Source organism: Bemisia tabaci, chromosome 1, assembly GCF_918797505.1.
Source record: "Bemisia tabaci chromosome 1, PGI_BMITA_v3".
In the NCBI taxonomy this organism is placed as follows: domain Eukaryota; kingdom Metazoa; phylum Arthropoda; class Insecta; order Hemiptera; family Aleyrodidae; genus Bemisia; species Bemisia tabaci.
The window spans coordinates 44,217,026-44,505,383 of NC_092793.1; the positions used below are offsets into that span (position 1 = coordinate 44,217,026).

Sequence of the window (288,358 nt, forward strand, 5' to 3'; positions counted from 1 at the left end):
TTACTGAAAATTCAAAATCTGCCGAGATTTTTGACCTAAAAGATGCGATATATCGCATGCCAGTTCAACCACTTCTTTTGAGCTTGACGAATCACCTTAAGAGAGATACATTTATTAGATTATAGCTGAAGCTTTTCGATCCTTGCGATCTTTATCAAGGCTAAAGGTGCATTAAGGAAAATATGACTTTGGAGTAGTTTGGCATTAAACAAGAGCCTTAAATTTTTCTCTGTCAAAATATTTTGAACGTTGCAAAAAATCCTCAAACTTGGTCCTCTTTATTATGGAGGAATAAGACTTTGAATCTCTTTCCTATGGTTCAAGTTTGGTGCATCTACGTTACCTAAATACTTCGTCCATGTGCACTTGTGTCCGGCAGAAAAGGACCTAAACTTTTAATTGTACCTATATTCATGGTCATTCCATCAAATACCTGTGGGTCATTTTTATTTGAAGAAAAAGCTTCTGGCCTTGGCCATTTGATGACTTGATTTGGTCAAGAATGCCTAGACGTCTTTCAAAGGGAGACTGTCGATCATATTCAAGAAAAGCAGAGATGCCCTGCTTTTATTTTTTTCTGAGAGTAAGTCAAATCTCATTTGATTTGTAATTTTTCCCCAATTGCAGAAACAGTTGGAAACTGATCAGCAGCATCATAAAAAAATTTAAAGCCTTATGTGTCACTTTTCTTACGGGAGGTCGAAGAAATAAAATGATATATTACGTAAGCTTTTTTCAATGATGCCCATACACAGAGGGAAAATGTGTCATTGGTGTTATTCACGAGATTATCCGTTTAGCTCCCAAATTTTTACAATCACTGGGGACGAGTCAGAGTTTACTAATTGGATGAAACTCATTTTCCTCCCGAAGAGAAAATTGCGGTTAGTAAAACAATTTTTGGCTGTAAAGAAATTTCTGGGCGAGATAAAGTTTGGCTTACAGTATCCAAGATTATTTTAACGCAGGGAAGAAAATTCAACATTTTTGTATACAATTATGATGTATTAAAGTCAAAAACTTGTGAACACACTTGCAGCATAGAATAATAAATGCTAGTTATTATTCTATGCTTGCAGCATCAATATGACCTCTCATATTTAATTGAGGGTGGCTGAATCCTGTACTGATGATTACTGAGTGAGTTGTAGGTGAATCAATATCAAGAATTGCTGGTTGAATCTTTGGCTCATAAAAAAATGTCTCTCATCAAAACATATAGATCGTGAATATTACTTAGGGCCCAAGAAGGCGAACCTCCAGTGACAAACTCCTACCGAGAAACAAGAATGAGCAAAAATTTATTCATTGAGGATTGTTGAGTTGAAGTGACAGGTATTTTGTAAATGCAATTAAAAGATTTAAGTTTCTATCTGAAGAATCCGATGATTCAACTCCTCAATTTTTAACCACTCAGCAAACAGCATGATATAAATTCAAGTACTATGCAGTTTGAGAGTAAAGAACAAAAAATTGATTGATACTGTTCGGCTGTAAAAGAAACACGATGTGATAAATAGGGATACAACTTTTACATAGACTTTCCTCGTTTTAAATTTTAGACGATGGAACTATGAAAGTGACACGAAAATTAGAGAACCTGGATCGACTAAATAGCTTTGGATATGAATTTCTAATACCGAACTGAGCTTGCTTCGAAAAATTAAATTATTTCATGAAATTTTAGGATTCTTACGTCGTCCTAGCAGTTCACTAGTGTTATCAGCATATCAGCCCTTATCCATGGATAAATATATACTACGTATATGCGTAGTATATATTTATCCATGCCTTATCTCTGTTATCAAAACTGTGTTTATAACCTCAAAAGCAGCTTCGCAACGGTTTGTGGTTAGTGCAGAAATTTGAAGGTTTTTCGGTGAAACTCGTTTGCCGCATCTCGGCAGGGAGGGTCGTCTGCCATCTTATTAAGGCCTTGATACACACGGCGATTAATCGCCGCGATTGCAATCGCGGCGTTTAAACGCAGGTGTATTCGGTCAATCGCCGCGACGGGCGAGTGAAATTCTCGGAATTTCTCCAATCGCCGCGATTGAATTCAAAGTAGGATTCAATCCTACTTTTTGGGCGAGTAGATGCATTTGTTGAGTCCTGTTTATTCTTGATGGATGCGAAATCCACCAGTACATGTGGTCTACATGTGTTTTTGTTTACGTTCTTCTGTCTTCGTGGTTCTCGCACAGAGTTAAAATAAATTTCATCGAATGAAATTTCGTGAAATTTCTTTTTTTCCCATGAAATTTCTTTCGACCGACAAAATGTCTAAAATGCTTGTTTTTTCAAACAGAATTTGTTTTTATTTTTAAAGAGCATAGTATTCGTCAATTAGACCAATTGGAGCTACTTATTTATCAAATATTTCCTATTTAAAAAAAGAAATACGTTAGCGAAGGAAACTGTTAGTTTCTGAAAAATCATTTAAATTGTTTCAAGGATAGTTTAATATCCCTCCCTCGCTTTTGTACCAAAAAAGGATAGACTATTAGGGGGAACTAGGATTCTTTATAGTTGAGAAATTTGTTATGTTCCAAATATGAAAGCTAACGTCTTACTTTATCCGTAAAATTTATTTTGGTGTTCAACCGGTACGGCTGTGTGTTTAACCAAGATTTGAGAAAAAAATTCAAAATTATGTTTTTGCTGTTACTCAACTTTCTGGGCATTTCTAAAGTTCCTTTTCACAGTTTACCACGTGTGTTTAAAGGGAATTAAGGAGATTCATAAGTTTTTAGGGTTTAATCCTGCATTCTGAGTGTTATATGAAATTTCTGGAAATTTCTGGAAATTTCTGGAAATTTCCTCATGAAATTTCTTTTTATAATTTTTCATTTTTGTAAAGATGTAGCAATTTCTATTGCTCTTAGGAAGAAAATTAAGAATATCAGAGATACCATATGCTGCAGAAGTAAGGGAAGTCAGGAAAGGTTTTAATAACATAAACAATCAGCGCTGATCGCGGCGATTAATCGCTAGGTGTATACGTAATCGCACTGATGGTGATGGTCTCTGTTGATCGTATTGCGTTGAGCGATGCGACCCGAACCAACCCAATCGCGGCGATTAATCGTCGTGTGTATCTAGGCCTTTAGGCTGAATGGAGCATAGAGTACAATAGAGTCGCAAAGTACTGGATCGCCGTTGAAGTCACTTTTCGAGGCTGTTTTGTCCAGTTCTCCGGAGACTAGTGTGCGGCGACTAGCGACGACGCATACGCAGAGACTCGCGCTCAGCGCTCCCCACCTCCCCACTCACGACTCGGCTCCGTTCGTCGGCTAGGTCCACACACATTGAACCAGCCAAGTAGGCCGGTAATAAGTCTGAAATTGAGTCCATATATGAATATTATCCAGGAGTAACATACATTAATGGATTCATTATGGCTTTGGATATCTATTTAAAGCAAAATTTGTACAAATTAATACCGATGGAATTAAAAAAAGTCGAAAAAATACAAGCAGTCCTTGATTTCTCCATAAGCCACCGTGTTAAAAAATTCCAGTTGGTTCACACTTGGTATAAGTCAGAAATTAAATCCCTGTGTGAATATTATCCAGGAGTAATATACATCAATGGATTCATTATGGCTTTGACTATCTAATTATAGCAAAATTTGCACAAATTAATATCGATGGAATTAAAAAATGTCGAAAAAACACAGGCAGTCGTTGCTTTTCCCGTAAGCCGCCGTGATAAGAAATGCCGGTTGGTTCACACCAAAGACATAAAGACGGAGGGCTAAAAGCAAAAAATGAAGCTTCTTTTCAACCACCTCTACTATTGGCTAGAGGATTGGCGGCGAAATCGGGACAAGTTTGAATTCAAATCTAGGGCGGGAACTGAATAAAATAATTGCGGAAACAAAGTATTTTAGGTTGATTTTTGCCCAAATTCACTTACCCACTCATATTTCTTTAACTTTAGGTTAGCTTTGGTCCGTCGTCGACCGATTGATTTCATTTGGGAGTGACGGTCATCTAGAACTGTAGCGACCTGTTTGAACCTGCAGAACCACCATGAGCAGAAGAAAAACTAACTTTATCTGAGATTACTGCCTATTACCAAGCAAGAGTGGGTGTAATATAATAGGACGCAGTCCCAACTTTCTTAATATATTCGTTTTAGGCATTTAAAATACGTTTCGAAGAAGAAATATGGAAAAATTAAGAGGACAAGTTCAAATCAAATTTCCGTTTGCCGCCATGGATTCCCGCGCTCATTTACACACTCACACAAGCACCCAGCGCCAAACCAGGCTTCACTTTTTCCCCGTGCTTTTAGATACGAGCACTCCGTCTTTATGTCTTTGTTTTAGATACGAGCACTCCGTCTTTATGTCTTTGGTTCACACTTGGTATAAGTTAGAGTCCCTTTATACTGAGAGTCAAGACATTAATTCAGCTCATAGATGTCACAAACGGGAATAAAAATTACAAAAATTGAACGTTTTTCGTAATCTTTGATCGGCCCATTCTCAAATGCCTTTCTCCGTTCCTCCTCTCATTCCGTTTGTTCCTTGCCGAACCCGTAATTCCCTGGTCCATTCCAGATTATAATCTTTGCAATCGGTGAAAATGTAATCTTTATTCCCGTTTGTGACACTGTGGAGGCCTAAAATACGGGAACCAATCAGAAATGGATTCAAATTGTCTTGACTCTCAGTATAAAGGGACTCTAACCGCACTCGCTGCCAACCTTACTACATCCAAGATAATTTTTCTCGAAAATTGCACACGATTAGCCTTAAAAATATGTAACGAGGTCGCAATAGTGCATTTGGGTAAATTTCTCGTTACGATAAGCAAAGAAAACTACATTTTGAGTCATTTTGCATTACATTAAATTATAGCTAGAGTCCCTTTATACTGAGAGTCAAGACAATTCGGCTCATGGATGTCACAAACGGGAATAAAGATTACAGAAATTGAATGTTTTTCGTAATCTTTGATCGGCTCATTCTCAAATGCCTTTCTCCGTTCCTCCTCTCATTCCGTTTGTTCCTTGCCAAACCCGTAATTCCCTGGTCCATTCCAGATTGTAATCTTTGCAATTGGTGAAAATGTAATCTTTATTCCCGTTTGTGACACTGTGGAGGCCTAAAATACGGGAACCAATCAGAAATGGATTCAAATTGTCTTGACTCTCAGTATAAAGGGACTCTAAGTGCGGTTGGTGATATCCGTCAAAAGTTGGCAATGACCCCCCTCCCATCCACAAAAACCAAAACAAAGCACCGCCATTTTTGGGTCCTAAGCCTCTCCATGGGACCCAGTGGCCATACTCTCTTAAGGTTTATCTACAGCTGCGTGAAGTAAGAAATTTCTCCGCGCAGGGGGCGCCACCGCTGTGTTTTGATTTTTTGGTCCACGCTATTAGAGTCCGTACAGCTCCTAGTAAGTTCTTGAGCTTTTATGAAAGTTAGGGGAACTTCTGTTTAAATTAGAGTCCCTTTATACCCAGAGTTAAGACATCTCACTTTTGGTTGGGCTGAAAGTGGCCTAAAAAAAAATCCAATTCTGATTGGTTCTCGCTCATGGAGGCCGAAACGAGTGCACCAAGATGGCGGTACCTCGAATGTGAACAAGAATAATGAAAATATTACCTAATTGTGGTTTATCAAGAGTTAATTGATATTTCCATCGGTCCAAAATGAAAATAGATTAAGAAATTATTCACAAACCAATCTCATTTTCTTTTTAATTGATCAATTTGTTGATGTTGTTGTTTTTGTGTGACAGACATCGCAGGATTCCTGATCCTTATCCCTCAATATCGTTCGTTTGGGTGCACTCGTTTCGGCCTCCATGGCCAGACAAGGCCGGCTGCCAGTCAGCTGATAATCGAGTTGTCTTAACTCTGGGTATAAAGGGACTCTAGTTTAAATCGAAGAGTCATAAGTTCTAGCCATAACATTCTTCTTCCTATTGACACTAAAAACGACGTAAAAAGAAACTTCTGAAGCTCTGAAATTTGATCCCAGAAAAAAGTAGGGTTAAGCATGATGACCTTGATGCAACCAATCGCGATGGATCGCTCTCAGCGGTTGCAGATATCTCTCTCCCATCATGAGCTGTCTCTCTCGCACTTACAGATATCCCGTAAGAGAAACTGGGTAGAGTCCCTTTATACTGAGAGTCAAGACAATTCGGCTCATGGATGTCACAAACGGGAATAAAAATTACAGAAATTGAACGTTTTTCGTAATCTTTGATCGGCCCATTCTCAAATGCCTTTCTCCGTTCCTCCTCTCATTCTGTTTGTTCCTTGCCGAACTCGTAATTCCCTGGTCCATTCCAGACTATAATCTTTGCAATTGATAAAAATGTAATCTTTATTCCCGTTTGTGACACTGTGGAGGCCTAAAATACGGTAACCAATCAGAAATGGATTCAAATTGTCTTGACTCTCAGTATAAAGGGACTCTAAAACTGGGATCAAATTGTGGCTTTTAATATTAAACTTTCAAAAATCGCGTTTGTTTCTAAGGATTCCAGACGTATGCTGCTAGAACTTATGAGTCTTAGAATTTAAGAGATCTATTGTGATATTTAAATATTCACTGATTTCGGAGTCGGATTTTAGCAGCGCGACGTGGTGGATTTTTTCAGAACTACAGCTAAAGATTAACCTTAATATAGGTACTCTACTCTGTCTATAAAGGTACTCTACACTAGAGTACCTGTATAGCGACAGTTGTGAATAGAGTACCTTTATAGACAGAGTAGGGCCATTGCTGTTCCGGTTTTTCATTGGTCGCGAGCGAATAGGCTGACATGATGCTCTTAGGGCCGTAAATTAACAAACAAGATGGCTGTTATCAGGGTTTTTGCGTTTGGCCCAGATATTCCAGACCTAATTTTCATCAAAAACCAAAGTCTGTCATCGGTGTCAAACTCGCTCCTAATGTAAACAAACGAACGGCGACATAGTCCGGACATAAACAAAGCGTACCCAGAGCGGACTTCCTCGAGATGTTCCAGACTCAATTTCTCAGCGTTAGCGTTTCTTCACCTCGACAAAAGAACTTTCGTCCGCGTCTAACATTTATCCCTTTCGTAAAATCAAATATCAGTTACCCCGTTGATCTGTTATTGGCGATTTCAAGTGAAATTGCGGCGAGATACTCCAGACTCCTAATGTAAACAAAGCGGCCTGTACCTGGTCGAGATGTTCCGGACTCATTTCTTCATTTACGTTTCTTCATCTCGACCAAAGAAGTTTCTCGCGCATTCAAAGTAACATTTTCCGGTTCCATTGTTAGAGAAGAAACAAGTCATTTTGTTGTAAGTTAGGATAATATTTGTGTTGATTAAGTGGCTTGAGCATTGGACTACCTGGCTGCGCTTTGCATAGCTGCCTCTATATCAAGATGATTGGGAGAAAAGCTTACTGGTTGATGTGCGAATCTGAATCCTAAATCCCTAGGAACCGTAGTTGTGAAAACCAGACGGATGTACAATGCTAGGTACCTTGCTCCTCACTCACTTTCTCATGGATGTTCACTGGTCTCTCCAAGGTTCTGGTTTTGCGATGCGTTGAAGCCAATGCTTTAAGTTTAGCTATAACAACCAGGCTTCGGAGATACTAATTAACAATCCTAGCAGTCACCAAATTCTCCAGCAAACCCGCATAGTTGTCTATTAACAGCTGAAGAAGCAATGGAACGTATTTACCTATGACAACAAGATTTTTTCCGTTGGAACTCAGATAGTAAGTATGAGGGGGAACTATCACCTTTAAGGCACGTTTCTCCATGAATTTTCTTGTTTTTTGGCATCAAACTAAGTAGAACTCAAGGAAAATGAGGCAAAACTTTACAAGTTACCATGTAAGGTTCATCTGCTGAAAAATAGAATAAAGTCTAAAATTCCTAATGAACATCACCAAGATGGTTCTGCCACCAGCAGTTCATTTTTTAAGGCACGGATCAAATACGGTTATCTATTATTCTCACGGGGGCGCCATCCAATTCCCTCCCGAAACCGATTCCCTCCCCCGATTCCCTCCCAAGACCGATTCCCTCATGCGGCCGGAACCGATTTCCGATTCCCTCCCGGTTTTGAAGTAAATTGAAAATATGTGGCAACGTCGCAACAATTGATCAAGTAGTAAGACGAAATAATCAAGATCCAAAATAAACTCACCATTCCCAGATACACCCGATACAGCGCCATTTCTCGTAAGAGTAGAAGAGTAGGTGGTAGAAGTTGTAGAAGTTTGAAGTACCTTAAACGGGTGTACGGAGTCCGTCGCGTCAAAAAAAAAATAAGACCAAAAAAAAATTATCACAAGAAAACATTTGGCGATTTTCTATGAGACACCGTGCGAATGAAGTGGAACAAGGCTTCATCGTTGTAGTTTTCGAGAAGTTCGGATATATTTTTTCGAGAGCAACAATTTTTTTGGCAGTTTTTGATCTGGGTTTTGCCACTGACTGATTTGCGGAATTTATTAAAATTTTGCTGTCGCGGAAAATTCTCTTCAGCACGGCAACGAAACTCGGAAAATCGGGATGAGCTTTGTAATAAAAGGAGTTGTACCGCGCGTGAAAACTCTCACACGAGTTGGTGGTTCGTGCTGGATCAGCTGATCGTTCAGCCCACATTTTCGGGGGGAACTGGGCTCCTTCACCGATGTACGTTTGAAGTAGGTAATTGACAAATTTGGCCACTTGAGGACATTCAGGATGTGCGAACAATGTTGGATCTTGATTATTTCGTCTTACTACTTGATCAATTGTTGCGACGTTGCCACATATTTTCAATTTACTTCAAAACCGGGAGGGAATCGGAAATCGGTTCCGGCCGCATGAGGGAATCGGTCTTGGGAGGGAATCGGGGGAGGGAATCGGTTTCGGGAGGGAATCGGGGGAGGGAATTGGATGGCGCCCTCTCACGGTGCCCATCAAATTATAGGTAAGAAACCTAGTCCTGTAATAATAATGGCATGGAATGACGGGCTCTAATTGGTGACTTGACCATCCCCAATAAGTTATCGAAAGAATTTACTTCTTAAAAGATCCTTTGCGAATAAAGCCAAGTAAATATGCAGATAAAAGTCCCGTGTGATATGTGAAGTGTACTTATTCAAAGTAATTTCAAAGGGAAGGGATGAAATGTTCAAAAGGTAACGTCCAAATTTGCAAAGTTGTAGAGGCGCTAGGCACAAATTGGACAAGGTGCCGCTAAGTAATGATTAAATGAATTTTTTATTGTTATTAATTACGGAAAAGAGGAAAAGAGAATCAGGCCGAATGCCAAAATTCGAAAAGTGTAGGGTGGTGTTAGGAGCCGAACCATCTTCGAGATTACGGGCGGCGAGCGGCAACCTGATTGGCTACGAAGATTGCCGAGCATGGCCGAAGGCCTACTCGCCGCTTGGTAGGTGTTGACGGCGGTTTGACAAACAGCAGTTTTTGGTGAAATGTGGTCCGGAATATCTGGGCCAATCTAGAGTCCCTTTATACTGAGAGTCAAGACAATTTGAATCCATTTCTGATTGGTTCCCGTATTTTAGGCCTCCCTTAGTGTCACAAACGGGAATAAAGATTACATTTTCACCAATTGCAAAGATTATAATCTGGAATGGACCAGGGAATTACGGGTTCGGCAAGGAACAAACGGAATGAGAGGAGGAACGGAGAAAGGCATTTGAGAATGGGCCGGGATAAGCATGTCAAAATGCCCTTGTGAACGGATTTTTATTTTAACCATTTTAAGTCATCAAGGGTGTCCTAAAACTTAGGTTTTGGGGAATTTTAGCCCCCCAACCCCCTCCGCCCCCCCTCAGACCCCCAAAAACCGCTTTTTGGGGCTATTTTTGACTATGCTAACGTCTTTTCCTCATAACTTTCGTAATTTTCGATAGAATTGAACCAAAATTTGTCAGAATCTACATCAATCAGCTTAGTTTCTGTAGAAAAAAATTCATTATCATCGGATAATATTTTAGCTTCTAAAAAAATTCGTAAAATTTTAAAAAAAAAATCATTTTTTTCCTTTTTTCGCGCTAGGTGACGTATGGAAACGAGGACACAAACAAAAATTGTCTCTCTTCTTCAGTTATACATCCAATAAGACACAGAAAAAATTTCGTGTTGATCGGAGTGGTGCGCCATACTTAAAAACGCAATTTTCTAACCTCAAAACGGCCAAAATTCCACCATAGCCTCCTTTGATGACTGGGCGTGGAGAAATATGTAAAGAGAAACATCCGGTTTTATCGTCTCACCTCTTAAGTGACCCACTTAAGTACCTTGAGCCAAAATTTCGAGTTGATCAGAGTGGTGCGCAACACCCAAGCACGCAATTTTCCAACCTCAAAACGCCGAAATTGCCCATTTCGGCACCTATTATCACTCCGCGTGAAAAAATAATAAGAGGGACATCCGGTTTTATCGTCTCACCTCTTAAGTGATCCATTTAAGTACCTTGAGCCAAAATTTCGAGTTGATCAGAGTGGTGCGCAACACCCAAACACGCAATTTTCTAACCTCAAAACGGCAAAATTGCCCATTTCGGCTGATTTCGGCACCCATTATCATTCCTTGTCAAAAAATAAGAAGAGGGACATCCGATATTATTGTCCTACCTCATAAATTAGACACTTAAGTACATTTAGTCGAAATTTCGTGTCGATCAGAGTGGTGCGCAACACCCGAACACGCCGTTTTCTTGTTAATTTATTTACTAGCATTTGCCAGTACTCAGTGCACTACTACGTATTATTGAAGTTTGGAGGAGGGAACGCTTCTACGTGGGGGATGAGCGAGCCTCCCTACTGTGATATAATTCCTGGGAGTTCAGAGGTTTCGCTGAGTGATCGGGTCTGCTACGCGGTGAGGTGCCAAAATGAACTTTGAAATGTGCATCATGCACTTTTCAAGTGGGCTCGTCGCGTACATAGAATCATAATGAATGCCAAAATGCGGGAATGTTGGGAGGTTTCAGGTTAGAAAACGGCGTGTTCTGGTGTCGCGCACCACTATGATCGACACGAAATTTCGTCTAAATGTACTTAAGTGTCTAATTAATGAGGTAGGACAATAATATCGGATGTCCCTCTTCTTATTTTTTGACACGGAATGATAATGGGTGCCGAAATCAGCCGAAATGGGCAATTTTGCCGTTTTGAGGTTAGAAAATTGCGTGCTTGGGTGTTGCGCACCACTCTGATCGACACGAAATTTCGACTAAATGTACTTAAGTGTCTAATTTATGAGGTAGGACAATAATATCGGATGTCCCTCTTCTTATTTTTTGACACGGAATGATAATGGGTGCCGAAATCAGCCGAAATCAGCCGAAATGGGCAATTTTGCCGTTTTGAGGTTAGAAAATTGCGTGTTTGGGTGTTGCGCACCACTCTGATCAACTCGAAATTTTGGCTCAAGGTACTTAAATGGATCACTTAAGAGGTGAGACGATAAAACCGGATGTCCCTCTTCTTATTTTTTCACGCGGAGTGATAATAGGTGCCGAAATCGGCAATTTCGGCGTTTTGAGGTTGGAAAATTGCGTGCTTGGGTGTTGCGCACCACTCTGATCAACTCGAAATTTTGGCTCAAGGTACTTAAGTGGGTCACTTAAGAGGTGAGACGATAAAACCGGATGTTTCTCTTTACATATTTCTCCACGCCCAGTCATCAAAGGAGGCTATGGTGGAATTTTGGCCGTTTTGAGGTTAGAAAATTGCGTTTTTAAGTATGGCGCACCACTCCGATCAACACGAAATTTTTTCTGTGTCTTATTGGATGTATAACTGAAGAAGAGAGACAATTTTTGTTTGTGTCCTCGTTTCCATACGTCACAGCGCGAAAAAAGGAAAAAAATGATTTTTTTTAAAAATTTTACGAATTTTTTTAGAAGCTAAAATATTATCCGATGATAATGAATTTTTTTCTACAGAAACTAAGCTGATTGATGTAGATTCTGACAAATTTTGGTTCAATTCTATCGAAAATTACGAAAGTTATGAGGAAAAGACGTTAGCATAGTCAAAAATAGCCCCAAAAAGCGGTTTTTGGGGGTCTGAGGGGGGGCGGAGGGGGTTGGGGGGCTAAAATTCCCCAAAACCTAAGTTTTAGGACACCCTTGATGACTTAAAATGGTTAAAATAAAAATCCGTTCACAAGGGCATTTTGACATGCTTATCCCGGGATACCCTTTGCACAAATTAATATCGATGGAATTAAAAAAAGTCGAAAAAACACAAGCAGTCGTTGATTTCTCCATAAGCCACCGTGTTAAAAAACGCCGGTTGGTTCACACTTTGTATAAGTCAGAAATTAAATTCCTATATGAATATTATCCCGGAGTAACATACATCAATGGATTCATTATGGCTTTGACTATCTAATTATGGCAAAATTTGCACAAATTAATATCGATTGAATTAAAAAATGTCGAAAAAACACAAGCAGTCGTTGCTTTTCCCGTAAGCCGCCGTGATAAGAAATGCCGGTTGGTTCACACTTAGTATAAGTCAGAAATTAAATCCCAATATGAATGTTATCTAGGAGTAATATACATCAATAGATTCATTATGGCTTTGACTACCTTTTAATGGCAAAATTTGCAAAAATTAATGCTGATTGAATTATAAAATGTCGAAAAAACACACGCAGTTCTTGATCTCTCCATAAGCCGCCGTGTTACAAAATGCCGTTGGGTTCACACTTGGTTCACACTTTTCGGAGCACACGCGGCTCGGAAACACCTGTTCATGGATTGGCCTCATCGGCGCTCCAGTACTTTGCGACTCTATTGTACTCTATGGTTAAAAATGGCGGTTCTTGCAAAATCTAGGGATTTTTTGGGGATATTTGAGCAAATCTGGGAATTTAGGGATTTTTTTCTTCCTCGCTAGGAATTTAATATCTCGGCCAAAGACATAAAGACGGAGTGCTCGTATCTAAAAGCACGGGGAAAAAGTGAAGCCTGGTTTGGCGCTGGGTGCTTGTGTGAGTGTGTAAATGAGCGCGGGAATCCATGGCGGCAAACGGAAATTTGATTTGAACTTGTCCTCTTGATTTTTCCACATTTCTTCTTCGAAACGTATTTTAAATGCCTAAAACGAATATATTAAGAAAGTTGGGACTGCGTCCTATTATAATACACCTACTTTTGCTCGGTAACAGGCAGTAATCTCAGATAAAGTTAGTTTTTCTTCTGCTCTTGGTGGTTCTGCCGGTTCAAACTAGAGTACCTGTATAGGGAGAGTAGCGACAGATCTGAAACTCCGAAAGTCCATCAGGCCTTCACCGATGCCGAGTCGTTCAAACTGACGGAATAGAGGCCAACGTTTGACCAAAAGAATGACCCGAAAAAGCATCAAATGATGCTCTTCGGGTCGGCACACCGGTGACCCTACAAAGATGGCGGAACCTATTTTGCGCGGCAAATTCAAATTAAGCGCGGTATTTTTAATTATTTTCAAATGCGTGACTCCGGTTTCTCTGACGAGGAAACGCTTTGCGCGGTAGTTTTGTTCCTAATTTCGCCTCAAGTGTAAGATAGCCCTTCAATTTTGGTTCTACGTTCAACCCTCTTGATATTTTTCTCTTTTAAACTGACTTTTCTTTCACTTCTTTTTAAACCAATTACTTGTGTTGCTGATGAATAATCCCTGTTTGCATTAATTATGAAAAGCGGGGCACAGAGCTATGACGCTTCATCCTTTTGCTGGCAATAATTAATTTTTTACCCACGTATTAAAATATCATCAAATTATTATGTCATGCGCGCCCTGTAGCTATAAAAACTTATTTTAGGTAGAATTTGTCAAAATGTTCTTTTGGTCACTAAGAACTCTTAAATTTGCTCCGAATGGAATTATTCATCTTATTAGGTACATTGCTTTCATTGATTATCATGAGCTGTAATTGAAAATGGAGTTAGATAAATGGAATAACTGGTGCCGATAATTTTTTCTCTGTGTACAGGTGAGTATTTTTAATGCAGCAGTGATAGTTAAAATAAGGTTTTTGTGACTGAAAATAGTAAAATAACGATTTAAAATGTGTTACTTACATCTTATCTGTGACAGAAATTACAGCCGATAGGAGGGGGAGGGGGTATCTTGCTCATAGAAAAAGAACAACAAAAAATAAAAATCAACGGTTAACTTGCTCACATGCGGATCTCGTTTGCAGTACCTAAGTCAAAATCTCTGCTCAAATATTATTTTCTTAAAAGGGAGTGGACGAACATTGCTTGAAATTTTCACAGAATATTCTTTACTCTCACAAGAAGAATTAGGGGACTTATCATCGCTTGAGATTGAGAATCCTACCATTTAGGACATACATAATGGCAGGAAGTATGCAGCATCGCAAACCTAGATGCACAATTTTTCATTGGCACTGTCTTCAAGTGGGAACTTGTGAATTGAGCTGCTACTTTGTATTAGCAGCTATCTGTTCATTCAACAAGTTAAGGGCATGAACGCATCGAAATTATCACAAAGTAATTTTTTTTTTTCTTTTTGTATTAAGAAATATTTTTTATTCAAAAATTACAACTTGGAATACTCATGATAGCATGAGGACTTGCAGGCTTAAGTTACAATCTACTGAAGATAGTTTGTTATAAATGAAATATCCAGAAAGAATATGACCTTCTTAATCTACGATCACTATCCAACCTAGGTTGCATGCCGATAGTATTATCTGCAATTATTCCTGTCTGCTAATTGTTTGCATCACATGGTTTTGAGGGCAACACAGTTCTTGCAGCATAAATACGTCAAACTGGAAAATTTCCTTCTAAAAACCTTAGAGGAAAAGTTTATTTTCTATGGTAGATTATTTGTTCCATTTTTTCAAAACAGCAAAATAGTGGTACTCCCTAGGTGGCAGTTGAGGAAAAATTTGCCAAAATGAGTGGTTGTTAACGCTCAGCATAAATCTCATTATTTTTAGCTTGAGCAAATTTTGAATAATATAGCCCGCATCAATGCTCTTTATCTCAAGATGATGAGTGACCTGCCACCGATAATTTGCCTGCCATCTTCAAAAAGAGTTTTAGAGCTGGAGCAAATTTATTAACTCCGATATAAGTTTGGTGGGAAAAGCTTCGTTTCCTATGATTCTATGCATGGTGATCAAATTACCCGCAGAAAGTTCTTCCTATTATGAAATACTGCACTGAATATGTGATTTTAAAAATAATAACAATAATAATGAGAAAAATCAAGGATGGGATGCGTTATGGATTGCGCATAGATCGCATTCGATACATCAAACGGGTGAGATTGTATCGATATCGATTGGTTCAAAACATAAACATAGCCTCAAAAGTAAATTCAGAAATCTGAGAGAACGGATCTTTTGAAACAGATTTTTTATTCTTTTGAGTACCAAATGCCAATGCAAAGTGAAATTGTCAGGAAATTTCTCATTTTCAGCTTTTCCAATTAAAATCCTTACAGTTTGGTTTGAGGTTATGTGCTATTGTTTTGAACCAAACGATACATCGAACCGTTACGAATACGGTCTATTGCTCTTTTTTTCAAAATGGCGGCCGATTTGTTTACGTTGTGCGCACTAGAGTCCCTTTATACTGAGAGTCAAGACAATTCGGCTCATGGATGTCACAAACGGGAATAAAGATTACAGAAATTGAACGTTTTTCGTAATCTTTGATCGGCCCATTCTCAAATGCCTTTCTCCGTTCCTCTAGAGTACCTTAGAGTACCTGTATAGCGAGAGTATGGACAGATGTGAAACTCCGAAAATCCATCAGGCCTTCACCGATGCCTCCGTGAATGAAGTTAGGGCCCAGAAATGCAGCCAACCTATGAATTTCGAATGTCCAGAGCGATTTTTAAATACAATTGTTACGAACCGCCGTTTATAGAGCATGTATTTGGCTTACTTTTGGCATAAATTTACTTATTTTTGCAAAAGAACGCTCATTTATGTACATTCTTGGCCATCTTGGTTAGAATTGAACTCTGTGGGCTGGCAGTGAAATTTTGTGTGTTAGAAGTTGCTCAGAAGGGTGGCTGCACTTTTGGGCCCTAAGCCCTCCATCAAGCGATCTGTCCATACTCTCGCTATAAAGGTACTCTAGAGTACCTATATAAGAGAGTATGGCCACTAGGTCCTATGGAGAGGCTTAGGACCCAAAAATGGCGGTGCTTTGTTTTGGTTTTTGAGGATGGGAGGGGGGTCATTGCCAACTTTTGACGGTTATCACCAACCGCACTTGCTGCCAACCTTACTACATCTAAGATCATTTTTCTCAAAAAGTGCACACGATTAGCCTTAAAAATATGTAAAGAAGTCGCAATAGAGCATTTGGGTAAATTTCTCGTTACGATAAGCAAAGACAACTACATTTTGAATCATTTTGCATTACATTAACTTTATGGCGTCCGCCATTTTTGGGTCCTAAGGGCTCCATTCAGCCTAAGATGGCTAAGCCAATCAGAGGTGGTAACTCCAGTGGCCATACTCTCTCAATATAGGTACTCTACGTTCCTCCTCTCATTCCGTTTGTTCCTTGCCGAACCCGTAATTCCCTGGTCTATTCCAGATTATAATCTTTGTAATTGGTGAAAATGTAATCTTTATTCCCGTTTGTGACACTGTGGAGGCCTAAAATACGGGAACCAATCAGAAATGGATTCGAATTGTCTTGACTCTCAGTATAAAGGGACTCTAGTGCGCACCGGTCAACGTGAATGAGCACCGAATTGGTGCGGTTTCGGGGTCATCCGCCGAATTCCAACGATGGATTCCTCCTTTCCGCCAGTCGGTAAAACCCCACCGGAGTCTCCGCGAATAAAGCAGAGACAAGAGACCCTCCACTAGCCTCCTAGCGACAGGTGGAAGCTTTTACTTTCGGGGTTTCAACAATTCCTTATGGACAATTATTAGGGAGCAACAGTCATCACCCTAGTTTCGGCTGTTGACTTACCTACATGGTCGATGATGAGCTTCGGATGACGTCATGAGCCAAACAACTTTCCCAAACGTCGGCCATTTTCGGCTTGTTTGCAAAACGAAACTGCCAACACGTTGTTGAACATCAACCATGTAGGTAAGTCAACAGTAGAATGCTGAAGTCCCGAAAGTAAAAGCTTCCACGATGGCCAAGATACTAGTGGAGGGTCTCTTGTCTCTGGAATAAAGTTAGGGCCCAAAAGGGCAGCCAACCTATGAATTTCGAATGTCCAGAGCGATTTACAAATACAATTGTTACGAACCGTCGTTTAGAAAGCATGTATTTGGTTTACTTTTTGCATAAATTTACTTATTTTTGCGAAAGAACGCTCATTTATGTTCATTCTTAGCCATCTTGGTTAGAATTGAAAGCTGTAGGCTGGCAGTGAAATTTTGTGTGTTAGAAGTTGCTCAGAAGGGTGGCTGCACTTTTGGGCCCTAAGCCCTCCATGAACCGATCTGTCGCTACTCTCCCTATACAGGTACTCTAGTTCAAACACAAGGCGGATAAAGAATGGTGGTCGCATTTCGATTTTGGCTGCCATCTTGAAGCGATGTGACGTCAGGAGGGTACTGGTTTTGCCGTGCAATCCAAGGTTGAGCCGACCCCCCCGGCCTCGGCCGGCCCATGTACCCGATGTGCCCGATACAGTGTGACGTCCAGAGGGTACGAAATGCGACCACCATTCTTAATCCGCCTTGGTTCAAACAGGCCGTTACCATCGTAGATGACAGTTACTCCCAAATGAAATTAATCGGTCGACGACGGACCAAAACCAAGGTACACTCTACTTCAGGTATGGACAAATGGAATTTTAGGAAGTCGTCAAAACCAGAGATGGAAAGTGAAATTTCACGTTTTGAAATTTCATGAAATTTCACAAGGCCCGAATAAATTTCAAAAAAATTGAAATTTGTTGATTTTTCAAAGAAATATTGTTACTAAGCCTCGGAAACGGTTCAGATGATCCTCCTGCTGATGCAGCAGAATATGGCCCACTAATGAGATGCTACACCCAAAGGAGGGGGCACAAAGGGGGTTTTAGAGAAAGTTAGCCCTAACCTAACCTCCAAACCAAATGTAAACAGACATGTACCCAGCAAATCGCGTGGCCGTGGACAAGATTATAAGAACATCACACCCTTTTAGAAACGTTTTACTTTAGTACTTTTATGTTTTCAGAGATGTGAATAATGGCGAAAAGGCCGAAAAGCCGTGCTCGGCTTCATTTTGGTATAAAAAAGTCCCCCCCCCCCCCTCATAAAAAAACTAGTATTTTCATGCCGATGCGTGGAGGAAATTGTTCTTGTGGTGGAGCGGAGTCACTCAAGTGTCAATGATGCATTACTTACGAAAATTAAGGACCCATGACTTACATAAGTGACATCTGACATGACACCGAAATCTTCGTGATAAAAAACTGAGCTGCTGGAAGAGTGGGTGGTGAGGTTAGGTTAGGTCAGGGGGGGCTGAAAAATCTCAATATCGAGAATCACCGTTTCTAGGCGTTTCTTGGCCTCTTGAATGTATCCTCAAAAGTTTCAATAAATTTCATGAAATTTCATGAAATTTCACGCGTGAAATTTCACTCGAATAAATTTCATGAAATTTTCCATCTCTGGTCAAAACGCGTAGATTTGACAGCATCGAGAGTACGACTGCGAAGACCTGCGCGGCAAATGGACGGTACGACTTCATACGTCACTCGATCGCCGATTTTCTCAGCGCTGCCACTTCGGCACCCCGTTTGTCCATACCTGTAGTAGAGTTTATCTTGGACCAAAACGAACCTAAAGTTATACAAATATGAGTAAATACTTTGTTTCCGCAATTTTATCTAGTTCCCGCCCTACATTTGAATTTCAAACTTGTCCCGATTTCGCCGCCAATCCTATAGCCAATAGTAGAGGTGATTGAAAAGAAGCTTCATTTTCTGCTTTTAGCGCTCCGTCTTTATGTCTTTGATCTCGGCTCACTCCTCACTCTCACTGCTGTAGTCAAAGCAAAGACATAAAGACGGAGTGCTCGTATCTAAAAGCACGGGGAAAAAGTGAAGCTAGTTGGTGGCGTGTGAGTGTGTAAATGAGCGCGAGAATCCATGGCGGCAAACGGAAATTTGATTTGAACTTGTCCTCTTGATTTTTCCTTATTTCTTCTTCGAAACGTGTTTTAAATGCTTTAAAACGATTATATTAAGAAAGTTCGGTCTGCGTCCTAATATATTACACCTACTTTTGCTCGGTAACAGGCAGTAATCTCAGATAAAGTTAGTTTTTCTTCTGCTTATGGTGGTTCTGCAGGTTCAAACAGGCCGTTACAGTTCTAGATCTACGTTACTCCCAAATGAAATCAGTCGGTCGACGACGGACCGAAACTAACCTAAAGTTAATAAAATATGAGTGTGTACCTGAATTTGGGCAAAAATCAACCTAAAATACTTTGTTTCCGCAATTTTATTTATTAGTTCCCGCCCTACATTTGAATTCAAACTTGTCCCGATTTCGCCGCCAATCCTCTAGCCAATAGTAGAGGTGATTGAAAAGAAGCTCTAGAAGCTTCATTTTTTGCTTTTAGTGCTCCGTCTTTATGTCTTTGAGTCAAAGACATAAAGACGGAGGGCTAAAAGCAAAAAATGAAGCTTCTAGAGCTTCTTTTCAATCACCTCTACTATTGGCTAGAGGATTGGCGGCGAAATCGGGACAAGTTTGAATTCAAATGTAGGGCGGGAACTGAATAAAATAATTGCGGAAACAAAGTATTTTAGGTTGATTTTTGCCCAAATCCAGGTACAAACTCATATTTTTTTAACTCTAGGTTAGTTTCCGTCCGTCGTCGACCGATTAATTTCATTTGGGAGTAACGTTGATCTAGAACTGTAACGGCCTGTTTGAACCTGCAGAACCACCATAAGCAGAAGAAAAACTAACTTTATCTGAGATTACTGCCTGTTACCGAGCAAAAGTAGGTGTATTATGTTAGGACGCAGACCGAACTTTCTTAGTATATTCGTTTTAGGAATTTAAAATACGTTTCGAAGAAGAAATATGCAAAAATCAAGAGGACAAGTTCAAATCAAATTTCCGTTTGCCGCCATGGATTCCCGCGCTCATTTACACACTCACACAAGCGCGCAGCGTCGAACCTAGCTTCACTTTTTCCCCGTGCTTTTAGATACGAGCGCTCCGTCTTTATGTCTTTGGCTGTAGTGCTGTGTAGAGTACCTGTATAGGGAGAGTAGCGACAGATCTGAAACTCCGAAAGTCCATCAGGCCTTCACCGATGCCTCCGCGAATAAAGTTAGGGCCCAAAAGGGCAGCCAACCTATGAATTTCGAATGTCCAGAGCGATTTACAAATAAAATTGTTACGAACCGTCGTTTAGAAAGCATGTATTTGGTTTACTTTTTGCATAAATTTACTTATTTTTGCGAAAGAATGCTCATTTATATACATTCTTAGCCATCTTGGTTAGAATTGAAATCTGTAGGCTGGCAGTGAAATTTTGTGTGTTAGAAGTTGCTCAGAAGGGTGGCTGCACTTTTGGGCCCTAAGCCCTCCATGAACCGATCTGTCGCTACCAAAGACATAAAGACGGAGCACTAAAAGCAAAAAATGAAGCTTCTAGAGCTTCTTTTCAATCACCTCTACTATTGGCTAGAGGATTGGCGGCGAAATCGGGACAAGTTTGAATTCAAATGTAGGGCGGGAACTAATAAATAAAATTGCGGAAACAAAGTATTTTAGGTTGATTTTTGCCCAAATTCAGGTACACACTCATATTTTATTAACTTTAGGTTAGTTTCGGTCCGTCGTCGACCGACTGATTTCATTTGGGAGTAACGTAGATCTAGAACTGTAACGGCCTGTTTGAACCTGCAGAACCACCATAAGCAGAAGAAAAACTAACTTTATCTGAGATTACTGCCTGTTACCGAGCAAAAGTAGGTGTAATATATTAGGACGCAGACCGAACTTTCTTAATATAATCGTTTTAAGCATTTAAAACACGTTTCAAAGAAGAAATAAGGAAAAATCAAGAGGACAAGTTCAAATCAAATTTCCGTTTGCCGCCATGGATTCCCGCGCTCATTTACACACTCACACAAGCGCGCAGCGCCGAACCTAGCTTCACTTTTTCCCCGTGCTTTTAGATACGAGCGCTCCGTCTTTATGTCTTTGGTCGCTACTCTCCCTATACAGGTACTCTAGTGCTGTGTGCTGTCCCGGCTGTCCCCAGTCCCCGAGGTTTCTAACCTGTATTCTGTTTCCGCTGTTCTAGGTGGGCACCTTTTATATTATTCAACGTGAATCGTGTTCAGGGTAATTGTTCTTTCTTTTTTACTATCTGATCATTCCAGTTTAACTCTAGTGTTTCTAGCAGTTTACTCCTATCGTATGTAACCGGTGTATCAAGGTTTCAAGTTGACTATCGGACGTCGGTGGTTTGGTGTGAGGATTTTCACCACATCATTCGCATGATTTTTCAGAGTTTTGCGGCAGAATCTTCCTTTCCTTCTATTGCACAATGCATATATTTCTATATATTTCCATCTACTGTATCAGCACTTCCTTATGAATTCTTCTTCAACTCAGTTCAGGTTGGATGCCTGCCTTCCAGGCATGGTGCTAGAGGCCCCTTTGTTAGACCTCAGAACCCATCGCAGATGACCATATGCTGTGGATACTTTGCCTGTTTTCATCCGATTTTCTGTCACATATCTTCTCTTCTTTTCATTCACGTCATACCATTTTTAATGTGGTCCTACTGGAGTTCCTTACAACCTCTGAAGCCAGAATCAGTTGCTGAATGTGGGAGCTGAATATATGAATCAATTTAATACAAATCTGGATGAAAATAACTAAAATTTGCAAAATTACAGCCGTTCAGCGATGACTGTGGACTTCCATATTCAGCGTATGTTCCGGCATTATTGTATTCTCACACTAAGTGTTTAGTAATACCTGGAGGCCATTTCAAACAGTTTCCACTTCGGCCTACGGCAATAGTCTAATCTGCTCTTTACTGACAATTGTTGTGATTTTCAATAATAGACATCTATGTTACGTTTCATTGTTAACATCTTCCCTTCATTGATGATATTATCAGGTCTCTCAGAGTCTGATTAACTTCAGCGAATAACGAATCTCTTTGCAAACCAGTTTACAATTTTTCCGACAATTTTTTCTGTGTTCCTCTGCGCAAGGACGTTGAGTTTAGTTGGACACCAACATTTCATAGAGGTTGTAAAGTTAGTACCAGGTATTCAATTTACTCTCATCGCAAGTCTGTCTAATTTTCTGTACCTACCATTGGTTGCGGTTCTAATTCTGCTGAGTTCATTGCTCTTACTTTTTTTTTTTTTTTGCTTCAAATAGCCATTGGCTAATCCCATTCCGTTCCTATTTTGCTCTGAGGTTACGCACTCGAAGCTCCTGTTCTTTTCCCCATTTCCTTACTTACTACCCTCCCTATCCTCACATCTCAGTAGTCTTCCCTCCCCCCAGCTGTTGTTTTGATATACCCTCAGTTCACAAGAGTCGAGTGTATTGCAGAGACTCTGTCCTGAGCTCCGAAGATAGGGCTGACAAGAAATCCTGCCAAATTCCCATCGATAACTGTCCGGTGCGTAGCCAGGAGTATCCATTTTCCCTTTCTGCAGACTCTCGGCACTCCGCATCTAGAGTCCCTTTATATCCAGAGTAAGGACAACTCCATTATCAGCTGACTGGCAGCCGGCCTTGGCTGCCGATGGAGGCACAAACGAGTGCACCCAAACGAACGATATTGAGGGATAAGGATTAGGAATGCTGCAATGTCTGACATCCAAAAACAACAACATCAACAAAATTTATCAATTAAAAAGAAAATGAGATTGGTTTGTGAAAAATTTCTTAATCTATTTTCATTTTGGACCGATGGAAATAACAATTTACTCTTGATAAACCACAATTAGGTAATATTATCATTATTTTTGTTCACATTCGAGTCACCGCCATCTTGGTGCACTCGTTAGTGACTCCATGAGGGAGAACCAATCAAAATTGGATTTTTTTTGGGCCACTTTCAGCCCAACCAAAAGTGAGTTGTTGTAACTATGGGTATAAAGGGACTCAATCCGCATCCGGAGAAGGATGTTTTATCAGCCCTCCCCTTCCGGCAGAGATTCTGTCCTGTGCTCCGCAGGTAAAGCTAACGAAAAACCCTGCGGACCAAGACGGAATCTTTTAAACTGAAATGCCCTTTTTCTTTGAAAAGAAAGTCCGCACAATGTCTCTTCTTTTATTTATAGGATAAAGAATTCGAAGTAAAACGACCGTAAGGAATACAAAATATATCAATAAGAAATGTCAAAATTACTCTTTGGGGCCGTCCACAAGTAACGTAAGGCACTTTCTCAATTTTTAGAACCCCCTCCCTCCCCCCCATAAGGCACTTGTAAGGCCAGCCTAGACCCCCTGAAATAATTTCGCAAAGCTGGTCAGACCCCCCCCCCCTCTCTATCGTTTTAATGCCTAACTCATGAAATAATGGTGTTGAAACAAATCAGTATTGTTTTAAACATTACCAATCGAGGATAGGAGATCATAAAGAATAACAGTTAAATTTATAAAATAACCAGTTTTTAAATTCAAAAAGTTCAGAAAAAATTACATTTTCACCCTAAAACGTTAAACGTCTATTAAAAATGAAATTTGGACCACTCAGTCTTTAAATTAACGTAATTTGGAAGAAATAAAGTCTTAGCTTTTGGCTTACGTAAGGCAGCGCTTGACCTCCCTCCCCTATGAGGCACCTCTTGACACCCCCCCACCCCCCTACGTGCTTCACGTAATTTGTGGTGGCCCCTCTCTAAAGGTATATACTTACATTTTTACCGCCCACTTATGTTACATTTATTTCTGTCTTTGGATTCTGCTTTTTCCTCGAAGAAAAAAAGAAGTTTATTGGACGGTCCAGGTAAAATTAGGGTCCCTGTATACCCTTAAACACTCATATAGGGGTCCTACACCATAGGTTCAGAAGCTTCTCTGCTAGAGTAGCCCTTTTCAATTACGTGCGTCAAACTTCCTCTTACGCCTCACGCCTCACTCTTACTTTATGGGAAAAAATATTCCTTTATGGCCACTTGCAGCGTTTATAACTGTGTGTAATATGTTGACAGCATAAAATTTTTCATTGAGTTTGGCGTGCGATCTGCGGATCTTTCGCATCACAGGGGAGTACGCTACCTCTAGACCATGCCGTCCTCCGAACCAAGGTACAGAATTTGTCAATTCATAGGGCAATCAAAGCTCTCTCTTTCTCCACCAGAGCTAAGAGTAGATACGCAGCGATGACACACTCCTGCTTACTAATGATCTGCGGCAGGATTTTCTGTCAGCCCTAGCCTTCCGGGCCAAGACAGAATCTTTGCTAAACTCAAATGCCGGGTTTAAATAGTAAGTTCCTTTTGAACCCCCTTAGTCCCAGCTCTTCCAATTTTTAGTACTTGAATCTGTTGTACTCCCTCATTCCTTTGTGGAATAACATTTTATCAACCGTACCCTTCTTATGATGACTGTATGCAGCAGCTTTTTAAAATCAGTTTACTTCATCTCGCAGTTATTGGGAGTCATAAAATACCAATTTCAGAGGCGTTTTAGTGCTATTGTTGATCGATTACCGAATAAATGAATAATCAAAGGCAATCGATCAGTGCTGCACTACATTTTTCTCCTTCTAGAAAAGCCTTTTCATTTATGCAACATTGTATACTTTTCAACGTTTACTGGATGCTCATTAAGTCCTGCACCATCCCTCTATCTCTTAGGGTTCTTATCCCTTTTTCAGAGTGATCTCTTCAAAATTTTGGGGAGGGGGTACCAAAAGTCGTTTCCTTTAATCTATTGGAGCACTCACAAAATTTCAAGCCTCCATCTTAATTTATCCTATAGTCACTAGAGTGAAGCCTAGTGTTGGTGCTGTAGGACTTTTGGATCACTCTTTTTACGAAAAAAATTAATTTTCTCTCGCATTAGTTAATATTTTTAGAGATTTCCAAAAGCTGCCAATCAACTGAGTGTCCTCTTGGCCCTTCATCCAGTATGATGTTGAATGTGATACTTATCGCAAATCCCGTTTTTATTGAATTTTCTCATCACAAGAACTATTCCAGAAAGGACTGATTTTATATTTATATGATTTACAACAGACAGAAGTTTCAGGCAATTGTTGTAGTGTGAAGCAAAAAGGCGTGTTAGTTTCCTGCTTGCTTGAAGGTGGAGACTTTCTTACTTACTACACTTCACCAGTACTTAACTTCTTTTTCACTGAATGCTTTTTTTTTTTTTTTTTTTTTTTTTTTTTTTTTTTTTTTTGTTCATTTTCAGCTGAAGCTTTGCGGATTGAAATATGACGGAAGCTGAGATTCCAACTTTCAAATGCGTCCTTGTGGGTGATGGTGGTACAGGCAAAACCACTTTCGTTAAAAGACATCTTACTGGTGAATTTGAAAAGAAATATGTGGCTACATTAGGTGTTGAAGTCCACCCACTCGTCTTTCATACCAATCGAGGACCAATAAGGTTCAATGTTTGGGACACTGCTGGCCAAGAAAAATTCGGAGGTCTCCGTGACGGTTATTACATCCAGGCAAGTATCATTACTTCTTCTAGAAATTTGTCTACAAACATGACAGGGAAAAATTGGGCTTACGGAAGTGACAAAAAACGATGCATCAAGTATTTAACCTCAGCCGGTTTCTGAGGTGGATTGATAAAATTTTAAAATATCACTCTCATCTCATATCCTATTACAAATCGAAAAATATCATCAAAAGCACACAAAGAAAACTTGAAAGGTAAGAAAATTCCGATTCTATATTTCGGTAACCACCCGGGCTTTGTTTTACTTTTCTCTATAATCCTGAAAGAGTATCAGTCTGACGGATTTATTTGCTTCTGCTGGTGTCTCAGAAATCCAACGAGGAATTGAACTTAGTTATCTACTTTCCTATTTCTAAAATCCGAGCAAATTGTAGAATTCAATTTTTTCTTGGCTCCGAACTAATTTCTACCCATCGTCAAAGATTTGTGCAAACGCTCAGATGCCAGAGTAGGTTTTAGGTTTTTGCCGCCTGGTGCCAAAAAAAATCCCCCTCCCCCATAAATATATGGTGACGGACTGTGATCCAATATCTAGGGATTTTTTTGATGAGATAAAAGTAGGTAAAAATCGACTCTCTTACCCTCAATTTTACCTTCGACTCTATGGAAAGTATTTTACATCTATGTCTTGCAGGCTTTATTGGCAACACTTTTTTTCCCCGATAATAGGCAGGAACATATAACGATTGGGTCACTAGATATACTTGACAGTTCAATGGAATAACAAAAAGAAAAAAACCTCCACTAATATTCTTTTATTTTATTGGTCTGTTCAACGCTTTCATAGAGTGGCAAAATTCAAACAAGCCAATCGGATTTCAATTTTGCAAATTGGCACATCGAATGATGTCATGATTCTACGTTAAAAATAGCGGTTGTTTGCAATATCTATGGATTTTTTGGTGATATTAGAGCAAACCTGGGGATTTAAGGTTTTCTAGCAAAATCTAGGGATTTTTTTTCCCCGGCTGGGAATTTTATATCGGATCAAAAATATAATATCTTAATCTTCGTCAATTTAATATCTTTTATGTTCACACGATGCCGATGTGCATGGAACCTTTGTTTCGGAAATATGGCAAAAGTGCAATCTGATTCTGCAATACCTTGTGAAAAGGATGCTGATCTGAGCAGGAAAGTGTTGCAAACAAATATAGAAGGAGGTGGAAATGATTTTTCAAGGAACGAGGATTTATGACACGTATAAGGCGAATATGAAACACACTCCTTTTTTTCTATTTATGAAAAAAAAAAAAAAAAAAAATCCGAAATTTGCGGCCCGGTGCCATGGTACCATGCCCCCCCCCCCCCCCCCCCATAAATCCGGCGCTGGAAGATGCTCAGTCATGTGTCTGGGCAGGCGCACAAGATGGGAATGCCTTGATTTTCTGGGAAGACCAAAAAAATAAGACAAGAGATAAAATTTCTAAGGGTTAAACATGTTGCACGTTTTCACACAGTCCGCGTAGAGATCCGTATTGCAGCGGACAACCTGAACCAGACTAATCTAGCAAATAATTACTACATCAAACTACTCCTGGAGAGGAGCGTGCTGGTCGGCCAAATCGGATGGATCAAGTCTCGTCTCCTCGTGCTTCCCTTTTCTGATGAATTTATCTTCTAGTCCAGGCGCCTGGTAGATAAAAATGAGGCTACCTGGAATATTGGGTACACAGCGATTTTTTTGGTTTACTTTCTGTTTTTTGGGTCGCTGAATCCGAATCTGAAGTTTCCTACCGCGTATCTGGTGAGCATTTTCCGCCATTTTGAAAAAATGGCCTAAAAAGGCCTTTTTTGCGGTTTTTTTTATATAGCGGCTACGCATGAGATAAAGTCCCGGATTTAGTTAGTGTTTCGAATAGCTGACATAATTCGGAAGAAAATGGTGTATACATATGCTAGGTTTTCTTAAAAAGTGAGGAAGATACAGCATCGTGAACCTCATTCACGTTTTCGCGGCGCACCCGTCAACGCGCGATCCGACTCACCAGGGTCAGCCAAGTTCCGAAGCGTTCCAAAGTTCCGAGATCCGAGGTTCCTCAATTTTCTAGCAAACCTCGCATATTCATATACCATTTTCTTCCACATTATGTCAGCTATTCAAAACATTAACTAAATTCGGGACTTTTTCTCATGCGTAGCCGTTATATCAAAAAAACCGCAAAAAAAGACCTTTTTAGGCCATTATTTCAAAATTGCGGAAAATGCTCACCAGATAAGCGGTAGGGAACTTCAGATTCGGATTCAGTGACCCAAAAAACATAACGTAGGTAAGCCAAAAAAATCGCTGTGTACCCAAAATTCCAGGTAGACTTACCAGGCGCCTGGACTATTTTTCAAGTCCAGAAAAGACTTGAAGATTTCTCTGCTTTCCACGTTTTCAGGACATTTCCACATTTCTTCTAACTGAATGAAAGTCAATGAAAAGTTGTGGAAAGATGATGTAAAATGTGGAAGGGCCCAAAGTAATCATTGATTTACGCATCTTCAGTATCCTGCCACAATTTACGCTTTTTTCACGTTTTTACAAATTTCAGCCTGAAATTGTGGAAACCTTTCCACGTTTTTCTCACAGACCGAAAAACACTGAAAAGTTGAGGGAAGAGGCTGCTTACGTGGAGAGATTGTTGAAAATTATGAAATTATCTATATATCTTCTCAACGTCTGCTTTTCCCAAAGACATTGAATCACATGCGAGATAACTTTTAAAAATTCGCATGCCGATGAGTGGTGGCACCGACCCGCTTTGATGAGGTCGTATGTCCCAATTGCACACATCTGCTCATGCACAGTAGTGGCTCCAGGGTCATTCCACTGTTCTGGGTGTGACAACAATTTAACTTTAAACAAAAATTTTGACACTTTCTTGGGGTTTAACCAAAAAAATAATCAGCACTCGCAGAAAGAACTTTTTTCATAGAGCATTACGGTTTATCAGAAATTGTTTATACTTAGTTCTGTTCCTCGGAAAAAAATTTAAAGGGTGCCAGGGTGTTCCGTTTTCAGACAACCATCTCAAAACCTTGCTCCCCGGGCTTTTTCCATTTCTTTTGGTCCCCAAAAGATAATTCTAAAGTTTCAGCACCATAGCTGAAGTCTACACTTTCCCCCAAAGCGATGCAAATTTTGGAAGCAATTACATTGGTTTAAATGGGGAGAAAATAGGCAAACTCCCGGAACTACGTTTTTCGGTTGTAAAATGCGCCGAAATGATTTCAGACCTGACCGTCTCTTGGGAAGTCATCCAGAGGCCTATTTTGAACGAGAAAATTCCACTTTTGACCCAAAGAGGGGGGGGTCAGGGCGCAGTTAGTTTTGAGGCTCTGCGCGCAGCAAAATGATTGCATTTGACAGTTTTTAATCAACCTCAGAACAGGTCCTCCGAAGCTGAAAAGGCTAATGTATCTCATAAATTGTAATAAAATAATGTACAAGAGTTGTTTTCATCCCTTCAGAACTATTTTCGACCATCTACACTGTTGCCAAAACTCGAACCTGGAAGGGAATTAGTGTATATCATCTTTTGCACTTGAGTGATTTTGGCAACAGTGTAAATGGTCGGAAATAGTTCTGAAGGGATGAAAACAACTCTTGTACATTATTTTATTACAATTTATGAGATACATTAGCCTCCTCAGCTTCGGAGGACCTGTTCTGAGGTTGATCAAAAACTGTCAAATGCGACCATATTGCTGTGCATAGCGCCTCAAAACTAACCGCGCCCTGACCCCACCCCCCCCCCCCTCTTTGGGTCAAAAGTGGAATTTTCTCGTTGAAAATAGGCCTCTGGATGACTGCCCAAGAGATGGTCAGGTCTGAAATCATTTCGGCGCATTTTACAACCGAAAAACGTAGTTCCGGGAATTTGCCTATTTTCTCCCCATTGAAACCAATGTAATTGCTTCCGAAATTTGCATCGCTTTGGGGGAAAGTGTAGACTTCAGCTATGGTGCTGAAACTTCAGAATTATCTTTTGGGGACCAAAAGGAATGGGAAAAAGCCCGGGGAGCAAGGTTTTGAGATGGTTGTCTGAAAACGGAACACTCTAAAAGGGTGCGTTTCGGGTGTGACCAATTTTGGAAGTGAGTTTTGCCGCAATGAATGTAAAGCGGAGCGGAAACTCAGCGAATTTTATGAATGTAAAAATCTGATTACATTATATATTAAAGTGGAGGGTTTTTGCTTCAACTGCAGATGATCTGTTTTCAATTTTCTTCTTTTCTCTCCTTGATAAATGGGAAAGTTTGCGTTACGGGTGTGACAAATTGTCTCTCTGAGGTCCATCAATTCTGAGAGAGTTTAAAAGTTAAAAATTTTACTTTTCTCCTCATAATCTTATTTTAGGCAATCCTAAGCAATAAATCCATCAGCAGTTGGACACTTTTTAATGTAGAACATGCCAAAACTACATTCTCCTACAGGGTGGCCCAGACCGACCATGCCAGGGCTTTCTGCGGTTAATTTAGGTCAGATGAAGTCCAGGACCGCGGGATCGAATAGGGAATCAACCCTAAGGAATCCAAATTTCTGAAAATTTCCAAATTCTATTTCAACCCCCAAACATTGATTGCAATGAGTTAAGCTCATTGATTGCAATGAGTTAAGCTCATTGCTTATTCATGATTTTACTTTATACAAAGGGAACTGTCCTGAGATCAGATGAAATTGTTGTGGCCTAATTTAACCCTCTTTTTTCCTCCTTCTGTTTTGCAGGGTCAGTGTGCGATTATCATGTTTGATGTCACATCAAGAGTCACCTACAAGAATGTTCCAAATTGGCATAGAGATTTAGTCCGGGTTTGCGAAAATATTCCAATTGTTCTTACTGGTAATAAAGTTGATATCAAAGACAGAAAAGTAAAAGCAAAAAGTATAGTTTTCCACAGGAAAAAGAATTTACAGGTAAATCAAGTTTTTTCTTTGCTGTTGACTTGCCCGTACTGCCGGTGTAATTTAAAGTAACCACTAGTGAATGGGCCTGTCGCACCATTTTTTTTTTATTGCTTTAATCGAAAGAACTAAGGCTCCTGATGTCACAGGAGTTTTCCTGGAGTGTTTTGATCACCGAAAACCCCCAAAAAATCAACTTAAAAACTCCTCAAAATTTGGATTTTCAAAACGGTCACTTTTACGCGATAACAGATCCGCCATACTTGTAACGTGAAATGGTTCGACAGGCCTGGTCTTTTCATCACTTACAATGTATTTTCCCATAAGGAATGGAGATGTTGCATGTGTGGCGACCAAAAAAAAAGAAAAAAAAAAAAAAAAAAAAGATAATATTCCCCTCTAGAGGACAGGGGGATCTAGGGGAAAAAGGGGGTAGTGAAGGGAAAGATGATGAACAAACGCTGACTGGCCAGACCAGTCAAGATACGGCCAGACCGTACCTCTTGCGTTTGTTCGGAAAAAAAATGGAAACTACCCTTAGGGCTGACTGGCCAGACCAGTCAAGATACGGCCAGACCGTACCTCTTGCCCTAAGGAAAAGGTGGATAGTCGTGAAGGAGAAACTTTTGAAAGGGGATGATTGGCCAGACCAATCGAGACAACAGCCAGACTGCGCCTCTTTCTCCTTTCAAAGAGAGAAAGAATGGAAAAATCCCTTGGGGCTGACTGGCCAGACCAGTCAAGACACGGCCAGACCGTGCCTCTTGCCCTGAGGAAAGGTGAATAGATAAGAGCAGTAAAGGTAAGGGACTAAAAAGCGGATTGGCCAGACCAATCAAGACAACGGCCAGACCGTGCCTCTTGCTCTTAGTCAAAAGAGAGGGAAAGAGAGAAAAAAAGAACTATGGGAAGAGTCAGAATGAACAAAGTGAAAGAGACTTGATGTGTGTAAACTAAATAAATATTGTATTCAAAAGATACAGGGGGAGCTAGATAAAACTTGACAATGGAGAACAAAAAAAGAAGAGAAGACTAGCAAGTCGAGAATAAAAAAAAGATAGGAAAAATAACGACCAATAAAGGAGGGGTAAAACTAACGGTTGAAGGCGATAGTGAAACCAAGAAAAATCTACTAAGTCTTATGCAGACAAAATCAACCAACGTATCCGACGTAACCGACCAAATCCTACAAAACCAGCTCCGACTCTCACGGACGCTCCTTTCAATCTAACTCGTCAAATCCTACAAAGAAAACCTATCCCGAGGTCGAGCTCCGTGCGCCACGGAAGCTCTCGTCCACCTAGATCTGCAGTCGCGACCGGGGATCCTTGTCGCCTCCGGAGCGCCGCGGGCCAGCAGTGGGAGATGCTGAATCAGCGTACTGTCCCTGCCGCCGGGAAAACAAGTGTGTCTAGCTGTAAAAAAGGACAGATGCGATGTTATCTCTCGCTCTGGCCCGAGACGCTACGGAAACTCCTGAGCTGACTTCCCTGGTCATCACACATGTGTGAGGGATTTGCGATTTGACTGCTGTTTCTTATGTAAAAGTTAGCAAGAAACACTATGGTGCCACTGGTTTTCTCTGAAATCAACTCCCAAGCGCAAAAAAAGCTCTCAAAGTGAGGCCAAAATGGAGGGAATATCCCACCCAACCCTGAGAGTTCACCTCTACATCAAAACAAACTCTCCATGCAAAGATAGGGAGCAAATACATTAGCAGGGTTGCCGTGTTTTCAGTTTTGGAGTCCCCAAATGAAGTGGCAGCCCTGTCAATGTATTTGCTCCCTATCTTTGCATGGAGAGTTTGTTTTGATGTAGAGGTGGACTCTCAGGGTTGGGTGGGATATCCCCTCCATTTTGGCCTCACTTTGAGAGCTTTTTTGCGCTTGGGAGTTGATTTCAGAGAAAACCAGTGGCACCATTGTGTTTCTCGCGAACTTTTACATAAGAAACAACAGTCAAATCGCAAATTCCTCACACATACAACATCTCCATTGGCAGCCACTTTTCAAATGCAAATATCGAGTCAATCTATGATTTTTTGAACAAAATGGAATTCAGAAATGGATTCCTTGTAAGTTTAAATGGTTAAAACCTTCATTAGATAAATAAGAACCGACGGGATAAACCCTATTTTTAGGGAAGATGGTAGTCAATGAGCCATTGTTTACATCTGCTTAGTGATAACAGACATGGACATTAGCTCAATATTTACCCATTTTCATGAGTTTTTACTTTTTTGTCACTATTTGAAGGTAAGTTTCTTTTGTAAATCAATTGTTTAGTGCCTTAGAATCATGTTAAAAGCTGTAACGGTACACATTGTTACTTATTAATTCAGAACACACTCTGGCAGTCCAACGCTCAAACCTGGATGTAACAAGTCAGTTGTTATTTTTTAATATTTCACCCTTCAATGTTTCACTGAAGACACCAATATGATAGTATCAATCATTGATGATAAAAAAAAACTTACCTTTCACAATACTGATGAGATGAGGAGACCAGTATGTTTTAGATGGAGGCAAGGAAAGTAGACGTAGGATCCTTCTTCGGTTACCAGACGTATCGATTAATTTTTCTGTACTATAGTGTTACATTGAAAACACAGGAATTTAAAGTAACATAAGTTTATAAAACGTGGGAACGTTCTGAATGATATTGAGATGTTTGTTGAAGAGTTAAGTATGAATTACACCCATTGAGAGAACATCCATGGTTTGAGAGTTGGACTGCGGGAGTGTGTTCTGAATTAATAAGTAACAACTTGTACCATTACAGCTTTTAACATTATCCTGAGGCACTAAACAATTGATTTACAAAAGAAACTTACCTTCAAATACTTAGTGACAAAAAAGTAAAAACTCATGAAAATGGCTAAATATTGAGCTAATGTCCATGTCTGTTATCACTAAGCAGATGTAAACAATCGCCCATTGACTACAGTCTTCCCTAAAAATAGGGTTTATCCCGTCGGTTCTTATTTATCTTATAAAGGTTTTAACCATTTAAACTTACGAGGAATCCATTTCTGCATTCCATTTTGGTCAAAAAATCATAGGTTGACTGGATATTTGCATTTGAAAAGCGGCAGCCAATTCCTTATGGGATAATACATTGTAAGTGATGAAAAGACCAGGTCTGTCGAACGATTTCACTTCACAAGTATGGCGAATCCGTTACCGCGTAAAAGTGACCGTTTCGAATGGGTTGGTTCCATAAACAGCTTTTTTTGAGTTTGAGAGGTCATTTCAAGTTTTTTTAGTAGCGCCATCATTCTTTTCGTGAAATTTGCCATAGGAAGCAGGCATCAATTTGCAAATCCCTGCACCTTGCAACAGGCCCATTGACCGGTTTTATTTTGTAATCCTTGCTTTCTCCTTTTTCCCTAAATTATACAAAAATAATGTAAATATATGAAAATGTCTTAAGAGATTATAGGCATTGAAAATACAATTTGACGGCGTAAGTCCGCAATCATGTATCTTGTTTGCGGCGTCTGAAAATCTCCGCCTCTATGTTATTTTTTTAAATGAGAACAAATTGACATCATTCCTGAAAGTTTGTGCAGAATTATTTGCTCACAGAGAAGAAACATCACGGCAGTTTTAAAGAATTGCCGTTGAGTAGTTTTCCATCTAAAAAATAGTGTATGACAGGAAGTCTGGGACGTCACAAACCGAGTTATGTGATTGCCGACTCACACTGTCGAATCGTGTACAATATCATGACCAAGCAGTTGATATGATTATGGGCATGTGCAGCAAATGGCTAATGCCAATTTGTTAAAAAAAAGTCTTAAAGTGGGCCCCTTCACAGAAAAATGGCAGCAATTTAAGTAGGTATGTAAAGGAAAATAAAGTTTGAAGTTTTTAAGGAGAAGGGGTTTTTTAAAGAGGGAGGTCGTTTTGAAAAATACGACGGAAAAAAGGGAAAGTATGTACTTGTCACTAACCTTGCCTGATGATCTCTGGGAGGATAGGGGGCAACTAGGGGGCTACGCCCCCTGGCCACTACGCGGCCCAACCCCCTGAAGGCGCTCCGCGCCATCAATGGGCCGCTTCGCGGCCCTATTTTTACCCTCCTATCAGTGTTAGTTTTATTTTTCCCCTATAAATTTACGATATGAGGTATACTTTAATTTTAAACTTTACTTAAAATTACTTTAATATTAAAAGAACGCGTTTTGGAATGACTGCTTGATGAAATATTGCTGTAAATCAATGAACAATGATAGTCAGGCAATAATTAAGATATCATGAGTCGGGGATCGAACCCATACCGAGTTCCAAGTGGACGCATTTGACGTCATAGACGACTTGGCCACCGCTCGATTTGAGATCAGGGGTGCGAATCTTGTGTAGATAAGTGTAGAGCTGATGCGCAGGCTACACAGGTACTGCGCAACCTCCTCGACCACTGCGCATCCTCCCGCCCATAGCGGTAGCAGTACCGGAGCATTCTGTAAACTCACTAACTTTTATAACGTGATTTTAAAAAAACCTGGGTCCTTTTTCCAAAATCTGATTACAGCGGGCTCATCTAGGGCCTATTACCTGTCGATTCACGCAAAAATCATGGAAATCGGCCCGGTAGAACGCTCAAACGAACTATGACAAAGAGTATAAATTTACATTGTTTAAATGGAAGAATTCGCAACTTTACCACGTAATATAAAAAAACCTGGGCCATATTTTGAAAATCTGAGAAGAGTTGGCTTATCTAGAGACAATTGCCCGTCGATGGCCACAAAAATCATGAAAATCGGCCCGGTAGAACGCTGGAACTAAGCGTTACCAGTTTCGCAAAATTAGGAGGTGTGGAGCTTATAGTATAGATGGCGATTGAGCGTCGCAGAGCGCGAGGCTGTGCTTTAAAAGCGGCTTTATGTATGTGCATGTTCTTGTCAGTGTTCAAAATGTGTTTTAGGGAAGGAAAAAGTGAGGCTGAAGCAATGAAAAAGCAAGGATTTCAAAAAACCACTGAAAAGAGATATTTTTTAGGGAGTATGGAAAAAGTAAATGAAAGGCAATGATAAAGCAAGGATTTTAGATTAGACCGTGGGCCAGCAAGGGGTAACCCTCCCATTCATTTGGTCACTGACAGATACTGCTGTGATAAATCTATCAAAGACATATTATGAGGGGCTTATTCAGCGATTAGGAGGGACTAGGGGATACTTTTTCATGAAGGGACCCCCAATCAATGTACCCTGTAGTTTGAAAAGTACTTTAGGCAGGTGTAAGAACAAGAACCAACTTATCGATCTATTCTTAATTGAATGGAGCCGAAAGAAATACGCCCAATATTCTCACAGAAAAGTATATTTAAAGCATGGAGAAGGGTCTACCCAGTTTACTTCCGCTGACGGTGTGAGAGTTGACTTCACCTTGCAAACTCAATAAAAATCAAACCAATATGAAGCAAATACTCAAATAATTTTCTTTTTTCCGAGTCGAGCTATATTGATAAATATCTGTCTGACCAAATGAATGACAAACGATCCAATACACTTTGAGCCTATTCTCCAAACGTTTCAAAAATGTTGACACGAGCTTAAGAATGTACATTTCCGTCAATTATGAATAAGCACCCCTCAGTTTCAGTAATTTCCCAAAAATAAAATAGTATCTCTACGTTCCCTGATTTAATTACGTATCCCTTCCAATCTTAAAATTCTCCCACTGCAGCTAGGTTTCCCCGTCCCTCCTATTATTAAGCAAGTGACGTTTTTAAATTACCCCTCCCCCACACTTTTTCAATGTTGGCTGGGGAGGCTAACATGTCTAACGCCCCCCCCCCCCCCTCCCCTCATTAAATTATATTAGTGTGAGCGTGACAATGACACGCCCTGAAAGTCGCCTCTTAGAGTATGGAATTTTCGCGTTTATTTTAATTTTTTCGTGATTTTTTTTTTGGGGGAGGGGGAGGGGGTGGAAAAGGAGGGGGAGGATAAACCCTTCTCCCCTCCCCCCCCCCCCCTCGTTAAATTATGTTAGTGTAAGCGTGTTAATGACAAGCCCTGAAAGTCGTCTTACAAAGTGGAATTTTCGCGTTTAATTGACGTTTTTCGTGATTTTTTTTTTGGGGGGGGAAGGGGGAGGGAGGAGGATGTACCTCCCTTCCCCCTGCCACCTCCCACAAGAAGTCACACTGATGTTCTCTCAGAACATACGACACTTGTTTTCATTTTGCCGCCCATTTTTGCGCATAACGCTACTTCAAGGAAGCGGCCAATCTTGACGGTTTTTACAGGGTGGGTACTGCTGGGGGCCCCCCTCCCTCCCCCCCACGAGGGGTTAGGCCATCCCTCGTACGAAAAATTAATGCTCTATCATTTTAGGAATAAACAATTTTACGATTTTACCAACCTTCTCCGCGTTATTGGCGAGAAATCACGGCGAAACTGTCATTTTCGCAGAAATTTGAAATATTCTGACATCTTAAGCCCTCCCATTTTGAGGGACCGCGGGTAGTGACGAAAGTCACTTGAAACTTTTCTAGAACAAGATTTCACGATCTTCAGAATGGTTATTTGGAGTTTTGCCCTAAAATCAAGCTTTTTCCAGAAAAATTTGCGGAAAAGTCGGAATTCTGAGCGATTTTGGGGGGTTTAGGGGGGGGGCTTACTCCCCCCTCCCACCACGATAGAATTCGCGTAAACAAGAAAAATCTTATTCTACTAGTTGAGAGCTTCAAGAAAATCACCACCTTCAAAATTCCCACCGGGGGGGGGGGGGGGGAGGGTTACCCCTTGCTGGCCCACGATCTAGATGATCTTGTTCTAGCAGACACCCTGAACAGCGCTATTTCCAGGTGCTTTGTTGATCTACATCCGATTTTTGTGTTTGTTTCAGTACTATGACATAAGTGCCAAAAGTAATTACAATTTTGAAAAACCTTTCCTGTGGTTGGCAAGGAAACTAATTGGAGACCCTAACTTAGAATTCGTAGCCATGCCAGCATTAGTACCACCAGAAGTTATGATGGATCCACAATGGCAATCTCAAATCGAAAAGGACCTCAAAGTAAATTCAGTTTACACTCATTTAAAAAATAGACTCCTCAAAACTATGTTTACCGATAGATTAAACTCCAATATGTTGAAGATTCCAATCTTTCTATTCATCTTCACTAATAAACACTGCGTAATGATCTCTTCTTTCCCCTTTTAAATACATGGCATTACTCGTTACATTCCATGCTAATGTCTAATCTCAGGAAGAACGTATCTCTATTGTGTTGTTTCAAACTCTCACTTAATTTTATTTTTTCTCCCAAAAAGAGTGGGTAACAATTTTATCTGCAGGATGAGGAACTTTAGTTCAAAGGCAGTACTTTTGACTGTTAACTCCTCAATGGAATGTATCTCTTTAAGACTATATGGTTTGGTTCTCAAAGGGTGGCTAGCAACCAGGAAAAGTTAGGGAATACAACTCGACTTAGAAAAATCAGGAAAAAGTCGGGGAATTTTTTGTGGAGCTGGGTTCCACGTACAAATACGGTCTTCGAAAGGCCATCTGATTGCGTTTTGTGCCAACCAGGTGGTGCTCTCAAATGATAGTTCCGATAACTAGGTCAGGGAATTTTATTGGAAATTGAAGGAAAGTCAGGGAATGTTAAAATGGACGTATTTCTATCAAACGGAACTATGAGCATTAAGACATGAGCCCTAAGACCCATAAGAATACATGCATAACAGGGCTCACGTCATAATGCACATAGTTCCGTTTGACAGAAATACGTCCAATGAAACTTTGCTTGCCACCTTGTTAACAGTTTTCTTTTCGAACAGACGCCTTCTAAAATAGAAGAACTAAAGGTTTGTATTAGTTCTGAGCATGCAGTTTCTGTGTTTCTCCTTCCAGCAATCCAACCATAATACAGGGTTATTCAAAAGTTACGCACCACTGGCCATAACTTTAGTTCTAATTATGATATCGATTTGCGGTTTGTGGCGTCCTTCCTCATATCGAGGGGGAAACTTTTTGAGGTACTTTTCAGTTCTTCACCCCCCAGGGGGAGGGGGGGCGGGGGGCAACTCAAAAATTTCAAATGGCAACCCCCATCATGTGATACATCGTTAGAAAGAACATGAAAAAAGAAAATTTTTGGCGCAAACCGGAAGTCGATCTGACCCCCCTGTCAAAAGTTAGGGGGGTCCAAAGGTTATTTAAGGGGTCCGTACCTTCATTTTTTAGAGAAGCTTCGGCGGCTCTTGGACATACCGTTTCTCTTTTCAAAGAGTCCTCGAATACTCCAAGTCTGATACCGAAGTCTTCATATTGCCCCCGGGCCACCACAGCCCCCCCGTAGGGGGGGATGGGCCTGTTACAATGAAACATTGCATTAAAATGCGAAATGTCACAGAAGAGCTTCAAACTTAGCATCAAATCCGAGTGGAACTTCTTGCCAATGTTAACGCAAACGTGCCTGCGACTTTAAAGTGAGTTTTCAAAACTCTTAGCCCCCTGCCCCCCCTCATTTTTGGTTGCAGAGCGGGTAAAAACCGGGAAATTCACTACAAATAATGCCCGAAACTGATGTCCAACTTAAGGAGGACCCTTGAAACGTTGCGATCAGTCGGAGCATTGAAATACAAGGACTGCCACCCCCTTAAAGTACGGAAACATCCAAAACACCCCCGCTGCCCCCCTCATTTTTCGTTGCGGAGCAGGTAAAAACCGGGAAAATCGCCAGAAATGATGCCCCGGTTCTTACCAGCTCTGCAACGAAAAAAGAGGGGGGCAGCGGGGGTTTTATGGGTGTTTCCGTCTTTAAGTGGGCGGCAGTTCCTGTGTTGCAGTTCTCCGACTGAGCGCAACGTTTCAAGGGTTCTCGTCAAGTTCTACAGTGGTTTCGGGCATCATTTCTGGCGATTTTCCCGGTTTTTACCCGCTCCGCAACGAAAAATGAGGGGGGCAGCGGGGAGGTTTTGGATGTTTCCGTACTTTCAGGGGGTGGCAGTCCTTGTATTTCAATGCTCCGACTGATCGCAACGTTTCAAGGGTCCTCCTTAAGTTGGACATCAGTTTCGGGCATTATTTGTAGTGAATTTCCCGGTTTTTACCCGCTCTGCAACCAAAAATGAGGGGGGGCAGGGGGCTAAGAGTTTTGAAAACTCACTTTAAAGTCGCAGGCACGTTTGCGTTAACATTGGCAAGAAGTTCCACTCGGATTTGATGCTAAGTTTGAAGCTCTTCTGTGACATTTCGCATTTTAATGCAATGTTTCATTGTAACAGGCCCATCCCCCCCTACGGGGGGGCTGTGGTGGCCCGGGGGCAATATGAAGACTTCGGTATCAGACTTGGAGTATTCGAGGACTCTTTGAAAAGAGAAACGGTATGTCCAAGAGCCGCCGAAGCTTCTCTAAAAAATGAAGGTACGGACCCCTTAAATAACCTTTGGACCCCCCTAACTTTTGACAGGGGGGTCAGATCGACTTCCGGTTTGCGCCAAAAATTTTCTTTTTTCATGTTCTTTCTAACGATGTATCACATGATGGGGGTTGCCATTTGAAATTTTTGAGTTGCCCCCCGCCCCCCCTCCCCCTGGGGGGTGAAGAACTGAAAAGTACCTCAAAAAGTTTCCCCCTCGATATGAGGAAGAACGCCACAAACCGCAAATCGATATCATAATTAGAACTAAAGTTATGGCCAGTGGTGCGTAACTTTTGAATAACCCTGTAGTTTCAGCAACTATAAGACTTAATTGATCCTCAATTGGCCGAGGAAGCTTTCAACCTCAAGATCCGATTAAGAGTACATGCACGTTGTGGTGAATGATCATTTTATGAAATCATCGTCGGTGGGTAAAATGTTTTCAGGGAATTGTGCATAATGCTTTTTTTTATATTTTTATTTACAGGAAGCCCAGGAAACGGCCCTGCCTGATGATGATGAAGATTTGTAAAAATGTTGCCATCAAGTACATTTCCATGTTCTATGCTTATCGTTGGAACCTGATCAAGCCCTGTCTTTTTAATTTATATTGTTTATTTTTTCATACAATGGCATCTAATTATCATTATTCTGTGAACCTATGTAATTATCTACCTTCATTCCTAAGAGTATGGATTAATTCCACTACTTGTTCAAGATTTGAAGAAGCCTAACTATTTCTGTAATTTTTAAAAGCTCCTTATTGTGTATTTTAACTTTTTAGACGATCACATGTCTCTTACATCTAAATAAATATTGTTTTGCCTGTCTGTAAATTTCCATTTTGAGATTGTTGCTGTCTTCAAGTTGCCTTTTTAATTACCTTTCAAAACCTACCGACTCCATTTGGGGGTTGCAATTTCCCAACATAGATTGATGAAAAAGATACATACCAAGTGCTATACCAACATTTAAACCTTAGGAATCACCTTAAAACTAATCACCACTGAAATTAATGTTAGTGTTGAACGTGTCCTAAACTTGTAAAAACTCAAAATAGCTTCTATGTTCCATTAAAGTTGCTGAAAGTTGAAGTAACACATACAGGGTGTCTCACGAAAAACGAGCCACCTTGAATATCTGCCGAACGCGTCGGAATTTCGAAAAACGGTAAAAGACGTGTTCGTTTATATCGAGGGGGACACCTTTTGGCGTATTCGACATTTTCCCAAACCGCGGGAGGGGCGCGGGGCGGGGGGTGCCCCACCCGTAAGTCGAACTTTTCAAATGGCACCCCTACTTTTTTATTTCAGAAATCAATTCTACGCAAAAAAACAAGCTACCCTGTCCAAACCGAATGTAAATCGGACAATTTTTCAGTGATCGAGAGAGTTTGAAACATTTTTTTCATGCTCTTTTCAAAAATTTCCCACGCCCAATGGAATTGCCGTATCAAACCAAACTCTCCGCCAAAAAAATTCTTAAACATTGCACTTTCGATAAAAAAAAGAAAGAAAATCTGCTGCACCCGAAATCTGGAGCACGCGGAGCCCTTCTTTGCGACATTAAAATTCGTTATACCGAACATTTCCGAGGGGCGCTCATCGGGAGGGAGTAGTAAGTTTTAGACAAGAATTATTAATCTTTTTTCTGAAGCATAAGAAACCGTGTCCATGAAGAAGCAGTTAAGTAGAAAAACAAATGGATTAGCTTTTTTGGGGGGGGGGGGGGGGAGGTCAATGACTTGAGCCGGACCTTGATACTTCTGAGGACGCTATTTTTCCGCGGTGCGTTGTTTTTCTACTTAACCGCTTCTTCATGGACACGGTTTCTTATGCTTCAGAAAAAAGATTAATAATTCTTGTCTAAAACTTACTACTCCCTCCCGATGAGCGCCCCTCGGAAATGTTCGGTATAACGAATTTTAATGTCGCAAAGAAGGGCTCCGCGTGCTCCAGATTTCGGGTGCAGCAGATTTTCTTTATTTTTTTTATCGAAAGTGCAATATTTAAGAATTTTTTTGGCGGAGAGTTTGGTTTGATACGGCAATTCCATTGGGCGTGGGAAATTTTTGAAAAGAGCATGAAAAAAATGTTTCAAACTCTCTCAATCACTGAAAAATTGTCCGATTTACATTCGGTTTGGACAGGGTAGCTTGTTTTTTTGCGTAGAATTGATTTCTGAAATAAAAAAGTAGGGGTGCCATTTGAAAAGTTCGACTTACGGGTGGGGCACCCCCCGCCCCGCGCCCCTCCCGCGGTTTGGGAAAATGTCGAATACGCCAAAAGGTGTCCCCCTCGATATAAACGAACACGTCTTTTACCGTTTTTCGAAATTCCGACGCGTTCGGCAGATATTCAAGGTGGCTCGTTTTTCGTGAGACACCCTGTAGAGCATTTCTCATTGCCCTGAAGCTTATGACTTTATATGAGGCAACGACTCATGGTTTCAACTACTGTGACATCTAACATGGCTGCAGCACAATTCATATCAAAATTTTTCTTATAGGGGGAAAAAAGACACTTCAAGCAGCAATGACATTCCAAGCATGGTCAGAGTACATAATTTCTCATTTTACAGTTGCTACCAATGAATCTATGAACAAACGGGTGAAGGGATTCACGGTGGTCACTTAATGTCATTACGTAATCACTTGGGACAATATTTTTCCCTTTGTGGTGGAGTTGGATTCTTGGCAACTTTGAAAATCGGAAGTAATTTTCTCAGGTATGATTTGATTAAATGAAGAAACGGCGCTCCGCGCTGTCCTACGGGGCGAGCTTCGCCCCGCTGACGCGCGCGTTTTTTATCCCACAATCAGACGCTGAATTTAGCACCTGAATGTGGAAGTCAACAGTCATCGCCCAACGGCTGAAATTTAGCAAATTCGAGTTATTTTCATCCAGATGTGTATCAAATCTACTCGAATAGTTCAGACAAATTCAAAATTGGTCCGATGGTTGCTGAGAATCGTTGCTGAATTTTGCGCGTCACGCGCAAAATTCAGGCATCGGGCCGATGACTTCCACATTCAGCGTGTGATTGCGGCATATGTTTGAGTGTCCGACCGCGTCCGACCGCAGATATTCTGTCCTTTCAAGCGACCTGCGCGTCCGCCGCCGCGGGGAGAGTGTATTCAGGCTGTGTAGCATCAGGATTTTCTCGATTCTATCAGGATTTGAGGAAAAATCGGTCGTAAAATAAGGATTTGAGAAACTTCGGACGTCCGATTGGATTCATTTATTCGAGCTATTTTTGTTAGGTCACATTCGCCTTGCGTGAAGTGACTGCGTCGTTGTTTCGCAGTTTGCCCACCGCGGAATAAGTTATCGTGGCTCAAAACCTTCTCCTATTTTGTTCAAGGTGCGTTGTCAAAACGGATATCACGTGACCGTTGACTTGCCCCTTGGGAAACGCGTTGTCGGTCATCTCTGTAGACTAGCCACACACCCTGACACCGCGTGCACAATTACATCTAGAGGTTCTCTCAACTACCTCCTGAGACCGATGTGAGGACTGATGAACAGTTCAAACGGAGTCGAACAACGCCGAGCGATTAGACCTAAATCCACGATCAGCCTGAGCTTAAGTTTGGCGTCACTCTGATGAGTTTGTTGCTTGGTGAACGTCAGGATTTAGCGGGCTTCCAAATCCTGACCATCAATCAACGATCCGATTTAGCGATGAATTCCACTCGTCTTCTCACCCTTTATCTATTTAAACACTAATGTCAATTGAAAACGATCAAAGGACTACGTGCAAAACGGGCCATTTGGGGCTCGAGGCGGATACCTTTGAGACTTGCCCTATTCATTCACCTAACAATGCCCCATCTTTTCCCAAAGTTTCAAGCCCCCCGAAAATTTTGGGGAGACGCGGCGAGGGGTCAAAGTTAAAAACCGGCAAAATTTTCGCGAATTTATTGCTCAAAAACCAAGAAGTTTTGGAAGACGCGGTTTAAACGAGCGTATTCAGCGTGACGAGAGCTTTCAGAAAATGTATAACATCATAGGGTTTGGTCAACTTCAGCTCGAGTTATCGCCTCCGAAGCGCCGGAACGCTCAGAAAAGACCCCTTATTTTTTCACGTTTGGGCCGATTTAAAAAAAAGCCATTTTTTTATTTTGATGAAAAACTGATATGTTGTTCCTGACTCTCTGTAGCCCCTCTAGCTTTTTACCGCATGCTGGGGAAAAGGTTTGGTCGCAAGTTATAAGTGCGGAAAGGAGCGAATGTGGGGAAAATCGGCTATTTTAAACTGCGCGCGGCGACGGATCAAGAGACATGTGGCAACAATGCGAGGTCGGCAGAGGAGTATGATCCGGCGAACTGAGTGGGAGGGGACGTTTTCCCTCCGATCAACGCCGCGCGGGCAGTTTAAAATAGCCGATTTTCCCCACATTCGCTCCTTTCCGCTCTCATAACTTGCGACCAAACCTTTTCCCCAGCATGCGGTAAAGAGCTAGAGGGGCTACAGAGAGTCAGGAACAACATATCAGTTTTTCATCAAAAAAAAAAAATGGCTTTTTTTTTGAATCGGCCCAAACGTGAAAAAATAAGGGGTCTTTTTTGAGCGTTCCGGCGCGCTTCGGAGGCGATAACTCGAGCTGAAGTTGACCAAACCCTATGATGTTATACATTTTCTGAAAGCTCTCGTCACGCTGAATACGCTCGTTTAAACCGCGTCTTCCCAAACTTCTTGGTTTTTGAGCAATAAATTCGCGAAAATTTTGCCGGTTTTTAACTTTGACCCCTCGCCGCGTCTCCCCAAAATTTTTGGGGGGCTTGAAACTTTGGGAAAAGATGGGGCATTGTTAGGTGAATGAATAGGGCAAGTCTCAAAGGTATCCGCCCCGAGCCCCAAATGGCCCGTTTTGCACGTAGTCCTTTACGAAATTCCACTGTTGAGCAAATGCCAAACTGACGCCAAACGTAAGCTCAGGCTGATCGTGGATTTAGGCCTTTTGGAATCGGGTATAGTCCATGCAAACCTATAGATCGTATTCGATACATCAAACGGCTGAGATTGTATCGATATCGATTGGTTCAAAACATAAACATAGCCTCAAAAGTAAATTCAGAAATGTAAGAGAACGGGTCTTTGGTAACAGATTTTTCATTCTTCTGAGCACCAAATGCCAATTCAAAGTGAAATTGTCAGGAAATTTCTCATTTTCAGCTTTTCCAACTTAAATCCCTACTATTTGGTTTGAGGTTATGTTCTATTGTTTTGAACCAAACGATACACCGAACCGTTATCGAATACGGTCTATTCGACAGAGTAAAAATTCGGGCATTTTCGGGCGAGCCGAGAATTGCAACGTCGGATCCCGGCGAGGAGCCGCTGGGGAATGTGGGAGCTGAATGTGGCTTGAATGTGGAAGTCATCGGCCCGATGCCTGAATTTTGCGCGTGACGCGCAAAATTCAGCAACGATTCTCAGCAACCATCGGACCAATTTTGAATTTGTCTGAGCTATTCGAGTAGATTTAATACACATCTGGATGAAAATAACTCGAATTTGCTAAATTTCAGCCGTTGGGCGATGACTGTTGACTTCCACATTCAGCTGCTAAATTCAGCGTCTGATTGCGGCATCAGCGCTGAGCTCACCGAGCTCCTTGTTTCCATTAGCTACGTTAGCGCTTGTGTTGCAGTGTCGCCGTCAGTGTAAAATCGAAAATCTCAATTTTGTTCGTTTAGTATAATTATGCAGGGTGGGCATGAAGTAACAGAGAAGTGTCAATAACTTTTGAACAAAAAGAGATGGAGGGTTCCGGTTTGGACCATTGTCAGAGTTGCTAAAAGAAATTTCATCGAATGAAATTTCATGAAATTTCACAAGAAATTTCATGAAATTTCTTTTTTCCCAATGAAATTTCTTTCGACCGACAAAATGTCAAAAATGCTTATTTGTTCTAACAGAATTTGTTTTTATTTTCAAAGAGAATAATATTCGTCAATTAGACCAGTTGGAGCGCGGTCTTCTCTCAGCTCTTCACTTCTGGTCTTCTCTTCACTACTCTTTCTCTTCTGGCAGTTCTGGCTCATCATGGGGAGGGGGACCGGGGACCCTAACCTCAAATTTCAAACTGTTAATTTCTGAAAAAATCAGAGACAAATGAAAAAATCATTTAAATTGTTTCAAAGATAGTTCAAGATCCCTCCCTTTTGTACCAAAAAAAAACGATATACTATTAGGGGGTACTAGGATTCTTTATAGTCAAGAAATTTTTTTTGTTCCAAATATGAAAGCTAACGTCTTACTTTAGCCGTAAAATTTATTTTGGTGTTCAACCGGTACGGCTGTGTGTTCATTCAAAATTTAAGATAAAAAATTCAAAATTATGTTTTTGCTGTTTTACTCAACTTTCTGGGCATTTCTAAAGTTCCTTTTCACAGTTTACCACGTGCCTATAAATGAACTTAAGGAGATTCATAAGTTTCAAGGGTTTAATCCTGAATTCTGCGTGTAAAATGAAATTTCACGAAATTTCATGAAATTTCTTTTTATAATCTTTCATGAAATTTCTTAACTCTGACCATTGTTCATTGTGGCAAAGGGGCTGATTTTATCAGGGGGTCATTAATAGGGCCTCCTAAGGGAGCTCCCTAGAGGGGCAGCTCGAGATTTTCAAATGGCAATCCCCCCTTTGTGATACCTCATTCGAAAGATAATAAAAAAATAAAAATTTTGGCGCAAACCGCAGGTCAAAATGTTGATTTTTGACAAAATGGCGGCCGGTCTAAGTTCAAAATGTCGGCCGGTCAAAGTTCAAAATGGCGGAAATTTGGCATCTCCGTTTTATATCGGCGAATTAGTCTGAAACTGAGATTCCTAGGGTTTTTAAAGACGAGAAAAACGACTCTGGCATTTGTTTTCCAGGAAAGTCAGTCCTTTTCAAAATGGCGGCCTAGAGCGGGAAGTGGGTATTTAGGCTGCTTATCGTTGGATTTGTATGAGACTTGGTATCCGGGGGTATTTCAGCACGAGAAAAACGAATCTTTCATTTAAATTTTTGAAATTTCGAAAACATTTAAAATGGCGGCAAAAAAATGTATGGAAATCCATAACACGGCTATTCACCGATGTCCGGGCAATTGGGCATCAAATAGGAGCTCTTGGGGAAAATTTCCCGGAAAACTTTTTGATGAGTGATTCCTATGTACTTTTGGACGCTGAATCCGAATTTCGCATTTGTGTAAAGATCTTTTCGCCGCTGAAGCCGCCATTTTGAAAAATGGCCTAAAAATGGCCTAAAATCTCAGTTTTTGAAAATATCTCGCTTAATTTTGATTTTTTGACCAAAGTAGTTATTTTCAAAAATAAACTACATTCAATTCTAAAGAAAATATGTTCTTATCAATTTTTTGATATGACTGAAATTTAAGCCGCCAGAGCGCGCTGAAAAAACCGCCAAACTTCGAATTTCGCGAAACTTGCGCTTTTCTCGTGAATAACTTTTCTCGGGGCGACTCTACGTGAAAAATCTTAACTAACAAACTTATAGAGCAACAAATGTGATACTAGGAGTTGCTTTTTTTAATTTTTCTTAATCCTGGACGGCACAGACTAGCTTTTGAAGTTGCACTGAAAACCGAGCATGGACAGGGTTCGCCAGTATCTGCGAAATTACTCTTCTGTGGACTATTCTAGGGGACTTATTTACGAGTCAGATTGTAAAATTTCATTGGAAGGTGACCCGCCCCCCCCCCCCCCCGAAGACCCCCTAATATTAAATGTCTCAAAGTACTCCCCCCCTCCCCACTCTGGCAATTACCGCTATTGGCGCAATTCATTTTAGTGAATGAAACGTGAATGATTTCATCGGTGATATTTCGAGTAACATTAATAATTCATCCGGTAATTTCTATAAGTTCTCATGAATAATTGCTTCCTATTGGACGGGAATAGGGGAAATGGACGGAAAAAGCCTACTTTGAAGTAGACGGACTGTATTATTACATTTGCATAGCTTTTTAAAATTTCAAATAAAAACATTTCAGAGTTTTCTTAATTTTCACAAATCAAGCATTTTTTTAAGAAATTGTATTGTGCATACAAAGTTATAAAACACAAATCATACATCTACGTAATTATTTTCTACAGCGTATTGTAGATAGTCCTGAATTTTTCGTGAGATCAGTTTGTGGCACATCTGAATTCTTGCTTTTTTGATTGGATGGTTCCGGATCAACATGTTGCACTGCTTTGCTTGAGCGCAGTAGGTACCCTTGTTACTGGTTCCTCAACTTCCAGGTCACTTTCGTCATATTCACTTTCTTATTCATATTTTTGATCAGGCACTGGCGTTGATGGCGTAGATGAGCCAGGTTCACATTCCTAATTATCATCTAAGAATGTCATAATTTCCGGTTCATCGATGTCTCCTTCCTCTTCCTCTCCTTGTAGGGTATCTTCCATTTGAAAATTATCGCAGGATTGATTGCACATCTGACGGAGAATGGTGCATCGTAAGCCATTTTTAGGGCACCCACAAGTCTTGCTGCAACCTTTCTTGCACTTGCAGGCAATTAGCTTTAAAATATTTTCGGGAGCTGGTGAATCCAAAGTTGTTAAAGGCGTTAGCCCATTTTTGGTGGCTTTCCAGCCCCAATTGCAAGGATCCTTTTTCTCGCCGTGCCACTCCTGGACCTGCAAATAAGTTCGGAATGCATGCTCTGCTGCAGCCTTCTCAGTTGGTGGCAAAGACCCAAGGTTCTGTTTATTTTGAAATGAAGATTTTATAAAGCAGTCGTATCTGTACATATTAAGAGAAACTTCCTCAATGTCTTTCTGGCCGTAAAGTGCAAGAAACAGCTCCTAGCTTGCAGCAGAAATGATTTCACGTGTTGATTTCGAGTCTTTAAATTCCTCTGCATAGGTATTTGATTAATTCGTGATTTTTTTTAAAGAAATATTCAATAATTTGACTTTTCCTTGATTGAAAATTCCCGAGGTAGTATCACACCCAGTAAAAGCGTGAACTAAAAGAATAATATCCGCGATTAGTTCATCGCCAACACTTTCTCGGTTGTACAAGACTTGGGGCTTATAGATTATAGTCATAGCTTGTAAGCTCAAGTTGCAACTCGTCGATGGACATTCATTCGTCTCTGACAGAGGTTGCCATGATGTACTGATGCATGAAAAAGGTCATGCAAATCAGTGTTTCCATCTTTTTTCCATGTGTTGTAAATTAACTTAACATAAACTTTTGCTCGAAGTATCACCGATGAAATCATTGCATTCACGAATTGCGCCAATAGCGGTAATTGCCAGAGTGAGGAGGGGGGGGGGGGGTACTTTGATACTAGGAGTTGCTTTTTTTAATTTTTCTTAATCCTGGACGGCACAGACTAGCTTTTGAAGTTGCACTGAAAACCGAGCATGGACAGGGTTCGCCAGTATCTGCGAAATTACTCTTCTGTGGACTATTCTAGGGGACTTATTTACGAGTCAGATTGTAAAATTTCATTGGAAGGTGACCCCCCCCCCCCCCCCCCGAAGACCCCCTAATATTAAATGTCTCAAAGTACTCCCCCCCTCCCCACTCTGGCAATTACCGCTATTGGCGCAATTCGTGAATGCAATGATTTCATCGGTGATACTTCGAGCAAAAGTTTATGTTAAGTTAATTTACAACACATGGAAAAAAGATGGAAACACTGATTTGCATGACCTTTTTCATGCATCAGTACATCATGGCAACCTCTGTCAGAGACGAATGAATGTCCATCGACGAGTTGCAACTTGAGCTTACAAGCTATGACTATAATCTATAAGCCCCAAGTCTTGTACAACCGAGAAAGTGTTGGCGATGAACTAATCGCGGATATTATTCTTTTAGTTCACGCTTTTACTGGGTGTGATACTACCTCGGGAATTTTCAATCAAGGAAAAGTCAAATTATTGAATATTTCTTTAAAAAAAATCACGAATTAATCAAATACCTATGCAGAGGAATTTAAAGACTCGAAATCAACACGTGAAATCATTTCTGCTGCAAGCTAGGAGCTGTTTCTTGCACTTTACGGCCAGAAAGACATTGAGGAAGTTTCTCTTAATATGTACAGATACGACTGCTTTATAAAATCTTCATTTCAAAATAAACAGAACCTTGGGTCTTTGCCACCAACTGAGAAGGCTGCAGCAGAGCATGCATTCCGAACTTATTTGCAGGTCCAGGAGTGGCACGGCGAGAAAAAGGATCCTTGCAATTGGGGCTGGAAAGCCACCAAAAATGGGCTAACGCCTTTAACAACTTTGGATTCACCAGCTCCCGAAAATATTTTAAAGCTAATTGCCTGCAAGTGCAAGAAAGGTTGCAGCAAGACTTGTGGGTGCCCTAAAAATGGCTTACGATGCACCATTCTCCGTCAGATGTGCAATCAATCCTGCGATAATTTTCAAATGGAAGATACCCTACAAGGAGAGGAAGAGGAAGGAGACATCGATGAACCGGAAATTATGACATTCTTAGATGATAATTAGGAATGTGAACCTGGCTCATCTACGCCATCAACGCCAGTGCCTGATCAAAAATATGAATAAGAAAGTGAATATGACGAAAGTGACCTGGAAGTTGAGGAACCAGTAACAAGGGTACCTACTGCGCTCAAGCAAAGCAGTGCAACATGTTGATCCGGAACCATCCAATCAAAAAAGCAAGAATTCAGATGTGCCACAAACTGATCTCACGAAAAATTCAGGACTATCTACAATACGCTGTAGAAAATAATTACGTAGATGTATGATTTGTGTTTTATAACTTTGTATGCACAATACAATTTCTTAAAAAAATGCTTGATTTGTGAAAATTAAGAAAACTCTGAAATGTTTTTATTTGAAATTTTAAAAAGCTATGCAAATGTAATAATACAGTCCGTCTACTTCAAAGTAGGCTTTTTCCGTCCATTTCCCCTATTCCCGTCCAATAGGAAGCAATTATTCATGAGAACTTATAGAAATTACCGGATGAATTATTAATGTTACTCGAAATATCACCGATGAAATCATTCACGTTTCATTCACTAAAATGAATTGCGCCAATAGCGGTAATTGCCAGAGTGGGGAGGGGGGGAGTACTTTGAGACATTTAATATTAGGGGGTCTTCGGGGGGGGGGGGGGGGCGGGTCACCTTCCAATGAAATTTTACAATCTGACTCGTAAATAAGTCCCCTAGAATAGTCCACAGAAGAGTAATTTCGCAGATACTGGCGAACCCTGTCCATGCTCGGTTTTCAGTGCAACTTCAAAAGCTAGTCTGTGCCGTCCAGGATTAAGAAAAATTAAAAAAAGCAACTCCTAGTATCACATTTGTTGCTCTATAAGTTTGTTAGTTAAGATTTTTCACGTAGAGTCGCCCCGAGAAAAGTTATTCACGAGAAAAGCGCAAGTTTCGCGAAATTCGAAGTTTGGCGGTTTTTTCAGCGCGCTCTGGCGGCTTAAATTTCAGTCATATCAAAAAATTGATAAGAACATATTTTCTTTAGAATTGAATGTAGTTTATTTTTGAAAATAACTACTTTGGTCAAAAAATCAAAATTAAGCGAGATATTTTCAAAAACTGAGATTTTAGGCCATTTTTTCAAAATGGCGGCTTCAGCGGCGAAAAGATCTTTACACAAATGCGAAATTCGGATTCAGCGTCCAAAAATACATAGGAATCACTCATCAAAAAGTTTTCCGGGAAATTTTCCCCAAGAACTTCCCTATTGCCTGGACTTGTGATACTTCGCAAAACAAGAATGTTCACGCAAATCGAAGATCAATCCGACTTTTCGTTCCCGAGTTATAAAGTTCAATTTGGACCAATTTTCAAAAATTGATAAGTCCTGTCAGAAAAGTCGCAGAGCACTTCTATTTCATTCGTAGCTAAGTTATCGGAGTATGTGCTTTTCATCAGTTCACGGAGGGGGGGGGGGGAGGCTCGCCGCCTGAAAATTTTACATTATTACCCGTTTCAAAGTGCGCTCAGAGTCATGACATCGGCTGCCATTGTAGGCATTGAGCGTGCTTTAAAATTCACAAATCCAACGATAAGCAGCCTAAATACCCACTTCCCGTTCTAGGCCGCCATTTTGAAAAGGACTGACTTTTCTGGAAAACAAATGTCAGAGTCGTTTTTTTCGTCCTGAAAAACCCTAGGATTCTCAGTTTCAGACCAATCCGTCATTTAGAACTTTGACCGGCCGCCATTTTGTCAAAAATCAACATTTTGACCTGCGGTTTGCGCCAAAATTTTTCTTTTTTTATTAGGTATCTTTCGAATGAGGTATCACCAAGGGGGGATTGCCATTTGAAAATCTCGAACTGCCCCTCTGGGGAGCTCCCTTAGGAGGCTCTATTAATGACCCCCTGAAAAAATCAGCCCCTTGCCACAATGAACAATGGTCCAAACCGGAACCCTCTATCTCTTTTTGTTCAATAGTTATAGACACTTTTCAGTTACTTTATGCCCACCCTGTACAATTAAAATATGCTATTATTTTTCAATTTAAATCAGCTTTTGTATTTATTTAATTGTCTTTGTGGCAGTCTGGTTTATTCGCGTTTATTTACATGTTCCTTGATTTACACTTATTTTTCATCCTTACAACTTAATTCTAGAATTCTGCTTTTGCATACGCTCATGTAGAAATTTTACTTTTTCTTAGTCAAAAATCAGGATTTGGAAAAATTATAAAATCAGGGTTTAGCAGTGAAAAATCAGGATTTCCCTTGGCATCCCCATGGTGTGGACTCAGTGCCATGGGGATGCCAAGTTGGGTTCACTGACGAATATGATGTACTTATGAGGTCTATAAAGACCCGAAACAATATAGATTTCTCGGCGTGACCTCAACTTAATAACCCGATGCGAACTGCCTGAGCTGAGCACTCGCCCTCCTCAGTTTTGGACCTACATTTTAAAGTCATTGAATCAGTTTCTTTCCAAACCAGCAAATATAGCTAATAAAACATCCCTTATTTGAGACACTAGGTAATCTACTTCAGCTAGATTTCACACTCTCCTATAATGAAAGTCCAATGCATATCTGTAGTGAATATGAAATACCGTGTTGAGGTCAATCTCTTTTGCTTTCTTTCCAGGAAAGGGCATTGATAATTAACCAAAGAGAGTTATAAAAGAGGTAAAAAATAAAAACAAATTTCTATCAAGCAATGTTTTTACACAGTAAATAACAAAAGTATAAAATGACTACTACGACTAGAATAAAAAGAAGTTTTAACAGTACAACAGTAGTTGTGCCTCTGACACTTTTGATAATTTCGTTATTCAATAAAAACACTCTCCTACTTTCCTCTAATAATTTCAATTTAGTTTCATCATCCAAGGTCAAAGCAAGCTCATCTAAAGTTGCCCTTAATTTCTGCTTCAACTGATACAAAGAATGCCTACCAAAATCAGTGACGGAATAACCTTTTATTGGATTGCTCCCGTTAGTTTTGGTGAAAAAATTCAATTTAGAGGCCATAATCCTTTTTTTTCGCAAAATTTGTCCACCAGATAAAAGACCCATGTACAGGTGATATATGTATGCAACTAGGAGAATGGGCTCAGTTTTTTCAAGATGCCGCAAGTGCATAAGATATTTCACAACACTTTCACGGGGCTCATAAGTTTTAGTCCAATCCACCCCTAAATAGTAGGCCAGGTCTAACTCAAAAGCTTCTGTTCTTGCAAGACCCTCAATGTTAAATTGGTGAACTGACGAACCTTTCAAGGTGGTCATGGCATTCTCCAAGAGACGGAAAACTTCATAGAACACCAGCAAACCATCTGCCCAAACAGCGTTGTTGGATAAAGCTGTAAAGAAAGAAGTAAATGATAACTGAAAAATATGCTAGGCAAAGCAAAAATGTATCTGGAAAAATCAGTTTCATGGACTTAATCAGGTAGGTGTGGTATCCGTCAAGTTGGTAGTATGTATTTTTAGGGAGATTTGCCCTAGTAGGTCGTGAAACCTGAGTTAGGCTCTTGTAAGCTTATCAATAAAATGTGATCTTTTCCCAAGGAGATAAAGACGGAGCGCTTAAAAGCAAAAAATGAAGCTTCTTTTCAATCACCTCTACTTTTGGCTAGAGGATTGGCGGCGAAATCGGGACAAGTTTGAAATTCAAATGTAGGGCGGGAACTGAATAAAATAATTGCGGAAACAAAGTATTTTAGATGATTTTGGCCCAAATTCACTTACCCACTCATATTTTTTTAACTTTCGGTTAGTTTTGGTCCGTCGTCGACCGATTGATTTCATTTGGGAGTAACGGCCATCTAGGACTGTAACGGCCTGTTTGAACCGGCAGGAACACCATGAGCAGAAGAAAAACTAACTTTATCTGAGATTACTGCCTGTTACCGAGAAAAAGTAAGTGTATTATAAAAAGTCGCAGTCCCAACTTTCTAAATATATTCGTTTTAGGCATTTAAAATACGTTTAGAAGAAGAAATGTGGAAAAATCAAAAGGACAAGTTCAAATCAAATTTCCGTTTGCCGCCATGGATTCCCGCGCTCATTTACACACTCGCACAAGCACCCAGCGCCAAACCAGGCTTCACTTTTTCCCCGTACTTTTAGATACGAGCACTCCGTCTTTATGTCTTCGTCTTTTCCTTATAGTACGGTGGCTAATTACCAAAAAAGGGCAAATAGTGGCAAATAGTGATACAGTTTAGCGGCTTTCAGAGATCAAACTAGATGACATTTGAAGAGTTTTGAGTCGAAGAGGCATTTTCAAAATGGTGGCAGATCCAAGATGGCGGCCATTCAAAATGGCGGCCGGCGCGTACTTTGAGCCGCTATAGATCGAGATCCATTGAACCGATTTTATTTCTCTTTTTTTTGTTTGATAGATAATTGAAAGGCAAATAGAACAAAATCACAAACTTTTTGATTTTGACAATATACAGGGTGTTTTTTCCACAAAACCCGCTTTTTGTGCATTGATAAAAAAGCCTTTAACCCATATATCTTTTAAAATCGCATTATTAAGGCCCCTTTAAATACTCGCCATGTAAAAGGGCGTCTTTTGAGCTTTCCAACGATATATTACATGATAGGTCTATAATTTAAGGTTTTCACACCACTGCGATCCGCGCGACGGCGGCACAGCGCGGGCCTGCATAAATTAATCCAGGGGCATATGTTGAAAAGAAGCCTCCCGTGGAATAGTGAATGGAGCAAGTGTGAAAAGTGGCCTAATCTCTTCTTTTCGATGTGCAGAAAAATAATTTAGATGTTGTCTAGCTCAATTTTGCGTCCAACCCCTCCAATTCAAGATGGCGGCCAAAATGGGGGCTCGGGGGTTGAAGATGTTGGAATTTGTTTTTGATGCCGTGTAAGGGGTCTTTCACTATGTAACTTTGGTCGTAGAGTCCGAATTTGAGGTCCAAAATTGTCTCCGGCTCAAAGGGATGCCCAAAATCCAATATGGCCGCCAAAATTTCCACGATAGGGTCAAATCTCCGAAAGTTGCGTAAAACTGCCAAGTAGTATATCTTTCATAGGGTTTTCTGGGTCGTAAATTTCACCGATGAGGTCAGAATTTCACTACAGGTTTATTGAAGCCCAGAAATTTCAAAATGGTGGCCAATATGGCTGCCGTATGGCACTCGAGGATACGAGCCTAAACAAAATATTTCACTCCGCAACGGCAGCCATATTGGCCGCCATTTTGAAATTTCTGGGCTTCAATAAACCTGTAGTGAAATTCTGACCTCATCGGTGAAATTTACGACCCAGAAAACCCTATGAAAGATATACTACTTGGCAGTTTTACGCAACTTTCGGAGATTTGACCCTATCGTGGAAATTTTGGCGGCCATATTGGATTTTGGGCATCCCTTTGAGCCGGAGACAATTTTGGACCTCAAATTCGGACTCTACGACCAAAGTTACATAGTGAAAGACCCCTTACACGGCATCAAAAACAAATTCCAACATCTTCAACCCCCGAGCCCCCATTTTGGCCGCCATCTTGAATTGGAGGGGTTGGACGCAAAATTGAGCTAGACAACATCTTAATTATTTTTCTGCACATCGAAAAGAAGAGATTAGGCCACTTTTCACACTTGCTCCATTCACTATTCCACGGGAGGCTTCTTTTCAACATATGCCCCTGGATTAATTTATGCAGGCCCGCGCTGTGCCGCCGTCGCGCGGATCGCAGTGGTGCGAAAACCTTAAATTATAGACCCATCATGTAATATATCGTTGGAAAGCTCAAAAGACGCTCTTTTACATGGCGAGTATTTAAAGGGGCCTTAATAATGCGATTTTAAAAGATATATGGGTTAAAGGCTTTTTTATCAATGCACAAAAAGCGGGTTTTGTGGAAAAAACACCCTGTATATTGTCAAAATCAAAAAGTTTGTGATTTTGTTCTATTTGCCTTTCAATTATCTATCAAACAAAAAAAAGAGAAATAAAATCGGTTCAATGGATCTCGATCTATAGCGGCTCAAAGTACGCGCCGGCCGCCATTTTGAATGGCCGCCATCTTGGATCTGCCACCATTTTGAAAATGCCTCTTCGACTCAAAACTCTTCAAATGTCATCTTGTTTGACCTCCTAAAGTGGTATAACACGATTTGCAGCATTTTGCCCTTTTTTTTGGCACTAAGCCAACGTACTAGAAGGAAAAAACACTGAATAGCACAAAAATAGACATTTTCTATATTGAATAAAAAAGGAGTCGGGGGCTCAGACCCTCCTTAGCTATCTTCAAATTTCTCCGTTGATACTCCTCCCGAACAAAACAAAAAAATCTGAAATCAGTTCAATAGAAGCGGAACTAGAGCGATATGGCGTATGCGCTACACTGCTATTTCGGAGGTCCATCGCGTGCCGCCGCCGCGCGGATTAAGATATTACGCAAACTGTTAATTACAGACCCATAGTGTAATATACCGTTGGAAAGCTAAAAACAAGCACTTTCAGAATAAACACATCTTAAATTGCTGGTACGCCCATCCTGAAAAGTTATTTAAATGTAAACGATTTTTGGGTTTCTGAAAAACCGGTTTTTGTGGAAAAAACACCCTGTATATAGTCAAAATCAAAAATTTTGTGATTTTGTTCTATTTGCCTTTCAATTATCTATCAAACAAAAAAAAGAAAAATTAAATCGGTTCAGTGGATCTCGATCTATAGCGGCTCAAAGTACGCGCCCGGGCGCCATTTTGAATGGCCGCCATCTTGGATCTGCCACTAAATTCGAAATGCCTCTTCGACTCAAAACTCTTAAAATGTCATCTACTTTGACCCCTGAAAACCGCTAAACTGTATCACGATTTGCCACTAAGTTGCAACTAGCCACCGTACTATTAGACTTAGACCAGTGTCTCACTTTTCACCTTCTCCTTCAAAGGCATCTTTTGCGATATTATAATGGCAACGAGTACGGGATCCGAAGCACGAAGAACTTTCACGAAACCATGAAACGCTACGCCACTCGTAACGCGTTGCAGGTATTTTTTAGTGTATTTTCTGAAGGAAATACACTATTGCGTTCTCCCCTGATGTCAGACCTGGACCAAAGACCATGTAATGAGCATCGATCATGGGTCGTAGATCACGAATATGCATGCCGTTTGAATTTATATATATATATATATATATATTATATATATATATATATATATATATATATGTGTGTGTGTGTGTGTGTGTGTGTGTTTCCGACTCATCGTGGTATTTCCGATTTTTGCTTGGTTATATTTCCCTCATTTTTCAAAATTTCCGGGTGAAACTTTTTGCGATGTAAAGGAGAGGAACAGGACTACCATTCTGCGAAAAAAAACCGAGATCGAAGTATTATATTTCGAATGGTGGGGGCGAGAAGTGGGGGGAGGTTCAATTTTGTGGGCGCGATAACTCGCGCAAATTAAAAGCTTTCTCCCCGAAATTTTTACGGAAGGAAGATCTTACTTAGTTCTAGGCCGGTATTGAATTTGAGCGAAATCGGTCGAGCCGTTTAAAAATGGCGAGCTTTGAAAGTTTGAGGCGGGGGGTGTGCGGCAAAAGAGGAGGGAAGCCGCACAGTGGGTCACGACCTGAAAATTGGTGGACAAGACGGCAATGTTGTCGCACAGTGGGTCACGAACTGAAAGTTGGTGGACAAGACGGCAATGTTGTCGCACAGTGGGTCACGAAATGAAAATTGGTGAATAAGACGGCAATGTTGTCGTACAATGGGTCACCAACTGATGAACTGATAATTGGTGGACACGATGGCCATATTGTTGCACAGTGGGTTACAGACTGATAATTGGTGGACAAGAAAGACGGCAATGTTGTCCCACAGTGGGTTATGGAGATTCATCCATCGTCACTCGAGCTTGCGGGCTTGCCACAGCGTTTGTTAACATTTTTTCATATCAGACATTACATGTGGATTGTTTGTTGCAATCTGGCGACATGAAATCCTTATTCGAATAATCAATGCCTCCAACAGTGTAAACGTAAGTCCAACCTCCAAAGATTGATAACTCCCCGCCCCCGCCCCTCCCTTTGGAAAATACACTCTTCCTGTGGTGGACGCGCGGGTCACTTAAAAGACAGAACAACTGAGGCCGGACATTCAAAGTAAAAAACGCGCGCGAAGCGCGCGTCTTGGGGGGGGGCTTGGGGGGCGAGGCCCCCCCAAAAACCGGCGCGGAGCGTAGCGGAGCGCCGGTTTTTTTCAATTGCAATTTTTTTTCACCGCTCCTGTCACTACTGTGTGCTGCTGATTCTAGGTGGCGGTAGCCACCCCGGCCCAATCCAAAAAACTCTCCCTAAAAAATGACGAGACCAAATGAAAAAAAAAAAAAAAACCGACGGGTGGCTGCTGCCTAACTAGTTATACACGAAACAACGCGACCGGGCTATTCTGCACGGTTTGCGGTCCATTTAGCTCTCCTGCTAATTAAGTCGTAGAGTAAACCTCAAAAACCCTATAATATTTGGGTAGAGTATGCTCAGCTCTACTCGTAATGCCCTCCCTTTTTAAGTTTAGTTAAGTATTAAGAAAGTTATTAAGCTTTAACGACAAATTTGGGACCCCAAAACATGACGATTATGGAATTGACCAATCGCTGAGCAGAACAGCAGATTCGGGGCAGATTCGAGGCCCGCGAAACGCCGAGTGCCCGTTGTGACTTCTCAATCGACCTACAGCTATAACCGTAAAAGAAACCCCTATAAAACTGTAGATATTTTGAAACTACTATTAATGATCCCAATACATATCGCTGCAAATTTGAAATAAATGAGACATAAGGGAGAACGATTGATTATAGACCGTATTCGATAACGGTTCGATGTATCGTTTGGTTCAAAACAATAGCACATAACCTCAAACCAAACTGTAAGGATTTAAGTTGGAAAAGCTGAAAATGAGAAAATTCCTAACAATTTCACTTGAAATTGGCATTTGGTACGCAAAAGAATAAAAAATCTGTTACAAAAGACCCGTTCTCTCAGATTTCTGAATTTACTTTTGAGGCTATGTTTATGTTTTGAACCAATCGATATCGATACAATTTCAGCCGTTTGATGTATCGAATACGATCTATTATGTCGGTTTATTGACGTTCGATAGTCAACCTGTAGTCACGGCTGTGGAGGTAATAAAATATCAGTGACTCCTGACCTCTTGATTATCTGAGTCCGCGCCTGACAAATTTACTCACTGTGAGAGTGCGACAGAAAATCAGCTGTTTCCTTTCATCACGGAAAATGGATACAAGAATTAATTCTCTGGCACACCCTGAAAGTGCATTAAAACTCATCAGATAAGGATTTTGGATGACCAGAACTGGCAGAATAATGGAAGCTATCCATTGACACCGAGGCGATAAAAAATTTAGTTGTGATCAATATTTTGGGCTGCAATAGCATCAACATCAAACAGAACATTTTCTATGACGGAGAGTGGGCAGTGAATCCCCGAGTTGAGACAGAAAACAGAAAATATTGATACCTACTTACTTTAGCTGCCACTGTATTGATGTGAGAGTTCCCTTAATCAGATGGTTGCAGGATCTTCCTGGCGATTCCCAGCATAGATATGATGGTGTTCTACATAATTAACTTACCAGCAGAATCATTCGCTCGATAGAATCATATGTCAGGGATCACATAGGATAGAATATAAAATTAAGCCTTGGGGTATAGGTGATGTTTTTACTTTAACCTCTGGTTCTCGGTCTACCATGCGAAAGGAACGGACCAATACAGAGGAATCATACATGCCAAGTGGCTCCTAAGTTGTCCTTCACTTGAGTCCTTAGCTGAAAAGTTCATGCCTGAAGGTGTGACAAAAAATGAACTGTTTTTTTCCATCCTTGAAAGTAAAACTAAGAATCAAAATTGTATTCTCTGTTTTACCCTGATAGCGTGTTGAAACTCAATCGCTGCCGACTCTGCATGACCAGAATTGGCAGATACACGCTCATAAAAATGAAATGTTATTGAAAGTAAAACCAAGAATTAAAATGGTATTCTCCGTCGTACCCTGATAACGCGTTGAAACTCAATCGCTGTCGACTCTGTATGACCAGCATCAGCAGATACAAAAATTATCCCTAAACACAGGCGATATCCCTATTGTAAATCCTGGTTTTGTGCCTAATGTACACAGGCGATGGAACATTACATAAAAGTACTATATTAAAAGCAGCTCCGAAGTTGTTGATTATCAGGGTTCTTGCCTGACACATTCACCCACTTTTAGCATTGAAAGTAAACTCATCATGAGCTAAACTGGCACTCTCCCTTTCACCCTGTTATGCATTTAAAATCAATTAGTGTATGTGGACTCCATTGACCGGAATGGGCAACAGGAGAATCAAAATGATGAAAGTTATCATTAAGTTGCATTGCAGCAGGCCGATTAGTGAAAGTTTAAAGTCTGATAAGACATCGAAATGCGATATATTGCACGGTTAAGATAGGGCTGTCTTGTCTTGTCATACTGACATAGTTTCAATAATCAGCGTGTAGTTGAGAATATTTATGTCATCACAACTAAATTTTATTGTATACCATTTCCTTAAGCACGGGAAGATTTAACGTAAGTACCAAGATGATTTTATCTGTTGTCTGGATAGGGTGCACATAGTGAACAAAGTAAGTAGCATCTTTTCGTTTCAGACACATCGTGCCCTCAGTAGAATCATAAAAGAAAACTCACAACGAAAAAGGTACCTAGAGAGAGAGAGAGGGATTCATGAAAAATTAAGAATAGGTAGTCACATTTGGAAACATTATTCCTCTGGGCAGCATAAAATTGAAAACGTTTCGTGCGTACACTAAGAAAACCATTCAAGAAGTTATATTGTTATTAAATTCAGAAATAATATGACAAAGAAAAAGAGACAGGAGACAGGAGCCAGGAGAAATTGAAATTGCATTATTGCAATGCTACTGCTCAAATCCGATCCTAAATTTCCAAACTAAACAATAACCTAACCTCTATCTATCTTCTTCTGATGGTTTATTGGCTTATATTCCAAGAGAGGAACCTACAGCCATCTATAGACAGAATAACAAATTAGAATTTAATGAACATGAGTGGGAAAGGAGGTTAATAGAAAGGTAAGATATTTAGTTTATTCTAACATCACCATCTTCACGCTTAGAGACCCTTCTAAGCGACTCCTATACCAGGGAAAACTGGGCCCTGGAAAACATACAAAGTGAACATATGGAGGTATGATTGGGACTGTGGATATGGTGGAAAATAGAGATTAACTCCTACAAAATAACTAATATAGTTGATTGTTACTTAAAAACTGGTTATTTATTTTTTTTTTTTTTTTTATTTTTTTTTTTTTTTTTTTAAATAATTTTTATTTTTATTTTTTTGTTATAGATTTATATTATTATCTTTTAAGAAATTAGCGATGATTTTATATATCTTGGGATCCGGAGTGTGGAGAATATATGAGACGTTAAATGGAGGGGAGTAGTTATTTTCGATTAGCTTTTGGATCAGTATATCTCGATTTATTAGATTTTGGCATTCAAATAGTATATGGTTTAAGTCACCATATAGTCCGCAATCGCAAATGTCTGAGTCTTTTAGATTTAGTCTATTTAAATGTGATGGAAAATTTCCATGACCTATTCGAAGTCTAATTAAGTTTTTTATTTCACTACGATTCCATTTTAGTTTATCAAACCAAGGTTTTCGATTAATTTTTGGGCAGATTGATTTTAGCTTCTGTCCCTTCCAGGAACATTCAATCCATTCTTGGTTCCATTCTAGGTATGCTTGTTTTTTAACATGAGGGATTAATTGTTTATAATACAGTTCATCATTGATATTATTGGCCAAGGGGAGCAATTTTGTTAAGCTGTCTGCTCTTTCATTCCCTGGGATTCCTACATGGCTTGGAATCCATAATAGCCATATATTATTAAGCTGGTTGTGATACAGAAGTGACTTTATGTCATTTATTGATGGGTGGAGATCACTGGATTGATTAAGCAGATTTTTCAGAACATTTTGGGAGTCAGAGCAAATTATTATATTTTTATGATTATTAGTTAGGCTATGCATGATAGCTCTTTTTATGGCATAAGCTTCCGCGTCAAAGATCGATGCGAAATTGGATAATTTATATAGTTTAAAGAAATTATTGATGGTGAATACTGCTGTTACATACGATTCTGATTTACCTCCGTCCGTATAGTATTGAATATAGTTGGGAAATTTATCATTGATTATGTTAAGGAATTCTATTAGAATTAAGTGGGGATCTATCCAAATCTTTCTATTAATATTTAAAAAATCTATGTTTGGTTGGAAAAATTGGAATTTTGGGTTATTACTTAGGGATGAGGGGAGGGTAGTTTTTTTTATCAACGGTTCATATTCTTTTAACTTAAGCCATCTAATTAGAATTAACGGATATTGTTTATTAGACCACCATGGGCTTTCCCAGATAGAGGCTTCTAGAGATTTCATATCATTTATAATGGCATTGTTTCTTAGACTCATTGATTTTAAAATTAGTTTATCAGTTAAGAAATTAAACCGGTATTGGATAGGGGGAATTGCTGCTTCAGCATTTAAATTGTTAGTCGGCGTCGACCCTAGGACACTTAATACTTTTCGTAAGCAATTGTTTTGGATTACATTGATTTTATTGCTAATTTTATAGTCATTACAATATATAGGTAGAGCATAGTCCATTATGGGTCTAATCATACTTAGAAAGAGTAAACGAGATACATTTTGGTTAATTCCCCACGCCGAGCCATGGAGGTATTTAAGGATGTTAAGTTTGGTAGCAATTTTGGTTTTTACCCATAGAGCATGGTGGTACCAATTCATTTTTCTGTGGAACAGCAGCCCTAAATATTTTACCGTTTCTTGGACTGTTAATATCGTATTCAAAAGATTTATTGTAAAATTTTGGGGTATCTTTCTATTTGTGAATATTGTGAATTTTGTTTTAGAAAGTGATAAGTCGAGACCTAACAAATTAATTATCGAGTGGATTTCATGGAAGTCAGATGTTAGTTTTGTGACCGCTACATTTAGATCTTCATCTAGGGAATAGATAGCTATGTCGTCTGCGAATTCTGAAATGGATGAATGTTGTAACTTTTTATGTACCTCTGCTGTGTATATTAAATATAGGATAGGACTTAGAATTCCTCCTTAGGTTAACCCCTTTGATTGAACTCGCGGTCCCCAAGTTTTAAAATTATATGCTAAGGTCACTTTATTATTAGTAATAAGATTGAATATGATTTTAGCTAAGTCTATATTAATACCTAGCGCTCGTAATTTGTCTAGCAAAATATGATATTGTACATTATTATAAGCGTTATTTATGTCTAAAAATAAGCATGGCATAAATTTCTTTTCTCCCAATGCCTTATATGCATTTGAGGAAATATTCCATAGATTTTGATAAATGTTTTTTCCTTTCCGGAATCCAGCTTGATAGGGGGAGAGTTTAAATTTTGATTCTAATTCATATTCTAGTCTGTTTAATATCATTTTTTCAAAGAGTTTCCTGACAGCTGAAATAATACCGATGGGTCTATATGAGGTCCTTAATTTAGGATCTTGATCTTTTTTCAATGAAGGATAGATTTTTATCATTTTCCATGCTTCTGGAATTTTTTTTGTCTGAAGAATTTGATTAAAAATGGATAGTAAAATATTTTGACCTTTGGGAGAGAGTTGAATTAAACAGTCTACTTGGATCCTGTCAAGACCCGGGTTCTTCTTTTTTAATTTTTTGAGAGCTATTTTGAGTTCTTCGATACAAAATTTTTCTAGGTTATTGGTAAAGATGGTTTCCTCCGTCCATTGTTTTTCGAACGTAGCATCAGGAGTCAGGTGAGCAAGGAAGTCTTCGACCCAATCCTCATTGGTATTAGCGAAAGGTATCAGTGCCTTGTTGAGAATTTTAATTTTTTCAAATATGATTTTAGTCGGAGTATTATAATTTAAGGAATCCATAAATATTCTCCATTGTTGTCTCTTGTTTTTCCTGATCATAATTTTAAATTCGGCACAGGCTTTTTTATATTCGATGTAAGTGTTTAAATCGTTATTAAGCTTATAGTTCGTTGCTAAGTTGTCTCTCTTATCTTTCAATTTTTGACATTCCTCGTTCCACCAAGGTATTTTTTTAAACCTTTTTTTTCTCTCTTTGATGGGGGTAGTGTTTATTGTTTGGGGAGTTGAGGGATTGTTTTTGTTTTCCTTATTAACTGCTACGTTAAGAGCTTCGTTTATTTTTTCTATGAAAAGATCGTAGGAATAGAAGGGTTGGTCCAGGACTCTATCCAAAGCCTCTCTGAATGTCGTCCAGTTTTTCAAAGATTTCAGAGGTAGTAAATTAGATTGCTCAGATGGATTTGATATTCTCTCGGTGTTCTTCTTATAGGTGTAAAGGCAGGGGAAGTGATCACTACTTCCTGAATTTAGTGACTCCCAATCAAAGTCTAAAGCTAAAGCTACTGAGCAGAAGGCAAGATCTGTGTAACTTTTGTTTTCCCCTGGGGCTGTTCGCCTAGTAGGTTGGGGGAATATAGAATTAATATTGAAGAGGTTCTGTTGTTGCGAGAAATCAAAAATCTCAGTGCCTCTTCTGTCACTAGTAGGATATCCCCAAACAGGATGTTTGGCATTGAAATCGCCCGCCCAGAGCATAAAAGTCTTATTAGATAAATCGTTTAGTTGAAAAAAACTACGTAATTCTTCTATTGATATTTTACTGTTTGGATGGATATAGAAATTTATGAAAAAGAAATCGCTGCCATCAATTATTATTTTAGATAATTGAGCTTCTATTCGCTCATCTGCAAACACATTTAGGTTAAAAGCGATTGGGTATGAGATATATTTAGTTTTAATTAGGGTAATAAGGCCTCCGTAGCCGTCTCCTCTGTCATCCCTGAAACAATTATAACCTTGGAATCTTTTTCGATAGTGGGGTTTCATCCAGGTTTCAGAAAGCATTACTATATCTGGGTCATGATGGTGGATTAGGAAAGACAGGTCTACATCGTTCGGTAGGAGGGAATGTATATTCCAACATAGGATTTTAAAATTGTTTAGTTTAGGTTTTATAAGATTAGAAGATATCATTGGTGTTGGATGATAATTTATATTTAAGAATAATAAAACAAATTGTAATATTTTTGTTTGGAATATATTGTTTTTTTTTTTTTTTTAATTTTTTTTTTTCTTTAGATTATTCAAGGGAGGATTGATATAAGTATTTTTTTTTTTTTTGAAGGTGTTATTTAGGTTTCAGCGTATTGTTTGGGGTTGATACAGAGTTAGTTTTTGGGATTGATATATTAAGATTATTAGGATGGTTAGTTATTTTTGATGATGAGTTTGTTGGGGGGGAATTAGTTACAGAGCATTGTTGGGAGGTTGGTTTATTCGAATTAGAAGGGACTTGAGTTAGATTACTTTGCCTATTCGGATTGTTAATTTTTGTTTGTTGCATGGAAGGGTTTCGGGAATTCGAAATCTCTTTGGGTTTTGCGGTCTTATTAAGGATGGCTTGGGGGGCTTCTTTTAAACTTGCGCGATAGTTATCTAGCCATGCTTTTGATGGGAGTTCATCTTCAAAGGAGTTAGTTTTCGGTTTTTTTCTAGTTGGAGAAGGAGAAGCCACAATTTCTGAGTAAGGTCTAGTTAGATCCTTCATAGAATATTGGTAATTATCTATTTCCATAGCATTAATGTCTATCAGATTTACAAATTTATTTTTAAGTTCTGGGAAATTAGCTAAAGACTGAATATTTTCAATATTGTTTGATTCGACTGTTCTTATATTCTTTTGGATTTCTTCAATCCTACCTGTAAGGTTTACTATCGAGTCTTTTTCGTAAGTATTGAGTAGTTTTTGCGCAGCTTTGAAGTTTAAGTCGTATGTAGCCATACATTTTTTTATCAGCTTTTGTTTATGCATTTCCGGGCATGTTGGAGAAAAGGTTTGGTGATTCCCCTTACAATGAAAACATTTTAAGTTATTAGGACAAATGTCTTGGCCAGCATGAGTTTCGCTACATTTGTTACACCGAGACTGAGATTTGCAGATTAAGGAGTCTTTAAAAAACGCTCGGTGTCCGTAATTTAAACAATTAGTACAGTAAACAGTACTATAGATATATGGGGAGGTAGCGCACCTGGAATAAAAGATGTATAGGTAATCCCGTCTTGTAGTGCCTTCCCATAAGATGTCTAGTTTTTCTGTGGGGATGAGGGCTCCATCATCATTTTTTCTGAAAATCCTTCTAACACTGATTATTCTTTTGTATTTATCTTTCAGGTATTGACCAATACTTTCTATTTCCAAGTCTGAGTGGACGTTGTTTACTATTAGCCTCTTGGTAGTGAACTTTAATGGCAGAAAACATTTAACATTTTCATAGGGGAGAGTGTTGTTATCATCATTAAGAAAATTATTTGCTTGTTCTCTCGTTACTAACTCAATATGGATGAGGTCCTTGTTTATTCTTTGGATCGTTTTCAACCCTGAGATTTTAAATTTATATAGGAACTCTCCAATGAGGGTTGGGTGTTTATTACCGATACCAGGTTTACTAATAGCTACCATAAAGGGTCCTGTTGCATCTTCTTCGTAACGAATGTCATTTAATCTTTTTATAATGAAAGCATTACGATTACCTGTAGATTGAGGGGCCGCAGATTAATTGTTATTATTAGTAGGGCTTTGAGTAGTTTGATCATTATTATTGTTGTTTCTACTAGTTAAATGCTGGGGATCAGGGTTGCCCCCAGGATCTGGGGTTTTTTCTTGATCAGGCATAATGAGGTATAAGAAAAAGGACTTACATAATTGGTAACGGATTAGGTGATTAGGATCATCTTTGAGGTTAAGTACAGCACAAATGTGATGAAGAGAGAAAGAAAAGTTAAGATGAAAACGGAAGGAAACGAACGAAGGAACACTTCTTGGGAAAAGTCCTAGATAGAAGAACAAAACCAACAGAAGCAAAGCTTTTCGAAAAAATAAACTAAATACTGAAATTACGAAAGAGAAAAATCGAAACGATCACAACGAACCTAAAAATACTTCGAATAATGAACCTCTATCTATGCCAATCTCTCTGCGTAGCCAATGAGAATTAGGCATTACGTCAAGTGACCCAACTTTGTCACGATTTTCATATTGACCTGCGGTTTTTTTTCTGTGACATACAGGGTGTGCCAAAAATATGGATCCTTCTTATTGATGTCTCGAAAACGATTACGGATAATTGACTTGCGGGTTGAACGAAACTTCCTTCAAAAAAGGTAGGCCGCTTTCGAGGGGGGGCGGGAGGGGGGGGGGTCGGGGGTGTGACGGTAATTTTTCCCGTCTCTTAAGTTTCGAATAAGTAATCACATAGGTGTTTAATTTTAAACCATGCCCAGATTTAATGATAAGTAAAAATTTCGATGGCTACAGCTGCCGCAAGTGATTACGACAGTAGCGCATTCTGTAGGGACGGTGAAGTAGTCGGGTACAAGAGGTTCCAGAACGCTCCGCGAGAGCGCTCGAGTGGCGCGCGGCGGCCGACCGGTGTACTGCAGTACTCCGCTACTTCACCGTCCCTACAGAATACGCTACTGTCGCAATCACTTGCGGCAGCTGTAGCCATCGAAATTTTTACATATTATCATTAAATCTGGGTACGGTTTAAAATTAAACAAAATTTCCTAGGTAATTACTTATTCGAAACTTAAGTGACGGGAAAAATTACCGTCACAGGGGGGTCGTTACTTCTTTGCCTCGCGCCCGGGAACAACTTTTAAATTTAAAATGGGAACTCTCTTCGCCTGATACTTCGTAGAAGTCATACCAAAAATACGTGATATCCTTCCAAAAAAACAAAAATATGATTTTTGTACAAAATTTCGGCCCAATCCAAAAAATGTCACTAATTACCAAAAAAAAAAAAAAAAAAAAAAAAAAAAAAAAAAAAAAAAAAAACCAGGCACCCAAAAATATGATGGCAATACCGTTTGGATTCATCATTTAAAAGGAAATGATATCAAAACGGCCCAATTTTCTCTTTCATGCCCATGCAATATACCATACACCCCAACGTTTTTCAAAAAACAAAAACATTTAATACCTTTAAGGTATGATGACTTGAACACATTTATTTGATCCATCGCTTTAAAGGGGTATGATATCAAATCGGCCCAACTTCTCTGAAATGTACCCATCTCTGATCAATAACTTTGTCCAGACCTTCCATCCCCGAGGAGACACTGAACATTACTTGACCCTTAGTATATGTCCTTGTTTAGATGCCAAAGAGGTCCTTATGAGAACTGTAATGAATTTTTTTTCTTTAAAGAGATAAAAAACAAAAAACCGTCATATAATTGAAAAAAAATTCGAAGAAAAAAAAAGGAATGGGCCGGCCGGCACGTACAAAAAAAGCGGGGAAAAGTAGATACATTGGTATGCCCCAACACTTTGGCATGGGTGACCGACCCGGTCTTGCCAACATCCATGAACTTGTTAAGAGAGAAGCATTTTAAGTAGGACTTAGGAGGCACATAATATTCGCAATAATACGCCAAGGTTCAGCAGTTTGTAAGGCGTTCTATCAGAAACAAACAAGGAACATGGCATGGCTTGAAAGTTGTTAAGTTGTTCACTCATGTGTGAATATCTTTCAGTCTATCTTTCAATGACGATTTCAAGAAGGATTGATCCTCTTTTTGACGATGATACTTGTTCATGTATATGCAAGAGAGACGATAATCACCCTACTATCTACCACTCGTATGTACGGCCGGCCGGCCCATTCTTTTTTTTTTCTTCGAATTTTTTTTCAATTATATGACGGTTTTTTGTTTTTTATCTCTTTAAAGAAAAAAAATTCATTACAGTTCTCATAAGGACCTCTTTGGCATCTAAACAAGGACATATACTAAGGGTCAAGTAATGTTCAGTGTCTCCTCGGGGATGGAAGGTCTGGACAAAGTTATTGATCAGAGATGGGTACATTTCAGAGAAGTTGGGCCGATTTGATATCATACCCCTTTAAAGCGATGGATCAAATAAATGTGTTCAAGTCATCATACCTTAAAGGTATTAAATTTTTTTTTTTTTTTGAAAAACGTTGGGGTGTATGGTATATTGCATGGGCATGAAAGAGAAAATTGGGCCGTTTTGATATCATTTCCTTTTAAATGATGAATCCAAACGGTATTGCCATCATATTTTTGGGTGCCTGGTTTTTTTTTTTTTTTTTTTTTTTTTTTTTTTTTTTTTTTTGTAATTAGTGACATTTTTTGGATTGGGCCGAAATTTTGTACAAAAATCATATTTTTGTTTTTAAGGTTAGACCATTCACTTGTTGCACGTTGAAGCGAAATTTTTAATTTCGATTGCATCGAATCCACACGTCTCTTGGTAATCTCATTTGTCATTACTATTCTCACTCAAATGCCTGAGGATAGTAATGATTCCGCAGGGTCACAGTCACCCTCGATCCATGATCAAATTTCTCTGTTAACGAAGCTGGTTACACAGCTTACGAAACTCCAGTTTTCTCAACAGGCTGGATTCTTAAATTGGCCTCCCCGATTCAGCTTTGAATCCTATAATCTAAATTCACCTGAATTACTAGATGACTACCTACTTGGATCGGTTTAAGCTTCAGTTAGGTCAGTGTAAAGTACCTTAAAAAGAATTGACAGCAAATCTGCGTATTCAAAAGGGGGCAGAGCTCAACTCCACTCTCGGAGACCTTGCTTACCCCTGTGAGGTTGAATCACTGTCCTTTGAACTGATTTGTACTATGCTTCTTGATCATTTTGTTAAGAAAAAGAATAAATACACAGAAGCTATCAATTTTTGTAAAGTCTTCCAGAGAGATGGAGAAAAAGTTCATGAATTTGCAGCTCGTCTTAAAGCGGCAGCAAGATTTTGTCAATTCGATGATTTTTACTTTCTCGCTCCCCTAGGATAGAGAGGAAGTATTGTCATCCTCCAAGAAAAAAAAAGTTGAAATTTCATCATTTCTAGACGTTTTAAGGTCCCAGGAGTCAAAATAACCATACTTGAAAAAATGTGTGTCCGTCCGTCCGATGCCCCCAAATCTGTGTACAGCGATATCTCAGAATCTATCTGTTCAATTTCATTCAAAATTCTCACAGAACACCATATCTATGGTCTCCTTATGCACGTCAAACGATTTTGGGGTACGCTAAAATTTGGGGGGGGGGGGGCTAGGGTCAAATTGGGTTAAAGGTCCATTTTCAGCAGAATAACACGGAAAGCTCATTTTGAGGGACTGTAAATTTTGAAAAATGCCTTTAATTCTTTAAAAGTGGGCATCAAGCACATCACCTGAGTCATTAATTTAAGTTCCTAAAAGATCTTTGGACTAAACTCAGAATTCAAGGGATTACGAGGCTTAAAAGTAGGGCACTTTGCTCCGCGACATCACACAAACAGCTCATTTTCAAAGACTGTAAATTTGAAAAAAAATGCCTTTAATTCTTCGAAAGTTGGCATAAGAGCACCACCTGGTTCATTAATTTAAGTTCCTATGAGGTCTTTGGACTAACCTAAAAATTCAAGGGTTACGCGTCATATAGCGAGGAGAGCACTTCGGTCACACGGAAGGCTCATGGACTGTAGATTTTGAAATAAATGCCTTTAATTCTTTGAAAGTTGGCTCAAAAGCACCATCTGAGTCATTAATTTAAGTTCCTACAGGATCCTTGGACTAATCTCATAATTGCAGAGGGGCCGATAGGAAACGCTCAATTCTCCGATAAATGAGTCGGAACGCTTCTAGATAATAACAGCAAACACTTTGCGTCAGGTGAAACCTAGGAATTCAAATGCGTTATATAATGCATCATATACTATTTCCAAAATTACTCCACAGGTATACACCAAGCAAAATTAGACAACTAATTAGGTACTTACATTATACAGGGTGTCTCACGAAAAACGAGCCATCTTGAATATCTGCCGAACGCGTCGGAATTTCGAAAAACGGTAAAAGACGTGTTCGCTTATATTGAGGGGGACACCTTTTGGCGTATTTGACATTTTCCCAAATCGCGAGAGGGGCGCGGGGCGGGGGGTGCCCCACCCGTAAGTCAAACTTTTCAAATGGCACCCCTACTTTTTTATTTCAGAAATCAATTCTACGCAAAAAACAAGCCACCCTGTCCAAACCGAATGTAAATCGGACAATTTTTCTGTGATTGACCGAGTTTGAAACATTTTTTTAATGCTCTTTTCAAAAATTTCCCACGCCCAATGGAATTGCTGTATCAAACCAAACTCTCCGCCAAAACAATTCTTAAACATTGCACTTTTGATAAAAAAATAAAAAAAATCTGCTGCACTCGAAATCCGGAGCACGCGGAGCCCTTCTTTGCAACATTAAAATTCGTTATACCGAACATTTCCGAGGGGCGCTCATCGGGAGGGAGTAGTAAGTTTTAGACAAGAATTATTAATCTTTTTTCTGAAGCATAAGAAACCGTGTCCATGAAGAAGCAGATAAGTAGGAAAAAAAATGGATTAGCTTTTTTTTTGGGGGGGGGGGGGGGGGGTCAATGACTTGAGCCGGACCTTGATACTTCTGAGGACGCTATTTTTCCGTGGTGCGTTGTTTTTCTACTTAACTGCTTCTTCATGGACACGGTTTCTTATGCCTCAGAAAAAAGATTAATAATTCTTATCTAATACTTACTACTCCCTCCCGATGAGCGCCCCTTGGAAATGTTCGGTATAACGAATTTTAATGTCGCAAAGAAGGGCTCCGTGTGCTCCAGATTTCGAGTGCAGCAGATTTTTTTTTATTTTTTTATCAAAAGTGCAATGATTAAGGTGATTCGATGGACGCCATATTTTGTGTCAGAACGGCATGCGATATATCGCATCAATCGGTTCCATTTTTTCAGCTACTCGTCATTTTTCTCCAATTTTGAGATCGCAATTCTGTTGTCAGGAGACTAAAGCACTCACTTACCAATTTTAACAAAGAAATTCAACGTAATAAAGGCGTGGTTTTTTTAGAGAGAAAATATCGCATTCCAGTGCAGTTTCGATAACAGTATCGAATGCGATATTTTCTCTCTAAAAAAACCACGCCTTTATTACGTTGAATTTCTTTGTTAAAATTGGTAAGTAAGTGCTTTAGTCTCCTGACAACAGAATTGCGATCTCAAAATTGGAGAAAAATGACGAGTAGCTGAAAAAATGGAACCAATTGATGCGATATATCGCATGCCGTTCTGACACAAAATATGGCGTCCATCGAATCACCTTAAGAATTGTTTTGGCGGAGAGTTTGGTTTGATACAGCAATTCCATTGGGCGTGGGAAATTTTTGAAAAGAGCATGAAAAAAATGTTTCAAACTCTGTCAATCACTGAAAAATTGTCCGATTTACATTCGGTTTGGACAGGGTGGCTTGTTTTTTTGCGTAGAATTGATTTCTGAAATAAAAAAGTAGGGGTGCCATTTGAAAAGTTTGACTTACGGGTGGGGACCCCCCGCCCCTCGCCCCTCCCGCGGTTTGGGAAAATGTCAAATACGCCAAAAGGTGTCCCCCTCAATATAAGCGAACACGTCTTTTACCGTTTTTCGAAATTCCGACGAGTTCGGCAGATATTCAAGGTGGCTCGTTTTTCGTGAGACACCCTGTATACTATGAATCATCGAATCTAACGCAAGAACTGACACTTAGATCTTTATTAGAAACTAATATGTTTGTTGTTAATGAATTTAGAATCCCGGCAGATTCCATCTTTCGCGGTTCCTTTTTACGAGGTACTGAACACAAATATAATATAATAATACTGCACAAACATGATTGATTTTATGGTTGATATTAAAGGGGGTTATAACCCGTCTAGGTTTGTTGACGTTTGTCGACGTTGTTGTTGTTGTTTAAGTACACAGGTATACGAGCAGCAAGGAGATGGCGCTCTCTATTGTTTTCGCTTTGAATAACGGGGATACGCGGTAAGTAGAGTACCTATATTGAGAGAGTATGGCCACTGGTAGAGTACCTATAGAAAGAGAGTATGGCCACTTGAGTTACCACCTCTGATTGGCTCAGCCATCTTAGGCTGAATGGAGCTCTTAGGACCCAAAAATGGCGGACGCCATAAGTTAATGTAATGCAAAATGACTCAAAATGTAGTTGTCTTTGCTTATCGTAACGAGAAATTTACCAAAATGCACTATTGCGACCTCGTTACAAATTTTTAAGGCTAATCGTGTGCAATTTTCGAGAAAAATTATCTTGGATGTAGTAAGGTTGGCAGCGAGTGTGGTTGGTGATATCCGTCAAAAGTTGGCAATAACCCCCCTCCCATCCGCAAAAACCAAAACAAAGCACCGCCATTTTTGGGTCCTAAGCCTCTCCATGGGACCCAGTGGCCATACTCTCTCAATATAGGTACTCTAGCCTAGAGTCCCTTTATACCCAGAGTTACGACAACTCACTTTTGGTTGGGCCAGGATTGGGCTGAAAGTGGCCTAAAAAAAAATCCAATTCTGATTGGTTCTCGCTCATGGAGGCCGAAACTAGTGCACCAAGATGGCGGTACCTCGTATGTGAAAAAGAATAATGAAAATATTACCTAATTGTGGTTTATCAAGAGTAAATTGTTATTGCCATCGGTCCAAAATGAAAATAGATTAAGAAATTATTCACAAACCAATCTCATTTTCTTTTTAATTGATCAATTTGTTGATGTTGTTGTTTCTGTGTGACAGACATCGCAGGATTCCTGATCCTTATCCCCCAATATCGTTCGTTTGAGTGCACTAGTTTCGGCCTCCATGGCCAGCCAAGGTCGGCTGCCAGTCAGCTGATAATCGAGTTGTCGTTACTCTGGGTATAAAGGGACTCTACTCTAGCCACTGGGCCCCATGGAGAGGCTTAGGCATGGACCAAGAGAATAAATAAGGACTCCCAACTCCCTATTGAAACCTGTGTTAAAAACCGTTACCGCGCGCTTGCAGCGAACCTGGCAGAGGGTGCGGTGAACTAACGCCACAATGGTCCACGATCGTACCTCTAGAGTATGTTATTCCATGCAATGTTCTTTGTTTATCTACGATTTATTTATTTGTTTAGATACTTTAATACACTTTACTTTCGCAAACTAATGAAATAGTATAGATACACTAGGGGGCTACGCCCCCTGGCCGCTGCGCGGGCCAACCCCCTGAAGGCGCTCCGCGCCATCAATGGGCCGCGAACCTAATTTTACCCTCCCATCAGTGTTAATTTTATTTTTCCCCTAAACAATTACGATATGAGGTATACTTTAATTTTAAACTTTACTTAAAATTACATTAAAATTAAAAAGACGCGTTTTGGAATGACTGCTTGATGAAATATTGCAGTAAAACAATGAACAATGATAGTCAGGTAATAATTAAGATTTCATGAGTCGGGGATCGAACCTACACCGAGTTCAAAGTGGACGCATTCGACGTCTTAGACGACTCGGTCACCGCATTGCGTGAGGGTTTTGGTGCGAATCTTGTGTGGATAAGTGTAGAGCTGATGCGCAGGCTACACAGCTACTGCGCAACCTCCTCGACCACAGCGCATCCTCCCGCGCATAGCGGTAGCAGTACCGGAGCATTCTATAAACTCACTCACTTTTATAACGTAATTTTAAAAAAACCTGGGTCCTTTTTCCAAAATCTGATTACAGCGGGCTCATCTAGGGCCTATTACCCGTCGATTTACGCAAAAATCATGGAAATTGGCCCGGTTGAACGCTCAAACGAACTATGACAAAAAGTATAAATTTACATTGTTTAAATGGGAGAATTCGCAACTTTACCACGTAATATAAAAAAACCTGGGCCATATTTTGAAAATCTGAAAAGAGTTGGCTTGTCTAGAGACAATTGCCCGTCGATAACCGCAAAAATCATGAAAATCGGCCCGGTAGAACGCTGGAACTAAGCGTCACCAGTTTCGCAAAATTAGGAGGTCTTGGAGCTTATAGTATAGATACCTTCTGCAGAGGTCAATGCGAAAGACTTTGATTTGCAGTATCTTATCAAAACACGAGCAAAGATGATTCAGTCAACTTCTGACGCAGAATCAAAGAGACTTGCTAATAATCAAATTAAAGGTAATGCTTAAAGTCAAGTATCTTTGATTTTGTGACACTCAGTTGATTTTTATCAGTACAACACTGTTTCTCACTAAAAAGATTTCACTTAACAGAGAAGCGCCTTCGGCTAAAAGTACAATCCTGATTCCTGCTGCACACGACATACACACTTTCTTTGGCTTTCTCAACAGCAGTTGCTGCTGAGTAAAACGGTTAGAATAAACACTTCACATTATTACCAGTTTATGTACCCGAAGACTGACGAAGATTGAAATGAAAATGGGAAACTTTTCACACTAAACTCTTCAAAGCTGCAGGGCGACCACGAGGATACGAGGATCTAGAAACTTCTATGAGCACTACTGAGTGATAACTTAAGCCTAAATAGGTGGTGCATGGAAATATAAACAGGAGGACCCAATCATCGGTTTAGTTCACTGCACCCTCTGCCAGGGCCAGGGAGCGCTGATGTCAGCGCTAACCGGAGTTGGGGGTCCTTATTTATTCTCTTGGTCCATGGCTTAGGACCCAAAAATGGCGGTGCTTCGTTTTGGTTTTTGTGGATGGGAGGGAGGTCATTGCCGACTTTTGACGGTTATCACCAACCGCACTTGCTGCCAACCTTACTACATCTAGGATAATTTTTCTCAAAAATTGCACACGATTAGCCTTAAAAATATGTAGGTAAAGAAGTCGCAATAGTGCATTTGGGTAAATTTCTTGTTACTGTAAGCAAAGAAAACTACATTTTGAGTCATTTAACATTACATTAATTTATGGTGTCCGCCATTTTTGGGTCCTAAGGGCTCCATTCAGCCTAAGATGGCTGAGCTAATCAGAGGTAGTAACACAAGTGGCCATACTCTCCCATTCTCTCAATATAGGTACTCTAGCGGTAAGGAGATGGCGCTCTTGGCGGGCGTGTGGTGAACCTTCCAGCAGGTAGATTCGCCCGCCAAATTTAATTTGATATCATGCTCTATGCCAGTTCTGTGGAAGAAATGTTTCACATTTTAGCCAAGGTTCTGGATCGCCTAGAAAATATTGGTATCAAGCTCAACCGACCCAAATGTCAGTTCTTGCTAGACTCTGTTGAATTTCTGGGCCATAGGATCGACCATAGACTCCTCAAACTGGACAAACACATTGATGCTATAGTAAACGCTGAAAAACCTCAAGACGCTGATGAAATCCGAACATTTTTGGGTAAAGTGCCCTACTACCATTCTTTCTTACCAGAACTCTCCACAATCACTCGTCCTTTCAGAGAAATACTGAAACATAAAATTTTCACCTGGACTCAAGAAGGCCTTGCTGCTTTCAACAAACTGAAGGAAATTTTGATCTCTGATCAAGTGTTGACTCCTTAATATGATCCAAAACTACCGATTACATTAGCAGTCAGTGCCAGTCCCTTCCCTTTAGGCGCAGTGTTATCACACTCCCTACTGAATGAAACGGAGAGACCCATTTCATATGCCTTCGCAGAGAGGCTCAACCTTCGCAGAGAGGCTCACCGACCCAGTCAACTTCGGATTCTAGCTCTTCACCCGATGTTTCATCACAACATCTCAAGTCACTGATTAGTCAACATTCAGAATCCTCGAGTCAATCTATTAACGTTACTCCTAAAAATGTACCTATATCGAAACCCAACAAAGATCGAAGTAGAGGGGTTTCTAAAGCCACCAAAAAACAATTTTCAGTTAAACCTGGTGTATCGACTTTTGGTCGCATTGTAAAACCTAAGGAAACATACTACCCAGAGTAATGAATTGAATTATTATTCTTTCACTGTAACACCGTTAAATAATTGTCTTATTATTATTTTTTTTTTTTTTTTTTTTTTTTTCTGTTTTATTAGAAGAAATTTATTCACATAGATTTTTTTCTTCGCAATTCTGCAGAGATTGTGGTATCTGTCAAGTTGGTAGTATGTATTCCTACGGAGATTTGCCCTAATAGGTAGTGAAGCCTGAGTTGGATTCTTGTAAGCTTATCAATAAAATGTGATCTTCTCCTTGGACCAGTGTCTTACTTTTCACCTTTTCCTTCAAAGGCATCTTTTGCGATATTATAGCAGGGAGTGGTGAGCTCAAAATAAACTCTCCAGCTTCCGAGTAATTCTTAAGTAGAGCTCTTGCATTCTTCTAAGATTTGCGATTTTAGTGTTAACCTGCATGTGAAGGATTATGATGATGCTACCTATATCTTTTCTCTGGAACTGATTCCAAGGCTCAAGAAGGTTTTAAGTGGAGGCCATAAAGGAGGGGATCGCTCACGCTACAGTGAGAGTCCACTCCTTAATGCAGTCACACTCACTATGCACAGATATTAAACATGTTTACGGACACGTTTACAAGAGCCTCAAATCACAGAGAGGACTACCCAGCTACGATGGATTTCCAGCGATTCCCAGGGTACGTTTCATGAATCATTCATGTTTTAATTGGTACCTAGATCGTTTCTCTGCACAAGACCGGAAGGTAAGTATCCACTTATATTTTAGGTTAACTTCATACCATCCTTGTAGGAATTTTCTCTCTAAAAACAGAATTGCTTTAGCGTTCCATTCATCCAAAATAAAACTTCAATTCTTAAATCAAATCCACATCTAAAATGGTTCCAGGACTTTATGTCCACTAAATTCATAAGTCCACCGCCTTTATGTCCATTTTGAATGTCCAAAAAATTTATGTCCGCCACATTTATGGCCACAGTATTATATGTCCACAGTATTTTAAATAAAATATTACCTACACAATGAAGAAAATATGATGTAATGGATTAGGTTTGTGGGTCTCAAAAAATTTTCCAACTTACATTGCTAGGTGAAAACCACATGTATGCGGAGACTTCAGATCAGCTAAGATCTCAGATCAGCGGAGATCATCTTCGTCCTCGACAATTTCATGGGGATTTACTTTGATACGGTGGGCTAAACCTCGAAGATATGTGCGAATTTGATTATTTTTGTATGTCTCGTAGGTCCTAACCATCTCTTTTATTCTTCTCAAATTGGTTACGTATTTTCTCTTGATCGGATGTTTAATTCTTGAATGCCCTGCAAGCAGTTGTGTTATGAGGCCAGAATTATTTGACTCGTCCTTCCGCAAGAAGTCCATGAATTTCCAGATGTTTGGGTGATGAGTGGCGACTTTTTTCTGAAAACCAGAATGCCACCCTTCAATAGAATTGGTGGTTCGCATTACTCCGGCTCTAACAGTCTCAAATACATTCCAAAGTTCTGGAGGAAAGCGAGGTGGCACCATCCTTCTCCTCCTTGCAACGTCTCGTAAATAATTTCTATCGAAGTAATCAAGAAAATCATCCAGCTCGTCTCCTTCATTTTTACGCCAATTTTACGCCGGAAATTTAGATACTTCTTGAGCAATACTTTCCCTCCTAGTCCTTCATTTTCTATGGCAACGCATATCAGCTGAATTGACTATTAACATTAACCTTCAAAAGCGTTACCGAGCTTCTGCTATGCAATAGGTCCTTTCGAACACACATTAGCTTATATTGGGCTTACCGCGGTATGTAAATACTGTGGACTTAAAATACTGTGGCCGTAAATGTGGTGGACATTAATTTTTTGGACATTCAAAATGGACATAAAAGTGGTGGACATTAATTTTTTGGACATTCAAAATGGACATAAAAGCGGTGGACATACGAATTAGTGGACATATAGTCCGTGAACCTCTAAAATAGAGAATTCTTTATACCTACAAAACTTTCCATCTAGATGGTTTGCTCATGCTTAGGGCTCCATTAATTAATAAAATCTGTATGAACAAATAAGGTACTTACTACCTACCGAGAAATAATTTTGCATTGACGAGAGCATCACTGACTGCATGAACATCTTTTGTGGCTTTTCTCATTTGCAGAGAGAAAAGAGATCGCTTGCTTGATTGACTCGGAGAAGCCATGAATCTTGACAAAATTTACTGAAAAATATGAAATATATCTTGAAGATATAGTAAAACTGATGTAAAAGAGATCGGTTATCAAGTAAAAAAAAAAAAAAAACTGAAGTCAACTTCGAAGTTGAAAGACTTGGATAATTGTGAGATGCCGAAATATTTGAAAAAATGTTACTTACCTACGAAAGGAAAAAATTATGCAAGTTTCTAGATTCCACTTAAATATTCTAAAAAATTAAAGATAGAAGAGCTCATCTCAACTTTAAAATTTTCAAATGTTACGAGTTTCAAATGAAAGCAACAGGTTTAAAAAATCAGAGGAGCCTTAGGGGAGAGGCGGGCAACGTGGAACGGGCGGGCAAAGTGGAATTTGACCTTTTAAAAAAATCTGTCCGTCCTATGGCGACCCTGGTGGTTGAAGTTAAAACTAGAGAGAGTATCAGTCTATTAGAAACTGTTTCTATATGCAAAAAACAATAACATAACCAATAAAAAATGACGTCAATAGAAAACCGGTCCTTCGCAAATAGTCCAGGTTCTTATGTACTCCCGTGGAACGGTAAGTGAAGCAAGTGTGGAATATATCTTAATCTCTTCATTTCGATGCGTAAAAAAAGAATTTCGATGTTGTCAAGCTCAATTTTGCGTCTAACCCCCCAAAATCAAGATGGCGGCCAAAATGGGGGCTCGGGGGGTGAAAATTATGGAATTTGATTTTGATGTCATGATTGGGGTCAATTCTTATGTAAATTTGGTCGTAGAATCCGAATTTGAGGTCCAAAATACTTTCCGACTCAAAGGGATGCCCCAAATCCAAGATGACCGCCAAAATCTCCAAGATAGGGTCAAAACTGCGATACGTATGTAAAAGTGCCAAGTAGGGTGTCCTTGGTAGGGTTCTTTGGGTCGTAGATTTCACTTATGATGTCAAAAACTTACCACGGATCCATTGAAGCCCAAAAAAATCAAAATGGCGGCCAAAAGGGCTGCCGTTGCGGGGTGAAATATTTTGTTGAGGCAAATATCGTCGAATGAGGTGTCACTGTATAGGTTTTTTGGGTCGTAGATTCCAAAAATGAGGCCCAAATAACAAAGTAAGCTGATAGAAGTTCTCCAAAAGCCAAAATGGCGGCCATAATGGTTGCCGCCCAGGCATTGAACGCGTTTGAACAGTAGCGTGTCCCATTTTGGACGTTACAAAAAAAAAAAATTGCGAGATCCAACAGAGATACCTGCCAAAAAGTTGTCTCATAGTTAGAAAAAAAGCACAAAAAATCTCAGGGTCGTAGCTAAAGTTTGAGTGGTCCCGCAAGGTACTTAAGATGTTTCACCGATTTCTCATCTTGGCAATCTTGGCGATCATGCAGATTTTTTTTTCGGTAAATGCAATCGAGGTAAAAAGTCGCAAATGCGGATAATGAGACTTCTGATACTATATTTTAAGAGAAAAATAACGGTTTGGACCCACGAGGATCAGAATCCCTCGTTCTTAGCTCTCAAAATGCAAAAATCAGCGATTTTAGCATTTTGTAGTCAAACCGCTGCTCGACCGTCGCTCGACTTAAATGTCGCGGCATTTGACGCGCTGTTTCACAATGATCCTATTGTAGGCGAGTAAAAAGTCCTTCAAGTATGTTCATTAGAGGTGTAAGAGGGTCACTTTGGCCATTTTTTGTTGCTTTTAAACATTGAGCTCATTGTTTAAAATGTTTTTTTTTTTTGTTAATATAATTTTCCTGTTTTTCATCATTTTTTAAAATGGTTTAAAAAGGGCGACTCATCTTACACCAAAATTGAACTCCTTTGGCAAACAATGTAAGTAGATGGTCAAATACTTCCTCTAAAAAAGTTTTTGGATTCAAAGCCTCCCAAAAAAGCCGATGTTGCCATATTTTATCCCCGGAAAACACAAAAAACCGAGTACCTATTTCAGTATTTGGAGGCTGTTCCTCACCGAGCTCATTGAGCAAATTTCAGCAAACCTTGAATTTTCATACGCTATGACCACATTACTAGTGATTATGTACATGTGTTTATCTATACAGCCTCCCACCGCGGCGCGACGTTGCCACATACCATCGATAAAATTCGATAGAAATCCGCGTTTCCTTAGATTTGAGCCATTTTTCGGATATTGCACATGGTATACATATGGGTCATTCCACGTCAACGCAACCAAGCTCGGAACCCGACCCCCTCCGATTTGGCTGAAAATTGGTATACGGGATATTAAGAAAGAATTTTGAAGGGTTTTCCCATCTGACGCCCCGTTCGCGAGATATCACCCCCCAAAGATGGGGTGAATTTTAGCGGTATTCACAACAGCCCGTTTTAGCGATTCTCATTTTCTCGACTTCCCTCTCTTTGACTCTCCATAGCGAGACTCTTTATCAATCCATCATGTTTTGAAAGAGTGTTACTAGACCATTTTTTCATGTAGATTCTGAATATGCCATCGAAATTGAGCTGAAAATTATTTAAATGGCCTTAATTTAGGCTTTTTTAAAATTTACTATTTTTTTGCCATTCAATGTTCAAACTGAATTATCCAAAATACAGTCTCTCCGATTTTCGATTTTTTTGTTTTATACTTCAAGCTTAAGATATATACTTTTGGTTGATATACTTTTTTCAATTGCTATCGGACGGTTAAGGGCCTAAAAAAATTCAAATGGGCCAAAAGAATGTCAAAAATTGGTAAAAAAAGACGAAATTATCGGCAATGTGTGAATACTTCATAGAACAGTGCATAGAGCGCGCTAAATATGCTCGTATAAGTAGAGTAACATCCTCGAATTCTTTTTTAGGGGGCCCGGCCCTTCCCGCATTGCAGGGTCCAGCCCTACCTTCTTCAGGACCCAGCCCCACCTTCTCCAGGGCCCAGCCCTATGTGGTTAGTGCTCGGCCTCGCCTCAGGTAGGACTGGGCCCTGAGGCAGGTAGGGCTGAACCTTAACTTCAGCATGGGCCTGCCCCTTCGATGTTTAGGTGAAGCAATTTTACCCACCCCGGGTGTAGGGCCGGCCCTGCCTCGCAGGTCCCAACCCTAAAATCGTTTTTTCTGTGGAGATAGAAGGGCATCATACCTTGTGCCAATATCCATTATTTCAAGACCCTGCGCTTATTGACGACCCATTTCTTACGATTTCTAGTCATGATGTTTGTGCGCGACGATGCGACTTTCAAACATTGACCGTGATCTGAGGACCGAAAATAAACAGTGCCACATTTCAAAATCACGGGTTCTCAATGCTGAATTTTTGCCCACCCTTAAACCTAACGCTCCCCCCAGCCCTGTCCTTTTGGACGGGTACCGATTGCTAAGAATACTGCCTCGTAATTTCCCCATTTTTTTCTCAAACCGCAAAGTGGAAATTCCTCTACCCTCCCAAAGTCCTTCAAGGAGTTTGCACTCCCTAAGATTAGGAGACATCACAAACATCATGCTTCGAATTCGTAAGAAATGGGTCGTCAATAAGCGTAGGATCTTAAAATAATGATTATTGCCACAAGGTATGATCCCCTTCCAGCTCTGAATACTGCATTTTAAGTTTTACATAAGTATTCCATGTGCCATATCCGAAAAAATGGCTCAAATCTAAGGAAACGCGGATTTCTATCGAATTTTATCGATGGTATGTGGCAACGTCGCGCCGCGGTGGGAGGCTGTATAGATAAACACATGTACATAATCACTAGTAATGTGGTCATAGCGTATGAAAATTCAAGGTTTGCTGAAAGAGCCTCGCCAAGTTTCGCCCCTTTTTTTTATACCCGAGTTGGTCAACCGGACACGGCTCAAACGAAAGCTCATGGTAAGGCAAACTTCCACCAAAAGTTTCAACTTGAAGTGAAACCTCGTTTAGGCTGTACAGCGTTGCCAATTTTCCATTTTTATGCGCTAAACTCACGAAATACTGAATCGTCATGGTTCAACAGACTATTATACCCGAGTTGGTCAACGAGACAAGGCTCAAACAAAAGCTTATGGTAAGGCAAACTTCCAGGAAAAGTTTCAACTTGAAGTGAAACCTCGTTTAGGCTGTACAGCGTTGCCAATTTTCCATTTTTATGCGCTAAACTCACGAAATACTGAATCGTCATGGTTCAACAGACTATTATACCCGAGTTGGTCAACGAGTCAAGGCTCAAACGAAAGCTTATGGTAAGGCAAACTTCCGGGAAAAGTTTCAACTTGAAGTGAAACCTCGTTTAGGCTGTACAGCGTCGCCAATTTTTCATTTTTATGCGCTGTACTCACGAAATACTGAATCATGGTTCAACAGACTAGTATACCCGAGTTGGTCAACGAGACAAGGCTCAAACAAAAGCTTATGGTAAGGCAAACTTCCGGGAAAAGTTTCAACTTGAAGTGAAACCTCGTTTAGGCTGTACAGCGTTGCCAATTTTCCATTTTTATGTGCCAAAATGAAGGAATTCGGGACTAATAGTCCAATGCATCATAATTAAACAGACTAGTGCATCGGAAGAGAAAACGAATTTTTAAGTCTATATTACCATTTTAAGGCAATTTAACGATAAAATGATGAGTTTTTCAGCTCCAATTTGAAGATATTTTTGAGAAGCAAAACGTGATTTTAGTGGTTTTCTCTTTTGGGAGGCGTCTCGTCGTAAAATAAATGTACACAATTTGGCAACGTTACTCTGAACTTTCCATTTTTGCCTTGAACAGAAATCATATACTATGCCATGGTGAAATTCAGTCATCAGAATGACATGAATGCCTTGGAAATTACGTTATCGAAGCATTCACGTGAGAAAATCTTTAATTTTTGTAAGAAATTAAAATATACTTGGCAACATTGCGTTCGGAATTCAATTTTCTCCGTCTGTAGCGTTCATTTACTATCGAGGCGTAATGTTTAGCCCATACTCATCAAAGTTATAGCCCATGAAGGTACGTTTTCCGCCAAAAATCTCGGAAAAAACCCTAATTTTATGTTAAACAAATTAATAATAAATGGGCAACACTGCTTCGAAAAGTTCACGATGGCCTTCAGTTGCGCTTCTATTCGATCTCATGTTAGTATTCAGCTCGTAGACCGATGCACTAGTCTGTTTAATTATGATGCATTGGACTATTAGTCCCGAATTCCTTCATTTTGGCACATAAAAATGGAAAATTGGCAACGCTGTACAGCCTAAACGAGGTTTCACTTCAAGTTGAAACTTTTCCCGGAAGTTTGCCTTACCATAAGCTTTTGTTTGAGCCTTGTCTCGTTGACCAACTCGGGTATAATAGTCTGTTGAACCATGACGATTCAGTATTTCGTGAGTACAGCGCATAAAAATGAAAAATTGGCGACGCTGTACAGCCTAAACGAGGTTTCACTTCAAGTTGAAACTTTTCCTGGAAGTTTGCCTTACCATGAGCTTTCGTTTGAGCCTTGTCTCGTTGACCAACTCGGGTATAATAGTCTGTTGAACCATGACGATTCAGTACTTCGTGAGTTTAGCGCATAAAAATGGAAAATTGGCAACGCTGTACAGCCTAAACGAGGTTTCACTTCAAGTTGAAACTTTTCCTGGAAGTTTGCCTTACCATAAGCTTTTGTTTGAGCCTTGTCTCGTTGACCAGCTCGGGTATACTAGTCTGTTGAACCATGATGATTCAGTATTTCGTGAGTACAGCGCATAAAAATGAAAAATTGGCGACGCTGTACAGCCTAAACGAGGTTTCACTTCAAGTTGAAACTTTTCCTGGAAGTTTGCCTTACCATGAGCTTTTGTTTGAGCTTTGTTTCGTTGACCAGCTCGGGTATAATAGTCTGTTGAACCATGACGATTCAGTATTTCGTGAGTACAGCGCATAAAAATGAAAAATTGGCGACGCTGTACAGCCTAAACGAGGTTTCACTTCAAGTTGAAACTTTTCCTGGAAGTTTGCCTTACCATGAGCTTTCGTTTGAGCCTTGTCTCGTTGACCAGCTCGGGTATAATAGTCTGTTGAACCATGACGATTCAGTATTTCGTGAGTTTAGCGCATAAAAATGGAAAATTGGCAACGCTGTACAGCCTAAACGAGGTTTCACTTCAAGTTGAAACTTTTTGTGGAAGTTTGCCTTACCATGAGCTTTCGTTTGAGCCTTGTCTCGTTGACCAACTTGGGTATAATAGTCTGTTGAACCATGATGATTCAGTATTTCGTGAGTTTAGCGCATAAAAATGGAAAATTGGCAACGCTGTACAGCCTAAACGAGGTTTCACTTCAAGTTGAAACTTTTGGTGGAAGTTTGCCTTACCATGAGCTTTCGTTTGAGCCGTGTCCCGTTGACCAACTTTGGTGTACTAGTCTACTTATGCACCGGACTAATAGTCCAATATCCTTGATTTTAGCACATGAAACTGGAAAATTGGCAACGCTGTACAGCCTAAACCAGGGGTCACTTCAAGTTGAAACTTTGCATGGAAGTTTGCCTTACCATAGGCTTTCATTTGAGCACTGTCCGGTTGACCAACTCGGGTATAAAAAAAGGGGCGAAAAAACACCACTTTTTGGCGAGGCTCTTTGCTCAATGAGCTCGGTGAGGAACAGCCTCCAAATACTGAAATAGGTACTCGGTTTTTTGTGTTTTCCGGGGATAAAATATGGCAACATCGGCTTTTTTGGGAGGCTTTGAATCCAAAAACTTTTTTAGAGGAAGTATTTGACCATCTACTTACATTGTTTGCCAAAGGAGTTCAATTTTGGTGTAAGATGAGTCGCCCTTTTTAAACCATTTTAAAAAATGATGAAAAACAGGAAAATTATATTAACAAAAAAAAAAAAACATTTTAAACAATGAGCTCAATGTTTAAAAGCAACAAAAAATGGCCAAAGTGACCCTCTTACACCTCTAATGAACATACTTGAAGGACTTTTTACTCGCCTACAATAGGATCATTGTGAAACAGCGCGTCAAATGCCGCGACATTTAAGTCGAGCGACGGTCGAGCAGCGGTTTGACTACAAAATGCTAAAATCGCTGATTTTTGCATTTTAAGAGCTAAGAACGAGGGATTCTGATCCTCGTGGGTCCAAACCGTTATTTTTCTCTTAAAATATAGTATCAGAAGTCTCATTATCCGCATTTGCGACTTTTTACCTCGATTGCATTTACCGAAAAAAAAATCTGCATGATCGCCAAGATTGCCAAGATGAGAAATCGGTGAAACATCTTAAGTACCTTGCGGGACCACTCAAACTTTAGCTACGACCCTGAGATTTTTTGTGCTTTTTTTCTAACTATGAGACAACTTTTTGGCAGGTATCTCTGTTGGATTTCGCAAATTTTTTTTTTTTGTAACGTCCAAAATGGGACACGCTACTGTTCAAACGCGTTCAATGCCTGGGCGGCAACCATTATGGCCGCCATTTTGGCTTTTGGAGAACTTCTATCAGCTTATTTTGTTATTTGGGCCTCATTTTTGGAATCTACGACCCAAAAAACCTATACAGTGACACCTCATTCGACGATATTTGCCTCAACAAAATATTTCACCCCGCAACGGCAGCCCTTTTGGCCGCCATTTTGATTTTTTTGGGCTTCAATGGATCCGTGGTAAGTTTTTGACATCATAAGTGAAATCTACGACCCAAAGAACCCTACCAAGGACACCCTACTTGGCACTTTTACATACGTATCGCAGTTTTGACCCTATCTTGGAGATTTTGGCGGCCATCTTGGATTTGGGGCATCCCTTTGGGTCGGAAAGTATTTTGGACCTCAAATTCGGATTCTACGACCAAAATTACATAAGAATTGACCCCAATCATGACATCAAAATCAAATTCCATAATTTTCACCCCCCGAGCCCCCATTTTGGCCGCCATCTTGATTTTGGGGGGTTAGACGCAAAATTGAGCTTAACAACATCGAAATTCTTTTTTTACGCATCGAAATGAAGAGATTAAGATATTTTCCACACTTGCTTCACTTACCGTTCCACGGGAAGCTTTTTTTGAACATAAGAACCCGGACTAAAATTTGTTTCGCGCCCGTGAAAACTTATGGGGCCACGAGCAAAGTGGAATGAGCGGGTAAAGTGGAATTTGATCATTTTAAAAATCTTATTCGTCCTTCGGTGCTTGAAATCGAAACTAGAGAGGGTCTTTGTCCCCTAGAAACTGTTTTTATGCAAAAAGAACAACATAAGCAATTATAAATCACGGAAGTAACCAGCCGACCCTCGCCAGATTTGTTGCACACTCGTGAGAGCTTGTTCGTTTTTAGAAGTGTCAAATTAATAAATCCATGAATCCTACTTAATCAGTAATTGCTCTAGTTTCGATTTCAAACACAAAATTTAACTGAATCGGTTTCTCCTTTTAATTATTAATATAATTTCAAGGAGCGGTGTCTCGAATTCCACTTTGCCTCTTTTTTGTATCTAATTTTTTTGGCGCTTTTTGAAAACTTTTTCGGCTTCTTTCACCTTCTTTTGATAAAAAAGCGAAGAAACTTCAATTATAAATAAACATAATGTTTGAGGTAGTTAAAATAAATTTTCTGTATCGCGTTGAAAAAGTGTTCCACTTTGCCCGGCTCTCCCCTATCTGCCACTTGGGGCTAAAAGCATTCAATGAAATTGATAATAATATGGATCTTTCAGAAAAACCATTGCTTGTACTAATTCTCATCAGTCTCAGGGCTCAAAAAACCCCATCGATGTGGAGAATCAATGCTCAAATGTTAAAATCAAAGCTCAGCCCTAAAATCTTGGTCTTCAGTGCTAGAGGCATGCTGCCAGACTCATAGACGGCTTGGGGGATCGCAAGATCTGTCCCATTAGTCAGCCTATGGAGCCAAAATGTGTTTTACCTAGCTAGGCTAGATGGGCACAGTGCTCATCATATTCTTTAAATTTATTTGATAACTGAGGGGTTCTTTGGAACAGGGGCGTACAAGACTTGTAATACTGCTGAAATTGTGCAACTTAGTGCATCGCTTCTAGTTGAACAGTTTGAAAGGCCGCCTGGGTTATTCCACGTCAAGTGTATCAGGCTCCCCAGATAACATCGAACGTTTCAGCAACGTAGAAATCAACGTAGACCTTGAAACATTCCGGGAACGTTTACAATTTCTACGTAGTAATCAACATGGAAGAACAGGGGTGCTCCGAAAACGTCTCACTGGCGACGTAACAGGAACGTGGAAAGGAACGTTGCTCTGTAAACCTAACCTAAAAAGTTAAAATCGCTCTTTCGCCGTTTCGCTGTCTACGCTTCCGGGACGTATAATTCAACGTATAGTCCAAAACACGTTGTACTAGAAAAGGCAGCACAGGCAGGACACAGGCCAGGAGCGCCCACTAGGTGACGCTGCATTTCGCGGCGCAGATTACTCAAAAAGTCTACAGCGCATGCGCAGCCCATGTCGGCACCAACCAAGTTCCTGGAATCAGTCTGATCAGCAAAGGTTGCAACTGCTCGAGAGAGTCCGCCATTTGTTATCTTGATATTGCAGTGATTTTCGCAGTTTAATGTTGTGCTTGAAGTGATGCTTACCTATACCTCCGTGTTTTACATACATAAAAGTTCGTTAATTATCTGGTTTGCACTTACTTGTCTATTTCTAATTCTGTATCTCAAGTCAATGTCCACAATTTTAACCCATAGACCTCATGTTCTACTCTAAAACTGAAAGTGCTTATTCCTCCTCTAGTACGTACACCTAAATGAAAGTCGTGCCTATGAAGTGAATGATAGTATTTTAATTAATCGTCATTTATCGCAAATAAGTAGATAATTAACGAAATTTTCTAATCGTAAACACGTTAGGAGGGAAAGAGACGCACAAACTGTGAAAAGCCCAAAAATGAATGCCACACTATGTTTTGCGAATAAAATGGATTCTAATGTTACTGCACGTCCCTGCAATGTAGGCACTGCAACGTTCCTGCGACGTGGACACTGAAACGTTCCTGTAAACGTTGTCGCTTACAACGTTTACACGGGAACGTTCCGGAAACGATACTTAATACATGGACATCCACGTAGAGTTACACGTTGCTTTCCACCAGTGTTCCAACCCCACGAGCGCCATGTCGCCAAATGCTCCTAAAAAATCGGCCACGGCCCCTAAAAAATGAAGACCCTGCGCCAAACGTGGCTCCTAAAAAATTGTCGCAATCCTAAATTACGGTTTGATGATTTCAAGATTTTTGTCAGTCAGCCTGGACTGAACGCGCATAGCAAGCAGTTGCGCGCGGAACTTCGTCGCGGCAGCGGCTCAGCAGATCGAGAATCGTACTACTTATCGTACATACTATAGAATCGTTCTACTACTTTTCATAATAGGAAGTCAGAAAAAGTATTATTTAATTGAACAAACTTGAAGTAAACTAAAAGCTCCTTGTTTTAAATCGGAATATCATGCCTTTGGCCTTTCCCTTTCCCAAGTAATGGCTGCGAGCTGCAACTTGCAAGTCCTGTAACTGTGTATCTTGCGTATAACTTTTCACTAAATGCGTCGTGATATATTGGCAAAAATTCAATTTGGCCCCTAAAAAATCTTCAATGGCCCCTAAAAATAGAACTTGATGGGCCGAACGGCTCCTAAAACTTGGAGGTGAAGTTGGAACACTGCTTTCCACGTGGAAGGTTTCACGAGAAACGTGGAATTCTACGTTGTTGTCAACGTTGAAATTATTATCTGGGTCGGAACCCGACCCCCTCCGATCTGGCTGAAAATTGGTATACGGGGTCTTTACATCATTCTAAGAGACTGATTTTAAGGATTTTTCCATTCGACGCTCCGTTCGCGAGATATCGACCCCCAAAGATGGGGTGAATTTTAGCGATATTCAAAAAAGCCCGTTTTAGCGATTCTCATTTTCTCGACTTCCCTCTCTTTGACTTTCCATAGCGAGACTCTGTATCAATCCATCATACTTTGAAAGAATGTTTCATGAGCCCTTTCCACACGTTGCAAGTTTTGCTGCAAGTGAGCCGAAAGTGGGAGTCATCACTCATCGATGATCGTGAAATTTGCGGGCGGGACGCAAATTTCACGATCATCGATGAGTGATGACTCCCACTTTCGGCTCACTTGCAGCAAAACTTGCAACGTGTGGAAAGGGCTTAGACTAATTTTTCATGTAGATTCTGAATATGCCATCGAAATTGAGCTAAAAATTATTTAAATGGCCGTAATTTAGGGTTTTTTAAAATTTACTATATTTTCGCCATTCAATGTTCAAACTAAATTATCCAAAATACAGTCTTTCCGATTTTCGAATTTTTTTTTTTATACTTCAAGCTTAAGATAAATACTTTTGGTTAGTATATTTTTTTCAATTGCTATCGGACGGTTAAGGGCGTTATTGATAGGATTATTATTTTTAATGATAGGAGATTCCGGGGGCCTATGTTTGTTGTAATGAGGCAATAAAGCTTCCGCTGCCACCTAGCTGCTGTAACCTCTCTTACTCTTGTCATTGTCATGTTCAGACCGGAATAAAAAGGCTCCCTTTTCATACTCCGTATTTTATCACTTTACTTATTTATTAAATAGCTCAACAATGTTAAGTTGAGGTTTTTGTGGTGGGTTTTTTACATTTTTGTTTATCAGCATTTGGGTTTCAGTTTTAGTACCTATTTTGTCTAGTTAGCGGGTTGATAGAAGGTGTTGGAATTGACAGTCTATTTTGGGAGTTTTTGTTAGTTAGTTGATGAGGAATTGGGCTTTTGAGATATTGGACTAAAGGGGTTTTATGTTTACGGGTAGGTGATATGGATTCTTTAGTTAGATTTTTATCTGTTTGATTAGAACTATTTTTATGTTGTCTCGAATCCATTAGTCGGAGGGAAGAGTTAGAACTTTAATGGATATATCTTTTTTAATTAAAGAATTTCCATTGTTGGGTTGACTATTCATTATTGTTCTGGCGTATGGTTGGTTTAATTTGCTATTTTTATATTCTGGATTAGTATTGGGTTTATTGTTATTTTGGGTAGAATTACTTTTATTTGATTTTATCAGAGGAAAATATTTTGATGTAGGGGGTTGGGTGGTGCTATAATGGGTTACAGATGTGCCCGTGATTGCGATCCAGTGAAAAATTCCTGCGATTACTTGGTCGTGTTTGGTTCGAGACAACAAAATATTTCTGTTTTTTCTTGTTTTTATTTACGCGATTCTGTACAACCAATGAAAAGCAACTTCCAATTTTAGGTTAGAAAACAGAGTCGTATTTTGTTTGGAGGCAACACTCACAACATGTTGTAAAAACGAGCAACAATCGCATTTTGTTCAAAGTTGTTTTGTGTTGTGGGAGGCGGGGCTTAATTTCGTGCGCAAAATTTGGGAACCCCTACAGCAACATTGTTGCACAACAACTGCAACGTGCTCAAACATGCTCAGAGCAGGTCGCTTTTAGTCGTATTTTGTTCGGAGGCAACACTCGCAACATGTTGGGAAAACAAGCAACAATCGCATTTTGTTCGAATTTGTTTTGTGTTGTGGGGGCGGGGCTTATTTTCGCGCACAAAATTTGGGAACCCCTGCAGCAACATTGTTGTACAACAACTGCAACGTGCTCAGAGGCAAGTCGTTTTTATGTTGTTGCTCAAGACAACGATGTTTTCTAACCTAAAATTGGAATTCGCTTTCTCATTGGTTGTTCAGAATCACGCAAAAGAAACAAGAAAAAAAAAACAGAAACAATTTGTTGTTTCGAACAAAACACGACTCAGCATTGCTTTGTTTTTTTGAACAACATAAAAACGACTTGCTTTGAGCACGTTGCAGTTGTGGTACAACGATGCTGCTGTAGGGGCTCCCAAATTTTGCGCGCGAAAATAAGCCCCGCCCCCACAACACAGAACAACTTCGAACAAATTACGATTGTTGCTTGTTTTTACATGTTGCGAGTGTTACCTCCGAATAAAATAAGACTATTTTTAAATAGCATCATGGGTGGCGGTAGCCACCTCCGGACAAAGTCTAAACTCGACAACACTGGAATTTAACTAACACTGTGAGTTTTAAATAGCACCCACTTTTTTGCAATTTTTTCATCTTTTTAATGAGAAAATTACCAGTAGCTCTAAAATAATTCAAAAACGGATAGAAGATAAATCTTGTATGTTTTTTCTAAATGTTAATTATATGGATGAGGAATTTACTTGGTTCTTAAAGCAGATCTTGCGTGATCCTGTCAGATCACCAATCACAATTTGGCTGCTCATTTTGCTGTTCGCTCCATCCACCCGATGATCACAGGTGATTCCTCGCAGCAACAAAGATTGCGTTAAAATGCGATTTTTCACTCTTTCAAGATTAATGAATAATTGATGATTCAGTTCCTTTAATTCAAATGTACACTGAAAATAGACCCTCCCAATTTCTCTCGTGATTCATACTCACAAATATGAGTAATTTTTAATTGAAGCAGCTGCAGCATATCAATCGTGATTGCAACATCACCTAGATATTGATGAAACCCTGGAAATCACAGTAAAAAAACACAGTAAAAGTCGCCCTTCTAAAGGGAGGGGGAGAGAAATAACTTACGAAAGAACTGAAAAAGAACTGTAAAGAACCTTACGCTATAGACAGTTCTTGACACAGGATGTAAACTTACACAAGGCAGACCCTCCCTCTCCCTCCCTTTCATAACATTGATTTTCACTGTGATTTTTCAATGCGTGTCAGGTGCCAGTAACACTGCATCAACAGATTCTCTTTGCGAACAGAAATTTTCACTGTGATTTTTGCATACAAGTTAGTTGCCATTAACACTGCATTAACAGAATAACCCCCCCCCCCCCCCCCCCCCCGGTAAACAGGAATTTTAAACTATGATTTTCAAATAGCAGTGCATGCTATCACCAGAGCCGGATTTATGGGGGGGGCCATGGTGCCATAGCACCGGGCAGCAGATTTTAGGAGGCGGCAAATTTCGGAATTTTTTTTTTTAAATAGAAAAAATGGAGTTTATGTTTCATGTTCGCCTTTTACGTGTCACAAATCCTCGTACCTTCAAGAATTATTTCACCCTCCTTAAATATTTGTTTGCAACACTTTCCTGCACAGATGCGCATCCTTCTCACTAGGTATCGCAGAATCGGATTGCGCTTTTACCGTGTTTCTGGAACATGAGTTTCGATGCGTATCGGCATTGCGTGATGGTCCTTCCATGTCAACTCAACGAGGTTTTGAACCTTGACCTCTCGGATCATGTTCAAACTTGGTGTGCTGCAAGTTCCTATTGAAAAAGAAATATTCCCCAAATCTTCGGTCATTTGGTCGCTCCGTTAATTTTATGCGGAATTTCGAAGTTTGGAAAAAATTGAGTTTTTCTATGACCAATAAAACTTTGAACGGCTGTTACTTTTCAACGGTTCATCGGAAAAACTTGAACTAGGTCTTGTTTTGAAGCCTAGAGGTTCTTCTTTTTAAAAGAAAAAAAAATTGAAAAAAAAAAATTTTTGGAAAATTTTGAATTTTCAAATTTGGATTTTTCAAAAAGGGCATTTTTTAAAATTTTGATTTTCTTTGTAGGTGATCCTTACATAATCTTAAAGCATCTCCCAAAGTTTCATTGTGGGACGCCAAGTGGCTCCTGAGTTATAGCAATAAACGTACCGTAATCCTACTTAAAATCCATCATATGTACCTACTATAGGTATACATATACATAAGTAATGCATAAGCCATGCGTAGTAGGGACAGTTTCCCTTGACATGGCTGTTAATAGTTAATAGGCTCTAAATAGTGGGAATAGGATGTTTTCATGGATGCTCATTGTTTAGTATCACCTTTTGTAAAATAGATATTTAAAACATCCGAAGGGGGGGGGGGGAGGGGAGAGGAGAGCGGGATGCCTGCTCACTCTCCACATGCAACATTTTTGCCCTGCCTCAACAGCAAATTTTTGCAAGGTTTTTTTTTGTTTCCTCTTCTTCTCTTTTTTCCCCCAGTGAAATTTAGAAAAATGAAGGAAAAATAAGAATTAAGCAGTTAAATCAACTAAGATTAAAAGAAGTATGTATAATAAAGACAAAATTATCATTAGTGGTAACCTTAATATTACTTCTGCTGATCTTCTAAGTAGTACTCATAGCTAGATATAATTTCTTATTTTTCCTTCATTTTTCTGAATTTCACTGGGGGAAAAGAGAGAAGAAGAGGAAACAAAAAAAACCTTGCAAAAATTTGCTGTTGAGGCAGGGCAAAAATGTTCCATGTGGAGAGTGAGCAGGCATCCTGCTCTCCTCCCCCCCCCCCCCCCCTTCGGATGTTTCAAATACCTCATTTACAAAAGGTGATACTAAACAATGAGCATCCATGAAAACATCATATTCCCACTATTTAGAGCCTATTAACTATTAACAGCCATGTCAAGGGAATCTGTCCCTACTATGCATGGCTTATGCATTACTTATATATGTATAGTAGGCACATCTGATGCATTTTAAGTAGGATTACGGTACGTTTATTGCTATAACTCAGGAACCACTTGGCGGCCCACGATGAAACTTTGGGAGATGCTTTAAAATTATGTAAGGATCACCTACAAAGAAAATCAAAATTTTAAAAAATGCCCTTTTTGAAAAATCCAAATTTGAAAATTCAAAATTTTCCAAAAATTTTCAAAAAATTTTTTTTCAATTTTTTTTTCCTTATAAAAAGAACCTCTAGGCTTCAAAACAAGACCTAGTTCAAGTTTTCCGATGAACCGTTGAAAAGTAACAGCCGTTCAAAGTTTTATTGGTCATAGAAAAACTCAATTTTTTCCAAACTTTGAAATTCCGTATAAAATTAACGGAGGGACCAAATGACCGAAGATTTGGGGAATATTTCTTTTTCAATAGGAACTTGCAGCACACCAAGTTTGAACATGATCCGAGAGGTCAAGGTTCAAAACCTTGTTGAGTTGACATGGAATGACCCAAGAATCTATAAGATATTAAATTGATCAAAATTAAGATATTATATTATTGATCTGTTATAAAATCCCCAGCCGGACAGAAAGAATCCCTAGATTACGCTAAAAATCCCTAGATTTGCTCGGATGTCCCCAAAAAATCCCTAGATATTGCAAAAAAACCACCATTTTCAATATAGAATTATGACATCATTTGACGTGCCGATTTGCAATCATAAAATGTGATTGGCTTGTTGGAATTTTGCCGCCCTATGAAAGCGTTGAACAGACCAATGAAATGAAAGAATATTAGTTGAGGTTTTTTTTCTTATTCTTATTCCATGGAAGTGTGAGGTATATCGAGTGAAGCAATAGTTATATGTTTATGTTCCTGCCTGTTATCGGGAAAAAATAGTGTTGCCAATACGGAAGGCCTACAAAATATACTTAGATGAAAATACTTTCTTCTGAGTCGAACATAAAATTGAGGGTAACAGTCCATTTTTACTTACTTTTATCTTATCAAAAAAATCCCTAGATATTGGATCACAGTCAGTCACCATATATCTGCGGCGGGGGGCCAAAACCTAAATCCGGCTCTGGCTATCACTGTGACTTGAAAACCGCGAGAAGTACCATCTCTAAAATGGGTATCTTTGTCAGGATTGGTGGGGTTTGTTACTGTAAGGAGGCTTGGGTCAATTTGCGTTAAGGATTCTTTAGCTGTTGCGTAGGAGTAGTTCTTCTCTGCCAAAAATTCCTTAAAACGGTATTCAATTTGCCTACCGAGGCAGCTTGAATCAAGACTGGAATGTGAGCCTTTACAGTTCATGCACATGGGTTTGCTGGGGCAGGATCACAGATTAGGCAGGAATTGGGGTTGTAGGTACTTTCAGGTTTACCACAGTTACTACAACTGCGGCTGTTCAGACAAATAAGTTTATCTTTAATGTAAGCTTTATGTCCATAGATAAGGCACCTTTCGCATGGATACTTGTACAGGATGTATATATAAGGAGTAACTTCACATTTATGATGTATGTATTTAGGATGTATAAGCTCTCCGGGATGGTTTAGATTCAATTGTTCGATCTACATTAAAGGTGGGGGGGACTAACCATAGGAAAGGAATATAAAAAGTATAGCCTCTTCTAAGTTGATTTAGTTGAGTGCAGTCGACTAGATGGTTGACTTGTAAGGGGGTTGAGAGTTCGATGTTTATTAATATTGTTAACCTTACTTGCTGAGCGTACTCCTTCTGGTTTGACCGCGCTGAATCTATCAGACCTCTATTAGAGTCCCTTTATACTGGAATCAAGACAATTTGAATCCATTTCTGATTGGTTCCCGTATTCTAGACTTAACTGAAGTGAGCTACTTACCTACAAGATCCGTTACCTACAAAGTTGGTGTCCGATGTTTTCGGAACAGGTAGTATTCTAAAAGATCCGGAAAAGATCCGGAACCATCTTAAAACAGCGGAAATCGTTCCGGGATCGATTTTCACGGTTTATTAAATCCTTTTGGAGTCTTCCGTATTAATGAATCGCAGATATTATCTTTTTAGAGCCGATTGGCAGAAAGGATAGCCCGAGGAGAGGCCCGTCGCGATCAGATGATGGCCAGGGAGAGGTGCATAATGCATTAGGGATGCGGGAAAAGCGGGGGAGTGTTAGGGAGGGAGAGGGAAAGGAAGGAGGGAGGGGAGGGGGGAGGTAGGCTAAAGGGGCGGTTGGAGGAGAGAGGGGGAGGGGGAGAAGGTAGGCTAAAGGGGCGGTTGGTTGAAGGAAGGGGGAGGGGGTGAGGAGGGGGGAGGGGAGGGGGAAGATAGGCTAAAGGGGCGGTTGGAGGAGTGAGGGGGAGGGGTGGAGAGGGGTGGGGAGGGGAGGGGGAAGGTAGGCTGAAGAGGCGGATGGAGGAGGGAGGGGGAGGAGAGGGGAGGGGAAAGGAAGGGGAGTGGCAGGGGAGAGGGGAGTGGCAGGGGGAGGGAGGGGAGTGGCAGGGGGAGGGGATAGAGTGGCAGGGGGAGGGGATAGAGTGGCAGGGGGAGGGGGAGGGAGAGAGCTATAGCTATAGAAAATGATGGATGCTCAGCCCCGACACATCGATGATCGCGAAATTTGCGCGGCCCGCGCAATTTTCACGTTCAACACTCACCGATGCACTGATGACTTCCATTTTCGCCTCCCATTTGCTACGTGGGCAGACGGCATAAGTCAAATCGCGGAAGAAGATCCATGGATTGTCTTTTTCCGCCACCCGATGGGACGACGTCCCCGGCAAATGCGTTTTTGAAGAAATGATCGATCCCCATCATCGCTTCATCTCCACAGATCTGTTCATATGCAAATGATGGCACGCTCCGGCAACAAGGTTCTATGACGAAATCAATTTTGCCTCCTGAGTCTCCAAAATGTATACATCTTATAGTGATCAGATGCATACAGAAAAAAAGGAGGTGTTTGCATTTCGGGCATCTTGGAATTTTTTTGAAGACATAGGTCGATACAGCGACGTTTATTTATCGATTTTCTTGGAAATGGTGTAATTTATGGAAAAAAGTCATTCTATAAAAAGTGTTTGAAATTATATCATGAGTTAATTTGAGCAAAAAAATGGGACATTGTGGTCCGTTTTTCATACTTCGGATTTCGCTGGCCAGGTTGAACCGACCTACGTCATAGGGGAAACAAACCTCAAGATGCAAACACCTCCTTTTTTTTCTCTATGGATCAAATGTCCAATCACTGAGAAAAATGGCTCGCGGAGCGAGCCGAATGTCAGTCGCGTAGCGAGTGATCGGGGGTCCAGGGGGCGGAGCCCCTTGGCTGGCCAAGACGGACGCGCAAAGCTCGTCCAGAACGGCTAGTATTGCTCTATTTTTTGAAATAAGCATATTTGTTGAATATCTGAAAGAGTGGGGAGTTCATGAGAATGAAAACGTCTATTCGCTGGCTGGAGGAAAAAAGGGGAAAAAAGTACATTGTCGGAATGTTCCGTAAGTATCAGTATCTATGCCATTGCAAGAAACCAATTACCTAACATGAACGAAAAATGATATTAGAGGAAAATGAAGGGAATCTGGTAACCTTTGTGGCGAAACCGAACCCTTTGTGAACGTTTGTGAAGCCCCCTTCCCTTCCCCTTCTCCTCACACTTCAAATAATGTCTTTACGTCAAGTTTTGTAAAATTCTTGCTCACGTAAGCAGCTCATGGTCCCATTCGCCGAAAGTAACATAAAAAATAAGCTAAAGATAAGTTATCAAGGATCCCATTTCCTATAGTCATGAAAAAGTTGGTCAAAATCGTATTAGAACTTGTTAGGTATTTCGCTCTGATATCTTAAAAAATGTAATCCCCTACAAAAATTACGTGAGGAACGGGTAATTTACTCTGTACTGAGGTCGGAAAAGCTTTGTATTCAGAGAAAACAAGACGAGTGATGTGCGATGACCGACCCCTCCTATGGACTCGGCACTCTCACATCGGAGCTATTCCGCCTTTTGCTTGTTTTTATGTATTACTGATAAAAAGGAGGGCTTTTATTTCTATGGAAAAGTATTTCGGCAGTACAGTAAATTCATAATTATTTTTAAAACTGCGCATCGTTGAGAATAAACAAAGACAAGCGGTTGTTTCGTCGGTAACACCGTACTGCGCCTCCGCGCGCGTCCCAGGCAGGCAGCGTAGCGCGCGGATCTGCCTCAGAACGGCCGGCTCCCCATCCCCCGATGGTTTTTCCCGTTTCACACCTTAAATATCGATCCCACAGAAAAAGTAATACAAACCATTTTTGTTCCTAATAAAATTTCCCATCGTCCTGCTGTAAAAAAAATTACGCTAACATTAGCCGTTCAGTAGTTATTCAAAATTCAAAATTTGCCCCCCCCCCCCCCCCCCCAGGGGACTCATATTTTCGGGGTCTGTGTCTAAATCGAATGTCTATAGGGTAGAAACGAATCCCTAAAATTTTAATGATTTCTTCCAGAAGTGCACGATTCTTACGATATTGTCCACTTATCGGTCCCACTAATTACTATACGGAGAAACAACTATTCGCTCTAGCGGGCGTCCTGGGCAACATATTAGGATCGGAATAATTTTGATCAATTTCTCACGAGTATTACTGAGCGTGTATCAAGTTTAAAGGAAATTGCTTCGGCCGATTTTTCTCTGGGGGGGGGGGGGGAGGGGGCAGAGTGAGCTGATACAGCAGCTTTATATAGAGTAATAATAATAATATGTACAATAAGGTAAGATAATTATCACATTTCCCAGATATAATTAAAAACGTGACGTATATTTTTAAATTTCCGTATATATTTTGTAATTCTGGGTATCTGAAGAAACGACGAAATATTTTTACAAAAGCCGTGTCATAACTTTAACCGCGGATTGTGTGAAAACGGTGCCTCGTAGAAAGATGGCACAATAATGACTTTTGATCAGCATTCATAGACGAGTTTTTTAATGCAATAAGAAAAGAGTAAATCGATTGTGGTTCACCTCCCCAAAAGGAGTACGCAGGATTCTTTCAGCGATTCAAGGTCTACATCAACAATTTTTGAGAGCCCATCAATAGGTACCTAGTTTAGTAACCAATATCCTTAACAGCTACTATGCCGGAATCTATACTTAACGTTCATCACGTCTTCCAGCTTCCAGCCCTGGAAATAGTAAATGCTGGTCCAACCAATCCTCAAGTATCTAGGCTTCAGTATTATCAAGCTTTGTCTGATGGCAAATAAACTAGGCCCAGTCAATAAAGACGTCTATGAGGTAAGAAAAAGGGCCATGAGCAGAAGGTACCTACGACCCCGAACCATGCTTTTTGTCACTCGGATGAGAAGGGGAGTGATGCGGTTGCGTGAAATGCAGCGTCCCAGAAAATGCCTTTTGAGACCGTGACTTTGGCAACGCAGCGCTGCACTGCAGTCCAGAATTTAAAAATGGGAAGAGGTAAGTCGGTTAGTGGCTGGAAGATCACGAAAATTGGGTTACTTGTGTTTTTTGAGTCTCTGATTTCGAATTCGGTGTCAAATCATCAGCATTGTATCACCCTGACCGATTAAAAGTGGTTTTTCTCAAATCATTGAGGAAATCAATAAATCAGGCAAGTTTATAGGAGGAGGAGAAGTGTTCAAAAAACATCAGTACTCAAATTTCGTAGTTGTATTATGCACTCACATCTGTCGAACAATGTATTAGTGAAAACAATGCTTTCCCTGGAACAGGGGGGGGGGGGTGTTCGCAGAAAATTGTATGGGATTATGGCAAGCTGCATTTCCCACACATATTTTTGGCAAGAGCCTAAATTATATCCGCCTAATCTAACCTAACATGCATGATAATTCCACCTAAACAATTTTCATACTTGGTATTCAATTTATTTTGGAATCAATTCTAACTTCTGTAAATGTTGTAATCTCTTGTTCATTGTTTAAAATCTTCGTGAGGAGTTTTGTCAATTTATTGATCTATTTTTTCAAACATCCTTGGACGGGCAAGTACAGTTATACACGTACCAAATAATGCGCCCGGGACTCCGGGACAGAACATCACAATATGATTCACACAGCCGAACTTCTTTTCTCTGTGTAAATTACTCAGTACAAGGATATTCAGGGCTAACTTATGGCCACTGAGGTTTGGCAACGCTGGGAGAATTCCATCAAATGAATGTTTGTCAACGTAGCAACATATCTTGTTCTTTTCTGCTCAAGGTATAGGTACCAATGAACTGAACCTATCCTATATTCAAGTCTGTGCCCAAACTTGCACTGCTAGACTGTCCGGTTAAGTTTGGCCATACTGGAAAATTGCACATTTTACAATGAAATGCACAAAGGTCGTAAATAATTAGGCTCTTATCAACTTTCAGAAGAGTCGAAAGAAATGGAGCTTCATGTCACTTGGCGTTAGAGTTTTCACAAACAAGCAGTCTATTCGATTAAGTTTGGTAACACTGGAAAATTTCACATATTAAGTGCAATTATGGCAACACTGTAATTCATTTGGTGTTTGAAATTTCTCTACTGCATCAGATAAGAGTTAGATTGTAACAACGACAAAAACAATGACTATTATACGACAAGGAGACTCTGAACAGCTCTCCTAACGCACCTTTCCCTACAGCCAAAAATACACTTGCTCCTCGAAAATAAATCATTTCGGCTATTTGTCATAATTTGTTGCAGTTGAATTCTAGCTTAAGTTGAAGCTGTATGTACAGCAAAACTTTTAATGTTAGAGTCATTAAGACGCAACACAACGCAAAAACTTGGCTTTCTCATGAACATGCGTTATCTTCTGAATGCTCAACCGTTGAGAGCTTGTTTGTATCCTGATTAGAGTAGTGAAATGTCGGATTTATAAATCAATCAACACAAAACTTATCATTAAGATGCTCCATGGTTGAACTTTCATCACAATGTTAAGGTACTGGCTCAGAACCACACCTAGTTTGCGATATGCTGTTGGCAGCTCCAAAATGTTATCACCAATTAGTAAACGAAGAACCACAATGCGCTCTACTTAGCGTTGCTGTCCTAATCTGATCAATCATCATTAAGTGCTGAAAATTCATATCAAGCATCCTAGGACCATATACTTTAAGCCTGCAGTGAGAAATTTCCGTTTCGACACTTTCCAAAATGGACTTTTTACCGCCTATTCTTGATTTCTGGACTACGGTGCGCCGTTTCGTTACGCCCTAGGGGAAAGTTTGATACACGAAACTGTATCATTTTGAATCTACTTTCATGTGTGAGGAAATTGTTACCATGAGAAATGGCTGAAAAAAAGTTACAAGCAACAAACCATTGAAAAACGAAATTGTGAAACTGTTGGGGGTTTTCAAAAACCCTGAGATGGGCGCATTTTTCATCGGTAAGATTTCGGACAGAGCAGAAAGTGAACGCAATTGTACCTATTTTCATGTGGGTCTGACTTTTTATGTCAATAAATCAACAGTTTCTGCGAAATTAGCCGAAAAACGAGAGCGAATAGCCGTTTTCGCCCTTCTTTTCGATTTAGGGGGTTGGATGGGGGGGGGGGGGGGAGATTTGGATTCTCGTAAAGGACCATCTACAGTTGAGAAATCAAGTGAGAAAAAAGTATCACTCTCAAAACTGCAATTATAACACCAAATGACTAGACTAAAATCCAATCATAGAGGGACACTTACTGTTAGTGAATTCCCGTTGTTTAACACAGACTTTTCTTCTCTTTCTCTACTTTTCTTCCTAAGTAATATCTGATGGCTCCCTAGGGACATTGATTTTATGGAATCCCTCTCACTGCTACGGACGAGTTAACTCGCGGCGAGAAAACATGTTCCCAGCGCTGTAGACGAGTTGACTCGCATTCTGTTTCTGTTTGAATTAACCGCCCTAACTTCATCGCGCTGACACCAAACATATGACTATAGGTACTGTATCTGTAGGTAATGATATGAACTACAAGTTACAAGTGGTTTCGATAGAGTGCGCTAGGATAGTCTCAAAGTATTCATTCCTCTGTGTATGTTTTTCTCATCCCATTCCTGATTCAGCTATGAGAATGCCGCACCTGCATTCCTAACCTAGCAAGGAGAGGGTTAAGACTTTTGGAATTGGTTAGTATATAGCAAGATTTTATCAAACTTTCAAGACAGTTTGTAAAATTACAATTTCTCAAAAGGTCTCTATTATTAAACCAAACAATTAGAGAGAAAACAAGAAAATCTATTTGCAAACTTTAACTGTCATCTTTATTTAGAGGGAGGGAAAGATTCACAACTAACCTAACCTTTAAAGGCAACATGCTTCATTTGACGTTTAATTCTTGGATAAATTTCAATTTCTGTGTCAGAAGATTAGAAGATTCTGTGATTGAACTTCCATAGCTACTTTTTAAACTGATAAGAAATGAACTAATTGCTTCTTGAAAATCTTCTTCATGTGAAGTATTGTCAACGGGTGAGATGAGAAACATGGAGAAATCAATATTTGGACTTTGGACCCAAGATTCTGCTGCTGTTGATAGAGTTGCTTCTAACTCTTTCCCGGCTTTTAGAACATTGGTTATGTATATGGTATCACAGCTTACTTTTCGATTGCTCGGATTATTCTGGAAAAAAAATTAGAATTAAAATAATTGATTTTATTAAATATTTATAAAAATTACAAAATTAACATTATAGAGATCAATTAATCAATGCAAAATTTAACATTGAATCAGTGTCGCTTCTTATTGACCTGTACTGTAATATTAATTGAAAATTCCGAGATTAAAAATTTGCTGCTCAGGATGTAATTCAGACTGATTTCATAGCCCAGGCAAAACATCATTTGTCAGAGCAGCTCCAAAAAATCAAAAATGAAATATGATTAGGAACTTGTCCTGGTATATGTGTTGGAGACTAACTGGACGAATAGCAATTTATTTGACAACGCTAGGCACAGATCCTGAAATATTTCAACATTTGCATTAAAGTTAGGTCCCAAATTCTAAATTTTCTTTTGAAATTTCATTCATCTCATGAGAATTTTCATACTACTATGGTATCAATCACTAGATCATTTATGCCTCAAAATCTGATAATTGTATCAGAAACTCCCCTTCAAAACAATTTGGACCAAAATTTTCACTTAAATGAGAGAATTTTATTCATGTTGTCATCACTAGGGTCAAGTGAGGTACGTCAAGAAGGGTGTGTACTACTTTGTTTTTTCTATTATTGAATTTAAATACTGTCCTTGCATCCTTCAACTTGGAAACATTATTTTCGGTTTGCGGGCATCGCTGATAGTGACAACCTGACTTGCTGCTGAAGCCAAACCAACTTTACTTTTTCCTTCCACCTAAAAATTTTTTGAAAAATGGCGTTTTCCATGTTACGCTTTTATACAGCATTGGCATCATTATGTTGAGTCAGCTTTGATATTATTTTATTTAGAGTTAAGCTTGCATGATTACAATAATGGTTACTTTGTATTTCAACAAAAATTGTTTGGTGCAATGAGGACTTATAAATCGACATTTTTAAGAGAACGAATTTTAGTGAAAACCGAAAATGTCTCGCAATATTAACCTGGTATCCTCCAAAAGGAAAGAAAGGTCACTTAAAAACACAAAGACAGGTCTGCAGAAAATGTAGATAGCACAGTTGGCATGGTGCATCATATACAAAACTTTAAATGCGTTGTTCTCCCAACAGTCTCCAGTTATAGGACATTATTCGTGCTGTGTCCTCATTTGCACCTTTCTCCTGATATTATGATTGATATTTGTTGAAAAAAATATACAGGGTGATCAAAAAGTCCCTTCCACCTCCTCCAACTTTTTACCTAACTGAGGCAAAGATTTGCAACTTCGGGGATGTTTTGAGGTCAAAGGAAGCTACTTTTTAGCCCCCTAAAATCTTCAGGGTGCCCCCTTGAGGGGGCAATGGACCCCAAATTTTTTTTTCAAAAAGGAACACCCCTTTGTGATACCTCGTTCGAAAAAACATAAAAAAAAGTAAACTTCTCGCGCAAACCCGAAGTCAATATCTCTAACCGTCTCAAAATGGCGGACGGTTAAAGTTCAAAATAGCCAAAAATTGCCAACTCGGTTTTTTGCAGATGGATTTGCTGAGACTTGGGACTTTGGGGTATTTTGGCATGAGATTGACACATCTAAAAGTACTTTCAAAAAAAAAAAACCAATTTTTGGCCAATTTGAAATTTAACCGGCGGCCATCTTGGAAATTTTGATTTTCTTAAAAATTTAACTTAAAATTCGTTTTTCTCTTGTCAAAATACCCCAGATTCTTTTGCATGTTTTTTCGAAAGAGGTACCACAAAGGAGTTCTTCCCATTTGAAAAAAATAGTTGGGATCCGTTGCCCCCTCAAGGGGGCCCCCTGAACATTTTAGGGGGGGCTGAAAAGCAGCCTCTTTAGACCTAGGAACACCCCCAAGTTGCAAATCTTCACCTCAATTAGGTAAAAAGTTAGAGGGGGTGGAAGGGACTTTTGGATCACCCTGTACAGTAATTACACTAGCTGATATGAATGCACTGGGGAAAATTTTAGTGGAAAATTCGCAATTTGGAGTACACATGTTCTAAATTTTAGATTTGAGGCTTCATAAATAAGAACAAGATTAATTTTTGCTTACGAAAATACAATGCTTTGAATGCTTGTATAGTCATACAAAATCGGGGGAAAAGCATCAACTTACCCGTTGTTCAATACTTGTAGCAGTCTCTTTTTTAGCTTTCTTTTTAGACTGTTTCAGCCCAAATATTTTGTCTGTTTTTGCTAGAGAGCTAAAAATTCCACAGAATACAGCTGATAAACAAAACATCTGGAAAATTTTAAGGAAAATCTTTTATGAAAGTTTGATTCACAGCACAACAAAGAGCGACGCCAAAAACGACCGTTTTTTGGCACAATTTGGGCCAGAAGGGATTTTTCTGAAACCGGGCCCAAACGATACCTTATGATACCCTAAAACTCTGGTAAAAATTTTAGCTTGAGTATACGCACCTTTTTGAGAAATGGGGGGGCAAAGTTGCCAAATCGCCATCATTCTGGACAGCATTTTTACAGCAAAAAGACGGGAAAAATGGACGAAAAAGTTACACTATTGATGGGTTTGGGCTGTAAATGTTCTTATTGAGCCCCCGTGCATGTAACTGTGTTCAGTTTCAAAAATTTTGGACGTACAGTGGTCCGAAATGGGGAGAAATCGTGGACAGATATGGATTCTTTGTCAAACTTTTTAAAAATGGAAGTAAAATTGTTGGTCTATTGCACAGATCATGTGAAACAATGTTCTTTCGGTCTTCAATGCATTCAATTGAGTTCAGTTTATCAAATTTTCATCGCACAATGGTCCAAAATGGGAAATCAGTGGACAAATTAAGATCTTCTGCCTAACTTTTTAAAAATGATATACGACTATTGGTCCCCTGCAGAGATCATGGCGAACAATGTTCTTTTCAATGCATTCAATTGGGTTCAGTTTATCAAATTTTCATCGCACAATGGTCCAAAATGGGAAATCAGTGGAAAAATTAAGATCTTCTGTTGAAATCTAACCTAACCTAACCTAACCTAACCTAACCTAACCTTTCCTAAATCCTTAGAAAGGATTTATTGTAAAGTATTATTCTAACTACAATTATTCTCTGACAACTAACTAGGACAAAAACCACCCAGTTTGCCGGATTTTAAGGATCCAAAAGCTAAGTTCCTCCTGAATTACCGTTTCCAGACCTCATTTGTTCAGTTCAAAACAGTGAACATGGATAGCTTTTATTGGCTACTAACTTATTTTGAATTTCCACCTTTCGAATCTAGTGAAAAACCTCATAGTTTCATGTTATTTTTCAAAAATTTCAACAGAAGATCTTAATTTGTCCACTGATTTCCCATTTTGGACCATTGTGCGATGAAAATTTGATAAACTGAACCCAATTGAATGCATTGAAAAGAACATTGTTCGCCATGATCTCTGCAGGGGACCAATAGTCGTATATCATTTTTAAAAAGTTAGGCAGAAGATCTTAATTTGTCCACTGATTTCCCATTTTGGACCATTGTGCGATGAAAATTTGATAAACTGAACTCAATTGAATGCATTGAAGACCGATAAGAACATTGTTTCACATGATCTCTGCAATAGACCAACAATTTTACTTCCATTTTTAAAAAGTTTGACAAAGAATCCTTATCTGTCCACGATTTCTCCCCATTTCGGACCACTGTACGTCCAAAATTTTTGAAACTGAAAACAGTTACATGAACGGGGGCTCAATAAGAACATTTACAGCCCAAACCCATCAATAGTGTAACTTTTTCGTCCATTTTTCCCGTCTTTTTGCTGTAAAAATGCTGTCCAGAATGATGGCGATTTGGCAACTTTGCCCCCCATTTCTCAAAAAGGTGCGTATACTCAAGCTAAAATTTTTACCAGAGTTTTAGGGTATCATAAGCTATCGTTTGGGCCCGGTTTCAGAAAAATCCCTTCTGGCCCAAATTGTGCCATTCTTGGCGTCGCTCTTTCGGGTTTTGGTTTGTCCTTCGAACCAAACCAATTTCTTTCGATTCCAAGGTACTAAAGAAGCCCGAAAATGACCATATTAACTTCAGGGAAATTAGCTGGTCCTCAGGCCACCATTTTGAAGTTTTTAAAATTGAGAAAACCCACCATTAGATTTTTGCAAATATCTCCTCAACGGTTCATCTCACGAAAAAAACAAAAAAAAAAAGAAAAAACCAGCAGAAAGAGCATAAAATTTCCTACCGAGATCATCCTCCTTTGTTTTTCCTATCTTAATTTTTTGGTTGTGAAATTAACGTTTTCTTCAGAAATTAGCTCAAAAAAGGCGCATTTTTGCTGATTTTAGGAGAAACTTTGCTTCATACCACCAGCCACGATCATCTGAGAAAAAAACTGTTATGCTCATTGAAAAGAGCGTTAAATTTACTTGTATAAAACTTATGTTAATAGTTCCTAAACTTGATTTAATCCTGTGAAACAGCAGTTTATTAGCTCCGCCCTTAAAATGTGATTTTTTTCGACCATTTTCCTTGAAATCACGAAAAAAAGAAAAAAAACTCTAAAAACGTGACCCGAACTGTATAAAAAGGTGGCAAAATAGTGCTGGGTCCACACTATTTGGGGGGGGGGGGGGCTGGAACAAAGCCAAAAAGTTCAAAAATTTACAATCAGAGTCAAAAATTATGAGCTCCAATGAGTATCAGTGCAAAACTGAGGGGGGAGAGTGTTCAGCTCAGGCAGTTTGCATTGGAATATTAAGGTGAGGTAACGTCGAGAGATCTTTAATTTTGGGTCTTTTTATACCTCATCAGTAGATCACACTCGTCATGTGAACCCATCTGAAAATCTCGCAAAATCCAAGACGGCATCACAGCTCAAGTTCGAAGTACAAGTTTTGTATTGCAAGACGGCAAGTTTCGTACTGGTACTGACTCATTGGACCTCAAAATTTTTGACTCTGATTGAAAATTTTTGAACTTTTTGGCTTTTGATCTCACTGACAAGTGTGATCTACTGACGAGGGTGATCTACTGACGGGGTGTATAACAAGACTCAAAATTATAGATCTCTCGCCGTGACTTCTACTTAATATTATAAAGCTAATTGCCTGAGCTGAACGCTCTTCACCTTCAGTTTTGTACTGCTGTACTGGTTATCCATTAAAACTTAAAATTTTTGAATCCAATTGAAAATTTTGGAACTTTTTGGTTTTGTTTTCAAAGTAGTGTGGACCCAGCACTATTTTGCCACCTTCATATACAGTTCTGGTCACGTTTTTAGAGTTTTTTTTTCTTTTTTTCGTGATTCTAGGGAAAATGGTCGAAAAAATCACATTTTAAGGGCGGAGCTAATAAAGTCCTGTTTCACAGGAATAAGTCAAGTTTAGGAACTATTGACGTATGTTTTCTTGAAGTAAATTTTACGCTCTTTTCAATGAGCATAATAGTTTTTTTCTCAGATAATCGTGGCTAGAGGTATGAAGCAAAGTTTCTCCTAAAATCAGCAGAAATGCGCTTTTTTGAGCTAATTTTTGAAGAACACGTTAGTGTCACGACCAAAAAATTAAGTTGGGAAAAACAAAAGAGGATAATTTCGGTAGGAAATTTTATGCTCTTTCCGCTGGTTTTTTTGTTTTTATCGTGAGATGAACCGTTTAGGAGATATTTTAAAAAATCTAAATGTGGGTTTTCTCAATTTTAAAAAATTCAAAATGGCAGCGGCCTGAGGACCAGCTAATTTCCCTGAAGTTAATATGGTCATTTTCGGGCTTCTTTAGCACCTTGGAATCGAAAGAAATTGGTTTGGTTCGAAGGACAGAACCCATGTTGATCGGTGTTATTGTATTGTTTGAGAATGTATCAAAACCATCTTAATATTACACTAAGCCAAATGCAAGAAATTCCTTATTACCTCAATGACTAAGATTCCTCTAAGTTGACTCTCATAGCAAATACATTATAATTGTCAAACAAACCAAACAATGGTAGTGAGAAACAAGGCTAGAACATGTAAAAAATCCTCAGACCGACTGAATAAAAATCTCGACCGATCAGAGAGAGATTTTTCTTGAACAGCATGAAATTTTAAAATTGCTAGCAATGATGTGAAATGCTAGAACTGACTTAATTGTTTTGATGTGAAATGACCCATCACTCAACTGTTTTCTCTACCCATCCTGGTGCATGTAGATGCAGACTGGCTGTCAAAACCCTGGTTCTATAGCAAGTCTTTTTAATTACCACTTAATTCATCTTAAATGTCTTTCAAGGTTCATAATGTAGTTTCCTCTCGAAAATTTCGGAGTTCAAATTTTAGAAATATCATTCCTATCCTAAACTTCAATTCGGTAGATGTATGCCAGGCTACTGTATGATTGTTATTTGATCTATTACCATGAACTTTTAAGATAAAAGTTCCTTGTCTGATGAGAGGAAACATTTTTGGTCCCAAGCGTGAGGGGAATAATTCAATATCAAAATTGTAAAGGGGGGAAAAGTTGCGTCTCGGTATCAAACTAAAGTGTGCCAAAGCATTCTTGAAGATAAAATTTCTTGGGGTGCCGCTTTTGCAATTACAAAGGAAATCGGATACAAGGACCCTCTAGGGACCGGCCTGATTTGGTCGTTAAATCGGATTGTCATTATGACCGATGCACAAATACACTGAGTCTAAGGGAAGTTAATCACGAGTATGACCAAATCCCGCGTCGTTATGACCGATATGTCGTTATAAGCGATGTCGTAATATCCGATATCCACTGCAGAGTTAAAAAAACACATATTTCATGCGGTTTTTTGCAATTTCATCGTTCACTGTTTAAGCATGATAGAAATTGGCTAGGGCCCTCATTTTTAGAGTAACAACTCACTTGTGGTAGTTCTTTAAGGTATGCTAATTATTTTTTGGATCAAAATATTTTTTGGATCAAAATATTTTTTGAGCCCCCCATATGCCCTTAAAAATGCAAAAAACACTATTGCGGCCAGTTACAAATCAGACATGTCAACGATTTTATTGATTTTTTTAAGTGACTTGGCAACCCTGCAGAAAGTCAATTTTCGGTTTTTAGGAACCATTTATACAGTTGATTAGAGAAAAATTTTAGTTTTATGAATGCGGGCGGTTTTCCCCTATTTTCAAGATCACGGTTAGGCCAAATCATTCGATTTGGTCGAAATCACAGCAATTTTTGCCATTTTTTTGTCCGAATTGGCAAGCATGTAAAAAATCGGGCCTTTAATTTTCGGGGACTCTTTATGTAGTAGAATACTGCGATTCAATAATTATTTGGCCAGTGAATGTTTTTATGCCTCTGTGGAGCCCTTACCAAGGTAGAAAAATACGATTTATATTGATTTTTCAGCGATTTGATACAAAAATCCACAAACATATTTAGTTATTAAATTTAAATGATTACATTAATTAATTATTAAATATTATTAATTATAATTATCTGTTTTATTTAATTTTATTACTTATATATGTAATTCATTGAAGGTTTAACTTGTTATTTTACGTGATATAAATTAAATTGAACAATGATAAAGTAAGAAGTCTTTGAATAAATAAACGTTTAATTATCAATAAAAGATCAAATATGTATGAAAAATAATTAAAACATTTACGGTTTTTAAAGTGATGAATGATAGTCAAGTTAGTGTTATCTCTTTCTTGCCTCTGAGGAGGTACAAAAAAAGACCAAAACAAAATACGTTTTGCAGGATCCTATTCCGCCATGAAAAGAGTCTCTGAAAATTGAAGGTCAAAATTTTGCAAGGTTGGCAAGTCACTCAAAAATATTGGCAAAAATCGCTGAAGGGTCGATATGAACCATGTTTTCCTGCCTTGCTTCGGGCTCCAGGGAGGCATAAAAACATTCACTGGCCAAGGTCGATTTCTCCAGACCCCCCACTAGGGTGTCCCAAAAAAAGTTCGACCCTCAAAAAGTTACGTTTTATGGTTATAAAAGTGTTCCATTTGGTTAGAAAACACTTTCGACCAAGTTTCAGATTTTTAGGTAAAGTTCAAGTTCTGCTGCATCGCACATTTGAGAAATTCGCGATCTCGATAATTGAGGTTTTTGGCGATTTGATGATTTTTTTTATTGACAAAGCAGTCACGCTAGAGCTCCAAAAATTTGAGGTAGTAGCCTCCTAACACACTAATTTTGATATAAATTAAACATTTGGGCGTGCGAGACAGGGAAATATGTTTTAGAATTCGGAAACTTGGCTGAAAACGCTTCTCAGGCGCAGTATGGGATACAGATCAGCGAGTTGACTAATTTATTAAAGTTATAAGGAATATAGCTATCGTCGTAAAAATTTAAGGTAGTTGACTTTTAATAGACTACTTTTGATATAAATTACACATTTAAGCGTGGAGACCGCGAAACTTGACCAAAAACGCTGTTTTGGCGCAAACATGCGGTGACGGTGCGATTCCTCCTTGGTGCATGGACTTCACACACTCAGCCCCTTCCAAAACTGATGCATCGGATCCACAGGACGTGGAGCCCCTGCACCAAATTAGAGGGAGGCAGAAAAAAAGTGGTGCGTGGAGCCCACACCCCGTGGATTGGTTGGACGTGTGAATCGGATCCACAGTGCATTCCCTCCACAGGCCCGTTCCCCAAAAAGACCTCATTGCACTTCCGAAGAAAGGTTTTTATCTGCTTCCTCACCTCATGGCAGTTGAAAAGTTTTGAACAAATTTTCTTCCTTAGTTGTGCAGTTTCTTTTGTATTTGGGGCGTCCCATTACGCATGAATGTTCACCTCCAAAACTGCAACATATTTGATCTTAGACGCAACTTCTTGCGCGCTTTAACGTGATATACACACCCGAATCCTTGATTTTACAAGTATTCCATTACGCTAATCAAATTTTGTAGATTCAAGGAAGAAACCTCGCAAGTTTCGCCTATTCGTCCAAAGCTTCCTCGTTAATTTTGAAATTTGTCAACAAGAGGTTGATCTCGCCAGGTGCATTTCTTGGCAGACCGTCGAGTTATGAATAAAATGCTTCACTTATTGAAAATGGAGCTGGTGGTAAAAGGGGTCAAGGTTGACAACATGCCTCTCAAAGTCTTATATTATGATACACATGCAATGCGCGAGGTAAGTAGGCATTTCTGGTTCATGTGTGCAAATGTGAAGCATTATGTAATTATGAGGTGAAATCCGGGGAAGAAAATCAAATTAAGGCGTGCCTAGAACTCAAATCTTCCGGAGTCACAGGTAGCCGGAACCCTCTCATCCTCAGCAGCGTGGCCACACTTTTTCCTGTTTGGATTACTGCCCATTGAGAACCGGCGGAAGGTTGAGGGCGTTGCGGCAACATGGTCACTAGAGATCCGGAATGTTTGCGCGGGATCTTGAAAAATCATCTCTGCCGTTGACGAACCTTTCTGAAGAATATCATTGCTATACTGCTTTTGTTTTGCGAACTACCGTATGCCTAGCTCATTAAAGAGGCATGGTGGTATCTCAATTCCAGTTTACAATTAATGTATCTTAAGAGGAAACGTAGAGAGCTCATAGATTCCGGGCGTGAATTATATAACATAAGTTTTTCGTCCCTTAGGTAGCTCATTTCTCAAATGAGCTTTCCTACTTTTAATTTGGGTGGAAAAATTAGAAACGTAATTAGTAGGTCCGCCCCCTGGCCACTCGGCAGTCAAACCCCCTAAGATTTGTGCCATTGCTATCCTCATAAGAATTTTCGAGGAATTTTGAAGGAATGCAGTCCAGCAAAAATATTGAAAGCACAATCTCAAGGTTATGATAGGGGGATTGAACAGATCAACTTTATTTTCCGACGAGGAACCATTATGGGCTCTCGTCATATCAAAGAGAAGCGGAACAACTAACTCCGCAGTGGTCAGGGTTGCAAACGCTCGAGGACTGATCGCACCTGTACTTACTTACCCTATCGCGATTCGCGAGCGCGCGTAGGCTGTAAGCAGATCACATTTCGCCCAAAAAAATCCAGAGTATGTATCCCGGCCCACCGCGGAGTTAAAATAGTTGCATGTTGGGTTCGAACCCAACTTCGTGTAGTCTCTCAACGTTCTTCGCGTTTTTTGAATTGAAAGAGTGTTCCATTATCTTTGATGTCAAAAAATAAGGCTTCAATTTCATCAAAAGGCTAACCGAAACATTATTACATCATTCACGTGAACCGCACACTGATAGAGGTGTACATGACATAGAGCAAATGCAAATCCCGAATTGCTTTTATTTACCGCCTAGTACAAGGAAACAAGGTAATCAGTTTTATAGCGCAAGGTGACTAAAAAATGATTGGATTCCGTTTGTTTTTTCCGTACAAATGGACGCCATTATCGAAACAGTAAATAAATATTTACCAAACAGCACAATTTATTGGGTCGTAAATTGAGAAATTGGCGTGTTCTTTCATGTATTAGGTTGGGATCAGCATTGCTGCCCTGGACAGCAGAAAAAAAATTGGTTTTGTTTTGGTCTGAATGGCGATGGTCCAATGTAATATTAAGTATTTGTCGAGCGACACAATTTTTCAACAGCATCTTTTTCTTTAAACAAAAGTTTAGCTCCGTAGCTTGAAATTATCTCGTCCCTATAATTTTATAGTGCTGGGCGGCTGAAAAGTGAGCGAACCTAAGTTTTTTTTACATGATGGGACAACAAAATTGAAGGACTAAATATATTGCCACGCGACCCAATTATTTCAAGGGCATCGTCTTGCTTAAACGAAGCAAATAGCTCAGTAGCGTGAAATTATCTCACCTCTCGGTTTTTTTGCGATATTTTGACAATGATTCGGCCCTTTGTTTTAATTTCAGTGGAACAAATTAGCACCAATGAACCACTGCATAGGTACTTGACATAATATTAAAATTTGTTCTGAATGTTGATCAACTTCACGGATTTTTTGCTAATCCTTTCTGCTACACATTTGGGCTCGGCATCGTCAGGAAAAAATTGACACTTTCAAATCCTGAAAATTACTTATTTTTCCCTTAAAAATCGAAATTATCTCAAAGAATGAAAATAATATGTAATGCAACATCTTCCGTGTACGCAAAAGAAAATAGTGTTTTTCGTAAATAGACTAAGTTTATAAAATCTGCTACCATGTGCAAATAACTCTTTTCGGATTTAATTTGACATGGATTTTCTGCAAATTTTACAGAGAGTTCAAAAATGCTTACTTAAATTTAAAATTCTAGACCGGAAAAAAATTCATAGCGCACTAGCGAAACGGTTGCCTGAGAGTTGAAAGGATTCTGGGGTTGTAAATTGCTGACAATAGCCAGCGAGAAACAATGAGCTGCTGGAGCTCTTTCCAGGACTTGTCTATTCACTGGCCGTCAGTGTTGCCGTGTTTCACTTTTACCCTTGAATATACATTGCTTTCCCAAAGATACAAATCAATCATAAACCGTTGCATGAATGGACGAGAGGCGACTAACATGGGCAAAATGGAGTAGGGGGTGATGTGCTGGAAATTCTTTACTTTGAGAAATAGGTACAGACGAAGAAACTATTTGATGAAGAAAGTCCCTCAAAAGGGAGAAAATAGCCAAGTAACATTGAAATACGTTGGAGAGTCGATGTATCGATTCGTTATATTGATTTTTTCCGATTTCACTCGGATTATTAACTCTTAGGTACATGAATCCATAATAGCGAATTTCAATTATTTTACTTTTATAACCCCCCCCCCCCCCCCCCCCCTGGTAGATCCTCTATCGTGAAGGTACAAAACTTTTTTTGAACGGTACATTTCGGTACTAAACTAGTGATATTAAAAGGAGTAAAGAAGCATTCTTAACTCTAGCTTGAGCATTCAGAGCAAAGAAACGGCATGTTTAATACTGGCAGGCAGGGCAGGGGTACCATGCTCAAGGGGACTCCCGCCGGGAGGGGGGGGCCTTAGGGTAAAAAAAAGTGCGGTTTTTTCGATGGTACTATTTTGGTACAAAACTCTTAGTACACATTCTGAGGGTTTTCCAGTACCTAGGTCCGTTTATTCGAAAATATTTCCCCAGGCTCCCCCCCCCCCCACTTTTGACCCCTCGTAGCCTTCTTATCGTGAGGGTACAAAACTTTTTTTGAACGGTACATTTTGGTACAAAACTTTGTCGATAAAAAACAGTAGAATTTGAGAAGTGGGGGGCTTAATTTCTCCAGCCCCCCTCCTGCGTTTTGAGTATACGTACTTTACACGATGGGTACAAAACTTTTTCTTTGTGGTACTTTGACAATTGACAAAACTTTGACAATCTTGGATTTTAATTTTCAGAAGGTGGGAGGTCTGGAGAAATGGACCCCCCCCCCCCCCCCCCGCGGCCAAATAATTATTAAATCCCCGTATTCTACTATAACAAGAGTCCCTGAAAATTGAAGGCCCGATTTTTACATGCTTGCGAAGTCGGACAAAAAAATGGCAAAAATTGCTGTGATTTCGACCAAATTGAACGATTCGGCCTAACTGTGATCTTAAAAATAGCGGGAAAACCGCCTGCATCCAAAAAACTAATATTTTCCCCTAATCAACTATATAAATGGTTCTTAAAAACTGTGGCGGCCAATCACCGCTCACCTCTGGCGACACAGCCCATGCTCGCTCCTGATTGGCCGACGCAGTCTCAACCACGGTTAAATACGTCGTGACCACACCGACCATGGTCATTCCGCGCCCGTCAGTCACACGGGACTCACATCGCACAGCACCCAGCGGACTTCATGCAGCCGGCCGGCTTGCCCCTTTTCAACGGCCCTGTTCAGGGCCACCACACGATGAGCACCTTTCATGGTTATTGGCCATAAAACCAAAACTTGACTTTCTGCAGGGTTGCCTGGCCACCTAAAGAAAATCAATAAAATCGTTGACATATACGTTTCGTAACTGACTGCAATAGCAGCGTTTTTTGTATTTTTAAAGGCATAAGGGGAGCACAAAAAATATTTTGATCCAAAAAGTAATTAGCATACCTTAAAGGATCACTATACAGGGTGATCCAAAAGTCCCTTCCAACCCCTCCAACTTTTTACCTAATTGAGGTAAAGATTTGAAACTTGGGGGATGTACCAAGGTCAAAGGGAGCTACTTTTTGGCCCCCTAAAATTCTCAGGGGGCCCCCCTTGGGGGGCAACGGACCCCAACTCTTAATTTTCAAATGGGAAGACCCCTTTTGTGATAGCTCGTTTGAAAGAGCATAAAAAAATAAAACTTTTCGCGCAAACCCGAAGTCAATATCTCAAACTGTTTCAAAATGGCGGCCGGTTAAAGTTCAAAACGGCCGAAAATTCACACCGGTTATTTGTCGATGGATTTGCGCGAAAATCGGTATGCAGGGGTATTTTTACCCGAGAAAAACGAATTTGACGTTAGATTTTCAAGAAAACCGAAATTTCCAAAATGGCCGCCGGTTAAAGTTTAAAATGGCCGAAAATTGTCGCCTCGGTTTTTTGCAGATGGATTTGCCTAAAACTTGGAATTTGAGAGTATTTTGGCATAAGATTAACACATTAGAACTCAGATTTCTAAAAAAATCAATTTTTGGTCATTTTGAACTTTAACCGGCGGCCATTTTGGAAATTTCGGTTTTTTTGAAAATCTGACGTCAAATTCGTTTTTCTCGTGTCAAAATACCCCTACATACCGATTTTCGCGCAAATCCATCGACAAATAACCGGTGTGAATTTTCGGCCATTTTGAACTTTAACCGGCCGCCATTTTGAAACAGTTTGAGATATTGACTTCGGGTTTGCGCAAAATGTTTTTTCTTCTATGCTCTTTTGAACGAGCTATCACAAAGGGGGTCTTCCCGTTTGAAAATTAAGAGTTGGGATCCGTTGCTCCTCCAAGGGGGGCCACCCTGAAAATTTTAGGGGGGCCAAAAAGTAGCTACCTTTGACCTAGGTATATCCCCCAAGTTTCAAATATTTACCTCAATTAAGTAAAAAGTTAGAGGGGGTGGAAGGGACTTTTGGATCACCCTGTAAGTGAGTTGTTACTCCAAAAATAAGGGCCCTAGCCAATTTCTATCATGCGTAAACAGTGCGATGAAATTGCAAAAAACCAGATGAGTATGTGATTTTTTTACACAAATTGCAAAAGTGGCACCCAAAGAAATTTTTTTCCAAGAATGCTTTGGCACACTTTAGTTTGATACCTAGGCACAACTTTCCTCCCTATGGGATTTTGAAATTCGAAAGTCGGTGTTTTTTGACCCGCTTTGGTGCGGGGGGAGGGGGGGCTTGCCTATTTTGGAGGGAGCGCCGAGCTCCCTGAAGAGTGTAAAAACAACTTTACCTCTATGAGAACAGTTAAATTTTCTCTTTCCTGTAATCTTGAATCTAGGCTGTCTGACAAAATTCTAGCAAAAGTATCTACACTTTGATTTAGGATTGAATTGGCTTCTTCCGCTTGGTCTGCAGCAGCTTCAAAATCAAACTCCCCCAATTTCTGAGTAATAATGAGGAGTTTGCATATGTATGGAAAATAATATGGTGATTCAACATACAAAAATAACCGAGGTTTGGAGACACCGCTCAGTACATTCTGAAACAATTAAAAAAAAAATAAATGGGAAAAATGGTGAAAAAAGAAAGGCATTCTCTCTAAGGAATAGAGAACCTCTGACTCACAGTAATTATTTTTCAATGAAGCATGTGTATGTGTCAGGGATTTGCAATTTATAAAATTTATCAACATTTTTGCCACAAATCTTCTCTGAAGTGAACTCCCAAGCTTAAAGAAGAGCTCTTAAAGGTTGAGACCGCAATGGCAGGGATCTTCAACGTTATGCTGAGAGTCGACCTCTGACTCTCTTCAACTGTCAGTCTTCAGCAAGTACATTCGCATAGCTGCCACTTTATTGGCGGCTAATGTATTTGCTCCCTACTTGTGCATCAGAGTTGGATTTAGGATTTTACCGCCTAGTGCCAAAAAAATTTCGCCGCTCCCCCCTTCCCCCACCATGTGTTCAGAACAATATCTTAGAAATACACCAAAAAAAATATGAGTTTTGGAAACACGACAAAATCCTAATTCCTTTTAGCTACGATGCAAGAAAGAATCTTGGATTTGTGCAAAAAAGTGTGGCAAACAAATGTTTTAATGAGAAAAAATGATTCCCCATGAAATTAGGATCAACAACATGAAACAATACTTCCTCTCTATCCTAGGGGAGCGAGAAAGTAAAAAGCTAAAATGAAATGTAAAATGATGAACGATGAATGAAACAAGGAGAAGAACAGACTGAAATAAGCTAATTTTTTTTAAAAATTTACAAATCAATTTAGATGAGAAGAGAGAGAAAATTTGATGTGTACTTTGAAAATCAAAGCCTTTTTTTCCTCTACTTTGAGAAAAAAAAGTAGTTGGCTGCATGACCCATAGTTTTGACCTAAATATCGAGTTATGAAACAAAAATATGGCAATTTTACTTGACTATCATGAGAATAATTATGAGACCATAAAGAAAATATGGCAATATGATAAAACTTTATATGATTTTGTGACCTGTAGAAACCCTCAAAAGTGATGAACGAAAACTGTCCTTCAAACTGAGATAAAAGCCATTGATTGCATAGAAAAAATGGTGAGTTACTTTATAAATTCCCTTCATATAATATGGAAAAAAATCATTTAGAGTAGAGTCATAAAAATGCACACACACACCTTAGGTAGCTGTGATGATTTTGTTTCTTTTAGCTCATTGATCAGAGTTTCAAGGGATTTTTTAGCAATATTTAGGGTTTCCATAGCGGTCATACTTCGTTTGCTCACTTCTACAGCAGCTATAATGCTACGCAATGTGAAAATTCTTATTTTTAGAAAAGATACATCGAGCTCAAAACTTTTCCGTAGAAGTTCTGGGGTAGAACGTCTGAAAAACAAGATAAGAAAAGGAGAATTATCAAGTCAACAGATGAAAATTAATCTTTTTCATCTCATTAGGGTTTATTATTATCTGAAGTTTCAACTGGCAGTTCCGTGTTCATTGACCAAAGTGTGAGCATTTACTTCTGTTGTTTTGTCCACACAAGTGCAGTTTGGACAAATTTGTTCCATGAACTGGGGGTTCCAGAGACAAGTTACGGGTAAGTTACAACAACTTCCTATGACAAGTTTGAAAGTTCCTTGAGTCGCGCTTGTGTAGGCAAGGCCTAAACAATTAGTTGATGAGCCTCGTAATTGATTGAATAATCCAGTGGTAGTTGATGGTCAAAGAGGCAAAGAAAATGGTAAATGTAGCCATCATGCGTTACGATTCAGAAAACTAAAAATTTTAATACAGAGGGAAAAAGCTAATTTGAGCACGATTTTCCTTCAAAGAGAAACGCTGTTTGGTGCAACAATAGTTACCATCATCCAGGAAGGCAACCCCAGATTCGTTTTAGGTCTAATTGGACCCATCATCAGTGCAACGCAGCCTCCTGAATTTTCTGCTACCAAGCTCGGAGCGGTTATGAAAATCAGCCGGATGTTTGGTTGTAAAAAATTTAGGAGGCTGCGCTCAACTGATGAAGGATCCAATTGGACCCAAAACTTGTCTCCAGTTGCCTTCCAGAATGGTCTGAACTGGTGTTGCACCAAACAGTGTATCTCTATGGGGGAAAATTGTGCTCAAATGAGCTTTTTTCCTCTGTACTTAGATTTTAAGTTTTCTGAATTGTAATGCTTGTTGGCTAAATTTCTAACTTTTTGTCTAAACGACTCGTGCGTTTACTGTAATCAGTTTGTAAAAGCAAAGGGGTGTACATTTTTCTACTGAATTGCTGAATTAGGATTGCCTTATTATTTGGCTTTTGAAATGCTGTCTTTCACTGATTAAAGTAGTGAGGGAGTTACCATCCTCCATATTTGAATTAATTTTAACCAAGCACTCAAGCCTATGGACTGAAAACCACTTTTCAATTTTTTTTATTACAATACAATTTGTTTTCATCAGTATGATAAGGCATGATTAAAAATTGATGTTCGATGACAGCAGGGCTCTCATATTGTCACTCCTCTGACCTAAGGGCGTGTCTCGATTTTTGGACATTTTGAGTCATGCATGCATCCATATGTATATTGAACTGCTCTATCGATCTATCTCACTCCCAGGTCCGAATTCCCAACAGTTAATGACTTATTCTCATAAAACTGAAGGGTGTATCTCCTCATTGCCGAAAAAGCAATGCGACATAAGGGTGTATCTCTGCCTCCACACCGGAGGATGCACCCCTATGTCGAGCCGGTTCTCAGTGGTGAGTATCCCATACACCCTTCTTGCAGCATGTCCGGTGACGAGTTTTCAATTATATCTTAGAGAAACTTTTTGATATTAATATGGCCTAAATTTTTTATAAAAACTATTAATATGGTCAACATGGTCTACATATAAAAACTATCAAATCATGCGTCTAGAGCATTAGCTTGCAATGCTGATTCTCACTATTCGTTGCTGGAATGTTCAAATTGAATTTGTAGTATGTGCCGTCTACAGACGAACGTTTGTTCCAGTGTGATTCTTGCTCATCAAACATAATAATATTTCCGCAAATTAATGCAAGTGGTGGTCCTGTATACTACTTTTCATCTTTGCCTCAGTGCGGACTGGTTTTCTCAGGCTGCCTTTCGTGTGCTCGCTGCATCCTTACAACAGTCCCATCGGTAAGGCGGGGTCAAGGAAATAACCCTCGGACACCCCAGCCACTGTAGCTTTCAGAAAGTGGTTTTGTACCTAATTACACCCATTCACGCACAAGTGGAGGGAACATGTGGCAAGCAAGCCTACACTGACTTGAAATAAGATTTCCTCGGAACAGCTCAATGCAGGGGAGGAGAGTCGGTAACTAAGTCTTCGACCGCCATGGGGAAAGAGAAAGTAGGGAATATGAGTCCAACACTGTATTTGGGGTTTTGCTTTCAAATTTTTGACACCCTGTTCGTTCAGCTGAAAAATACTAAAAACATTGTGATCTACGAGGACAAACTAGAGGCTGGTCCTTAGTTGGCAAATTCTCATCTCTTGCTGGTCGAGCTCTCACCACCTCTTTTCACTCTTTTATTTCGCCAATTCGTGGTAATTGAGTAACCTTGCAAACTCAAGCAAGTTTCTGAGGGAAGATGAGAGGAGGGATATACACACCCAAAACTCGATCCCTTTGAGTCAGTCTTCAGCCGAGCTAGCTATGGTCACGAGACTCTGAAACGGCACGGCCTCCGGATTACGATTACAGATGAGGAATTTGTGACATATTTAGCGCTTAACATGGATGTATTAGTAGAATGAATAGACGGGACTATAAATATTGTAAGTGCGGCGGATTAGAGGCGGTATTTCTAGCAGAAACAGCTTAAAATCTGGATTCCTCCCTTGTATACACAAAACTTGGGTCCTAAGCGTGTACTTTCTTCATATTTGATTTTATGTTGCATTTTTCATCAGTATTTCCAAGTGCATGTTAGTCAAAACTCTATTAAAAGTTCATTGGCAAAGGGTTTTTCAATGCGGAAACGAGTTGAAACTAATATCAGCTGTAAACTGTGAGCTCTGCGTCATGGAAGGTGGTGTCGTGTGAGTGATGTTTATCGGTTTTGAGTGGAAACAATGGTGTGTATATTATTTGTAGGGGCAAGTAGAGTGGTAGGGAGATTTGGGGGTGGTTGTGGGGGGATTGGATGATGTTGGAATTGATGGGGTTATTTTAAGTGTTTTGTAAGTGATTTGGGTGGGAACAAATTGCGTGATAGACTTTTCCTACAAGAATACCATCATCGGGTTGGCCTGAATAACACAAAACATACAAAATGTTTTCCACGGCTCCACCGCGGATCACCCCTTAAAATTCCTAAAATTCAAAAAGGCGGCCGTGTTTAGATTATCAAGCATCAAGGTAATTTAAAATGTGCATCTCGTGTGGTATGAGGTGTCGTTTCCTATGTCTTTTTAGTCGTAAATTTCAAATATAGTGTTAAAAAAAAGCCCCTGGTCAAACGGGGTGCATCAAATCCAGGACGGCGGCCTACTTTGAACGGCAGGAGAGTATGTTTGTCCCATATGCCCTCACATTCCCCCCTGATAGTTCGTCCTAGTACCACTTCTTCGCGTAATAAGTCAAGTGAGGTATTAGTTCCTTAAAGAATATCGACTGCGAAATTCCCAAACCAGGTATCTCGTTTGCAATATTTGAAAATTCCAAGAATTTTGCAACATCGCAAACCGATACATGCTTTGGTGTATCTGGTTGCCGTGCGCGGAAACGGGTTTGACGTAAGTTCGTATCTGGTTGCCATGCGCGGAAACGGGTTTGATGTGAGTTCGTATGTTGGCATATTTCAATGAACTCATCTTAAAGCTCTTTTAAAGTCAATGACTAGAAGAAAAATTGATATAATATGAGTCCTGACCTTTTTTCCTATAAGCTGATAAGAAAATGAGTTCTGTAGGTTGAATACCTGAGGAATAGGATGCAAAAGAAAGTACCATAAGTCCTATTTTCGCTCTCCTGAAAAGAAACAAAAAACGAGATACGCCCTAACATCAGAGGAGCAATGATATGTTAAAATTGCTCTCTTGGTCCAATTTGAAAAAAAAATAAAGTTTAAATTAAAGCTAAGAGTGTGCTGAATCCAGCGATATATTTAGAATTTATCTGGCATTAAAAGTTTGCAAAAAAAATTGATAGGAAATCTTCCTGTCTGGATACTCCTCGTAATTTCATTTGAGTGAGGATAATGTTTAAGATTCATTGCTACATTTTGTCAATTTTAGGAAACAATATTCTTAAGCAGCTGGCTCATTGCTGAAAAATCCACCAAGTGTTCTATGTTCCACATTCTTGTGCAGGCAGTTAGGCAGTCGTTACCTACTTGGTTCTACATTATGGCACAGAGAGATGGAACGAACAGCGGGAACCACTATGAATACAAGATCTGTCTGGAAAGTATCCAACCTTGTTGATTATCTCGCCATCAACGGTTGTTAAGAGGTTGGGGCTTGGGATTATCTTTACAGGGACTCTCCTGAGTGCAGGTGTAAAGCCCGATTATCACGCGTTGAATCAGTCGTTGGTAATTTGCTGATTAGTGCGTACTATTCTGCTGTGATCGTCGGATTTCCTTTTCCCTAAAAAGGAAGTTAAAGAGAGTGGGGTGGGAAGAGTTAGTGAAGAAGATCATCACAAGGAACGCATCTTGGATCTACGGTTACGACCCTGAGATAAAAAACCGATTGTCAGTTTGGATCGCACCTAGAAGACCTTGCCTGTAGAAAGCTTGAAAGAGTCGCAGCAATGTGAAGACAATGTTGACTGTCTTTTTCGATCATGACGGTGTCGTCCATCATGAATACGCTCCCCAATGCTCTACTATCAATAAAGAGAGCTATTGAGAAACTTTACATAGCTTGAGAGGCCTTGGGGAGCGTATTCATGATGCACGACACCTTTATAATAGAAGAAAAAAGTCAACATTTTCTTCACATTGCTGCGACTCTTCCGAGCTTTCAGCGGGCCAGGTCTTCCAGTTATGATGCAAACTGACGATTGCTTTTTTTTGTCTCAGGGTTGTACCCATAGACCCAAGACGCGTCTCCTGTGATGATCTCCTTCACAAACTTTTCCCACCCCACACTCCTTAACTTCATCTTTTTTAGGAAAAACGAAATCCGACGATCAAAGCAGAATAGCGCGCATTAATCAGCAAATTACCAACGACTGATTCAACGTGTGATAATCGGGCTTTACACCTGCACTTATGAGAGTTCCTGCGAAGATAATTCTAAGCCTTGACCTCTTCTCAACCGTTGACGGCGAGATAATCAACATGGTCCAATACTTTCCGGACAGACCTTGTATGATTCAAAGGGTCTGAGTGAGTAACATAAAACGCAGTTGCAGACATCATTAATTTGATCCCTCAGTCTCTGCTTTTATGATACAGTTCCTTCTATCCCAATCGTAGAAATGAGCTATTGGATGAATAGGTTGTTTCCTAAAAACCGATGATTATAAATGGTTTGGTATACAAGTCATCGACTTCTTTGTGGAAAGAGTCGTAAAACTGCCAGGAAAGGGTACATTTACCTTATTGAACATTATACAAAAACAAAGAAATTGTAGAGAGAGGGATGTACCGATTTGATGGATTACAGATGTTGAATACGTTGTCATTTCTGTTATCTTCCAAATTTTTCAATGTATCACAGTCTAGGATCAGACAGTCAGATGGAGCCTAAGACAAATAAAATTATAAAATGATGTGAGATATACTGAGGTCAATAATTCTTAAGCAGGAAGACAATAACAAATGAATGTAAAATAATTTCTGTTTCTTTTGACTTGTTTTAAATTTTATTGGGTATTTCGTTTGAAGTAAGCACGTTTTAAAACCATAATAACAGTTAAAAAAAGTTTGAGATTAGACGAGGCATTGCACACTCATTTGACACTGGGATAGAAAGCCTGCACTATATTTTTACCAGCTGTACTTGGAGATTCACATGTGTAATTCATGGCCTACTGAATTTTGTATGATTTGGGGTAAAATACTTACAGTGCTGTTCAGTATTGAAAGATTAATTAAATCATTGAATTGGAAAGAAAAAAAGGGGTTCGCATTTTTTCAACAGTGACAGATTCTTGTTATGACCTCTCAAAGTTAAGTGAAATGAATATGGAGGACAAAATGGCAACCCTTAATTGATAACACTGGTCTGACGGCTTCCATGTACGGAGGCTAAAAGTGGGAATTTTCACCCAGTTTCATTTAGCTATACAAAACCAGTAGCCTGTGGCAGAATGAAAAGTTCATGTTTGAGGCGGCGGTGGCAAAAAATAAAAAAAAATAAATTAAAAAAAAATCAATATGTTGGAGTAAAATATTAGTAGGAGGAAAAAAATTAAAAAAAAAAAAATAACGCCAGAAGATACGAAAGAATGATGAACTAAAATGAATTTTATGAATAGAGCTTTAGCACTCACGGAAATGCTCGCAACTAGCATGAATTAATGACCATGATAGGGTACTATTTTTTAAGAATGCAATTCGAAAATCCTGCGACGCGACGTCCGTACCCTACCGGCTCCCGAACCTGGATGAGAGCGAGAGGGGAACAAGCAGAGCGAGCTGCCCGTCTCACGTTACCTGTGATTTGCATTCGGTGAAGAGAGAGAACCTACGTGCAATGATGAAGGGGTAGACGAAAGAGGAGAGACGCCGGCGCGGGGTGCAGAGCGTGGCAGGAGCATTGGGTTCAGAGACGAGGGCGGACCGCGCTCGCGGAGTGAACATAGTGGAGAGAAAATGGAGCTAAGAAAGAACGAAAAAGGAGAGCCGCTCATCAGTCGAGCTTTTTCCTATACCAGTGGTTCGCAGGTGCTAGGGAACCGCCGAATTTCTTCTATGCCAGTTCGTCCTCTGCCTCCCCCTGAGCCTGCGAGCAGCGCACGGGCCGCATCTCCCAGTTTTCCGGTCTCAGTCTCCCTTTTTCCTGCAGGTGCGTGTTGTGCTTTCAATTTTGAGGAAACTAAACTATCACTAAATAAAATAAATTGCGGGAAAACGATCAGTAAAAAAAAAAAGCAACGTCAATTTATTGGCACAATTTTCACAGGAGAGGATTAAAATTGTGTTCTTGCAGCTTCATTTTTTAAAAATTTTGGTGGTAAATCCCCCCTCTTTTGTTGACACTCCTACCAAACACCTATCGCCACACCACTGATCATCAGTGCAGTGCAGTCTCCTGACTTTCTGCTTCCACAGCTCAGAGATGTCATTATAACGGCCTTCGTTAATCTCCCTTAGGCTGGGGGGGGGGGGGGGTTAATGTTCATTCTAGTAACCTAGAATTTAGTATTAATTCAGTTCATACGCTTTACAAAAGCGGCGATTGACAGCAAGTCTCAAGTTCGGCATTTTTTCAAACTGGCTGCTGCTAATCTACTGAATCTTCTTCTTCTTTTTTTTTAATATTGCTGCAGAAAAAAGAGGACTGAGGGGTGGTAACGACTGAATTAACATGACATTCGATCAGCACAAGTGACTTTTGAGAATGGAGTAAAATAAAGATTTGACGATTGTACCTACGAAAAACTCTTAACCCATAAAACCCCGCAAATTTAGAGGTTTATCAGAGAGGGAGATTAAAGGGGGGGGGGTTAAAGCTGAACAAGTTTCATTAAACTAGATGCTATGAAGAATATTTTGGGGAGTCTTCTGTTCCTCTGGCATCAGCAATTTTCTTATGGGAGGAGTCTATCTGAGTAAGAGGCAAAAATGGTTAAAAGAGGAGGTAGCAACCCCTGCAATTTATTCAATTTTAATGAAATTCAAGGTTCAGGGTTTTTTACATGCTAGAATTATGCAACGTAACCAGAATTTAATTCCATTTACTCTGGGTGGTTTGAAAGCCACTTTATGCAAGGGACACCCTCCTGTCCAACCCTCAGTAGAACACGCTTACCTTTTTCAAGGCTGCTTGATGATTCGCAGAAGTCAGAAGTTCTAGAAGAAACAGCTCAACTTTCACAAAATAATGTAGTAAAGAATTGTTCAGCTTATCCCTAAACTCCAGGAATTCTCCAATTTTTAAGAATGAGCCAAATTTATAGGAAATGATCATGAAATCTGAATTCTGAAACAATTGAAAAGCAACAGATTTGTTAACACAGAAAGCAGCCTGACACATTGATTTGGCATTCTTGATGGACCACTTTACATACAATACAGTGAAAGGACCTTATGATCAGACCATCATAGGATCATCAAGTTCTTTGTGGGTTAATTGCAGGTCTTTCTGTGCGGCCAAAAATAATGATAAAGGGTATCCCGGGATAAGGATGTCAAAATGCCCTTGTGAACGGATTTTTATTTTAACCATTTTAAGTCATCAAGGGTGTCCTAAAACTTAGGTTTTGGGGAATTTTAGCCCCCCAACCCCCTCCGCCCCCCCTCAGACCCCCAAAAACCGCTTTTTGGGGCTATTTTTGACTATGCTAACGTCTTTTCCTCATAACTTTCGTAATTTTCGGTAGAATTGAACCAAAATTTGTCAGAATCTACATCAATTAGCTTAGTTTTTGTAGAAAAAAATTCATTATCATTGGATAATATTTTAGCTTCTAAAAGACTTCGTAAAATTTTAAAAAAAATCATTTTTTTCCTTTTTTCGCGCTAGGTGACGTCTGGAAACGAGGACACAAACAAAAATTGCCTCTAGTCTTACGTTATACATCCAATAAGATACAGAAAAAATTTCGTGTTGATCGGAGTGGTGCGCCATACTTAAAAACGCAATTTTCTCACCTCAAAACGGCCAAAATGCCACCATAGCCTCCTTTGATGACTAGGCGTGGAGAAATATGTAGAGAGAAACATCCGGTTTTATCGTCTCACCTCTTAAGTGATCCACTTAAGTACCTTGAGCCAAAATTTCGAGTTGATCAGAGTGGTGCGCAACACCCAAGCACGCAATTTTCTAACCTCAAAACGGTCTAATTGCCCATTTCGGCACCCATTATCACTCAGTGTCAAAAAATGAGAAGAGGGACATCCGGTTTTATCATCTCACCTCTTAAGAGATCCACTTAAGTACGTCGAGCCAAAATTTCGAGTTGATCAGAGTGGTGCGCAACACCCAAGCACGCAATTTTCTGACCTCAAAACGGCCAAATTGCCCATTTCGGCTGATTTCGGCACCCATTATCACTCCGTGTCAAAAAATAAGAAGAGGGACATCCGATATTATTGTCCTACCTTATAAATTAGACACTTAAGTACATTTAGCCGAATTTTCGTGTCGATCAGAGTGGTGCGCAACACCGGAACACGCCGTTTTCTTGTTAATTTAGTTACTAGAATTTGCCAGTACTCAGTGCACTACTACGTAGGTACCTATTATTGAAGTTTGGAGGAGGGAACGCTTCTACGTGTGGGATGAGCGAGCCTCCCTACTGTCATATAATTCCTGGGAGTTTCCCCAAAACCTAAGTTTTAGGACACCCTTGATGACTTAAAATGGTTAAAATAAAAATCCGTTCACAAGGGCATTTTGACATGCTTATCCCGGGATACCCTTTACTGCCAACCCCATTGAGCATGGCAGAGGGTAAAAGGTATAACATTTACTCAAACCGGCATACCTTTTCAACACTTGAACCGATTGAAGTGAAATGTTTACATAATCATGAGGGGTAAAAATACCTTTTATTTCATGCATCACATGTTTATTTTACTCTCATTTTCAACTGAAGTATGAAATTTTTTTTAATTTTTTAGGAAACTCACAATTTTGGTTTTTGGACCCTACTCTTTTGAGATTGCATACAGCTATTTGAATTAAGGTCGCAATGAAAGTAGACTTTCAGATCTTTGAAAGCTAACTCAGGAACATCCTGAGAAAATTATTTGTTCTTGAGTCATAGACATCCAAAGTTAACATACTGAAGGTTGAAGAAATTTTTCGATGGTTTTATTTACTCGGATGCAATATAGTTCTATCACAGACGGAACTCTAAACCAGTGCTTCAACATTTTCTAACAATCACCTTGAGCTTGCTTGGTAGTCCAGTCAATTAGCTCTATTAAAAGGTGATCTGGGAATTTCAATACATAGAGGGTTTCTTTGCAGAATCATTTTGCAATAGGCTACTAGAACAACAAATCAAAAGTTTACCAAAATCAGCTATCCGCTAAGGCTGCCATCATGAAATAGGGGGGGGGGGGGGGGCAATACACGCCTCTCTCTGGCGCTTGCTTCTTTTTTCGAGGGGGTAAGTGCAAGGATCCCATGTACTGTGGAGCGATTGCATCATTACCCTAGAAACACTATTCATTCACTGAATCGTGACTTCCGGTTTATGAGATATTGCAATGATTTCCTGCAGCTAGGAAAGTCTCATTTTGCTTAAAATCGCGCTTTTTTCACAAACTCTGCTATTACCATGAAACGGAGAGTTTGAGGGAAAAAAATTGTTCCAACAGTAATGAATAGCATAAACTTTCCATTAGAATAATACCTATTATTTTATCAAGGGGTCCGCCCCTGGTCACTGCACGCTTCGATCCAATGGCGGCGGCTGCAATGAGTTTCCGCTTGGCCGCGTTATGAATTACTGCGGGTCAAGATGGAACAGCATAATTTTTCCTGACAGATTTACCGGGACAATGAGCTATATGATCTATTTATGCATATACCCATTCCATCTCAACAATGTCACTCCCCCCCCCCCCATATAGCGCGTGTTGTACTTAGTAGGTAATAATGACCGACAGCCACGATTGAAGATAAGGTAATTTTTTTCTTTATCATTCAATTCAATTCTGATACAGAACAAATTTCCTTTTTCCTGAAATATTACAAGGAAAAGAATTAATGAAAAAACAATACAGAGAGGGGAAGACAAGCAATCGATTGTGTATTACCTAAAGTAATAGTACAATTCTACAAGGGGTATTCGTAAGTAAGTTAATATTTGTCATATCTTCTGAACTAATAAAGATAATTTAAATCTGTAAAAATTTTGTGAATTGTCATACTCTCAGCTTTTTGATTTCATCAGCGTAAAACTGGTGATTCTGTTTTTGCAACCACATTTGTACAGCTTCTTTCACCTCATCGTCGTCCACGGAACTTTTTTTCGCCAAAACCCTTCTCTAGCTCAGGTAACAAGTGATTAATTACTTGGGGTGAGATCTTGAGAATAAGGAGGATGTGGAAAAGGTCTCATTTTAAGGAGGTCAACAACTGATTGGTCACATGAGCTGTATGGGGCCTAGCGTTGTCATGAAGCAGCGTCACTTGACGAGACAAAAGGCCAAGGTATTTTCTTTTGAATGCTGATTTGAGCCTTTTCATGACATCACAGTTACTGTTTGCATCAATATTTGAGATTCTTTCAAAGAAATAAATGATAACTCTCATCGAGCACCCCTAAAGATGCGCGTAAATTTTGGACACACGGTGGTGAGAGAGGGGTGTGGGAAAACTGATGTCACTCGGCACTCAGAAGATCAAATTTAAAAAACTGAGGCTTCTTAAAAAGCTGAGAGTATGACAATTCACAAACTTTTTGCAGATTTAAATTATCTTTATTACTTTAGAAGATATGACAAATATTAACTTACTTTACGAATACCCTTCATAAATTGCCCTCAGCTTCCGCCTCAATCAATGTTTTTATTTAATCACTAGTATTACTTGTCGTCTCATAACTCACGATATTAGAGTAAAAGGATCACACAAGCCTAATTTTGAAACACCATTCAAAATTAGTTTCTTTGCGATGTACATATGAAAAGAGACCTAGTTGAACTTGAATATTTTTGTCTGCACTCTGCTTGAACCATTATAGACCGTGGGCCAGCAGGGGGTAAATTCCCCCCCCCCCCCCCCGTGGGAATTTTGAAGATGGTGATTTTCTTGAAGCTCTCAACTAGTAGAATAAGATTTTCCTTGTTTACGCGAATTTTATCGTGGTGGGGGCGAGTAGGCCCCCCCCTAAACCCCCCAAAATTGCTCAGAATTCCGACTTTTCCGCGAATTTTCCCACTTTTACCTGAAAAGGCTTGATTTTAGGGCAAAACTCCACATAACCATTCTTAAAGTTCGTGAAATTCTGGTCTAGAAAAGTCTTAAGTGACTTTGACCAGGACCCGCGGTCCCCTAAAATGGGGGGGGGGGGCTTAAAATGTCAAAATATCTCAATTTTCCGCGAAAATGACCGTTTCGCCGCGATTTCTCGCCAATAACGCGAAGAAGGTTGGTACTATCGTAAAATCGTTTACCCCTATAATAACAGAGCATTAATTTTTCATTCTAAGGGCGGCCTAACCCCTCGTGGGGGGGAGGGGGGCCCCCCAGCAGTACCCACCCTATAAAAACCGTCAAGATTGGCCGCTTCCTTGAAGTAGCGTTATGCGCAAAAATGGGCGGCAAAATGAAAACAAGTAGCGTTTGTTCTGAGAGAACATCAATGTGGATTCTTGTGGGGGGTGACAGGGGGGAGGGAGGTACATCCTCCTCCCTCCCCCTCCCCTCCCCCCAAAAAATAATCACGAAAAACGTTAATTAAACGCGAAAATTCCACTTTATAAGACGACTTCAGGGCTTGTCATTGACACGCTTACACTAACATAATTTAACGAGGGGGGGGGAGGGGAGAGGGGGCCCTCCCCCTCCTCTCCCACCCCCTCCCCCTCCCCCAAATAAATAATCACGAAAAAATTTAATTGAACGCGAAAATTCCATACTCTAAAAGGCGACTTTCAGGGCGTGTCATTGTCACGCTCACACTAATATAATTTAAAGAAGGGAGGGGGGGTGTTAGACATCTTAGCCTCCCCAGCCAACATTAAAAAAGGGTGGGGGAGGGGTAATGTACAAACGTTACTTACTTAATAATAGGAGGGACGGGGAAACTTAGCTGCAGTAGGAGAATTGTAAGATTTGAAGGGATACGGAATTAAATCAGGGAACGTAGAGATACTATTTTATTTTTTGGAAATGACTGAAACTGAGGGGAGTTTATTCATAATTGACGGAAATGTACATACTTAAGCTTATGTCAACATTTTTGAAACGTTTGGAGAATAGGCTTAAAGTGTATTGGATCGTTTGCCAAAGTATTCAATCATTCATTTGGTCATAGACAGAAACTGCAGTGATAAATTCATCAAAAACATTAAGCGATTATGGGGGGGATTAAGGGATACTTTTTTACGAATGGACCCCCAACCAAAATACCCCGTAGTTTGAAAAGTAATTTAGGCAAGTGTAAAAACAAGAGCCAGCTTATCGATCTATTCTTAACTGAATGGAACCGAAAGAAATACACCCAATATACTCACTGGGAAAAGTATATTTAAGGCATGGAGATGGGTCTAGCCAGTTTACCTCCGCTGACGGTGTGAAAGTTGACTTCATCTTGCAAACTCAATAAAAATCAAACCAATAAGAAGCAAACATTCAAATAATTTTGCTTTTTTCCGAGTCGAACTATCTTGATAACTATTCGTCAATCAGAGTTCACTGCAGTATCTGTCTGTGACCAAATGAATGATTGAATACTTTGGCAAACGATCCAATACACTTTAAGCCTATTCTCCAAACGTTTCAAAAATGTTGACATAAGCTTAAGTATGTACATTTCCGTCAATTATGAATAAACTCCCCTCAGTTTCAGTCATTTCCAAAAAATAAAATAGTATCTCTACGTTCCCTGATTTAATTCCGTATCCCTTCAAATCTTACAATTCTCCTACTGCAGCTAAGTTTCCCCGTCCCTCCTATTATTAAGTAAGTAACGTTTGTACATTACCCCTCCCCCACCCTTTTTTAATGTTGGCTGGGGAGGCCAAGATGTCTAACACCCCCCCTCCCTTCTTTAAATTATATTAGTGTGAGCGTGACAATGACACGCCCTGAAAGTCGCCTTTTAGAGTATGGAATTTTCGCGTTTAATTAAATTTTTTCGTGATTATTTATTTGGGGGAGGGAGAGGGGGTGGGAGAGGAGGGGGAGGGCCCCCTCTCCCCTCCCCCCCCCTCGTTAAATTATGTTAGTGTAAGCGTGTCAATGACAAGCCCTGAAGTCGTCTTATAAAGTGGAATTTTCGCGTTTAATTAACGTTTTTCGTGATTATTTTTTGGGGGGAGGGGAGGGGGAGGGAGGAGGATGTACCTCCCTCCCCCCTGTCACCCCCCACAAGAATCCACATTGATGTTCTCTCAGAACAAACGCTACTTGTTTTCATTTTGCCGCCCATTTTTGCGCATAACGCTACTTCAAGGAAGCGGCCAATCTTGACGGTTTTTATAGGGTGGGTACTGCTGGGGGGCCCCCCTCCCCCCCACGAGGGGTTAGGCCGCCCTTAGAATGAAAAATTAATGCTCTGTTATTATAGGGGTAAACGATTTTACGATAGTACCAACCTTCTTCGCGTTATTGGCGAGAAATCGCGGCGAAACGGTCATTTTCGCGAAAAATTGAGATATTTTGACATTTTAAGCCCCCCCCCCCCCCCATTTTGGAGAACCGCGGGTCCTGGTCAAAGTCACTTAAGACTTTTCTAGACCAGAATTTCACAAACTTTAAGAATGGTTATGTGGAGTTTTGCCCTAAAATCAAGCCTTTTCGGGTAAAAGTGGGAAAATTCGCGGAGAAGTCGGAATTCTGAGCAATTTTGGGGGGTTTAGGGGGGGCCTACTCCCCCCCACCACGATAAAATTCGCGTAAACAAGGAAAATCTTATTCTACTAGTTGAGAGCTTCAAGAAAATCACCATCTTCAAAATTCCCACGGGGGGGGGGGGGGGGAGGGTTACCCCCTGCTGGCCCACGGTCTATTACAGCAGTTTTACCTATCTATTCTTCAATGTAAGTACAAAACACCAATTTCAGGGTCAGATATGAAGATGTACCATTTAATTCAATCATTAAGCTCCAACCTCATGATGCCTGTCTGGTAACTCTACAACTCAGCGTTTCCGGTAGATTAATTAATGGAAACCGTATACAAGTGAACCATGCATCAGCATCACTTTCTGGATGAAATATAAATAAGCCTATCACAAAAACATAGGCAAGCCTTGGCTGTAAAATAATTTAGGAACTTTTTGAAAGGGGACATACCGAAAAATCGCGTTGTGAGAAAAACGCATTAGAAGTTTTTATTCTTACTTTCCGGCCGCTGATGGTTACTTACATCGGAACTTCGACACTTCGATAGATTCATACACCTTAAAATGAATAACAACCATTGGTAAAAATTATACTTTTTTAGCGGCTCTGGTGCTAGCACCTAGAGCTGCTATTCCGGTCGGTCGCTGCAGTGGATGTTACCAATGGTACATCTACCATTGGTTAGAGCGCGCGTTGGTAGATGGGAATCGTCGCCATTTTCGGCTGTGGACCTTGCTATGATTTTATTTTAATTTATTGTTGTTTCTTGTGAGCGAATGATATGTTGTGTAGTGTATTTTTGGAATCATGGTGATACTGTCGATAATTCAAAACTGGTCTGAGCTTTAATCTCGTATTGAAAAAAATGTACTTCACGTTTAAAATCTGAATTTTCAAAACGACAAGTTTTCGCGCTTTTTTGGAAGAATGCCGTCGTTCGAGCCTCCTAGTCGTACTACTTCATGGACGGATTCGTCCCTAGCGGCGTTGTTGTGTGTTAATGCCTAAAATGCTAAATCGGGTTCTGTGCACTCGATTTTCGTGAAACTCAGCATCCGGAGGTATGTTTCAACGGAAAATTCGAATTTTCGGTCAGATTTTCAAAATTTCAAAATCCAAGATGGTGGCCGTGGCCTAAAATGCTAAGTCCACTCCTGTTCGCTCGATTTTCGTGAGACTCGCTATCCGGCAATATTTTTCAACGGGAAACTCGAATTTTTGGTCAGATTTTCAAAATTTTAAAATCCAAGATGGCGGCCGTGGCTTAAAATGCTAAGTCTGCTGATTGTGGATGAGGACAAAGATAACATATTTGGTACTATTCACCATACTTCGTTAAACAAAAGTAAATTCGTTCTTTTAAAAGTTAATAGCTATGAGTGGCGGCTCGCGGAACGAGTCGCAAGTTCATCGTGAAGCGAGGAACTTGGGGTCCAGGGGCACTCCCCGGCTAGGTGTGACAGCTCGCACAGCGAGCTGAACACGGCTAGCAGTTTATATATGTCTTGGATATGAGCGGCCCAGAGCCGCTCTCCAGCGGCAGTGCGCTGGAGTTACTGCTTGTTTAGTGTTGTGGGAGGATTTTTTTTTATTACATTTTCCGTTAGGTGTCCTTTATCAGGAAATGAACGGTGGTCATAGGTTTTGGCTTTTAAAGGTGGACTTCCGAGAAAAGAACGAGTTTCTAAAAAAATTAGGTTACCCTATCTCTTCTGTATGATAAAAAATAGTTCGTATTTGGTGTCAAAATACCCCCCCCCTCCCTCGGTTGGGACCATCGCACAACGTCGCAACGGCCGTGCCCAGACCCCAGAGGTAGATAGATGAGACACGTTGTGGAGCAGAGATTTGCGGCCATCTCTGCTACCAATACAGCTGTACTTGCTTGTAACTAGACACAGGAAATTGGCTTAACCGCAGTTTCCTAGAAGAAGGGCACTTAAATTATGTGCCCTTTTTCCAGAAAAAGCGTATGACCCCTGATTTAGCCACACAAAACTTGGTCTCTTAGCTCCAAAAGTAGATCAATTAAGCTGCCAGGCTTTGACAGGGTGTTCCAAAAGAGTTGCTCCCTCCCTCTAACTTTGGAACCCTTGGAGATAGAAAAACGAAACTTTGGGAGTGTTTCTATCTCGAAGGGGACCATCTTCCGGAGAGGTCAAAATTTTGGCCCCTTCCTGGGGGGGAGGGGCAACTTCTTTCTCCAAATGGTAACCCCTACCTTGTGATACCGTTGCCTACGAGAATGAAGAGGCCGTAACTGGTCAGTTCATAGACGTCAAATTGGTAGATATTTATGGAGAAGAACAATAATCTCAGGGCCATTGGAACATCAATGAGTGAGGCTGTCGCCGCGTGGGCCAATGAGAGTGGCCCTCGATCGGCCGAAGTTGCATGAACGGCTCGTTTGAGTCTGAGTGGAGTAAGGATTTTCCGTATTTAGCTTTCATAGCTTTCATTTTCTCAATTATCAGACAGTGTCAATTGTGCACTAGTTAGTTTTCCAAAGTGAAATTTCATCCTTTTTTGGAAAGGTTCTCACTAATTTTTGTAATAGATCAACATTTGAGAAGATATCAGCTTGAAAGGAACTTGCATGATACATTCTCCCACCGGAACACATGTTAAACCGCGGCTGAATTTAATCGACTAGCGTGACATCACAGAAACGTAGTTAAGGTCCCTCCACTCACGCAGGCAACGGTGATGCATCATTGGAGAGAACATTAAAGACAAAGAGTTTTGGCGCAAACCGCATATCAATATCTTAATTCTGACCTAGTCATGATCGGTAAAATTGTTGCCTACAGTCAAGTGTTGAATTCGACCTAACTTCAAGAAATCATAACTCCTGTTCAAATTATCTTAGAAAAAAAGAAAACGGGAAAATGTACCAAATTGTAAGTGGTTTTAGGTAAAAATCACAGGAATTACTTCAAACTAATTTTAAGGAGGGTCTCCGACCCTCAAATACTTCTGTTCAAAAGTCATACGATTTTCCCGTGAAATGGGCCAATTTTCCCTAACTTTGCCTCGACATTATGTTGTTAAGTTCAAAATTAGTTCAACATCACGTTCTCAAGCCCCCAGGGCAAAGTTGAAAAAACAAAATTTAAACGGCCGAATTTGATTTTTTTTTTTTTTTTTTTTTCTTTTTTTTTTTTTCTTAACTTTGCCCGAAGTCTGAAGGCTTGAGAATGAAATATTGAACTAATTTTAAACTTACAGAGATACTGTTAAGGCCGAGTTAGGAAAAATTGGCTCATTTCGCCGGAAAATCATATGACTTTTGAACTTATGTATTTGGGAGTCCGAAAATATCCTTAAAAGTAGTTTGAAGTGATTCCTGTGATTTTTACTTAAAATGCTTACAATTTAGTACATTTTACCGTCTATTTATTCTTCTATAATGATTTGAACCAGAATTCTGATTTCTTGAAATTAGATCAAATTCGACATTTGACTTATCATAACTTGGTCGAAATTAAGATATTGAATTGCAGTTTGCGCCAAAATTCTTAATTTTTAATGTTCTTTCCAATTAGATATCACAAGGTAGGGGTTACCATTTGAGAAAAAAGCGCGAAGTTTGAAAGTAGTACGTTATCAGTATGGCTGGAAGTACCAACCTCCTTTTAATCAACCTTGACCATTATTGTTGTCACTGACATACGCTGACTGTATAATCAATAGTACAAGTTTGCAAAAATTAAGCGGAAGCAAAAGTTTTTGATGGATAATTCAAGGAAAATGTCACTAGAGTACCTATATTGAGAGAGTATGGCCACTGGGCCCCATGGAGAGGCTTAGGACCCAAGAATGGCGGTGCTTTGTTTTGGTTTTTGTGGATGGGAGGGGGGTCATTGCCAACTTTTGACGGTTATCACCAACCGCACTTGCTGCCAACCTTACTACATCTAAGATAATTTTTCTCAAAAATTGCACACGATTAGCCTTAAAAATATGTAAAGATGTCGCAATAGCGTATTTGAGTAAATTTCTCGTTAAGATAAGCAAAGAAAACTGTATTTTGAGTCATTTTGCATTACATTAATTTATTGCGTCCGCCATTTTTGGGTCCTAAGGGCTCAATTCAGCCTAAGATGGCTGAGCCAATCAGAGGTGGTAACTCCAGTGGCCATACTCTCTCAATATAGGTACTCTAAATGTCACCTAGGACTACTAAAAATTTGGCCCAGAGATTGAATTTAGTGATGAAGTTCAAAGAGGGAGCATGATAGCTAGGGGCCTGCGAAGCGGCGTTTTTCGAAGCGAAGCGGACAAAAAAAACCCCTTCAAATATGCTGGATGCAGCCTGCAGAATTTCGCGGCGGTTACTCCAGCAAGTCGTGACTCGACGTACGGCGGTGGTTAATTTCATTGAACACCGGGAAATACGAGAAGAATACATTCATTGAATTTCCCCCCTTTTCCCCTAAATTTTCAGAATAAATTTTTACTCAGATGCCGGCAGGTCTACGATTTTTTTTTAAATTTTTCATCGGTTTTGCTTTGATTATCACGAAATGATAAAAAATAAAAACTGATTTTACTTCTTTTTTTTCCTTCAATTTTTTTTTTCATCTATTTTAATTTAAAACATAGCAATACCTACAAAATTGTGGAAATAATAATTTGAGAACCATCGATTATAACTTTTCAAAAAATTTTATGATTTTTATTCAAGAACACAAAGTAAAAAAGTCTCATAAGAGCAAATAAGATGAACATTTGTTACAAGTGTTCATACAGTTTGAGTTCAGTACAAAATACCTACTTATGAAAATTTATTTCATAAATACCGGGAATGTTGTACATTTTTTAATTTGTTATGACTTTGGTGAACACAAATTGCCCAAATTCGCGGAAATAATGATTGATTAAAAGTAATGAATCCCGAAAACCACTCGCAGCCCGCGATTCTCCCATAAGCCACCGAGTTAAAAAGAGCCATACAGTTCCCAGATGGTTCCCACTTTCCAGCGAACAGGGGGCTCCGAATGGACCGTTCATGGATTGACGTAAATACCGCGGAGCGGCCGCAAGCGCATGCGCAAAGAACCGGTTCAGGCGGACGAATTTATCCATAAATCATCGGCATTCGGCATCGATTTCGAAAGAGCGCAAAAATTTGAATTACCGCGTTCGTTACCGCAATATCTTCGCTTTGCCTCGCTTTTTCCGATTTCGCGCTTCGTTTTGCGCAAAACGCGAAGCAAATGCGAGGCTTCGCGGACCCCTACTGATAGCTGCAATGGATGTCACCGCAACAATAATTATTTCTGAAGACCAATTTTTATTTTGCGCTTTCATTGAAAACTTGTAAATTATTTAATTTGGTTTCCCCTCACGAATTCAGTAATGAGGGTGGTTTTCTGAATGAGTTCTACCTTAAAAATCAACTAAGCACGTGACTTTTATGAGTTTCTTGCAATTTTCTAGAGTTTGATGATTTCCAGAGTTTAGTAAACCTGGTTTTTGATTCACCCTGGGGTAGTCAGCACCTTTTGGGTGACTTGAATAACAAAAAAGTGTGCTATAAAAAATAAGTGGAAACTTACGTCTTTCACATTACTCTGGAAGAATTTTAAAGTTGATTCATAAAAATGAGTGGACATCGAGAAATGACCTGATGCCATAAGCGGGTCTTGAACCAGATACCCCAGAGAGACTAGCTGCACATGCTTAATGTCCAATAGTTGGGCAAATTTGAAGGCAGCTTTGACAGCACCTAGGGATAAAATATGATGGCAAGCTCATAAGAAATGATTGTTACCACTTCAAAAAAACTCCAAGGATGAAAATAGGAATAATGCAGAGGTTGTAAATTACAACTGAGAACCTGAGAGGATGAAAGTGCGTTTTGGAGAGTTAAGTTTTAAAAAATAATCATTTGAGTGTTTGGTATATTTTCAGTTAACTAACTGATCATTTAAAAATTCGGTCATTTTCCCTGATAATCAGACCATTGTTTTTTTAAAAGAAAAATAAAAAATACCACGCCCAATGTGAATATAAATAAAGATAAAAAAAAAGGAAGCCCCATTGATATGAGTATAGCGAATTAACCAGCCATTATTAACATCTCGCATGATATGGATTACTCTATCAAAAGCAACCCTTACATTAGCTGAATAATGAAAAGTTAAGAACAGCCCAGTTATAAACTGAATTAGCATTGAAACGAAAATTGAGCCCTACACTTAAAAATTATTCATGTTCTCCTTGTGCTGGGAGAATAGCGCGGATCGCACGCCGGACAGCGGCTCAGCGAGGAGGAAATATTGTGACGTCATAGGTTAGATTTTGCTCTTGTTTCCCGTGTGAACCGCGGCCAGCCCTAGATTGATCAGCACTTTTCGTGAGATGCTATTGGCGTAAAGGGGCAGGACGCGCGGGACGTAGGAAGCGGCGGTGCACGGTGCGTGCGTTTTCAGGAAAATTTCTAAAGTCAGTCGCTCATGTTCGCCGGGATGGGAAATGTCGCGATTCCGTGTAATGTCCAGGTGCACGTAAAATTCCATCCCTGAGTCCTCAAAGTGTTTTTCGGCGGTGTCGAATCAACCTCCGTAGACCTCTGGAATAGAGGATCAGCACATTAGAGTCGTCCGACCGTTGCCCCCGCCAAGTCACTGAGTGCGGTTCAACCCTTCCGTCAACGTTTTGAGTGAAAATTCGTCAGCAGCCTCCGCGAGACCCCCGGCATAGAGGATCAGCACATTAGAGTCGTCCGACCGTTGCCCCCGCCAAGTCCTGGTGTGCTAGCTGTAGTTTTTGTCTATTTTTGAGTTTCGGTTGTTTTGGAGAGTTCATGGAAATTTGGAAGATTTTGAAGAAGATTTAGTTGTGTTTTTCGGTTTCGTTGTTCTGAAATTTGATTCGTGTATTCTGTCTATGATTATTAAATCAATCAATCATTCATTTAATCAATCAATTGTTGTCTTGTCATCATTCAACCATGTGAGCTATCCGTGGCTCCTAAAATTCGCGGATTGGTGGAGACCTTGCCTTTTAGGCGCCCCCGAAATATTCACGCTCTTTACGCCCCCAGAGCGAGCCCGTGTCAAGTGCGTTGCCGGGCGAGTTTTAGCCCTTTCACGATGAGTTAATAAGAATGATGTCTTAGTTAAAACACAGAGCAAAGTAAAATAATTTTAATTGAGGTAAACTTTTGCAATTATTTGAAAAGAATACAGCAAGATGTGTCCAAAAAAGAACAATTTTATGATAGGAATATTGATTTTTTCCCTATCCTTAGTGTATCGTTGGACAAATACCACAAGATTGCCTGCACTTCCTGCCCAGTGTTTTATCTTGGAACATCATTTCTTGAAATATTAACTGACTTTCCTTCATCCTGATGGGAATATTCTGTAAAAATTGTGTTCAATAACTAACATTACATCCTTTCATTTCTTTAAAAAAAAAACGAAAGAAAAAAGAGCTGAGCAACACAGGAGATTTTGATACACTGCAATCAATGTACAAATTTTGCAACTTTCATCGTCAATATTTAAGTTACATTAGGGTGATTCGATGGACGCCATATTTTGTGTCAGAACGGCATGCGATATATCGCATTAATTGGTTCCATTTTTTCGGCTTCTCATCATTTTTCTCCAATTTTGAGATCGCAATTCTGTTGTCAAGAGACTAAAGCACTCACTTACCAATTTTAACAAAGAAATTCAACGTAATAAAGGCGTGGTTTTTTTAGAGAGAAAACATCGCATTCGAGTGCAGTTTCGATATCAGTATCGAATGCAATGTTCCCTCTCTAAAAAAAACCAAGCCTTTATTACGTTGAATTTCTTCGTTAAAATTGGTAAGTGAGTGCTTCAGTCTCCTGACAACAGATTTGCCATCTCAAAATTGAGGAAAAATGACGAGTAGCCGAAAAAATGGAACCAATTGATGCGATATATCGCATGCCGTTCTGACACAAAATATGGCGTCCATCGAATCACTTTAACTTAAAGGAGTGACATTTTTCATGAAAAGGTGGCACTCTTCATTAGAATAAAAATTATTCTTATGGTCCATCTCACGAAACCTGAATTTTTTTTATTCATTTCGGCATTAAAATCCGTAAATGGCAATGCATCAGTCTCCGCTGCAATGACCGGACCGCTCCCTGGACACCTTCCTGGAATGCAGCAAAGAGAGACCCACAACCTGTTCATTATTAGGGTAGAAACAATGGGCACCCTTCATCCCTCTTCCAGGAGCTCTGGAACCCTGACCTAAATTTTTTGGCCATTGAAAAATTAATCTTTCAACGTAAAAAATTTAGTTCTATCACGAAATTATGATAAAATCTCTCTCCAATTCCATCAAATCAGCTTAATTCTAAGCTTATAAACGGCATTGGTGTATGACCGCCATTCGCCAAGGAATGCCGCATATCGCTCCGAAATTAAGGTAATTTGACTGAATTTTAGTGCATTAAAATCATGATTTCGCGCCAAAACTTAATTTTCACACTAAAGGATTTTCACGGTAAAAAAATTTATCCTAGAGCTCTTCAAGGAGAGATGAAGGGTGTCCATTGTTTCTACCCTTACAATGAATAGGTTGCAAGCCTCTTTCTGCTGCACAATAGAGGATGTCCAGCGAGCAGTCTGGTCATGGAGGCCAAGACTCATGCTTTGGCATTTATGGATTTTAAGTCCGAATAAAAAGTCGGAGGTTTTTTTAAATGGACTAAAGGCATTTTAGTAAAGTCTCAAGGGAACAGATCTTGAATTAGAACCAAAAAAAGAAGAGACAAAACTGAAAAAAAAAAAAAAAAAAAAAAAAAAAAAAAAAAATTACTTACCAAGTAGATTATAGAATTTTAAAAGAAGTAATTTAAAATGATAATTTGATGGACTGATTGATATGGCATACTCTAATATAGTGACTGCATAAATTAGATAGGTACTTGAATTTCTTTGCCACCATAAGTCGTAAAACACATGTGCTGCAAGTAGAACATATGGATCATTATACCTGCAACAAAAAGATCAAAAGACAGGATGGCATTAGTACCAAGAGGGGGACGGGGGAAATTAATTACCAACTTCATAACTGAAAATGTTTTAGTAAGCCTAAAAACAAAAGCGTTTGGTTTTAAAAAACATTTCATGAAGCAAAATCACGTATTTTTTAAAGCCAGGAAAAGTTAAAAAGGCTGGCAGTTATTTGTAATTCAAAGATAAAACTAAAGCCTGGTTAGAAGAAAGTAATACTTTGGGGAACTGTCCAGTTGCAATTAAATCTACAAATATTATTTGCATCAATGAATATTAGAGCGAGGCCAGCGATTGGTAAAAACCTGGAAGGCCAGAATAAGTTCTACTGGCTCCTAGGAGATGAACCCCCAACTCGTCCAAAATACTATCTTTTCTTAAAAAATACACAGGATTGAAAGTAATGAAATCTTGCACTGAAATAACTTAAATCAAACTTCTCAAAACACTAAAAAATGCTGTAAAATAAAATTGAAAAGATTAAATACCCAGGGTTGGAGCTAGCAGTACCAGAGTTGAACTTATTTCCATGCAAGTAATATCTCCAAAAAGATACAGCAAGTTTCATTTTGTCCAAATGAGAAGAGTCTTGGAAACCTAGAAAGCGGCACATCTGCAAATGATTGACATGACGCTGCATTTGAAAGACCTAGAGAAATAAAAAAATTAACGGCATATCTTTTAAAATGAGTCTCCGGCTAAAATTTTTATTTTACAGTAAAAAAAAGTATCGATTTCCCATTGGAAATAGTCGCAAAATTTTTTATCCAAAATGTACAATAGTAAGCAGACACAAGAGAGGCCGAAATTCAGAGGTAGTTTCCATTTAATCTTTCCAGAGACAGAGGGGTCTGAGGTTTACGGTCAAAAATCAGACTGTCATAATTTTCGAGCCTAACAACCTGATTTTGGTCTTAACTGCGAGCCCTCTTCTAACAGTTTTTTTTTCATACGCTGAAACGTTCACATGAGATAATTTTTTACTGCAAACATATCGTCTTTTTATTTTTTAGGAATAAAAAATTAAATTAAATTTTGTTACCCCACTCCTCAGAATGTTGATAGGAAAACAAAAACCTGCCGTGATAGAGGTGTTTTGTTTTATTCCTTAGAATTCACTATTGTTTGACCTGGGTGAATAGTCAGATATAAATATAAGAGTATAAGACAATCTAGGCCGCGCATTAGGCCAGTGAAGTAACACAGCAAGGGGTTGAAAACTGCTCCAACCATGCAGTGCCACATGTTGCCTATTAAATGTGTGCCAACTCGCACCTGTTTTACCAGAGACTACTGTCTATAAATTTTCCAGTGCTACATACTATGAGGGTTGCCTACCTATCTTCTCATCAACAGAATCATATACCCAGTTCAGATTGTGTTGAACATCCATGGTTACCAAGTTATGACCTCTTAAGTGTAAATGGCGCAGTATTAGCCAACTGTAAAATAAAAATTTTTCAGTGTTTGCCTGATTGAAAAGCACGCAGGAAACCGATTCAAATAATGAGGGGAAGTTCTCTTTTAACACTTTAAAATGGGCTGTTGCGAAACCTGAAAAAATTTTCGGCCAGAAGAAATGACAGTTCAAAGTTGCTTTAACGCCATGAAATGTGTGACACTGGGAAATCATGCATTTGTAGGTCTAAACTCGGTATGTACACATTTTCATTTTACCTTTTTCCCAGTGTTCTTAAAAACTATTATTTTACACTTTCACAGGGAGGAGACATTGTAAATTTTTTATATAAGAACGATGACTATGATTGGCTACAAAATATTTTAAGTACGAGGGTCATCCCAAAAGTCTTGCGCATTTTGCTCTCATTTCAAAAGTATGAGAGATATGGAATACTCGATTAAACGTGCATATAAAGCATGCTTTCAGCTCCCATTTAGGCCAAAGTTTTTTAAAATCGGATGAACGAGACGCTCAGGAGGTCATTTCTCCCGCGCCACCTTCGATGCGTTAACCGCTACCTCCAGGCGCACAGTTTCCGTGATAAGTAAGATGTGCAGACAATTTTGGCCAATCTGATCCAATCGCATTGAAATCCTTTTCAATATTTTTTACCGGGTTGTTAACCTGTTCAGCATGCTGTTTTTAAGACCTTCAATGATGAGTACAATCAGTGTTCTTTCGACATTTGTGTAAGCTTATTATATAAAGTGTGTTATAAAGTTATGGCACTTTCTAAGCCAAAGAACTCTGAAGTTCAGTCAGTAGTTCGATTTTTGACTTTGGAAGGTGTTAGGCCATGTGACATTATTCCCAGATTTCAAGCAGTTTACGGGGAAAATGCGATGAGCGATGGAAATGTCCGGCGGTTGATCCAATCGTTTTGAGAAAGAAGAACAGAAGTGCACGATGAAACCCGAGATGGTAGACCAAGTGTGATCGATAGTGACTTAGTGCAATGAGTCGACGCTTTTATCCACAAAGATCGCCAAATTACACTTAACAAAATGCTCGAATATATTCTTGTAATTTCTCAATCTGTCTTGCATCAAATTGTTCATAAATGGTTGAATTAAAAAAAATTCGAGCCAGGTGGCTCCCAAAAATGCTAGCTTATCGCGCGCCTGGAGGTGGCAGGAAACGCATTAAAGGCGGTGCAGGAGAAATGACCTCCTGATCGTCCTGTTCATCCAATTTTTAAAAACTTGATGGGCTTAAATTAGAGCTGAAAGTATGTCTCATGTGCACATACAATAATTGAATCGGTTTCTGTTATACGGGCGTAAGTCCAAAAATTTCAAAATCGTTTTTTTTGCATTTTCAGCCTCCTTTAGGGTACATACACACTTTCTGAAAAGATGGCGGAGGTCCAATGTATAGAAGCCTGTGGACTAGGGGGGCGAGTTCTCAAACTCGCGCATTTCTAAAGTTTCTGTAACTGTTTTCATAATAAATGAAGAACATTTGTATTGAATTTGCATCTTGACCTAGCTGTTAGGTGATATAACTTCTTATTGTGCATTGATCACAAAAATACATGATTGAAATTTGAAAACTTGGTTTCAACACTTTTTTAAATGAAAATATCCCATGTCACCTTCATTAATTTTGGAAAAATAGGAGTAATTTTAGAAAATTTAGGCCTTTAAATAAATTTAAAAACATATAACCCCCTATGCTATATAAAAGAAAAAAACCATGTGCTACATTTTTCAAACTTACTTTAATATTAGTTTTTTGGCTTGAAACTGTCTCAGTCATCCTTCGTTTTCTGGTATAAGGGCGTAAGTCCAAAACTTAAAATTAGCCTAAAAGGGTACTAAAATTTTTCTGAGCCAAAAAAACATTTCAGAACTTTTAAACGGGTGTTTATACAACCTTTGAACCCTTTTTTGAAATTTAGTGGTGTCCTGCATAACGAGAAAATCAGTTTTTTGCCTCTCCTGAAAAATTTGGATTTGCGGACTTACGCCCGTTTAACAGAAACCGATTCAATTTTGAAATGAGAGCAAAACGCACGAGACTTTTGGGACTACCCTCGTAGCTTGGAAATAGTCTAAAAGAGGGGGTAAATGAAGATTCACTTGTTTTATACGTTAAACTGATGAAGGAAACTGACTAAGGGCAATAGGGGAAGGCAATTCAAATTTTAATTTTGTTTCATTTCCTGTTTGAAAAATGAAAGAACAGAGAAAACTAGGCACAATCTGATGTACTTAGGATGATTCCTGTCACAGTCATTCAAATTAAATTATCTTTTCCTCTCCGTAGAGCAAACATGATCTGAGTTTTGAAGTTTTGAAGAACACCAGAAAACTAGATTTAACCAGAGAAAGAAAAATAGGAAAAAGTTCAAACCTCAGAGGGTAGTTCGTTATGCTGAAGCCCAACCAATTCTTGTATCTGTAGCAGTAGATCACTTGTTTGATTTTTGTTCAGGAGAATTATATAATTTTGAATATCACTGAGGCAACATTGCTTACTGCCGAATGTTTTAAAATAAGTCATGAGTAAAGACACTAAATCGCCTGAGGAGAGAAAAATAAACAGTGTTGGATTAAAAAAGACACTGAGAATAATTAAAACCAGTGGAAAGAAATACTCGACGAGAACAAAATGTCAATGGTTTCTGCCAAATTATAAAATTGCTCAGCAAGTAAATTAACCAAACAATATCAATTTATGCCAATACAACTTTCCCTAGGATCCGAAGCCTAAAAATATCCAAAAAGTAAACCCAAGTTCCAACATTTCAAAATAGTACCATGCTCTCTAAGTCCTTCACGAGCCGTCTTGTGAAATTTTAAAAAATGCTCAACTGTTTACTCCATCTCACCACTGAGGCAACTTAAAGCAAAAAGCGCTCTTTTGTAAGGGGAAACAATGGAGCCAAGCTCCAGATAAAAATCGATTTTTTCTGCTCACAATGCTTGGTTCCCTGAGCTTTCAGATAATTGCTATAAATATCAATGTAGGGGGGTTTTTTTTCTCTTTTTTTTTGGCCAAATACAACTTAGGAATGGAAAAAAATTGAGGTCCATTACCGGAAATTCTTGGTTTTCAGGTAAAACATAACAAAGTAACTAGTGCTTACCAACAAGAGGGACTGGATCAATTTTTCTTTCAGTCAATCTGCGGTATAGCTCTAAAGGTGCAAGGAGGGGACCTCTGACGGGATGTTTTAGTCTCTCATTTTCAGCTCTTAATCTTGATAAAAAACTGACACAAGAACCCAAAGTGTCATCAACTGAGACATTTTTACTGTCAGTTTCATGCCTTTGATTAGAAATCTCTTGTTTGTCGTTTTTCTGCCAAGAATCATTCCCAAAATCTCCATTTAAATGGCAGGAATCCTCTCCGCAAGGTTCCTCATTTTTTATACTTTCTTGTGTTATCATCAACTTTTTCACACCATTGATTAAGGTTTGACACTTATTATCAGGGTTTCCATTCAAAGCGTCAAATTTTGAGTCAACTAGCTGACTATTAATTTTCTCATTTGGAAGACACATGCCATTTTCTTTGATTTGTTCCTTATCATTTCCATCTTTGATTTGAGTTTCAAGGATAGGACCGCAGCACAAATGGAAAACTGATGTAAAATAATGACAGTAATTTGACCAAGCATCTATCCTGGAAATAAAAAGTGCAATGTATATGAGTCACATAGGTCTTTTTCACTAATACACAAACATAATTGTTAACTTCACAGCAAAAATTCCAAGATCAGGAATGAACGATTTAGAGCTTACAGAAGCTAGTATGTTTCCTAAAATTGAAATACACACTCAATAAACAAAGATTTTAAAAATAGTAACTATCCAAGACACAGTGTTGTCCCGGGTGGACATCTGTCCAAGGTGGTCAGGAATTCTTCCCCCCTCCCTTAAAAATACGAGTACTCCCGCCAAATGGACATACTTCTGCTAAACGGAGCTAAGCAGCATAGGGAGAAGAGGGGGAATGTGGGTTGAATTGGCGAGTGTTGCAGACTGCGGAGCTCATTCTGTCCTACGCTCACAATGCTTTACCATGGCGCTTAGTTCCGTTAGACAGAACGTGCTATCCGGGATTCTAAAATCCTCGAAAGGAACTAAAATCGGTGCTTAGTTCCGTTTAACAAAAATATAACTTCTCCCCTTATCCAGCGGTGGTTTGAAGGAAATTTTGAAAATTGAAGACCCTCAAAACGCAACTTTAGTGACTACTATCTCCTTTTGAGCTTCTTTTTCCCTCCTTAACTTGCGGGTGAAATTTTTACACAAATATGAAAAACCTTTAATAGTATTACACTGAATATTCAGGAAAAGTAATAATTTTTAGCAATCAAGAAAAAAATGAAATGGTCAAAAAAGTAGAAAATAAGCAACAAAATCTAGCTTCATCTCGATAAAAAAAGGGGGTGTAAAAGACTGTTATTGAGGATTAGCTCCAGCATGGGGGTAGAACCAGATCATGTGGCTCCCTTTGTAAACCAATCAACATGCACAGTGTTGGAGATCAGTTTGATTTACAGTCCATATTATCCTCCGCAGGTATCACCACATACCTTCTTCAAGCCACATCACTGCGAAAAAACTATGACGCTTCCAAACAAGCCAAAGCTCAAACCCAAAAATACTGAGACCTGGGGCCGAACAGGCTAACAAACAGTCATATAAACTCACCCGCGATCAAAGCAAAAACTGACAATTTAGTCAAATATTCTACTTACTCATCAAGTAATTGTTCTTTAAGATAAAGGTTGAGTTCCTGCCACAGTCCTAGTTTCATCAGCAAATCAATTCTTTTAGTCGTGATCACCAGGTGCGGGTCCAGTTTCTTACCTAGAGGACCACTAAGAATTTCTAAAGCTTCTTTATGTTTTCCCTGGAATTAAAGATGAAAAAGAAAAAAAACATTTGTTGAAGTTTTCGGCATCTTTTCAGTGTAGATCGATAAAATATAATTGCAGCTCTTTTGCCGGTCACAGCTCATCTGAACCAACTTTAAATTAAACATTGATGACACCGAAAAGTCTCTTCGGGAGCTTGAAGTAGGATGCAAGTATTGTCATTTAAGCCAAAAACGGAAGAAATCTGTCGGGCTCTTCGAAAATAAAAGCAATATTTATGTTAACATGTGAGGGTTTTTTTAAAAAAATTAAGTTTCCCTAATTTTTGGGGAGGAAAAGAGAGACAAATTAGTTAATATTACATCATCATATTGTTCTACAAGGTTTTAGCTTTCTAAGGAGCTATAGATTTTTATTTTGGGACCACCGGTTTAAAAGATAATCGATTTTTACCGAGACAACTTCATTTTGCTGCGGGTTCACCGACGTCGCACATCAGTGGGACGAACAGGATAAAATCTCGGACATGGGGTGTTCTCTTGTTTTGTATAATACTGGGATAGAATGTGTTCCTATGGATCCATATTATATGAATCTAGTGTTGGTTTAATAGTTTTGCCAAATGCTTTTGCCCCCTAGACTTATGAAGTTGCCATTTTCTGTATCCGCATATTTTGTTCTGTTTTCTAAGGTCAGTTTCCATACCTGCCTCGTCGAGTGGCATTAATGGGCACAAATATGAACGCTTGGACCTTATTCTGGAGTGTATGAAGAACATATTTCACCATTAAAAAGTTAAATTTACTCAATTCTAAACGTTGTAATGTCTGCTCAAAGAAGATCCTTTCGAAAATAAGAAAATAAAAGTTTAAATAGACTTTTAATTTCGCCGCATTTAGCCGTCCAATCGTGCATAAGGCGTGTTCCAGTGATCCCTCAGGATGATGAATCCATCGTATTCAGTTGTCACCAGGTGCCACTTAGAGAGTTACATCAACATTTGTCCGAAAAAGGGAGGACGGAATTTGCTGTTTCTTTACCACTTGCTGGATTATTTGGCGTCTTAATACACTCAGTCGGATTTTCATTTTAAAATTTGATGCACTTACAGTATTTTCATCGTAGAATTCAATTTAGACCTTACTTTTGCCCGTTTTTAGACCAAAATTTATCATTTGAGGAGTTTATGTGTTGTTGGTCGGATTTTGAAAAAAAAGCTATTTACATTCTGGCTTATGTAATATTTGGACATTTCATGGAGAGAACGTAATACTGCATGTTCTATCAATACTTTTGAATAGAGTTTTCGTTATATTTGTCCACCCTTTTGGATTGGTTTAAGGGTTACCTTATCCATGCGTCTCCAAAACACTACTTCCTTGGATTGTTCTCTTCTCAGCCGACTCTCATATTTGATCTAGTAGAAAAGGGCTGAAAAAGAGTTGTCCTTGAATAATAAAAGGCATCTAAGGGTGGAAAAGGGTATGTAGAGATGCTATCAAAATGACTCAAAAGGCGGTGGGAGGGGAAAAAGTGCACTTTCAATGGAATGAGATGGGGCTGAAAAATCGCGTATTCATGTGAATCTATTAGCGTAAGTAAGGTTAAAAATGGGGTTTTCGATGAATATACTATCAAGTATCAACAATTCACCGTACATTTTCAACCAGAACTAATGAAATCTATCTTTGAATAACTTCTTTTCACTCTTATACTAAAAGTTTGAACAAACCCCCATCCCCCTCAAATCATGTGTCATCATCGTTTGTGTAATCATATATATTAACATAAGTTTGGTCATAAATGAATTTTTCGATCAGAATACCAATAGTTTGCGAAGTTTCAACACGCAATGTCTACCAGAACAAGTACAATCTATCTTGCAGTGCCTTTTCTTTTTACCCCCGAAAGCATGTGTTTGTGTCAACAAATCAACAAGAGTAAGGTCAAGAATGATTTCTACGATCATAATTCCCTAAGAATACCGAGTTTCAACACGAAATGCCCACAAGAACGAGTAAAAATCTTTGAGTAACTTATCTTTTCATGTTTCTACGGAAAGTTTTAAAGAACGCGCAGAATTGCTCATTTGCATCATAATATTTAGAAGAGTAAGATAAAAAATAAATTCTACAATCTAAATAACAGAAGAACACCTTGCTTTAACACGAAATTTCCATGGGAAGGAGTGGAATAGCCGAAATAAGTTGGGTAGTAAGGCGATGACTGGGCATTCCTATCCTTCGCTCCACCGTGCGTCAATGGACCCGCAGCAAAATGAAGTTGTCTCGGTAAAAATCGATTATCTTGCAAACCAGTGGTCCAAAAATAAAAATCTATCGCTCCTTAGAGAGCTAAAACCTTGTAGAACAATATGATGTTGTAATATTAACTTATTTGTCACTCTTTTCCTCCCCGAAAATTAGGGAAACTTAATTTCTTTAAAAAACCCATGCATGTTAACATAAATATTGCTTTTATTTTCGAAGAGCCCGACAGATTTTTTCCGTTTTTGGCTTAAATGACAATACTTGCATCCTACTTCAAGCTCCCGAAGAAACTTTTTGGTGTCATTGATGTTTAATTTACAGTTGGTTCAGACGAGCCATGCGGTGTTAATTGCCTTTTAAGATCCACTACCTTGGATTTTACAATTTCGCAACTCCAGATTCTTCTTACATCCATAGATCTTACATCTAGAATCAAAACACCTTGTTCTTGTGCATTTACAAATGTAGCTTAAAAATAAAATCTTGGGACTTTCTCTACAAAACTTTTTTGGAAAGCAATTAAAGACAATCCTTGAAGAAAACTAAATTTTGACATCTTTTTTTATTCGAGAAAGTTTAACATTCTGAGCAATTTTGGACATTTTTGAAGAGAAATTCAAAAGATTTTATTTTCAGACTGTTTTTAAAACATTTTGCACAAGCACATGGTGATACCAATCGGAGCTTCTTGGGGCAGACACCATCTGGTGACTTTTTCCGCAAAATATGACAGTTAATCATTTTGGCTAAAAGAAAGAAAAGCAGATCCCATCAGGTACAAAAAATAAGAGGGAACACTACAAACCTGCATTTCTAGTACCATCAGATACAATTGAACTTCCTGTTCAGTCTCAATTTTGCCTTCTTTGATGAAATTGGAAATCATTCTTTCAGCTACTGATAACACAATGCCTTTTGTTGCTTCAGAATCTGCTGAATGTGCCTTGTGGACAAAAAAAAAAAAAAACAAAAAAACAAAAAAAAAAACTCACAGGTAAAAAAATCAACAATATATTTATTTTCTACATTAAATTAATGAATATTTTAATACTCTATAAATTAGATTTTAAGTATTGATAAAACTTAAAAAATTGATTGTTTTCAACAGGTACGGCACCCTGGTGGAAAAAAGTTACTTTCAGTAAAAGCGATGTCCTCCCTCCCCACAATAGGAGAACAATTCATATACAGTTTACCTGGTGTTCCAGAGCACCCGTCCACAATTGATCCTCGGAAACGGCCGTAAATAGAGCAACGAAAACTTTTAAGCAAATTAACCCCAGATAATTCAATAAAAAAATGTATTACCATTTATTACATACTAGTTATTAAATTCAAAAAGTTCAGAAAAAATTACATTTTAGCAAAAAAACATTAAACGTCTGAAAAAAAGAAATTTGGACTAATGAGTCTTTAAATTAACAAAATTTGTAAGAAATAAAATCTAAAATAATAAAATTTTGAAACAAATATTAAAAGTCTAAAAAAAGAAAATTGGAACTGGTCCGTTTTTAAATTAAAAAAGTCCGGAAAAAATGAAAGAGCTTGATGGAAAAACGGCTTTTATCGCCGCCCCCTGGAATGTTTTCAATTTTGTCTACTGATTAATCATACTTGAGCACTTCTTTTCCCAAATTTTCAGACCCCAAAATAATTTTGGGGGCGCTAGAGAGGGTGGAAGTCAAAACCTTTGAACCTCAATATCTCTTGAACGAAAATAGATATCAAGGTCCGGTTCGGACGAAAAATCGTCTAAAATTGCGTACTATAAGATTCTAAAGATCAAAATCCCGAAATCACATTTTCAAATTAACATATGTGCTTTTTTTAGTTTTTGAGTCGAGAAAGTTTCTTCCAAACAAAGAATTTACAAAGAACTCAATTTTTTATATGGATCAAAACCAGTTTTTAAAATTGTTCGTCTTTTCCCGTATCCAACGAGTGGTCCATTAGACTGGGCAACCGAAGGGTTCGAGAGTTACGGACAATTGAAGTTTAGGCTCAACGCACGCCGACCGTTTTTCGCGCGCCAAAATATGGTTCCAAAGCTGGATATGAGTGTTAATAAATCAGATTAAATGTTCAAACCGTGCAAAATACATTTTAAGGGACTCTTGAGCGTCGCTGAGTTCAAAAATTATAGATATTTCCAAAAATTCACTTTTTTCCGCAGTGCTACTTGAGAAGCCCACCGAGTGCCAAGCTACCGGCTGCTATTGTGAACGGCCTCCAACCGGGATTCGGTCGGTTCGATGTAATAGAGATTTCCCATAAGGAACGGAAAGTTAATTTTCAAACGCTGATTCTGGCTAGTTTCAGACCATTTCTGCAGGATTTTCTTGCGATAATGAGTTTTTTATACCCCCAAATGTACGTTTCTGCCTGGTGAATCCTCAATATAGCATCAGATAATTTAATTACACTCAATGAATTGAAGCAAGTCCCGAAGATTAGGTTATGTTACCCCTTTGTTTACATTCTTATTTTGGACTCTGTTCATCACTAGTTAATGAAAAAAACAATTCTGCGCGTCTCTGACATTAGTTTTTCTCTAAGATTCTATCTATGATGACAAAACCTAGACATCCGCAACTCTTGAATATTGGACACCAGTATTTGTTTTTTCACTCTCCAAAGAGTTGCGCTGCAATCGTTCCAGCCATAAGTCACTCACTTTAGTTTCTTATAATCCATAGTTTTTCCTCCTGAACATTTCAATACATACTTAGGTAGTATTGTTTAAATCAATTTCAGTTGATACCTTCAGAGAAAAGCTGTCATTATGTTCTAGGTATTAACTGTTAGCATATAATAGCGCTGTGGGGAAGTTGCCTCCGTTTGATCCTATCGATTTCGATAAGATTTTGAAGGTACTTCATCAACAACATTAAACTTTTTGAACACTGACGCCACAAGAACTTATTGGCGTATGCTCTGTAAAGGTAAATTAAGGTAATGGGCACTCATTGGAATCTTATAACTTCTAGAGAAAGCCATAGAGGTAAGCGGGTTGTCCAACTACAATTTTACTCATCCCCACATAATGTTTACACATATATGGGTGAATTAAAATAAGGGTCCAATTCCAGGTTGTACTTCCTCCCAAAATTTTTTTGTGAATTTTTGGACGAACCAAACTTTATTTTGACTATCATTAGGTGTAGAATTAGGAAATATAGCTCGTTGAGCTTAATAGTTGGGCTTTAACCCGAATTTCCACCGTCAAGTGTATAACTTCACAAAATTTGCTCTAATTTTGCCTGATTTCCCAAATTTTCATCTCAGGGGTGACATATAATACTTTTAATTGAGGATTGAACACAATTTTCATAAAAGCATCGTCGAGCACTGAATTAAAGCATGATTGAAAACATGTAACCTTTTCATATCTTGCAGAACTATACAAATTGAGAAACATTTCATCCGTCATGAAAGATATCTGAAGCTTATTCTGCTTGTCTTTTAGACAGTTCTGTCTGTTCATCAAAATGCGCACTGTCTTCTTTTAACACATAAAGAAGCTTTTATTTCTCGAAATATTGCAATACAAAATGGATCAATAACACCGAATTTTAAAACTTCGAGTGGGCGTGTACCCTCTGAAGTGGAGATAAAGCCAGGAAAAGTTTGAGGAATTGCATTAACATATCAATTACACCAGTAAACGTTTTTTTTTTTTTTTTTTCTTTTTTTTTTTTTTTTTTTGGATTTTCCGAAGATTTGCCAACTGTTTCGGAGTGGATTTTTGACGCTGATTCTGAAGATCACCTCCATTTACCTGCATCAGTGCGACTTATCCCGGGAAAGTTCGGAATTTTTCCGGAGAAATCGGAATTTTCCATGGAATCTAGCTTTTCCAGCAGAGTCAATTTTCCGGGAGAATCTGTCCACGATGGAAAAAACATGGGAATTTTTCGATTTCGTAGCCTAAGATACATAAGAAACCATGTATTGCACCCCTATTAAAATTTCCTTTCTTCTCCTAATGCCAAGGTTTTCCGGTCCAGTTTCATTAAAATCAATTAATTAGTCACCGAAATAGTGTTTTAAGCCACGGCCGCCATCTTAGATTTCCGAATTTTGGAAATTTGACTAGAATTTTCAGTTTCTCGTCAAAAAATATCCATGAGTACCATGTTTCACTTTAATCGATTGATTAGGTGCTGAGATAGCGTTTTAGGCCACGTCCGCCATCTTGGATTTTCGAATTTTGAAAATTCGACTGAAAATTCGAATTCCCCATGGAAAATACCCCCGGATACCAAGTTTCACGTAAATCGATTGATTAGGCGCTGAGATAGCATTTTAGGCCGTGTCCGCCATCTTGGATTTTCGAATTTTGAAAATTCGACTAAAAATTCGAGTTCCTCATTGAAAGGTACCCCCCCGAACCAAGTTTCACTTAAATCGGCAGAGAAAAGCGCCTATAGGGCTTAAACAAGCAAGTCTCAGTTGTAACAGTTTTCCACTCTGTCCTACTAAACTGGGACACTGGGACAGGATGGGAACATGAATCACTAAATACAAAAAGGGCACATGTCCAGAAAACCAAATTGTTCAGGAGACACAAAAAACTGTTTATTTCGTGGTAGATATTTTTTGGAAAGTCGTTATGTTTGAAAAATATCCCCAAATATGTTTGAAATTTTTCCCCAACGCACACTTCGAAAGTATTTTACGAGCTGATATTTGTGTGTGTGTGTGTGTGTGTATGCTTGACGCCCTGTTAGTTATCGTCTATAGAATTTTGTTTGGCATCATTATTGGCGTTAATCTTGCACAAAAATTTGCGAATTTCAGAATTTTTGCCATCTGCGACGTGTGAACTATTCAATCGAAACAAAAAAAGTCGTTTTTGGAAAAACCTCGACGTTACGGCAATCATTTAGAGCTTGTCACATCGTTGCCATGTCTCTCCTGACTGCTGCTCAGGACAATGATTCTGGCGCGTGAAAAAGTTATTGATGGAACAAAAAAGAAATTGACCTCTTTTTTTTCTCAAATTCAAAAGCATTACCTATCATCTCCGATAAAGTTTTCTCAAGTAATCACTCTAGTAATGCTGCAACATTGATTGAAAATCAAGAACCAGGCACGGGGGGCACGCAAATTTGGGACAAATGTAGGCAATTTGCACATTCAAAGTTCTCCTAAATTTTTGTTTCAGTCCAAATAAAGTGAAAAGTAGCATGTAATAGTTAACAATAGTGTGGAAAATGAGATTGATCTGCCCATGTTTCTCAGATTATGACGATTAAAACAGCTCGGGACACTAGATTAGACGCTTATTTGAATTCACCCATAAAACGTCGCAATAATGCGACCTAGAGAATTAAATAATGATTATAAATTCGGTAATGTATTTGAAATCTACCAATGCTTCGTCCTTCTTTATAAAAACGAAGAAATAATATTCTTCCGAGTTCCAGAAAAGAATGTAAACAAAGGGGTAACATAACCTCACTCTCCAGACTTGCTTCGATTCATTGAGTAAAATTAATTTATCTCATGCAATATTGAGGATTCACCAGGCAGAAACGTACATTTGGGGATATAGAAAATCATAACTGCGAGAACATCCGGCAGAAACAGTCTGAAACTACCCAGGATCAGCGTTTGAAAATTGACTTTCTGTTCCTTGTGGGAAATCCCATGTAAATCGAGCCGACCGAATCCCCGTTAGGGCACCAGGCCTAAAACCGCTATAAATCTCGAAATGTGACTTCACACTAAAACAGTCTAATTGAAATTCTCGACATACGGCTCTCCGAAGCCCCAAAATTTTCAGAGTTGTTGCCTCCATAATTTTGGATCAATAGGGGTCATGTGGCACATCAATAAAAAGGTACCCCCTAAGGTAGGTTGACCTCTTTTCCTACAAGACTTTTAGAGTTGGAGAATCGGATAACTTTAACGTCTATGGTTTCTAATTGAAATTTGCCTAAAAAATGCCCTGAAACTTCAGAAATCGGGGGTATAGGAGGTTCTTAATTTTTGCCATAGAATTAAAGCCCGGAGTCAAAATATACCCCTCCTATTTAAAATATACGAGAAACGGAGAGCATCAGCACCCCCCCTTAAAACCCTCCCAAAATGGGGTTTTGGGGGGCTAAAAATACTTTTATTGAATTCTTTGGGGTTAATATACTTGCAAGTTCTCGTTCCGAAGCGCAATTTACGGCCATTTCCAAGAAAAAGATAGTGGACGGGTACAATGGAACACCTGATATTTATACATAGATTTGTAGACGGCTAGAAAAAACTTCTGTAATTAATCCTGTAGAATATTAGTGAATATATACTCTCTGAATGTTTGTGAATTCCATTGAAATGTATTCGAGGCTTTTGCTTGACAAGTCATTGCATACAGATAGGAAGATTAAACAAAAATGTTGAAAAGTTCATTTTTTCTATCTTTTTCTTATCAGTTTTTCCCCTTATCTTTTCTACGAGGTATTCTTTTAAAAATATATACTAGGCCTATTAAAAGTACTTAAAAAAGTTAAGATTGCAGTTTATTTATTTACTAAAACTAGGTGGATGAGTCACTAATTACTAGCTACTTATTGCTACCCACTCAATCTTAAATTTCCTGTAATTCAAAAGCGCCTTTACTCTAACAGTTTAAACAACGTAAATTAATTATTAACTTGGGAACCATAAAATTTTTTACCTGCATTACAATGCTCATCACAGCCCAAAAGTAGTACGGATTTTTCGGATGCAGCTTATAAAGAGCTAAAGCTGTCTGCTTTTGCTTCTGATAATCACTAATTCTAACATATGCCATAAAAAGATGAGATAGAAGTTCTTCACTGTTAGGATCTATAGAAACGGCTTTGTCATATATCTCACAAATCATTTCCGCTAGAAAACAAAACGAGAAATAAATATTAACAGAGTGATTTTTATTTTAAAACCTTGCACGAAATCCATCCGACACATAACCCAATTAAGTAGAGCCCATCAGTACGGAGACAATATCACATTCCTTGTCACAAACCTTCTTTACAAACCATGATCAGCAACTTTTTCATTTAGGTTGTGACGAAACTTTTTGAGCTTTTGTTGTGGAGGGGAGGACAAGACCTACCTCCGATAGACGAAAGTATAGGAAGCTTTACCTCATGCTGATGAAGATGGTTACTAAATGGCTTCTTTAGAAGCATTTCTGCAGCCTTCACACAACACAGCAATAAATTGAGTTATCCTTACCATGACAGGTTGAAACAGCAGAATTGAGAAAAGTGAGGACAAAAAAATAGATGAGTAAAGTAGAAAAAGTGAGTGGCTGGGGACCCTACAATTCTATGTGTAGTAAAGCCCCCAGCTTGCTGTTGACGTCCACCCGCAAGGGACATCAGCTTTAATACCTTTTAGGTAATTCCCACCTTGATTGTTTGTTTGTTTTTCAAAGGGTAAGATTCATGAAACGCATAGTTATTTGTTAAAATCTAAAAGAAGGCCTTCAAAAATGTCAAATGGTTGAAGAAAAAAAAGATCACTGAAACTCGGCTGCAAGCGGCAGGGTTTTTCCAAGGGGTTGCCAGCAAGTAGGGGACGGTTCTTTTTGTAGTCCGCGCATTTACCGCGGCATGAGTGTATTTTCCAAAGGGTAGTGTCACATTGGGGAATGAAATAATTTACTCTTCCCCTCTTGCCACAGATATGTTTCAAGAAACAGTTCCCCTTGGCTGATTAAACTTGATCCTGGATCCCAATTATGATTTATACTGAATTCAGACCTATCCATTCCCTCATTTTTTAGTGTATTTTCCGAAGGAAAGACACACTATTGCATTCTCCCTCATGGTGGGACCTAGACCTGGGACCATGTAAAGAGCACCGATCTTGAGTCGTAGATCACGAATATATACAGGGTTATTCAAAAGTTACGCACCACTGGCCACAACTTTAGTTCTAATTATGATATCGATTTGCGGTTTGTGGCGTCCTTCCTCATATCGAGGGGGAAACTTTTTGAGGTACTTTTCAGTTCTTCACCCCCCCCAGGGGGAGGGGGGGCGGGGGGCAACTCAAAAATTTCAAATGGCAACCCCCATCATGTGATACATCGTTAGAAAGAGCATGAAAAAAGAAAATTTTTGGCCCAAACCGGAAGTCAATCTGACCCCCCTGTCAAAAGTTAGGGGGTCCGTACCTTAATTTTTTAGAGTAGCTTCGGCGGCTCTTGGACATACCGTTTCTCTTTTCAAAGAGTCCTCGAATACTCCAAGTCTGATACCGAAGTCTTCATATTGCCCCCGGGCCCCCACAGCTCCCCCGTAGGGGGGGATGGGCCTGTTACAATGAAACATTGCATTAAAATGCGAAAAATCACAGGAGAGCTTCTAACTTAGCATCAAATCCGAGTGGAACTTCTTGCCAATGTTAACGCAAACGCAGCCTGCGACTTTAAAGTGCGTTTTCAAAACTCTTAGCCCCCCGCCCCCCCTCATTTTTGGTTGCAGAGCGGGTAAAAACCGGGACATTCACTACAAATAATGCCCGAAACTAATGTCCAACTTGAGGAGGACCCTTGAAACGTTGCGATCAGTCGGAGCATTGAGATACAAGGACTGCCACCCCCTTAAAGTACGGAAACATCCAAAACACCCCCGCTGCCCCCCTCATTTTTCGTTGCGGAGCGGGTAAAAACCGGCAAAATCGCCAGAAATGATGCCCCGGTTCTTACCAGCTCTGCAACGAAAAAAGAGGGGGGCAGCGGGGGTTTTATGGATGTTTCCGTCCTTAAAGTGGGCGGCAGTTCCTGTGTTGCAATTCTCCGACTGATCGCAACGTTTCAAGGGTTCTCGTCAAGTTCTACAGTGGTTTCGGGCATCATTTCTGGCGATTTTGCCGGTTTTTACCCGCTCCGCAACGAAAAATGAGGGGGGCAGCGGGGGTGTTTTGGATGTTTCCGTACTTTAAGGGGGTGGCAGTCCTTGTATTTCAATGCTCTGACTGATCGCAACGTTTCAAGGGTCCTCCTCAAGTTGGACATTAGCTTTGGGCATTATTTGTAGTGAATGTCCCGGTTTTTACCCGCTCTGCAACCAAAAATGAGGGGGGGCAGGGGGCTAAGAGTTTTGAAAACTCACTTTAAAGTCGCAGGCTGCGTTTGCGTTAACATTGGCAAGAAGTTCCACTCGGATTTGATGCTAAGTTTGAAGCTCTCCTGTGACTTTTCGCATTTTAATGCAATGTTTCATTGTAACAGGCCCATCCCCCCCTACGGGGGGGGGGGGGGCTGTGGGCCGGGGGCAATATGAAGACTTCGGTATCAGACTTGGAGTATTCGAGGACTCTTTGAAAAGAGAAACGGTATGTCCAAGAGCCGCCGAAGCTACTCTAAAAAATTAAGGTACGGACCCCCTAAATAACCTTTGGACCCCCCTAACTTTTGACAGGGGGTCAGATTGACTTTCGGTTTGCGCCAAAAATTTTCTTTTTTCATGCTCTTTCTAACGATGTATCACATGATGGGGGTTGCCATTTGAAATTTTTGAGTTGCCCCCCGCCCCCCCTCCCCCTGGGGGGGGGGGGGGTGAAGAACTGAAAAGTACCTCAAAAAGTTTCCCCCTCGATATGAGGAAGGACGCCACAAACCGCAAATCGATATCATAATTAGAACTAAAGCTATGGCCAGTGGTGCGTAACTTTTGAATAACCCTGTATGTCATTCATTTTCTGTCATATATATATATATATATATATGAAATTTACCTTATTAATTCAGCTTGCAGCCATAAAAAATCGAAACATTAGTTCCTACGCATCCGCAACGTTTCGCCCCGCATGGGGGGCATCCTCAGGCAGGCACACATTATAACTTAAAAACTATTCATAAAACTGATCGATTGTCCACGCGAAATGTTAAAATCGTCGAATGTCTACGCGGAAAAATAAAAACTTTTAAAAACACGAGAACTAAAACTACAACGGTGGCCACCGTTATAAAGTTATAATGTGTGCCTGCCTGAGGATGCCCCCCATGCGGGGCGAAACGTTGCGGATGCGTAGGAACTAATGTTTCGATTTTTTATGGCTGCAAGCTGAATAAATAAGGTAAATTTCCTATAAATATTACAGCCATTTTATCATATATATATATATATATATATTTTCATTCCTCAAGTAAGAGTTATTGCAACTTGAGCGCATATGGAGTAAGCGTCGTTGCACCATGACGGAGTCGTTGCACCATGGGGGAATAGTTGCACCATTTAGCTTCCCAGAGTAGGAGAACTTGCACCCAGGGGCCGATTGTACTGCAGTACCCTCTATATTAATTTTAAAGTGTTCCAGAGTTGTCCCAGAATTGCCTGCATACTAAAGTACGATATTTTCTAGTGGTGGGCGATTTTATTTTTTATTTTTTTTTTAATTTTTTCTTTTTTACTTAGGTAGGTATTTATTTTTTTATTTATCTATTTTAATTATTTTTTTTACTTATCTATTTTTTTACTTATCTATTTTTTTACTTATTTATTTTTTTTACTTATTTATTTTTTTTTATTTTTTTTTTTTTTTGTATCTAATTTTACTTATTTATTTTTTTATTTTTTGTAACGTGATTCAATTCCCTCATGTTCTTTCAAATGCTTACATCGGGTCTTTATCAGCCCAAAGTGAACAAAGGGGGGGGGGGGGGGGTCCGTAAGATCTAAAAATTTTGGAAATTGGAAATACAATGAAGTGCTAATGTGAGGTATGTAAACAAAACTCATAGTTCCGAGCGATTTCCAGTGGTTTACGAGGTTACACATAATTTTTGAAATTAATTAACCCCAAGTGGCTTAAAAGCTAAAAATTTTGAAAAGGCATAGCTAAACCTACTATATAAGTGTGACATGTCTAAAAATTCCTCCCAACGACGGCTTTAACGTGGCCAAAGTGCATACTGAAAATTTTGAACTCCAGTGTCCCTAATGGGAGGGGGGGGGGGGCGGGCTAAGGGCTCAATATTTGTGAAAATCGAAAAATTCAAAAACGTGTAAGTGAGGCGTGTCCAAGGACTCAAAGTACCGGACGTAGTTGCACGGGTAAGGTGGTTACAAATGATTTTCAAAATTGACTGCCCCCGAGCGGTTTGATGCCCCAAAATTTTGAGAAATCACAGCTAACCCTACTACATAAGTGTGACATGTCAAAAAATTCAGCCAAACAACGGCTTTAACGTGGCTAAAATGGTTACTGAAAAGTTTGAACTCCAGTATGCCTAATTGGAGGGGGGGGGGGGGGCTAAGAGCTTAACATTTTTGAAAATCGAAAAACTCACAAACATGTAAATGAGGCGCGTCGGAAGACTCCGAGTGCACAGTTTTAGCGTAGGCTTTTTAACATTAAGCTCTTAGTCTCTAAATGTAGCAACACCCCTAAGTTTTTTCAATTTGCGCAACCGACGTTGCAAAATTTACCTCGAATTGGTAACAAAATACTTTCGTCTTTGCCGCCAGACCGTTTATCCTCCTTCAATCTCGGCAACTATTGGACCGATTTACCTCGGATTCTCGCAAATGAAAGCTGTAGGTCTCTATCTAAATGCACCAACACCCCTCGGTTTTTTGATTTGCGAAACCGACGTTGCAAAATTTACCTCGAATTAGTAACAAAATACTCTCGTCTTTGCCGCCAGACCGTTTATCCTGCTTCAATCTCGGCAACTATTGGACCGATTTACCTCGAATTTTTGCAAATGAGAGCAGCAGGTCTCTAAATGTACGAACACCCCTCGGTTTTTCGATTTGCGAATCCTACGTTGCAAAATTTACCTTGAATTGGTAACAAAATACTTTCGTCGTTGCCGCCAGACCGTTTATCCTCCTTCAATCTCGGCAACTATTGGACCGATTTACCTCGGATTTTTGCAAATGAAAGCACTAGGTCTCTATCTAAATGCACCAACACCCCTCGGTTTTTTGATTTACGAAACCGACGTTGCAAAATTTACCTCGAATTGTTAAAGAAATATGCTCGTCTCTCCGACCGCTAAGAGATTGTCCTTCCTCAATTAATTTGACCTTTACTAAGGGTCCAAAGAGCGCTGCGGTCAGAAGCGATTCGATTCTGATCGGCGGATCCCGGTCCACGAGTTAGGGTCTTTCTTCTTTGTGAGATCTTTAAAGTTTTTCATGGGGCACTATCCTTCAATGTGGGTATGAAAATATCCGAAAATATCCCTGCTTGTCCAAATATCCATGCAATATCTAACGCTGCCGCGCCACGGCCTTTGATTTTGCGTCAGGGCTCGCTTTTTTATAGACAACCTTACTTCCTTTTTTTTTGTTAGTAACTACTACACAATTTTCAGATCTATAAAACTATCACTTGACATCCTCCTCTAAAATTATTGGTTTCAAAGAAGAATGATCAGAAAGTTCGTTGATGATAACAATTTTGTCGCGGCTCTTTTTAAGTCCTGCAATTTTGGTTACAAGAATATTTTTAATTAGATTTTTCCATAAGTGGTCACTACCAAATTTTTGCTCTTTAAGGAGATTTACAGACATTTTCCTCTTTAATCAATGGTTTAGACGAAAAAAGATAAGCAAGGTGCTCATCGCAGAAATTTTTTTCGTAGTTTTCTTCATACCACAAATTTTTTTTATAATTTTTCCCTAAAACTCGAAAGCAAATAAGGGTCAAAATCGAAAGTTCGCCAAACGAGCCGCAACCAAGCATGTTCGCTTGAAAATGACCCGCTGAGTGCGATTTTTCGGTCGGAAAAGCTCCTCGAGTCCGCTGCTTGGCTTTATTTGCGAAGAACGCCTGGCAAAAACGGTGAAAAACGGGCCAGAAACACTCGTTTCAGACCAGTTTCTCGCTGTTCCTCGGCTCAGGAAGCCCCGCCCAACCGCGAGATTGTGCTCAATCGATCCAGCGCTTTCATCTACATAGGATCCGACTGAAATCTCGAAATTTTTTCTCTTGACCAGAATCGAGAAAAATCGGCAGGGATTACATGGACAAAATTTTAAGGGTCAAAAATACTCAAAATCGGATGTTCGCCAAGCTGAAACCAAGCATGTTCACTTGCAAATGACCCGCTGAGTGCGATTTTCCGGTCGGAAAAGTACCTCGAGTCTGCTGCTTGGCGCTAACCGCGGAAAACGCCTGGCAGAAACAGTGAAAAAGTTGAAAGCTAAAAAGTTGGAAAAGTTCAATTTTGAAGTTGACGTTGCAAAATTTACCTCGAATTGTTAACGAAATATGCTCGTCTCTCCGACCGCTAAGAGATTGTCCTTCCTCAATTAATTTGACCTTTACTAAGGGTCCAAAGAGCGCTGCGGTCGGAAGCGATTCGATTCTGATCGGCGGATCCCGGTCCACGAGTTAGGGTCTTTCTTCTTTGTGAGATCTTTAAAGTTTTTCATGGAGCTCTATCCTTCGATGTGGGTATGAAAATATCCGAAAATATCACTCCATGTCCAGCAATCCATACATTGCATATCCATGCAATATCTAACGCTGCCGCGCCACGGCCTTTGATTTTGCGTCGGGCCCGCTTTTTTATAGACAACCTTACATACTACCTTTTTTTTGTAAGTAACTACAACAAAATTTCCAGATCAATAAAAAAATCACTTGACATTCTCCCCTAAAATTAACGGTTTCAAAGAAGAATGATCAGAAAGTTCGTTGATGATAACAATTTTGTCGCGGCTCTTTTTAAGTCCTGAAATTTTGGTTACAAGAATATTTTTAATTAGATTTTTCCGTAAGTGGTCACTACCAAATTTTCCGCTCTTTAAGAAGATTTACAGACATTTTCCTCTTTAATCAATTGTTTAGAAGAAAAAGGATAAGCAAGGCGCTCATCGTAGACATTTTTTCCGCAGTTTTCTTCACACCACAAATTTTTTTTATAATTTTTCCCTAAAAATCGAAAGCAAATAAGGGTCAAAATCGAAAGTTCGCCAAACGAGCCGCAACCAAGCATGTTCGCTTGAAAATGACCCGCTGAGTGCGATTTTCCGGTCGGAAAAGCTCCTCGAGTCCGCTGCTTGGCTCTATCTCCGAAAAACGCCTGGCAAAAACGGTGAAAAACGTGCAAGAAACACTCGTTTCAGACCAGTTTTTCGCTGTTTCTCGGCTCAGGAAGCCCCGCAGAGCCGCGGGATTGTGCGCAACCGATCCAGCACTTTCATCTACTTAGGATCCGACTGAAATCTCGGAATTTTTTCTCTGGACGAGGATCAAGAAAAATTGACAGGGGTTACATGGACTAAATTTTAAGGGTCAAAATCGAATGTTCGCCAAACGAGCTGAAACCAAGCATGTTCGCTTGAAAATGACCAACCCGAGTTGGTGCCATGTTTAGGCCCCTGTTTCGCAGCCAAAAAACGTGAGTAGGTATCGGCAAAACTCGATTATTTCTGTCAAATATGCACAGTCAACTGCCGTATATCCAAAAATTTCTCAATTCCGTGGAAAGGCCGATTTCGGCCCAAGTCGCAACCCCTCCTTTGACACTTCTTTAAAGATATTTTAGAATATTTTCTTCTGAAATCAACGGTGTATTAGAAAAATGAGAAAAAAGGGCGCTAATCGCAAAAGTTTTGGCCGCAGCTTTCTTAATACTCCATATATTTGGTCAAAATTATTTTTGCGATTAGACTTTTTTTTTAAGTGGGTGAAAAAAATGCTCCGATTCAATAAACGATCAATATGAAGACATACCTACTCCTCTAAAACAGGTGGTTTGAAGGAAAAATAAGAAAACATGTCGCTGATCGTAAGAGTTTTTGCCACAGTTTGTTTTTAAGACCTATGTCCTCAGTCCCGAGAATTTTTTTTGTAAAAATTTTTGTAATTGACTACTAGAATATATACACTTTTTGAAAAATATCAAAAAGGCGAAAATATGTCGTTTTCGATCCGAGGGAGATTCTGCAACGAAGATCATGAAAATTGAATAACGTAAGAGTTATGGCTCATCCAGATCCCAAGAGCTTTCGTCTAAAGCAAATCCGAGGTAAATCGGTCGAATAGTGGTTGATATCGACGGAGGACAAATTGCCAAGTGGCAAAATCGAAATAAGTGCCCATCAATTCCAGGTAAATTTTGCAACGTCGGTCATGCAGATGGAAAAACCGAGGGTTGTTGGTACATTTAAAGACCTAGAGCTTTCATTTGTAAAAATCCGAGGTAAATTGTAGTCCAAAAATTGCCAAGATTAAAGGAGGAAAAAGTACGGCGGCAAAGACGAAAGTATTTTGTTACCAATTCGAGGTATATTTTGCAACGTCGGTTTCACAAATCGAGAAACCGAGGGGTGTAGGTACCTTTAGAGGCCTAGAGTTTTCATTTGCGAAAATCCGAGGTAAATCGGTCCAACAGTTCCGAGAATGAAGGAGGTTAAACGGTCTGAGGGCAAAGACAAAAGTATTTTGTTCCCAATTCTAGGTAAATTTTGCAACGTCGGTTTCGCAAATCAAAAAACCTAGGGCTTTTGGTAAATTTAGAGACCTAGAGCTTTCATTTGCAAAAATCCGAGGTAAATTAGTCCAAAAATTGCCGAGATTGAAGGAGCATAAACGGTCTGGCTGCATAGACGAAAGTATTTTGTTACTAATTCGTGGTAAATTTTGCAACGTCGGTTTCGCTAATCGAAAAACCGAGGGGTGTCGGTACATTTAGATACACTGAGCTATCATTACCTAGAATATGAGGTAAATCGGTCCGATAGGTGCCGAGATTGAAGGAGGAGAAACGGTCTGGCGGCAAAGACGGAAGTATTTTGTTACCCATTCGAGGTAAATTTTGCAACGTCGGTTGCGTAAATCGAAATAGCGAGGGGTGATCGTACTTTCAGAGACTTAGAGCTTTCATTTGCAAAAATATAGTGTAAATTGTTCCGAAAAATGCAGAGATTGAAGGAGAATAAACGGTCTGGCGGCAAAGACGGAAGTATTTTGTTACCCATTCGAGGTAAATTTTGCAACGTCGGTTGCGTCAATCGAAAAACCGAGGGGTGCTGGTACATTTAAAGACACAGAGCTTTCATTTGGTAGCATATGAGGTAAATCGGTCATATAGTTAACGAGATTGAAGGAGGATACGCGGTCTGGCGGCAACGACGAAAGTATTTTGTTACCAATTCAAGGTAAATTTTGCAACGTAGGATTTGCAAATCGAAAAACCGAGGGGTGTTCGTACATTTAGAGACCTGCAGCTCTCATTTACAAAAATCCGAGGTAAAATCGTCCAAAAATTGCCGAGATTGAAAGGAGTATAAACGGTCTGGCGGCATAGACGAAAGTATTTTGTTACCATTTCGAGGTAAATTTTGCAACGTCCGTTTCGCTAATCGAAAAACCGAGGGGTGTGGGTACATTTAGAGACACTGAGCTTTCATTTGTTAGAATATGGGGTAAATCGGTCCAATTAGTGCCGAGATTGAAGGAGGTGAAACGGTCTGGCGGCAAGGCGGAAGTATTTTGTTATCAATTCGAGGTAAATTTTGCAACGTCGGTTGCGTAAATCGAAATAGCGAGGGGTGTTCGTACTTTCAGAGACTAACAGCTTTCTTTTGCAAAAATTCAGTGTAAATTCGTCCGAAAATTGCCGAGATTGAAGGAGAATAAAAGGTCTGGCGGCATGGACGAACGTATTTTGTTACCAATTCAAGGTAAATTTTGCAACGTCGGTTGCGTAAATCGAAATAGCGAGGGGTGTTCGTACTTTCAGAGACTAACAGCTTTCATCTGCAAAAATTTCGGGTAAATTGATCTGAAAATTGCAGAGATTGAAGGAGAATAAACGGTCTGGCGGCAAACACGAAAGTCTTTTGTCCTCGATTCGAGCGAAATTTTGCAACGTCGGTTGCGTAAATCGAAATAGCGAGGGGTGTTCGTACTTTCAGAGACTAACAGCTTTCATTTGCAAAAATTCAGTGTAAATTGGTCCGAAAATTGCCGAGATTGAAGGAGGAGAAACGGTCCGGCGGCAAAGACGGAAGTATTTTGTTACCCATTCGAGGTAAATTTTGCAACGTCGGTTGCGTAAATCGAAATAGCGAGGGTTGATCGTACTTTCAGAGACTTAGAGCTTTCATTTGCAAAAATTTAGTGTAAATTGTTCCGAAAAATGCAGAGATTGAAGGAGGACAAACTCTTAGTGGCGGGTGGGACGAACATATTTTGTCCTCAATTCGAGGTAAATTTCGCAACGTTGGTTGCGCAAATCGAAAAACCGAGGGTAGTTGGTACATTTAGCGACCTAAAGCTTGCATTTGCAAAAATCCGAGGAAAATTAATTCGAATTTTGCCGAAATTGAAGGAGGATAAGCAGGCTTGCGACAAAGACGAAAGTATTTTGTTACGAATTCGAGGTAAATTTTGCAACGTTGGTTGCGCAAATCGAAAAACCGAGGGGTGGTGGTTCATTTAGAGATTAGGAGTTTTCATTTGCAAAAATACGGTGTAAATTGGTCCGAAAATTGCCGAGATTGAAGGAGGATAAATCGTCTGGCGGCAAAAACAAAACCAAGTCATTATCAGTTTAAGGTAAATTTTGCAACGTCGGGCATGCGATTCGAATAAGTAACGGGTGCTGGCAAATCTGCAAGTTTGTAATTTCCGAGATCGAAGGAGGACAAACAAATCTTAAAGATTTAATTTTACAGATAGAAGATATCGTTATTGAAAACCATATCTTTGTTCCCAAGCATTTTTAATTTTAGATTTTTTTTTTTGTAATTTGCTTAAAAATAAATAACCACCATTCAAAAAATATTATTAAACATTCTTCTTTAAAATGAACGGTCGATATCATCAAAACCTGAAGTATGTTGATTATATAAATCCCGGCAGTGGAGTACTTGCACCTGGTGCAATAACTCCTACTACGTAATGCTTCCACCATGGTGCAATAACTCCTAGTACGTATGCGGATTTTTAAGTTGCAAATGTATAATTTTTAAGGAATATATTGATCAATCATCGAAATTGGGTCTTTATAATAAACGGGCAACAATGTTTTCACTCCCTCCCTCGTTATATATACGGGTTTCGACGATGGTGCAACAACTCCGGAAATCTTGCATGGTGCAACAACTCCTAATCCATAAGTGTATATATATATATATATATATATATATATATATATATATATATATATATATATATGTGTGTGTGTGTGTGTGTGTGTGTGTGTGTGTGTGTGTGTGTGTGTGTGTGTGTGTGTGTGTGTGTATGTATTGCAGCCAGCGTGAGAATTTTTCAGTTTTCAGAGCTTGGAGCGGCAGTTAATGTTTAAGTCTTTTGAAACGAAACTTCTGGGGTTTATAGCCCCCTAAGAGTACTTTTGGACTGTGAAGAAAAAATCGGATTACGTTAATTACTTTTCGCACAGCGAGGGGTCAAAGTGGGGGAGGTTTAATTTTGTCCACGCGATAACTCGAGTAAAAATGAATATTTTGAGCTGAAATTTTGATGGTAGTTAGATATCGACTAAGACTGGTTTCCTATTGAATTTCAGCAAAATCGGCCAACGCGTTCCATAATAGTGGCAATTTACCGTTTTTACGGGTGAGGGGGAGGGGGTAGGAGTTGCGCAGCCAAGGGGAACTGTTTCTTGAAACATATCTGTGGCAAGAGGGGTAGGGTAAATGATTTCACTCCCCAATGTGACACTACTCTTCGGAAAATAAACTCATGCCGCGGTAAATACGCGGACTACAAAAAGAACCGTTCCCAACTTGCCGGCAACCCCACGGAAAAACCTTTTATATTCTCACCTGAGCGGATTTAGTAAGTATTGGGGAAAAATTAATTGAACGTTGAGAAATATTTTTACGCAACCCCCCCCTTCCCGCCTGTAAAACATGTAAATGACCGCTAATACATAACGCATGAGCCGATTTTGCTGAAATTCTATGGAAAACCAAACTTAGTGGGCTTCTAACAACAATTTAAATTTTAGCTCAAAATATCATTTTTACTCGAGATTTACCGCAACTCCTCCTCCCCCCCCCCTCCAGCCGTAAAAACGGTAAATTGCCACTATTATGGAACGCGTTGGCCGATTTTGCTGAAATTCAATAGGAAACCAGTCTTAGTAGATCTCTAACTACATGCCTAAATTTGGCATTTGACTTATGTTGGATTTGGTATCAGTAGAAATCATGGCTTGATGGTTGATGATTTGTTGGCATATAATAAGAAAGAAAAAATAAAAGAACACTAAAATACAAAGTTTTACTGACGTTTTTGGAGATCTCGAAAACAGACGGTCATAGCTTGTAGAATTGTATCGTCTACAGGACTTTCGGCCATGACACTCTCCAAGATCTTTTCGCATTCATGTTCTCGCCCTAGCCGAAGTAATGCAAGAGCTTTTAAAACCTAAAAAAGTTGAAAAAAAAAATGTTAGTAAAAAATCCTCCAGAAAGGAGGTAAGTATTAAAAGTTTGTTGTACAAGAATTTTTTGGCACTAATAGAAATTGCAGACACAAATTTTTAAATGTATTTTTAGTGATGTTATCCTAAAAATAATATCCAATCGAATTAGGATTATTAACATATGATCGGTTTGAACGATTGAACATGTGCCAGCTTCAGTCAGCTTCATTTTGGTGGTATTACTGTATCTTATTGTACTAGAACTTAAAATAAGAAGAAAAATCCAACATGAATATGTTGGAAATGCGTGCCGGGTCATTCCATGTCAACTCAACGAGGTTTTGAACCTTGACCTCTCGAATCATGTTCAAACTTGGTGTGCTGCTAGTTCCTATTGAATAAAAAATATTCCCCAAATTTTAGGTCATTTGGTCGCTCCGTTGATTTTATATGGAATTTCAAAGTTTGGAAAAAATTGAGTTTTTTTATGACCAATAAAACTTTGAATGGCTGTTACTTTTCAATGGTTCATCGCAAAAACTTGAACTAGGTCTTGTTTTGAAGCTTAGAGCTTCTTCTTTAAAAAAAAAATTAAAAAAAATTGAAAAAAAAAATTTGAAAATTTTTGGCAAAATTTTGAATTTTCAAATTTGAATTTTTCAAAAAGGGCATTTTTTAAAATTTTGATTTTCTTTGTAGGTGATCCTTACATAATCTTAAAGCATTTCCCAAAGTTTCATTGTGGGTCGCCAAGCGGTTCCTGAGTTATAGCAATAAACGTACCGTGATCCCACTTAAAATCCATCATATGTACCTACTATATATATATGTATATATAAGTCATGCATAAGCCATGCATAGTAGGAACAGATTCCCTTGACATGGCTGTTAATAGTTAATAGGCTCTAAATAGTGGGAATAGGATGTTTTCATGGATGCTCATTGTTTTTTATCACTTTTTGTGAAATAGATATTTAAAACATTGGAAGGGGGGAGGGGGGGGAGAGGAGAGCGGGATGCCTGCTCGCTCTCTTCATGAAAAATGTTTGCCCTGCTTCAACAGCAAATTTTTGCAATTTTTTTGTTTCCTCTTCTTCTCTCTTTTCCCCCGTGAAATTCAGAAAAATTAAACAATGAGCATCCATAAAAACATCCTATTCCCACTATTTAGAGCCTATTAACTGTTAACAGCCATGTCAAGGGAATCTGTTCCTACTATGCATGGCTTATGCATGACTTATATATACATATATAGTAGGTACATATGATGGATTTTAAGTGGGATTACGGTACGTTTATTGCTGTAACTCAGGAACCGCTTGGCGACCCACAATGAAACTTTGGGAAATGCTTTAAGATTATGTAAGGATCACCTACAAAGAAAATCAAAATTTTAAAAAATGCCCTTTTTGAAAAATTCAAATTTGAAAATTCAAAATTTTGCCAAAAATTTTCAAATTTTTTTTTCCAATTTTTTTTAATTTTTTTTTTTTTTTAAAGAAGAAGCTCTAAGCTTCAAAACAAGACCTAGTTCAAGTTTTTCCGATGAACCATTGAAATGTAACAGCCGTTCAAAGTTTTATCGGTCATAAAAAAACTCAATTTTTTCCAAACTTTGAAATTCCATATAAAATCAACGGAGCGACCAAATTACCTAAAATTTGGGGAATATTTTTTTTTCAATAGGAACTTGCAGCACACCAAGTTTGAACATGATCCGAGAGGTCAAGGTTCAAAACCTCGTTGAGTTGACATGGAATGACCCTGCCAAATAACTGAAATGGTGGACACATACCTACTATTTTCACGTCTTTGCTATTTGTATCAATTGGTACTTTTTGCTAAATTTGGGAGAAAATGTTGATTCATGAACACTGAATGTAAATTAATTTTAAAGACTCCGTCCAATTATCTTCATTTTAAGATGGTAGGCGACATTTACGCACGACCCCGATTTGGGCGAACTGTCGTGCATCGAAAGAGCGTTAAGTTGATTTCTTTGGGTTTCGAACTGTAACTTTTTGTTGGAGTGCGGCGCAGCCGATGTAGGTAATGCTCATTTTCTGCTGACTAAGATTTTTCTCTTCTCTTTATGCACGGACTTCGTCCGTCGCGCCAGTCGCAATGTAGCTCTTGTTTGTAGCGCCCAGTCTTTTAATAAATATTTAGTTTCCTCAACTTTCAATGACCTCCTTTGTCAAAACCCGAACTTATCCACTCAACAGGTTATTGGGCCCAGATTCCAATCAACCATCGCGGCCGTGCGCGTACTGTGCTCTCTAGCTGTGTGTTCATATCACGACCGTTTTTTTTCTCGCCAAAGGAAAAATGAGCTGGTTTAGCAGCGATTCTGTGATCGAAATAACGAACGACTTCGATGCCAACGACGCCATCCTATACGTGCTGTTTCTAGTGCTCGTGTTCTTTCTCATCATGTCTTATGGCATTCGAAAATGTAAACGGCTCGAACGCAGAATTGAAAGTGCAAGGAGTGTCTAACTTTAATTTCGGGCAACCTCAGTGCCAACTTCAACTTTAATTTCGGGCAACCTCAGTGCCAACTTCAACTTTAATTTCGGGCAACCTCAGTGCCAACTTGAACTTTAATTTCGGGCAACCTCAGTGCCAACTTCAACTTTAATTTCGGGCAACCTCAGTGCCAACTTGAACTTTAATTTCGGGCAACCTCAGTGCCAACTTGAACTTTAAACTTCGGGCAACCTCAGTGCCAACCAGATCATCATGTCGGACTCTACTCAGGATACTGTGGCCACGAAAGAAGTGGAAAAACTAAAGGGCAAAGCCAATTTTGAAGTATGGAAATTTCAAGTGACAATTCTGATGGATGAAAAAGGGGTAACCAATGTAGTGAATGGAACAACAGCCAAGCCGACAACTGACGACCGCCAAATTAAACTGTGGGTAAAAAAGGACGCTCTCGGTAAACGAATCATTTTTACAACTCTAGATAAAAACTTAATGTGTAATATAATGTCATGTCAAACTGCCAATCAAATGTTCACCACGCTAAGGACCCTGTATGGGAGAAACCAGCAGGAACAAAAAACTGAGCTGATGAGGGAACTTTTTAGCACAACATACGAAAGAGGTGTCTCTATGACGCAACACATAAGCAAAATTCAAAACATCTACTGTCAATTGAAGGCCATCGATAATACTGTAAGCGACCAGCTCCTTATGTCTAAAATTTTAACGTCCTTACCAGAAAAGATGAGCCATTTTGTAACGTCATGGGACGTCACTCCTACCTCCGAAAAAACTGTTGATAACTTAGTCTCAAAGCTGCTGATGGAGGAGCAGCGGCAGAAGAAAGATGTAGAAAAAGGGGTGGCATTTGAGGCAAATTCAAACAGCAAAAAATGTTTTCGGTGCCACAGGCCTGGGCATGTAAAACGCAATTGTAGAGCAGTTCTCTTTTGTGAAATCTGTAAAAAGACAGGGCACCTTACGCAGTACTGCCGAACAAGAGAAGGGGATGTTAAAACCTGTAATTTCTGTTCTAAAAAAGGTCATACTGAGGACAAATGTTACGCTAAAAACAAAGGTAGTGGCTCAAAAGGCCAAACAAAAGGTAATGACAACAGAGTGGCATTTAGCGTTCACAACGAAAAGGATGATAGCGCTGAGTGGATAGTGGATTCCGGTGCATCGAACCACATAACAAATAATTCGGAACTTCTGAGTTCAATAAGTGATGTGAGTGAAACAATAGGCGTTGCCAAGAAAGGAAACGCAATAGAAATGACAAAAAGAGGTAAATTCCATGCAAAAGAGTGCACATTGTTAGATGTATTCTATTCAAGTGAAGTTCGCAGGAACCTGCTCTCCGTCGGCGCTATCACTGACTTTGGCGGAACTGTGATGTTTACTAAAAATGAAGTCTTAATTAAAAAGGATGAGGTAGTTCTGAAAGGTACAAAAACTGAAAATGGAACCTTTAGTGTAAAACTGCACCCAACTTGGGAAAATGAAGCCCATTTGGCAGACAGCTCAGTTGATGCGTGGACCTGGCATAGAAGACTAGGTCACCTAAGTGCTAGCAATATGTGTAAATTGTTAAATGTAAGCGATGGAATTAAAATCCAATCAAAAGATGTAAACAATGCAATAAAAAACTGTCAAATATACATTCAGGCAAAGCAGGCTAGACTTCCGTTTAACACAGAAAGGCAAAAAGCGACTAGAGTTTTAGAAATTATACACTCGGATGTGTGTTATGTTGATCCCCTCACATGGGACGAAAAACGATACTTTGTTACTTTTATGGACGGCTACTCGGGTTTTGTCTATGTGTACTTGTTGAACTCAAAAAGCGAGGTCAGTGAATGCTTTAAGGAGTATGTAGCCGAGGTCGAGGCAAAATGGGGACTGAAAGTTTCAAAATTGCGCTCAGACAATGGAGGCGAGTACAAGTCAAACAGCTTCAAAAGCTGGTGCAAGGAAAGGGGCATTGTTCCGGACTTTTCAACTCCATATTCTCCTCAACAAAATGGCGCCAACGAGCGCCTGAATCGCACAATTTTGGACAAAGCTCGAGCGCTAGTTTTCGAGTCTACGCTCGGAAAGGAAATGTGGGGCGAAGCTGTACTGACAGCCGTGCATATCATTAATAGGAGTCCAAAATCAGGGAGGGAATTGACACCGTATGAAGTGTGGTTTCAAAAGAAACCAGACTTAACAAGACTTAAAATTTTTGGGTCGCAAGCTTACGCTCAAATATTGCCAAAACCGGGAAAATTTGATGAAAGGTCTCAGAAATTAACTTTTGTGGGATATGGTCCAAACGGCTATAGATTGTGGGACGCAAACAGTAGGGAAATTGTCCTACGACGTTATGTAAAATTCATTGAACGCAAAGTAAAATTTACTGAATGTGATGTAATCGAAAAGGATGTGGCAACATCGGGTAACAGTTCAGTCGATGCTGATATTATACTTAGTGATACTTTGGACGAGTCCACACCGGACGAGTCCACTGGTGAAAGGAATGCGGAGGGAGAGGAACGTGATACGACAACTACGCAGGAAAGCGACAGTGAACTCGTCGACGCAGAAACTGATGACGACAGCGAATGGCTACCTAGTGGAGACGAAAACGGCAACGTAACAGTGGTTCAAGACGGTGAGCGTCGTTATCCAGACAGAGAGAGATTCCCAGTATCGCGCTATACTGACAATGCGTTTTTGGCGGATCGCGTCCTTCCATACCGCTCCGCACCTGATCCTAAAACTTAGCAAGAGGCAGTGACCTCCCCTGAAGGCGATGACTGGAAAATCGCAATAAATGCAGAAGTGAGAGCGCTCGAAAGCAATAAAACCTGGGTTCTCGTGGACAAATCTCAGGCTAGGGGCGCAAAAATCCTAACTAGCAGATGGGTTTTTCGAACGAAAGAAGATGGGGTCAAAAAGGCCAGACTAGTAGTAAGGGGTTTTGAACAGGGTGACGTCGACTACGGGGAATTATTCAGCCCCGTGGCAAACGCCAGTTCTGTAAGAACCCTGTTAGCAATAGCTGTCGAAAAAGACATGCATCTGGCAAAGTTTGATGTAAAGTCAGCCTTTCTCAATGGAAAGCTCGATCAAGATGTTTTCATGCACATCCCCACAGGTTTCAAGAGGGTAGAGGGAAAACTTTGCAAACTAGAAAAGGCACTTTACGGGCTGAAACAGGCACCACAGGCCTGGAACACAACTCTCACTCAGCGTCTGATTAAAAACAACTTAAAGCAACTCAAAACTGACAGTTGTATCTTTAGAAATAAGGAAAAAACAATATACATGTCTGTGCATGTAGATGATGGTCTGACGGTCTGGAAATATAAAGGTGAAGTGGAGCGCTTGTTCGGAAAATTAAGGGAGGAATTCGAAATGAAAATTGAGTTTGAGCCAAAAGAATACATAGGTATTGAAATTGAAACATGCAAAAATGCAATAAAAATATCACAGAAAAGATACATTGAAAGTGTCTTGATGACTTTCAACATGCAAGATGCAAAGGCTGTTGAAACCCCCATGGTCCCTGAAAATTTAAGCAACAACGAACAGGCGGTCAACGGAACCAAACAGTTGGATATAGTTTCTTTCCCGTACAGAAAAGCTGTTGGATCCCTCTTATATTTGTCAAATAAAACCAGACCAGACCTAGCTTTCGCTACTAACGTAGCAAGTCGGTATTTAGACAACCCAGAAAAGAAAGATATTATAAGGGTAAAACGCATTTTGCGCTATCTAAAAGGTACACCTTCTGACGGCATAATTTTCAGCAAGTCTGGCACCTGCAACGTAACAGGATACTCAGACTCGGACTATGCTGGTGATCTTATGACTAGGAGAAGCACCACTGGTCTAATTGTATTTTTAGGAACTTCTCCTGTGTCCTGGACTACTCGCAGGCAAACGACAGTGGCAACTTCCAGCACTGAGGCAGAATTAGTGGCTGCAACGGATTGTGTAAAGGAGCTTGCACACATGAGAAATTTGATTACGGAATTATTCGATTCTAACACTAAAAACGAAATGTTTGTAAAAGAAGGCACACTTTCTTTGCTTCTCGATAACCAAGGTGCCATAAAACTGATTCAAAACGGGGTAAATAGTAAGCGCACCAAGCATTTGGATGTTAAATATCACTACATTAAAGAGAGAGTCGAACGAAACTTGATAAATATTAAATTTATCGGCACAGATGAACAGACAGCCGACATCCTGACCAAACCGCTACAAAGGGTCAAATTTGCGTATCACAAAATCAAGCTCATGGGTGGATGCTCCTCTTAATCCAAGTCTAATTTTTCTACTCTTTATTTAGCGGTATAAGTTTAAGCAATTAAGGGGTATTTAAGGTTTAAGTTTATTTTCATGTACCCATGCTAACCAGAAATTTCGCATTAAGGGAGGGTGTTGGAGTGCGGCGCAGCCGATGTAGGTAATGCTCATTTTCTGCTGACTAAGATTTTTCTCTTCTCTTTATGCACGGACTTCGTCCGTCGCGCCAGTCGCAATGTAGCTCTTGTTTGTAGCGCCCAGTCTTTTAATAAATATTTAGTTTCCTCAACTTTCAATGACCTCCTTTGTCAAAACCCGAACTTATCCACTCAACACTTTTCTCCTATTCGGGCGATTTTTACAAATGAGGTCTCTATTTATTTGTATTTTAACGCAGTGTAAGGAAACACTCGCTGAATGGACGGAAAAAATTTTTGTGAAAATTTGGTAGATCCTGGCGTCACGGAGGATAGTTAATTGAGCAAGAAAAGAAAGATAAGGGTCGACTGGGGCGAGCGGCGGCTTTTGTCCTCGTGCTCGAAACCCGACACCATCTGCAGTGACTGCAGTGACTTAAGTAGATTTCTGTATCATGGTCTAATGAAGCACAAGGCTCATCACAGATTGCACTTGTAGAGCAAGACTCTTATTGGCTAAAAAGTTTTGGCGGGGAAAAAGCTTCTAGAGATGAGTCCTCCGAGCTTAGAAAAGCTTATAAGAGGTTTCTGTTAAATAAGATAATACGACTTTGACAGGAAAATGTTCTCAAGGGTTTCCAATTAGCAGTTCATTCGGTTTTTTGGTAAAAGACTATCAGGGCTTGACAGTATAATGGTTCAAAGACAAAAAAACGGGTCCGAGGAAAAATACATTTGGTCGGCCCATTGAATAACATTGGTCGATCGGTGTGCTGTACTATGGTACATCCGAGTGATTACAAAAAGAGAGCCCTACTAGCACGATTAAAAACCTTTTGTAATGATACTCCTTCATTTTTTCGCAATCCATACATATGAAGTCCATGACAAGAGGGATTTTGGCATTGATTCATGATGACAAGTTGAAAGTGGATTTTCTTGTGTGTTTATAACGAAGTCGCATTTAGGTAACGTATATAACGAAGTCCACAATTTTCAGAAAAACTTCGTTACATCCGAAACTTCGTTAGAAGAGCGCCTAGCAGAAAAATGGGGATAGATTCGGGAAAATTACATACAAAATATATTATAAACAAATTTACGAAAATTAAATACGAATTTTATCAGAAAAACATATTTAAATTAAATCAACCTGGTGCATAATGTCATTACTCAAATTTTCTTGAAGGAAGAGTCAATGGGCTTCTAGACCCGCATGCGGCAGGTATTTTTAATGAAATCATCCTCATCTTTGAGGGGCAAAACCAACAACCCTCCAAAACCGGTCGCAAGCGCACACCAGCTTACTTTTCTCACCTATGCAAACTTTCTCTGTGCACGGCGGGCTGCTCTTTTCGTTAGCGCTCATTCTCTTTTACTTGTATTCATAACTTCGTGAATACCATATGTATTAATGCAAGCGAGCGAAACTCGTCCAGAAAACAGAAAATATGCAGCACAATAGCGGAAATGGCAGCAAATTACTTCGTTATATCCGAGGTGCCACCGCCTAAACTTCGTTAATAATGGGGTGTTTTACAATGGAACATATATGAGGGCAATTGAAAAATAACTTTAAATTTGTTATATCCAGAAATTCCGTAAGAGCGAGTTTGTTATACAACTCTTGAACAGTTAGAGGTAGAAAAAAGAAACTTTGGGAGTGTTTCTATCTCATAGAGGACCATCCTCTAGGAGGGTCAAAACTTTTACCCCTCCCTTAGGGGGGGGGGCGGAGGGGCCCCCAACTATTTTTTTCAAATCGTAACCCCTATCTTGTGGTACATCATTAAAAAGAACATTAAAAACTGAGAATTTTGGCGCAAGCCGCAGATCAATATCTTAATTTTTGACCGAGTTATGATAGGCCAAAGGTCAAATTTGATATATTTTCAAAAAATCGTAACTCCGGTTCAAATTGTCGTGAAGAAAAAATTAAAACGGGTACTTTTACCAAATAGTAATCTCTTCAATGTAAAAATCATAGAAATCACTTCGAACAAATTTTAAGGGGGGTTTCGGAGCTTCGGACCCCCAAACACGTCAGTTCAAAGGTCATTCGATTTTCCCTCGAAATGAGCCAATTTCCCCCAACTTTGCCTCAACATTACTTATCTTAGTAAGTTCAAAATCAGTTCAACATTACGTTTGCAAGTCCCCAAATTTCGGGAAAAGTTAACAAATCAAAGAATTTTAAACAGTCAAATTTAATCGCTGTAAATTTGGTTTTTTTTATTTGATTTGTTAACTTTTCCCGAAATTTGGGGACTTGCAAACGTAATGTTGAACTGATTTTGAACTTACTAAGATAATGTTGAGGCAAAGTTGGAGGAAATTGGCTCATTTTGCGGAAAAATCGAATGACTTTTGAACTGACGTGTTTGGGGGTCCGAAGCTCCGAACCCCCCCTTAAAATTTGTTCAAAGTGATTTCTATGATTTTTACATTGAAGAGATTACTATTTGGTAAAAGTACCCGTTTTAATTTTTTCTTCACGATAATTTGAACCGGAGTTACGATTTTTTGAAAATGTATCAAATTTGACCTTTGGCCTATCATAACTCAGTCAAAAAGTAAGATATTGATCTGCGGCTTGCGCCAAAATTCTCAGTTTTTAATGTTCTTTTCAATGATGTATCACAAGATAGGGGTTACTATTTGAGAAAAATAAGTTGGAGGCCCCTCCGCCCCCCCTCCCAGGGAGGAGTAGAGGTTTTGACCCTCCTAGAGAATAGTCCTCTATGAGATAGAAACATTCCCAAAGTTTCGTTTTTCTATCTCTAACCGTTCAAAAGTTAGAGGGGGGGGGGGAGCGAGACTTTCGGAACACCCTGTATACAGGCTACATTTTAATTCCATTCTATTGCATTGCTGGGCAAAATTGTGGTTGAACATAAAGTTTGTATGTGTATTCCTCCAAAAATATATCTTGCATGGATGCACGAAACATGAGTTTTCAAACGATTTTCCCATGTTTTCCCAATCGTACATCCTCAGTTCTTCCGGCAGTTTACGAACATCATAAGTTGTTGGAGAAGTATCTACATTAGATGGGAGAAGTGCTACTCTAAAATTGTATTAAATATAATGCAGATTGGTTCTTTCTGTTGTTCTTCCTACAATGATCTAAAAAATGAATTACAACTATTAGAAAAACTGCTTCTGGTGGGGCTAATTTCGACTCAAAAGAGCTCTTTCTTCCAACCTCACACAGAATTTTTAAATTGGACCGAGTTAAACAGAAAGGAACCAAGCCACATCAGCCATTGCCAAGTTGAACTGGGCAATTAAATTTTTTACGAGAGAACGTTTGTCCGGATTTCTTTTCAAATTTTAAGGAATTTGCTTTATACCATAGAGAATTTTCACCGAAATTTGCACGAAAATCTGCACAACCGTTTTCATGTAAAAAATTAATTTGCCCATTTAAACTTGGCAATAGCTGATGTGGCTTGGTTCCTTTCTGTTTAACACGGTCTAATTGTACCAACGCCAATGTTATTCCCTATATTGGCTTTATTTGCCTGATGAATCTGACTTATTGCCAGTATTGCATGGTCCTCAGTTGATTTTTTTTGTCTTACTTTCAAGATGACGTTCAAAATAATTGCAATTCTTCATGCAAATCACAAACCATGCAAGCGCAGAATAAACAAGCTGTCACAGACTGGATTTAAATTATCAACGTTGTGCCCCTTCATGATTTCCAACAATGGGGTTGTTGCATGCATTTTTTTTAATTCAGTTTCTAGAAGTTGGTGGTGTGCTGATTGTTAAGGTATTTTTTAAAAAATTTTCTGATGATTGGAACATGGAGAAAAAGCGTCAGAAGTTGAGAAACGATTTGAAATGGGGCTCCTCCCCGAAAATCGGGGCCTCGAAATCGCGTGACTCTGACGTTACAACGCATGGCCACGGGTTTTTGCTATCTAAACTGCGTGCTAATATGAGTTTTTTAAAAAATCAGAAAAAATCGAGTTTTCCGACTAGACTCATTTTTTTTATCTTGATGGATACCTGAAGATAAGATGAATCAATTACAGACTGGGTATTTGGCTCTTCACAACGATTTCTGGGTCGAACAGTGAGTTAAAAATCGTTCCTTTCCCGTTTTCTTCACAGAGCGAAGGAGCCGTTCGGTGGTGAGCGGAGGGCGGTGCGCAGCAATGGGCCCTGCTCGGGTTTTTCTGGCAGCGTCCGCTCATCGTCGTAGCCAAACGGAGCTCGAGATGAACTTAACCTAACGTCCACTAGATAAACCAGAGACAAGAGACCCTCCACTAGTATCTTGGCCATGGTGGAAGCTTTTACTTTCGGGACTTCAGCATTCTACTGTTGACTTACCTACATGGTTGATGTTCAACAACGTGTTGGCAGTTTCGTTTTGCAAACAAGCCGAAGATGGCCGACGTTTGGGAAAGTTGTTTGGCTCATGACATCACCCGAAGCTCATCATCGACCATGTAGGTAGGTCAACAGCCGAAATTAGGGTGATGACTGTTTCTCCCTTATAATTGTCCATAAGGAACTGTTGAATCCCCGAAAGTAAAAGCTTCCACCTGTTGCCAAGAGGCCAGTGGAGGGTCTCTTGTCTCTGAGATAAACATGCGGTCAAGATGTGGGTAATGGCGGCGAGGAGAGACTCCCGCCTAGTTTGACCAACTGTACTGTAGCCAATGAAAATCGTTTATTTTCAACTTGAATTTGATGGAACTTTGACGGGTTTTTTTGGGCTTAAGGACTTGATTTTTGACTCTTTGAACGTTACCATCGTTTTTATCGCGAAAAGTTCTATGAATACATATTTTTTATACTCAAATCCCTCACCCATGCAACGACCCCATTTACAAAAGGGAGTTTTGGAATCAAGAAGAGACGTGCAATGAACTTGCTTCCTTTAAGACCTTCTCTTTATAGAATACTAGCAGGAAATCCGTGCTACGCACAGGAAAACCCCACCATCAGCAATCACTGTGATTAGTGATCAGTTACTAATCGTGTTTCTGAATTATTATCTACTATTTCAAAATTGGCGAGACGCACTGGTTTGATAAAAATGCAGAGATTAGTAGTATGCTGATTAAAGCTGCTATTTTGGTCTGTTCTGCAGTAAGCGCATGTGATAATTATAATAATCAAAAATACCCAATCAAAAGTTGGTTATTTTCATAAGGATTTGTTACTTTTGTCAGTTCAATGTTTAATTGAAGTTAGCATGGTGAGTTTCAGCCGCGAAAATTACGGGATTTAACCAGCGGTTTCGTCTAATTCTCAGAAATGGCGGGTTTGTCATCTACATCGCGGAGAAAAACGTGATTTTTCCAGGGATTTTGTAAAACAAATTAGAAATTACACGATAATCACCACGATATCACTGCAAATACGTCGTGTTCCTAGCGAATTTCTAAGATTATTATAATTGCACGTTATTCACATCAATATCGTGGTATACACGCGAATTTCTGACTCAATTAAGACTACACAATGTGCCCATAAAACTCGTAAACATATGTTACTTGGGATGGGCGAAAACGTATGATTTTCCTTCAATTTTGTATGATACCACATACCCACTCCGGAGTTCCAATAGTTACTCGTCTTATTTCTGCTCGTTTAAAGTGACGAATTGGAAGAATCCAAATTCAATTTCACGAGAACTATGAAATGTAACCATGTGGAATGGTTTCCTTATATAAGATTTAATGTTTTGAAATAAAAAAAGAAAAAAAAAAAAAAAAGGCATGTCGAAGCTATGTTCTAGTTTTGCTCCGCTGTCAGCACCGCGTCTGCAGGCGCAGTGTGACCGAGCCGTCATCACAGTACAAAACGCCTTCAATCTAGCAAGCGGCAATGTGGACATCCCCCGTGGAGTAATAGTTCTATCAAAAGCGCCTTTAACGATCGGAGTCAAATATTGATGAAATGCGCGCGAAAACCCCGTTTCTCCTCCGATTGCAACGTTGCACATCGTCTTTATGGTCCATTTTGGTTTATTTATTTTATTTTTGAAGCCAAACAACAGCTTCTCTTAAAATTTTCCGAGAATTTGCCCAAATCATTTCCAAACAGAAGATAAAAAAAGTAACAAAAAATAACCCTAGGCGATGTGAAGACTAAATCACAACAATTTATTTACTTTCGGACTTGAGCAGTTAAATTTTCGCAAAAAAAAAGAAAGAAAAAAAAAACAGAAAACGGAAGGCTCCGCGAAGCACATTTTTCACCAATCTTTTGCAAAAAAAAAAAAACGGAAGAAAACAAAAGGATCCGCGGAGCAAATATCTCATACTTTCGCAGAGGAGACCAATGCCATAGAATAAAGAGTCTATGCCAATGCACAGACAGATTTTCCAGATTTTCACATCCCCAAGAGAGTAGCCCGGCAACGGATGCACGAGTCGGAGCTCGCAAAAATCATGGCGCGGCGTTTCCAACAGCGCTACGCCGAACTCGTTCCATCTTCCTCGCACTCGTTGGACGCCGAACTCCTTCCATCTTCCTCGCACCCGTTGCGCGTACCAGAAGAACACACGTAAAATTTATCAGCTGTCTTCCAGCGCGAAACGCGGAACTTGCTCCATCTCACTCGCACTCTCTCTCGCACCCGTTGTCCTTACGGGAAAATCGACCCACGCGGACCGCGATATCCCGCGAACCGGCGGGCGGATCGCGAAATCCTCCCTTATCCGGCGCCTCGGGGTAGAGAGGGATCCCAGTGCGGAATTTCAGGGTCACACGACCTCCCGTTCACGAGATCCGCTGATACGTGAGTGAGTCAGTCAGTCAGTGAGTGAGTCAATCAACGTGAAGTCTGCTTTATTAGTATAGATAAGAACTAAGTAAACAGTTTCATGAATGTGGGTCATATTCACACTCTTTCCTTAAGCATTAAGGAACGGCTATGAATACAACCCCATAAGTAGATAGCTTTGATCCAAACCTTTGCACACTGAAAATTTGGTTGTTTCTTTAGCACTTTGTCTGCTTCTTGTAAAGCTTTTTTACTGTTTCCATTTTCCATGAATTCTGGAAATATGAAAGAACACAAAGTTAGTCAAGTACTTATAATAATGAAATTTTCATTCATGCTGTGCATATCTACTTCAAAAGGTAACAAGTTTTTAATAATAAATTATGAACGGCTGACGATATTGTTCTGACTTCCGAACCGCCCTTAAAAAATCAGTACTGCTTCTGGACTTGCAGACACCCTGCAAACTTCACTTCCCTCATTTCGCAGACATGGGGAGATGAGACTGCTCATCAATTCAGTTCAAAACAAAAGTCTCCGCATTTTTGACTCAGTGACGGTCCCACCTCTCCATATGAGTATAAAAACCACAGGTTAAATTTCCAAACTCAGTGCTTTTCAGGCCCGACTATCTTAAAATTGGCACAAAGAAAGTTTGATTTTGAAAGCTCATCTTACTGAAGAGATCGTACTTTAGAGACATCATACCAAATAATCTTGAAAAATCAAAGCTTTCTCCATATTCCAAGTGTGGTCCTTTTTTTGGCTGTAATGTGGAGCTACTTATCTACAAACTTTAATTGGATACTCTTAAGGCACGAATCTATCTATTGTTGACCTAACTCTTTTTGGTACCCTCGGTGAAACGCATTAGTCAAGTATCAAAGTGGTGTCAATACATGGAACTTTTAACTCTGGATTCACCTTCAACCTTGGAGTTACACATGTTTCAAAGCAAAAGGATTCTGCATCTACTTCTTAAAAGAAAAGAAGAAAAAAAAAGAAGGAAATGCACATGATCTTTGTGACTAATTATTCCTATATTCTATTTTTGTTGTAGCTATGATAACTTTTCTTTTAACACAACAAGCCTGGTTTGAGGGTGTGTGCCATTGTTTTTGTCTACTCATGCATTGTGATACCTATTCTTTTGCTAGATAAATAACCTGAACTGAATCAGTGAGAACGAAAACACACCAACTCGAAAAAATGAAAATAATCAAGACAGGCACAAAACTGAACAGAAGGTGCAGATGTAAGTCTAAGAAAAAGATTTATAGTGCCGAAAGACAAGTACTTAAGGATACTTAACAGGTGCAAGTTGGAACAAATGCGCTAACTTCAATGATCTTTGTAAAAATTGACGGTCTTTAATGAAAATTGAGCATTTCCACGCAGGGCCGGATTTAGCTTTTTGCCGCCCCTGGGCAAGCTACATTTTGCCGCCCCTGGGTCTGCAATATTTCGCCACTATATTGTCAACAGTATCCCCTTAGTCAGGGAGAAATACGATTTGACCCGGAACAAATTGCTCAACAAACTTTTCCTATGTAAACGTCATCAGTAGGTCCTCCTGAACAACATACTAAAAGTTTACCACGGTCCGACCCCGGAACACCCCCCAAAATGCCTAAATTTCAAAATGGCGGCCACAATAAGGCCTCTGGGATTTCGGTTTTTTAAAAAGCGCATATAGTGTCATGTGAGGTATCAATCACTATGTAATTTTGGTCGTAGAATTCAGATATGAGGTCAAAAAAGTCCCCCGGTCAAAGGGGGTGCCCCAAATCCAAGATGGCGGCCAATTTTGAAAGGCAGGAGGGTGAATTTTTAAAATGCGCATACAGTTTCATGTGAGGTATCATTCCCTATGTAATTTTGGTCGTAGATTTCATTTATGGAGTCATAAATACCCCCGGTTCAAGGGGGCAGCTCCAAATTTCAAGATGGCGGCTACATTTGAAAGGCAGGAGGGTGGATTTTTGAAATGTTTACGTGACATGGCAAGTGAGGTATCATTTTTTTTGTAATTTTGATCGTAGATTTCATTTATGAAGTTCTAAGAGCCCCCCTGTCAAAGAGGGTGCCCCAAATCCACGATGGCGGCCAAATTTGAAAGCAGGAAGGTGATCCAAAAAAACAACAATCACGCTAGAAGGCAGGTTGGCTATCAAATTCCACGTATTTTTAGTCAAGGAGTCTGAATGACATTTGAAACACTAATTTTACACAAAAATGAGGCGTGACATGCATGATGGTGACCATCATGGCTGTCCAGGGTATGAAAAGATGGGAACAGGAGCACTTATAAGTTCTTTTTGTTAATTTTGAAGCACATACATTCTCAATGAAGATAAGGATATTAAACGTGACCTACAAACTCTAGTCAATATGGGCAAAAATCTGAATCAGCACATGTTGATTCAAAGTCTGCGTCAGGATTGTCAAGATCTCCTTCCTGGGGTGTGGTCGAGTTTTTGAAGTCGTCTTGATTTATACGTAAGTCTGTGCAGCATAAGTTAATTTTCTGAAATTTTCACTTTCATACCGCATGGTGTACCACACCTTCTTTTTTTTTTTTTTTTTTTTTTTTTTTTTTTTTACCATTGTTATACCGAATAATCTCACGCAGCGATTTCGGATTGGAGGCAAGTTGCTTGTAATAGGATAAATTTCGTCGACATTTTTATCAAAGCATTTCCATCGACGAGCATTCAGATCGGCTCGTTCTATCCAGCTTTCTCTGTTCGTTTAAAGCTTTGCTTAGGTTTCAAGAACCTTTCAGCATTTTTGCATAGGTAAAGATCCGATATAAGCGTACCGAATATAGTTATGCTTTTCCGATTCTGTGCATGTGAGAGGTTAAACCGCAGCAAAATCCAAAACGTATGGAACAGAAGCTGCTTACATAAACTTAGATCGATTCTGTGACGGATTCAAGCAATGTTGTGAGCAATCCTCTTGGACTTTCCGCAATTAATATCACATCTTAAGTGCAAAGAAAAATTGATATCCTTGGATCTATTTTTTTTTTTAAAAAAAAAAAAAAACGAATAGGTTCGAATCGTTTCCGTTCACAATAATTGTGTCAGTTTTCTTATGCACAAGGTGCACCACCCTCTTTGACGACATCAAGAGCTGCATCTTATTTCACATGCACGACCTTACAACCAGTGGGTTCGAGGCGTGTGCTGATGATTTGGATAAGTTTACTTTTAGTGACTGAATTTGTCAAAATTTACCTCTTTTTTACCAACAAAAGATAGATTTGGTGAGAAATTGATTGAAGGCGCGTATCTGAATTTTTGGCTTCTTTTAAGGCAAGTGGAGTCTTTCATAAATGGTCCATTTCCTTGGCACCCGTCAAATACTGCCGTGGCTTCAGATTACTTAGAAAAAAGAATTTAGCGTAGAACAGTACGATGATTTGAATTTATGAATTCAAATAATATAGGTTTGCCCTTGTTTTCATGGCCCTCGGTGGAGTGAAGACCCACCATCTAAAACGTACTGAACTCTTACTTCATTATCCCAGTACTTACTGCAGGTATTTCAGATTTTTCATCCTCTGTGTCTAAGGCATCTGAACTTGAATTCTGAGTTATTGTGCACTAATCAGCGAGACACCTTACCTACCATTTATGATTTCTCGACTATGATGGTCACCATCATGCATGTCACGCCTCATTTTTGTGTAAAATTAGTGTTTCAAATGTCATTCAGACTCCTTGACTAAAAATACGTGGAATTTGATAGCCAACCTGCCTTCTAGCGTGATTGTTGTTTTTTTGGATCACCTTCCTGCTTTCAAATTTGGCCGCCATCGTGGATTTGGGGCACCTCTTTGACGGGGGGGCTCTTAGAACTTCATAAATGAAATCTACGATCAAAATTACATAAAAAATGATACCTCACTTGCCATGTCACGTAAACATTTCAAAAATCCACCCTCCTGCCTTTCAAATGTAGCCGCCATCTTGAAATTTGGAGCTGCCCCCTTGAACCGGGGGGTATTTATGACTCCATAAATGAAATCTACGACCAAAATTACATAGGGAATGATACCTTACATGAAACTGTATGCGCATTTTAAAAATTCACCCTCCTGCCTTTCAAAATTGGCCGCCATCTTGGATTTGGGGCACCCCCTTTGACCGGGGGACTTTTTTGACCTCATATCTGAATTCTACGACCAAAATTACATAGTGATTGATACCTCACATGAAACTATATGCGCTTTTTAAAAAACCGAAATCCCAGAGGCCTTGTTGTGGCCGCCATTTTGAAATTTAGGCATTTGGGGGAGTGTTCCGGGGTCGGACCGTGGTAAACTTTTGGTATGTTGTTCAGGAGGACCTACTGATGACGTTTACATAGGAAAAGTTTGTTAAGCAATTTGTTCCGGGTTAACCTCCTTTTTTTCGTATTTCTCCTTGACTACCTCCTCCCCCTCCCCCTCTCCGCACTCCCAACTTCCCACGCCATCTCATCTTGACCCCCCTCCCCCCTCGTGCGCCGCCTGGGCGCGTGCGTGTAGCTGCTTCAAAATGCGCCGCGAATATATAAAATGGAATGAATGGATGAGACAAAAATAAAATGTGGAGACAAAGTTGAAACTAGTGTAGCTCAATGTATTAAGTGCAATGTATTTTCGGAAGATCAGGTTAAAAAGTTTTTCTCTGGTTTTTCAGTTTAGCAAAGCTGTCAACCAGAGTATCAACGTTTAAATTGATTATCAAGTCTGCCTCGATGTTTAAAATTGCCGTGTTGTTTAGTATCACTCCAATGAACGATCATCCTAGCGCTCAAGGCCGGACCTAAGGGGCGGCAGCTTTGCCGCTCCCGTCAAGCGTCAACTCCCTTCCTTCATACATTTTGCCGCTCATCTTTTCACTTTACTCCGTCTCTGTCTCCATTTTTTCCTTTTTTCTCGCTTTAACTTTCAATTAATCCAGTGCCAAAATTTGCCGCCCCTCAAAATTTGCCGCTATGGGCAAGTGCCCCAGTGCCCTATAGGTAAATCCGGCCCTGTTTCCACGTTACCGAGTTGCTGTGTTTTTGGTCTTACTGATTCAACTGAAATCGCTGGACTAACAAGGAGGGGAAACTTCGTAAGACTTAGACACTCAAAAGAAGCTTTGAATTTTGACTGGTGAAGCTAAAACGTGAGGTGCTCAATCTAGGTAAACTTATCAAATGCCATTTGGTTCTTCTGTTCACAAGACGCCATTTAATGGTACGATTGACCTCCCAAGATCATTTAGCTTTCAGCAGAAATGTTGCATATTCATACGTAAACACCCAGGTCATCAGATAGTTTAAACAGATACTTATAGTGTCAATCATCTAGCGTCAGATAGTTCCATTTCTTAACAGGTTTCAACAGTTTACGTCCACAATGCACCATGAGCACTAAGTAGAATAGTCCCTTGAAACTAACCTACTGATGGAGATATTAAATTTACAGGTGGAATTTCAACATTGATAGACTTATATAGAACTTATAGAAGAGCACAACTGGATTTACCCTTAATTAATAATAGAGGAGAACAAACAATTTACAAATATGATCCTTCCTGCTCTGGACAAATGATATAAATTGTATATATCGTGTCTTTAATTCTACAGCTTTGAATTTTGAAGGTTAACCAAGCAGAGAAATACCTTCTTGCTACCTAGAGTTTACTTGAATACTTGTTAATTGAGTGCACAAGGGAGCAAACCTTCAAACAAGCTGTGACCGATAATTTTGCTATAGAACCAAATTTTTAAACTTCCTCGGTGGGCAATTCTTTAAGCAAGACATTAAAGTGTGGAGGCTAGTAATGAGATAACAGAGGTAAAATTAAATTTATTTACTAGGACACACATAAACACTGGATTGGTATCAAATCGTTAGAGGAGAATAAAGGAAACTGAATGTTAGAACAAACCATAGATAGGTCGTAATCTTCTTTCTGCGACTGAGTTGCCTTCATGAAGTTTGTTGGCCATTTTCCCCAGTTATAAAGTTCACCTGAAAGTCCTTTTCTTCACGGTGAAATGTTGTACAGCACAAAATGCTGGACCCAGAAATATTCGCAGAAAGTACTTGTGCACTATGCACACATAATAACTGAAGGCGATAGAGAAGATCTGAAAACATGAATATACTACTGCTATAAATGTTTACACAATTCATTGGTTTACTTTTACTTACAACATCATTGAAAAAAAAATAGATCGCGTTTGCATCTTGAGGATTGTTTACCCTGTGACGTAGGTTGGTACAACAGGTACAACCTGACCAGCAAAGTCCGGAATTATGGATATATATGGAAATATGAAAAACGGGCCATAACGTCCGATTTTTTTGCTAAAAGCAACTCATGATGTAATTTCAAACACTTTTGACAGAATGACTTTTTATCCATAAACCACTCCATTTCCAAGAAAATCAATGATAAAACTCGTCCGTACCGACCTACGTCATCAAAAAATTCAAGATGCCCGAGCATAGACCAAGAGAATAATTAAGGACCTCCAACTCCCAATTTAAAGCTGTGTTAAAAACCGTTACTGCACGACTGCAGCGAACCTGTCAGAGGGTGCGGTGAACAAACGCCACAAACACTACGGAGCGGCAGAGATGGAAAATTTCATGAAATTTATCCGAGTGAAATTTCATGAAATTTATTGAAACTTTTGGGGATAGATTCAGAGGCTGATGCAGCAATCAGACGTGGAATTTAGCACCTGAATGTGGAAGTCAACAGTCATCGCCCAACGGCTGAAATTTAGCAAATTCGAGTTATTTTCATCCAGATGTGTATCAAATCTACTCGAGTGGTTCAGAAAAATTCAAAATTGGTCCGATGGTTGCTGAATTTTGCGCGTCACGCGCAAAATTCAGGCATCGGGCCGATGATAGGGTGGACCGTTTTTGAACTTTTTTCGAAATTCCAAGACGGCTAGTGCTAAAAAGTTGTGTTTTGGCATAAAAATAACGCTCAATTTTTTTCAGAATTTTTGGATGATGTCCTGAGCCCGTCCGACGCCATCTTTGTTGCCAAATTTTCGATTTTTTCGAGAAATTTTAAAGACTCTGTTTAAGGCCCGGGAAACGCGTAGAATTAATCAAATTTCAATTTAAAATACTTTAAATGTCATTTCAAGCGATACAGGTCAGGGTAGGACACCCCCAACGCGCAGAGAATGCCTTAGGGGACGCAATCATGGACCCCGAAATCCCTTAAAAATGCGCTTAAATACTACCTATATTTTATGTTAATTTTCATTGATTCTATTTTGCTCATACTTTGTGTTATGACTAACAAAACTTATCAGTAGACTATGTCCTACTATTTTACGGCTTACGATGTGGAATTAGGGTGCAAAGGAGTGCTACAGGGATGCCATATCCCTCAGTAATGAAAAAATAACCACCGGGCTAGAATAGGCCTCTGATCCGTGGATATCACTGGAGTAATGTTCCTGTCACCTGAACTGAGTACTTCTTAGTACAGTATGCTCAGACTGATGGTAAGATATAATACAATTCAACACATAAGTAGTTCATCTGGCAGCAGTGGGTGGCGGTTTCCATGCGCTTCGCGGATCGGAGGGTGGGTCACGGTGCCGGTTTTTTAAGGCGCTGAGCGCAGAAAAATTATTGTATTTGACAGTTTTTCATCAACCCCAAAACAGGTGTGCCGAGATTGAGGAGGCTAATGTATCTCACATTGTGTAAGCAAATAATATACAATAGTTTTTTTAAGGTGATTCGTCAAGCTCAAGTGACGTGGTCGAACTGGCATGCGATATATCGCATCTTTTAGGTAAAAAATTTCGGCAGATTTTGAATTTTCAGCAAAAAAAAGGACGATAGCCCTGCGCATGAGCCTAAAGAATCATTGTAAACCCAAAAATCTGCAAAATTCAGAGAAATGAAAGCAGGATAGTGTTTGGAAAAAAACCTCGCATTCGATACAGAAATCGATAGCTGAATCGAATGCGAGGTTTTCTTCCAAACACTATCCTGCTTTCATTTCTCTGAATTTTGCAGATTTTTGGGTTTAAAATGATTCTTTAGGCTCATGCGCAGGGGCTATCGTCCTCTTTTTTGCTGAAAATTCAAAATCTGCGGAGATTCTTGACCTAAAAGATGCGATATATCGCATGCCAGTTCGACCACTTCTTTTGAGCTTGACGAATCACCTTAAGTCCTTAAAAACTGTTTTTGACAATTTACACTGTTGCCATAAGCACTCAAATACAGAACAAAAAATACACTAATTTTCTCCCGGACTCGAGTAAATTTGGCAACAGTGTAAATTGTCAAAAATAGTTCTTAAGGGCTAAAAACATCTATTATTTTCTTACACGTTGTGAGATATATTAGTCTCCACTACCTCGGAGGACCTCCTTTGAGGTTGATGAAATACTGTCAAATACGATAAGTTTGCTGGGCGCAGCGCCTCAAAACTAACTGTGCCTTAATCCACCCTACCCCGACCCCTGAGTCAAAAATGAAATTTTCTCGTTTAAAATAGGCTACAGGGTGTCAAAACCGAGGACATGCCTAGGTTTGGAATAATTTGGACGCATTTTATAGCCGGAAAACGCAGTTCCGCGGATCGACCCATTTTCTTCCCATTTAAACCAATGTGATTTCTTCCGAAATTTTAATACAGCTTTGGGGGAATATATAGACTTCAGATAATATGCTGAGACAACAGAATTATCTTTTGGGGACAAAAAGGAATGAGAAAAAGCCCGGGGAGCAAGGTTTTGAGATGGTCGCCTTAAAACGGAACACCCTCTGAGGGTAGTTAACTTCGTTCCTCCAGGATCCACGAAACGCATGGAAACCGCCACCCACTGCTGCCAGATTGAACTACTAATGTGTTGAATTGTATTATATCTTACCATCAGTCTGAGCATTTGTAAGAAGTACTCAGTTCAGGTGACAGGAACATTACTCCAGTGATATCCACGGATCAGAGGCCTATTCTAGCCCGGTGGTTATTTTTTCATTACTGAGGGATATGGCATCCCTGTAGCACTCCTTTGCACCCTAATTCCACATCGTAAGCCGTAAAATAGTAGGACATAGTCTACTGATAAGTTTTGTTAGTCATAACACAAAGTATGAGCAAAATAGAATCAATGAAAATTAACATAAAATATAGGTAGTATTTAAGCGCATTTTTAAGGGATTTCGGGGTCCATGATTGCGTCCCCTAAGGCATTCTCTGCGCGTTGGGGGTGTCCTACCCTGACCTGTATCGCTTGAAATGACATTTAAAGTATTTTAAATTGAAATTTGATTAATTCTACGCGTTTCCCGGGCCTTAAACAGAGTCTTTAAAATTTCTCGAAAAAATCGAAAATTTGGCAACAAAGATGGCGTCGGGACGGGCTCAGGACATCATCCAAAAATTCTGAAAAAAATTGAGCGTTATTTTTATGCCAAAACACAACTTTTTAGCACTAGCCGTCTTGGAATTTCGAAAAAAGTTCAAAAACGGTCTACCCTAGGCCGATGACTTCCACATTATTACTCTTTTACTTATCCCGTGTCCGTGTATGCTCCACAATTTTTCCACAATATACAAGCGGAGGCTTCATCTTCACTAGAAAAGCCTTTACTGACTCTCTGAGCAACAGTTGGAAAAATGACAGTGGATGTTTAAGGTTTATCTACAGCTGCGTGAAGTAAGAAATTTCTCCGCGCAGGGGGCGCCACCGCTGTGTTTTAGAGTCCGTACAGCTCCTCGTGAGTCCTTGAGCTTTTAAAAAAGTTGAAGGAATTTCTGTTTAAATTGAAGAGTTATAAGTTCTAGCCATAACATTCTTCTTCCTATTGACCCTAAAAACAACGTGAAAAGTCATTTCTGAAGCTCTGCAATTTGATCCCAGAAAAAAGTAGGGTTAAGCATGATGACCTTGATGCAACCAATCGCGCTTGATCGCTCTCAGCAGTTAGCAGATATCTCTCTCCCACCGTGAGCTGTCTCTCTCGCACTTACAGATATCCCGTAAGAGAAACTGGGATCAATTTACAGCTTTTATTATTAGACATTCAAAGCTCGCGTTTGTTTCTAAGGATTCCAGACGTATGCTGCTAGAACTTATGAGTCTTAGAATTTAAGATACCTATTGTGATATTTAAATAATCACTGATTTCGGAGTCGGATTTTAGCAGCGCGACGTGGTGGATTTTTTCGGAACTACAGCTGAAGATTAACCTTAATCATTAGCTATGTTTATGCGAGCCTCTTAACCTAACTTCAATCGAAACCTGAGTTTGAAACGAGTCGAGTGTTCAGCAGAGATTCACTCCTGAATTCCGAAGGCAGGACTTACAAAAAATCCTGCCGAATTTCCATCGCAAACTGTCTGGTGCGCAGTCGGGAGCATCGATGTTCCCTTTCTGCAGACCCTAGGCACTCCGCACCCGGAGAAGGATTTTCTGTCAGTCCTCGCCTCAGGCAGAGATTCAGCCCCTGAGCTCTGAAGGAAGGACTGACAAAAACTCCTGCGGACCAAGACGGAATCTTTTAAAGTGAAACGTCCCTTTATGTAAAAGAAAAAATCTGCACAATTGCTCTTCTTTTATTTATAGGGTACGGAATTCGAAGTAAAACGACGTAGGCGTAAGGAATACAAAAAATACTAATAGGAAATTTCAAAATTACTCTTTGGGGCCGTCCATAAATTACGAAAGGCAATTTTTCCGATTTTTATGACCCCCCCCCCCCCTCTTCTATCGTTTAAATGCATAATTTAATAAAAAAAATGGCGTTGAAACAAATCGGTATTGTTTTAAACATTACTAATCGCTGGTAGGAGATCATGAAAAATAACAGTTGTATTGAAAAAATAACAGTTTTTAAATTCGAAAAGTTCAGAAAAATTACATTTTAACCAAAAAACATTAAACGTCTAAAAAACGAAATTTGGACTAGTAAGTCTTTAAATTAACGGAATTTGGAAGAAACAAAATTTTTGCGTTTGGCTTACGTATAGGCATAGGTAAGGCACCTCTGGACCTCCTCCCGGCTCCTGTAAGTGCATTAGGTACGTAATTTGCGGACGGCCTCTTTGGTAAAGGCATACTTACATTTATTTGTTTATACTGCCCACTGATGTTACATTTATTTCTGTCTTCGGAGTCTGCTTTTTCCTCTAAAAAAAATTATTGGACGGTCTACGTAAGATTATTAGGGCCCTACACCTAGGTCCAGAGGTTTCTCTGCAAGAGGAGCCCTTTTCAATTACGTGCGCAAAAATGCACGCCTCACTCTTATTTTATGGAAAAAAGTATTTCTTTACGGCCACTCGCGGCATTTATGACATAATGTGTAATATAATGATGTCAAAATTTTGGCACAGAGGGACGCGATCCGCGGACTTTCCACTCCGGAGGCGAGCTCTTTGCCACAGGGCTACAGCGACAAACAAGAAATCGCTTCATAATTGCTAATACATAAGTGCAATTGAAGTTCTCTCTTTCTCCACCAGAGCTGAGAGCATACACGCATCGGTGTCACGCTCCCGCTTACTGATGATCTGCGGCAGGATTTTCTGTAATAGCCCAGGCAATAGAGGATAGAATAGGGGTTTACCTTGCAAAATTTAGGTGAAATCAGGTTATGATCGATTCCTATGTAATTTTTTACGCTGAATCCGAATTTCTGGTTTCCCAACAAATTTTTCTTGTGCTAACTCCGGAAAATCGGAAAACCGCGAAAAATCACGTTTTTCCGCGGTTTTCCCGAGATATCTCTTTTCCCGTGCGATATATCGAGAAAATGGTTATTTCCAAAAATAAAGCTGATAAAATTTCCTATAAAAATGATCTGAACGTTTTTCTCATACGTCCACTAGGGAGAGAGCTGGAGCCGTGGAAAGCTCTAAAAACTCGTAAAATCGCGATTTTCCACGGTTTTTCGCCATTTGTGCGCAATAAATTTGTTCTTTCGCAAAATTTCAGGATAGTCTTACCTTAAAAATTAATGCTGCTTACTTCTAAGACAAAAATGATGCCAATTTTTTCTTTATAGGTCCATTGGAAGCGGTTTTAAAGCCGTGAAAAGCCACGAAAAGCTCGAAAATCGCGATTTCCCGGCATATTTTCGTTACATATCCGTTCCTGTCCAAAAAACTCATTTAAAGTGACTTCAAAATTCAATCTTATAAAATTGTCAACATACATACGTAGAATTTGCTCCCATGGCGCGCCCTCGTGCTCTGCGACATCCAAACGCCAGGTGTGCTTATCTACGTAAGGGTTAGTAGACAACGAACGACGTAATAAAATAGTGCAATTTTCAACATACTTAAATGATGTTGAAATTTCCTTGTATATCTGAAGAAACAACGGATATGGATTTGTCGAAAGCGTAAATAATGCAAAAAGTTGAAAAGTTTGAAATTTAAAGAATGTATTGATAGGTACAATTTTTCAATTACGCGAAAACAACTATAATAGTATCGTAATAATTAGATAAGAACTATGATAGTAAATATGTTCAATGTCAAGAAGTATAATTCAGATGCATGGTCAGGCACTCTGCTGACTGAATGTCCTGAGGATCTGAAATCAAAATGAAAAGCACGGGTATAATGGCATAACCTAACATATTATTTTCTATCGGTGAAAGAGCTACTAAGTTATAAAATTGGGTCATGGTTTAAAATGGCAAGAGGAACGTAATTGTTGAATTGTTATAGGTGTTATCGGTGTTTTTTTCTCTTTCCTGCTATTTGAGAATGTTACTTTGTGCCTACTATAATGTAAATTTTCTCTGCTCAATCAACTCATGGAAAATTTATTGTAAACTTGATGGGAAAATTCTCACCTGCGTTGTCATCATTGCCGTCTTTGCAGTATTTTAAGACTTCAGCATGACATCGTCTAAATCGGAGAACAGGAACTTCTGGTATGGATTTATCTTAATTTGAATTGCTCGTTTGAGCTTTTGCAACATCGTTTACTGTAATAAGAGAAACGTATGCCTAGGAAAATCTTTTGGTATTAATCTGAGAGGAGAACAATGAGTAAAGCAACCTGCATTGATACGGTTCGCAGATACAATCGCGATTTTTCGCTTCCTTGGCATTTCAGGATCTTATTTTTGTTGTCAATGAGTATATTTATCCATTGATTGTCGGTTCATAATAACGCTACAATTATTTGGAAATAATGTGACACTTGTGCAATTAATAGAGTAATGTCATGATTGCTGAAATCAAGGATATTAATGTGATCTGCCATAAGGCTAAAATTCTACATCTATCGTACAAGCCTCCCAAAATTATGAGTAGTTCACGGGTGCGTGCCGTGATTACTCTCACTCTCGTTTTCTCAATTACCTAGAGTAGCTTCATTTACATCACTGATAAAACCGAAGTGGAAGAAACCGTGATTTGAATTTCTGCGGTATATGAAGTCAATGAGTACATTTTTTTAAGCATCACTGGCCGTTTCTATCAATTCAAATAAAAATAAAAAAAAAAATTGAGTGAAATTAATACCTACCTGCAAACGTCTCCGAACTTCTTTCATCTCTTCGGTCGTCTGCTGTTCTTTCTGTGAACGATTCAGGAGTATATTCCATAAATCATCAGGATCATCTACGATAAGTTCCGCGGATAAGTCCTCATCGAGTGCATTCTCACATGTACCATTAAAATTTCGACACATAATTGTGCAATTTAATCCACCGAAAACATCATCACATTGAATTTTAAATTTTTGAGGTATATTTTTAGCCCCATATTTTTACACAAGATGATTAAGTCGCGGCTCAAAAGTGGAAAATCACAATTTTTCGCATTTTTTGAGCTACACATAATTCTCTATGCGGCACTTTTTGACCCATGCTAAAAGCTTTTCACGTCATAAATGTGTTGACAATTTTATAAGATTGAATCTTGAAGTCTCCATTAGCTGAGTTTTTGGCATAAGAACGGATGTGTAACAGAAATATCCACAAATTTAGAAAAATAATTTCAGAAATTGTAGTAGTACATTCTTCAAATTTCAACTTTTTGCATTATTTACGATATGGATTTGTCGAAAGCGTAAATAATGCAGGATTGCACTATTACAACATCATTCCATCCATCCCTATCCGTTGTTTCTTCAGATATACAAGGAAATTTCAACATCATTTAAGTATGTTGAAAATTGCACTATTTCATTACGTCGTTCGTTGTCTACTAACCTTTACGTAGATAAGCACACCTAGCGTTTGGACGTCGCAGAGCACGAGGGCACGCCATGGGAGCAAATTCTACGTATGTATGTTGACAATTTTATAAGATTGAATTTTGAAGTCACTTTAAATGAGTTTTTTAGACAGGAACGGATTTGTTACGAAAATATGCCGGAAAATCGCGATTTTCGAGCTTTTCATGGCTTTTCACGGCTTTAAAACCGCTTCCAATGGACCTATAAAGAAAAAATTGGCATCATTTTTGTCTTAGAAGTAAGCAGCATTAATTTTTAAGGTAAGACTATCCTGAAATTTTGCGAAAGAACAAATTTATTGCGCACAAATGGCGAAAAACCGTGGAAAATCGCGATTTTACGAGTTTTTAGAGCTTTCCACGGCTCCAGCTCTCTCCCTAGTGGACGTATGAGAAAAACGTTCAGATCATTTTTATAGGAAATTTTATCAGCTTTATTTTTGGAAATAACCATTTTCTCGATATATCGCACGGGAAAAGAGATATCTCGGGAAAACCGCGGAAAAACGTGATTTTTCGCGGTTTTTCCGATTTTCCGGAGTTAGCACAAGGAAAATTTGTTGGGAAACCAAAAATTCGGATTCAGCGCAAAAAATTACATAGGAATCGATCATAACCTGATTTCACCTAAATTTTGCAAGGTAAAATCCTTTATTGCCTGGACTATAAGTCTAGCCTTCCGGGCCAAGAGTGAATATTAGCTATGTTTATGCGAGCCTCTTAACCTAACTTCAATCGAAAAAACCTGAGTTTGAAACCAAGGTTCAAATCACGGCATAAACGATACGGAACTAACGAAATGTAGGTTTCCGAAATTTGTGTTTGAAACCTTATTTTACACTAAAGACTAGGTTTTCGCACTCCGCATAAACGAACCGGAGGTTGAAATTAGTTGAAATTCGACTTCAAATGCGATTTTCAGGTGCGCGATCGGCAATATGGCGGATTTATTATCATAACGTTCGTAAACAACTGGTGCTTATCCCACGATTTAGCGTTAATTTTGTCATTATTCAACATTTTTTACAATCATAATTTTACTATAATTGTTGCTTAAGCACTTTTACGTGATTCCTTCAGTTATATGTGGCTTACTTATCCTTATTTAGCTAAACGTAGGACGTTATTTTCTAGTGAAGGTGTTTAGTGTCAGATGGAATCCAGGCTTATTACTGCTTTTCCAGATAATTCTTGCAACTCTAATCAACATTTTATGACTACAGAAGCAAAGCAAGCAAAGAGCTTTACAGGCTACAATTGAGTAATAGCCTTACCTACCAGTTCATCATCTGCGGAGAACTTTTTTACTGTATCCAAACGATTTGCCTAAGATTTCAAGATAAGGCACCATGCTTCCCTTTAAGTAGTGCACCGAATTTTTTCATTTCAATCTACCGATTAAATCTAAAATTTGATCCAGTCAGAGCTGCATAGCTCTTGAATTTGTGTGTTATCCGTGTATCTATTTCCTGGTTGTCCTACTGGAAGTGTGACTCCAGCCACAACCGTGACCTGCTGACTTATTTCTTTGATCCAATCTCTTGTAAATGATGACTCAAATTCTGAAGCCATCATTTATTGAAACTAGTTCAAAGTTATTGCTCCAAAGTATCGTCACTCTTCTCATACTGATGCAGAAGGAAGGAGATTCTTCGGTGAGTGCTCTGTGATCTAAGATTTTCAATTTGAGATAAGAATAAGGTTTTTATTGAGGCGTGTAACAATTTTTGGTCGTTGAACCACTTGTCATAATTGAGTTTTGGCGTTAGAGATGCATCAACTGTGGAAAGTGGCTCTGCCTGTGCAAAAATATCTTGTGACAGCAGTGAATGTTAGTAAATGCGCTTTACAGATAGACTGAGAGCTCCAGATTCCAATCTAACTGAATTATTAAATTCAGAAGGATTTTTGAATTGAGTTCATATCGAATCTCAGTAGGAGAATAATATACAGTCTAAGCGAAAGAATATCAATGGTAAGGTTGGGTTTGTGTCTTAGATTAGTGAAATGCAATGGCAGGTTCTGAAATCTTGTTTGTCAGTTGCTCTTTAAGTACATGAGTCACCTTTGAAAATCAAGTTTAAGGAAAACACACATAGGTAGGCAAACAGTGGTAGGTAGCTTGCCTATTTTCTTCCTGTCTTGCTCATGGACTCGGAGAGCAGTCGGAAAGAGGGGTGCGAGAAACAGGATTTCAGCGCGTGTCTCTGGGAATGTGGAAATTCAGAATTTGTGAAGCGTCACCAGTTTGTTGAGATTGTCACCGTCCATTGCCTCAAGAGGATTTAGACGCTTCTGCTTCAGCGATACATTGTTGACCTATCAATATCTGCTTATTTTGATCATATCGTGAAGGAGGAATTCCCATAAGTATATCCCGATTCTTTATTTGTTTCACTACAATAATGGCAGACACACAATCTTTACAACAGCATGGAGTGAAGGTGCGGTGCTTTACTGGATTAGCACTCCTACACTTTCAATGCCTATATCTAAGTACCTATTGTAAGATCATTAGAAGCTCAATCAACAACATGATGAATTTCTGCGCCTGCCATAATTATTTTTAACATCACTAAAAATTACCTATGGCAACTTTTCTGAACTCAGAATATAAGCTCGAGCATGATTTGGAGGGTTGTTGAGATTAGGTATTCATTCAATTTTAAAGATGAACGTGAAATGATGAAACATCTACTGTCATTTTTCCAACTGTTGCTCAGAAAGTCAGTAAAGGCTTTTCTAGTGAAGATGAAGCCTCCGCTTATATATTGTGGAAAAATTGAACATACACAGGTTAAAAGAGTAATACCTAATAATTTATTGAATCAATTCATAGTGGAAAAATGAAGTATAGCTTGTGAAAATGGCGCCAACATGAAATTCAAGTTCAATCGAAAATATGCGCATAAACAGCGCCAAAATCGGAAAGTTTGATTTCCCGCGAAAGTCGGGTTACAGCGCCCGCATAAACCCGACGGAGGAAACTTGCATTACAAACTCGGGTTTCATGAAACCCCGGTTTCGAGCCTCGCATAAACGTAGCTAATCTCTACTAAACTCAAACGCCGTTTGGAACCAGGGTTCAAATCACGGCATAAACGATACGGAACTAACGAAATGTAGGTTTCCGAAATTTGTGTTTGAAACCTTATTTTACACTAAAGACTAGGTTTTCGCACTCCGCATAAACGAACCGGAGGTTGAAATTAGTTGAAATTCGACTTCAAATGCGATTTTCAGGTGCGCGATCGGCAATATGGCGGATTTATTATCATACCGTTCGTAAACAACTGGTGCTCATCCCACGATTTAGCTTTAATTTTGCCATTATTCAACATTTTTTACGATCATAATTTTACTATAATTGTTGCTTAAGCACTTTTACGTGATTCCTTCAGTTACATGTGGCTTACTTATCCTTATTTAGCTAAACGTAGGACGTTATTTTCTAGTGAAGGTGTTTAGTGTCAGATGGAATCCAGGCTATTTGCTGCTTTTTCAGATTATTCTTGCAACTCTAATCAACATTTTATGACTACAGAAGCAAAGCAAGCAAAGAGCTTTACAGGCTACAATTGAGTAATAGCCTTACCCACCAGTTCATCATCTGCGGAGAACTTTTTTACTGCATCCGCTTGATTTGCCTAGGATTTCAAGATAAGGCACCCTGCTTCCCTTTAAGTAGTGCACCGAATTTTTTCATTTCAATCTACCGATTAAATCTAAAATCTGATCCAATCAGAGCTGCATAGCTCTTGAATTTGTGTGTTATCCGTGTACGTAATTCCTGATTGTCCTACTGGAAGTGTGACTCCAGCCACAACCGTGACCTGCTGACTTATTTCTTTGATCCAATCTCCAGTAAATGATGACTCAAATTCTGAAGCCATCATTTATTGAAACTAGTTCAAAGTTATTGCTCCAAAGTATCGTCACTCTTCTCATACTGATGCAGAAGGAAGGAGATTCTTCGGTGAGTGCTCTGTGATCCAAGATTTTCAATTTGAGATAAGAATAAGGTTATTATTGAGGCGTGTAACAATTTTTGGTCGTTGAACCACTTGTCATTATTGAGCTTTGGCGTTAGAGATGCATCAACTGTGGAAAGTGGCTCTGCCTGTGCAAAAATATCTTGTGACAGCAGTGAATGTTAGTAAATGCGCTTTACAGATAGACTGAGAGCTCCAGATTCCAGTCTACCTGAATAATTCAATTCAGAAGGATTTTTGAATTGAGTTCATATCGAATCTCAGTGGGAGAATAATATACAGTGTAAGCGAAAGAATATCAATGGTAAGGTTGGGTTGGTGTCTTAGGTTAGTGAAATGCAATGGCAGGTTCTGAAATCTTGTTTTTCAGTTGCTCTTTACTTACATGAGTCACCTTTGAAAATCAAGTTTAAGAAAAACACACATAGGTAGGCAAACAGTGGTAGGTAGCTTGCCTATTTTCTTCCTGTCTTGCTCCTGGACTCGGAGAGCAGTCGGAAAGAGGGGTGAGAAACAGGATTTCAGCGCGTGTCACTGGGAATGTGGAAATTCAAAATTTGTGAAGCGTCACCAGTTTGTTGAGATTGTCACCGTCCGTTGCCTCAAGAGGATTTAGACGCTTCTGCTTCAGCGATACATTGTTGACCTATCAATATCTGCTTATTTTGATCATATCTTGAAGGAGGAATTCCCATAAGTATATCCCGACTCTTTATTTGTTTCACTACAATAATGGCAGACATACAATCTTTACAACAGCATGGAGTGAAGGTGCGGTGCTTTACTGGATTAGCACTCCTACACTTTCAATGCCTATATCTACCTATTGTAAGATCATTAGAAGCTCAATAAACAATATGATGAATTTCTGCGCCTGCCACAATTATTTTTAACATCACTAAAATTACCTATGGCAACTTTTCTGAACTCAGAATATAAGCTCGAGCATGATTTGGAGGGTTGTTGAGATTAGGTATGCATTCAATTTTAAAGATGAACGTAAAATGATTAAACATCTACTGTCATTTTTCCAACTGTTGCTCAGAAAGTCAGTAAAGGCTTTTCTAGTGAAGATGAAGCCTCCGCTTATATATTGTGGAAAAATTGAACATACCTACACAGGATAAAAGAGTACCTAATAATTTATTGAATCAATTCATAGTGGAAAAATGAAGTATAGCTTGTGAAAATGGCGCCAACATGAAATTCAAGTTCAATCGAAAATATGCGCATAAACAGCGCCAAAATCGGAAAGTTTGATTTCCCGCGAAAGTCGGGTTACAGCGCCCGCATAAACCCGACGGAGGAAACTTGCATTACAAACTCGGGTTTCGTGAAACCCCGGTTTCGAGCCTCGCATAAACGTAGCTATTTTACGTTCATCTCTAAAAATTGAATGAATACCTAACCTCAACAACCCTTGTTTATGCGAGCCTCTTAACCTAACTTCAATCGAAACCTGAGTTTGAAACCAAGGTTCAAATCACGCCATAAACGATACGGAACTAACGAAATGTAGGTTTCCGAAATTTGTGTTTGAAACCTTATTTTACACTAAAGACTAGGTTTTCGCACTCCGCATAAACGAACCGGAGGTTGAAATTAGTTGAAATTCGACTTCAAATGCGATTTTCAGGTGCGCGATCGGCAATATGGCGGATTTATTATCATAACGTTCGTAAACAACTGGTGCTTATCCCACGTTTTGCCATTATTCAACATTTTTTACAACCATAATTTTACTATAATTGTTTCTGAAGCACTTTTGCGTGATTCCTTCAGTTATATGTGGCTTATTTATCATTATTTAGCTAAACGTAGGACGTTATTTTCTAGTGAAGGTGTTTAGTGTCAGATGGAATCCAGGCTTATTACTGCTTTTTCAGATTATTCTTGCAACTCTAATCAACATTTTATGACTACAGAAGCAAAGCAAGCAAAGAGCTTTACAGGCTACAATTGAGTAATAGCCTTACCTACCAGTTCATCATCTGCGGAGAACTTTTTTACTGTATCCGCACGATTTGCCTAGGATTTCAAGATAAGGCACCCTGCTTCCCTTTAAGTAGTGTACCGAATTTTTTCATTTCAATCTACCGATTAAATCTAAAATCTGATCCAATCAGAGCTGTGTAGCTCTTGAATTTGTGTGTTATCCGTGTATCTATTTCCTGGTTGTCCTACTGGAAGTGTGAGACCAGCCACAACCGTGCCCTGCTGACTTATTTCTTTGATCCAATCTTTTGTAAATGATGACTCAAATTCTGAAGCCATCATTTATTGAAACTAGTTCAAAGTTATTGCTCCAAAGTATCGTCACTCTTCTCATACTGATGCAGAAGGAAGGAGATTCTTCGGTGAGTGCTCTGTGATCCAAGATTTTCAATTTGAGATAAGAATAAGGTTATTATTGAGGCGTGTACAGAGTTAAGAAATTTCATGAAAGATTATAAAAAGAAATTTCATGAAATTTCGTGAAATTTCATTTAACACGCAGAATTCAGGATTAAACCCTTGAAACTTATGAATCTCCTTAAGTTCATTTGTATGCACGTGGTAAACTGTGAAAGGGAACTTTAGAAATGCCCAGAAAGTTGAGTAAAACAGCAAAAACATAATTTTGAATTTTTTTTCTTAAATTTTGGTTGAACACACAGCGCACAGCCGTACCAGTTGAACACCAAAATAAATTTTACGGATAAAGTAAGACGGTAGCTTTCATATTTGGAGCAAAAAAAATTTCTTGACTATAAAGAATCCTAGTACCCCCTAATAGTATATCGTTCTATTTTGGTACAAAAGAGAGGGATCTTGAACTATCTTTGAAACAATTTAAATGATTTTTTCATTTGTCTCTGATTTTTTTCAGAAATTAACAGTTTGAAATTTGAAGTTAGGGTCCCCGGTTCCCCTCCCCTTGATAAGCCAGAACTGCCAGAAGAGAAAGAGTAAGAGAAGACCAGAAGAGAAAAGCTGAGAGAAGACCGCGCTCCAACTGGTCTAATTGACGAATATTATTCTCTTTAAAAATAAAAACAAATTCTGTTAGAAAAAATAAGCATTTTTGACATTTTGTCGGTCGAAAGAAATTTCATTCGATGAAATTTCTTTTAGCAACTCTGGGCGTGTAACAATTTTTGGTCGTTGAACCACTTGTCATAATTGAGCTTTTGCGTTAGAGATGCATAAACTGTGGAAAGTGGCTCTGCCTGTGCAAAAATATCTTGTGACAGCAGTGAATGTTAGTAAATGCGCTTTACAGATAGACTGGAAGCTCCATATTCCAATCTACCCGAATAATTAAATTCAAAAGCATTTTTGAATTGAGTTTATATCGAATCTCAATGGGAGAATAATATACAGTGTAAGCAAAAGAATATCAATGGTAAGGTTGGGTTTGTGTCTTAGGTTAGTGAAATGCAATGGCAGGTTCTGAAATCTTGTTTGTCAGTTGCTCTTTACATGAGTCACCTTTGAAAATCAAGTTTAAAAAAAAATACACATAGGTAGGCAAACAGTAGTAGGTAACTTGCCTATTTTCTTCCTGTCTTGCTCATGGACTCGGAGAGCAGTCGGAAAGAGGGGTGAGAAACAGGATTTCAGCGCGTGTCTCTGGGAATGTGGAAACTTAAAATTTGTGAAGCGTCATCAGTTTGTTAAGATTGTCACCGTCCGTTGCCTCAAGAGGATTTAGACGCTTATGCTTCAGCGATACATTGTTGACCTATCAATATCCGCTTATTTTGATCATATTTTGAAGGAGCAATTCCCATAAGTATTCCCGATTAGTTATTTGTTTCACTACAATAATGGCAGACATAGGTACAATCTTTACGACACCATGGAGTAAAGGTGCAGTGCTTTACTGGATTAGCACTCCTACACTTTCAATGCCTATACCTACCTATTGTAAGATCATTAGAAGCTCAATAAACAATATGATGAATTTCTGCGCCTGCCACAATTATTTTTAACATCACTAAAATTACCTATGTCAACTTTTCTGAACTCAGAATATAAGCGCGAGCATGATTTGGAGGGTTGTTGAGATTAAGTAGGTATTCATTCAATTTTAAAGATGAACGTAAAATGATTAAACATCTACTGTCATTTTTCCAACTGTTGCTCAGAAAGTCAGTAAAGGCTTTTTTAGTGAAGATGAAGCATCCGCTTATATATTGTGGAAAAATTGAACATACACAGGATAAAAGAGAAATACCTAATAATTTATTGAATCAATTCATAGTGGAAAAATGAAGTATAGCTTGTGAAAATGGCGCCAACATGAAATTCAAGTTCAATCGAAAACATGCGCATAAACAGCGCCAAAATCGGAAAGTTTGATTTCCCGCGAAAGTCGGGTTACAGCGCCCGCATAAACCCGACGGAGGAAACTTGCATTACAAACTCGGGTTTCGTGAAACCCCGGTTTCGAGCCTCGCATAAACTAGAGTCCCTTTATACCCAGAGTTAAGACAACTCGATTATCAGGTGACTGGCAGCCGGCCTTGGCTGGCCATGGAGGCCGAAACGAGTGCACCTAAACGAACGATATTGAGGGATAAGGATCAGGAATCCTGCGATGTCTGTCACACAAAAACAACAACATCAACAAATTGATCAATTAAAACGAAAATTAGATTGGTTTGTGAATAATTTCTTAATCTATTTTCATTTTAGACCGATGGAAATAACAATTTACTCTTGATAAACCACAATTTTCATTATTCTTATTCACATTCGAGGTACCGCCATCTTGGTGTAGAGTCCCTTTATACCCAGAGTTAAGACAACTCACTTTTGGTTGGGCTGAAAGTGGCCTAAAAAAAAATCCAATTCTGATTGGTTCTCGCTCATGGAGGCCGAAACGAGTGCACCAAGATGGCGGTACCTCGAATGTGAACAAGAATAATGAAAATATTACCTAATTGTGGTTTATCAAGAGTAAATTGTTATTTCCATCGGTCCTAAATGAAAATAGATTAAGAAATTATTCACAAACCAATCTCATTTTCTTTTTAATCTATCAATTTTGTTGATGTTGTTGTTTTTGTGTGACAGACATCGCAGGATTCCTGATCCTTATCCCTCAATATCGTTCGTTTGGGTGCACTCGTTTCGGCCTCCATGGCCAGCCAAGGCCGGTTGACAGTCAGCTGATAATCGAGTTGTCTTAACTCTGGGTATAAAGGGACTCTATCTTGGTGCACTCGTTTCGGCCTCCATGAGCGAGAACCAATCAGAATTGGATTATTTTTTAGGCCACTTTCAGCCCAACCAAAAGTGAGTTGTCTTAACTCTAGGTATAAAGGGACTCTAGCATAAACGTAGCTACTTCGGCTCATGGATGTCACAAACGGGAATAAAGATTACAGAAATTGAACGTTTTTCGTAATCTTTGATCGGCCCATTCTCAAATGCCTTTCTCCGTTCCTCCTCTCATTCCGTTTGTTCCTTGCCGAACCCGTAATTCCCTGGTCCATTCCAGATTATAATCTTTGCAATTGGTGAAAATGTAATCTTTATTCCCGTTTGTGACACTGTGGCGTTGCACTGTGGAGGCCTAAAATACGGGAACCAATCAGAAATGGATTCAAATTGTCTTGACTCTCAGTATAAAGGAACTCTAGCCATACCTAGGTAATTTTAGTGATGTTAAAAATAATTATGGCAGGCGCAGAAATTCATCATGTTGTTGATTAAGCTTCTAGTGATCTTACAATAGGTAGGTAGGCATTGAAAGTGTAGGAGTGCTAATCCAGTAAAGCACCGCACCTTCACTCCTTGGTCATAGAATAATAAAGCTAACGCCTATTATTATTATTAGCTAACGCCTATTATAGCTGTCGCCTATTATTAACGCGTAGCCTTATTATTCTATGCCTTGGTGTCATGAAGATTGTACGTCTGCCATTATTGTGGTGAAATACTTATGGGAATCCCTCCTTCAAAATATGATCAAAATAAGAGGATATTGATGATAGGTCAACAATGTATTGGTGAAGCAGAAGCGTCTAAATCCTCTTGAGGCAAGGGACAGTGACAATCTGATGACGCTTCACAAATTTTGAATTTCCACATTCCCAGAGACACGCGCTGAAAACCTGTTTCTGACCCCTGTTTCCGACTGATCTCCGTGTCCATGAGCAAGATAGAAAGGAAATAGGCAAGCTATCGACTACACTGTTTGCATGTATGTGTTTGTTTCTTATTAAACTTGAGTTTCAAGGGTGACTCATGTAAAGAGCAACTGACATACAAGATTTCAGAACCTGCCATTACATTGCACCAACCAAAGACACAAACCCAACCTTACCATTGACATATTCTCTCACTTAGAATGTATATTAATCTTCCATTGAGAGTCGATATGAACTCATTGTCAGTTCAACAATGCTTCTGAATTTAAATATAGAGCCTCGCATAGCTACTTATCCTTCCTGAGCTTCGAAGGTAGGGTTGACAAAAATCCTGCCGAATTTCCATCGCAAACTGTCTGGTGCGCAATCGGGAGCATCGATGTTTCCTTTTCTGGAGGCTCATGCCGCAATCAGACGCTGAATTTAGCAGCTGAATGTGGAAGTCAACAGTCATCGCCCAACGGCTGAAATTGAGCAAATTCGAGTTATTTTCATCCAGATGCGTATTAAATCTACTCGAATTGTTCAGACAAATTCAAAATTGGTCCGATGGTTGCTGAGAATCGTTGCTTCGGCATCGGGCCGATGTAGAGTACCTGTATAGGGAGAGTAGCGACAGATCTGAAACTCCGAAAGTCCATTAGGCCTTCACCGATGCCTCCGCGAATAAAGTTAGGGCCCAAAAGGGCAGCCAACCTATGAATTTCGAATGTCCAGAGCGATTTACAAATACAATTGTTACGAACCGTCGTTTAGAAAGCATGTATTTGGTTTACTTTTTGCATAAATTTACTTATTTTTGCGAAAGAACGCTCATTTATGTACATTCTTAGCCATCTTGGTTAGAATTGAAATCTGTAGGCTGGCAGTGAAATTTTGTGTGTTAGAAGTTGCTCCGAAGGGTGGCTGCACTTTTGGGCCCTAAGCCCTCCATGAACCGATCTGTCGCTACTCTCCCTATACAGGTACTCTAGGCCGATGACTTCCACATTCGAGCCACATTCAGCTCCCACATTCAGCAAGGTTGATTAAAAGGAGGTTGGTACAATCACCCAATTCGGCGCCATGTTGATGACGTACTAGTGGGACCTCGAGTAGCGCGAATTTTGAATTGAGACGTCTCGCGCGAGACGTGGCGCGCGAGTTGCGCGCAAGCAGACTGATTATTTATTGTAACAGAATATGAAAATATACATTAATTGAACACATTTTATTACTATCACGATATTTTAAATTGGTTCTTTTCTCCAAAGCCCCAAAATTTGCGGGGGGTCGTGGTCCTCATAATTCTGGGTTAACAGGAGTCGTGTGGCACATCAACGAAAATGTATTGATCTCTTCTCTTAGGGGAATTATAGATTTTGAAAATCGGATAATTTTGACACCTACAGTCTCTAATTGAAATTTGCGCAAGAAAGGTCCCAGAATTCCCCGTAACTCCAAATAATGGGGATTAAAGGAAAAAGTGCATCTAGAGCAAAAAGTTCTTGTTTTTGGCCATAAACTTTGAATCCAAAGTCATAACATACCCTACCTATTTGAAATATGCGAGAAACGGGGGGGGGGGGGGGTACTGGGTAACACCCCCCCCCCCTTAACATCCCCCAAAAATGGGGTTTCGGGGGGCTGAAAATATTTCCATTGAATTCTTTGGGGTCAATTATCCCCTGCAAAATTTCGTCCGAAGCTCAATTCTCGGCCGTTTCCGAGAAAAAGATAGTGGACGGGTGCTCTGGAATACCACAAGTAGCATATCAAAACAAGCAGTTTGAACTGCGCGCCAGATCGAGGTTCCACTAGTACGTCATCAATATGGCTGGATGTACCAACCTCCTTTTAATCAACCTTGCACATTCAGCGTGTGATTGCGGTGTCACCAACGAACTACACCTCTAGAATGGCCGCGAGATAGCAAACCTGCGTAACGCGCATGGGCCGGTTTTTGAAGGCAGGAGGGGGGTGGGAGCCCAAGTATAGCTAACCTCAATATCCATTTCTGCTGCGTCTTGCCCATAAGGATTACATGTGAAAATTTCAACCTTTGTAAACTTTCATATTTTTGAGGTTTTCTTTCAAAGTTCCTATTTTTTGAGTAAAGAAAACCTTTTGAGGTGCGATTGTTCAGCAATCTTTTCATTGCTATCACTTTATTCAACAATATTCGGCAAAATGTGGGCAGCGTCTGACATGGGTTTAGATGGCAGCCTGCTGTGTGAGCCCAAGTAAACCTAACCTATATCAACTTCAAAACGCTCCGGGTCTCTAACACTGGTCAGCCATTCTAGAGGTGTAGTTCGTTGGGTGTCACTGCACTTAGGCTCAACGAACTACACCTCTAGAATGGCCGCGAGATAGCAAACCTGCGGTACGCGCAAGGGCCGGTTTTTGAAGGCAGGAGGGGGGTGGGAGCCCAAGTATAGCTAACCTCAATCTCCATTTCTGCTGCGTCTTGCCCATAAGGATTACATGTGAAAATTTCAACCTATGTAAACTTTCATTTTTTTTGAGGTTTGCTTTCAAAGTTCCTATTTTTTGAGTTAAGAAAACCTTTGGAGGTGCGATTATTATGCAATCTTTTCATTGCTATCACTTTATTCAACAATATTCGGCAAAATGTGGGCAGCGTCTGACATGGGTTTAGATGGCAGCCTGCTGTGTGCAGAGAGTATGGAAGGTTAGAGGCCCGACTGGATAGGGAAGAATTGAAACAGAAGTTGGAGCCGTGAGCAAGCAGTTGCGTACGTTGGCGCGAGAGTGCGCGGCGAGCGGAATCCCATACCACTGCGCTGATTGGCTAAGCGAGGGTTGCGGACGGACGATGTATAAAATATTGCCTACGTGAAGGTGGTCCGGCAGCAACATACCCGCCGCTAGTCCCTGGAAAACAATAGAAAATAATAGTTTCGTACGTCGCCAGCGAGCGCGCTGCGAGCGCTTCTGTTTCAATTACCTAGCATTGAGTCGGGCCTCTAACCTTCCATACTCTCTGGCTGTGTGAGCCCAAGTAAACCTAACCTATATCAACTTCAAAACGTTCCGGGTCTCTAACACTGGTCGGCCATTCTAGAGGTGTAGTTCGTTGCTTAGGCTTAGGACCCAAAAATGGCGGTGCTTTGTTTTCAGAGACAAGAGACCCTCCACTGGCCTCCTAACGACAGGTGGAAGATTTTACTTTCGGGGATTCAACAGTTCCTCATGGACAATTATTAGGGAGCAACAGTCATCACCTCAATTTCGGCTGTTGACCTACCTACATGGTCGATGATGAGCTTCGGGTGACGTCATGAGCCAAACAAGTCTCGCAAACTTCGGCCATTTTCGACTTGTTTGCAAAACGAAACTGCCAACACGTTCTTAAACATCAACCATGTAGGTAAGTCAACAGTAGAATGCTGAAGTCCCGAAAGTAAAAGCTTCCACAATGGCCAAGATACTAGTGGAGGGTCTCTTGTCTCTGTTTGTTTTGGTTCTTGTGGATGGGAGGAGGGTCATTGCCAACTTTTGACGGTTATCACCAACCGCACTTGCTGCCAACCTTACTACATCTAAGATAATTTTTCTAAAAAATTGCACACGATTAGCCTTAAAAATATGTAAAGATGTCGCAATAGTGCATTTGAGTACATTTCTCGTTACGATAAGCAAAGAAAACTACATTTTGAGTAATTTTGCATTACATTAATTTGTGGCGTCCGCCATTTTTGGGTCCTACGGGCTCCATTTAGCCTAAGATGGCTGAGCCAATCAGAGGTTGTAACCCCAGTGGCCATACTCTCTCACACCGCAATCACACGCTGAATGTGGGAGCTGAATGTGGCTTGAATGTGGCCAAGTCATCGGCCCGATGCCTGAATTTTGCGCGTGACGCGCAAAATTCAGCAACCATTGTCAGCAACCATCGGACCAATTTTGAATTTGTCCGAACAATTCGAGTAGATTTAGTACACATCTGGATGAAAATAACTCGAATTTGCTAAATTTCAGCCGTTGGGCGATGATTGTTGACTTCCACATTCAGCTGCTAAATTCAGCGTCTGATTGCGGCATCAATATAGGTACTCTATCTGCACTCCCCACGCGCCGAAGGATTTCTGTCAACCCTCGCCTTTCGGGCCAAACAGGAATCTTTTAAACTCAAACCAACTTAAACACCCTTTTTTTAAAAAGGCAAATCTGCATGATTTCTATTCCATTATCTATTTTATTAGGAATTCGAAGTTATAAAGACCATAAGGAATACAAAAAATACAAATAAGAGGCCGTCCATAAATTACGTAAGGCTCTTAGGAGGTGGGGGGGGAGGGGTCTTCAACAGCCTTCGAAAAAAAAGGGGGGGGGGTCAGTTGAGCCTTACGTAATTTTTAGAGAGGGGGGGGGGTAAGGGATGCCTTACGGTGCTGCACAAGGAGGTGTAGGTTAGGGCGAGTCAAAAAACATCGACTTTCGAATTTCAAAAACGTGTAGGGGGGAAAAGTTGCGCCTAGGCATCAAACTAAAGTGTGCCAAAGCGTTCCTCGAAAAAAAAAAATATCTTGGGGTGCCGCTTTTGCAATTTGTCTAAAAAAATCACGTAATTCAAGCTGTTTTCGCCGATTCCATCGCACTGTTTAAGCATGATAAATATTGGCTAGAGCCCTGATTTTTGTAGTGATAATAACTCACTTCTAGTAATCATTTACGGTATGCTAATTAGTTTTTAGATCAACATATTTTTGGTGCCCCCCACATGCCCTTAAAAATGCAAAAAACGCGATTGCGGCCAAATGCGCCTCGTAGGTACATTTCAACGATTTTATCGATTTTTTAGGTGACTTGGCAACCACGCAAAAAGTCAATTTTCGGTTTTTAGGAACTATTCATAGAGATGATTAGGGAAAAATATTAGACTTTTGAATGCGGGCGGTTTTTCTCCCATTTGCGAGCTCACAGTTAGGCCGAATCGCTCGATTTGGCCGAAATCACATCGATTTTCGCTATTTTTTTGCACGACTTGGCCAGCATGTAAAAAACCGGGCTTTCAATTTTCGTAGACTCTATTCATAGTAGAATAAATGGATATAATAATTATTTTTCTGGGGGATGTTCTTACCTCCGCGGAGACCTTACCAAGCCAGAAAAACACGATTTATAGCGACTTTTCAGCGATTTTTGACGATGTTTTTCAGTGACTTGGCAACCACGCAAAAATTTGAGCCTTCAATTTTCCGAGACTCTTTTTACGGCAGAATAAGATCCCGTAAAACGTTTTTTGTTTAGGTCATTTTTTGTAACTCCTCAGAGGCAAGAAAAAGATGACCGCCCGCATTCAAAAAACTAATATTTTCCCCTCATCATCTATATGAATGGTTCCTAAAAACCGAAAATTGACTTTTTGCGTGGTTGCCATGTCACCTAAAAATCGATAAAATCGTTGAAATGTACCTACGAGGCGTATTCGGCCGCAATCGCGTTTTTTGCATTTTTAAAGGCATGCGGGGGGCACCAAAAATATGTTGATCTAAAAACTAATTAGCATACCGTAAATGATTACTAGAAGTGAGTTATTATTACTCCAAAAATCAGGGCTCTAGCCAATATTTATCATGCTTAAACAGTGCGATGGAATCGGCGAAAACAGCTTGAATTACGTGATTTTTTTAGACAAATTGCAAAAGCGGCACCCCAAGATATTTTTTTTTTCGAGGAACGCTTTGGCACACTTTAGTTTGATGCCTATAGTCTGTCCCAGATACGAAGAGCCCTGGAAAATCAGAATAATTTGCACTATGTAGAAGCAAGGTATCGTTCGTTCTATTGTGCCCGACTAATCACCGAGCAAACCCCGCACCGTACAGAGGGTTGGTTATGAGCTCCGCGGCGCGTTGGCGTCTTACGCCGGGAATCCGCTCCTGGACCTCGGGGAAAACCATCGCGGAAAGATGCGAAGGGAGTATGCGTTGCCTCAAGGTGGCTTGCAACCCTCTGTGCGACGCATGTGAGAGGCGAAGAGATGACAGGTGACGAGGGTCGAGGCACCCCAACCCGCCAAATAGTGCTAATTACTCTGATTTTCCAGGGCTCTTCGTATCTGGGACAGACTATAGGGGCAACTTTTCCCCACAACACGTTTTTGAAATTCGAAAGTCGATGTTTTTTGACTCGCCTTAGTGTAGGTATGGGGGTCTAAAAATGGGAAGAAGGTCTTACGTAATCTATACTATAAGCTCCAAGACCTCCTAATTTTGCGAAACTGGTAACGCTTAGTTCCAGCGTTCTACCGGGCCGATTTTCATGATTTTTGCGACTATCGACGGGCAATTGCCTCTAGATAAGCCAACTTTTTTCAGATTTTCAAAATATGGCCCAGGTTTTTTTATATTATACGTGGTAAAGTTGCGAATTCTCCCATTTAAACAATGTAAATTTATACTTTTTGTCATAGTTCGTTTGAGCGTTCTACCGGGCCGATTTCCATGATTTTTGCGTAAATCGACAGGTAATAGGCCCTAGATGAGCCCGCTGCAATCAGATTTTGGAAAAAGGACCCAGGTTTTTTTAAAATCACGTTATAAAAGTGAGTGAGTTTACAGAATGCTCCAGTACTGCTACCGCTATGCGCGGGAGGATGCGCAATGGTTGAGGAGGTTGCGCAGTAGCTGGGTAGCCTGCGCATCAGCTCTACACTTATCTACACAAGATTCGCACCAACGACTTCATGTCGAGCGGTGGCCGAGTCGTCTAAGACGTAGAATGCGTCCGCTTTGATCACGGTGAGGGTTCGATCCCCGACTCATGAAATCTTAATTATTACCTGACTTTCACTGTACATTGTTTTATTGCAATATTTCATCAAGCAGTCATTCCAAAACGCGTCCTTTTAATTTTAAAGTATTTTAAAGTAAAGTTTAAAATTAAAGTATACCTCTTATCGTATTTTTTTAGGGGAAAAATAAAACTAACACTGATAGGAGGGTAAAAATAGGGCCGCGAAGCGGCCCATTGATGGCGCGGAGCGCCTTCAGGGGGTCGGGCCGCGTAGCGGCCAGGGGGCGTAGCCCCCTAGTTTATACTAGAGGATATCAACCGTACACTATGTTACATTAATTTCTGTCCGGAGTCTGCTTTTTCCTCTAAGAAAAAACAAGTTTATTGGACGGTCCCTGTATACCCGTATACAGGGACCCTTGGACCTTGGATCCAGAAGTTTCTCTGAAGCAAGAGAAGCCCTTTTCAATTACCTACGTGCATCAAAATGCAACCCTCACTCTTATTTTTTGGAAAAAATAATTCTTCAATGCCCTACGCGACGTCTATGAATATGTTAAAGGCGTTAAAAAGTAGCATCCAGGTGGGCGCGAAGTATGGATCTTAAATCAGGGTCGGACTGACCATAAGGCCAATGTGCCATTGGCAGATGCGCCCTCCTCAGCGCGCCCCTCTTCCGGCCGCTAGAATAATAATAAAGAAAATGAAGAAAAGAAGAAATGAATAAAAAGGACAGTAATTCGTACAAATCAACATGTATGGGTATTCTTTTTTGACCTTGGGGTATTCGTTGCCTGGAATAAGACACAATATGAACTGGTTTGAAAGATCGACTATAGCCGTTTTCGATGGGGTTATTTTACGATTCCTTTAACATAAAATGGAGCCTTACGGTTGATACGTTTTGATTCCGATGAAATAATTTCAAAATTTTGACATTAACCCTGACTTTTGAAATACGGACCCCCCTTTTACCCCCCAAGAACCGCCAGGGGGGCTCTGGGACCATGAAATTCGTATTCCTTCGGGTCGATTCCCTATTCATCCCCGCGATCCTGGACTTTGCACGACCCAAATTAACCGAAAAATAGGCCTGGTACGGTAGGTCTGGGCCACCCTGTATACGTCATTTCATGCAACCGATTATGGCCACTAAAAATAAACATATGCCTAATATTCACCTATAATTTGATTTATGCGGGCAATGGCAAAAACAGTGTTCTTCTAATATCTAATCTCTGCTAGGACTAATATTTTCTTTTTTTTTTTTAATGAAATGTACTTACGCACGTTTTTCATGTAACATATCTTTTTTAAGGTTTTCATCAAAGTTGCATACAATCACATGTGTGTAACTTCTCTTTTAATCTTTTTAATCTAAGTTGCATGGACCTACATATGTGTGTAACTACCGCTTTGGGGGGCCATTTGGGGGGGGGGGGAAGAGCCCCCTCCCGCCAAAAAAAGAAAAATTCGGGACTCTATTTTGTTCAAAGCTCTTTCAGAAAAAAATTTCTATTTCAAAATCCGTGATCCAAAATTAATTCGTGCAAGAGAGGGTTATAAAGTTTCTACTATGACTATGACAATATTTGGAGGGAGGGGGGAAGGCATGGAGGGCGTTCCCTTAGAATCGAAATTAGCATCATTTAGCCCTCCCCGGCAGTGCTGTTCGGCAGGAAAAAACTTTCGTCTAAGATACGTCTCTGCCACATGCAGAGGCCCATGAATCCTCTTTTTATGTCAAATGGAAGGAATATTATCTCGAAAATATTAACCTTTACTCCATTTGAATTATTCAATGACTTCGTATCGACCATGAAATCACAAAGTGAAACATAATCATAAAAATTGTAAATGGAATTTATCTTTTTCATGGAACATGGGCTGTGATGAAAACCCCGTGCTCATTCAGTTGGTATAGTCTTCTCCTTTCATTATTCGATTGAATATTTCAAAAAGATCTAAATGGAATTGTATTTTTTCTCACTTTATGTATTTTTGAGAAGATAAAAAAGATAATTCGTTCATAGTGTAGCTAGTTAGTATAGGTATTTTACTTTGTATAGACGTTTACTGTGTAATACGATTGTTCTGGCGTTTCTCCTAAATGTTTCCTACGATTTTACACAAACAAGAGAGGTCAAAGCTGGTCAAATAAATAAAATATCTTTAAATCCAAGAATGCGAAAGCATTCATGCTTTCACCCTGGAGGGCCACCGACGCGACGCCCAGATCGGCACGACAATTCACGTGCAATTTTGAAAAGAAAGAAAGAAAGGGATAACGGAATTGTATATTTAGAAGGAGAAGATGATAGAAAAAGAATGAATTGTTCACTTTCCATACAGTGCTCTGCTCGTTTTATTTTGATAATTATGATGTGTCACCTGGATTGTTGACGTGATTGTGAGGTGAGCGGTGCGGTGCGGTGCGTAGTGAGAAATGTTTCTACGCAGGGGGCACCATTGTTGTGTTCCGATTTTTGGTTTACGCTGAGAGAGTCTGTACAGCTCTACGTAAGTCCTGAAGCTATTATGAAAATTAAGAGGAATTTCTGTTAAAACTGAAGAGTCATAAATTCTACCTATAACATTCTTCTGCCTATTGACATGAATAAAAATAACATGAAAAGTCATTTCTGAGGCTCTGTAGGTAACTTGATGCCAGAAAAAAGTAGGGTTAAGCAAAATGTAGAGGAATAGTCATCCAAAGTTTCAAATTCTTTGCTTCTTGATAGACACATTAAATGAAAAATGTTCGAAGTTGAAAATCTTTATCATGAGATTTTTTATCATACCTAACTTAGAAGTCTGTCAAGTATTTTCTTCCTTTCCCATTTAATACTTAAAGAGTTAACTGGCTACTTTTTATTTCCAAATTTAATATTACTATTTTTTGGGCTTGTTTCGGGGAAAACTGTGAAATTATGAAATACCTAATTCATTTGAGCCGATTTCTTGTTTTTGCCCCCCCCCCCCCTTCTACTTTCAATCACTGTTAATGTTACCTTGAGGACACATGACAAAGTATTTGGACTGTGGGAACCATAAATGTGGTCCTCCATATCAACTTTAGACAAGTTAAAAGAATTGCATTATGGACGGATTCAACTATTGAAGTCTCCATATATATTTCTCCAGATGCTGAGCACACATCATTTCGAGTTGTTCCTTCAACTCAAAGTTAAAACACCTAAATATGAGGAAGTTTTGATTTTATTACGAATACGTTCTCTACCCTACTAAGAGGAGTGAAAAAGTAAAAAATCAAAGATATCTAAGAATCCTATTAGTGAAGGCTTTAACTTAGCAAAAGTGGAAAAAATTAGTATTTAAAAATTTTACAAACCTATATTTCTTCCTCATTGAAATCTCATGCCTCTTATTCTGATAAAAAAAAAAAAAAAAAAAAAAAAAAAAAAAAAAAAAAAAAAAAAAAAAAAAAAAAATTTGTATCATTTTTACTTCCCAGATTGTTATGAAAATGCTGCTTAGCTATGTATATCCCGGTTTGACAAATGTGGGAACAATTAATACTTGTTCATTATGCTTTGTACAAAATTTGTTGCAACTTAGAATCTTAAAAAGTAATCAAATCACTTTGCATGACCCTCCATTTGTTGAATAATTACAATTTAATAGTAGATACTTACATTCATTTCTCATCCAATGTGCGAAGGATATGGACATAATCCAATGGCAGAAAATAAAATCATTACAGTTTGTAGCGTACAAAAATGTGGGAAGAAATGGTATCAATTACAAAGAGAGATCTTCACGGATGAATCACATTTTTTTGGCGTCATTCAATAATATCAGACTTCTGCACTCATTTTGGGCAGAGGGAGAGGATAAACGGAGGAAGTTCGTTTCAACAACTTCTAACAAGCTTTTATTACTTTAAGGTGAAAAAATACACAAATCTTGACACGTATTGCAAAGAAGAAGAAAGAGAGAACATTTTCAGGGGGGAGGTGAAAACAAATATTGCAAAATTAATGCTGTTAGAGCTCAATGCCTGTATGGATTTTGGTATTCTTGGGCTAAGTAAATCATGATCATCAAAAAAACCACGAGTTATTTCTTAAAGTAACCAATTTTTTTGGCGAAAAAAAAGACAGTAAGAACGTACCGTTAATAAATCAAATTGGCCATCACAATTGGAAAGATCATAATTCTGTCAAAGAATATTTCTGGGTGAGGGCACCAAAATGCCCCTCCTCACGGATTTTGAATTGAATGGTCTAAACCCTTTCAGGAGGTCCTAAAAACATGGTTTTGGGCAACTTTTACCTCCTGACCCCAACCACCCCCCCCCCCCAGCCCTGAAAACCCCATTTTTCGGGGTGTTTTCACGTTTCATTTCATATCTCCCGCGTTTTTTGATGAACATGCACAAGATACACATCAGACCAATCAGATTGTTGGGTAAAAAAAATCTTTATTGCACCATACTTAGATCCCTAAAAAAATTCGTAAAAATCTTAAATTTCCAATTTTTCCAGATTTTAGCGGTTTAAAAAAACGAGAACACATAATTTTTTGTTTCCGCCTTAAAATGTAGGTAATATACCCAGTTGTTACCCCCTAAAAAAATTCAAGCCTTCATACATGGTGGGTCCCACCGAAAACATGTTTTTTTGGGCGCCAAATTGGTCAAAATGGCTATTTTGGCAACAGTTTACTCGCACGCCATCAAGATAAAAACACTAAAATCATTAATTTTGGATCCAATGTTTCAAGAAGCATGCCCCAGTATCGTCAGAAAAGGTTTAAAGTTGATGGAGTCCTTGCGCCCCACGTAAAGTACCGGTTTTTGGCGCCAAAATGGTCAACATTACTATTTCAGAAGAGGTTGCTCGTGTAGAGTGGCCCTTATTTTTGACTTTACGGAAATTTAAGTGCGGAACCCTGCAAATGGTTCCATTTCATGAGAAACAGGGGGAAAATGAAAATGGGGGAAAAAATATTTTAAAACGCGCCTCAATGAGCCTGAAGTTGCGAGCGTGGCGCGCGAAGACGCGTTTTTCCGTTATTTCGCGAATTTTCCCCTCCGTTTAAAGTGTTGCTACGGCTTTGAAATTTTCTGAAGTAGCGCATTTTTTATAGTAATTTACGAAAAAATGACACAATTTACCTCGCTCCTTTTAAAATACCCCCTTTTTCCCCTTCAAAGTGGCCACATCATGCGATTTCGCCGATTTTGCCTTTATACCGGTCATTTTTTGGGCCCCAAAATACCTTTAAATCGACTTGTCTTCCAGCAGCTGAACAGAATTGTTTTCTTTTTCGCTTAAATGACTCGGTAGACACTCTACTTCTAGAATCTGAAGAATTTTTGCTTTCGACTCTTCAAAGAATTTAAACTCGTGCAGGGAGATTGTACGGGAAAATCGGCATTTTAAAAGTAGCGAGGTAAACGTTGTTATTATTTTCGTAAATTATTATAAAAAATGCGCTACTTCAGACAATTTCAAAGCCGTTGCAACATTTTAAACGGAGGGGAAAAATTCGCGAAATGACGGAAAAACGCGTCTTCGTGCGCCACGCTCGCATCTTTAGGCTCTTTGAGGCGCGTTTTAAAATATTTTTTCCCCCATTTTTATTTTTCCCCCGTTATTCCCTCAAGAAATGGAACCGTTTGCAGGGTTCCACACTTTAAATTTCTGTAAGGTCAAAAATAAGGGCCACTCTACGCGAGTAACTTCCTCTGAAATAGCAATGTTCACCATTTTGGCGCTAAAAACCGGTACTTTACGTGGGGCGCAAGGACTCGATCGACTTTAAGCCTTTTCTGACATACTAGGGCATGCTCCTTGAAAAATTGGATCCAAAAATTAGTGGAGAAAAATTAGAAAAGGTTAAAGAATAGCAGGCGAGAAAACCATTGCCGAAATAGCCATTTTGACCAATTTGGCGCCAGAAAAACAATTTTTTTCGGTGGAACCAACCATACGTGAAGGCTTGAATTTTTTGGGGGATGACAACTGGGCTTATTACGTAAATTTCAAGGCAAAAAAATGTACGTGTTCTCATTTTTTTATACCGCTAAAATCTGAAAAAAAATAGAAAATTTACGATTTTTACGAATTAGTTAAGGGATCTACTAAATATGTTTCGATAAATTTTTGATGCCCAAGGATCTGATTGGTCTGATGTATATTCGGTGAAATTTTGATGCATTTTCGTCGTAAAATGCGACAGTTATGAAATAAAATGTGAAAATACCCCAAAATACCCCGAAAAATGGGGTTTTCAGGGCTGGAGGGGGAGGTGGTTGGGGTTAGGAGGTAAAAATTGCCAGAAGCCACGTTTTTAGGACCTCCTGTGAGGGCTTAGACCATTCAATTCAAAATCCGTGAGGAGGGGCATTTCGGTGCCCATACCCAGGGCCCTTTACTTTTTACATACCCTTTACTTTTTCACACAGGGTGTCCCAAAAGTCCGCACCCCCCCCCCCCCCCCCTTGTAACTTTTAAACGGTTAGAGATAGAAAAACGAAACTTCGGGGATGTTTCTATCTTTTCCAAAAAAATTTTTGGGGCCCGTCAGGGGGGCTGGGGCCCCCCAACAGCCAGGGCTTTTGTTTTTCAACGGCAACCCCCCCTCCTTTGCGATACATCATTCGAAAGAGGATAAAAAACTAAGAATTTTGGCGCAAACCGCAGGTCGATATTTTAATTTTTCACCGTGTTGTGGCAAGTCAAATTCAAATTTTGACTATTTTCAAAAAATCATAACTCCCGCTCAAATTACCGAAAAAAAAAACAAATGAAACGGGAAAAGTTACAAGACTTGGAGTACTTTTAAAGGTTGGATGCGACAGTGATTGGAAAAAAATTTAAGGTGGGATTCGGACCCTCAAAAAGTCGAATTTTGCCCCCCCCCCCCCCCATTCCGCTCGTGGAGTACGTAAAACTTCAACGGAAAATTTGGTGTTTAAACGACTTGTGGGACAGAGGGGAAAAATGAGAGCCTCCACGGTTGCGCCCCCCCCCCCCCCCCCTGTGACGGTAATATTTTCCGTCACTTAAGTTTCGAATAAGTAATCACCTAGGAAATTTTGTTTAATTTTAAACCGTGCCCAGATTTAATCATATGTAAAAATTTCGATGGCTACAGATGTAGCAAGTGATTGCGACAGTAGCGCATTCTGTGGGGACGGTGAAGTAGCGGAGTACCGCAGTACACCGGTCGGCCGCCGCGCGCCACTCGAGCGCTCTCGCGGAGCGATCTGGAACCTCTTGTACCCGACTACCCAGCTGTTTAGCGTGTGCACGATGGCTCAGTCGTTCAGACTTCTGAGAACAAAGTCGGTTATTTATTATTTTAGCTTAATTAATCAATTGTTTTCACCAAATTGATTAAAGAAAATCGTAAAGCTAATTTAGGCAAGTAGTTTGATGTAAGAAAAAAATTATTTAATTGTATATAGACCGTATTCGATAACGGTTCGATGTATCGTTTGGTTCAAAACAATAGAACATAACCTCAAACCAAACTGTAAGGATTTTAATTGGAAAAGCTGAAAATGAGAAATTTCCTGACAATTTCACTTTGCATTGGCATTTGGTACTCAAAAGAATAAAAAATCTGTTTCAAAAGATCCGTTCTCTCAGATTTCTGAATTTACTTTTGAGGCTATGTTTATGTTTTGAACCAATCGATATCGATACAATCTCACCCGTTTGATGTATCGAATACGATCTATTCAACTTATTGGAGTCGAATGAAGTTGGTCGACGCATACGAAAGCTAGATGAAATGGATTTGATGGGGTCCCGACCGGGTCATCTCAGCGAGTTTCGGATCCTTTCGTTTGCAATGCTGTGCACGTGGTGAGTAGCACGCTTGCAAATGAGAGTATGTCTTCTCATCGTAATTATTTACTTGTGTGATGCATCGGTTTTCGGGTAGCTCCTACAGGGTGTCTCACGAAAAACGAGCCACCTTGAATATCTGCCGAACGCGTCGGAATTTCGAAAAACGGTAAAAGACGTGTTCGTTTATATCGAGGGGGACACCTTTTGGCGTATTCGACATTTTCCCAAACCGCGGGAGGGGCGCGGGGCGGGGGGTGCCCCACCCGTAAGTCGAACTTTTCAAATGGCACCCCTACTCTTTTATTTCAGAAATCAATTCTACGCAAAAAAACAAGCCACCCTGTCCAAACCGAATGTAAATCGGACAATTTTTCAGTGATTGACAGAGTTTGAAACATTTTTTTCATGCTCTTTTCAAAAATTTTCCACGCCCAATGGAATTGCTGTATCAAACCAAACTCTCCGCCAAAAAAATTCTTAAACATTGCACTTTCGATAAAAAAAATAAAAAAAATCTGCTGCACTCGAAATCTGGAGCACGCGGAGCCCTTCTTTGCGACATTAAAATTCGTTATACCGAACATTTCCGAGGGGCGCTCATCGGGAGGGAGTAGTAAGTTTTAGACAAGAATTATTAATCTTTTTTCTGAAGCATAAGAAACCGTGTCCATGAAGAAGCAGTTAAGTAGAAAATCAACGCACCGCGGAAAAATAGCGTCCTCAGAAGTATCAAGGTCCGGCTCAAGTCATTGACCCCCCCCCCCCCCCAAAAAAAAAGCTAATCCATTTGTTTTTCTACTTATCTGCTTCTTCATGGACACGGTTTCTTTTGCTTCAGAATAAAGATTAATAATTCTTGTCTAAAACTTACTACTCCCTCCCGATGAGCGCCCCTCGGAAATGTTCGGTATAACGAATTTTAATGTCGCAAAGAAGGGCTCCGCGTGCTCCAGATTTCGAGTGCAGCAGATTTTTTTTATTTTTTTTATCGAAAGTGCAATGTTTAAGAATTTTTTTGGCGGAGAGTTTGGTTTGATACAGCAATTCCATTGGGCGTGGAAAATTTTTGAAAAGAGCATGAAAAAAATGTTTCAAACTCTGTCAATCACTGAAAAATTGTCCGATTTACATTCGGTTTGGACAGGGTGGCTTGTTTTTTTGCGTAGAATTGATTTCTGAAATAAAAGAGTAGGGGTGCCATTTGAAAAGTTCGACTTACGGGTGGGGCACCCTCCGCCCCGCGCCCCTCCCGCGGTTTGGGAAAATGTCGAATACGCCAAAAGGTGTCCCCCTCGATATAAACGAACACGTCTTTTACCGTTTTTCGAAATTCCGACGCGTTCGGCAGATATTCAAGGTGGCTCGTTTTTCGTGAGACACCCTGTATAGTAAATAATTACATGAGCTTGTTTTAGTATTCTGGAAATGTAGTTCTGTTCTATCGGCATATATTTGGAAAAGGTCTGAGTAATTCGTCCGTTTAGTTGAATTAAATTTTTGTACATTCAAAAGTAAATCTCTCGTAATCGATCAATTCCAAGTGTGTGCATGTGTTGAGTAGCACCTGGGATTTTGGTTGTTATTGGAATTTATTTTGAAAATAGTTATTTTGAATCCTAAATCTACCATTCAAGATTGAGTGCACGTGGTGAGTCGCACCGGTTGTTTGGGAGATTTAGGGTCAAATAAATAATCGAAGAGAATTTTATTCGAAAGTTCGAAATTATTTATGTCCCTTTTACCGTTCCTTTCAAAGTATTTTTTTAAAGTCAATCCGATCAACTCATTCGTCTTCAATCATCCAAATTTTGATCTCGCATTCAGTTTATTTTTTTTGTTTTGAGAATTTTTAAGTTTGTAATTGTGTTCAAGAAATGGTTTTCTTTTCTCGTCAATAAAAATTGACTCTATTATTTTCAAATTTGCTCTCATTATTTCTTCCTGCCAATCCTGTCCTCACCAAGGGAAAATCACCTCATTATTTTTGATCACGCACTTCGAGTGTGTTGGCGCCCGAACCCAGGCGTCCCGACGAGCATCTGGCACCCGAAGTTAGTGGCTTGATCTGCTGAAGCTCGATCCTTTCTGGAAGGCTTGCTTTCTGACGATCAGGATCGTACGAGTTCTCGCTTTTCCTCGCCACACCCCCCCCCCCCCCCTTACATTCCAACTCGGCGAGAATCAACCTCTCGCTTGGGGCACACTTCCTAAAATGAAATGTTACGCCGAGAGTTTTCGCAAAAAATCTCATGAAATTAACACTCACTAATTTTTAAAATGGGAAAACAGCGTAGATCTTATGTTCCGTTGTGACTTAGTGCATACTAATTTACCACTAAACTAAAGATTGATATGAGTAAGCTATGCTACATGAATCTGCATATCTGTAATCTGGCAGGACAGACATAGGAGCATCTCGAAGATACGTTTGGGTGATTCTTATCACTTAAAATCAAGCTTATCCGTGAGTAGCATCAAGCTTCTTGATTCGTCATCCCTACTCGCACTGACAGTAGGACAATGTTTTTGTAATCAGTGTGTTTTCTGATTCGATTGAGTAACGTGGTAAATGCAAGTATTCATGAGCGTGTTTCGATCGTTATGCATTTGCCTCTGTAAAAGTTTTGGTTTTTAAAAGTGAGTGCTTCTGTTTTCATTATTTCGATAGTTTCTCCGCTTTGTGTGCCTTTTTGAACTTTTGAGGGCTTAATTTCATTGCATAAGTTTATGCAAAACTTTTTTCTTTTGCAAGAGGGCACTTTTAGCTCCATCACTGATAGCTTTCTTGCTTGTTGTGCTTTGCCGAATTTTGACTGACAGCTTAATTTGACTGCACTACCGTCGATTTTTTGCCTTCAAAATTGTGTGCTTTTGCTCCATTTTTTGGTATACTGTTACCAAAATTACTGTATTGTTTTTTCCTTCTTTTGCTTCGACTTCGCTTCTGCCAATAATGCTTTTCTTTTTGCGTGTGTTTTTATTCTCGCTTCTCTTTTCGTTCGTGTTTATGACTCGTTCTAACGAGGATAGAGTGGAAATGGTGCTCTTCTACGGCGAGTCGGGTAGAAATTTTCACGAAACTGTCCGTCGTTTTACCTAATGCGTTGCACTCTGAACGTCCCACAACGCGGAAATACATTCGCGACTTGATCGGGAAATTCACAGTCACATTATCAGTAAAAGATGCTGGCTTTCGGGGCGACCAAAATTGTTAAACGAAGATCAGGAAATTGATCTTTTACCTGAATTTGTCACGAATCCACAGCAGTCTATTCGAATAGTGGCCGAACGGCACGGCGTTCCAAGGATGCGCACTCAACGTTTGCTCAAATTGCATACATTTCACCCCTTCAAAATCAGGTTAATCCATGAACTTAGCGAAGATGACCCTGATAAAAGATTACGATTTTGCGAGGAGATGGAAGCAATGGTCGCAGCGGATCCACATTTGGTTAAACAAATTTTTTTCAGCGACGAATCCTCTTTTTTTCTGAATGGCGTAGTTGACCGGCACAATTGCCGTTACTGGAGTGCCTAAAATCCGCACGTGGGCAGAAACGCATACCCAGTGTCCCCAAAAGTTGAAAGTCTGGTGTGGAATTTTTGGGGACCATATCATCGGGCCGGTCTTCATAAACGGAAATCTAGACGGTCCGCGGTATCTGACAATGCTGGAGGATGCAGTTGTACCAAAAATGATTGAAATCATTGAAAACTCAGCTGAAGATTTCAACCCACAGGATGGAGGATTCCAACAGGATGGAGCACCTCCGCATTTTGCACTACCAGTTCGCGCATACTTAGACGCAGAATTTCCCGGGCACTGGATAGGACGCCGCATATTGGTTGAGTGGCCCTCGCGATCCCCAGACATGTCTCCGTTGGATTCTTTCTTGTGGGGCCACGTCAAATCGAAAGCTTTTGCAACAACCCCTCGGGATTTAGAGGAATTAAAACAGCGGATTACCGAAGAGTGTCGACTCATCACCCCACATATGCTACGATATGTCCGTGAGGAATTTGTCAATCGATTGTTCTTCTGCCAGGCTAAGAATGGAGAACAGTTTGAGCAAGATTTGTAAAGCCACTTTTGGTAAGAATTTTTATTACTGGAGCTATTTTCTCATTATAAGCTGCATTATTTCCCAAGTTAATTGCATGAGAATTTTGCGAAAACTCTCGGCGTAACATTTCATTTTAGGAAGTGTGCCCCAAGCGAGAGGTTGATTCTCGCCGAGTTGGAATGTAAGGGGGGGGGGGGGGGGAACCGGCTACATCTGTAGCCATCGAAATTTTTACATATGATTAAATCTGGGCACGGTTTAAAATTAAACAAAATTTCCTAGGTGATTACTTATTCGAAACTTAAGTGACGGAAAATATTACCGTCACAGGGGGGGGGGGGGGGGGGGGGCAACCGTGGAGGCTCTCATTTTTCCCCTCTGTCCCACAAGTCGTTTAAACACCAAATTTTCCGTTGAAGTTTAACGTACTCCTCGAGCGGAATGGGGGGGGGGGGGCAAAATTCGACTTTTTGAGGGTCCGAATCCCACCTTAAATGTTTTCCAATCACTGTCGCATCCAACCTTTAAAAGTACTCCAAGTCTTGTAACTTTTCCCGTTTCATTTGTTTTTTTTTTCGGTAATTTGAGCGGGAGTTATGATTTTTTGAAAATAGTCAAAATTTGAATTTGACTTGCCACAACACGGTGAAAAATTAAGATATCGACCTGCGGTTTGCGCCAAAATTCTTAGTTTTTTATCTTCTTTCTAATGATGTATCGCAAAGGGGGGGGGGGTGCCGTTGAAAAACAAAAGCCCTGGCTGTTGGGGGGCCCCAGCCCCCCTGACGGGCCCCCAAAATTTTTGCCCCCCCCCCCAAAGATGCCTTCCTTAAAGATAGAAACATCCCCGAAGTTTCGTTTTTCTATCTCTAACCATTCAAAAGTTACAAGGGGGAGTACGGACTTTTGGGACACCCTGTAGATGTTTTTTAATACTCTAGTTTACTACATACAGGGTGTCCCAAAAGTCCCTTCCACCCCGTCTAAAATTTTACCTAATTAATATTTTGAAACGAAACTTTGGGGATGTTCATCGATCAATATTGGCTACTTTGGGACCCCCCAAAATTTTCGGGCCCCCCCGTGATGAGGGGCTGCGGACCCCAACTTTTTTTTTCAAATAGCAACCCCCCCCCCTTTGTGACAGATCAATCGAAAAAGGATAAGAAAAGAAACATTGTGGCGCAAACCGTAAGTCAAAATCTTAATTTTTGACAAAATGGCGCCCGGTTGAAATTCAACATAATGGAAATTTGACATCTCCGCTTTTATGACGGATTGGGACGAAAACTGGTATCCGACGGTTTTTTGGGACGAGGAAAACGATTCCGGCATTAATTTTCCGGACATCCTGTCCTTCTCAAAATGGCCGCCTAGGGGGTCAAAATTCCAAAATTTGAGAATATTGTCGAGTTTGGTACACATTTATGTGTAATTTTGGTCGTAGAATTCATATTTGGTGTCAGATAATCATTTCTACCCCTTAGGGACCGTCAAATCCAAGATGGCGGCCAAAATCTCAACCTTAATGATAATTACCCAATATGCACCTTTCATTGTCGAACGTCGTGTCTTCATTCGTGTTAATTGGGTCAGAGAACCTACAAGGGAGGTCTACAATGCCATTGCACCCTATGGGGGGCCAGGGTTCACCCCCTCCTACCCCCAACATGGCCGCCGCGGAGGGCATAAATAGTGAAATTCTCTCAGAACGTCATGCGAGGTGTCGATTCTTATGTTTTTTAAGGCGTAAATTCTGAATTTCAGGTCAGATATTGAAATAATCCCAGAGAAACGCCATTAACGCAACTTAGCAATCACTTTGGCCGCTATCTTGAATAGAAATTGCTGCTTTGGCTTGTTTATGTCGAGTGAACTTTTGTCTTTGACAACTGCAGCATTTCTCATTGTAACTTCAAATCTGCTTTGAAAGATGTCGAAATAGTTTTATTCTTAAGTCCGCTAAAAAAAAATGTGTGTAAGGATTGAGCGAAAGTTTTACTACATTCAAATGGAGAGGAACAAAAAATAATTTATTAAACTGCAAGAATGACAAATTCTTAATCTTTAACGTCCACGTGAGTGGATCAGCCTTAAAGATATTTATCACGAATACACACACTCAATGTGACTTTATTTTTTGAGAAAACCATGAGTTAAGAATGTGAATGAGATCATTTTTTTTCGTCATGTAAACTAAACTTAAGCTAAATTTGGTTTCAAACAAATGAAAAATTTCTATTAATAGTACTCTACTTAATAATTACACTGGTAATGAACGAAATGTTTCTATTTCCGTCCCGCTAATATTGTAATCAAGAAATTTAGTAATTACGACGAGATCCACGTTATTTTTGACACTTACAAGGCGGACTTTCTAAAAAATGACGCTCGTGATTATCGGACGCAAGGAAAGGATTCTATCCAATATAAAATTTCGGCGGAAATAAAAGTAGCAACAATTTCAATGGGAAACTACTTGCGCATTACAAAATAAAGGATGACCTCACACATTTTCTCTCGGAGAAATTTTTAAAAGCTGGTGTTTTATCAAACAAAACAGTCATCGTGAGCTGGCGGGATAGGTGCTGCAAAATCGTCGGATCCAGCAATTGATGTTTCAACCCTCTACACAACACAAGAAGAGGCGGACACTAAAATTATTCTGCATAGTGTTTTTGTAGCAAAATCCGGTGCAGAAGTAACGCACATTTTTTCCTCCGATACCGACGTGTTGATTCTCGCTCTGAGAAGAATGCAGCTTCTGACACCAAGTGTGGGTATGTTCTTAGGACAAGGTATGAAAAAATGCATCGACTTGGTTCCTCTATACGAAGTCCCAGGGCCTCTCAAAGCCTCGGCATTACCTGGTTTGCACGCTCTCTCAGGAGCAGATATTACTGGGTCTTTTGCTCATAAAGGTAAAGTTACTTGGTGGAAAATATTCAAAACTGCAGACAGGAAATTTTTGGAAGCCCTAGGAGCTTTGGGCACCACACCTTCTCTTACTGAAACCGTGCAACAAGTGTTGGAAGAATTTATAAGTCAACTGTACATTTCTAAAACCAAATTGACCAGTATTAATGATGTAAGATCGTCGCTGTTTGCTAAAAAGCAATGCAAAGACGAGAATTTGCCTCCTACGAGAACCGCCTTACAACCTGCTTAACTGAGAGCTAATTTACAAGCATTGGTTTGAAGTCAAGCTATTCGACAACACCCTGAGTTACCATTACCAGAAGATAGCGGATGGCAAAAGGTTGGGGTAAGTTTTGAGCCTATACCTTACTCCGGTCCTTGTGCGCTGGAATTGGCATGGGAACTTATAAGTTGTAATTGTTCTCAAAGGCACTGCGCTCCACCTTGTTCGTGTTACACTAACGGCTTGAAATGTACAGAAATGTGCAAATGCAAGGGAGATCCAAGCCTCTGTGACAATCATGAAAATTCAGAGGGAGGAGTAGAAGAAGAAGAAGAAGACGACATAGATACCCCCCCTGATGAAGAAGAAAGTGACTCTTCAGATGAAGGAGAATAATTGCTGGGAACTTTTATATATTCTTGCTTATATTTCAGCAAAATTCTTCCTTCAACAGCAATTTAATAGCTCTGCTTCTTACCACACTATTTTTGTCAGCAAGAACTGATGTTTATCTCATGGAGGAGAAGATCCGAGGGGATTTTTCCTCGTTTATTTTCTTTGATATTTTCTTTTATTCATTATGATAAAACACTAAAATGGTGCTATCAACCAGTGGTGTCTTTTTAATGTTTAATTGGTTACTTTCTCAATTTATATTTTTTTCATTGCTCTTATTGTTTTTAGGTGAACACTTTTTCTCTGCATTTCCGTTCTGGATTTCCTTTCTATTCTTATTTTTTATAATTTCAAAGATTACCTATTATGTTTTTCTTGTGGTTTGAACATTCTGATTCATATTTCTGTGTTACCTCGAAGCCAAACGCTCCTAAGGTCCAAATTCCTCAGGTTTTGCCGTACTACTAACAGTATTTTATAAAGGGAGGTGGGGGGTGTTTGAATGTTCTCATTAATATTATTCATTACTCTGTCCAAAAATAGTCGCGCGAAAACGTCTATAACACAAAACATTTGTGATTATTTAAATTCAATCTTTACCTTGTTAACAATTTTCATTTAATTTATTATTTTGGTTACCTACTAGTTACCTTTTTATTTCACTTTACTCTGTATTTTTTTCTTGATTCTCTTCGAAACTAAAATGGGACGAAAATAGAAACATTTCGTTCATTACCAGTGCGATTATTAAGTAGAGTACTATTAATGGAAATTTTTCATTTGTTTGAAACCAAATTTAGCTTAAGTTTAGTTTACATGACGAAAAAAAATGATCTCATTCACATTCCTAACTCATGGTTTTCTCAAAAAATAAAGTCACATTGAGTGTGTGTATTCGTGATAAATATCTTTAAGGCTGATCCACTCACGTGGACGTTAAAGATTAAGAATTTGTCATTCTTGCAGTTTAATAAATTATTTTTTGTTCCTCTCCATTTGAATGTAGTAAAACTTTCGCTCATTCCTTACACACATTTTTTTTTAGCGGACTTAAGAATAAAACTATTTCGACATCTTTCAAAGCAGATTTGAAGTTACAATGAGAAATGCTGCAGTTGTCAAAGACAAAAGTTCACTCGACATAAACAAGCCAAAGCAGCAATTTCTATTCAAGATAGCGGCCAAAGTGATTGCTAAGTTGCGTTAATGGCGTTTCTCTGGGATTATTTCAATATCTGACCTGAAATTCAGAATTTACGCCTTAAAAAACATAAGAATCGACACCTCGCATGACGTTCTGAGAGAATTTCACTATTTATGCCCTCCGCGGCGGCCATGTTGGGGGTAGGAGGGGGTGAACCCTGGCCCCCCATAGGGTGCAATGGCATTGTAGACCTCCCTTGTAGGTTCTCTGACCCAATTAACACGAATGAAGACACGACGTTCGACAATGAAAGGTGCATATTGGGTAATTATCATTAAGGTTGAGATTTTGGCCGCCATCTTGGATTTGACGGTCCCTAAGGGGTAGAAATGATTATCTGACACCAAATATGAATTCTACGACCAAAATTACACATAAATGTGTACCAAACTCGACAATATTCTCAAATTTTGGAATTTTGACCCCCTAGGCGGTCATTTTGGGCGCCATCTTGAATTGGGGGCCCCAGGGTCATTTTTGAACTTGAAAACATCGAAAATCGGATTCTACACGAAAATACGAAGAGATTGATGTATCATTTAAACTTTACTACACAAGCTGCACACAGGAGTCTTTTTTTTTCCATCTGCTACCGCACTAAACACCCAATGAACGATCCGTTTTTCTCATGCCTAAATATCCCTCGATGCAAAGTTTCATGCAAATCCACCGATAAACAGCCTAAATACTCCCGTACCGCTCCAGGTCGCCATTTTGAGAAGGATAGGATGTCCAGAAAACTAATGCCAGAATCGTTTTCCTCGTCCAAAATAACCGTCGGATACCAGTTTTCGTCCCAATCCGTCAAAAAAGCGAAGATGTCAAATGTCCATTATTTTGAATTTCGACCGGCCGGTTGAGCGGAAACTTCAATCGATCATAACTCCGGAACCGTTTGGTTCCCCAGCTTAATGGACCACTCGTTGGATGCGGAAAAAGACGAACAATTTAAAAAACTGGTTTTGGTTCAAATAAAAAATTGAGATCTTCGTAAATTTTTCGTTTAAAAGAAATTTTCTAGACCCAAAAACTGGAAAAAACACATATGTTCGCTTAAAAATGTGATATCGGGATTTCGACCTTAAGAATCTTAAAGTATGCAATTTTAGACGATTTTTCGTCCAAACCGGACCTCGATATCTTTCTTCGTTTGAGAGAAATCGAGGTACACAGGTTTTGACTTCCACCCCCCTAGCTCCCCCCCCCCCAAAAAAATTTTTTTTTGGGGATCTGAAAATCTGGGAAAAGAAGCGCTCAAGTATGAGTAATTAATAGCCAAAGTCTGAAGAAATTCCAGAGGGGGGGGGGCGAAAAGAGCCGTCCCAATCCGTCAAAAAAGCGAAGATGTCAAATGTCCATTATTTTGAATTTCGACCGGCCGCCATTTTGTCAAAAATTAAGATTTTGACTTGCGGTTTGGGCCAAAATGTTTCTTTTCTTATCCTTTTTCGATTGATGTGTCACAAAGGGGGGGGGGGTTGCTATTTGAAAAAAAACGTTGGGGTCCGCAGCCCCTCATCACGGGGGGGGGGGGGCCGAAAATTTTGGGGGGTCCCAAGGTAGCTATCATTGATCGATGAACATTCCCAAATTTTCGTTTCAAAATATGAATTAGGTAAAATTTTAGGGTGGGTGGAAGGGATTTAAGGGACCCTGTATGTGCTTACTCCTGAAACACAACAATAGATACTAGGCTGCAGTTCTTAGCTCCATTGGATAAGAAGAGCCTTAAATTTGCTAGCAGATAATTGATATTGATAAAAAGAGCAATATATAACGGAGAAAAAGGGAGAATAGAGCAATTCTATTAATTGGACTTCATTTTACAATTAGAAACTCTAGTTTCTGGCAAATCCATAAATACACTCATGAGTGTAGGCAAACTAAGGGGCCGTCCTTAAATTACGTCACCCAAGAAGGGAGGAGGGGGGTTCAGCGGTGGATGACTGTAGGTGACAGGGAGAGAGGGGGGTCAAGCCAAAGAAAATGTAAGCTTTCCTGAAGGCAAAAAGGTTGAGAATGCTTGCTTGAAAGAGCTTGATGCAAAAACGGCTCTTTCCCCCCCCCCCCTCTGGAATTTCTTCAGACTTTGTCTATAGATTACTCATACTTGAGCGCTTCTTTTCCCAGATTTTCAGATCCCCAAAAAAATTTTTTTTGGGGGGGGGAGCTAGGGGGGTGGAAGTCAAAACCTGTGTACCTCGATTTCTCTCAAACGAAGAAAGATATCGAGGTCCGGTTTGGACGAAAAATCGTCCAAAATTGCATACTCTAATTGTCTACAGGTCGAAATCCCGATAACACATTTTTATGTGAACATATGTGTTTTTTTCCAGTTTTTGGGTCTAGAAAATTTCTTTTAAACAAAAAATTTATGAAGATCTCAATTTTTCATTTGAACCAAAACCAGTTTTTAAATTGTTCTTCTTTTTCCGCATCCAACGAGTGGTCCATTAAGCTGGGGAACCAAACGGTTCCGGAGTTATGAGCGCCGACTGGCCGCTCAGTGGGCCTCTAAAATAGCGCTACGGAGCTGCAATTTTAAAAACGTGAATTTTTTGGAAGTATCTGTAATTTCTGAACTCAGCGACCCTCAAAAGTCCCTAATAATGCATTTTGCTCAGTTTGAACATTCAATCTGATTTAATAACATTGAAATTCGACTTTTTTTGCACGCGAAAATCGGCCGGCACGCGTTGAGCGGAAACTTCAATCGATCATAACTCCGGAACCGTTTGGTTCCCCAGCTTAATGGACCACTCGTTGGATGCGGAAAAAGACGAACAATTTAAAAAACTGGTTTTGGTTCAAATAAAAAATTGAGATCTTCGTAAATTTTTTGTTTAAAAGAAATTTTCTAGACCCAAAAACTGAAAAAAAAAACACATATGTTCGCTTAAAAATATGATATCGGGATTTCGACCTTTAGAATCTTAGAGTATGCAATTTTAGACGATTTTTCGTCCAAACCCGACCTCGATATCTTTCTTCGTTTGAGAGAAATCGAGGTACACAGGTTTTGACTTCCACCCCCCTAGCTCCCCCCCCCAAAAAAAAAATTTTTTGGTGGTCTGAAAATCGGGGAAAAGAAGGGCTCAAGGATGAGTAATCAATAGACAAAGTCTGAAGAAATTCCAGAGGGGGGGCGAAAAAAGCCGTTTTTGCATCAAGCTCTTTAACTACATCTACTGATTTTTATCGACTTTCTGCGTTTTCCCCCAAAAAGGGGGGGGGGAGAGAACACAACATATATTTGATACTCAATAAAAGACACTAATCATATTTTAACTCGACAGACTGTATCTACTGATTTTTATCGATTTCCTACGATTTCCTCAAGAAGCGGGGCGGGAGGTATGTTGAGGAAGACATAGTTTTTAGGGGGAGGGGTCTAGCAAACTGAGCCAGAAAGTGTACTCCCCAATCGCAAAATGCGGTCTAGTTGGTCTTTTAGTTATTCAGATGGTTGTTACAGACTTAGAGAGAAAGTTATGAACTAACTATAGGATCCCTTGTGGTTTGCCATTGGTTAGTTCATTGCTCATCTTCTTTGTCCATTGCAACAACCCATTTTCACCAAAAGGATAGCTCCATTTTCCCTTCTCCTTCTTTGTATGTCAATTTTAGCCCTTTGAGCTACAGTAAGGACACTAAACTTACAAGTACAGCTATATTTTATAACTAGTGTTTTACTATTCCTGGAGACCGAAAATGAAAATAATACATTAAGACTTAAAAATAGCAACTTTCAATTTCACAGTTGTTTCGATATAAGAACCTGCCAAAGTTCCATGCACATAAATGACAATTTTTTTAATTTGAAATAACGCTGTCACAGCAATTCTTGATTTGATATAAAAACAATTTCAAGGGCTAGTGATGACCAAAAAAAAAAAATAAAAAAAAAAATAATGATAATAATAATAATAATAAAAATAAAATAGAAAGAAAAAAACTACTTTTTCAACGAGGAAACTTGGGAAATTTGCCAGATCCAATCTCATCACAATATGTTGAGAATTAAACATTATGCTGTGACACACAATGTATACCATTTACAGAAATGTTGTTTTAACTGGGCCTCATCGTTTACGTACAGGCTATTACATCCTCCCTACTGAAACACTGCCAGGCGTGGTCACATGTCTGATTGTGAGTCTTTTGTGTGCTCATGCGATCTTAATGTTTCATCAACGTTTGACATTTTTTTGGACCATTTTTTTCCGGTAGACTTACTCCCTTTTATCCGATAATACTTGCTGTTGTTTATGCAACAGTAAGCTGCAAAACGGCCGCATGTACACATAGCCAGTTGCAAAACATTTCTGAGGCTACAGGGATCAACTTGAACAACGATGAACATTTTTCATTGCGTTTTTGATGCATTTAATTTTAACGCACATTTTTGTCCCTCCAATGACAATTGTTAAATCGATGTTTTACAATACATTAAGTACCTTCAGGAATACAAGCTTGCACCAATCTTAGGATGTCTCAATAAAAGACATTCTTAAACTTTTACAAGTTTATGGACTTATATTTTACAAAAAAAAAAAAATTGCACTCTAAATTAAAACAACTTTGAAGAGAAAGGAGAAGACTACATGCATCGCAGGAATAATTTTAAGGGTAAAAGGGTTGTGAGACACAACCTGGGTTAGAGAATAAAAACTTCTTGATTCTACTTAAGACAAACAGAACACCAATCCTTAATTGTAGGGCTGGTTTCTTGGGGAATAATTCCTTCACCATGTAAAATTTCAATTTTTACAAAGAGCCGTTTTTAAAACAGAGCATCAGCAGGAGTTATACTGCTCGAAAATCTGAGTAAGTACTAAGCGATCTGCCGATACACTTTTTACAAAAAAATTCAATAATTAGCAACAGGTTGACAAGCCTGTTGAAATGAATTATGAAACATTTGGGAAAAAATATATTTATATCACTCAGATTTTGAGAGTTTAGGCACAGCAACAGTTTGGGGAGAGGGGGAAGAACTAAAAACGCTTAAAACCTTACTTTGTATACAAGGATACACACTTGTATCATGAGTATTCGTAGTCATCAGGATGAAAAACAAGTAATAAAATAGGTATGATTGAAAATCTTTTAATTTGTCAAAACTAGGCCATTCTAATAAGTAGGAGACCAAAAACAGAACTCGATTTGTTGAAAGAGCTACAACCACTAGAGAAATGGATTACTTGAGTGGTGTCCAGCATCCTTCGGACCGGGGCTGAACTGTAAGAACAACGAGAGAAAAAAGTTGAATAAACAGCTATTAGGGAGGAAATACAACAGAAAATATTCTCGAATCACGGTGCCCCTGAACTCACATTAAATGCGACTTTGTTGTACATCAAAAATTCAAGTTGGAGGTTGTAGTGGGGTACTCCCTGATGGGTTTTTGGGCAATTTCGAAATAGGTTGTCGGAGCTCCTCGAAAAATAATCGCATTTTTGTGGTTTTTTAGGGGTAAAATAGCAAAATTGGCCTCCGGGCGACAAATTAAACCCCCTCTCCCTCATCCTTGCCTTGACCGATCTGAATTTTTAGTATGTTTTTACCTGGTATAAGATGGGACTTTTCTGAAATTTTCATGCCCATACAAATTTTTTTGCTCCCGCGGCAGCGTTGCCAAGTTGCGGACTCCAATATATCGAATTTGATGATAAAATGAAGGTTTCGAGGTGTGATTTCCTCCAAAATTTCACGAAAAATGTGCAATCTGAGAGTTTTCGATAAGAAAAGGCATACTTGAACAATTTAGAGTTGCAGTGTTGCCAGCTTTTGATTTAAAATTCGTCAAAATGACCCAAATTGCGTTGTATGTTAATGATAAAATGAAGGTTTCGGAGTGTGATTTCCATTCAAAATCAAAAATTCAAATTGTAAGTTGTAGTAGGGTACTGCCTGATGGGGTTTTGGCCAATTTCGAAGTAGAGTGTTTGAGATTTTTGAAAAATAATCGAATTTTTGCGGTTTTTTAAGGGTAAAATAGCACACTGAGCACGGGGCGGCAAGTTGAACCTTTTCTCTCTCATCCTTGCCGTGACCGATCTGAACTTTTAGTATGTATTAACCTGGTATAAAATGTGACTTTTCTGAAATTTTCATGCCCATACAAAATTTTTTGCCCCCCGCGGCAGCGTTGCCACTTTGCGGACTCAAAAATATCGAATTTGATGATAAAATGAAGGTTTCGAGGTGTGATTTCCTCCAAAATTTCACGAAAAATGTGCAATCTGAGAGTTTTCGATAAGAAAAGGCATACTTGAACAATTTAGAGTTGCAGTGTTGCCAGCTTTTGATTTAAAATTCGTCAAAATGACCCAAATCGCGTTGCAACCTCGAGCGCTGGATTTTTATTTTGTTCAGAATTGGTTATTACGGTTCTTCTGTACTCTATGCATTTAGGTACCATGAAAATTATGCCATTACTTACTTGATGGGTGCAGCTAACTCAAAAAGAGAGGCCGGATAAAGCGATGAGTCGGGGGAAAACGAGCGGTTCGGGTTGACAGAAAGTTCTTAAATCTACTCCATCACCAGAAAGTAGAATTTGAGAACTTTCTCCCACCCCCCAAACCTTATCCCTGTTGCAGTCAATCCTTTGAACATCTGATCTGAAATTTTGCCCCCGAATTTTTACCAAAAACATGATGTGTTTTTGCACAAAAACGCGTTTTTATTTTTCATGTTTTTGGTAAAAATTCGGGGGCAAAATTTCAGATCAAATGTTCAAAGGATTGACTGCAACAGGGATAAGGTTTGGGGGGTGGGAGAAAGTTCTCAAATTCTACTTTCTGGTGATGGAGTAGATTTAAGAACTTTCTGTCAACCCGAACCGCTCGTTTTCCCCCGACTCATCGCTTTATCCGGCCTCTCTTTTTGAGTTAGCTGCACCCATCAAGTAAGTAATGGCATAATTTTCATGGTACCTAAATGCATAGAGTACAGAAGAACCGTAATAACCAATTCTGAACAAAATAAAAATCCAGCGCTCGAGGTTGCAACGCGATTTGGGTCATTTTGACGAATTTTAAATCAAAAGCTGGCAACACTGCAACTCTAAATTGTTCAAGTATGCCTTTTCTTATCGAAAACTCTCAGATTGCACATTTTTCGTGAAATTTTGGAGGAAATCACACCTCGAAACCTTCATTTTATCATCAAATTCGATATTTTTGAGTCCGCAAATTGGCAACGCTGCCGCGGGGGGCAAAAAATTTTGTATGGGCATGAAAATTTCAGAAAAGTCACATCTTATACCAGGTTAATACATACTAAAAGTTCAGATCGGTCACGGCAAGGATGAGAGAGGAAAGGTTCAACTTGCCGCCCCGTGCTCAGTGTGCTATTTTACCCTTAAAAAACCGCAAAAATTCGATTACTTTTCAAAAATCTCAAACACTCTACTTCGAAATTGGCCAAAACCCCATCAGGCAGTACCCTACTACAACTTACAATTTGAATTTTTGATTTTGAATGGAAATCACACTCCGAAACCTTCATTTTATCATTAAATTCGATATTTTGGAGTCCGCAACTTGGCAACGCTGCCGCGGGAGCAAAAAAATTTGTATGGGCATGAAAATTTCAGAAAAGTCCCATCTTATACCAGGTAAAAACATACTAAAAATTCAGATCGGTCAAGGCAAGGATGAGGGAGAGGGGGTTTAATTTGTCGCCCGGAGGCCAATTTTGCTATTTTACCCCTAAAAAACCACAAAAATGCGATTATTTTTCGAGGAGCTCCGACAACCTATTTCGAAATTGCCCAAAAACCCATCAGGGAGTACCCCACTACAACCTCCAACTTGAATTTTTGATGTACAACAAAGTCGCATTTAAAGTGAGTTCAGGGGCACCGTGGAATACATCTTACATTTCAGAATTTCAACTAACCATCCACACTACAACAGTGAGCTTGTTCAGTAATTTCTAATTCTACCATTTTTGAAAATTAGAGAGCACACACTGTTCACAGAAATTTCCCCCGATTTTTTTGAAGAGTACTAACCAACTGGAAATGACTTCGCAGTTGCAAATGTTGAGCTTAGATTTACATGCGCGACACCGGGCCATCCAAGATGGCGGCTATGCTGATTGGCCCCGCTTTAGCCACACTTTTGACCTCACGTTCCCTCTGGCACGATCCATGGTCAGTGCGCATGCATTGGAAAGGAGTGAACATACGATACATACACACATCAAAGTCTTTCAATCTTCATGAACTCATTTTGAAGTGCTTCATTGACCTTAGAACAGTCATGATATTCATGCAAATCGAAAGATTCCAATGCGCTTATGTTTACTCCCCTGTTACCAATATGCTTTCTTTAGCTATCAAAACTGCAAGAATTAGAGATGACTAAACAAACTCATTCAAATGATACAAATATAACAGTGTATTGAATTAATAACACTCCTCAGCTCACGGGTAAGCATTGACTTAAAAGTCCGAGTTTTAATTTTCCCAAATCTTAACATTCTAAACTGATCAGTAGTACTCAGGGTGATACAGCCACCTGCACCAACACTTTTCGGGAGGTTTGCGGTACAACAGTATCAAATAAGTGAGATCAAATGGGAAATTGTTTCCAGGGAATTCTAATTTTGTAGTCCTGGAGCCCTTCGGGCCCTCTCCCAGCAGTCCCTTTAGAAAAAGCGAAAGTAATCCAGTAAATCTAGTCAAAATAGGACCAAACCTTACACACATTTGCTTGACCTTCATTTGTGTTTCAAATTGCTCCAAAAAGTGACTAAATTCCTCAAACAAATAATTTCTAGTATCACCTTACAAAAACTTTTGCAAAATTGCACGAAACAAATTGGTGCCCATCTAAAATGGCGCAAAAATTGAATGTAGGCTTTGTCGGAGTTTTTTTAATTTTACTGAATTCAGCATTTAAGTTATCGTGAAACCAACATGTTGTTCTACAGCCTTTTACAAACCACAAGTCAAAAATATTTTACGGTACTCAAGAACAAGGTCTATTGCCGGTTTTTGGACAGTATTTGTATTGATCTTGTGAGAAGAAATACTGCTTATTTTAAAAATCGATTCCTTTTTGTTACAACTGCAGAAAACAGCAGTTAATTGTTGATAATTGTTGCTACTGTCGTGCAATGATTGTACTTTAGGTGCGTGTTGTGTACAAATTGCAGTGCCTCAGTCCTTTTTCTGTGCTCTGCTAAAAAAGTTGCACGGATATCATCGCTCCTCTGATGTAAGGGCGTACCTCGATTTGAAGGGCATATCTCCTTATTGCCAAAAAAGTGACACAAGGTAAGGGTGTATCTCTGCCTCCACACTGGAAGATGCACCCCTACGTCGAGCCGATCCTCAGTAGTGAGTATCCCTAACGCCTTTCATGCAGCATGTCCAGCGACAAAGTCAATCATATCTTAGAGAAACTTTTTGATATTCATATGACCTAAATTTTTCATTAAAACTATCTAATCATACATCTAGAGCATAAGCTTGCAATGCTGATTCAAACTATGCCACGCTAGAATGTCCAAATTGAATTTGCATGTGCCGTCTACAGACGAACGTTTGTCTCAGTGTGATTCTTGCTCATCGAACATAATAATATTTCCGCAAATTAATGCAAGTGGCACTCCTGTTTACTACTAATCATCTTCGCCTCTGTGTGGACTGATTTTCCCAGGCCGCCTTTTGTGTGCTCGCTGCAACATTTTCTACAGTCGCATCGGTAAGGCAGTATCAAAGAAATAACCCTCGGCCACCCCAGCCGCTGTGGCTTCTAGAAAGTGGTTTTGTGCCTAATTACACCCATTCACGCACAAGTGGAAGAAACAAGAGGCAGGCAAGCTTGCACTGACTATTGACATATGATTTCCTCGGAACAGCTCAATGCAGGGCAGGAGAGTCGGTAGCTAAGCCTTCGACGAAAAGAGGAAGTAGGGAATGTGAGTCCAACACTGTATTTGGGGTGTTGATTTCAAATTTTTCCACCCTGTTCGTTCAGCTGAAAAATACCAAAAACATTGTGATGTACGAGGACAAAGTAAGGGCTGGTCCTTAGTTGGCAAATTCTCATCCCTTGCCGGTCGAGCTCTTGCCATCCTTCTTTTCACTCTTTTATCTCGAAAATTCGTAATAATTGAGTAATCTCGCAAACTCAAGCAAGTTAGTGAGAATAGATGAGAGGAGGGATGTATACACCCAAAACTGGATCTCTCTGAGTTAGTCTTCAGCCGAGCTAGCTATGGTGACGCGACTTTGAAACGGCGCGGTCTCTGGATCACGGTTACTGGTGACAAATTTGTGATATATTTTACGATCAACATGGATGTATTAATAGAAAAAATAGACAGGACTATGAATAGTGTAAGTGCGGTGAAATTAGAGGCAGTGCCTCTAGCGGAAACAGCTTAAAATTTGGATTTTTTCCTCGTCTGCGCAAAACTTGGGTCCTGACAGTGTGAGTACTTTTTCCGTATTTTATTTTGCATTTTTTATCAGTATTTCCAAGTGCATGTTAGTCAAAATTCTATTAAAAGTTCATTGGCAAAGGGTGTTTCAAATGAACGAGGGGAACGAGTTTCAAGGGAAACGAGTTGAAACTAATATCAGCTGTTAACTGACAGCCCTGCATCATCAAAAGAGGGACGTATCTGGTTGCCGCGCACAGAAACAGATTTGACGTAGTGGCGTATTTTGGCATCTTTCAATAAACTCGTCTGAAACCTCTTTTAAAGTCAATGTTCAAAAGAAAAATTGATATAATTTAAATCCTGACCTTTTTTCCTATAAGCTGATAAAAGAATGATACCTGTAGGTTGAATAGCTGGAGAATGGCACGCAAAAGAAAGTACCAGAAGTCTTATTTTTGCTCTCCTGAAAAGTAGCAAAAAACGAGATACGCCCTTACGTCAGAGGAGTGACGATATATGAGGATATATATGTAACAACAGCGGTCGCTGACCTCCACCATTTTTAGGACAAACGCTTTTTTCGAATTCTGGAACCCTCAAGAATGCCTGTGCAAAGTTTCAGATTTCTAGGACAATTTTTCGGCGAGATATGAACTGAAAACCATGTTATTTCTAAAAACAGTGGATGTGAGAATCCACTATTCTCCCCCGCCAGCACGGCAGGACATGGTAGAGATTCGAATCCACTTGCGATAACTGCCCGCGCACCGACCATGGGCTATAGCTGACACTCAAATGATACGTATTGGGACAGTCTCGCTAGAATTGTTGATTTTTTGACTGATTTTATAATTTGTTCCTTATTTTTGTTCTAGAAGTTAAAAACGGTCTGGTTTTTTGTTCAATTTTATTAAATGACTCAGCATTGACTTACTTTTGGTTCATTTCAATCGTTTCACCGGCCTTAACCCTCCCGAAGACTTTGTTTCATGCATAAAAATACGTTATCAGTAAAAACAGCGGATGTCACATTTTTTCCTAATCGCTGTTACTCCTTCAATTTTTCACTTACATAAATCGCAAAACGTGTGTTATTTACAGGAAGGGTTGCTCTTCATGAAAATCTATATCTATATTTAATATCCTAAGGCTTTTTTTGTCCTCCTTCAGTTTGGACGGTTTGTCCTAATTCGATCTCGGAGACTACTGGACCGATTTTCCTCGGATTTGTTTTAAATGAAAGCTCTTAGGCTGTAAATGTGCTAGCACCCCTTGGTTTTTCGATTTGCGCGACCGATGTTGCAAAATTTACCTCGATTTGATGACGACGTATTTGCGTTTTTGACGCTGGACGAGTCATATGGTTGGGGGACCTCCCACCCTCTGATTTTCCGTTTCCCTCTCCAAGTAAACCCATCCCTACCTGCTCACAACACGTGTCATCCTTCTACCCTGGCATGGGTTCTATGGCAGTATCACTCCCTTCCTTATGCTGTCCGACTCGGAACACCTGCTACGCATTTCCTTCGTCACATTGCTCATAATGAGTTCTCGGTTTGTCCATGTTTCTTATCAGTGCATCTAGAGTTTTGCTTTCTTGATTTTGTCTTTAGTTTTTTTTTTACATGAAAATTACTTAATTTTGATGTGTATTTTTCAGAAGATAATTTTCCTTTTTACGGCAGCACAGGTTTTATTAATAATTATCTTTTTGACAGCAGCTTATGTATTTTTCCAAGAGAATCAGTGATTAATCTTCACCCTTTCGCATCGTTTAATTTTCACAAAGTGTTTTGATTTTCTTTCACAGGAGTGTTTTTTATTTTGCAAGGATGTTTCTTTTTCTAGAAGTAGGTGGTTATCATTAGTAGTTTCTTATTCTTTGTTTTTGAATTTATCATTTTGCCACCAGGAAGTCCTCTAATTACTTGTAAGAACAAAATTTGGCTCGCGAGGCGAGCCAACAGTCACTCGCTCCGCAAGTGTCCAGGGGGCTTGCCCCTGGCTACCGGCGCAAGCGAGCCTAGCGAGCTGAAGCAGCTAGTCTTTATAAAAATCCTCTCGGTTCTACAGGCAGCAAAGTTCAAAGCTTCGAAAACTTCAAACGCGATTTCCTCACAATGTGAAAACTCGACATCCGCAATTGTAACAGATAAGTCCTCATATACTCTTGAATGAATGAGATAATATCTACATCATGTTTGAATTACAGTTGGGTGGGACAAAGGGGTGTCAGGAAATAATGGCAATTTTCGAAGCCCAAGACGTATTTTATATGAATTGCTGACTGTGCTACTAATGTTCTAATTGAGAATGCCGAGTTCATTACAGTTTATATTCAAATCTGGCTGAGAGGTGTCAGTTATTTAGCTTAGAGTCTCTTCTGTTTGTTAGAGGAGACAAGTGATAGTTTTTTCAAAGAAGAATTATTCATTGAAAATCTGGTGATTACTGCTTCTGTAGATTTACAGTCAAAAGATAATGGTAGTGTGCAAAATAATTTCAGCTCATCCGTTCTCACAAAATGATCACCATAATTCGTACAATCATGCCTACCAATCTCATCACAGTATATGAATTTTGTGTTTTTACATGTATTGCAGGTTTTAGATCTGAAAGATACCTGCTGTCAACATACAATATATGACTGATAAGAGCAATCTATTGGCCGGCAGAGTTGCAATAAGTGTGGGCTAAAAAATACTATATTGGCAAATGGATTGTCACACAGAGGGGCATCATCTAGAAGGGCTTAGCCTTATCTCTGCAATGAGAAATTATTGCTTATTGACATTTGTAGATGAAACGATAGACAAAGAAGACATAGGGAAAATAAAGCAATCCTATTTGTGGAGGCTGATTGTTACAATGGAAAAAGAGGGTAAATACTAGACCAACTCATGGCAACCACTGAAAGACCCTACCACTGGTCCATCATTTTTCCTGTAAGTCTATAATAATCACTTGTTTGAATTGACTATTAATGTTTATCACAGCCGGAATCGATCCTATAGAATTGGATCCAAACAATGGCATCACCTTACTATTACAATGTCAAACTTAACTATTTCAGGGATAGTTTGCCCAGTTTGAAATAAAAATTTGTGTTAGAGACAGTATTTTTGATCATAGGACGTCCCTGAATGATTAACCTGACACGGCAAAGCATTTTCAGAAAGGAGGAAATTCCTACAAGGGCCGCCATGAGTTAAGCCACTACTAGACCACTCTAGTTACCTGCCTTTTGACAGTAAAATTCTGATGATTAATGGGAGGGATGTGGCCAATATGAGGTTATGTTTGATTTTTGGATCCAATTCAATACAATTGGTATCGGCTGTGACGTGCCACTAATAGCATCTATAGTATAGCTCCATTCTCCCTTTGTCTTCTTTGTCAATCGCTTTGTACATCAATTCCAATAATGATCCTGTTGAAAATGGAGGGAGTCTCTCTCAACCATTAAGGATCTTGGTACAGAAGGGAAAAGAGGTAGCATTTAGGGATGTTCACTATCTACATATGTATTATGTTAGTACTGCTCTCATTCTAAAAGCAAAGGGGCACAAACATTTTGAAACGTTTTTTCTCTTTCAACTTACACATGATCCCCATTTTCCACCTCAAGAATGAAAAAATAATAAAGCCAGGTAGAGTGCATCACTTACCACAAATGGATTACTATGTACGGATGAATCAGTTTTAATCCAAGCTTTGGTAGAAGGGAAATTTAATGACTGACTGGTTGGAAATCCATTCGAACTTTGTCCATGAGGTGGAATGGACCAAGCAGACTCTAAAAAATACATTGAAATAGAGTAAAATCAAATTTACTTGGCAAAAAAAAAGTTTATGGAAATATTTCCTTTTCTTTAATTTTGGAATGGAAAATTTCGTTATAGTTGTCACTTGATGCAGTTTTTGACGTAAAAGTACGTCTTTCTCTGCTCCTGGTGGAGGGGGGGAGCACTTGCAATGAGTTTGGTTTTTTAAATCGTATTTTTGGAAAATTTTCCATTTTTATCAAGGAGAGCTGAACTGATCTGAAAGAATGAGAGTCATTCTCTGAATTAGCACTAAAGATTTACGTAAAAACAAATCTTAACTTTTTGACGGGCCAATTCTCAATGACCTAAATTATTTTTGCTCATGTTATTACGTAATTTAGTTTTTTTCAGATGGAAGTTTTCTCATGCAGAGAGAAAATACATGATGAAATAAGATGAATATCACAGATCATGTCAAGTTAAAAACATTGGCTTTATTTAATATAAATTTTACCCTTCAGAAGAACAAAACTGAGTTTGGAATCTATTCCATACTTATAACTGGACGCGGTTATACCAAATGGAACTATGTAAAATTTTTGAAAACCATTGGCATTTCTTAATTATTACGTAGACTGATATTGAATTTGTAAGGCTTGAATAAAGCTAGAAAGTTTCTCTAAAGACATATGGACAATTCCGACCAAATAGCTTATATGAAAAATAGCAGGTGTCAGAAAATCGTATTTAAAGTTTTCATTCGTACGCAGATTCCGGTGTGTCGTCGGAACTAAACGAAAAATGGTCTATTTCTACCAATTATATCCCTGTGGACTAATATCCATCCAAAACAGAAGTATAGGATGTTATTTCTGGTCTGAAATCATTAATTTTTGAAGTTACATATATGCTGTTTGCTCAGAAATAGGGTGTTTCTGGGGAGAAAGCTTAAAAAAGTGCAATATGAAATTATGCAAAGAATTTTTTTTTATGATATCAAAGACATAAGATAAATCCAATGTCCCTGAGCTTCTAAAAAAGGCTTGATGCACCAATTTTTGGTGTTAGCTGTTCAATAAACGGTAAACATCGCAGTAAAATGGGGTCTTCCCAAGTAGTTCATTTATAGGTGTTTCACCCCCCTCCTCTCCCCTTGAAAATGATTCCTGTGGGTAAGAAAGTATGGTAGAACGTAAACCGTTCATTTCATACCTTGGTATGATACACTGCAAATAGAATTTCTGAGCAAAGGCATGAAATGCGTGTACGCTGTTTGCTCAATAATGCACTGATAAGTCTACCTTTGGACACCAAAAAAATCTTATCTGCTGATCTTTGGTAGCTATCGACATGAGATTCAAAAGGTACCTCATTTAGGGTATGAGTTATCTTCATCGCAAATTTCCGAGCAATCAGCTTATACGCGTAAATGCTGTTTGGTGGGAAAGGTCCTCGTATATTGTCAACATTTCTGAAAATGCAGATTAAGCGAGATATGAATGAAACTGTACACAGTGCTTTTAACTTTTCAGAATCCTTGATAACGAATAAAATCAAAAAGAAATGTGTGCTAAAAGACTTTCTCGGGGACTGTTCGAGAAATGAGGAAAAAATGGTAGCCAGATGTGTTTTTTGATGGGAAACCTGAATCGGATGTATAAAGCTAAAAGAAACGATGCAAAAATGAATCAAATCAAAAGGGACTATGTGCACGGGGTTTGCATGTTAATTCTCTTTGATGGATTTTCACATAATTCTTTTTGACAAAAATACGTTCGATTCAGGGTTAAAATTTTAAAATTAAAAAATAAAAAATGATAGATGTGCCTTAGAGCGCTAATACAGTGCACATTCAATCAATTATGGTGAAAACTTGGTGTCCGTAGGTATAAAATTATGAGAAACTCAAATGTTGCGTGGATTTCTGAAACTTCAAAAATCCAAGGTGGCAAGTGTGGCCTAAAATGCTTTTTCAGTAAGAGGGGAAGAAAAAAAAAAAAAAAAATACTTAATTATAGTGCTGTCCGGTTTCTTTGGGTATTTCTTGACAAGAAACTCAAATCTGAAGTCAAATTGTTGAGATTTTAAAGTCCAAAATGACGGCTGTGGTCCAAAATACTATCTTAGCACTCATTCAACTGATTTATGTGACATTCAGTATCAAAGAGCACTTTTTGACAAGAAAATTACAATATATAACTTCTGTTATCGAGTTTCGTTGAATTTGATTGAACAGGTGCCACAATAGCATCTGAAGCAACATCTGCCATTTTGGATTTTCAACTTTTAAAAATTTGACTGAACATTCGAGTCTCCTGCAAAAAATACCCCTGGTCGCCAAAAATCTCACTAAAATCGATCGATCGGGCACCGAAATTAGTACGCGGGGTAGGTACACAAAAAAAAACTCTGCACTTTTTGATTGGAAATTGCCGCTTTCAGGGATCATTCTTATGGTCATAAGAAGCCCTTTTAGAAGGGGAAACACTCTGGGGTCCGTGCAGGAACCAAGATGGCGGCCGTTAAAGATGGCCGCTAAGCGTTTTTTCAGCGCGCTATATCTCGTAAACTACGTGTCCGATTTTCGTTTTCTTGGTCTCGTTTTGAAGCTTAAATGCTGCTACAGAAGTCTACCTCGTAAATTTTTTTGCCTAAAGCACACATGAATGGTCTTTAGGAAAATTTTGAAATTTCACCCAATTTTCAAGAGCGTTTAATTATTTAATACGCGAGAAAATGGGTTTTTTGCCTTGAATAACGGCGATGTTAAGTTGTCTCACATTTCAATTGATACCGAAACAATTTTTTTGCGTCAAAAAATGCACCTGCTAGAGCAATTTAAGTGAAGCGTCGCGGTACGCGGTGCGCTGTGAAAACGGCGGAATACGGGCAATTGACGTGCTACGCAAGTCATACGCGCGCTATATCTCGGCACATTCTCGACCAATTTTCATTATTTTGGGCTTGTTTAGAAGCTATGTTGAAATTTAACTAGAGTAACGGATATACGTGCTGTTTCCTTCAGAATTTTCCCGGTATTTTTCAAAAGAATAGAAAATGTTCAAATTTACAAAATTTACAACGACGATTAATTTTCCATTGGTTGGAGAGACAAACCTCCTCTCGTATTTTGTAGAGAGATCACTCTCTGACGTTTAAAATGATACAATAACCATTTTTGTGCGATGATAAATGAATCCATGAGCTCAATTATAAGCACACCCCCGTGGCAAGAACTTTCCGTTGGTATGCGTTTTGACCCGATTCATCACTGCGCCGCGCCTTACGCAACTTAAGTGGACGCAGCCTTGCGTGATTTCCCGGATTCTAGGGCAGATTTTCGATAAATCGCGATGTACAGAGGGTTATCTCACTTCTCATAAAACTTAATTTGTTTATCAGGATGAATTTTCATCGGTATAGTCGGTATATACGGAGGGAAAAAAGGGAGAGAAATTCGTACAAATCAACATAAAAGCGTATTCTCTTTTGGTCTTGGGGTATTTGTTGTCTGGAATGAGACGTATTATGATATGGTTTGGAAGATTGACTAGCCGTTTTCGATGTTTTTTTCTGGGTAGTTTTGCAATAACGTTTTGCGATCTTTGACAAACAAGAGAGGTCAAAAGAGGACTAAATATGAAGAACATCTTTAAATCGAAGAATGCATGCGAATGCAGTTTAAACTGAGAACACGTTAAACACCGTTATTACTGTACGGAAATCAACAAAAAGATTTCCTCACAGATACCTTGAAATTCGTCCGAATATAGCTGAAATTTCGAAAAACAGGAGGCCTTTTGAACTGTAGAGTAAAGGAGGGAGGGGTTTCAACGAGATGCGGTTTTTTCGATCGAAATTCACTACAATGCGGAGCACAAATCATATCATAATGATTTTTGCTGACGAGTTTTGTATCTGAAACAAATGTTTCCCTCAGGACCTTTACGATACATGCACAATCGCTGACTTAATTGACCGTATTCTGCCGTTTTCACCGCGCACCGCGTGCCGCGACGCTTCACTTAAATTGCTCTGGCAGGTGCATTTTTTGACGCAAAAAAATTGTTTTGGTATCAAATAAATGTGAGATAATTTCCCATCGTCGTTACTTATGGCAAAAAACCCATTTTCTCGCGTATTAAATAATTAGGCGCTTTTGAAAATTGGGTGAAATTTCAAAATTTTCCTAAAGATCATTCATGTGTGCTTTAGGCAAAAAAATTTACGAGGTAGACTTTTGTAGAAGCATTTCAGCTTCAAAACGAGACCAAGAAAACGAAAATCGGACACGAAGTTTCCGAGATATAGCGCGCTGAAAAAACGCTTAGCGGCCATCTTTAACGGCCGCCATCTTGGTTCCTGCACGGACCCCAGAGTGGTTCCCCTTCTAAAAGGGCTTCTTATGACCATAAAAATGATCCCTGAAAGCGGCAATTTCTAATCAAAAAGTGCAGGGTTTTGGCCATTATTCGATCGTACCCACCGTACGAAATCAGGATTCGCCCTATTTTCTCCAGCCCAAAAAAACCTGGCGGGTAAATATGAAAAACTCCACTTAACAAAAACCCGGCAAAAAACCCCCAAAAACCCAAACGAACGAAATAATGTTAATTATTCAGAACAATAAAGATATAACATGGTGTTTGTTTAAGGTTCATACCCTGTCTAATGGCCCAGTATCAATTTCATTTGTTTTTTCTTGCTTGTGGTTGACCATAAATTACGTCACAAATGTAGCCCCCTCCCCCTCTCCAAAGAAGAAAATTCTTAGAAAGCCCCATGATAACTTTTTTACTAGCACCCGTCATACAGATCTGCACAACCACCCCTCTTCAGATAATTACGTCATTTTTTGCTTGATAACACTCCCCCTTTTGTAAAAAAGTTTACTTATTTTTTCGATGCTTCAACTGAACCGCAACTGTGGAAAAAGTTACAGAAAACCAGCACATTACGCAGACCTTTGCTTGTGTGTTGCAGTTCTAGACCCACCTCCTATGAGAAGTGTACCCGTTTACTCTTCTCAGTACATGCAATTGGTAACAGTCCTCAACACCCCCCCCCCCCCTCTTCCCAACCCAATACTCAGTTTCATTGCTTTTGTCTTTTTGTGTGTACTATTTGGTTCCGAGATTTTCTACTAAAATTTCCGATATGCCTCAATTGCGTAGAAAAAATTCTCAGCAAAATTCAATTCTCTATTTTCAGGATTCTCCAGGCCAGGGTTGCCACAGAATTTAGAAAATGAAATTCCTTGATATTTCCCTGACAAATTTTGATAAATTTCTCTGACATCTGAGGGTATGAAGGATAATTAAAAAGACATAATTTGAAATACTTTTCTTGAAAACATTTAAGTTTTATGGTGAATAATTTATACACATACACCTAGTTTTTTGTCACTGCCAGCACCTAAAGGAAGTTACATCTTTGAATGGCCTGTTATTAAGAAGTTTTGGAAAAGAGGTTGTTCCATCCCCCATTAGATTTGGCCCCCTATCAAATATGATCCATCTTTTCAGGAGTGATACAGTAGCATGCGAGACGTTCAAATATGGCGGTCATTTTGACTTAGGCCCCCCCAGAGAGGGGGGGCGGGGGGTCAAAGACAAAACCCTCAACTGCTTATAACTTTTGAGCGAAAAATCGGATTGAGTTGAACTTTTTTTAAATGAAAGATCTCAAAAAGATCTATCTGCTGATACCAGAAAAATTGAAAAAAAGTTAAATTTAATGCAAATTTTTAGCAATTTTTCGATTTTTTAGGAGACAAAATTTTCAATTTTGTCGTGTTTCGGCACCGCGCAATGACTCTACTAAAACAAAAACCAGTTTTTTAAATTCTACACTCAATTTCCTATATGATGCAAAAAACCGCATCTTGGGGAAACGTTTAGATCGCGAGCTATGGCTTGTCAAAGGTAGCCCCGCGCTGTTCGCATATCCTCCACGCGTCTGCCACCGATCCTGTTGCCCCTCCTCCCCCATCCTAAATGCAAATTAACATTCTACTACCCAGCTTTCGTATATATCTGCGTTATAGGTACGTGAAAATCCAGCAAGTTCGTGATTTCCAGTAGAATTGATGCTTTATATCTCCCCCCCCCCCCCCACCCGGCCACTGTGCTCCAAATATTGTGCGAAAAAGAATTATAAACATTTTCTTGTTACATGTTTTTGCTGATGTAGCACCCTGTGACTACGAAATCGAATTGAGGTAATTTTTTATCCCACCTCCCAACCTCCTTGTGTAACCTGTGTGTATCCTTGTGTAACTGCTTTCAATTCACTTAATAAATTACTTTTTTTATACCTATTCTGTTCATTTTAGCGTGCAATCTAGAAAACAAATACCTCCAGTTAGACACAAGAAAAAACTATTACAACTTGTAGGCAGGGGCAAACTTCAGTGCCAGTGGCCGGGTGGGGGGGGGGGGGGGAGCGAAATAAAGTATCAATTCCACTGGAAATCACGAACTTGCTGGATTTTCACGTACCTATAACGCAGATATATACGAAAGCTGGGTAGTAGAATGTTAATTTGCATTTAGGATGGGGGAGGAGGGGCAACAGGATCGGTGGCAGACGCGTGGAGGATATGCGAACAGCGCGGGGCTACCTTTGACAAGCCATAGCTCGCGATCTAAACGTTTCCCCAAGATGCGGTTTTTTGCATCATATAGGAAATTGAGTGTAGAATTTAAAAAACTGGTTTTTGTTTTAGTAGAGTCATTGCGCGGTGCCGAAACACGACAAAATTGAAAATTTTGTCTCCTAAAAAATCGAAAAATTGCTAAAAATTTGCATTAAATTTAACTTTTTTTCAATTTTTCTGGTATCAGCAGATAGATCTTTTTGAGATCTTTCATTTAAAAAAAAGTTCAACTCAATCCGATTTTTCGCTCAAAAGTTATAGGCAGTTGAGGGTTTTGTCTTTGACCCCCCGCCCCCCCTCTCTGGGGGGGCCTAAGTCAAAATGACCGCCATATTTGAACGTCTCGCATGCTACTGTATCACTCCTGAAAAGATGGATCATATTTGATAGGGGGCCAAATCTAATGGGGGATGGAACAACCTCTTTCTCATGTTGTATCTCCTCAAAGTTTAAATTGACATCAGGCTCTGATTGCCTCAGACTAAGAGTAGAAATCCTGCAATGCTTGGCAATTTGTGAAGTATTTGCTGGGTGTGTTACCACTTCCATTTAGGACTAATAGTAGGTAAAACTGAGTCTTTGGTGCAAAATGAATGAAAAGAAAGGAAGTTTGAGCTAATCATTTTTCACTTTCAAAACATTAAAAACCAGAAAAGCTCTGTATTTTACACTGCTAAAACAATGCATTGCTGCTAATATAAAACCTCATGGAGACAAAAGCACGAACACCTAAATTACAGCAAAAATGAACTAATCCACTTCCCCAGTTCAAATTTTAGTATTGCTTCACACAGTTTCATCCTTCTGAAAGTTAGTAGGAAAATGATTCAAAGACAGCGATTGGTTGGGGGACAATACTGAATAAAAACGCATGAGTTATTGAAGCTAGGTAGAGAGAGGTGGTTCCCTTCCATTACTCCTGTAAGTAAAGGGTTAAGTTGGTACACACGCATCGGTAAAACCGCGCAGGAGGAGGTGGCTTGAAGGGGGCGACTGAAGGGAAGCAGAGGCGGATCCAGAGTGAATCCAGGGGGGGCATTACCTGGTGCGGAGTGGGGAGGCTGGGGGGACAACCGCAGAAGAAGGGGGGCCAGGGGCTTTCCCCGGAAAATTTCTAAGAAAATAGGCCCTCCCAGATTCATTTTTAAGCAGTTTTAGCATACAATTTGTGCATTATTTGAAAGTTAAAAATTGACTAGTGAGTAATGCCTCTTTCAGTGTAATTTTATTCTGGTATATGGACTAAGTATTTATTACTACAATGTTGAGCAACCTTTGGTTTGGTAAACTTAGGTTATATAGTTCTGTCTTTAAAATATTTCAGTAAATGTCAAGGATCACTTTTTTCCCTCTCCCATCCCCCCCTTTACCATTTTTCTTTCTCTTTTTTTGACCGGGGGGGGGGGCGTATGTCATGCCAAAATGGCCCTCCCTCCTTGGATCCGCCACTGAAGGAAAGGGAAAGAGTGAGGGGAGCAAGGCGACATGTAAATTCGTCCGCAAAATCGCCTTTTCCAAACCTGAACACGCAACATTACTTAGTTGTTTGAGATTTCGGACTCAATCTTAGAAACAAAGAATAGCTATTTCACGATTTTTCCCTGACATTATCGTCATTTTCATCATTTTCCCTGACATTTCCCGGTTTTCCCTGACGTTTTAAAATTCCCTGACATTTCCCGGTTTTCTCTGACTGTGGCAACCCTGCCAGGCACTGTCCTTCTGAGCTAGAATGAGGTTTTTGGAAAATTTAGATGTCTTATAGTTGTTCATGCAATGGAGGATGCAAATCTCACCAAATGTAATTATTAAAAATTTACCACTTGGTTCCCTATCGCATAAGTACATCCGTGAAAAGGAATACAATAGTAAATTTTTACCTGCTCGGTTGACTCTAAATGGATTTCCAATAAAAGAGTTGTTGCATGAACTGTTCAGAGGACTCCATAAATTACCACTTTGATCTTCAAAGGAAAAGGAAAATAAGAAAAGATCAAAAGTTGACCAAAGAATAGTGGAAGAAAAACTAGAAGTCTTCAAAATCCGCTAGTCATTGTAGTGGGGCCGACGAGCGTAACAATCGTGCACTTCTGGAAGAACATGAAAATTTCAGGGATTCATCTCTACCCTATAGACATTCGATTTTTAGACGTAGACCCCGAAAATCTGAGCCCCCTTGGGAGCAGGGGAGCCCCCAAATTTTGGATTTTGAATAACTACTGAACGGCTAATGTTAGCGTAATTTTTTTACAGCAGGACGATGGGAAATTTTATTAGGAACGAAAATAGTTCTTACAACTTTTTCTGTGGGATCGATATTTAAGGCGTGAAACGGGAAAAACCATCGGGGGACGGGGAGCCGGCCGTTCTGAAGCAGATCCGCGCGCTGCGCTGCCTGCCTGGGACGCGCGCAGCGGCGCAGTACGGTGTTACCGACGAAACAGCCGCTTGTCTTGGTTTAATCTCAACGATGCATGGTTTTAAAAGTATTATGAATATATCATACTACCTATAAAGCCTTAAAATAGGGCTTAACTTTTGCAGGTAATCATTAATATAAACTTCGAAGGATTCAGACTTTCAGCGATTCCACCTTTTTCTATTTTACCCGAGGGGAAGTGTCCCCTCCCCGCCTCTCTTCCCCACCCGGTGACTGACGCTGCGCTGTGCTGAACGGTTCAGCCTGAACCTTTCCCCTACGTTTGACCGTTCCCCACTACTCTGTCAATCGAACCATGCCACCGCTTACGCATTGTCGCTCGCCCACTCAGGTACCAGGGTACCTGGCGGCCAGCGGTCAGTTGATGATAAATCTCGCTCATGCTCCCACGCAGCTACGCATAGATTACGCCAGCGAATTATTTTCCGAATAATTAGAATTTCTTCAATAGTAATTTTCTTTATTTATTTGACTGTACTTTTTCTCTGATTTACCTACTGTGTTTTCCTTGGGTCTCTGCTGTGTTTTTCTTAAATCTCCTCGGTGTTATTATTTTATCTTGCTAATGCTCACACGCAGCTGAGCTCAGATTACCCTAGTGGAGTCGTTTTCTTTGTTATTTTTCTTTATTTTTTTCTCTGTTATACTGTGCTTTTCTTGAATCTCTTCTGCGTTTCTCTGTCTTTTCTTTTCCTTTCTGTTCTAATATTTCTTTTCCTATCCTTTGTTCTGTGAGGATATTTTTGATAAAATAAGCATGAATCCAGCTTCAATTGATGACGTATTGCAGAACGTGTGGTCTGGCGACACAATTAATTTGTTTTTTGACATTGTGCGTCATAAGACGAACTCCCAACCTGTCAAAGTAAATTTAATGGGTATGTGGGATTTCATAGGCCCAGCTCAATTGAATAACGGCAAATTTATTCAAATTTTGAGTAGCAGGCCCACCGGGAATACAAATGAAATTTCCCACTGGGTAACTTTTTATTATTTTAACAACACTGTAAAAAGGGGGAATTTATATTAATACTTATCATTTAAGGAAGCGCAACTAAAATTTCCCGAAGAGTAAAAAAAAAAGTGGCTAAAGATGGTTCCTCACTTTCTCGTGGTGATGGCTGTTTCTGCTAAGTGGGAACCGTCCATTTCAAGATACAGTCTATCTCTTGCCGCGTCATTATTATTCTACAAGTTAATTGTGAAGTGAAAATTTAATAATGTTTTCTGTGAAATCTTCATAATAAAGTGATAAAAAATTCGCAACCACCACAAAATTGGCTCGCAAAGCGAGCTGAATGTCAATCGCGTAGCGAGTGACCAGGGGTCCAAGGGGCGCAGCCCCCTGGCTAGACGTGCCGGGCGCGCGAAGCGCGCCCAGAACGGCTAGTATATGTATACAAGCGAGCGCACGGCCACAGAAGGAGAAGGGGTAAGTGCTGGAGTTCCAGATTGTTTTGTTGTATGGGTTTGTCAAGTTTTATTAAAGTATCCGAGATAACCGTATCAGACATCAGTTGAACGGAATGAAATTTGAGGCACAGTTGTCTCAGGAAGGGGGGGGGGGGCTAAAAGTCACAATTCTTCTTTGTATACCGCGATGACCTGAAAAATGATTTTAAAGTGTTTTTTTTTTCTCTTGTTCTCGGTGTTGCGTCACCAGGATGGTATCTGAATGTGCTCACATACCCTAAAGTTCCCAGGAGACAGCTTTCAGCCAGACATTTAACAAAGGGAACAAAATTTTGTAAAAAAATGAGTATACATAAAAACATGCTTATTCTCCTCTCTTTGAGGAACATTTTGGCACATCATTGCTACGCACAGGCATTTTCTTAAGAGGATCAAAACCACCTTCAAAACTTGCTCCAAAAAAACGCCAAAAGAATCTTGAGACAGCTTGATAGGGTAAAAGAGCCTCAAAAAACCTTTGATTGACTGCTTCTTGTACAGTCTAAGGAATATTATTAAGTAATAATTAGCCGCCAATATCCGCTAATCTACAAAAACGGTCCATTTGAGTGATAAGAAGAGGCGCCTATACTGGGAACCTATCCTGCTCTTATGTCATCAATAAAATCGCGCATCACACGATATCCCTCAATCTCGGTAATTTTGCAACTGATTACTGATTTCGACTGATTTGTTGATATTTCGACGAGAAATTAACCTTCTGATAATCTCTGAAGCTAATTCGATCACTGTTAAACTGTACAATAAAGTTTAAGGTGTACGTCTTGTGCATTGCATATTGGGCATGTCCCGTTTCTTGAAAATTGTCTCCGACATACCTAGAACTCTTCTATGAGCTCCATACAAATAAAAAATTGGTACAAGATTTGCAGGTTGAAAAAGAAGAAATGCAATGAATTTCTTCCTGAGGTACTGGTCCTTCTCAGAGGTTCTTTAAAGGATCAGAACCTGCATGATAAATAAGTTTCCTCCTATATTTTTATTTTTTTCAATAAAAATGTTACCAACTCCACTCCAAACTCCATAGAACAAAATGAAAGATAATATACATGGATGTTTTTTACTGCTCATTCCATTTTTGTCTTGTGGTAAATACCAATAATAATCTTCAAGAGTGACTCAGTAAAGAGAAGCAGTAGTATTCAGATATCTTCTTTTTTATTATTCATTTAATATATTGTTCTATTTTTTTAAATATGCATAATTGTTGAATAACTGAAAGAGTGGGGAGTTCATGCAAATGAAAACGTCTATTCGCTGGCTGGAGGAAAAAAGAGGAGAGAAGTACATTGTCGGAATGTTCCGTATGTATCAGTATCTATGCAATTGCAAGAAACCAATTACCTAACATGAACGAAAAACGATATTAGAGGAAAATGAAGGAAATCTGGTAACCTTTGTGGCGAAGGGACTGTGAAGCCCCCTTTTTCTTTTCCTCACACTTCAGATAATATCTTTGCGTCAAGTTTTGTAAAATTCTTGCTCACGTAAGCAGCTCATGGTCCCATTCACCGAAAGAAACATAAAAAATAAGCTAAAGATAAGTTATCAAGGATCCCATTTCCATTAGTCATAAAAAAATTGGTCAAAATCGTATTAAAACTTGTTATTTTGCTCTAATATCTTAAAAAATGTAATCCTTTACAAAAATTACGCGAGGAAAGGGTAATTTACTCTGTACTGAGGTCGGAAAAGCTCTGTATTCAGAGAAAACAAGACGCGTGATGCGCGATGACCGGCCCCTCCTATTGACTCGGCGCTCTCACATTGGAGTATTTTGCCTTTTGCTTGTTTTTGTTTTTATGTATTACTTATAAAAAGTAGGGCTTATATTACTGTGGAAAACTATTTAGGCAGTACGGTGAATTATTCTTAAAACTGCGCATCGTTGAGATTAAACCAAGACAAGCGGCTGTTTCGTCGGTAACACCGTACTGCGCCGCCGCGCGCGTCCCAGGCAGGCAGCGCAGCGCGCGGATCTGCCTCAGAACGGCCGGCTCCCCGTCCCCCGATGGTTTTTCCCGTTTCACGCCTTAAATATCAATCCCACAGAAAAAGTTATCAGAACCATTTTTGCTCCAAATAAAATTTCCCATCGTCCTGCTGTAAAAAAATTATGCTAACATTAGCCGTTCAGTAGTTATTCAAAATCCAAAATTCGGGGACACCCCTGCCCCTCCCCCCCAGAGGACTCAGATTTTTGGGGTCTACGTCTAAATCGAATGTCTATAGGGTAGAGATAAATCCCTGAAATTTTCATGCTTTCTTCCAGAAGTGCACGATTCTGATGATATTTTCCACTAATGTAGGGGCCCAGGTGTGAACTATATTTATTTATGGACAGAGGTATTCATCAGTACCACACTGATGAATTCGATGACATTTGTAACGAACATGGTGCCAACAGGTAAAACAACCGCGGTAATCAACCTTGCTAAAAAATCAGTACAAAATATTGTGAATCATTGTTTCATTAGTAGGAAAGTTAACTCTGAAGAGGTCTCTTTTCACATCAATTACTAAAGGCTGCATCGCCGGAAGAGGAAGTACATTTACCTCCAGATCAAACTTTATGAACTTTATACAGCTCAATCTCCTTTTCGGTAATGAATTCTAGAGTATTTTCAGAAGTCCAGCTTGAATGCTTTACCTATACTGGAAAACAAGCCAACTCCATAGCTTGAAATTTACACAGAATATTCTGCTAATGCTAATAGAGAGGAAATTTCAAAAGTTTTCAAGATATTACGTTGAATAGTTTTCTAAATAAAATGTAAAGAACATGAAGTTTGCAACGTCACGAACGGAAATAGAGGGTCTTGTACTTTGGCAATTGATATTTAAGCGTATAGCATCATCTTGTTTGAGTAAAACTTCAAACTCTCGAAAATCAATCCCACATACATATGAAACTTCGGGACACCTGAATGGTTTTTGTGAATAATACAGAGATGTAATTACAGAAATACTGAGATTCATGAAGACACTTTCATTTTCGTCAAAATATGTACCCGCGTTTAAGCTTCTCATACACATGCACTTCAGAGTGAGTCATTTTGACATTGTAGATTGTGGCCAATCACAGTCAAGGCCATTCCTGCCCAGCCCCAAGCAGTAAGAATGTGCTTTTTCAGCAGCCTGTTGTAGGATTTCTCACTCTACTGATTATAAGTCACAGGAATTTAACTATCACTACGCCAAGTCTACCAGATCACAAAAACAAATTCATCACTTCACCTGGTTGGAGAAACAAAATACTTTCTTTGCTCATGTGATAATACAATACTAGCTGCCACTGTAATTAATGAACATGCTTTAATTCAAGACATCAACTGTGTGGAAGTGCATGTTCGCTTCATTCCTACTTTTTCATTCTCAAGATGAAAGCCAAGAATCACCATGGATAACGCTTGCTTGTGCATTTAGATTGACGGCTCTTAGTCTGTATCAAAACCATGAGAAGTTTGACAGAACACCTCTTGAAATACTGTGAAGTACTTACTGTTAAAAGGATTACAGGGCATGGATGAAGTTGACTCTGGTTCAGTACAGGATGAGTCAAAACCAGACGAGGAGTACCAAGAGGTATTTTTGTTCAAGCCTGCAATTTGGGAGAAAAGTCAAGGTTAAGTTTAATTCTGGCACTTTAAGACTGATCCTGCATCCGGTAAGTGATCACTTGCATAAAAATCAAGAAATCAATAAGAGACAATGGATCACTAAACAAGGTGCGAATTTAAGCATCATGATGTATGTTTTTCCACCAAAATTCATGGGTAAAGCGGTTTATACGAAAAAAAAACCATTCAGAGTAACTTCTAAAAAAGATATTGACAATGTTTGATGCTTAAATTTGAACTTCCCACTCTTAAAAAAAAACCAAAATTTACTTAAGTTGAATTGCATACTGAATGTTACTGTGACTGCAGTATGAAAATATAATAACCTCAATATCAGCACTTCGGCTCAGCAATTGCATGTTCTCTACGCTTTGAACAACACTGAGAGGGGCAGAAACACTGCGTATTGAGAAGCTTGTAAAAACCATTGTGGTACGCAATTTGATTCGAGTAGATTCTGGTTTTTCATATGAGCAGGAAAGAGCCTTCCAAAAAGTGGCCCCTTGTCCGGAACCCGGGGACATCATTCGTGTGTGGCCCTTACAGGGTTATCCAAAAGTCACTGACCACCCCTGTAACTTTTTTCCAAATTGAGATAGAAGTTTGAAACTTTGGGAATGTTCCTTGGTCTAAAGTAGCAACTTTTTGTTCCTCCCAAAATTTTGGGGGGCGGCCCCCCTTAAGGGGGCGGGGGCTAACTTTTTTTTTCAAATGGCAATCCCCCCTTTGTGATACCTCATTCGAAAGATAATAAAAAAAGAAAATTTTTGGCGAAAACCGCAGGTCAAAATGTTTATTTTTGACAAAACGGTCAAAGTTCCGAGTCAAAGGCCGGTCAAAGTTCAAAATGGCGGAAATTTGGCATCTCTGATGTTTATGGACGGATTGGTGTGAAACTCGGAATCCTAGTGTTTTTCGAGATGAGAAAAACGATTCTGGCATTGGTTTTCCTGAAAAGTCAGTCCTTTTCAAAATGGCGGCGGTCAAAATGGCGGCCTCGAGCGGGAAGTGGATATTTGGGCTGCATATCGTTGGATTTGCATGAAACTTGGTATCTGGGGGTATTTCGGCACGAAAAGAACGAATCTTTCATTGGATATCTGAAATTTTGACAATTCCAAAATGGCGGCGGAAAAATTGCAGGAAATCAGTTTTACGGCTCTTTACCGATGAATTAGCATGAAATTATTTGATATTTCAAGAATCTAATGAAAGATTCCTTTATATCCAGCCAAACACCGCCAGGATATATTGAATTTCATGCAAATCCATCGGTAAAGAGCCGTAAAACTGATTTCCCGCAATTTTTCCGCCGCCATTTTGGAAATTGTCAAAATTTCAGATATCCAATGAAAGATTTGTTTTTCTCGTGCCGAAATACCCCCAGATACCAAGTTTCATGCAAATCCAACGATATGCAGCCCAAATATCCACTTCCCGCTCGAGGCCGCCATTTTGACCGCCGCCATTTTGAAAAGGACTGACTTTTCTGGAAAACCAATGCCAGAATCGTTTTTCTCATCTCGAAAAACACTAGGATTCCGAGTTTCACACCAACCCGTCTATAAACATCAGAGATGCCAAATTTCCGCCATTTTGAACTTTGACCGGCCTTTGACCCGGAACTTTGACCATTTTGTCAAAAATGAACATTTTGACCTGCGGTTTGCGCCAAAAATTTTCTTTTTATATTATCTTCCGAATGAGGTATCACAAAGGGGGGATTGCCATTTGAAAAAAAAAGTTAGCCCCCGCCCCCCTTGAGGGGGGCCGCCCCCCAAAATTTTGGGGGGACCAAAAAGTTACTACTTTAGACCGAGGAACATTCCCAAAGTTTCAAACTTCTATCTCAATTTGGTAAAAAGTTACAGGGGTGGTCAGTGACATTTGGATAACCCTGTATGAAACCATATGATAAGACAAGCCTCCAGTAAAAAGTTTAGCTTAAGTATCTGTCTGATTTCCGAGATACAGCGTTGCAAAGTTTGTATAATTGAGTCTTAAAAATCTTCACATTTTTATGGAATTCTTTTTAAAAACCAACTTTCAGGTAGACTTTACAATTCTTACACAAAGCATAAATAACTAATTATGATGGAAAAAGTCTCCATTTAAAGTTTTGACTCATGGATAAGCCTTCTTTTCGCAGTACAATGTTGTAAAATTTACATTTTTTAGCTTTAAAAATACGCATTTCTTATAAGTTTCTCATTTCCCACCTGATTTTAGTGAAGGTCTAACTGTATTTTGGAGCATATAATCAACAATTGGTTATACTCATGGATACAACTATAATATCTAACAGGATTCGATAGTACAGCGATACAAAGAACATATCTTTAATCTATGATAACGTCTATTTTTATATCGTAATTTTACTGGAGAAATGGTGGAGAAAATATCGATAGTTAATATTAGAAGCAAAATGTGGAGGGCTTCTATCGATCCTAGGTGACAATGCAAACTTTCGCTACAGCAAAAATAAGAGGTGTTCCTTATAGATAATGTCTCAAAAATCACGATGAGCGCATCGGCAAACTATGAAATGCTCTCCTAACTTCACAATCTGTACAAGAAATTTGCGTTTTTTTAAGCTTCCCCCTTCAAAAAGGATACTTCAGCACAGGTAAACATTTCGTTCGTTCTTATTTTAACTCGAGGAGCCGTTCCATTCAATCCCTGTTCAACATGGCCGACGCTTCCGCGCCCAAGTTGAAGAGAGCACAGGGTCAATCAAGGCCGATATTTATCAACGCCAGAAAAATGTGGATGTAAACACGCAGATTGTTATCAGGTGGTTAGAATCATCTTCCCGTCACATGTGTTTTGGCGGATTGGCGACGGTTACGTTGAATATTGCGAAATATCTTTGTGAGCAGGGGTTGGATGGAATGACTCCTCCTGAAACGAAATGTTCACTTGTGCCGTGGTATCGTTTTTGAGGCGGAAAGCTGGGAAAACGCAAATTTCTTGTGCAAATTGTGAAGTAAGGAGTACATTTCAGACTTTGCTGATGCGCTCATCTTGATTTTTGAGACACATTCTAATAGTAACAACTCTTCTTTGTGCTCTAGCAAAAGTTTGCAAAAGGCCCATTGGTATTAAAAATGACACTGTTGCCAATTTTATTCATTTTTCTTTTGACATTTGACTATAAAAGAAGTTTAAATATGGATTTTTCCATTAACTATCTGATTTTAAAATGTGATCCAAGTGAATTATGGAATACAATACATGACTTAGCATCCGCCTTGCTTTCAAAATACAAAAATTCTGCCTCAACTTAGTAGCCAATTTAACCATTTTTTAGGTAGAATGAAAAAACGAACATAGAATATGGAAACTTTTGAGTTTTTTTCAATAGAAATAAGTCTCAATGTAGACACTAATAAAAAAGAAAACCATAATTCGTAGAATTCAAAGTTGTAAGCTTGGCAACGCTGCATCACCACCAGTCAAAGTATTCCTGTTCGAATATAAGCATACATCTACAAATAACATTAATGGGTGATTTTATACCTCAAATTGTAAGAGAATATCCACAGATGTCCCTTTTTAACCATTCCAAACATATAAACATTATTGAAGCTCAAAAATATAACCTTTGCAACGCTGTATCATTGAAACTATAATTACACTCGGGGTAAAACTTTTTTGGAAGACTAATCTTATCATAAAATTGCATCTGAATCCTGTAAACAAATCTTTTGGTGGCCACAAGGTTCGTTTTTTAATGAAGAACCTCGACAAAAGGAGAATTTTTTATAGGTCTATGACGTCAACTTTGCAACTTTGTATCAATAGAATTAGCAGTATTACCCTATCAAAAGAAATATGCATTCAATAATGTCACTAAATATTGATAAAATTTCACAAAATATCATAAAATACCCGATGAAGTTGTTGAGAACATATATGATACTTGAAAATATGAGAATTTTAAAGATCAAATATGCCAACTTTGCAATGCTGTACCTCCGAAACAAGTTGTACACTCGAGCTAATATTTTCACCGGAGGCTTGCCTCATTCTAAGGGTTCATTAAGGCCACAAGCGAATGAAATCCTCGGTTTCCCGAAAAGGAGCCAAAAAAGGCCCCTTTTTTAAGGAGGTTCTGTAAACTTTCCTTGCCTAATGCTAAATTAAAAAATGCTTTCCAGCCACAGTGGAAGCAAAAAGGTAGATTTTGACTAATTGTTTCTACGAAAAAGTTGTGCCTGATGAGCTTAACGGGTCGAGTAAATTATCCCCCTTGGACTTGAGATTTGCAGGATAAGGGGTGGTTTTAGCAGTTGGGTAAATATAGGTTGTTTTGAAGGGCACGATGAAACCCATAGTGTTTTGAGGTATCACCGACTAAGATAGGACAAAGGACAAGTTCTAAAAATCACCCCCCAGTGACCTTGACGTTACTGAGTTAGGGATGGGCCGATTTTCACCAAAAATGAAACTTGATGTAGACCACATAGTAGTGAAGAGCCATGCCTAGTTTCATTTTGATTGTTCTGATGGTTCCGGAAAAAAACGGTCGCAAAGGTATGTTAGCTCCAAGTTATAAATATATAAATATATATACAAATATACTGCGAAAACACAATAAAAACAGTGGGAAACAAGGCTAAAGCTGAACACTCTCCCCTCTCAGTATTGTACTGGTACCCATTAGAGTAGTTTTGACTCCGATTCAAATCGCAAATCAAGCTCTACAAGAAACCTTAAAGAGGAAAACAACAGAATGCTTGAATTTTAAAAATTCGTACTTAGTCTAATGGCCTATTGACTCTCACAAAGTGTTAGAAGTAAATGTTGCCTCATCAAAATTTCATGTAGAACATGGTGATCACATAAAGAAGTTTCAAATTTGACCTGCAAGAGAGACATTAGCAGTTTCAGTATTTGTCAATTCAACCTCCCTGCTTGGTGAAAAACGAAGTCTACTTGAGTCAAATTAAGCACTACGTTAGGATCAATTAGTCTGGGTTTAAATAATATTTTCTTTTAGTTATTAAATATTTCTTCATGAAATTGGAAATATTTTTATTGAAGAAGGAAGAGAACCTTGTAGAACCAAACGTTAGCTATTAACCTTACACATAATTTGACTAACTTTCTGAGAATGCTTCTCCACTAGAATGTTTAAAATTCATTGAAACAAAATATCTCAAAAAAAAGTTAGAGATGACTGGGAAGATTTCAGAGGAATTTTTGGAAAATTTAGGAGAATCCAGAAATTGTTAGAAGATTTGGAAAAATTAAGGGAAAAATTGGAGCATTTCTTAGGAGCAAATTTTGAGAAGAATGTTTGGATTATATTGATTTTTTGGAGAAAAGTTCTCAGGAATAAATAAAATTTAATTAACTTGTTCAAGATTGTAAACTATTGCCCCATCCTTCAGAAAAGTTGAAAAGATGAAATTAACATTGCTGGATAATTCAACTTGGCATAATTCAAGCTAATTACAGATCAAAGCATTATTCCCTTATTACACTCAGAGCATGCTGAACACGTTTCCATAAACCTTCAATTTTATTAGCATACACATTGCCATCTACAAAAGTATGGGTATGATTCACAGTTTTGTAGCCTTAGATCTTCCTGGAGCTCTTCTTGGCAGATTTCCAGCAGTCGGAATGGATGATGGATCCCAACTTGATAAACTTCTTGATATGCGTTATCAAGGTTTTAGCATTCCATTTGTATACCTTCAAAAAGAAACAGTTCACCTCATCCCTCTTCGTATCGCCTGCTGTGTCTACACCCACTGCTGCATCTTTTTCTGAACTTCCTGATTGTATTTCCTCTTGGCAAAAATGCTTTTGTCGGACTGGAAGACCTGGCCAACAACACCAATTGGCTGGCTCTTGTATTTTCGTATAAAATGAGTTAATACCTTGCGACGAAAATTGAAGTTGTTTCTAGAAGTGTGCTTGGGAGTTCAAAGCTCGTGACAAACTTGCTTTGAAGTATAACAGGGGCACAAAATACAAGTCAAGATCCTAATTTTCGTAATTTCCTAAAAAATTGGAGAACCGTGTTCCTTTTCTATAAGACTTAGATGTTTTGTACTGGTTACACCTCCAAATAATGCCATCGCTGAGATCATACTTCCCACCTTTATTCATCTCGCCTTCACACAGCACTGATTTTGCTGACAAACCAAATTCCTGAGGCACTTAAATGTACATATTTGTCTAGAAAATTTTTTTCAAAACCCAACTAAAGTCTCAATTGAACAGAACACATTTTATGAGACAAAACGAGAGGGAAAATCATACACACACACACAGACATAAACCAAGCAAACCAAGGACAAACAAACAAATCAAATGACCCACTGATTGAATATACGTGAAAAGGTGGCCTGTGGGCGACATGTTGAAATTCAAGTCCAGATTTTTTTTTGCTTCAAAAGCGGGGAGAAAGCCGAACTCGGGCAATTACTGCTCCCACCCCCTGACAGCCACAAGCAACTGACAGGGTGATCGAGAAGGCCACCAGCAATGCTGGTAAAGCAGCCAGCACACGTGAAAGTGAGGCATGCTCGATGGTCAACGATGTCGAAGTGGGTTTGGACCCTGACTTCCCCGTTACAGGGACTGGTGGTTCTCCTGGCGAGATATCACAACCAGACGAGGCAGGCTTGACCATTCCTCTCACGGGTATGAAAAGAGATCAGTGAACATACCACCCAAAATACACCTGGCTGCCAGGAAATTGAGCAAGTTAAGTTGGTAGCAATGGCAGGATTCATGGCTGGCTGACAGCTGTTTCCCAGCCAGAAAAGGGAGGTATCAAACACCGTTCGAACACACGTGCAATTCAGCCAAATTTACCGATTCTAATGATAACTATAACTGAAACTATATTCTCACTTGAAAAAGATGAATGATTTTGAACTTTAAGATCGTGCTCAGTGTAAGCTGCCTTAAAGTTGGATAAGGGAACCAATCTCACCACTGACACTCCTTTTAATCAATTACTCCCCAATCTTGAACTTTGTGGCAGGTTGATATACTTACCCCACTCACCGATTGATGCTAGAGGTTCAGATTTTGGAGTGGATGACGTCATTTGTTGAGTTTTCATCAGAGAGTCTAGGTCTTTCAAAGCAGCATATCTGTCTTCCGTTGGAGGTGCAGACTTGGGAGTTTTATCGATGGTCTGGCCGACGGTGCTGATGTTTGGAAAACCTAGATTAGAGAGCAACCGTAAGAAGTTTAGTAACAAAGAAGAACACTTAAGTTCCCATTAAATTAAGTCCCGACTCCCGAACTTTTTTCCCGTTCGGAAGCAGGCAGGTGTGTCTAGATGCGTCCTCATTTCTGACTGTCAAATAATCAATTTTTTTTATGTTTTCCTTGTTGTCTTGCGAGTCATTCAGCAGTGATGGCAGATTGCGCAACAACTGAACTTTGGTTTTCTATCAAGCTACTGCGGCGTATCCATGACTGCATTTTAACGTTGTCTATGATGTTGCAGAATAAATAATTGGACTCTCTGAATGAAAAATAATGTGACTTGAGGATGAGCTCAAAAGAGAGTAAGACCGCTACAGATCTCCCATGAGGACCTCCTCTAAGTATTCTCATGCCCCTCCCCTTAGTCTCGCACAAAAATTTACCAGAGTTCATTTAGAGACTGGACTTTGAATTTTTGTCGTTTCTCCCTTCCCTTTCCCCTTAGAATAGTGAGGACTCAACAGCATTCTGTCATCATGTTCACTTCCGTTTGTTATGGTCACAGGCTAAGCCAGAGAGGTTGCAAGCTATCGGAGAGCTTTCAAAAAAAAAACCGGTCATTTACCTTAAGAAACGATATTTGAGTTGTCTTTCATTATCAAAACTTGTTAGAGAAAAAAATTAAAAAGGCAGTTTGTGGTATACATATAGCTGTACATATGTGGAAGGTCCCTGTTTATTCCCAAATTTTGAGGATTTATAGAATTTTTCCTATTTCTTTCAATCCACTTGACCAATATATCAGCATAGCTCATACAAAAACTTCTGTTTTAACCTTGAATGAGGCAAAATTAATAAGAGGTCGGAGTAACTGCCCTAAAAATTTTACGGTGAGCCTGTATAAAAAAAAAGATTTACCACCAATATTTTATCGTTTTTTTTTTCTATTTCATTTTTGTTTGGGTTCTTAACCAATTAAGATATCTGCAAGATTTTCAAAATGCTGGTATCTGACATTTCCAAGTTTCCCCTGACAAAAACGATGAAATTCCCTAACTTATCGGGCGTCAGATGTACGACGAGCAAATCCGAAAAAATTAAAAAACTCTCCTTAGGAGTGAGAGTCCCTGAAGTCCCTGTAAAGTCATATGCTCAGTTACTATGGCTTTAGAAGAAACGGCATGAAGGAGTTCAGTGAAACTTTAGACAGAAACTAGATCCAAAAAGCTAGTTTCAAAAGAGCAAAATTCAACTTCAAAATTTAACTTTTAAGATCCCCCACACTATCTTTGAAATACAAGTTGTTCCAAAAGTCCAGTCCCCCCCCCCTCTAACTTTTGAACGGTTCGAGATAGAAAAATGAAACTTTGGGAATGTTCAAATCTCAAAGGGGACCATCTTTTTTTGGGGGGGGGGGGTTCATGATTTTGTTCCCCCTCAGAGAAGGGGAGCTCCCAACTTTTTTCTTCAAATGGCAACCCCTATTTTGTGATACCTCTTTCGAAAGTCCATAAAAAATTAAGAATTTTGGCGCAAACTGCAGATCAATATCTTAATTTTTGACCGAGTTATGATAGGTCGAAGGTCAAAGACCTATTTTCAAAAAATCATAACTCCGGTTCAAATTATCGTAAAGAAAAAAATAAAACGGGAAAATTTACCAACTTGTGTTCGCTTTGAAGTAAAAATTGCAGAAATCACTTCGAACTAATTTTAAGGGGGGGTTCGGACCCCCAAATACGTCAATTCAAAGGTCATTCAATTTTCCCGCGAAATAAACCAATTTCCCCTAGATTTGCCTCCACATTATCTCAGTAGGGTCAAAATCAGTTCAACATTACATTGGCAAGTCCCCAAATTTCGGGGAAAGTTAAAAAAACCAAATTTACAGTGATTAAATTTGACTGTTAAAATCTTTTTTTTTTTAACTTTTCCCGTTTGGGGACTTGCCAGCGTAATGTTGAACTGATTTTGACCCTACTGAGATAATGTGGAGGCAAATCTAGGGGAAATTGGTTTATTTCGCGGGAAAATTGAATGACCTTTGAATTGACGTATTTGGGGGTCCGAACCCCCCCTTAAAATTAGTTCGAAGTGATTTCTGCAATTTTTACTTCAAAGCGAACACAAGTTGGTAAATTTTCCCGTTTTATTTTTTTCTTTACGATTATTTGAACCGGAGTTATGATTTTTTGAAAATAGGTCAAATTTGACCTTCAACCTATCATAATTCGGTCTAGAATTAAGTTATTGATCCGCGGTTTGCGGCAAAATTCTTAGTTTTTGATGCTTTTTTGAATGAGGTATCACAAGATAGAGGTTGCCATTTGAAAAAAAAAGTTGGGGGCCCCCGCCCCCCTTAGGAAGAACAAAATTTTGACCCCCCCAAAAAAAAAAAGATGGTCCCCTTTGAGATTTGAACATTCCCAAAGTTTCATTTTTCTACCTCAAACCGTTCAAAAGTTAGAGGGGGGGGGTGGACTTTTAGAACACCCTGTATAATGGCCTGTATACTTTTTAACTTTCAAACTAGTTCACTGTGGTAACTTCATTAATACATACTAGCATAACAGTACCCTGGAAGCACGAGCCTCTTTTTCTTAACGAGTGTGCCAACCTCAGGCAGATTTTGCTGTTATCAAGAGGAAATACGAGTCTCTTCTTCACTTCCAGTAACATCTACTTGATTGGAGCATTTTTTTTTCTTTCTTTATTTTTGAAAGAGACTTGATTCAATAGATTCCACTGTCAGTCATGCAAGTGTCGGCAGATTCGGCAGTGACAAGCGGAGAGAGCAGCGAAATGTTCGAATCTCAAAAATACCCTATCTTTCCCGGTTTTCCAGACAGTGATCAAATTCCCTGGTTTCCCCCGAGTTTCAAATCCTACAGGTCGATGCCCATCCTGAAATGCCAATGGGTCTTTTGCGCTAGTCCCAGAATTTGTTTAGATTATTTGATTATTTTTAATTAGATCAGCAAAATATACGATCCACACTGGCGGGTAGTCACGCTTTTGCGGCAATAATTCCAAAATGTTGAAATGCTTAACACACGGCAAGTAGTAGTTCGGTATGATCACTTGATTATCGGAAATCATTTTTAAAGTTGTAAACACCAACTTTTTGAGCAACTCGTACATGAAATGGACTGCAATAAGTAAATGATGTCGAAACAGTCCTGACTAATACTATTAAAAATGTGTATAGGAAGGAGAACAAGTAACTCATTGTCATACTACAATTGTTTAAAACCATGAATTGCATAGCCATTGGAAGTGAGCCACTTTTTAAATTTTAACTAAAAGACTTTAATTATTCGATGCACTTCCTTCCATTTGCTTTTAAAGTGGGGAACAAATCGTTTATTCACTTCTGCAATACCAAACTTTTAATGTTTGTAATTTAAATTCTTGTGTTTGCTTTCAATAAACTTCACCACGTTATTTTTTGCAAATAAAGCATTGCATAGATCTTCATGATTAATAGTAAACATCAAGCTTTTTTCGAAGGTAAATCACCGACTAAATGCCCGGTCTCTTGACCCATGACATGTCCATCAAGTGGAAAAGTCATTGTTTTAAAAGGTTCCCTGATTCCATATCGTGCTCATGTTCCTTAGCTTAGGCCAAAAATGAGATGAAATGTCATCGCTGAAAGAGTTGTATCAGAGCAACGCACGGTGGATCAAGCCAATGGTTAATGTCGGACAAAATTTGGAAACTTTAAACGCTTATAACTCCGTTTATACAAAACTTTGAGGTTCTAAAAGTGGGCTCATTGGTTTCCTCGTGAAAGGACTCTATGCATAGACCCCCCCCCCCCCCCCCAAATGACCCGTTTCTAAATTTAACGAAATTCATACCAGTGATAGAGGGACACTTCCGGCCTCCGGATCCATGGTCGGTTTAGTCCCCAGCCCCCCGAGTGCGACGTTGCCATTTTTTAAAGTCGAAACACGTTCACCCCCATAACTTTTAAACAGTTAAAGATATGAAAATGCGGTTTGTTTGAGTAGATAATACATTAAAAGAGCTATCATCCCATATAAAGTTTTTATCCATTGTTGCCAAATTTACTCAAAAATCACCATTTTCAATTTTTTCAGGGGCCAAAAATACGGTTAACCTTAAAAAGTCGCTATTGGGCACGCACGTAGGAAAACAAGAAACACGCGTAATACAAGCCCTTTATGTAAGCTTTCCAACGGTGTATCGGTTTTTCCAGGGAAACAATTCTATCGCGAGATATAGGCCTTCAAAGTCTAACTTGGCGTGATTTTTGAAATCCCGCATCATTCGGACCTCAAAAAACTAGGATTGCGCACGCTGCCAGGAAAAGGAAAACTACAAGTAATGAAAGCCCATTTGTATGAGCTTTCCAACTGTAAATCGGTTTTTCCGGAAAAATTATTCTATCACGAGATACAGGCCATCAAAGTCCGACTCGGCGTAATTTTTGAGGTCCCGCGTCATTCGCACCTCAGAAAATCAGTATTGCGCACGCACGTAGGAAAATGAAAACCACAGGTAATTAAAGCCCTTTATAGGAGCTTTCTAACGGTGTATCTGTCAGCGGCAAAACCCGATTCCAGGCAAAACTAGTTTTGCCTAGGCAAAAATGTATTTTTCCGAGGAATCTAGTTTTGCCTGCGCAAAGTAGGCAAAACTAGTTCCGCCGGAGCGCTGTCAGTTTTGCCTGAACACGACCAGGCATAACTAGTTTTGCCGGACCAGGAAAACTACGTAAACCAAAACTTAAAAAAAAATAAAAAATTTAAAATAGAAATAATAATTAAAAATTAAAAATTAAAATATGTCCTGCACATCTCTATTCGCAGGCTCCACTGAGCCCTGACTGCAAATTTCGAGGTTTACCATGGACAATCTTCAATTTTTTCCATAATCCAGCAAGTTGAGTTACAAGTTCGTTGACGAATTCCCGTCCATTATCTGAGGGTAAAATACAAGGGGCCCCAAAAGTTAAAAAAATATCTAATAACACCGGACCAACCGTGGCTGCTTTTTTAGATTCTAAAGGCTTCAAAACACACAACTTAGTCAGGTGGTCCCGGTAGTTTAACACTAATTTAAATTGACCATCTGCTTGTGATTGATAGTCAATCAGGTCCACCTGGCACCTACTATTCATCTGAGAGTTTCTGAGAGTACACTATGGGGTTGGACACAACGCCTCTTTGTTGGCGGAACTAGTTTTGCCGGACCTCATCAGTTTTGCCTGAACATCAGCAGGCAAAACTAGTTCCGCCTATGGTCGGTTAGTTTTGCCTACGCATATCAGGCAAAACAGGTTTTGACTAGGCAAATCTAGTTTTGCCGGTTCATTTCTGGCAGAACTAGATTTGCCTTGGCAGAACTAGATTTGCCTAGGCAAAACTAGTTTGCCTGGAATCGGGTTTTGCCGCTAACATATCGATTTTTTCGGGGAAAGGATTCTTTCGAGAGATACATGCCTTCAAAGTTCACTGTTGCGGGTTTTTTTAAGTACCTTGCGCGACTTGTTTTTTCGCCCATTGTGATAGTGCACTTCCGAGGTCACATTAAATCATACATTAAACAATTAGACAATTTTCGATCTCGTGATCGATTCCTTGCCTCGGAAAAATTGGCGGTGTTAAACACTCAACTTGGATGGAAACACTTAGAACGTATAAAGGGTGTAAGGAAAAAGTCGCTTTCTCGGGGATGGGGAAGACATGATCCGTGCAAATGGGTCCATTGTCTCTAGGATTCAATTGAAGTTGTGTGTCAAATATTAGTTTAAAATGCGGTAATATGCATTCGACAGTGTGTGTCAGGAGTGTGTCTATATTTGCATGTCTCTCTGCATACCTGCATATCTGAATCTTTCTCTGCATCTGCATATCTGAATCTCTCTCTGCATATCTGCATCTCAAACCCGCTACAGTGAACTTTGAAGGCATGTATCTCGCGAAAGAATCGCCCTGGTAAAACTAATCACCTAAAAAATAGGTGACATCGCCAAAAAAATAGGTGACATCGCCTAAAAGGTAGGTGACATCACCTAGAAGGTAGGTGACATCACCTAAGAGGTAGGTGATATCACCTAGAAGGTAGGAGATGTCACCTAGAGGGTAGGTGGCATCGCCTAGACGGTAGGTGACATCACCTAGAAGATAGGTGAGGTCACCTAGAAGGTAGGTGACATTGCCTGGAGGGTAGATGACATCACCTGGAAGCTAGATGACATCACACAGGTCACATTTGAGTTTCAGGATTAAGTAAGGAAAAATTAAATATTAACTAGCTAATTATTGGATAATTTCATGGGTAGATAATAGAACATTTGCTTTGTGCTAAACATTTTTATATCTACAGTGGAAAAAACTATAAGAATAAATATATGTAAAAAAAGGAAATTTAGAACATTAAGTAAAATGAAAACAAGAATGAAGTAAAAATAAAATAGATTGAAGACATGAAATGTCGTCAAAAAAATATACGTTAGAAGCGGACGTTAGAAAATGAAAAAAGTGAAAAAACAAAATAAAGTGAGAAATAAAATGCAGTCTGGAAATGAAACATGGTAAATAAAATAAAATAAAATAGAGAAAAAAAGTAAAATAACACAGCGTGAAAAAATAAAAAATTAAAAAATAAAGTAAATTAAAAAAATAAAATATCGTAAAAAAATAAAATGGGGAATATAATAAAATAGAGTGAAATAATAGAGTAGAGTAAAATGAATAAAAAAGAATATAAAATGAAATAAAGTTAAAAATGAAAAAATAGGTAAAAAATAAAATGAAGTAAAGTAATAAACTGAAATGAATTAAAGTAAAAAACGAACAAATCAATAAAAACTGGTCGAGATATCCTGGCTGCACAGTGCACGTTTAATTCGAAGCTAAATGCAGGTTTTTCGTCACTGTTTTCAGGCGGCCGGCATAGCTTGGTACGTAAGGTCTTCGTTCAGTGTTCGGAAGGTCCCAGGTTCAAACCCCGGAGCAGGCAAAAAATTCCAGATCAAAATTCCAACGAAAGTGCCTAACAGTGTCACATGGACGCCATTTTTCACAGTTTTTGAAATAATCCCCATACATAACCAATTTTGGGGTTTTTTTTTTTCACGGCCCCACAAGGCTAGGTGACATCCCCTACACGTAGTTTTGGGTAACATCACCTATAATTTTAGGTGACATCGCCTGTTCCAAAAATCGCCTCACCAAAGTTAGTGAGGCGATGTCACCTATATTTTTAGGGGATCAGTTTTACCAGGGCGTTTCCCCGGAAAAATCGATACACCGTTAGAAAGCTCCTACAAAGGGCTTTAATTACCTGTGGTTTTCATTTTCCTACGTGCGTGCGCAATACTGATTTTTTGAGGTGCGAATGACGCGGGACCTCAAAAATTACGCCGAGTCGGACTTTGATGGCCTGTATCTCGCGATAGAATAATTTTTCCGGAAAAACCGATTTACAGTTAGAAAGCTCATACAAATGGGCTTTCATTACTTGTAGTTTTCCTTTTCCTGGCGCAATCCTAGTTTTTTGAGGTCCGAATGATGCGGGATTTCAAAAATCACGCCAAGGTAGACTTTGAAGGCCTTTATCTCGCGATAGAATTGTTTCCCTGGAAAAACCGATACACCGTTGGAAAGCTTACATAAAGGGCTTGTATTACGCGTGTTTCTTGTTTTCCTACGTGCGTGCCCAATAGCGACTTTTTAAGGTTAACCGTATTTTTGGCCCCTGAAAAAATTGAAAATGGTGATTTTTGAGTAAATTTGGCAACAATGGATAAAAACTTTATATGGGATGATAGCTCTTTTAATGTATTATCTACTCAAACAAACCGCATTTTCATATCTTTAACTGTTTAAAAGTTATGGGGGTGAACGTGTTTCGACTTTAAAAAATGGCAACGTCGCACTCGGGGGGCTGGGGACTAAACCGACCATGGATCCGGAGGCCGGAAGTGTCCCTCTATCACTGGTATGAATTTCGTTAAATTTAGAAACGGGACATTTGGGGGGGGGGGGGGTCTATGCATAGAGTCCTTTTCAACTAAAAACACCCCTTGAAGTTTAAAATGAGAAGAAATAAACATCAAAATTTGTACTTTTCGTCTAAAATTTCATGTCCTACCTCTCTAATTGATTCGATCCACCGTGCGACGCGACGTGCCGTGGTGCGACGCGCCGAATTTCTCATCTCCCAACTCGCACCTACGCTCACTAAAACCTCTATAGCGATCAAAGCTGCAGCTATCTGCAAAATCTCTTTTCACCATTCACTCTTCAGACTATTACCTAAGAGCCTAAATAGGCTCCAAGAAGCTCCAAGAGCTAGAGCTCAGTGAAGCTTTTTTTTTTTTAAAATGAAGCCTAAAACAAAACAAATCGCCTTTTTCTCTACCTAGGTTCAAGTGTCGATATGGGCACGAATAAGAGGTTTTTTTGAGCATGTTAATATATAATTTTGTAGCTTAGATTACGCACTTACAGAGTATAATGTCGGTTTCCGGAAAAAATCTTGCTATTGATGTGTCGGCGCTGACCACTTTAGCACCAAAAGTAGCTATTTTCTTCGATGCCCGACAAGGGTCTGTTTAAAAATCATTGAGGGAGGAATAATCAAATTGATGCTACAACTTGATAGTCTGTAGCAGAAGCTACAAAATCGTCCAGATACTTTTGCCTTCTGGGTTGGAAAAAATTTGTCCACCTCCTGAATTGTTTCCGCCCACCCGCCAGTGTGCGATCTATGTAGACGCCATGTTTCTGCGCCCAATATCAACAGATATATCATGACTCAATAAACACAGTGCATGATGTCATCCACCGCAGTAGTGCATACCATGGCTCCTTTCACCTTGGTTTCATTTGAGTTCTGAATCTTTAGGATTTAAAATTAAAGTTGAAAACGAGAAAATGAACCGGGAGTTGAAGAATCTGTTTCAGAGATACATTGATACCACGTAAAAATTCGTCTGTTTTTACTGACTTTTTTGTTTTTTTGGACCGATTTATATCCATTGAGATCCTTAACTGCCAAGTACGTCATACAAAAATCTATATTCTGAGCTTGAGCCACAGAAGAAAATCAAGAGACCAAGGGAATACCTCAGAGATTTTTCAGTTAAAACAATGAAAGGCCAGAAAATCGTGATTTTTTAAAAAATCCCACATCATAGTCATTAAAATAATATTTAGCTCGATTTTGACGACACATTCAGAATTTATTTAAAAAATTGATTCAGAAATACTCCTTTAAAATGTAAAGGATCAAAATTTATTGGCATCATGGAGAGCTGAAGAGAGGGCAGGGGAGTGGAGGAAATGAAAATTGTTGAGACAGATTTTTCAAAAATCCCTAAAATTCATCTCATTCTTAAGAATTTCTATCTTGCAAACGGAGAGTTGGAGAGAAAAACCCTCGGGGCAGTCTCTTGTAGTGATAAAAAGAACCTGTGCACTAATTATAAACCAAATTAGAAGAGGCCAGGTTCCAGGCTAGTAGGCTGATATTGACATTTAAAGACAAGGCGATAAACAAAACAAAGATGACAAGGGAAAAACGGAGCGGTTCACTTGGTGGGTGCAGGTGGTAGCAAAGGACAAAGGAGGTCGGTAATGGACCAACTTGTGGCAACCCACCGGTGATCCTGCAATTAGCCCATTTTTTGCATCTTAGTCTGTGAGAATCATCCAAATATCTAAGTAATAGATCAACTGATAGAATCACTCCATTTTCCCTTTTTCTTCTTTGTCTATTGCTGTGCCTGTCGATTTCAATAATCAGCTTGCTGGTTGTGTTGATATTAAACGACCTATGACCCTCTATGGCTTTTGAGCAGGTTTTAATATTCTTCGGTAATCTACAAGATTCACAGGTCCAGTTCACTCTTATAATGAGGGCAATTTACCGGTTGGCAATCCCTTCTTAATACATATAAGTCAATTCCACAACAATCGGTATCAAATTCAGAGAGCTAAATAAATTAGGTAAGAGTAGAGGGTTCAGAAGAGCTCACCTTGAGTAGCCGAAGAGAAAATAGGATTTTTATCAAAATTGGCAAATGAGGCCTCAGATGAGGAAACAGAATCACCAGCCATGTTTGCGAGGGAGTTGAATGGATCTTGGGGAGCTAATGCAGACCTAAAGTTACTTGCATAGAAACTCTTATCATCATTCGGAATAAACGGATGATTTGTGACTGGAGAGGATGTTATCTACATAAAAAGTCATGAAATAATACATTACATTCAAGTTCGGAGGAAATTGGTTGTTACCTAGCAGTAAGGACTTCCTAAAACAGAAAAAGTTAAACAGAAAATCTGCAAAAATTTAGGACCTGTGATATTTGTTGGATAAGGTGACATTTGTCATTATAACCGAGAGAAAAGATGGAGCTGTTGCTAAAACCAAGACTAGCTTACAAAAATCGTGTAAGCTTAAATCAGGAGCCTGAGTTACTTAGTAGTTTTTGACCCTCCAGCAAGCTGCTTCTTAACATTGATAGACAAAGCAATGGACAAAGGAGGCAAAGAGAAAATGTAGCAATCCTATTGGTGGAGGCGGGTGATTACAATAAATGAAGGAAATATAAGTAAAGGGCTAACTAACAGCAACCTACCAGAGACCCGATACTTGGGTCAATTTCTCCAGACCGCCCACCATCCGAAAATTAAAATTCAAAGTTTTGTACCCAAATGTACCCCAAAGAAAAAGGTTTGTACCCATCATGTAAAGTGCATAAAGTTAAAACGCAGGAGGGGGGGGGGGCTGGAGAAATTAAGCCCCCCCTGAGAGAACATTCTACAGGCTGGGGAAATTCTACTGTTTTCTATCGACAAAGTTTTGTACTAGTTTAGTACCGAAATGTACCATTCAAAAAAAGTTTTGTATCCTCATGATACGGAGGCTACGCCCCCCCCCCCCCCCCCGTAGCCCGCGAGATCTTCAAACCGGGGCCGGTATTTTGGCTCTGGCGAAGGAACGGATCGACAGGCTTCAAAAATCTCTCGAATCTCAAATCTCAAGAACTCGTCTGGTCGGGATATCTCGCCGGGAGAACCACCAATTCATGTGACCGGGGGGGGGGGGGGGAGGGTGAAGGTTTTTAGTCGGGGTCCCAACCCACTCGCACGCTGCTAACCATCAAGCATGCCTCAATCTCGTGTGTGCTGTGTGCGGGTGACTCTCCCGAGCCCCCTGTCAGCTGATTGCAGCTGTCGGGGGGTGGGACTGGCCGCCCGTTCCTGGCACATGCGAGCAGTAGTTGCCGGAACTCGGTTTTCTCCCCGCTTTCAAAGCAAAAAAAAAAAAAATCTCATCAATTTTTGTCGAGAGCACATAAACACCCAGCATACTTTCAAACCGTATACATGTGATACCAAAATTAAAACCTCTCTCAAGAATTTGAATAGATCCTTGCAGCAATGGTCAAAAATGTTCCATTATCTTTCAGGCTTCAGACTTTTGAAAGAAAGATTACAAGAGTAAAAACTGTTTGATAAGACACTTTTGAGAAGAATTTAGATCTTAATGCTGTGATAGTTGTAAGTGGAAGGGGCAGACAACATTTACAATGTTACAGCTCTGTCATGGGGACAAGAGGTTGTCGGATATTGGTTACTGTTTTCCTTACAATGAAATCCATTATGAATGGCCGATTTTTCCAGATGAGTCGGTCTGTGTCGACTACTTGCTTCCATTATACTTACCTTTTTTAACGAGAATGATCTTTCATTTAATAATTTTCAATTTTTATTTTAATAATGATTTAACATTATCGATTCTGATGAAGTGTATTATTTTTTCGGTTAAGAATTTTTCTCCCGGATTTTTGTCCCCTTCAACTTGCAAATTCAATAATGAATCATCCAAAATATAAATTTTGCACATTTTGGCCAAGAAATCAATGTTTCCTACTTGTCCGAAGTTCCACGATTTTCACGAGTTCTCTCGCCGTGTTAAAAGTGTTTTCCCTGAATTTTGCAAGCATCTCTCGGCCCTTCTTCGGACTGAACGGATCTAAAAGCAGGAAAAATCATGAAAAGTGCAGGTAATCTGGGAAAGGGCCCTAAGAACAAGAACATTTTTGCATCCTCTGGTGTTCCCACTTTTACGTTAGTACTAAAGGAAAATATCAATTTCAGACTCTCTTGATTTTTTTTCAAGCTTAAAATCTCTTAATGTCATGTATTCAACGCAAGAAGCATGTGAGAAAAGTGAAAGAAGAACAAATTTAATTTAGCGTGTCAAATTATGAAAATTACTAAAAGGGGGGGGGGTATTATGAAAGATACGGAAATGTTGGTATTGGGAGAATAATTAATACGTACGTTTAAATTGCCTAAATGGTCTCAAAGCATTTCTCGTTTCTTGGACCTTGGAAATCGGCAACACTGGGATTCCTCGATTTTCAGTTTAGTATAATGGAAGCAAATAGTTCACACAGATCAACTAATGTTAAATCATTATTAAAATAAAAATTGAAAATTATTAAATGAAAGATCATTCTCGTTAAAAAAGGTAAGTATAATGGAAGCAAGTAGTCGGCACAGACCGACTCATCTCGAAAAATCGGCCATTCATAATGGATTTCATTGTAAGGAAAACAGTAACCAATATCCGACAACCTCTTGTCCCCATGACAGAGCTGTAACATTGTAAATGTTGTCTGCCCCTTCCTCTTATAACTATCACAGCATTAAGACCTAAATTCTTCTCAAAAGTGTCTTATCAAACAGTTTTTACTCGTGTAATCTTTCTTTCAAAAGTCTGAAGCCTGAAAGATAATGGAAAATTTTTGACCATTGCTGCAAGGATCCATTCAAATTCTTGTTCAAGGATTCCGAGTTAGCCTTCAATTAGAGTCTAGGCAAAATGGGACCCTAGAGGTTTAAATTTTGGTATCACGCATATACTGTTTGAAAGAACGCTGGGTGTATACATGGTCTTGACAAAAATTGATGAGATTTTAAGCGCATATTTATGAGATCCTTTCCTTTTTCTTGGTCCATATTTTCATTCCACAAACTTGATTTGTGAGTCCGAGTCAACATTCAAAGAATGATAGCACAATCCAAATAATTTGATTCATATCCGTTGGGGGAAGATGAGGGTTTGAAAATTTTTCAGATACTATAAGTAGTGACCGATATTTTTTCGTCGGGTTTGAGGCATTTTAATGGCCGGGGAAGTTTTTTAAATCCGTGCTACCGTTCACCTGTTACAGTCAAAAAACCAGTTACGGTAAGCCAACTTCACGCCCAAAAACAGTTTTCTTTGCTTTTCTACAGAACTTTTGATGAAAACAAGAGTGCTTTGCGGCTAATGTCTTATGGTTTAATAGTTCATTCAATATCCGAAGCGATTTTTCAAGTCCGTTGAACCGTTCTCTTACCACAGCCAAAAAACCGAGTTTTGAGCTAAAGCGGCATAAAAACAACTTTCTTTACAATTATGAGAAACAATTGTGCTTTGCGTCTAATATTTAAGGCTTCAATTGTTCTTTCAATATCCGAAGAGATTTTTGAAGTCCGTCGATCCGTTCCTTCGCCAGGGCCAAAATACCGGCCCCCGAGCGCCTTGATCCGGCCCCGTTTTAAAGATCCCGCGCAAAAATCCCAGATCGTTAGTAGCGGCTATCAGCGACGGCGAAAGATTCGAGTTCCGGCAGCGCATTAATTGGATTTTCTTCCCGAATTTCACCCATTTATTACATGAAGTTTGAAATAAATCTCCTTACCAAAACAGACTTTCATTTTTTTCAAGGGGAAATTTTATTCTAGGCTTCCATAATAATGCTCCCGATTTGTATACAGGGTTGGCCAGAAGTTTCAGGACGGTCGGCTAGTAGTATCAAAATAGTATAATACCATTATAGTGTGATAGGACCGACGGTACATTTCGGTGCAAAACTCTTAGTATACATTGTGAGGGTTTTCGAGTACCTAGGTCCGTTTTTTCGAAAATATTTCCCCAGCCCCCTCACTTTGGACCCCCCCCTCTCTGTAGCCCCCTTATCGTGAGGGTGGAAAACTTTTTTTGAGCGGTACATTTCGGTACTAAACTAGTGCTATTAAAAGGAGTAAAGAAACATTCTGATTTGAGAACCCAGGACACAGAAACGGCATGTTCAATACTGCCACGGGCAGGGGTACCGTGTGTAGGGGGACCCCCCTCAGGAGAGCCTAGGGGTAAAAAAAGTGCGGTTTTTTCGACGGTGCATTTACGTACAAAACTCTCAGTATGCATTCTGAGGGGTTTCCAGTACCTAGGTCCGTTTTTTCGAAAATATTTTCCCAGCCTCCCCACTTTTGACCCCCCCCCCCCCCACTTAGCCCTCTTTGGGTGCAAAACTTTTTATGAACGGTACATTTCGGTACTAAACTAGTACAAAACTTTGTCGAATGAAAACAGTAGAATTTGGGAGGTGGGAGGGGGCTTAATTTCTCCAGCCCCCCCCCCCTCCTGCGTTTCAAGTTTACATACTTTGCATCATGGGTACAAAACTATTTCTTTGCGGTACATTAGGGTATAAAACTGGTACAAAACTTGGACAATCTTGAATTTTAATTTTCGGAAGGTGGGGGGGGGGGTTTCTGGAGAAATCGACCTCCCATTAATGAGTAGTTAGTCCATATTTTCCCCCCTAGATCCTTCGTGCCTGCTTCAACCAATAGGATCACTATTTTTCCTACGTTTTCTTTGCCCATTGCTGTGTCTATCAATTTCAATAATCAGCCTGCCACAAATGATGGCCACACATATGAGGAGCTTTCTTATTGCTTTCCAGCACTCTTTGTTGTTGAGCAGCCGCGGTTCCTATCCTACATAGGTCCTTTAGAAAGTTGACACTACCTCAATTACATTAAACCCCCTGTTGCCCGACTTTTACATGATGTCCCCTTTGTCTCCTCCTAGGAGCCACCTGATTAAGTAAATAAATAAGTAAGTAAGTAAATGCAGGGTTGACCGGCTGAGGCGCTCTCTAGGGGTCAAGGCACCTGGCAACTGCCGTCGTGCACCCTGAAGTTGAACCGTGCTCCTTTTAACTTATCTCATGATACTTATTACATTTTGACAAGGCTCCGTGGATTTTCGAAGCACGGCCATGCCTCTACCGAGTTGGACTGTGTTATTTCAATTTCCACTGATGGGTAACACTGGCAGGCGCGCACACCACGAGTGATAAACGATTTTTTCACATCTCAGTCGAACAATGCAGCCGGATTACTCACTGGGTGACTATGGCCCTCCCACACCATGTTACCTCGAAGGATCAGTGTAATTGAGTGGCATATTCATCACCAAGTCTAGATGACTGACATTTGAGTGTCCTCAAATATCAGTCACCTCCGAGGATTGGGCCCAGGACCTCTGTATTGGCAGCAAACTGCCTTGACCACTGCACCGCTGAGGTTGACTCCCTCGGTTGGGTATCTTTCTTGGCAGAATTTTTCTGGAGGAGTAATTTCCTGTTTTCCTCCTTTGCATCTCTTACATATGATTTAAATGTAATAATAAAGAGATCATCACCCCTCCGAAGAGATTTAGTAGAATTTTGTCAAACAGCTGAGCACAACTTACTGCTAGCATTAGTTTGAAGAGGATAAGTATAGAATGACCGGCATTGCATGGAAGTTACATTCATTTATTTTATTTCAGTCTTCGTCTAGGGGGCTGAATTACTCAGGTGGATATTTTATATGAGCCCTTAGAAATGGGAAAATACCTTTGGGGTAGGACTTCAAAAACTTCTGGTTCTTTTAGGAGTAACCCTAATCCTAGTTTCATTGTGGTTAAAACTCAACGAATGTCAGGTAGGTGGTTTTGAATAATTGTAATACATAGAAGAACATACCTTAGTTGTTCTTAGCTGGAGAGTATTAGAAGGTGTAGTCAAAGGAGCTGTAATAGTTCCTGAAATTACTGGAGAACTTGAAACAGTTCTGGGTGGTGGATACCTAGAGCTACTTCCATTTGATTTAACATCAAAGCCACTGATGGATAGAGCTACAGATGGGTCCACATAATACCTAAATACAAAGAATCCACAAAAGAAACCATTGTCATGAAAACAATCAAGACTTTCAACAACTATCAAGACATTGATGACTGAATATCAAGAAGTATGAAATTAGTACCTAAGTCTTGCAAAGCCTCCTCTCTACAGGACATTTTCATGGAAACTGTCCCAGAGGCGAATCTCGGGAATGACACTTTGGGGATTTTTTGCAGTTGTCGTTTCCACAGGACGGGACTCTGACATTCCTGCGACAAGATTGCATGAAGAGATACATTAGTAAAAACCGAGTATTTTACTAGCATTTAGATAAAAATTGAAAACAATTGAGAACTTGACAAATTATTTAAATAAAACAGACAAGTAAAATTGAGTAAACAACTAAATATCACAATTTGTGATAGCAGCTGTATTCTTTGTAAACATTCTGATAGATTCTTGTAATATTGTAATGTATAGTACATCAAATTGTTACCATGTTGGATTGTTTAATTGTCTTACTTATCTTGGGTTCTTTGCCCGTATTTCTTCTTATATATACGGTTTTCACGAAATGGGGGTCGTACCGATTGTCCGCTCTTCCTTAAAATTTGTGTGCAGGTCCTCTCCGGTTCGGTGGGTGACACTGACTACTTCAATTTTTTCCCGGTCGTGATTTTGGGATTTTATCGTCAAAATATGGGAAAATTGGGGAGAGGACCGGGCTCACAGTTGCTAAGCAACCGCCGCCGCAGCATCGCTGTACAAGTGGTTATCGATACAAGTAATAATCCATGTGTATCGCAGTTTGATGTATTTTGTGTGTTTGATGCGTTTGATGTGTTTGTTGTGTTTGATGTGTTTGCGTGTTTGATGTGATTTGTTGTGTTTGATGTGTTTTCTGTGTTTGATGTGTTTGTTTGTGTTTGATGTTTTTGTTTATGTGTTTGATGTGTTTTTTGTGTTCGATGTGTTTTTTGTGTTAGATGTGTTTTTCGTGTTTGATTTGTTTATTGTGTTTGTTGTGTTTTTTTGTTAGTTGTATTTGATGTGTTCTTTGTGTTTGATGTGTTTTTTGTGTTCGATGTGTTTGATTGATGTGTTTTTCTGTTTGATGTGTTGTTTTTGTTTTTGATGTGTTGTTTTTGTTTGATGTGTTGTTTTTGTTTTTTGTGTTTGATGTGCTTGTTGTGATTGTTTGTTTTTTGTGTCTGGTGTGTTTTTTGTATTTGATGTGTTGTTTGTGTTTCATGTGTTTTTCGTGTTTGATTTGTTTATTGTGTTTGTTGTGGTTTTTTTGTTTGTTGTATTTGATGTGTTCTTTGTGTTCGATGTGTTGTTTGTGTTCGATGTGTTTGTTTGTGTTTGATGTTTTTATTGTTTGATGTGTTTTATGTGATATATATCGTTTTGCATCGATACGTATCTATTTATCTACATCGATATTGAAATATACCTGTATCGATAATCGATACGTATTGATGCAAAACGATATAAATCACATATAACACATCAAATACAAAAAACACATCAAACACAAACAACACAGGCATGCTCTGATAAACTGATTCATTTAATAACTAGAAAAGAGGAAGACAAAAGACCTGCCTGGAATCGATAACGGCATACAGAATGTATCGATATGTATCGATGTTAATCAATGTGGATATAGTTGGTTAGGATATATGTTTGGATGTATATCGATAAAGATGTATTTATCGATATGAATCGATATGGATATAGATCGATATGTATCGATATAGTTAGTTAGTTAATTTTATTTAACGACGTTCAGCATCTAGGCTATTTACGTCGGGGACTAGGCAATTTTAGATATGCATCGATACGTATCGATATATAAATATATGTCAATATACATATACTTCGATATCTATATGGGTATATTTCGATATAGTTAAATTTGTGTACAGGTCCTCTCCGGTTCGGTGGGTGACACTGGATACTTCAATTTTATCCCAGTCGTGATTTCGGGATTTTATCGTCAAAAAATGGGAAAATTGGGGAGAGGAACAGGCTCACAGTTGAATCAGAGGAAATTTGAAAAATTATGTATCCCCCTGTTATCCTTTTTAATTTTAATAAAATAATTTTGTTTCCGTACAATTCTCCTCTCTTATTTCAACGATTAATGGGCCTGTTGCAAACTTTTGCTAGAGCAAAACTAAGAGTTGTTTCTTACAGATAATGCCTCAAAAATCACGATGAGCGTATCGGCATAGTCTGAAATGCACCCATAACTTCACAATCTGCGTAAGAAATTTGCGGTTTTTTGAGCTTCTCGCTTCGAAAACGATACTACGGCACAGGTGAATATTTTGTTAGAGGAGTCGTTCCATTGGCGGCAATACTCATCATGGCCGACGCCAGTCCGCCAAAACACGTGTGATGGGACGAGATAACACCTAAACAGGATTAAACCAGATAACAATCGGCGTGTTTACGTTCATATTTTCCTCGCCCGCCTTAATTGACCTTGAACTCTCCTCGAATTACGCGAGGAACTGCGCAAGCGTCGGCCATGATGAATATTGCCGACGATGGAGCGACTCCTCTAAGAAAATGTTCACCTGCGCAGTAGTATCGTTTTTGAAGCGGGAAGCTCAAAATAACGCAAATTTCTTACGCAGATTGTGAATTTATGAGTGCATTTCAGACTTTGCCGATGCGCTCATCGTGATTTTTGAGGCATTATCTATAGGAAACAACTCTTCATTCTGCCCTAGCAAAAAATTGCAACAGGCCCATTATAATTCTATCAGTTGCATTTCTGCATTTATCATGTAATGAGAAACAGCTGAGTGCTTTTACCACTCTATGTCTTAGTTTTAACCTTCAAACAACAGTAACAAAAATTTTATCTTGATGGCTATTCGAAAAATCAACCATTTAAATGAATACAGTTTTAATATTGACATCAAAAGTAAAGTTTTATGTAAATCTCCAGTTAAAATCGAAATCAATCGTTGTTGTATTTTTCTTCTTTTTTTTCTTAAATTTGCAAGACTCCTCGGTTGTCATAAATTGTACATCTTTTGATAAGAATTATACGATATAATTGAGGTAAGAATTATTTATCCATCCAACTCTTGCTTTATGTTTCCCTTCCCTAATTTCCGTTTCACACGTAAATTTTGCCAAATGAGAACTACGTTTTCATCAAAAACTCTGTGTTAAGAGAAAAACAGATCCTTGAAGAAGGTTTTTTCCACAAAGTTGAAATCCCACGCTGAAAGTTGCAGGTGTTTTCATCTACGTGGAGAGGACCATACCGTATAACACTGGCAATGTTTTTTTCCCCAAAGCCAGCAGGAGCTTTTACTCAGGGCGAGAGCTTTTTTACATGAACTGTTGGTCATTTTATCGTTTCTAATTATATGTTTGCACAAATGGCGTCCTTAATTTGAGAGGGCGCGGCTAAATGGCTTCCCTGAAGCTGTTTTTTGGCTTAAAAAGACTAAGTTTCAACAGTGAATTAAACATTTGATTGCATTGCAAATACGCGAACAAAAAAATGGAAATAAATAGAACGCACTCTAATTTTTTGAAGGCACCGTAAGGAAAACGCTGCCCTTCTTCCACGGTTGTTAAGATAAAATGCTAGCAATTAAAACAGCGCTTTCAAGTGAAATGCGGCCATCTTCTGCCGATTTCTAACCTGCAAATGTTTGTTGTTAATAGAAAATTGAAACACGACAGCATGCAAAGATAGCACTTAAGGCTGTCATGACTAAAAATAACCCAAGAATAAAACGAATTATACCCTCTTTATATACTTGAGAAACATGGATTGAGTTTTAATCAGATTAAAAAGTTTAGAATGATTTTTGGCAATTTAACAAAGAAAGGAGGCTTATTAATATAAAATTTCAAATTTAGGCATTTACAGTAATGAATACAATTGGATACATGATTTTGCAAATGTTACACACGTATTATCTACTCGGTTATGTAATTTTTTGTAATATCAATAATAAATTTAGAAAAATTATTATGAATTAATATTTTTCATTTGTTGTCTTATTTTCAGTCGGATCTTCATAATATATCTATGTCCTTGGCTAGGGCTATTGCTCCTTTTTGTAGGAAGAATATACATTTTACCTTATAAACATGGATGGGAACTGTAGATGACACTGTCCGTGCAGAGCACGGATTGAACTGCTAGTTGTATAATAATAAATAAATGAAAAAAGAGGGTTATGCAAAACGGCCAAAAAGTGACCCCGCGGGGATTGTACGAAACTTTGTGGGATGATTGCACAGGTCTTTTTAGGCCTACATCTGGCTGCAGTTAGGCGAAAATGCGCCTTAAAGTGTGTTTGCAGTTGGTGGGGATTGAATAAAAACCTGTCGGAATTATTGTTCGTTCGATTCCGCATCCACTGATATGTTATGCGTTTCTGAGAGGCTTAGAGAATCTGAGTTACAGCGATTTAAAAATTCGGCAACACGCCCGACGCCCGATTTTGACGCTCGTTTAGGCGACTCCGTGTTGAAGCAAAACGCCTAGAAAAAACAAAATTCGAAGAGCCAGTTCATGTTTTACGCTTTTTTGAAACTTTCACGTCATTTTTAGAAATTCAAGTAGCGGCGGTGTTGTCGGTTTTCGATGAAAACCACCGCTGCGATCACAATTATTGAAAGTAGTACTCATTAAATCACATCTAGCTACTTAGTTTACCCTAAACTGACCATTTGCGACATGATGTTAACAACGTTGCCTAATTTTCGTCGGAATTCGCGTAGGTACGGGGTTGCCAGTTTTCAAGGAAACCGCCGCCGCAATCACAAAAAAATGGATGACTCATTTCATCACGTTCAGCCTTATTCTGAAGTTGGAATTGTCGATTTTTCGAATCGATGGTTTCTTCTATCTCTTTAGGCCGATCCTCTCTGACGGCCTTGGTGTCCAACTGCAGAATAAGGCTGAACGTGATGAAATGAGTGATCC

At 39.4% G+C, this 288,358-nt stretch overlaps 4 protein-coding genes across 21 annotated transcripts in view; 1 reads left to right on the forward strand and 3 right to left on the reverse strand.

Annotated features, from left to right (window-relative positions):
- Positions 1 to 21,166: 21,166 nt before the first annotated feature.
- LOC109032219 (GTP-binding nuclear protein Ran) lies at positions 21,167 to 40,721 on the forward strand. Of its 2 annotated transcripts, none has more exons than XM_072301244.1 (5): positions 21,167 to 21,286; positions 25,337 to 25,598; positions 30,327 to 30,515; positions 37,361 to 37,531; positions 40,373 to 40,721. In XM_072301244.1, exons 2-5 carry the CDS (start codon positions 25,359 to 25,361, stop codon positions 40,415 to 40,417), a joined length of 645 nt encoding a protein of 214 aa, XP_072157345.1. In that variant the 5' UTR covers positions 21,167 to 21,286; positions 25,337 to 25,358; the 3' UTR covers positions 40,418 to 40,721. The 2 variants fall into 2 exon arrangements, with proteins under 2 accessions (XP_072157345.1, XP_072157349.1); XM_072301248.1 differs by having other exon boundaries at positions 21,167 to 21,245.
- Positions 40,722 to 53,040: 12,319 nt separating this feature from the next.
- Ho (Heme oxygenase) lies at positions 53,041 to 96,813 on the reverse strand. 9 transcript variants are annotated; one of them, XM_072301281.1, is made up of 3 exons: positions 96,689 to 96,813; positions 79,319 to 79,458; positions 53,041 to 53,699 (listed from the first exon to the last, which is right to left on the reverse strand). In XM_072301281.1, exons 2-3 carry the CDS (start codon positions 79,371 to 79,373, stop codon positions 53,047 to 53,049), a joined length of 708 nt encoding a protein of 235 aa, XP_072157382.1. In that variant the 5' UTR covers positions 79,374 to 79,458; positions 96,689 to 96,813; the 3' UTR covers positions 53,041 to 53,046. The 9 variants fall into 9 exon arrangements, with proteins under 9 accessions (XP_072157382.1, XP_072157365.1, XP_018899774.1 ...); XM_072301264.1 differs by having other exon boundaries at positions 79,326 to 79,458; positions 96,689 to 96,711; XM_019044229.2 differs by lacking the exon at positions 96,689 to 96,813 and adding an exon at positions 96,547 to 96,682 and having other exon boundaries at positions 79,326 to 79,458.
- Positions 96,814 to 103,034: 6,221 nt separating this feature from the next.
- On the reverse strand, positions 103,035 to 190,346 carry psidin (phagocyte signaling impaired). The gene is made up of 17 exons (XM_072301299.1): positions 190,033 to 190,346; positions 184,289 to 184,374; positions 170,289 to 170,427; positions 157,751 to 157,944; positions 151,883 to 152,020; positions 148,688 to 148,842; positions 147,068 to 147,606; positions 146,332 to 146,501; positions 143,003 to 143,163; positions 142,322 to 142,494; positions 139,065 to 139,234; positions 126,788 to 126,958; positions 124,460 to 124,557; positions 119,014 to 119,221; positions 117,643 to 117,891; positions 105,512 to 105,637; positions 103,035 to 103,416 (listed from the first exon to the last, which is right to left on the reverse strand). Exons 1-17 carry the CDS (start codon positions 190,091 to 190,093, stop codon positions 103,114 to 103,116), a joined length of 3,141 nt encoding a protein of 1,046 aa, XP_072157400.1. The 5' UTR covers positions 190,094 to 190,346; the 3' UTR covers positions 103,035 to 103,113.
- A 46,592-nt stretch (positions 190,347 to 236,938) lies between these two features.
- The window catches only part of drongo (Arf GTPase activating protein drongo), a 94,228-nt gene continuing 42,808 nt past the window's right edge, over positions 236,939 to 288,358 (reverse strand). For 3 of the 9 annotated variants that reach the window (XM_072301374.1, XM_072301343.1, XM_072301378.1), the window contains exons 4-10: positions 283,246 to 283,420; positions 277,405 to 277,603; positions 267,231 to 267,401; positions 260,093 to 260,191; positions 254,558 to 254,641; positions 245,921 to 246,048; positions 236,939 to 237,086 (exon numbers count right to left, since the gene is read on the reverse strand). In XM_072301374.1, the coding sequence (XP_072157475.1) occupies positions 237,033 to 237,086; positions 245,921 to 246,048; positions 254,558 to 254,641; positions 260,093 to 260,191; positions 267,231 to 267,401; positions 277,405 to 277,603; positions 283,246 to 283,420 (910 nt within the window). In that variant the 3' untranslated portion in view covers positions 236,939 to 237,032. Of the gene's footprint in view, positions 237,087 to 241,001; positions 241,844 to 245,920; positions 246,049 to 247,387; positions 247,491 to 254,557; positions 254,642 to 260,092; positions 260,192 to 267,230; positions 267,402 to 277,404; positions 277,604 to 283,245; positions 283,421 to 288,358 lie in introns of those variants that run through there. The other 6 variants (XM_072301350.1, XM_072301358.1, XM_072301370.1 and 3 more) reach the window with 6 other exon arrangements.

Excerpts from the sequence above, each read along its gene's own strand:
- LOC109032219 (XM_072301244.1), top strand. The coding sequence starts at position 25,359 with ATGACGGAAGCTGAGATTCCAACTTTCAAATGCGTCCTTGTGGGTGAT. Across the intron at positions 25,599-30,326 it reads GTGACGGTTATTACATCCAG|GGTCAGTGTGCGATTATCAT; the intron begins GCAAGTATCATT and ends TCTGTTTTGCAG. Across the intron at positions 30,516-37,360 it reads ACAGGAAAAAGAATTTACAG|TACTATGACATAAGTGCCAA; the intron begins GTAAATCAAGTT and ends TGTTTGTTTCAG.
- psidin (XM_072301299.1), bottom strand. The coding sequence starts at position 190,093 with ATGGCCAACAAACTTCATGAAGGCAACTCAGTCGCAGAAAGAAGATTA. Across the intron at positions 142,495-143,002 it reads ACTGCTAGCTCCAACCCTGG|GTATAATGATCCATATGTTC; the intron begins GTATTTAATCTT and ends TTTTTGTTGCAG. Across the intron at positions 103,417-105,511 it reads CTACAAGTATTGAACAACGG|AATAATCCGAGCAATCGAAA; the intron begins GTAAGTTGATGC and ends TTTTTTTTCCAG.
- Ho (XM_072301264.1), bottom strand. The coding sequence starts at position 79,440 with ATGGCTTCTCCGAGTCAATCAAGCAAGCGATCTCTTTTCTCTCTGCAA. Across the intron at positions 53,700-79,325 it reads CAATGCAAAATTATTTCTCG|CTTTATCCAACAACGCTGTT; the intron begins GTAGGTAGTAAG and ends CTTTCTTTACAG.